The 245,884-nt window shown below is 37.6% G+C and overlaps 4 protein-coding genes, 3 non-coding genes and 1 pseudogene across 19 annotated transcripts; 5 read left to right on the forward strand and 3 right to left on the reverse strand.

Moving 5' to 3' along the window:
• The first annotated feature begins 682 nt into the window (after positions 1–682).
• On the forward strand, positions 683–18,588 carry SAMD7 (sterile alpha motif domain containing 7). The gene is made up of 7 exons (XM_045539630.1): positions 683–803; positions 2,704–2,828; positions 5,665–5,743; positions 6,937–7,565; positions 8,414–8,535; positions 14,473–14,583; positions 18,315–18,588. Exons 1-7 carry the CDS (start codon positions 697–699, stop codon positions 18,507–18,509), a joined length of 1,368 nt encoding a protein of 455 aa, XP_045395586.1. The 5' UTR covers positions 683–696; the 3' UTR covers positions 18,510–18,588.
• Positions 18,589–49,941: 31,353 nt separating this feature from the next.
• SEC62 (SEC62 homolog, preprotein translocation factor) lies at positions 49,942–76,373 on the forward strand. The gene is made up of 8 exons (XM_045539631.1): positions 49,942–50,072; positions 57,621–57,729; positions 58,701–58,806; positions 64,420–64,624; positions 64,862–64,954; positions 67,672–67,732; positions 69,669–69,788; positions 74,794–76,373. The coding sequence occupies exons 1-8, from the start codon at positions 50,037–50,039 to the stop codon at positions 75,222–75,224; spliced, it is 1,161 nt and encodes a 386-aa protein (XP_045395587.1). The 5' UTR covers positions 49,942–50,036; the 3' UTR covers positions 75,225–76,373.
• Positions 76,374–111,005: 34,632 nt separating this feature from the next.
• On the forward strand, positions 111,006–111,650 carry LOC123630249 (annotated as a pseudogene).
• Positions 111,651–114,782: 3,132 nt separating this feature from the next.
• GPR160 (G protein-coupled receptor 160) lies at positions 114,783–137,271 on the forward strand. 4 transcript variants are annotated; one of them, XM_045539632.1, is made up of 6 exons: positions 114,783–114,959; positions 115,601–115,729; positions 125,934–126,005; positions 132,128–132,232; positions 132,712–132,834; positions 136,148–137,271. In XM_045539632.1, exon 6 carries the CDS (start codon positions 136,221–136,223, stop codon positions 137,235–137,237), a length of 1,017 nt encoding a protein of 338 aa, XP_045395588.1. In that variant the 5' UTR covers positions 114,783–114,959; positions 115,601–115,729; positions 125,934–126,005; positions 132,128–132,232; positions 132,712–132,834; positions 136,148–136,220; the 3' UTR covers positions 137,238–137,271. The 4 variants fall into 4 exon arrangements, with proteins under 4 accessions (XP_045395588.1, XP_045395589.1, XP_045395591.1 ...); XM_045539633.1 differs by lacking the exon at positions 132,128–132,232; XM_045539635.1 differs by lacking the exon at positions 125,934–126,005.
• Positions 137,272–147,042: 9,771 nt separating this feature from the next.
• Positions 147,043–222,141, reverse strand: PHC3 (polyhomeotic homolog 3). Of its 10 annotated transcripts, none has more exons than XM_045539638.1 (16): positions 222,099–222,141; positions 219,687–219,849; positions 215,164–215,307; positions 213,921–213,998; positions 194,143–194,301; positions 190,986–191,084; positions 184,570–184,816; positions 176,794–177,665; positions 176,453–176,500; positions 171,804–171,957; positions 167,027–167,277; positions 164,095–164,254; positions 157,723–157,837; positions 154,730–154,862; positions 154,407–154,638; positions 147,043–149,214 (listed from the first exon to the last, which is right to left on the reverse strand). In XM_045539638.1, exons 1-16 carry the CDS (start codon positions 222,110–222,112, stop codon positions 149,060–149,062), a joined length of 3,024 nt encoding a protein of 1,007 aa, XP_045395594.1. In that variant the 5' UTR covers positions 222,113–222,141; the 3' UTR covers positions 147,043–149,059. The 10 variants fall into 10 exon arrangements, with proteins under 10 accessions (XP_045395594.1, XP_045395593.1, XP_045395595.1 ...); XM_045539637.1 differs by having other exon boundaries at positions 215,164–215,319; XM_045539639.1 differs by having other exon boundaries at positions 215,164–215,319; positions 221,924–222,118.
• LOC123631094 lies at positions 194,595–194,697 on the forward strand. The gene has a single exon (XR_006732970.1). It is a non-coding gene; the product is annotated as a U6 spliceosomal RNA (small nuclear RNA).
• On the reverse strand, positions 194,705–194,845 carry LOC123631035. Its single transcript, XR_006732919.1, has one exon. It is a non-coding gene; the product is annotated as a U4 spliceosomal RNA (small nuclear RNA).
• An 8,580-nt stretch (positions 222,142–230,721) lies between the features above and the next one.
• Positions 230,722–230,828, reverse strand: LOC123631192. The gene has a single exon (XR_006733058.1). It is a non-coding gene; the product is annotated as a U6 spliceosomal RNA (small nuclear RNA).
• Positions 230,829–245,884: the final 15,056 nt, after the last annotated feature.

Consider the following 245,884-nt stretch of genomic DNA (forward strand, 5'->3'; position numbering starts at 1 on the left):
AATGATCTGTTTGACTAATACTTGTTTAATATTTAAAATTATTCAAAGGCTATTAATAGTTAACAAGAAAATGTAAGGCAAATATTATCCCTTTAACAACAGTCCCTTTTTCTAACTACTAGGTTCTGAGGATAATGCATAAGAATACTTGTGTTTATGTAAGCTTGGATATAATTCGGCCACTTGTTCTAATTAAGCCCAGTCTCATGCAGTCAGCCTGTATCCACTCTAATTAGATATATTTTTAGCCAGTAAGAAGATTTTCCCCCTTCATTTTCTGTTTTAATCTTATCAACTAAATAGAAATATTTTCCAAAGATTGAACATATGGGAGAATTAATGCATTTGTCCCTCTGGAAATATAAGAATCAAAATAAGCTGTAAGAAAGGAAGTTGGTATTTCTGGAATCTTGCAAGGCTGGTTTAATTTTATTATTGCTTGCAGTGTGGTATGGTGTTACCTGTGGACGCTGCAACGAGTTCCAAGGGCATATTGATAAAACACCGAGTTCAAGAGTTATACCTGGGGTTTTTGTGAAACTAAAAGTTTGTTGCAGCTAGTCTTCCCAAGTGTGGGGAAAATACAAAGGGCTTTCTTTCATTGTATTCAAGAAGAATTCAAATAGTTTACAAAAAGTAGAGTTATTTGTTAATGTGTCTATCTGGGTTTTTTTAGAACTTCATCAGTGGCGAGAGATGTTGATGACAAACCCAATGCTGGCTGTGAACCCTTTATTGACAGCTTCAGGGCAGCAGAGGATCCCACTGGTTCCCTTACCAATTGGACCTCCAACTGTGGACAGGTATTTCTCTGTCATATAATAGTTCAAAGAAGAAAACCCGGATAATTATTAAGTTTTGGAATGCTGTTAACCCCAGTGTTGTTTTATTGCCTAATGTTATTTCAGTGAACTGTGGTGCAGTAATTCAAGTCAAGGTGCTCTGCTGGGCTCACCTTCAGGACAGCTGCCATCCTTTCCCTAGAGGTCTGCTTGACCTACTCACTCAGCAAGTAGCTAAGGAACACTTACCATGCCACAGGCATTGTGCAGGTACAAACATTGGTGTATTAGTCTTCTAGGACTGCCATAGTAAAACACCGCAGACTGGATGGTTTAAATAACAGAAATTTATTTGTCCAGCTCTGGAGGCTGTAAGTCCAAGATCAAGGGTTGATTTCTGGCCAGGCCTATCTTCTGGTTTGCAGACAGATGGCTTCTCACTGTGTCCTCACATGGCCTCTCCTCAGTAAGCATTTGCAGAGAGAGAGGGAGAGAGAGAGAGAGAAATCGATCTGACATCTCTTCCCCTTCTTAAAAAGACACCAGACCAGGAGCAGTGGCTCATGTCTGTAATCTTAGCACTCTGGGAGGCCAAGGCAGGAGGCTCACTTGAGGCCAGGAGTTTGAGACCAGCCTGAGCAATGTAGCAAGACGCTGTCTCTACAAAAAAATTTAAAATCAGCCAGGTGTGGTGGCACATGCCTGTAATCCCAGCTACTTGGGAGGCTGAGGCTGGAGAATCACTTGAGCCCAGGAGTTTGAGGTTACAGTGAGCTATGATTATGCCACTGCACTCTAGCCTGGGCAACAAAGCAAGACTCTACCTAAAAACAAAACAAAACCAAAACCACCCTGATAATATCATTTAATCTTAATTGCTTTCTTAAAGACCCTATCTCCAAATATAGTCACATTGGGGGTTAAGGCTTCAACATATGAATTTGGCAGGGTGGGGGGGGGAACAATGAAGTCCATAACAGTTGGGTATCCTGGATTTCCTGTGATAGAACAATTTTTTTTCTTTTCAATAAAAATAAAATTATAAGTAACTTTTGCATACTTTGGCAGCATCCTATCTACCCTTCTTTAGAATATTTTGACATTCTGGGGAGAAAGTAAGACCTATTATTTATTCTTATTTATGGGTTGTGAACAACAAAGTTGGATGTCTAGAAACCACTGAAGTTTGGCAAAATAAATAATTTGTCCACCCAGACTGTCAAATATCAATTCCAGATGGCAAACCCAACCAAAGTATGTCCATTAAATGGAAAAGAATCTGCAATCAGAGCAGAATTTTGGTCACAAAAAATCAGAGATTTTGATTGATTTGATTAGATCTTTTTTCCAGATATCCCTAAAACTTAACCTTCCTGCTTTCTCTGTTTTGTTGTCAGCTGGGTCAATCCTTCCTTAGTAGAGTTCTTCCTCCTAATCTTTCTTACTACATTTCAAATTAAACCTATAGAGTGCAGGACTTTTCTACTTCATTTTGGGAAAAGATGATAGAATCCCATATGCGACAGCCAGGCACAGTGGCTCGCGCCTGTAATCCTAGCACTCCGGGAAGCCAAAGTGGGAGAATTGCTTTGGCTCAGGAGTTGGAGACCAGCCTGAGCAAGAGTGAGACCCGTCTCTACTAAAAATAGAAAAATTAGCCAGGCATCATGGTGTGCACCTGTAGTCCCAGCTACTTAGGAGGCTCAGGCAGGAGGATCTCTTGAACCCAGGAGTTTAAGGTTGCAGTGAGCTATGCTGATGCCACTGCACTCTACCCAGGGTGACAGAGTGAGACTCTGTCTCAAAAAAAAAAAAAAAAAGAATCCCATATGGCAATAAAGAAATCTTACTGTCTAAGTAATGGAAATTTTATGCAACTCCAGCCTCATTTCACCTATTTTATATCTTTTTTTTTCCCTAGAGATGTATTGCCTTCCACTGTAGCTCCAACTGATCCAAGACAGTTTTGTGTTCCTTCCCAATTTGGATCCTCTGTTCTACCAAATGCAAATATGCCAAATATGCTGTCCAATCGTGTCTGCTCAGGTATGAGCAATAGATATTTGGCCCTCATCTGTAGAGCCACTGGGAACTGGATGGATGCATTAAGTTTGCCATCATTTTATTGCTAAATTTTGGAGAAAGAAGTGTGTGGTGGTTTTGCATGTAGTTTCTATGATTGTTACCTAAGTTCAGATTGTGATACCACCACTGTGTAAGCAAGTGTAAGTTAGTTAACTAACTCATCTAAAAGTTAATTTATTCATGAATAACATGAAGAATTGCAATATTACTATTTGTCTTAACTTATACATGAGGAGAGGAGATCTGAGAATTAATGGGGCTTGGGAAGTTTATATTTGGCTTGATAGGTCATAGTGAGAACTTGGCATTTATTCTGAGTAAAAGTAGAAGGCTTTGAGGAGCTTGAACCAAGCAGTGACAGGATCTTACTTAAATTTTACCAGAATTATTCTGGCTGCTGAAATGGGGACGAACTTGATAGGATCAAAGTTCTAGGAATAATGGGCTTATTGGAATAGCCAAAAGATGACAGTTTGGCCTTGGGTGGTGGCAGTAGGAATAATATGAAGTGGTTGGATTCTGTAATTATTTTCATGGTAGAAATAATAGGATTTCCTGGCAATTTGGATATGAATGGTGAAAGAGAGAGGTATCAAGAATGACATCAAAAATTTTGATCTGAATAATTGGAAAGATAGAGCTGCTATTCATTGAGTTGAGAAAGATACAGAAAGGAACACAATTCTTGAGGAGGGAGAGATAAAAGAAGAGCAGTTTGCTCATGTTATATTTGAGATGCCTAATAGACACCCAAGCGGAGATGTCAGGAAGGCCTCTGAAGTTCTGTGACATGTTTGTACAAATAAGGGAGAGTAAGGGCTTAGAAAATTTTATAGTAGCCAGGTGCAGTGGCTCATGCCTATAATCCTAGCATTCTGGGAGGCAAAGGCTGGGAGGATTGCTTGAGGTCAGGAGTTCGAACCCAGCCTGAGCAAGAACAAGACCCCTGTCTCTACTAAAACAAGAAAAAATAAGCTAGGAGTGGTGGCCTAGCTTAAAATAGAAAAAAATAGGGCTTGGTGGTGCACACCTGTAGACCCAGCTACTCGGGAGGCTGAGGCAAGAGGATCTCTTGAGCCCAGGAGTTGGAGGTTGTAGTGAGCTATGATGATGCCACTGCACTCTAGCCAGGGCAACAGAGCGAGACTCTGCCTCAAACAAACAAACAAAAAAAAAAAAATTAAAAAAAAAAGAAAGGAAAATTTTATAGCAATTTGACTGAGTAATTTTATGTCTGTTAACCTAATAATTTTTAAATTGTGCTTGTATTTGTCCTTGTTTTCATTTCAATTTCCTAGGAATTCGTTTTGTTATAGTTTTTAAAAATATTGATCCACAATGGGATAGAAATGTAAAAAGAAAATTATGAAAAAACTGGTTCTTCACCATAGATGGTCAGAAAAGCACTAGGATAGATTCTAAGTGCATTAGGAGTCCAGAGAAAGGAAAAAAATCAATATAGCATGAAGTTACCAGGCAAGAATAGAACCTTGAAATCTGGTGATGCTGCTGTTATTTCAAGATATTTTGGAAGGTTGTCATGAACAAAAAAGGATGTCATTGCTGCTCAACTCCATTGAAATCATTCTGGAAAAAGTATTTTACCTCAAATACACTGAAAAATCTATACAGAGAACTTTATATAAATTTATTTTATCCACTTAAATCCTCATTGCATTTATTTTCTGGGATTTCAGTACATCAGGAAGCACTTTATAATTTTTTTATATTTAATTATTATGGGTACATAATAGTTGTATATTTGTACAGGGTACATGTGATGTTTGGTTATAGGCATACAATGTGAATTAATGAGAACAGGGTAATTGGGGTATCCATCACCTCAGGCATTTATCATTTCTTTGTGTTAGGAACATTCCAATTCCACTCTTTTAGTTATTTTAAAGTATACCCTGGTTATAGTCACTTTGGCGTGCTATCAAATATTGTTCCTTCTATCTAACTATCTAACTATATTTGTGCGTCCATTCACCATCTTCACTTTGTTTTCCCCTCCCTGCAACCCTTCCCAGCCCCTGGTAATCACCATTCTACTCTCTGTCTCCATGAAATAAGTTGTTTCAATATTTAGCTCCCACATATGAGTAAGAACATGCAACGTTTGTCTTTCTGAGGAAGTACTTTAAAAAAAGAGAGGTCAACTAATTCCTCTTGTAAAAAAAAATAATCGGTTTTTACTTCAAAAGCAAGAGATCGAGGTGGGAATAAGTGGGGAGATGTTGGTCAAAGAGTATAAAGTTTTAGTCAGACAGGAGAAATATGCTCTAGAAATCTACTGTACAGCATAATGACCACAGTTAATAACAATATACTGTATACTTGAAAATTGCCAAGAGGGTAGATTCTAAATCTTTTCACCACACAAAAAAATAAGTATGTGAAGTAAGGCATATGGTAATTTGCTTGATTTAATCATTCCATAATGTCTACATATACCAAAACATAATGTATCCCATAAATATTAATACATACAATAAAAAAGACCTAAAAATTCAAGAGATCAAGAGGTTCACAAATCATCTTTTCCCATTTGAAATATGGCATCAAAATGTCACCAATCATGAGACCAGCAATTAAAGAACCAAAAAATTATCTAGTGTTTATCATACTATCACCAAAGTGACTCTAAGATACCGATACCATTTCCAACACTGTGCTCAACTGGTGGGTTTTTTATTTTTTTGAAGATACTGTTTTAAATCATTATATTTTATTATTTTTAAATGCACGTTTTTAATTTGTTTGTGGGGTGGGATGGTGGTTTTCTTTTTTTAAGGTTGGGGCATTTTACCACCCGAATCCGTAAAGGCAGTGGCCAGAAGGAATGAAATGATTCAAAGGCATCATACTGCCAGGTAATTTAGCAATGTCGTTTTATTTATTTACTATTCATTCACTTGCTCATTTGTTTGTTGTATATGGTTGGTTAAAGATAAAGGCAAGATTAGAAATCACAGTGGTATTGGCCCACAGATTGTAATAGTTTATCAATGTCTCATAATTTAAATGCTACAATTCCTCTGAAATTCATATTGGCATTTCTGTCTGAAATGACTTCAATTTTATCCAAAGATAGGAGCCAGTTTGCCAACCCAACTGCAGACCATGCCATCAGAGCTTGGCCAACCCCATGGCAGCTCTCCAACGGCCTTCGGCTGCAGCAGCCAGGAGAAAGTAAAGCGCAGCAGTAATGACTGCGGCGTGGCTCCAGGGTGAGAGGAGACATAGCATCAGTTCTGTCAACACTGAAGCCTAAGTGGTCCAGGTGATGACCCGTGAGCAAAGTGAAGTTAGCAAAAGCACCAACAGGTCTTTCCCTTCCCCCTCTGCCAGCTGCTTGCGTTGATTTATAAACACTGAGACTCGCTGTCTAACTGCCTTTCTCAAGTCCCACTAAGATTGTCCTGCAGAGTATAACACATTGACTCCTACACAAAACAGAAACTTTTCTTTGGGGCCACAGTGTTTTATTACGAAAATAGAATAAAAACTTCAAGTGTAATTTAAAGGTAAACATAAATAGAAAAATGAAATGTATTGACTTCTATTCATTGACTCCATGTTTTTAGAATTAAATTGTCAGTATTAATTGTAACAATAAGAACATCAACAGGTAAGATTTTATATAGGCTTCATGTGACCCTGGGGTCAAAACTAGAGTGAGTTAAATACTCTCATGGCAGTTAATGCGTTAAAAACCTCTTCCCAGTACTTTAGGTTCTTTTTTGAGAATTAATCTCTGGCAAGAACCTCCCTGTACTGCGTAACTCCCCTCCCGGCGAAATTTGCCCTGTTAGAGGTTATGTTCTAAAGACTGGCCTTGGACTTCCATTGTGAGATTCAGACAAACCCCTCACCTTCAGATCTTACTCTATACTCCTTCCCAGTGGCTTTGTGGGGGATTCGTGTTTCCAGTGGACAAAATTCAGATCAACAGTGAGAGGACACAGGAGAAGCAGAGGTGCTGCTTTGGGGAAAGCAAGGGGACATTAAATTATATTTCTAATGGTTTTCTTAGGATGCGTAAGATATATTGTTTTGTTTTTAGGACAGAAATGGAAATGTATGCTATTTACCAGCAAAAGAGAATGGAAAAAGTTAATCCCAAGGGCCTAGCGGGCCTGGGGGTGCCATTCCTCTACGGTTCCAGTGTCCCCGTGGGCCCAGCTGCCTACCATGCCAGAGGCATGCTCCCTGCCAGTGACCTGCACCTCCACAGGAGCGCCCTCAGAAACCTGCAGGGAAACCCCCTGCTGGTGGCCACTGGACCACACTTTACCGAGAGCTGGGGACAGAAATGTCGTCGACTCAGGAAAGGTACAGGGAATCAGAGAGTTCTGGACTGTGATACTGAGAGTTCCAAAAGTCACACAGAAAAAAAACTCCTAAGCCAGACTCATGCATTTCCCTATGAAGAGGATCAGTATGCAAAAGACCCAGAAATTGAAGCATGCGACGATGATCTGAAGTCGAGTGAAACCAATGAGAAGCCAAATATAGCCCTTCCCGAACCCTGTGGCGAGTTCGAACCCGCCTATACAAAACCCTGGGGATCTCACACTGCTCCCCTGGAAACAAAGACCTGGGATGGTGAGAAAGAGGCTTCGAAACACGTGTTTGCAGACTGCGGTGAAAACAATGGGATTTGCCCTCCACTCCCTCAATCGTCCCTGCCAGGTGGGTGTGCAGGGCCCAGTGGCAGATCCTCGTTAACCACAGGTTGTCAAGTCCGTAAGTTATCACAAACTGAACTGTAGTCATCATGCCTCTTTTTAGGCTTCTTTTTCTTAGTCCTGTTTAGAATTACCTCTTCTTGAAGTCACTTTATTACATCGGTTCCAATAAGCCATATGAGTGAAACTAATCTTGTTTATGTATTGCTATATAGAGAATTTGCAACAAAGGCTGGGCAGGCAAGTGTCAGGAATTTGGGGAAAATCTACCAGAATTTTAAACTAAAATTTTAATTTAATTTACTGTTAACTTCTTCAACACAAAATAGAGAAGCTTCTTGCTTAAAAGATAGAATTCTATCTTCCCTGTATCTAAGTGTGGGGAAAAAATAGGCAATTAAACAGAAGCATTATATTAAGTGTCCACTACTGTCGTAATACCTTCTAATCTGTAAGTATTAATGCACTATCCCCCAGAAAACACATACTGAATAGTTTTCTAGAATTTCTTTAGATAAAAATATTTTTAAACACAGGGATTGTGGGGTGTGCATAATATAGCCACCAGACCAGCTGCTTTCCTACGAAGTGTTAGTTCGCCATTTTGGTGAAGATATATTCTTGCCTCACCTAGAGAGCATGATAATCACATAAAATCATAGAACATAGTAGCATTAATCTGGAGACTTAAATCCACAGGGCATTCTGTTGGAATCTGAGAGAAGCTGGAGAAAATCTAGAACTTCTTGGTATGCCTAAAATAATGCTATCATTAAAGATCCTTTCAGCTCTAAGCTTCCACTCTTCCCTGGAAATGTCACACCACAAAATAATTTGCTTTCTATTTTGAAGGAACACATGCACTGGTTACAACTGGGGGAAATCTTTCTTTGGATGAAGATATTCAGAAATGGACTGTGGATGATGTGCACAGCTTCATTAGTGGCCTTCCAGGTTGTTCGGACTATGCTCAGGTGACTTAATATTGAAGTATTTTCTTAAAAGTAAGACTGTTTGAAATGTATTTCCTATATAATGGGTTTTGCCAAACTTGCATTTTTACCCTAGAGAGGATTCTTACCACCCTCCCTTTTCTATGCCAGTCTCCCCTGGGACAGGTGCCTCTGACTGGTAGAGCTTGGGTCACCCCAGCATCAGGGGAGGTGGGGAGAGCCAGTATCTGGCTTTAGTTTCTGTCTCACCAAGACTCCCAAGAAATGAGAATTCTCCCAAAATTAGAAGGAAGTTCAGAGGCTAAATATCCAAAAAGAATGAGAAATGTCTACTACATTCCCTACTCATCCATATAGCAAACATTTTTGGAATGCATACTTCTGTATTAGGAGTTTTGGGCTGCTCTTGGTAAATAACAGAAATATATACTTTATTCTAAAAAGGACAAGAAACCAATAGATCTGAAAAGTAGGAAATTAATTGTTTTTTAATTCTGTATTTATGCTGGGACAATATAAAAAATGCACACACATATAATTCAATCTGGTAGGTACTACTTTTTAGAATTATAAAACTTCAGGACAGTTAGCAAGAAAACTAGCCTCACTCATATGGGAAAGTTGGTGACAAAAGTCATGGGTTGGTAAGTTTTAGAAGTTTATGTCAATGCTACATTTTCATGCATATAGTTTACTTTTTTGAATGGTTTAATAATAATTCTAAGCAACAAAGTGTCTGCTAAATCTAGTATCATTATCTTTGGTTTACATGTTAAAGGAAAAGAAAGCAAGACAAGAACATTGTGGTTTAACGGCATCATAATTAACTGACGCTAGAACTGATTTTTTTCAGATCTCAGTTTTGTGAAATATTTTCCTATAGGGTGATGTTGTTAATTATTTTTATTTTTTTCTTTTTATTATTATTACTGTTTTGGTTCTGTTTATGGGACTTATAGGAAAGCTATATAGAGTAGTAACTAAGAGTATGGCTTCTGAAGCCAGAAAATACAAATTCAAATCCTGGCTTTTCTATTTTCTGGATGTGAGACCTAGAACAAGTTGCCTCGTTTTTCTGTGCCTCAGTTGTTTCATCTGTAAAATGGGGATAATAGCAATAGTACATTTTCAAGGGACTGTTGTGAGCATTAAAGAGTGCCTGGCACCTTGTCAGTATGCAATAAATACTAACTTCATCATTATATCCTAAAGGAAACAAAGCCTCAGGTTACTTATGAGGCAAATTGTATTCTTCAGGTCACCCGTTTTTGTGTTTTTTACATAATCTGATAAGAAAAATTGTCCTGTTCAATGAATATAACCCTATTATTTTATTATTAGTCATTAGGCATGCCTAAGTCACTTTTTAAATTTATCTATACCACTTATCAAGTGCCACATCAACCACTGGTACAACGAAATTACTAAATTCTGATAACCACCAGAAACTAGCAACCCCTTGTAAAATGGGCATGTGATTGCTCACTTCTGGTAGATCGAATTTGTTTGAACTCTATTATTTTTAATCAGTCAGTGATCCATAGACATAAAAATGTAGTTTATAATAATTGCTCATGCAATAAATAATGCTACATGCATTTCATACCTGATAATCCCAAACGTCCCCTTCTGGGTACACAGAAGTCACGTCAACATGAATACTCCAAACTTCGCTGACTCATTATCTCTCACTAATAGATGTCGGTGCCGCTTCCACACCCCAAGAAGTGGTACCAGTGATTTCTAGGTGTTTCTCAAATGTGTTTAGGATTAAGTCCTGCTTTTGTTTCCTCATTAAAGTCTACCCCCGCAAGTGACTAAGGTGTCATCAATTGAAACATGCCACTGCTCTGCTGTGCACATCTGCTCTGCTCTGTGGCGTTATTCTGTGCAGAAGTGGGAAGACACCCCCTGCCCAGGTGCAATAGCCCTAACGCAGCACTTCTTGGGCACAAGTCTCACGAGGACCCTTGTCTAAAATGTCCCACAGGTTTTACTCACAGCCAGTCTTTAAACAAGTTGGACCAAGCCCCTGGGACCAGTTGGGGTTATACCCACCATCTTCCCTCTGTCCTCTCATTCCTCACCTCTGCAGCAACCTCCAACCACTAGCCTCCTGTAGGTAGAAAAGAAATTCAGAAAAAAATAACCACAATGAATACCCAAAGCCCCTATACAAATGAACTCTTTTAAAAAGATGTAGAAAGAGGGTTGGTGGCTCAGCTGTTTAGGGACATACAAGACACCCTGTAACCTGTTTTGTTTGTTCTATGTAAATGTCTAGTTCAAAATCCTTAGCAGATAAAATATTCTCTCTCTAAAAATAACTAAAATCACTAAAAATGTGTGTGCCTTTATATTGCACACATGGCCCAGAGTGAAGGGGCACATCTGAGCGACAGGAACGTGTACTGTGTCCTTGCCTCAGGCTCTGAGTACATCCACCATGACTGAGGGTTGGGTCCTCACACATTTCAGCCCCTGGCTGCCAACCTACCTTTGTCTGAAAATTTATCCATGTGGTTCCTCCTCCTTTGGAGGCTCACAGATGGTCCCTTCACCCCTCACTGGAAACCCTACAATGGAAAGAGAAATGAGGTATGATTTCCACCATAAATATAATTAACCACGTTCATCAGCACTCCCTTTTCTGAATGGCAGTGGGATAGAACAGGGGAAATCCTGGGTCAGAATCGTGAACTGTTATTTTATATGTTGTTATTTTATAAGTTGCCTAACTGGCAAGCTGTGTGTCTTGAGCAACTCAACCTTTTCTACATTGGTTCTCTCATTCATAAAAACTTCTACTGATAATAACACCTACCCTTAGGTATTATGGACCATGTGTTAGACACTGTGCTAGGCACATCATTTAGATCATCTTTTAAGTATAATTTACACCATCATTCTGCAAAAAAGATATTAAACCCGATTTTGCAGCTGAGTAAAACTGAGCATCAAGTCAGCTAAAAAAGCAAGTACTTAAAAAAATGTGTATGTGACTTCAAACCAGTCTTTGTCAATTATAATTATTCTACATGGAGGATATTAAGCCATACAGTTTCCAGCCAAGGATCCCTGGGCCCCTAGGAGTTCTAAAGGTGGTAATAGAGATCCTTATGCTGTTTTGATATTTCAAAAACACCTAAGAGAAATGGTACATTCCCCCAAAATAAGGCTACACAGACCAACTCAAACTGCCAGCCTTTTTGCTTTGGCCCAAATGAAGTTAATACTAGCCATTTTCTATGATTTGCTTAAAATAGGAAAAGAAATAATTAATAAATTTAGTTTGCAAATGACAAAATCTATTAGAACACAAGGCTCTTCCTGGAACCGGAGCTTTCCAAGAAGACCCTGTCTTGCAGCCAGTCCTGAGACGTGCAACACATGGTGGAAACCATCCAATGTGTTTCCTCTTGTCGTGGAGCTCGTGGTCCAGAAGGAGACCAGGGAGCCACCCCACGTCACTGTGAGTGTGCCACGGGTGGGGTATGAGGCACAGTGGGAACACATAGGAGGGACTCGTCTCCTCCTAAAGGAAGAGCCTTCCAAAGTGAGACCTGAAGGTGCGGAGGGGAGGGGAGGCAGGAGGGAGGTAAAGGAGGAATTTCCAAGGGAGGGCCAGAAGCCAGAGAGAACTTAGTGCTAGTGCGGCTGCTTAGAGAGAAGTTTCCAGTGGCACAGGGGGCCAGGGCCAAGGTGGAGAGGTAAGAACAGCAAGATGGGAGAGGTAGAAGGGGCCGGGTCACAGGAGCCTTGAAGACCCCGTATAGGATTGTGACTTTATCCTAAAGGCAGTGGATGTTTTAAGCAGAAGTGGCATGATTAGCTTTATGATTCAGAAAGGTCACTCGGGTTGCTTTTCTAAAAGTAGCTTGAAGGGGACAAGACCACAAGGGAAGCCTCCTCAGACGAGCAATAATGGAGCCTGATCCAGGGCAGGAGCAGTGGGGACGTGAATTCCTACCTAAGAGGTAGATTTGGCATGAATTAGCTTCTAAGTTAAAGACACACATAAGGGAGCCTCCAGCATACAGAAACAGTCATTGAAGGCGAGCGAGAGGCTGAAATGAACAAGGGAGACAAGCAGGGCCAGGGTCAGAAGCCTAAGAAACCAAACACGTAAGGACTGACACAGAAGTAGGAGCCAGGAAAGGTGACCTTGAGGGAGAGGGCAGAGGAACACCCAGGAAGGAGTAGCCTCATGGAGGCAAGCGAAAAGCATTGTTCAGGAAAGCACAGTCAACAATGTCAAATGCAGCCAGGAACTTCAGAAAGAGGAGGACTGAAAAATGTCCACGTGTTTGGTACAATGGAGCCACCAGGTTGAATGGAATGGTGGGGGCAGAACTCAGACTGCTTGAGACTGAAGAATGACTGGAAAGTGAGAACATGAAATCTGGGAGCATCAAAACCCTTTGAGAAATCTGGCTGTGAAGAGAATGAGAGACACAAGGCAGTACCCAGAGATGGAGTCTGTATATTTGGATTATTATTGTTTGTTTAATGATGGTGGAGACCTAGTTAAATGCCAGTGGGAAAGAGCCAGTGGAAGAGGAGAGGTGGGAGACAAAAGAGGGGGTCATGCATCAAGCAAGGCCCTGACATGGAGGGGTGAGGACCCACAGCATACCTGGAGAGGTTGTCTTTAAACAGTGGAGGGGGCCGGGCGAGGTGGCTCACGCCTGTAATCCTAGCACTCTGGGAGGCTGAGGCGGGAGGATTGCTTGAGCTCAGGAGTTCAAGACCAGCCTGAGCAAGAGTGAGACCCCCGTCTCTACTAAAAATAGAAAGAAATTAGCCAAACAACTAAAAATAGAAAAAATTAGCCAGGCATGGTGGCACATGCCTACAGTCCCAGCTACCCGGGAGGCTGAGGCAGGAGGACCGCTTGAGCCCAGGAGTTTGAGGTTGCTATGAGCTAGGCTGATGCCATGGCATTCTAGCCCAGGGAACAGAGTGAGACTCTGTCTCAAAAAATAAAAATAATAATAATCATAAAAAAAAAAAAAACCAGCAGAGGGGCCCCTCTTCCATTATACCAAGGCAGTGAGAGAAGATACAAGTTTTTAGGTTTACTGGCCAGAATTAGAGGAGTTCTTATCTACTGGTTTCTTTATTTATTTTTATTTTTAATTTTAAATTAAAAAGGTATATGATCTGCTGAAAATGTGGGAGGACTCCTTAGGGTCTAAAGTTTGAGGAGGATGGGGAAAGCTTGAAACAGAAGGGAGAGAAATATCATGAGTGAACACAGAGGGATTGCTAGGCAAGTTGAAGCTGGAGATCATGAAATTACGGTCCTATCAATCTGTCTAGTTTTTTGTACCCATCTCTTTATCTGCCTGGACTCTTTGTCCACCCAGAGCCCCCCTGGCTCTTCTGACTCTGTCGTGGAAGGCATGGCCACATCCACTACAGAGTCAGAACAAAAATGGCCCTGCTGCAAAGGCCCAGCGGTGGCAGCTCTCACCTGCACTTTCCTGTCCTCCCTGCACCATATGCCAAAGGCAGCGGACAGAGGACACTGCATCTGTAAATGTGAGCAATGAAATTTGTCTGTAATGGGTTTAACCCACATTCCTCTTCTCAGAGTATTTTTTCATTCATCGATTGATCCAGCAATGTTTACTTCACATCTTCTACCATATACCAGCCACCGCACTAGGGCTGCATTGGTAAGTAAGGCATGGACCTTGCCTCACAGAATAACTATTTGAGGTTGGAGTTGAGTTCTACAAACAGAGAATTACAGTCTACTCCAAGGGTTATTAAACAGCACAATGTACCCTTGGAGCACAGAAAGGAGAGCAACTAAAAAGCAGTTTTATAAATTTTTCTGCCATCCTCAGGCTTAATGTACCCTCCAAAACTTTTATCTATATATAAAACAAGAACTTTTTTTTTTAAAAAAAAGACATTTGGACAAAATTAACACCTTTTTTGTTTATTAAGGTATTTAAAGATCATGCAATTGATGGAGAAACTTTGCCGTTACTCACAGAAGAGCATCTTCGAGGCACTATGGGATTAAAACTAGGGCCGGCACTAAAAATTCAATCACAGGTATGGTGATTTTACATAACTAAATATGTATTAATGGCGTGAAGCTTAAGAGAAATATGTTACTTTTATCCTGTTGTGATATAAGTAATACTATTTAACCTCCCCTCTGTGGTTGGGGACATGATGGAAATGAGGGAATCCAGTAACATTGAATGGGATGTACCACATTCATACGTGTAGTTGGCAAGCCAGCAGGCAAATGTTTAACAACTAGGTCTCTTTAAAAACAAAATGAATCCTGATTGGTAGTATTTGCCCCTTTTGGGGGTATAAATGACTTCCACGGTGGCTGACAAACTCTGAATGTTACTGAAGACAGCACTGGGAAGAGACGCTCACCAGCACCCATTTTAGCGTATTTTCGGCAGACACAATGGACGTATTGTATCTCAGACACAACAGATGTAAATAACCTGAAGGGCAGAGGTAATAATAAAAATAGTAAACTCATTAGGTAAAAACAAGAAGTGATGAGCTGTGAGCATTTATTATTGTAACTTTTGTTTTCCATATAATTTAATTATAAGTTGATTTGATTTAATTTTTAATATTGGCTTGCAAACGTCCTAAAAATTTAATAATTGGCTCTTGCGAGCTGGAGCAAGCTGGGCCCAGCGTGCCTCCTCTCGCCACCTCCGCTGCTCCTTCCTGGTCTCAGCACCATCATCGCTCACTGGGTGGCGGCATGCGCCTTCCAGCTGTTCTCCCTGCTCCTGCCCCGGCCTGTCCACAGTGGATTCACACAACAGTGAAAAGTGGTCCTTTTAACACGTAAGGCAGATATGTCACTCTTCTGCTCAAACCCTGCAATAATTCCCCATCTCCTTCAGAGTCAAAGCCAAAGTTCTCTATCTTTTGTGCTCCTCCCAACCACCACCTTTACCTTCCAGAACTCACCATCTACTCTTTTCCCCCTCAGTGATGCTGCTGCTCTCACTGGCCCCTGGTTGCTCCTTGAGCACTCTGGGCATGCTTTGTCTGCAGGCCTTTCCACGGGCTGTTCGCTCTGCCTGGAAGGCTCCTCCCCCATGTCCTCATGTGTTGGTCCCTCATTGCCTTGGCTGTTGCTCAACTACAACTTCTCAGTGAGGCTTGCTCTGATAACCCTATTCAAAATTGCATGCCGCCCGGCTGCTACATACATTCCTGACAGCCCTATTCCTGCTCCCCCTTTCCCCCTACAACACCTATCACCTTCAATCATACAGTGTAATTGACTTAATTTTTCTGTTCATTGTTTATTGTAGATTTTTCCTGCCCCCACTAGATTGTCAGCTCCATGAGAGAAGAGATCTTTTTGTGGGCTGATGTATCCTTAGAACATGCAAGACCCATAACAGGCCAATAATTATTTGTTGAAAGAATGAGCTTCCTAAAAGTGAAATCATAAAGCAGCAACTAATTTGTTCCAGAATTTATATGGGACTGCACCTATTTACAATAAATGTTTATGCCAGGACCAGAATGTCCTTCAAAAATCAAATTTTTAGGGTAAAGATGTGCTTTATTTTTAATGTAAATACATTAATGTTTCTACTGGCATTCTTTTTTTCAACTTTTTATTTCGGAATAATTTTAGATACAGAAAAGTTGCAAAGATAGTACGGAAAGTTCACCCAGTTTTTCCTAATGTTAATATTTTCACAGCATAATACGTTTGTCAAAACTGAGAAATTAACATTGGTACAATGTGGTTGGTATTAATTTTTTAAATGATTTCTTTTTCTTTAGTGAGAATACTATATCTCTTGGCATACTTAAAATGACATTTCATGATTTTTTTCTCAAATCAAATTTTCTTTGGCTTTGATTTATCACTCATTTTTGGTGCTCCCATCTAATACATATGCATGCCTGTAGGAAGCTCAGCTGAGCTTTTATACCCCACATGCCACCTGCCAGCCTAACAGGGTGGGGGTTCCACAGAAGCTGGGGGAAAGGCCCAGCTGATGGCAGATTTCAACCAAACAGGATAATAGTCAAGTCCTTGGGATGGGGAACTTCCAGGGGCCCAGCTGAAGTAGTAGAATTGGAAGGAACTAAGTAACATCTGGAAGTCCCAGAAAGTGAGTATGCAAGACTTTTTCAGTGGATAAGGTAACAAGTCTGAACCTCCAAAATGGGGATCAAGGGGAAAACCCCATTATAGGGAGCATGGCCAAGGAGAAGGAAACCCACCCTCCAGAACAGAAACTTAGGTGGGTCTGAACTGGGCACATAAGGAGAGGGGTGGACAAAGAAAAAATTACTGGGACTTGGGAATTCAGATATACAGTTATGTGCTGCATAATGACATTTAGGTCAACAACAGATTGCTCATACAACAGTGGTCTCATAAGATTATAATGGAACTGAAAGATTCCTATCACCTGGTGATATAGTAGCTGTCATAGCATCACAGCACAACCCATTACTTATACAGCTGTGGTGATGCTGGTGTAAACAAACCTAGTGAGCTGCCAGTCATATAGAAATCTAGCACATACAATGATGTACGGAAGATTATACTTGATAATGATAATAACTGAGTATGTTACTGGTTAATGTATATACTTAGTATCGTTAGTTTACAGTGTAATCCTTCTACTTAAAAAAGTTAACGTAAAACAGCCTGCCTCAGGCAGGGCCTTCGAGAGGTGTTCCAGAAGAAGGCATTATTATCACCGGAGATGACAGCTCCATGGGTGTTATTGCCCCTGAAGACCTTCCAGTGGGACAGGATGTGGAGGTGGAAGACGGTGGTATCACTGATCCTGACCTGCATAGGCCTAGGCTAATGTGTGTCTTTGTGTCTTAGTTTTCAACAAAAAAGTTTAAAAATCAAAAAATAAATAAATAAAATTTTAAATAGAAAAAAGTTTATGGAATAAGGATATAAATAAGGAAAATTTTTTTTTTTTTTTTTTTTGAGACAGAGTCTCACTTTGTTGCCTGGGCTAGAGTGAGTGCCGTGGCATCAGCCTAGCTCACAGCAACCTCAAACTCCTGGGCTTAAGCGATCCTACTGCCTCAGCCTCCCGAGTAGCTGGGACTACAGGCATGTACCACCATGCCCGGCTAATTTTTTCTATATATATTTTTAGTTGTCCAGATAATTTATTTCTATTTTTAGTAGAGACGGGGTCTCGCTCAGGCTGGTCTCGAACTCCTGACCTCAAGCGATCCACCCGCCTCGGCCTCCCAGAGGGCTAGGATTACAGGCGTGAGCCACCGCGCCTGGCCAGGAAATATTTTTTATAGCTGTACAATGTGTTTGTGTTTTAAGCTAAGTGTTATTAAAGAGTCAAAAAGTTGAAAAAAGCTAAAAAGTTTATGAAGTAAAAAAGTTACAGCAAGCTAAGGTTAATTTGTTCATGAAGAAAGAAAAAATTTTTATAAATTTAGTGTAGTCTTTTTACAGTGTTTATAAAGTCTACAGTAGTGTACAATGATGCCCTAGGCCTTCACATTCACTCCCCACTCACTCACTGACTCACCCAGAGCAACTCCCAGGCCTGCAAGGGGAATTGGAAAGTTAGAGCTACCTTGATACCTGGTTTTCACAGCTGTAAACACTGTATGATTCTGAGATAAAGCAAAAGCCCACCACGTCCTAGAATTGTGACCCCCCCCCCACAATATATAGATGCTCTATGCCTGAAATTACCTCAGCCTCCCTGCCATCTGTGTTTAATGCTGGGTTATTGAAAGAATTCGCAGTCTTAATTACTATAATTATGTCATCTTCAAAGGTATCTCAGCATGTGGGAAGTATGTTCTACAAGAAAAATCTTTCACTCCCTACCCATACAAGACAAGCATTAGATCAGCCAGCAGATACAGCCCCGCTTTTGGATTCTAACTCCTGGAGTGATCCATTGAGCGTTCCTTGTTCCCAGGATATGATAATTCCTAAAGGAATTGAGCAAGATAGTGTGAGAAATTAAAAACCCTCAAGAAGGAAGACAGTCTTTACCAGTTTTCCAAAGAGTCTAGGCTATTACAGTGGATGTGTGCGATTTCCCAGGACCAGAGGGAGGGTGAGAGGGAGGCAAAGCCAGCCCTCCTGAGCTGTCTTGGAGGGTACCTCGCCCACGAGGCCTCCTGCCAGGCTGAATGACCCCAGCGCCAAGCCGCTGCCAGTGTACCCTTGGCGGCGAGTGGTAACGAAGGAGAGAACGTGCAAACGCCGAGAAAGCTAGGCTTGAATGTTTTTTCATGAGGAAATCCATGAAGAAGCCAAAAGAGCTGAAACTGAAAAAAAGAGCTCCTTACCTCTGTTCACCCATTTCCCATCCCCCAACCCTAAAAGAGACAGACAAAGGCAAGCTAGCGGGACAGAAAGAGGCAGAAGACAAAGGGCAGAAGCACAAAACAGAGAAGCAGAGAAGCTGACCAGCAGGCCTCCACCTTTTCTCATCGCGCACCTCCTGCCCGAAGCAGGCCCACGCTAAGGAAGGGGAGGAGCTTTGACCTTAAAGCCCCAAGTTTGACCCTTACTCAGGACTGGATATTTTATTTCTGAAACAAAGCTATGTTATGACTGAGAAAGACTGGAAGACTCATTATCTGAGAGGGAGCTGAAAACTAAAAGTACCCACTTGAGATTTCATCCAAGGGGTGGGGAGGAGTTATCAAGAAGATTCAAGTGGCTTTCTGCTTGCACCCTCTGGAATCCTGCTTTCTCAACCGGATATTTAACAGAATGTGTCTGAAAGGAATACATAGGAAAATGGTAATGATTTGCTCAAGGAGGGGACTGACTGGCAGGGCTATGAGGAAGACGTCTTACTATATACCCCGTTGTACATTTTTAATTTTTTAACCATGAGAATGTATTTTCCATGAAAACAATTTGCATTTAAAATGAACAAACCGAAATCAAGCAGGAGGGAGGGGTAAATTCACACCTGATGGGTACAATGCACACTCTATGGGTGATGGACACACTTATAACTTTGACTCTAACTGTACAAAAGCAATTCATCTAACCAAAACATTTGTACCCCCATAGTATTCTGAAATTAAATTAAATTAAATTAAAAGGAACAAACCTTAGTAGGCAGCCGCCAGGATGGCCCCCAGTGACCCTTGTTTCCTGGTATTCACGCTCTTGTGTAATCCCCTCCCCTGAGGGTAGGCTGGACGTATTGCATGTTTTCTAAGGAGACGTGATAGAATGTCACTTCTGTGGCTTCTGTAACTCCCTCTCACTCTCTTTGGATCTTCTGAGTCCTGCCAACAGCCACGTGAGAGAACTTGAATGTGTGACAGTTCCAGCCTCACAGCAGCTCATGAGAGACCCTGAGCCAGTTCCCCCAGTTGAGCCACTCCTGGACTTTTGACCCACAGTAATTGTGAGACAATAAATGGGGGTTGTTTTGAGCCGCTAAGTTTTGAAGTAATTTGTTTCACAACAATGGAGTACTAAAACAAACAAATAAGCTGCATTTAGTAAACCCAAATAGCATGCTACCCACATTCACTATTTGATTTGGAAAGTGGGCTTTTGAAATCATTTTCCTACAAGCCATGCTAATTTAGTTGAGCTTTGCCTTTTTTCATTTTTACTAAGAAGACAAGAGATTTTTTTCCCCCGACATAAAAGTATATTATGGCATCAAATATTCTTGTGAATTGCTAGTTTACTCTTTTGGTCCCTTTACAGAGAGAGAGAGAGAATCCCCCCAAATTTCAAAATTTATTAATTTTGTGTAAATTAAGATGGCAATAAGCTGATGAGTAACAAGTGTCAGGATTTTTACTAAAAATAACTTGAAAAATACCTCACTTTCTTTGACCCCCAGTGTGCTGAAAAACTGTTTGGTACGTGCTATAATTCTCAGCATGCAGAAGTTTCACAAAGTGCTGGGTGTGAGTTTATAGATGCTATGGTGGGAAATAAAAAGAAGGGCTTAATTAATATTTTTAGTGGCAAAGGGATTAGGTGGTTCAATCCATATGATGACTTTTGAATTCCATATCCCTGCTAAATGAGTCAATTGAGTTGGTAACTGATTTGAACAGATGTGTCTCAGTGTTGTTCAAAGGAAAATGTTCTGCTATGCCATCCTGGCATGTACTATGACCAAAAAAAGCTCTGTGCTTAATTTTAGATCCATGCATTAAAAAAGAACCAGAAGAGCACATGAAAGGGAGGCTCTCCCCAGCCCTCAGTACTCTTCATTGGAAGAAAATAAAATTGAAATTGCTTGTCCATACCAAGATTGCTTTCTTTCCATATTAAAGATTCCTGAGTACCTCTTAGCAAAAGGGATATTTTACTAACAGATGACTTTGGAAAGTGAAGATTTTACTTACATTATCATATAGAAATAGCTTTTAACTTTTTCTCAAATGCTACTTTAGTCTTGAGCATATTCTGTACTCTTTATGAGAATAAAAAACAAACATCAACAACAACACACAAAAATTCTCTTCTGTTTGAAAACAAATCACAATAAAATAAAATTCTGTTTGGTAAGTAGGGTATTATAACTTATGAAATATTCTGTTTAGAGTGATTGAGTAAACATCTATGTAAGGGAGTACTATGTACCTCTTTCCTCTGTGGAAGTATTTTAGCCATTAAGAAGAAATAATGGAATTTGAATATCACCATTTTATACCCTAAAAAGTAAAGAATCTAGGCAATAATCATAAATGGCTGCTAAGATCACAAAAAGAGAAACAATCAGACATTATATGCTGCCTAATGGAAATCCATGAAACCTCTTGTGAAGTAGTTGTACCAAAAAAAAAAAAATAAAATAAAATAACCTGAATCTAATTAAATCTCTAGATTCAAAAACCAGTGTACAGGAAATACAGGGGTCAGAGGAACATGTTAAATATACCACAGTTATGAAAATTGTAAATTCCAGATTGTGGGAAACTGTATAGTAGAAATAGGTTGATTTTTTCAACAAATAAATTGCAAGGAAGACAGAGAAGGGGAAAGGGAAAACTTACAGATTAAAGGATACTTAAGATTCAAACCACCCACATGTAAAAGTTTTGGTAACAGTGGTGATGGCTGTACAACACTATGAATGTAATCAATACTACCGAATTATATGCTGAAATCACGAATTTTGTATTAAGTATAACTATAATTTAAAAATTTTTTAACCCAAATCACCCAATATAATCATAAAACTTATTTAAATCCTTATTCAAACACACATTTAAAAAAATGAAACAATTGGGGGGAAATTTCAACACAATTGGCAGTATTTGATGCTATTGAGGAATTATTGTTATTTTTTTTAAATGTGATAATAGTATTGTGGACTTTTTAGACATTTTTTTAGAAATATTAATATATACTGAAATACCACTTCTCAGCCTTTTGCCTAAGATCAGGTGTGAAATATATACTGAAATATGCACAAATAAAATGATATATGTTGTGTCTGGGATTTGATTCGATCCTGCCTACAACCTAATAAATTAGCCTGTTAGTATTTTATGGAGATTGGCAGAACACGCAAGCCTCTTGGTTTGAAGATGAAGGTCTTTATTACTTATGACACAGTAAGAAGCACAAACATCAGCATATGTGTGTTGGTTCCCCTTACCCACCGGTGCTTGTTGAAGCTGGGTTTTGAGTACGTGAAGTTCACTGTACTATTCACTCCAGAGCAACACAGATGGTCTCCGAGGATGCCTGCACATGCAGTTCGTTTGCTTTAAAGATGAGGAACACAACTTAGGGAACCTACCAATTTTATAGCAAGCTGTAAGCAAGCATGCTTTTTGTCTGGGGGTGGTGATGGGTGTGGAAGAGTAGGGGAGAGATGTTACCTCATTTATTAAGGTTACTATCTGCATGACTAACCCTGAGAAATGGCCCTAGTAAAAGAACAGTCAGGGCCTTGCGGTCTTGATCAACCCAGCTACTGTGTAAGGAAAAAAAGAGGCCCAAAGAAGAATGTCTCTTCCAACAATATTATGACATTTATTTGCTTCCAAAAATCCGTTGAGAGGGGAGGGTGTGGATAAGGCATTGGGAGCATGGGTGAAACAAGTTTGGTCATGAGTCAATACTTGTTCAAGCTGGGTTTGAGTACATGAGATTCACTATACCATTCACTCTTGTGTATGTTTGAATTTTTCCATCATAAAAGTTTTTTTAAAATCTGTTTACTAAAGAGAATAAGTGTGGATACCAATGTTTAAAAAAACAGAATATCTGAAAATGAATATTTGCTATCTAAAATACATGGACTATTTTATCCTGCCCACTAATACTAAAAATGTACTACTTCAAGCAAATGTAGTTTCTTATTATGGTAAACATGCACACTGTTATTTTATTACAGATATGTGAAAGGTCTATTTTATAGAGAATTGCAGTCAATTCACTGTACTTATTAACATATCCTCAGGAAGATGAATCCCTCTTTACATAAGTCAACACAAGGCCCAACATCTTTGATGTATCTGATAATAGCCACAAAATGTCATTGTGCAGCTGTGAGAAGCTAATCTCCCTTGTAAAGGGAATAGTTCATTAGAACATCATTGGGCACCATTTTGAAAAACTCTGAATGTTTTTAGGCTGTGCACATATTTTTTTAAACTACATTTGTAGTTTTTCTAAAACTACACCTTCCTCTTTGGCTTGTTCCCTAATTAGGTGATTTTATTTTGCTAGCTGGAGTTACAAAAAGTTACTAAACTGATTGTTGAATTTAATTAATTAATTGTTTCATAGTGTTAGAAGTTATTCTCATCAAACACAACAAAACCAAGCACCTCAAACACCTTGTTACTGTAAAAAAAATCTTATTACCTTTTTAAAATACGAACATACCTCAGCAATATTTCAGATTTAATTCCAGACCATTATGATAAAGTAAATATTGCAATATAGCAACTCACATGAATTTTCTGGTTTCCCAGTGCATATGTTTACAGTATATTGTAGTCCATTAAGTGTGCAATAGCATTATGTCTAGAAAATGTATATATCTTAATTTATAAATACTTTATTGCTAAAAAAGGTTAACAAACCAAGCACATGCTGCTGGAAAAATGGTGCCAATAGACTCACTCAACACAGAATTGCCACAAACCTTCAATTTGTAAAAAGTGCAATATTAGTGAAGCACAATAATATGAGATATACCTGTAGATTTGCTCGTAGTCCTTGGCAGGAGAGGAGGAAAACAAACTATAATTCTTCTAATTATTTTCAAACTTTGGGGAAACACTGGTGGTTTTTTTACAGTTATGAAATTAAGCTAATCATTTGTAGTTCCTAGACTAATCCTCCTCCTTTTAATATATGTGTTGTATTAGTTCTCTTTTTCAGTAATCTATAGATTCTCAGAAATAATTAGGAAACCATCAGTTCTTCAGTATTGCTATTCATCAGTTCATTCACTGTGGATGGACTAAACTGTCCAGTCAAAAGACACAGCGTGGTTGAATGGATAAAAAGGCAAAAGCCAACTATATATTGTCTGCAAGAAATTCACTTCACCTAGAAAGACACACATAGACTGAAGATAAAGGGATGGAAAAAGATAATTCCATGCAAATGGAAACCAAAAAAAAGAGCAAGGGTAGCTACACTTCTATCAGATAAAATAGATCTCAAGACAAAAACTATAAAAAAAAAAAGACAAAGAAGGTCATCATATAATGATAAAGGGGTCAATTTAGCAAGAGAATAAAACAATTCTAAATATATGTGCACCCAACACTGGAGTATCTAGATATATAAAACAAATATTATCAGGGCTAAAGAGAGAGATAGACCCCAATACAATAACCACTGGAGACCTCAATACCACTTTCATCACTGGACAGATCATCCAGACAGAAAATCAACAATAAAACACTGGACTTAATCTACATTATAGACCAAATGGAGCTAATAGATATTTACAGAATGTTTCATCTAACAGTTGCGGAATACATGTTCTTCTCTTCAGCTCATGGATCATTCTCAAGGACAGACCATATGTTAGGCCACAAAACAAGTCTTAAAAAATTCAAAAAATTTTGAAATCATATCAGGTATTTTCTCTGACCACAATGGCATAAAACTAGAAATCAATAATAAGAGGAACATTGGAAAATATACAAACACATGGAAATTAAACCATATGCTCCTGAATGCCCTATGGGTCAATGAAGAGATTAAAAAGTAAATTAAAAATGTCACAAAACAAATGAAAATGAAACACAGCATATCAAAACCTATGGGATATAGTAAAAGCAGTAATAAGAAGAAAGTTTATAGCAATAAATGCCTGCAACAAACAAGTAGAAAAGCTTTAAATAAATAGCCTAATGATGCATTGCAAAGAACTAGAAAAACAAGAGCAAACCAAACCCAATATTAGTAGAAGAAAAGAAATAGTAAAGATCAGAGTAGATATAAATGAAATGGAAACAAACAAAAAAAAAATACAAAAGATCAGCAAACAAAAAGTTGGTTTTTTGAGAAAATAAAAAAAAATTCACATACCTTTTGCCAGACTGACTAAGGAAAAAAGAGAGAATACCCAAATAAATAAAATCAGATTGAAAAAAGAGACATTACAACTGATAATGCAGAAATTCAAAGGATCATTAGAGATTACTAAAAAGCAACATATGCCAATAAATTGGAAAATCTAGAAGAAATGGATAAATTCCTAGACACATACAACCTACCAAGATTGAACCAGGAAGAAATCCAAAACCTAAATAAACCAATAACAAGTAATGAAATAGAAGCAATAACAAAGAGTCCCCCCTCAAGGAAAAGCTCAGGGCCCCATGGCTTCACCACTGAGCTCTATCATGCATTCAAAGAAGAACTAATACCAATCCTATTTAAACTATTCCAAAAAATTGAGGAGGAGGGAATACTTCCAAATTCATTCTATGAGGCCTGTATCGCCCTGATGCCAAAACCAGACAAAGACACAACAAAAAAAGAAAACTATAGACCAATATCTCTGATGAACATGGATTGGAAGAGTCATATTATTAAAATGTCCATATTATCCAAAGCAATCTATAGATTTGATACAATCCCCATCAAAATACTAATTATATTCTTCATGGAAATAGAGATAATAATCCTAAAAATTATGTGGAACCACAAAAGACCTAGAATAGCCAAAGCCATCCTGAGCAAAAAGAACAGAACTGGAGGAATCACATTACCTGACTTCAAATTATACTACAAACCTATAGTAATCAAAACAGCAAGTTACTGGCATAAAAACAGACACATAGACCAATCTAACAAAATAAAGAACCCAGAAATAAATTCACACATGTATAGTGAACTTATCTTTGACAAAGGTGCCAAGAACATATACTGGGGAAAGGATAGTCTCTTCAATAAATGGTGCTGGGAAACTGGATATCCATATGCTGAAGAATGAAACTAGACCTTTATCTCTCACCATATATAAAAATCAAATCAAAATGGATTAAAGACTTAAATCTAAGACCTGAAAATATGAAACTACTCAAAGAAAACATTTGGGAAACACTTCAGGAAGTTGGTCTGGGCAAGGACTTCTTGAGTAATACCCCCAAAGCACAAGCAATCAAAGCAAAATTGGACAAATGGGATTCCATCAAGCTAAAAAGCTTTGGCTGGGCGCAGTGGTTCATGCCTGTAATCCTAGCACTCTGGAAGGCCGAGGCAGGAGGATCACTTGAGGTCAGGAGCTCGAGACCAGCCTCAGCAAGAACGAGACCCCGTCTCTACTGAAAATAGAAAGAAATTATATGGACAGCTAAAAAAATATATATAGAAAAATTAGCCAGGCATGGTGGCATGTGCCTGTAGTCCCAGCTACTCAGGAGGCTGAGGCAGAAAGATTGCTTGAGCCCAGGAATTTGAGATTGCTGTAAGCTAGGCTGACGCCACGGCACTCTAGCCCGGGCAATAGAGCGAGACTCTGTCTCAAAACAAACAAAAAAAAGGTAAAAAGCTTCTACAAAGCAAAGGAAACAATCAACAAATGAAGCAACAACACACAGAAAGGGAGAAAATATTTGCAAACTACCCATCTGACAAGGGATTAATAATTAGAATATATAAGAAGCTCCAACAACTCAATAGGAAAAAATCAAATAATCCTAATAAAAAATGGACAAAGGATCTGAATGGACATTTCTCAAAAGAAGACATACAAGTAGCCAGCAGGTATATGAAAAAAATGCTCAACATCATTAGTCATCAGAGAGCTGCAAATCAAAACTACAATGAGATATCATCTCACCCCAGTTAAAATGGCTTTCATCAAAAAGACAGGCAATAATGAATGCTGGTGAGGATGTAGAGAAAGGGGAATCCTTGTACACTGATGGTGGGAATGTAAATTAGGGCAACCACTATGGAGAACAGCATAGAGGTTCCTCAAAAACTAAATATAGAACTGCCATATGACCCAGCAATCCCACTGCTGGGTAAATATCAAAAAAAAGGGGAAATCAGTCTATTGAAAAGATACCTGCATTCCCATGTTTATTGTAGCACTATTCACAATAGCCAAGAATCAACCTAAGTGTCCATCAATGGATAAATGGATAAAGAAATTGTGGTATGTATATGCAATGGAATATTATACGGCCACAAAAAAGAATGAAATCCTGTCATTTGCAACAACATGAATAGAACTGGAGAATGTTATGTTAAGTGAAATAAGCCAAGCTCAGAAAGATAAATCTAGGATGCTCTCACACATATGTGTGAGCTAAATATTAAAAACAATTGATTGCATGGAGACAGAGAGTAGAATAATGATTACCAGAGGCTGGGAATGGTAGTGGAGAGAGGGTATAAAGTAGGGATGGTTAATGGATGTAAAAATGTAGATAGTTTGAATATGCAATATTTAATAGCATACCAATCAAAGTGACTATAATCAACAATAAGGTAGGGTACACTTTAAAATAACTAAAAGATTAGAATTGGAATGCCCTAACACAAAGAAATGATAAATGCCTGAGGTGATCAATACCTCAATTACCCGGATTTGATTAATACACATCGTATGCCTGTATCAAAACATCAGATGCACCCTCTAAAGACATGCAACTATTGTGTACTCATAATAATTAAAAATAAAAATTTTTAAAAACACAATTCATTCACATAATAGGTATTTACTAAGAACCTATGTACCAGTCTTGGTACTGCATCCTAGGGATAAAAGGTGAAAAACACAAGTTCTACCTGTGCAGAGGTTATGGTCCAGCAGATTTGCTGATTAGAGCATTTATCATAGGCAGGAATATTCCTCTATATTTGTGTGTGTGCGTGTGTGTGTGTGTGTTTAGCTAACCCAAATTTGAGGAAAAAGGGGTAAATATGAGATGATGCTCAAATCTTTTACCAGCCCATTTCCTGTCAGTCCCCTCTCAACATTCTTAGTTCTTTGATATCTAAAAAGTATTTAGCAATCTCAGATGTCCTTCTTTCTGTGCTGCTTTTTTGGTAATAGCTAGGTTTCCGCACTTTTTTTTCACAGTTTCACTAGAGAAATAGCCTATTTCACTTTAGAAAGGGTGAGAAAATTCCAGAAAAGATAATAAATCAGCTGTTACAAGAACCTAAAAACTCTGCTTCTTAACCATACATCTTCCTAACTATCTCCCTCCTAAGAGCCTTGAGAAGCACAAAAAGCACAAAAAGAAAAAGAGTACATCTCCTTTCTGGGGCTCAGCAGCCACTGTGACAGTCCTGCACCAGAGGTCTCAATCCTCACACCCATTATGGGTCGTGCCATCCCACTGTTCCCCCAGAAACTGCTCTTCCCTGAGTACCTGAAGACCAATGTCAAAACCAAGCCTGTGCCACTGATGTGTGACATTGTGGGCTACAAAGGGCCCACGCATCTGTGTCAGGGGAGAGAGGCCTCCAAGCAAAGCAAAATGTGTAATACATTCTGTTTAAAGCAAAACTGCCTAGGGCACTTCTTGCCTCAGAGCAAATGCCCCAAAACCCATCTGTAGCCTGACCTAAGGCACTCGGGAGAGGAAGCTGTGAAAGAGGAAGATGGAGAATCAGGGACAATGTGACCCTAGCCTGCTGTCCAGCCTTACCCTCCGTGACAGTAATAGCTAAGGAAATTATGGCACCTACCATCCTAAGACATCCATTTTTTAAACTGATTCCAACCACCAAAAGGAAAAGTAACTCTGACTCACCCCTCACCCATATAGTCCATTCTGGACCAGACTCTACCTTGGCGCATAGGAAGAGGGAAGTTTCAACTGTATGCCAGGTGGAGGGGAAGGGACTGTGCTACGGACTCACTCTTTCTGGTCACACCACCAGGGAAGGTGAATGTCCCGAGGGGCTCCTGGCAGGTAGAGATCCATCTCTGGCTTCTGGCCCCTGCCTTTTTCCAGCCACTTCCTCCTACTAACACCATGTTGCAGGTCTCCTAAACTGGGGCTCCGAATTCTCTCTCTGCATTTCCTACACAAGCAAACTCACCCCATTGAGTTTTTCCCAATGAAACCTTCACTCGACTCTTGACGTCTCACCAATCTCAATGTGGAGGGATATTCCTCCCTGTCGTAAGGACCAGCTTGATAGCGTATGTATCTTCCACCTTCGTCCTGTCTCTTCACTCCAAATCCCTTAGGCCTACGGTCCCCAACCCGCAGGCTGCAGCCCAATACGGCAGGTTGTGGCCTGTTAGGTAAACAAGGCTGCACATCATGGCCTGAGCTCTGCCTCCGTCCCCGCCTTCCCACCCTCCCGCACCCCACTGTCCATGGAAAAATTGTCTTCCAAGGCCAGGCACGGTGGCTCACGCCTGTAATCCTAGCACTCTGGGAGGCCGAGGCGGGTGGATCGCTCGAGGTCAGGAGTTCGAGACCAGCCTGAGCGAGACCCCATCTCTACTAAAAAAACAGAAATAAAAAATTATCTGGACAACTAAAAATATATATAGAAAAAATTAGCCAGGCATGGTGGCTCATGCCTGTAGTCCCAGCTACTCGGGAGGCTGAGGCAGGAGGATCGCTTAAGCCCAGGAGTCTGAGGTTGCTGTGAGCTAGGCTGACGCCACGGCACTCTAGCCTGGTCAATAGAGCGAGACTCTGTCTCAAAAAAAAAAAAAAAGAAAGAAAGAAAGAAAAATTGTCTTCTATGAAAACGGTCCCAGAGTCCACTTGCTCAAGGCTTCTTGGGCGTGGCTCCGGGTCATAAAAAATAAAAAATAAAGAAAATAAATAAAGAAAACTGTCCCTGGTGCCAAAAAGGTTGGGGACCGCTGCCTTAGGCCACCACAGTCTAAATTCAGAACACCTCACTTCCTGTAACAGTAAGACACCTATTCTTTTTTTAAAAATTGTTCAATTTTCCTATAATGATCATCTCAAGCAGTCTCCCACTGACTGCCCCAAGGTCTCGGGGAATTTACACGCAAATGACACCCAGGAGACAGGGTCATAATTTCCCCTTTCTCCAGAGGCACAGACCTCTTCAGACACCACACTAGGTTACACAGTCTATGAGCTATACTTATAATACGCCATTGAAGTAGATTTCATATTGCATCTGTAAACTGTCAACCTGTTCTTTAACATTTGTGTGAGTAATCCAACAGGTTCTGTGCAGGAAGCACAATATTTGCTGGAGTTATTTCAAATACAGTGCTGTGCTTTTCTTTGATAATAGAACTGTGCTGCAGTTTTCTCTCACCTGCAAAACAGAGATTATAAGTGTTTACAGAAAACATTGGTACAATCAGATGAATAATAGTTGAGATCAGTTTCCTGATATTTTCAAGACTTCAACTGCAGTCCTCTACTATACCAACATTTTCTTTTCAGACACATATTTAGGTCCCCAAACACTGAATAAATAGATATAGCTTCCTTCAAAACAGTAGAAAGAACTCTTATCTATACTAGTTTTTCCTTATGAATTAGGGGATGATCAGGTGGCTAATTGTTATGAGACTGGAGTTACTGTCCTAGTCTAACAATTGACTTAGAATCCTTTAATAATTAACTTTTCCTAAATGATCGGCTTGGTTGTTTATGTTTTGTATTAACACCCATAGTTTTTTTACTAAAACCACTCATTTACTTAAGCAAGCAAATAAATAAAGATTCACAGCACAAGGATCTGAATGAATCAGCCAACGTCTTGTTGTGCAGGTCACGCACACATGAGAGGGCCATCAGTAACTTCCAAAGACAACTCTACACAGGACTAAAAGGCAACATTTTTAGTCCTGGGATCGTATTGGGAAAAAAACCCTGTTTTCCAGGTTTTATGACTGTTCCCATGCCAGAGGCATAAAAATATCATTATTTACCAATCTTTTTCTATAACCACCAACCTCTTAGACAAACAGCATCCACGATATGTAGTCTAATCACCGCTTCCCTTACAGAGAACTGCCCTAAGTGAATGGTCTAATTGGGTTACTTCTTATGATTACTATGACTGAAATACTTAAATTATAATTTAGGACTTTGTTTAAAAAATTAGGATAGAGGATAAGAACTTTTAAAAAACTATAGGTTTTAGTACATAAAAGAGGTGACTAAGTGTGGAAAGATGCTATGAAATGCAGTAACACATGAAAATTCACACACTTTTTATGAACATTAAAATCTTTAATTTAACAAAAGTATTTTGTTTCCATTATCTTGGTGTATCAATTAGGATCTTTTATTATGCAAATGACAGAAAACCCAATTCAAACTGGCTTAATCATAAAGGAAACTTACTGGATTTAGTAATTAAAAAGTCTAGATGTCTGCCTTCAGGCAGGGCTGAATCTAGTGACTCAAATGATGTCACCAAGGATCCAGATTCTGTTTGTGCTGCTTTCGTCTTCATCTCCAGGTTCTACAGAAGTGGCTTCCAAGCAGCTCAAGACCCTCCTCTTAGGGTAGTAAAACACCTGTCACAGTCCACACATACCATTCTCCAATCATACAGTAGAAAGGAAGAGAATATGTCACTTCTAAGAGATTCAAAGTCTAGCAGTCACTCTGTTTCATTGGCTCCTTTGGCTTTTGTGCCCAATCACTGTGGCCAAGAGAGCCAGATACATTGATTGGTCCATCCCTGAAGCCTGAATTTTTAAAATCTTTTAGCCCCATAATTTTGTTTTTCATTTTTAACATCTCATCTCACTCTTTTGGTTGTTACTCCCTTGAGAGTAGCAACTATGACTTCTAAATTCCTTGAACTATTTCAAAGCACCCAAAACAATGAAGGCTCAACAAATGGGATGAAGTGAATGAATAATTTAAGGTAACCATTATATTTAATATTTTGTGATAATCATAATAGTCATTTATTTGTTTATGAACTGTTGTATATTTTCCCAAGGTACTTTGTAAAAAATATATAGTCATGCACTGCATGACAATGTTTTGGTCAATGACAGACCACATATAGGACTGTGGTCCCATGGCACTATAATGCCATATTTTTACCAAATCTTTTTTATATTTAGATATGTTTAGATACACAAAAACTTACCATATGTTACAACTGCCGTAATTGTAACAACATGCTGCACAGGTTATACCAAATAGCCTGGATGTGTAGTAGGCTATACGATGTAGGTTTGTTTAAGTACATTCTACGATGTACTCACAATAAGGAAATCACCTGCAGACGTATTTCTCAGAACATATCCCTGTTGTTAAGCAACACGTGACTCTACTGGAATCATAGGATGATCAATGTTTTCCATGGCCCTTCCAGATCCTCCTTCCACCCTCTCCCTCTTGCTCAGTGCCCAAGAGGCTGACTACAATAGACTGTGTCAAATGGCCTCCCTTCCCTCTAACTTCCACTTGGGTGCAGCTAATGGGAACCACCAAAAGGAGTTTCAGCAGTGGGAGGAAAGAGACGAGGGAGTATCTATTTCTTAGTTCCTTTCCAGGCTGCTTTCCCTGTGGCAGGCAGCCCTCTCCGCAGTTGTAGACACAACTCTTCCCAAGTCCTGGATTCTGGGAAACCAGTTCCTCCCCCTGTCCTTTCAGGCCTAGGGATGAGAAGGCTCCCTGCCATTGCTAGTTCTTTTTGGTTTCCCCTTATCCTCTGCAACACACACCTGTGTAAATGGTCATTCATTATCTCCTCAATGACCTCATTTAAGTGTGTGCCATTTGTATACTGCCAGGGTCCTGACACATATGCATACACACTATTAGAAAAGCCAACTCAAAGCGGCCTAAGTCATGAGTGGAATTTATTGAAACATGTAACTGAAAAATATGGACAACTGGCTTCAGGACAGTGCAGTGGCTCAAATGATGTCACTGAGGCTATTAGAACTGGAAGGGGCTTTATTAATCAGATTGTTACCTTGATTATGGTATAATTACATCTGTAGGGTGCAGGAGGGCTGAGAGGAACTTTTCTTGCCCCATTTTGCAGTTAAGAACATTAAAGAATGAGGAAGATAGTTACTGGCCCAGTTGTGTCTGAATCCTATCTTAGCACTCTGTAAACATCTGAGATAAATAAATGAGAACTTTCAGAGGCCTAAAGCAAAAATTAACTCCATGGGAAAATCCTAAAGAGAAAATAAGTGAATGATCAATCACTTACATCTTTGCACATCATTAGCTTTATTTTTATTCCTCAAAGTATTTAACACAGTCTGCACAGGGTAGGTCTTCAGTAAATTGATGGACAATGAAAAGTCCAAGCTAGCTTTTCTCTTTCATGTGATGCTAGAGATGGTGTAGCAACTGATGTACCCCCCTGTTCCGTCTGCTTGCTAGCTCCTCCTGCTAGCGAGAGATTTGTATAATGGAGAGACTGAAGGAGACAAAAGAGCACCAGTAAATGATTTATAGAAGCCAAGGACATCAAAACATACAACAGTTTTGATTATTTGAAATTAAGACTTTTGCTGTGTACATGTTTCCAATAATGCTACAGTGCCAAAGTTATGGAACAAGGTAACATAAAGTATGCTTAAAATTCTTCCATTGTTTCAAGCACTTTGAATTGTTTTTCCTCTGTGAACAATGGACAATTGCCCCACACAGCTGACCTTCTCTCATCTCCAAAGAAAAAAGTCATCTTTTATACTTTCTAAATTTGAAAAAATATTGTAAATGTTTTTGACTCTCATTTATCTTTTCTGTAGGTAATCAATGAGTGTGTCTCCTTTGTCCCATGCTATGCCAATGACAGCAGTTTGTTCCTTATTAAAGTATGGACAGAAATAACAAGCAAACCAGTAAAGCAACCGTGAGAATTAGTGCAAAGCATTTGTTGCCCAAGAGGTGGTAGATTGGGAAGATAAGGCCCTGAATACAATAGCAATTCCCTCCACACCCATGCTCCTGCCCAACCAGGGCTTCTTGGGGCCACAGCTTTGGGGAAGACTAGAGACCACCAAAGACACTTCAGCATCAGGCTCAAGAACACCTGAGCACAGCCCATTTGGCTCTCTGAAGGACATGTACAGCATGCGTCTTAGTCCATTTGTCCTGCTATAACAAAATACCTGAGACTGGGTGATTTATAAGGACATAAGGAACAGAATTTTATTTCTCACAGTTCAGGAGGCTGGAAAGTCCAAGATCAAGGTGCTAGCAGATTCAGTGTCTGGTAATGGCTCTTTCTTTGCTTCCAGGATGGCATCTTCTTGCTGCATCCTCTCATGGAGGAAGGGCAGAAAAGCAAAAAGAAATGAACTCCCCCCCTCAAGCCCTTTTATAAGGGCAGGAATCCCATCCATGAGAGCCCTCATGGCTTAGTCACCTCCTGAGGGCTCCACCTCTTAATACCATCCCCTTGGGGATTAAGTTCCAACATACGAATTTTGGAAGGACAAATACATTCAGATCACAGCAGCATGTCTTAGTCAATTTTTTAAATTAAAAATCAGTTTTTTAAAAATTCTAAAAGTAATGAATGTTTATTATGCAGAATGTAGAAATTTAAGATTAACCCCCCTCCAAGGGAGATGGGAAACAGTAGCCATTAATTCTACCACTTAGAAATGATTAACATTGTTACCATTTTGGTACATATCCAGTGCTTGCTCACTGCTTCTCTCTTTCTCCCTCTAGGATCTTATTGTAAATTTTTTTCAGTATCTTTACTCATCATTAATTTTATTCACCTGTCATTCCTCACAGAATTTAACACAGGTTAGAATACCTATGTGAGTAGGTATTCAGTAAAAGAATGAATAATTGCATGTCCAAACCAGCCTTTTTCATGTGCTGCTGGAGGTAATATTGCAATTGCTGCACCATTCTGTTCCCGTGTGCCTGCCAAAGGAATCCCATGTCAAGGCCTTGTCTGACACCATCAAGAAACCACAGTACTGTACTTATTAAGTCCATGGGAAATCTCTTCCATAAAAGGAGAGAGACTTTACAAGCCCATTGGCAGTGCTTCACTAGTAAAAGTGCCCTTAATGTGGATCTAGAAGATCTGAGTTTGAATTTCAACTGGGTCATTTTATTTCTCAACTTATTTTGTTAAGCCTCCATTTTCTAATCTGTGAAATAAAGGCATCTAGAAGACCCCTAGCAGTTAATACTCTATGGCGTATATCTCTATCCAAACACACACATACATGTGTGTATATATACATATATGTATTTTTTTTGAGTGAAGAAAGGAGACAAAAACTATACTTTAGGTGCTAGTATGACAAAATCTGAGTTTGTCTGCTTATTTTCTAACAAGTGAAAGTACAGGGTGTCCCAAAAGTCTCCATACAAAGGAAAAATTTTGTAATGAATATTTTGTAAATAAAGGTACTTTTAGCTACAATTTCCCATTTTCCCTATGTATGGTTGATCACTTTTGGGACACCCTGTATTATAGGAAATCTAGCCAATATGTTTTTCATCCCTGCAAACACTTTCTGTGGCTAAGTTGGGCAAAATGAAAGTAGGAAACCCAACAAAGAATAACAGAAAAATAATAAAACCATTCCTCTATGTGTGTGGCTTTTGTTAGTTTTCAGTGAGATTCTCAGATGATTGTTGTTAATTGTGTCAGAAGTTCCCTTTCTTGCTTCATGGCTTTACACTTTGTTGTGTCATGTCCGAAACACTTCCAAACTTCCAGGGTTACAAACAGAGAACAGCTCTTCCCTCACTTGTGAACAATGAATTCTGTAGGAGAACGTAACAGCTGAAGCAAAAGAAATCCTCATATCAAAATGGGTTGAGACAGGAAAATGATTAGTAGCTCAAGTATCTGGTGGAAAGCGAGCATGAACTGTTGCCGCCTTCTCATTCCTTCCATCAAGCTCAGAGAGATTTTTAAACACCACATCAATTCCTTGACACTATTTAAGAAACAAGATGATTCCAACATGATCTTGGTTATGCTAAGGCACCTCTTCAACCCTGCCTGAGTGGAGAGTAGGTTAAGCGTAGGGGATCCACAAGGAGCTGTGCTTGGAAAACGCTGCTCCCATGAAGTTTGTCCACTCACGTGCACCAAGGCTATGGAACTCACCACCCCCAGAGTGTCTGCTTTTTCCAAATAATCAATCAGAACATGTTTGTTCATTCCCAATATGGATGATATACACCCAATTCTTACTCATTTCCTCCAGTTTGGGACATTTTGTCCCTATGCAAGTAGTATAACAATGCCAGCCATCTCTGGGTGGAAATGTTGTCTTTTATTCCTGGGGTTGAGGCCAGACCTGCTGTCCCAGCTACCACTGCTGTGGCTGCCAGTGGGTATGTGCTTAGCACCTGGCTCTCCTGTTCCCGCAGGGAGTGGGGAGTGATTGCTACTTCCGCTTTGTCTGGTAAAGGAGTCCTTTTGTCTTCAGCAGCAGTTGCTCCTCCTCCTGCTACTCCTCAGACTACTTTTTTTTATTATTTAAATTTTATAGTTAAAAAATATTAAGACATATGGCCACAAGGCCCAAGAAGGTATACAGTGAAAAGCCTCTATTCCACTTCCGTCCACCTACCATTAAATGCCCTTCTGTAACAAGCAGTGTACATATGTTCTTTTTAACCTTCTCTTTATGCAAATGTTAACATACTATTATACATTTGGAGTTTTTTTTTTTCACATAACAAAGTATCTTTCACATCAGTACTTACAGAGCTTTCCTGACCCTTTTAAAAGTTATATGGTATTCCATTACATGTACTTGTCATGATTTATTTAAACAGTCTCCTGCTGATAGAGTTTTTCAGGCTCTTTCCAGTCTTTTCATTAGATACAGTATATAGAATTTCATACAGGTACAGACATATCTGTAGCACAAAATCTTGCAAGTGGAATTCTGGGCCAATGGGCTCATGCGATTATAATTTTCTCAGGCATTGCAAAATTGCATTCCATAGAGGTTGCACCAATTTATACCCTTGCCAGCAATATGAGTGCCCATTGCCCCACACTCTTGCCAACAGTTTTATCAAAACTTTTGATCTTTGCTAGTCTGACAGGTAAAAAATCTTAGTATACTTTTAATTTGTAATACTTCCCATAGGAAGTTGCAAAAAAAAAAAAAATCCCTGCTATAGTTTCCTGTTCATTTTGTTTTTCTGGCAGAGGAGAGAACTGACCAGAGTGTTTCCTTCATCGAGCCTGCCCTGCTCACAGGCATCCAGCATTGCCTCAGTTCCTAGTCAGGGACACTTTTCTCTCATGTGGCAGGCCAATGGGCATGCGGCTCACCCTGTCACAGGGTCTGGCTGGGAATCTCCGCAACTCCACATAACTCCTGATACTCTTCTTACTAGAGGGCTCTTTGCTTATGTCCCTTCCTCATGCTAGTAGCAGCTGGAGGCCACCCCCCACCCCCCTGCCAAGTCCTGAAGGGCCAAGGGGAAGGAAGCATCTCCAGAATCCAAATGAGAGAGCTGAATGGAGAGGGCCAACTAGCAAGAGCTATGGTCTTAACCAAGGACACGACCAGACAACTGCCTCCTATTGGGGAGGTGAACCAGCAGATTAAATGACCTGACCTCCTCTCCCACCCTCCACTCTTCTGCCAGGCTTTCCATTGGCCCAATCTAAACAGAAGCTGGAAGTCAAGGGAGACAATTGATGTAGTCCCTCCAGGTCAGCCTCTGGATTAGAACGCAAGTGGAGAAGGGTTGAGAAGGCATCTAGAGGGGCAAACAGAAGACACCCAACTTGTCTACAAAATGGCACATCCTGTGTTCTTTTGGAATTTGTTCCTTCAGATTCTATTACTCTTGAATTTTCCAAGCTCCAGGAAGGCTCAGGATATTGGCCCTAAAGATTTCAGTCATGACCACCCACACTTCCCTTCACGTAAGATTTTTCTGGTAGATAGGCACTTAGCTGCATAGTAGCGATAATTGCCTCTGGATTAGTTATATGTTTTTTTAAAGTTCATCATCTGGATCTTGGATACAGTCTATTAGTACAGTTAGAATCATGAGGGGAAAAAAGTCTGAATAAGAAAGAGGCAGTATTACTCATTTACAATAGGAAGATAATGTTTCATGAAGTTCTGCTTGTTTTACGGGTTGGAAATAGCTGAAGTGTGTACTCTGGAGACCAAATAGGCTGTGGCAAATTATCATTCTAACTTAAGAAACACAGTGTCACACCATCAAAAGACAATGGGTATGAATGAAGCCCCATTGATTGTTAAAAGATAAACTTAGACACATTAAGATTTTAAAGAATTTATTTGAGCAAAGAACAATGCATGCATTGGGCAGCACTCGGAACAAGAAGAGGTTCAGAGAGCTCTGCTGCAGCAGTGTGGGCAGTGAGCTTTCCTAAGATGAATGAACGCAGAAGACAAAGAAAATATATTTGATTAGCAAGAGTGGAAAGAGGCTAGTAATAGGTTGGTTGATGGTTTCTGACTGATGAAATCTCTAGTTTCATTTTATTGTTACATTGGGCTTCAGTTTACCTACATAGTAACTTAAAGTGCTGAAGCCGCTCCAGCCTAATGGCCTTTCAATTTACAAAAATTTTAGCGTGATATTAATATCTAAACCTCAGTAGTACCTCATTACCACTTGCTCAACTATGTGTAAGAGGTACAATTTTTAACAGTGTCTCTATTTCTGGAAACTTGCTAGAATCTTCAGAGATATTACATGCACCCATGAGTTACTCATTGTCACTACTTGTCATTCTGGTAAGCTGGACTAGGGTTCCATAGCCTCTGGGGCAGATGGTTCCATAGAGATATCACCCAGAACTGAAACTACTCCTGTGCCCACAGCTGTCCCCTGGGTACTTGTGGAGTGGGAACTCAACAATGCCTGGAGCTACATCCAGTGTCCCTGAGCTATAGCCCTGCAGCTATGCTGGTAGAGTTGGAACTGAAATGTTGTCCTTGAGGCTAGAAGTCCAAACAGTGGATCTCATAAAGTGAGGAGAACACTCCCTCTGGGTTACACTCAGGTGCAGCAGTACAGGGTCTCACAGCAAAGTTGCTGGGACCTAAACTATTAGACCATTTACTTTCACAGTTCTTTTAATTAATACACTAAGCAAATTTTGCCAGTGGCCATACTCATTGTCGTAAGCCTTTGTTGAGGTAAATTCTATAGTACCAATCTAAAATCTCCACCCCCTCTGAAACCCATGCTCTGTTTCTGGGTCTGACTTGCCAGGCTGGGGTCCTTCTTCTCCTATAAGGTGCTCATCGCCCTCATGCCTCACGATGCTCTTTGCAAAACTCTGGCCTCCACGAGGACCAGACCAGTCCATCGGACATGTTGTATGTGCCTTCACAAAGCTCAAAGTCTTTTTCTTAGAAAGCTTTTCAGCCTCAGTGTAAATTAGTGGATACAAACAGATTCATAGCAGACAGATGTTCCTTAAGACCTCTCCACAAAACTACACAAGCTCTTTTCCAGATTCCTCCCTGCCAAAAAAGCCATACATCTGCATATATTATATATTATAAAAGGAAGTAGTTGTTATGGGGTGAGGTGGGAAATGCAGTACACAAAAGTCACCATGTTTACTCTCATTCACAAACCACTCCTAAATGACAGTCTCTAGAGGGTCAAGTCACATTGACAATTTAATAAGTAAGTCAATGAATAAATAAACTCTTCCCTACAGTAGTATCTCAATTATACATAGAAGGAATGATGGAAATAGAAAATCACCACTTGGCAAACACCATAGTAATAATTATTTCAGGTAGAGGTAAGTGGTGAATACTAAAATTAGAGGACAAAAGTATGATGAAATACGGAATATTTACATAGTTTCAAAGTATCCTCTCAGAAGATGCTTATCAATTTCAAAGGAAAGAACAGCAACTTTACAGTGGTGAAACCTGGCAGATGCCACCTTAACTAAGTGATCACCAATGATGAGACATGTGGACTACATTCCTTCTGCTAGGATGCACTGAGAAAGGCATAATGTCACTTCCGCGATATTCTTGCCAAAATACATAACCTGAATTTAATCATGAGGAAATATCAGACAAACACAAATTGAGCAACATTCTACAAAATAACTGGCCAGTATGCTTCAAAGAATCAAAGCCATGAAAGACAAAGAAAAACTGAAGAACTGTTCTAGATTAAAGGAGACCAAGGAACCATGAAAACTAAGTGCAATTCAAGAGCTTGGATTGGATCCTGAACAGAAAAAGGACATCAGTAGGACAATTCGCAAAATTTGAATAAGGTCTGGAGATTACTTAGTAATACTGTGTCAATATTCATTTCCTGTTTTGAAAATGGCACTGTAATTATATAAGATGGCAACATTTGTATAATAGAAGCTGGGTAAAAAGTATATGAGAATTCTTCATGTTATTTTTTACAACTTTCTCAATAAGTCTGAAAGCATTTCAGAAGAAAATTTGGAAAAAATAAAAATAACTTTTAAAAATTATGACTAAGCAAAATTCACTTACTACAATATTGGTTTGCAGAGAAGGTGAAAATACATATTAATTAAAAGAATTATCTTCACTCTTGAATTTAAGACTAGGCAAGTAAACTTCTCTTTTGATTAGTCATCTGTAGGATTATTCAGGCATTTCTTAAAAGCACACTCTAAACTTTTCAGCATTTATTTTATTACCAAAAGTTGAAGGTCAGAATAATAATTGTATGTGAAAGTACTTTAGTAATCCTGGTCTATTGGTCTATCGTTATTACAACACGAACAGACCTCTGCTGGGAACTGTTTTATTATGACAATTGAGTACTAAATACACTGACCTTCAGATCTTCAATTCCTGGGTGTAAGATGGATAGAGGAGAAAATTTTCCATTTAGCAGATGAAAAATCAACACCGCAAAATCTCTTTCCTTAGAAGGTATAGCTTAGGAAGGGAGCCTGGTACTTTTGTTGTTGTTTGCCCTGAAATATACCACTTCAAATGCAGTGAGTTCATTTATCAAGGGAGGGAAATAATTTGCATAACTTAAAAAACACATGTAGAATAAAAACAGAAACAAAGAAAGAAAGAATAATTGGAGCCTCAGGAAGCAGAACATCTTCTATGTCACATAAGAATATAAAAGGTTATATTTATTAATAGCAGTTTCCTATATAAGTACTCAAGGAAAAATAATGGAATAACTAGTAGCCTTAATTTGGGGCTGAAGTCATAATTACCTCTTATAACAGCCTCCACCAAATTATTTAGATAGCTACGTAAAAATGAAAATATCCATAAGGTTTACTAGCCTACTGTTCTTTTCATTTCGGAGACATCCGCATTTTCAAACACCCAGTTGAACGATAGAGCACGTCAGCACAAGAGCTGTTGTAACATCATTTAAGGCCAATATATGAAGCAACAAATGTTAGGACTTTTCTCCCAATCCACACGTGTGGTCCAGGTCATGAATTCAGTTCGATGAATTCTGTGCTGACCAAGCCTCCATTCTTGCTCCTTGCCATCCCTCTCCACTCTTCCCATCTTAATAGACATTGGGTTTGCACTGAAACAAGGTCTAGGTATACTAATATCCTATGAGGTTTAGCTGCCTTTCCTTGCCCAAAAGATTTTCATTTTGCAGATTTAGCTTTGCCAAACCCTGCATTTCCTCTCAAATTCCTAGGCTGGAGGTAGGGTGAGAGGGTGTGTGGATCCTTACATCTGTTCTCAGCTAAGTCTACGCTTAACAGGAACCTAGGCAAACTGACTGATTCCCGGAATCTCTTTTCTTGCACAGGGAAGGGTTTCCTCAACCAAATCTGGGGGAGCCTCTTATTAAATCAGTTTTCTCTAAATTCCATAGAGGATTACATATTAATAGATGATAGAGACCTTAGAATATAATAAAGGCTTCCCAACAGGATGATGTCCTTATAAATATCTTTTTCTCACTGATGCTCCAGAGGACAAGGACTATGCCGTTTTCATCATTCACTATTCACTCCATCAACGCCCATTTACTCTGAGCTGGGCGTTTGACTAGATATTAACAGAAGACTAAGACATAGCACCTGCCCTTGAAAGATTCACAGTCTGGTAGAAAGAAAAACAACAAATCATGATGGAAATTATATACACCATAGCAATGACTTTTACAAAATGTTGCAGGAGCCCTGGCAAAGGAACAACTGAGTCTGCTGAAGAGAGAATTCAGGGAGAGTTTTACTGTGGAGATGACATGTTACCTGATCCTTGAGGGACAGGCCACATGGGAAAGGGAAGGAGAAAAACAGAAAACACATGGGTGTGGAGGTGCATGTGGTGGGGAGGGAGAGTGGGAGAGAAGAGTGGCCTCACAAAGTGTACAGTTCTTTAGGAGAGCAGGAAGGTAGGAGTAGACTGGTTACTCTAAGGAAGAAGATAACAGTTTTGGATATGTTTGACTGGCACATAACCAGTATACCAGATGAAAGCTGAAGTCTTCATTTCCCAGACTCCCTTCAACTAGAGTTCTGGTTCTAATTAGATGCACTGATAGGATATTAGGAGGACAAACGTGATGAGGAGGCCATCTTCCTGCTGCTGATGGCCTGCAAGGTCATGGAGACAGGGTTTTTCTACAGTGTGGCTTTAGTGTCCAGTCTTGATCTTTGTGGGAGTGAGAGGCAACTGCAGCAGTGCTGGCAACAAACAACTTTCTGATCCTAGCTTCCTGGCAGCTGGATCACAGCTCTCCCAGTAACTTCCTGAACTCAGTGTTGCTATGGTGGTCTCCTGAATCCCCAAAGGTAGAGCTTCCACTGGCTGGTTAGTTCTGCAGAGTCTGGCAGTAATCAGGCAGGCCCAGCGTGGAGCCTGTTCCTCCAAACTTTCAACAATTTTAGAAGCATCTATTTGCCCTAATTAAGTCCTTTTCTTATTAAAATACCTATATTAGTTTCTCTTTTTTTGCACTGAACTCTAAATAATAAAGCAAAATTAAGATGTGATCTGGAAACCAAAATATCAATTGATGCTCCTTTATGAACTAAGATGGATGCTAAGGTTAAAAAAACAAAAGTTACCTATGAGTCAAGGGTTCAGGGCCTGGCTGGTATAGCAAATTTCTAAATTCCTGCTGCAACAAGAAAAATCACACTCTTGCTAAACTTCCCAATAATAGGAGCTATCAAGCAAATTATGAGCTGATTTACAACCTAGATCACTGTAACTCTGATTGGACTGAGGACTGGCCTTATATTCTCTTCTGATAAGCAATTGGAGATCTTAAGCCAGCTTCAGCCAGCTTATAAAGGCTATGCACAAATTGTGTTTGTGTTCTAGAGTTCACCTTTTGATGCAAAGAGCCAAATTCCACCTCATTTTGATGCTAAAACCCCACCCCAAAGTGAACATGGGCTGTATGTTACATATAGGTTTACCCATTGCATATGCACTTAGCTCCTTTCATAAATATGTATAGCTTTCCTCCCAAACCTACTAAATATGTATGACTCTATTGTGTCATACAGACCCTCTGAGGGGTAAGAATCCAAACTTGCCCCTTCCCTCCTCAAAGAGAGAGCACCTTTGGCCCACGCTGGAGATTATTTCTTCCCAGTTTGCAAACTGATATTGCCAGTAAAGCTCTCCTTTCTACTATTTAGCCTCCTGGTGGTCTTCTGGACAACAAAGAAAATCATGAGAACGCTGTATGTGAATGAGAATGATACTGCTAATTTTTCTGTTCAAAATGACAAAGCAATTGCCATTTCCATTAAGAAGGCAAAAAGTGATGTTTTTATATGTTCTTAGTCTAAAATTAGCATGTTAAAAATCTATGCATTGTAATTTTCAAAACAAAGTATTTGTGTTTTTCAGTGTTACATACTCATTGTCTTATTTATGCCATTTCTTGGGTGGAAGTCTAAATAACTGATTTAAGATATTAATTCAGCCTCATAAACATGGTAACTAGCAAAAATAAAAATAAATTAAATTAAATATTAATTCAATTTTCAAATAATATTACTGTACTTTATATTAAATATATTTTATATTAAATTTATTTTTTCCTTTGTGATAACATTAAATCATTAACATTATTAACTATATATTTTTAAATGTTTTTATAAAAACCATGCCCAAAAAAGGCCTGGGCATTATTTGCTTTAGTTCTCTATGATTCTTTTCTTTTTAATTTTGTCACACATAAATATTTAACACACAAAATGGACCCAGAGAAAGTATTATATAGAACAAAAAACTAAACATATCAGCTTCCAGTTCACATATGTCTGATCAACCAGAATATATTTCTATATTATTTCCTTCCATTTACTGACATGGTGAGATCCCAGGAAACTGAATTTTTCAAGTTCTCACCTACTCTTCAGTCTGCCAGAGAGGGGATCCAGATTGGAGAACCCTTTGTTTAGCAGAACATGCTAATGAATCTTTTAATTTACAAAAATATGCCCAAAGGAATTTAATAGAGAGTGAAGAGCTCGACTTCTTCACTAGATAGAGCAGGGGAAATTCTGAATTTCAGAGACAGCCTTAGGGGGAAGTGACAGAGCCCAGAAAAGAGAAGAGATTCAGAAGGGTGGAAAAGTAGTCTAAAGAGAATGAAGAGATGTAGACAGGGGCAGTGGGAAAGGACATGGGGAGGACCTAGAGGGATGGCCAGGGAACCCCTGGATAGCAACACCTGATACTGTTTATTTAAGTTGTGGGCTCTGCTATGCTATAGTTTAAAGTGTATAAGGAGATAGGGAGGCCACGGGGCACTCCAACCTTGGGAGGAGGAGTGGGAGAGAAGAGTCCAGCAGAGGAGACTGAGAAGAAAAAATTAGAGAGGTAGGAAGAAATGCAGAAGGCTGTGAGCTGTCCTGGAGGGTGGGAGGAGGCAAGTGATCCCTCAGGTTTTTGACTTAAATATCATCTATGCACTGATGACCCTGTAGGGGAGAAAAAATGTTTCCTCTACCCTTTTAGGTTTTGTACCTGAGGCCTGTGAATTAAACTGGCAAAAGACAGATTAACAGAAGAAAAGCATATCAATTTATAACGTTAATACCTTTACCATTCACCAGAGCATCACAGAAAAGAAGTGAAAAACCAAAGAAGTGGTTAGACTCGGGGGCTTATAAACCATCTTAACAAAGGATGATACATTGGGCAGAAGTGACTGATAAAGGAAAGGGGGTTTAAGCTTGGAGAGGTGGTAAATTGTGGGAAGGTGAATATATGGAGGAAACTAATGGATAAGGGTTACAGTAAGGTCTCTTTCTGCAGACTCATCTTGGTGCTGTCTCTGTCTCTGGTGATAAGGGTTGTTTTCCTCTACCTGGTATGGAGAAGAGGGGGGCACCTTCCTGAGCAGAATTCATGCCCTGCTTCTAGACAGATAAAAGAAGAGCAAAGCACCCTTCATATGTCTCCTTTTTCTCAATTGCCTTCAGCTCAAAATAATCCTTATGCCAAAATGGCATATTTTGGGGTGACATATTCTAATCCCCTTCAACTCTCCAGCCTGAACCTCTGCCCTGAACTCTACTTCTCACATAGCCAGGTGTGGATTCCACATCTCCACATGGATGTCCATTAGGCCTCTCAACATTAATGTGCCAAAAACCAAATTCCTATTCTTCCTATACCAAATCTCATTCACTGTTATCTTTCCAATTTTAGTAAGCTGCAACTCCATTCTTCTGGTTGGTCAAGCTGAAAATCTTGGCGTCATCCTTGATTCCTCTCTTTGCCTCATATTCAGAATTCCATTAACTCTACCTTCAAAACATATCCAGAATCCAAGCATGTTCCACTGCCTCTACAACAACCCCCAGAGTCTAAGGCACCATCTCTCACCTGTTTGTTGCAATAACCTACTAACTGAACCTCCCCCTTCTATCCCTGCACCTCTTCCCACAGTCTATTCCCAACACAGCAATCAGAATCCTTTCAAAATAGAAGCACTATTATGTCACTCTTCTGCCCCAATCCAGCTTTACACATGCTCAGATAGTCTCCATTTTACTCAGTGAAAGGCAAACCATTACAATGGCCTACAAAACCCTGTGCAGTCTAGTCCCATTTTCCTTCTGACCTTATCCCCTGTGACCCTCTGTCTTTGAATCTGCTTCACCTCCTTACTATTCATCAAACGCACCCTGCACTCTCCCACTTTTGGACTTTTATAGATGCTGCACACTCCACCTCAAGTAACAGTTCCCTCAGTACCCACTGGGCTTACTCTCTCTCCTCTTTCATGCCATTTTTGGTCAAAGATAATCTCCTTAAATGCCCTGACCATTTAAGTTACAATTACACCCTCCTTCCCACTGCAAGCAGTCCCTTTGCCTTGCTTTGTTTCTCTCCTAAGGCTTTTAATATCCTGTGGGCCCTCTGTGTCCAAGGGTTCCCCAACTGCAGATTCAATCCACCACTGATCAAAAGTATTGGGATAAAATTTTTTAAGTAAAAAATAATACAAATTTTAAAAACAGTAGCACAAAAACTACTTACATAGCATTTACATTATGTTAGGTATTACAAGTAATCTAGAGATGATTTAGGGTATATGGGAGGATTTGCATAGGTTATATGTGTCTACCCAAAATAAGTGACTGAGGCAAAGATCTCATCAATGGAGGTTTTTTAAGCCAAAGTTGAGGACATGCCCAGGAAAAACACAAACCACAAATCTGTGGCTGTTTTTCTGAAGGGGAATTTGGAACTCTCAGTATTTAAAGGCATACAGAAAGGAAAAAAGGCAAGGGGAAGGGTAATGAGACAAAATGGTTACATTCTTGTGAGACCCAGGAAAATCTACATTTTACATAAGACGAGGCAAATGTCAGAGGAGAAAGGAGTGAAGGAAGCATCAATTATGTAGAAGTCCCTGGGTAGGTGGAATAAAGTCTGATCCTATGTTGTCTCTGGTTCTGCACCTGTGTAGTTAAACTTGTAATTCATTATTAGTGTGGAATTGGAACAGACTTTAGTTTTAGGAGCTAGACATTTCTTGGAGACCTAAACTTACAATTCATATGTCCTTGTTTACGGGAGGCTAGCAAGAAATTTCCTTAATGAATGATATGTGGGGCCAGTCCTTCCCTGGTGCCTGAGGTCTTTACCTTCTCTTTTGCATAAGGAGTTGGGGAGGGCTGAGATTTTTATTTTCTTTTACATATGCAAATACTATAACATTTTATATGAGAGACTTGATCATCTGCAGATTTTGATATCCTAGGGGTGTCCTGGAACCAATGCCCCACTAGTACCCAGGGACAATTGTACTATGTATTATACTTTGCTTCCTGTATTTTATTGTTTGTTCTCTTCTCCCCAAAATATAAGCTCCCCAAAAGCATGGATATTTGCTTCTTTATCACTGGTATATCCCAAGTACCTAGAACAAGGACTGACACATAGTAAGCCCTGAATAAACATTTGTTTAATGAGTGAATAAATATAACTCTCCTCTTTCTCAAAAACCTCCAGTAAAGTCTTCTGTAACTAATAGTTTTGCTTCGGCAAAAGAAAGGAAGAGGGGAAATGCTCCTTATTAGGGAGAGAAGTAACAGTCAAATGATCAAACAATAGAAATGAGATTGCACATTCATTTTTTTCCTTTTTTTTTTTTTAGTATCATTTTGCAGTGTAGAGATTACACATTCGAAGAACAAGAAGTGGCCAGGAGAAACTCCCCACTACCACCATCAAAGATATAGATAGGGTGCTGGGAAGAGGTTTCAGCTATTTTTACATAAATATTCAATAAAAGAGGGACCCAGAAATTTGACACTTAGGTTGTATGTGTGAACATTAGCCATCATTCATGTTGGTATACACAATAGGGAGTCATGGGAAGGTTTTAAACAAGGTAGTAGATGGTCTAAAGTATAAAGAGGGTACAGTCCGGGAGAACAATTAGGAGGCTGTTGCAACAATAGTTCACACAGGTAATGATAAAGACTTGTGCAAGGTAATGGCAGTAAGAATGATCAGGAAGGAAAGAATTCCAAATATCTCAGTTGCAGAAACCATAGGATTGATGACTGATTGGCAGGAAGGCATGGTTGGGATACCTCCAAAGTTTCTAGCACAAGTAACTGAGTGAATAATGATGCAGTTATTAGAATTTAAAAAATACATTAAAAGGAGCGGGTTTCTCTGGAGAGATGGTGATTTCTAGTTGGACATCCAGTAGAGACACCCAGACGAAAGCTGGAAATAAACATTTATGCAGTATTTTGAAATTAAGCTGTAAGCATGAATGAGATTCCCCAGAATGCACAAAGTGAAGAGACGGGAAGAAGCTGAGCACGGAAGCATGGTGGCCAACGTTTGAGAGCTAGGTAAAGGGAGAGAAGCCAAAGAGAAATCAGAAGGAAGAAGGTGATATCATAATGCCAAAGGAGAAAAAGTTAAGAAGTGAATGACCAACATTGTCTAATGCTGAGTAAGACGATAGGTTAAAAGAAGTTACTGGATTTGACAAAAGAGTTAATAATGAAGCATGGAGGTAGAAACTAAATTGTAGTAAAGTGTCAATGGCAGTGAGAACAAAGGGTCATTAAATTAAAGCTCTTCTGAAGAAGGTGGTAGGGCAGTAACTTGAGGGGGAGACATTGGCCACAAGGGATTTTCATTCCCTACCATAGTCCTAGCCTAACATTTGGCATCTAGTAGGCACTCAGTATCTATCAAATGCAATAATATTTTCATTCATAGACCAGGTCTCCTATGAAAAAGTCCAGTGTTCTCCAGATGAAACAGCACAAAACAGACTCATCATTCTGGGTGGGAAGAGGATCGAAGGAAATAAAGACATTTCATATTCTATATTATGTTTTGGGTTAATTGGTAAAAATCATTACTTCTTTCTCACCCCTTCCGTGACTACACACACCCAAATTATAGATCATAGAAGAGAAAGGAACAAAATGGCTTACCTGAGACCAGAATTGCTTAGTCCAAAAAAGAACTTTAGCTATCTTTATTAAAAGATTAGGCTCAAGATGCTGCAATATGCCTTCATTATACATTTAATTGCTATTAGATTAGGTATATAATTTAGGAAACTTGAAGAATTCTTAAATGATACAATAAATGCTTACAACATAACATTCAGCCAAAAAAGCAAGTTACCATATTGCATGTGATCTCAATTTGGGGAATGGGAAAATATGTAAATACAAAGATACACGCACACATGCGCGCACACAAAAAGTAGGAATAAATACTAGAAGAAAATAAGCTAAAATGATTAAAAGATCTCTAAGTGGTAGAATTGGGAGTTTTTATTCTCTTAATCTTATTTTTCTGTATTTTCCCAATTTTCTACAATCAAAAATGCTGTAAAAGTCTCCATAAAGTCATGGGAGTTTCTAAGCTCTTACCAGCAATTTAAGCCGCTTCTCTTTGGTCTAGGCGGCTCTAAAATGACAATAGCTGTAAGAATCATAATTCACCAGACTTGAAGTAGCCTGCATCCTTCTTCATTCCCAACTTCTTAGAATTGTTCTCCTATTCATCTTATTGACACTTTCCTGGGTTCTGACTTCTGGGTGCTAAAGGTACGTTTTGAAAAGCAATATGGAAAATGGAACGGAGGATCCAAAGTTTGTTTGGGAAAAGATAACTGGCTTAGGTTTGGGTCCTGCCATCTACCACCTGCGGAGCCTTAGATATGTCAGTTCATCTCTCTGCCCCTCCATTGTCTCGGTTTTCTCATCTTTTCAATGGAATTTCACGACATTTAAACGGGGTGGGATGGGGCTCGCTGGGAATATTACAGGACTCGCAAAGGTGAAGAGCTCCAGGATTCCGCGGGTCTCAGGCGAGCCCTCGGTGGGAGGCCGCACCCCGAACGTGCTGAACCCGACTGAGGGGTGGGGCCCGGGAATCTGTATCTTAGCAGCTTCTCCGGTGATTCAGATGCTCAGTCAGGTTTGAGAACCTCTGATCCACTTCTTGACTTCCTCCTGCTCCTAGCGATTCTCCAGTCCCCACAGCAGGAGGGGGAAAAGAGGAAAGTTCAGGCGCCGCCAAGGACAGCAGCCCCCCGGCCCGCGGGACGGCGGGTTACATAACGGGCCGCGAGGCGCGCTCTCGCGAGGTTTCCACAGCCCCCCACCCCTCCGTCCACGTCAGAAGGAACCGGGCGGAGCGGCCAACATGGCGGAACGCAGGCGACACAAGAAGCGGATCCAGGTAGCAAAGCCGAGCCCTGGGGTAGGGGGTCTCAGCGCGCTCGCAAGTGGAAAAAGCGGGGAAGGCCCCTCAAAGGGCGAGCGAAAGCGAGGACGAGGCGGGGTGGGGTTGCGCCGCGAGGCCGCGGGCCGCGGGCCGCGTCGTTGTGAGGGGCCTGGGGGGGGGCGGTGTTGGCCGCGGCGGAGACAGACCGGGTGGCGGGGAGCGTTGGCGGAAGGAAGGAGGCGCCGGGCTCGGAGTGCGGCTGCCGGCCCGGGGTGCCTGTGGCCGCGCCATCCCGGGCCCGAGCCGGGAGGTCATCCTCCTCCTGGGAGCAGACCCTGCCCCTTCCCGGGACTCCTCCCCTCCTTTCACCCCATCATCTCGCCTTAGCTGTCCCGAAATTAAGGCCACGGTAATTGGGGTAGAAGGAGGCGGAGGACTGACCTAAAGCAGCCTGCTCTTTGTGCGCGTAGACCGTAGAAGGGGAATGATCTGGACTTGGTCGGCTGCCCCTGGGGCCCGGGCAGCGATCTGCTCATCCAGATGTTCGGTTGCGTTGCCCTCCTTTCTCCTCAATATTATTAATTTAATAGCCCACTTGAAGCTTGCTGGCTTTCTTCCAGGCAGCACTGTGTAAACAACCACAACCCCTGTTGGTGCTGCAACGAGGTGGTGGCACCCAGAAACCTTTCACATGCCGGTGTGTCATCTTCATAACCTACATAACAACCCTCCCTCATTCCACATGCGTGTCATTTGTGCATTTCTTCCTTGCAGTTTTCCACCTGTTTTTGTTCTTTGTAAATATGTAGAACATCTTAGACTCAGGATGTATATTAGTTGTCTCATCAGCTCACGTCCTGAGAAACCTTCATAAGGTATCATAAATGGATAACATAGAGTAAATTGTTAATGTGCTAATCATAAATGGTTACACTCATCATTGCCTTTCCGTTCCTTACTATTTCATTGCTTAGAATGACTTTTTCTATCTTCTATTTTATCCCTCCATGTTTTTAAAGTTTACCAATTTGTGGGTCTACACTACAGGTGTTTTGAGCTATGCAAGTTAAAATTCTCCTGGAAACTTTGAAGTACTATGAAAGAGGTAAACATGATCAGTAAATTTGGAATTTTGGAATTTGGTAGAAATAAGAAAGTTCTGAACAGGGTAAAGAATGAATTAGCAAAAGGCAAATTCCACATTCAGATGGGTCAGATCAGGGCTTAAGGTCAGTAGAAAAAGTTTCTAATTATACTGTTTCTAACCTTTTAAGATTTAGTGTTGCTGTTCCGACATGGATATACATATACAGTATTTTATTAGAATTCGTATTAAAGTCTGTCAGATTTGTACTTACTGAAGTCCTTATCTTTACACTTGACAGTACAATTTTATGTCCTTTAATATGCATTGTTTTACTATTTCAGCTGCTCCTTAATGTTGTAAAGGTGATATAATTCACCTTTTGAATAGCTGGTCTTGTTTCAGTTGTGATCTTATATTAAATAGAAAGATAGGTAAAGAGGCTGTATGGTACTGTATTGACAGTGGCAGAGAGCTAAAACTTGAGCCAGACTGTGCCTGTTTGTACTTTAGCTCTACCAATTATTAGCTGAGTAACTTTGAGCAAGCTACCTTTTACTTCAATTACTGCATCTGTAAGAAGGGATGTTTACCTCAAAAAAAAAAAAAAAAAGAACCTCAGGGATGTAGGATTGCTATGAAAACAATAGGTAAGTCAGTGACTTATTAAAAGTTATAAAAGATATTAAAAGTGCTTGACACATAACCCCTCCCATATATTCCCACCCCCCTTTGCCCCGTATGAAGGATTTAGGTTGGATTGTTATTTTGGTTTTGTTAAGCACTCTTTGATATGCTAAAGAAAGATTAACAGCTCTCTATTCAATAAATAAGCCATTAGGTTGTGAGTTATATAAAGTATATTTATTTATTTGAGGCTTGATTATTAAAAATCAGCTTGGCATAATGCAAAATGAAAATAAATGACATTTATTTTCCCATCCTTGAAGTTTTCTACATGGCTGTGTAGAGTGTGGGAGATCTTGGAGTACTATTTTATGTAATCTCACAAATTTGTAAAAATACTCTATCCTAGAAAATTCCTCAGTTTTATCCTTCCAGAGAATCAGACACTAATACTGGCATCATTTGTGATAAAAAGATCAAATGTAATGAATGAAAAGTTCAGAGTTTGACAGAAAGGATTCTATTGTAGAACTTGTAGGCAAAAAGGTCTGCAGTATCAACTGAGTTTTCTGTTGTTTGTTACTTGATGTTTCATGTTTAGAAAAGGTTTTTATGTTGAATAGGTTCAGTGACCTTGAACTGTAGTTTGTGCATTGGGGAAAAATGCTTGATACAAATAAGTAAGTTTAGTGTAAAAAACAATGTAACTATTAATAATTTATTTGCTTTTTCTAGTGCAGCACAATTTCAGATTCTGGTGTCCCATCAAAGTTGAAAGGAAGGAGGATTATTGTCACATTCCCTTCTTGGACTTACATTACTGGTCACTGAAAACCAGAAGTGAGCTATACATGTTCATTGACATATTTAAAAATTTTAATAATTGAGATTCTCCAGTGAGAGTGATCTCAGTCCAAGTTAATGAAACATTTGAAAATAGAGATTTATTTAACAAATGCAATTGTGTAAGTTTTTAAGGACATACAGTAACTTCACATATGTTAACAAAGTGTTGTTTACTAGAAATATTGATTTAAAATCCTGGTATCATGAAATTTTAGAGTTGAAAAGAATCTAGTAGAGTTTGTTTGGAAACCTTTTGCACAAATTCATTCTTACATAAAAGCAGAGTAGTGGGCCCACAGCTTACTGATCTCACCCAATACCCTCCCTCCTTTTACAGATAAACTGAGGTCCAGTGAGGTTATGTGACTTCACCCAGCATCATTAATCAAGATAGTAAAACCAATTCCGAATTGAATCTTCTTTCCACCTCACCATTGATAAAAAATAAATTGCTCTGAAATACTTTAATCCTGAACTTTTAATATTAGATTGTACAACATAAAGATTTAACATGACCTGTCCCTGCTAAAGAGAATCATCTCATTTAGTATTCTATTTATGTGTAAAATATCCAGTTGAGTTTTGAGACATTTAAATGGCTTACTAGTTCTTAGAACTTTCATAACCTCCGTCAGTTATTTCTGTGGCACCCATCTGTCTCCCTGGCAATAAAACCCTGATATATCATGGGTTTATGGGCTTGATTTCAGGAAAGAGAAAAAAAGAGAAAGTTTGGGACTCTAGAGCCAGACTACACAAGTCTGACTCTGAGAACATTCTGAAGAAAAGAGAAGGAACCCAGGAAGCCAGTCCTAGTCTGAAAATGACCCCCCAGAGGCTTAATGAAAGGCCTTCCAGTTACCTAGCAAATCCATTGCTAAACAGGAAATACAATCAAAGTGAATTGGAAGTATTACAGAAGAGCACTGGCATAGTCAAGATACAGACTCTTTATTAGTAACATGCTGTGTGATTTTGAGCAAATGATTCATCTAAGATCCCCTCCAGCTTTCAGATTTTAATCTGTTAACCTACTGTTAGTATTTTCACAAATATTTTGTACTGCTTATATAAAGATACAAATTCACAATTTGTAAACTAAGCCTTTTCTTTTTTGCTCCATTCACTAATTGACAGATCACCTAAGCTTATATCAGAAATTTTGTAAGATTGAAGCCTGTGGCTTACTTACTCTCGATCAATTATTTTTTCTCAAAAAGGTTAAATATTGGCAAAAATAATGGAAATAGTAATCTCTATTTCATTATAGTGTTTGAGTGTTGATGTATTCTAAGTAAAAATATTTGTTAAACAATTTTATAAGAGTGTTCTTATCAGATTTTCAATTTAAATAATGTTGGATTATGAGTTGCAGGAACCATCATCTTAGTATTTGGATACAAAGAAAGGCAGTCCCACCTAAACTCCTAAACTTATTGGCTCTTAGCTTCCCCATTCTAAGAAAGGTGTGCTCATTCATTGAGATAAAAAGTTCTCTGCATCTGTTTGAAGGTTGATGGGTTATTTTCTCTTCATTGGTTAGTGCTGCTGTTCCCAGAAGGCTTGTTAGAAGTCTTCTAGAAAAGTTACAAAAATATCCTGTTTACATCAAAAGGGAACAAAGAAGGACAGTACTATAGTCCAATGTATAAACAAAAAAAGAAGGTAAGACTGTTTTATGCCCTCCTAGGCTGCAGCAGGGGAGCAGTGTAGTGAAGACTCCTTGTAGGATCTTTTGTATAACCAATTTCCAGGGTTCATGTTCTCATGGTATGCTTCTACAGCAATCTTTCTGGCTCCAAAGCCCCAGCAGATGGCACAAATTATATCATTTTCATTAAAGGCAGTCTACAATATGGATAACTTGTTATAAGTTACTGATACTTTGAGAAAGTATCGATGGACAAGTAATTCTGTGTCTAGTTGGAAAAGATTTTCCAAGTCCATGTTTTGTGGGTATCTTCTGTACATTGTTGGTTTTTAGTGCCTTTACCAAGGAGGGGATGCAGTTGTAGAAAAGTTTGGTGAACTTGAAGTTAATTGTTAAAATGAGATTTAAAATTTTTGTGCATAGTTATAGTATTAGATTCCTTATTGCATAATATAGAATGAACTCAGTTTTTTATGTATGCTGATATTTAATCAGCTTTTACATGTGATGCCTCTATCAGCAGTCAGTAGATTAGTACATTTATGTCTGTGTTCAGTAAATTGTATAATTGAGTGTATGAGTGTGTGTTATGCTCAAAATTGATATAATTGTTTTCCAGAATCTCCTTCCTCCCAAATTTCCTTTGTATTATTGAAAAACTATCCTTTTCATTGATAAAGTTGGAAATCTGACATCTTTACCTGTTTCATTCATCCTTTATTGAGTCCTGTCAATTCTACATTTGAAATATTTCAAATATCTAAATTTTCTTCCCATTCCTAGTCCACTATCACATCACAATTTACTTGAATACTACCTACTCTTCTAAAGTTTCCCCGCCTTATCCATTTTTTAATTCATCCTACATACAGCCACCAAAATAATGTCTAAATCATTTTTCTAATTATATCCTTCTATTCAAAAACTACTAATAGTCTTTCTGTTACTTACAGATAAAGTTGAAATTTCTCCACCTACCTTGAAGACTGTATAGTCTAATAGAATAGTCTATTCTGTTAATACTTACACATACTTAACCTCCCAGTACTTCCTAACTTTTCTCTGCTGGAGCCAAATTTTGTGTCGTTCTCAGCCACAATGTTTATGCTCTTCGTTCAATTTACCCAAAACTTGTTCAACTTTCAAAATCCAGTTCCTTCTTCCAAGAGGTCTTTTCTAGCTGTTCCATCCACATTGATAATCTCACTCCTACTTTGTGAACTTCTAAAATATTTTTTCTACCACTCCTTTTGGGAAATAACAGTTGCTACTTTAGATAGTTACGTAGCCAAGTGTCAGTATCATGCCTTACAAATCTTTGTATTAACTGTAGCATCCAAAGATTATAGGGTAAGTATGTATTTAAACAGTTTACATTTATTCACACTTCTCCCCCACAATTTTTAATGAAGCACATCCCAATAACAAGTTATCAGTTAGTTAGATAAACTTTAAATTGACAACAGATGTGTCAAATGAGGAAAAATTGAGCATATGTGGATGTGATTATAAAATAGAATTGGTTTTTATAAACCATTTATAGTATTCAACTATTTATGGTATTGCTTTTTCAGGTGTATGACTATATAGAATATTACTAATAGATGAGGCCGGAAGTGTAGTATATTATATAAAAATAATTAAATACTTTCATCTAACATATATAACATATATTAATATATTTTAGCATAGTTTCAAAAATTTTAATAAAAAATTTTCACCTTTTACCATGTCAGAAAGTATATTTTGTAGCTAGGCCTCATTAAATCATTATGAACCTTACTTAAGATTCTATTTTTGTGATGTATATTTTTATTTATAAACATAAAGGTTTTTATTTCATAAATACTTGGTTTTTACAATAGTCTTTTGAATTGAGTGGTTGGACTTTTAATTCTTATTGCCACAAATAACCCACAGCTGGTAGTAGCAGAGTATAAGAATCATACACTGTTAATTGGGCTACTGAAAGTAGAAGAGTTGGGAAATGCAAAGGAAAAACGTGAGATGTAGCTGCCAGGTGACTCAGCGAGCAAAGCACAAGCTTTCACTTCATGTAACAAATTACTGCTTTTCAAAATAAAATTAAAGCTGAAACCCTGGTTTGTTGATTGTTCCTTATTTTCCTCAAACATAACGGAATTCAGACTTATCTGAAATTTAAGAAAACGTGATATAAAGACAGATAATTTAAGTAGATTATTTTTTCTATTTTGTGTATTAGAATTTCTTGCTTAAAACAACTGTCTTAATTAATTCTTCTCAGCATCCTAGATTCTTGGCAAATAAATTTGCACTAGTATTTGGCATTTTATTCTTTAAAGAAACAGACCTTCCTGAAATCATTCACATTTAGATTATATATTGCTGGAAATATTGAGTGTTCTATGTATTGTGCTTACACATGTAATTAAATACAGTGCATCTGTTTGAATAGCTTACAACAATAAGACAACTTTTGAAAGTTTATATAGAAGATGTGTACAGATGTAGACTGCCTTCATTTTCTTCAGTACATAGGTGGGGAGAGTAAGTAAACAGGAAGAATTGTCAAATTAAAGAAGTTCAGAATGAAAGAGGATAATGGGAAGATGGGGAATGATAAACAATGAAGAAAGTAATAGAAAATTTGGGAAAAGGTATGAAGAAAGAAAATCGGAAAGAAAGCAGCTTTTCCAAAACTTCCGTTTGTCAGTTTACTTCCATTACTCATTTCTTCAAATGAGATAGTAATATCTGTGTTTTTGCATTTTTTATTTTTGCTTCACCCTTACTGGGGAAGAGAAGACAAGGTGGGAAATGAGTCTCAGCCAGTTATCTGGTATCTGCAACCACGAGGAAAAAGAGAAGGGAATACAAATTGTCATCATCTCAGTAGTGTTAATATTGGGGCAGCTATTATTGGTTAATTTGAGAATTCCTTCTATGGTTCACTGTCCAGGAGACATATCTTTTGCTGTTATTTTAACATTTATGGCACCTGTTTCTATTTACTTTGACATTTGGGCAGTCATTATTGGCAACATGTTATCTTTATAAAAAGAGACCATACAAGAGTGAAGGTGAACTGGTACAAAATAGTTGCCGTGCTGGAAAAACAACTCAAATGCTTGATGATTGAGGACAAGAAGCAGACAGGCTTTGCTTCTATCAACTTGCATTTGAAAAACATGTAGTTTTTTTTAAATCTCCGTTTTATCTTTTCTGTATATAACCACGTCTGCTCCAGAGAAAGCTTGAAAACAAGGCCTCTGTTTCACTCAAAAAGATTCATAGAATAGATTTGTAAATTATTTTTCAGTACATGAATTTCTCAAGTAAATGATTGCACTAAAGTAATATTCTTATGTTGCAGGAAGTTGGTGAACCATCTAAAGAAGAGAAGGCTGTAGCCAAGTATCTTCGATTCAACTGTCCAACAAAGTCCACCAATATGATGGGTCACCGGGTTGATTATTTTATTGGTAAGATTATATCAGTAAAATCATATTAGGGTACATATCTTATGAAGTTACCTAAATTTGGGATGTGTAGAAGTTTTAAAAATTCTTTCCAAGTATAGTTGTTGAAGCTGGTGATGGACATATGCAATTGATTATCCTATTCTTTCTTTTTGTGAATGAGAATGTCTATAATAAAAAGATAAAGTGCTTTCTAGTAATACTTATTGGAAATTTTTAAAATGAGATTTATTTTCAGTATTTTGAAATACTACCTTTTGTTCAGATAATATATGTACTTGGAACTAATTAGGAGCTTTGGTTCTTTACATTATCCAGACAACATTATTATAAACTGATACCTTTTATAATATAGCCCCATAGCTTATAAATAGTGGTTGAGTTTGCTTGTCTCATAAATTAAAATTGAATTGCCAGTATGGAGAAATATTCCTTTATCTTCTCTTTCTTTAGTGTTGTTATTAGTGATTTTGACATACATTAAAAGTTTAGAGAAAAGGCATGCAAATCTCTTTGCATCTAATATAGTTAGCTGCTTCTAGTAACAGCAGTAGATTGTTTATGGAGCTTATTTTTCAGTAGGTTACAGTAAACCTTTATGAGAATTTTCATGGGTTGAGGGGGGAGATTTTTGGTTTATCCTACATTTGATTTTGATTAGTTAATAAGGGTGATAGTTATATACAAATGTTTTAATATATTGAATTTTTGAACATTTCTCCATTGATTTGTCTTACTTTAATTAGTATTTCTGAATGCCATTTATTTCCCAGCCTTACTTTAAAAAGATAATGTATTTCACAAGTTGAAGTTTTGAAGAACTGTTACCATGATCATATTAGATTTAATTTTCTGTTGAGCTTGGTTTTCTCTTCTGTTGCCCGAATGTTGAAATTTTGCTTTATAAAATATTATTTAGATAGCCATAAGTTAACCATGTATACTAAATTAAAAATAATGAATTTCTTCTTTAGCTTCAAAAGCAGTGGATTGCCTTTTGGATTCAAAGTGGGCAAAGGCCAAGAAAGGAGAAGAAGCTTTATTTACAACCAGGGAGTCTGTGGTTGACTACTGCAACAGGTAGTGTTTATATCTTAGTGAAGGATAATGTAAATAATAATACTAAATTTTCTCCATAGTTATGAAGCTCCTTACATCATTAAATGTAGTGATATTACACCATAAACATAGTTTTTACATATAACAGATTTCTTTGGTACCTTTGGAAGTGTGTTAGTATTAGACTGCTTAGTATTTTTAACTGTATATAATTTTTATTTATGTTCTATTGCTTTTGTATATTTGCCAGGCCTACTGAAGGGTCAGCAATAAAAATCATACACCAGTGCCTACAGTGAACAAAAGCATTTATTTGCTCTACAGTGAACAAAATTGTTCACTGTAGAGCAAATAAATGCGTTTGTAGAGCAAATAAATGGTCGGGGATCTTTTCTCCAAAATGTTTGCAGTGATTCCTGTTATATCTGTGTTTTTAGTGCTGACACGCAGAGCCATAAGCCAAACATCCTTTCCTATGTTGTTTAGTGTTTGCTAATGTAGTATTCCTTGTAAAATCTAAACAGCTATAACATCTACCTTGTCTTTTTTTTTGAGGAGTGTAAGATGATGAAGTATGGATAATTCAATAACATACACGTTTTTCATAATAGGTACTTTTTCTTTTTTGAAAAACATTTGATGATGAGTGGTGTGTCTAAAAGACAAAATCACCTTCTTCTTGGGTTTTCTTTCCATTTATGTCCTTAGTTTACTTACTACTTACTGTTTCTTAATAGATGTTAACTATATTTTGCTATCATGACACTAAAATTTATAATCTATGGAAATTTGAAATTATTTTATGTGTTTGGTAGGGAGGTACACACAACACTTACTAATATTTTGTTTAATGGCACTTAAAGTATCAGCCACCTGAGAACCCTCTTATTTCACAACCTGTTTTTTTAAGCTGTCATGTTAAGGAATTATCAAATATTTCTTAAAATTCTTAGTTGGCAAAGACTAGAGATTACTAACGGACCTTTCAGAAACAAGTTTCGTTGTGGGGTAAGGATGAGCTAACAGTGATGCAGTTGATATTTACTTATCTTTTACAGCAATTTGTCTAATTAGAATTAGCTCCAAAGTGCAAACTTTCTTACCTGACACAAAATAGGTTTATTTTTTACATACGGTGTAAAAATTAAGAGATGCTACAAAATGCAGAAACTGGGGCACAGAGAATGTAAGTACCTTGTCCAAGGTCACACAGCTAGTAAGTGGCAGATCTAGGATTCCAAATCCAGCAGTCTGGTTCCATAGTCTGTGCTCTTAACTACTATACTATACTATACTGTCTCCTCCAACAAAATGATGATGCATTTAATGGAGCAGAAATTAAAATTGGTTCACCTGCCAATACTATTATTTCAGATATTAAATCTGTGAGCCCAAATCTCTGAAGAAAGCAGTCAGTATTAATCCACATCTCTTGGCTTTTTAGGAGCCTTTTTACATAAAAAGCTCAAAAGACCTGAGTACAGAGAATGTCCCAGAGACACATTTGATTTTCATTATATATGTTATCCCCATTGATGTCAGGTTTTTTGGGTCCTTTCTGCACTAAAATGAAGGAGAGAAGTATAACTCTACCTAAGGTCTTCAGAACCACTTCTAATACAACCATTTGTGTCCTTGTGATGGCCAGTCCTCATGGGTTCCTGCCCCAAAACAGACAAAACCACAAAGGAACTAGTGGTTTCTACTTTCATTTCCTGAAGCAACTAAGTGGGCATGATGATGTCTGAGGAAAAAACAAAAGAAAATAGGAAAATGTAGGATGATAACAAAACAGTCTTTCTAATATAATCTATACCTTTTTATGGCCTATATCATGTATGAACTCTTCAACCTAGTCTCCGGAAGACTTTGTATTACCAAACACCCAGTCCAATTACGTCCTCCTCAATCTTGTATTAATACATATACCATATTCGTTCTCTCTTTGATCATAACTTGCCACGTTCCCTGAACGGTTCTCCCTCCTCTATCCTATCTGCCTCTCAATATTACAAATACATTTCTCAAGTCCTACCTCTACCATGGAGTATACCCCAGGTCCTCCAGCCCACATTAGCCTTTGTATATAAAGTTCTGAATTTATCAAGTTAGTATCATCCAGTTTGGCCCTTAACTATTTTAGAGTTGTTACATTATTGCATATATGTTAGTTTTTTTAATCTCTTGCCAGCTAAATCTGAAAACAGTTGTAGGACTGTTTCATACTTTATTGTTACTCCATAGCACAACGTGGACACTTAATAAAAACACACCATTGCCATGTTGGTGGAAGTCCCCAACATGTATGTGGCATTCAATAAATGTTTCTTAAATCTGGAAGAAAAAATTAAGAGGTAAGGAAAAGATACAGAAGAAATTTTAAAACGTCTTACAGGCTGTTTTAAAACCATTTATTTATTCAACAAATATTCATCAAATACCCTTTTATATGTCAGGCCCTAAGAATACAGTGACTGTGACTTGGTCCCTACCTCAAAACACATACTCTAATCGTTAGGGAAGATTTATAACTAATTACAATGTAGTATGTTCTATAAGGGAGACATAGATGGTGAAACTATCAAGAATGACTTCACAGAGAAAATATTTTAATCAAATTTTGAAACAGAAATAGGTGATTACCCAACAAACAAGAGAAGAAAGAATATTCATCCAAACAAGGGCATTAGAACACACTGATATAGTGTGAATAGTTCTGTGAAAATGTTAGAGAACTTTGTGTTGGTGATTTGTCATGTATCATTTATTTAAAGCTAAATAAATGAAAGCTCTGATACTACCACAGAGGTTAAATAATGTCACTCTCACTTTTCTTGGCATAAAATGAGTTGAAATATATTCTCTAAAGACTCATCAAGGAGTAAGTCAATGAGTCTACTTATTACAGAATGAAATGATGCTATAATATAGTGATTTATGAAACCAAATGTGTATATATTCCATAACTATTAAATGAAATTGGAGATTCTGCCATATCAATAATGGCTAACATTGAATACATATGTGTCAGACAGTATGCTAAACAATTTACATGCTTCTCGTTTAATCCTAACAACAACCCTTATGAGATAAATACCCCATTTTAGAGGTAAACTGAAATTAAGTAACTTCCCAGTATCACCCAGCTACTTAAGTAGTAGAGGTGGTATTTGAACCTGTCTACCTAAGTGTAAAATTATTTTCAACACCAATTTGGGGTTAAGTCTACTTGTTTTTCCTTCAGCTGCGCAGGAAGGTTGACAGAAACAAATGATCTTGCTAGTTCTATGCCCTTCTGTATCTACTCATCATGGAAGAACTTTTTCCTACTAGAGTTCTATGGTTTATTTTTTAAATTATTTCTTTATTAAGAATAAGTTTTTCTACTAACAGAAATTTGAGAAAACTGAAAATGTAGAAAATGATTTAGAAGAAAATCCAAATTACTAATAATGTTGCTTCATAGACAACCACATTATCACATATATTCAAGTATATATATGTGTGTGTACATAATATATGGACATCTGTAATATAAACTGTAATATATATAATGCTGGTTTTTCAATTAACATGATGAACAGGATGTATTTTTGTTTTCATATTGAATGGTAATAAACGTTCCTGAAGTGAGGGGGAAAATGTTCCTGACAGAAAATCTGGAAATCACATAAGTGCATAAACAAAGAAAATTAGAATATTTGTTCATTATAAATTTTTTAAGACATTCTGACATGAAGTAAAAAATATAAAACTCTCGTTGATATTCAAACACCCCATTACTACTCCTAAATCCCACTTTCTATTCATAAGTAGTTAATCATTAAGGTCTCATTTCAGATTTTTGTTTGTTTACATATGTATGTGTATGCATAGCAGATGATAATGGTAGTGTTTTGGGGGGCAGTTTGAACAGTTACACGAATAGGTCTTCTGAACAAGTAGAATGGGCCAAATGAAGAAACCTAGAAGTTAGCTTTGTGGAAATGCTCTTGGCCTATACCTAATTGGGCAGCAGATGGAAGCCCAGCCAGGCAGATAAAACACAGGTGCTTCAGAGCCCCAGCACAATGACAGAAAGAAGTGATTATCTGTGCAGGAAGGAAGCATCTAGTTAACAAGTGGTATGATATGCTAGAGCAGGCACCGGTGAGGTATCAGTAGAAAGGTAGATAGTCATCATTATTAGCAGGCACAGACAGTGGTAGCGAGACCTAGTTTCTAGATTATGTTGTGGTATTTGTACATTATCCAGGCAGAAATGAAGAAACAAATCAGGAACTCTGAAACTGGAACGTGAGATTTGAAAAAGTAGCTTTTAGATGACTAAGGTGTAAGGGCAACCCAATTTCTTGAATAGGATTATAGGGTTAAAGAGGAAAACATTGACTTAATTTGGAGTCAGATTGAAAAATGAATAAGGCACCATTAAGCATTTTACAGTCTAGTGAAAGGGGCAAACATATAACAAATTATATAGTGAGTTAAAAGATAAGTGCTATGGATAGAAAAAGAGAGAGGTTGGGAGCAGGCTTACAGTTTTAAACAGGGTAGGTTGTGGTTGAGGGAAAACTTGAAGGAAGTGAGAGAGTGAAACAAAAACGCATGGTTATTTGGGGGAGGAGCATTCTAGGTGAAAGGAACAGCCAGCATGAATGCCCTGAGGTGAGACTGTAAAAAAATAATAACAATTGCTAAAGAGGGAGAAGAACAAGGTATTTAGAGAGAAATTAGTGAAACTAGGAATACATAGTGTTTTGCCAAATATATTGCACATTTTTCACTTTGATGTTAGAATTCTTTTTAGTGTCCAGAAATATTACTTTAGTATATTTCATTTTTTCATTGCTTACTTGAAGATATTTGATTATAGTGGCCAACCGAATAATGAAGTAGAGGTAGAAAAAAATAACATCAAGAAAGACAGCTAAAAAGACATTTGGATCAATAATATTGTGGACATACTTTTAATCTGTTAACATTTCTTACATTGTTTATTTCTCCCCCACCTGCCCACCCTTTTTTAAGGGACAAGATCTTACTGTGTTGCCCAGGCTGGAGTGCAGTGGCATGATCATAGCTCACTATAGCTTCAAACTCCTGGGCTCAAGTGATCCTGCTGCCTTAGCCTCCCAAATAGCTAGGATTATAGGCACATGCACCTGCTACCACACCCGGATTTTTTTTTTTTTTGGTAAAGGTAGGCTCTCTCACTAAGTTACCCAGGCTGCTGGATTCCAACTACTGGCCTTAAGCAATCCTCCTGCCTCAGCCTCTTGAGTGGATAAGATTACAGGCATGCACCACCACCGTGCCCAGCTTGATTACTCTTAATGAACCCAGAGAGAGGCTTTATATGGATAATCTCAAACCTATAATCTCTTTTATACCGTTAAAAATGAAAATTAAATATCACTGAGGTTTGACAAGTTTTATATAATTAGCTATAAAGTTTTTTGATTATTGGTGCAGTTGACTATTTTTCCATGGGCTTATTAGTTGTAATTTCTCTTATGAGTTGCCAAATTATGTCTTCCTTTGCTCATCTTATTCAGGTCTTGATACTTTTGCTTTTTAGTCTATATCTGTATAATTGATGGGGACTGGAATGTCATACTTTTTTTTTTTACAAAGGCTTTTAAAAAAGCAGTTTTTTCACCGGGCACTAAAAGTAATGAAAATGAAGTATGATAAGGACATAAAGAAAGAAAAAGATAAAGGAAAAGCTGAAAGTGGAAAAGAAGAAGATAAAAAGAGCAAGAAAGAAAATGTAAAGGATGAAAAGACGAAAAAGGAAAAAGAGAAAAAAAAAGATGGTGAAAAGGAAGAATCAAAAAAAGTGAGTTCAACTAAAATTAAATAAAAATAAAAATTATTATGCACACTTGTGGCATATGAACACATTTAAAATATGCAACAACCACTTGAAATAACCATATTAGGGTTATTAGAAATACTATGGTTGAGAAGTTTTATTTCTGTGTTATAAATAGTGAACACTTTTTGACTATGAATGTCATATTGGATTTTTTTGCTTGCTTATGTTACTTCTTCTGTTCAACTCTTGTTTTTATAGGAGGAAACTCCAGGCACTCCCAAAAAGAAGGAAACTAAGAAAAAATTCAAACTTGAGCCACATGATGATCAAGTTTTTCTGGATGGAAATGAGGTGAGAGTATTTAGCGTATAATTAGAAATCTAGTTTTCCATAGAAGTTTTTAGAAATAAGTTTGATGCCTTCACTAATGAAAGAAGTCATTTAGATAAACATAAAAATGCATTTAAGTATAGAATGCTACTCTATTTTTGAAAGTCCATAATTTCTCTGAATTTAGATTTTTTAAAAGTCAGAATTAGATTTGGCTGTGTGTGAGTGATAGAAACCTGAAATAACAGTGGCTTAATACAAAATAGATGCTTATTTCTTTTTCATCAGTGAAATCTAGAGGTAAGCAGTACAGAGGGGCAGCTCCATGGTGGACCCAAGCTCTTCCTGTCTTTTCTCCTCTGTGTGAGGCTTCTAGCTAACGTTACTTCATGGTCCAAAATGACTGCCAACCTCATATCTGCATCCAAAAGAGGAAAGGAGAGTGAGGAACCTGCCTCCTCTTTAAGGAGATCATCTTAAGGGCACTGCCCAGGAACCTGACAGTTTCATTTTTGCTTGGATTCCATAGTCACAAAGTCATGCTGACCTGAAGTAAACTCTTGGAAATGCACTTTTTATACTAGGTGATTATTTGCCCAGCTAAAATGTAGGTTTTCCATGATTATCAACAGAAAATGAGCAGAATGGTTAATAGGGGACACCTACTGGTCTCTCTTATACAGTATATAGTCAGACACATCACATCAGGGGCCTAAAATTTTCAACACTGTTTGATGCTTTACTCGAGGAGATGGTTTTTATTGTATCTTTTGTAATGGGAGATTTGTATGGTGGTAGCCTTCCATGAAGACTGTTTAATTTAGTCACTTAACCAATACGTAAACTTTAGTTATATAATTTAAAGTAGTGGCTCCTAGGGCTATGACTTTGAAATTCTGGGACAGCTTTTCAAACATAATGTATTCTAGGGTCATTCCAGACATACTTACATGAGAATATCTAGTGTGTAATGGGAGGGGGGAGGGTATGTGTCTGTCATAAAGTGTCCTCAGGTGATTCTGATATAAACCCCCGGTAAAGAACTATAATAGAAGAACATAGGTCTTTTTTAACATGAGAACTCAGATACCCTCAGTTAAACATTGAGCATCAGCTCTATGCCAACATTTTTATAGGTGCTGAGAATAGCATGATAAATACAATAAAATTCTTTGCTAGGAAGCTCTTATAGCCTAGCAAAGATAAAAGCATTTAAACATGTTAGTATATTACAGTGTGGTAAGTGTTAACAGTGTGAGAACACCAATTGGGAATAGTTAATTTAATATGAAAGGATAAGGAGGGTCTGGAGACCCTGGACACTTGAACTGAGCCTTGAAGGATGACTGGCAGATTGCCAGGAAGGAGTTATAGGTAATATTAGGGAAAGAAGCAGCCTGAGCAAAAGCATGGGTGTTTGCTATCTTGAAAAAGCTAGATTTTATTCTGTAGAAAGCAGCATGCACTCCATAACTTTAAAGTTGGGAAATGTCTGTTTTAAAAAATGTATTTTTTTTTTTTTTGAGACAGAGTGTTGCTTTGTTGCCCTGGCTAGAGTGAGTGCCCTGGCGTCAGCCTAGCTCACAGCAACCTCAAACTTCTGGGCTTAAGCAATCCTATTGCCTCAGCCTCCCAAGTAGCTGGATCTACAGGCATGTGCCACCATGCCCGGCTAATTTTTTCTATATATATTTTAGTTGTCCAGATAATTTCTTTCTATTTTTAGTAGAGACGGGGTCTTGCTCTTGCTCAGGTTGGTCTCGAACTCCTGACCTCGAGTGATCCACCGGCCTCGGCCTCCCAGAGTGCTAGGATTACAGGCGTGAGCCACCGCGCCCGGCCTAAAAAATGTATTTTTTTAGAATGGAAACTGGCAGAAGTAATGTCCATGGATCTGATTCCTAGGGAAAATGCATAGAGTGAAATAGGAAGGGGTTTGAAGTGGAACCCCAGGTGTTAGAAATGGAGAACCTAGTTGGAAAGACACTAAAGAGTTCTGGTCAATATAGAACAAGGAAATTGAAGTGTACTATAATTTGTAGAAACTGAGAGATGAAAGCAAGAGGTAAAACTATGAGTTTTATGGATGATGATCAAGCAGAGTTCTGATCTGAATGACAAAATACATTTCTGTTGTATAAAATAATAGCTCGATAAAAGTAAATTAAGCTTTGAAGCAGTGGTTCTCAGCTTATGGGCTATTGGCCCTCCATGGATGAGTGGGCAGTGAAATTAGTACAGGGAGTCATAGAATCTTTATGTTCACCAAGCATGATCTTTAATAATGGTTCTTCATGTCTTACCAGTAGGAGACAAAAGGGTGAAGTTGAGAGCTGCCAGATCTGTGATAGAGCCTGGTTGGAATCTGTCTTAACTGTGTTAGCCCAAACATTATTACATTAGGGACAAAAAGGTTAACAATTGCTGGTCTTTCAGTTGAATAAATAATGATTTAAACGCATGAACAAATTGTTAAATGCATGTAAGTACATACAAATCTACAAAGTTCATTACAGAATTTATAGTTTTCTTATAATTGTTTTCCAACTGAATGGATGCCAAAAGAACCACTACTACTGAAGAAGGAAAAGGTCTTTGGAATTTGTTTACCTTAGAAACTATTTCTCATGTGTTAAGAGGTTGATGACTGCCTCGGGGTACCTAAAATAAAGAATTCAGCATTACTTTCTAATGTGACCTTAGAACTTTTAAGCATTGAAGTTTCTTGATTCTTCTAGGTATATGTATGGATCTATGACCCAGTTCACTTTAAAACATTTGTCATGGGATTAATTCTTGGTAAGTAGCAGGATGTGAGTAGCTTTAAAGTACAATCTAAAACTTAGAAAACAAAGTACAGATACCATAAGAGAAAATATTTCTAAACTTAACATAAAATAGCTATCATTTAAAATATGTACTTTAAATAAAGTCAGAAGATAATGATAAACTAAGGCAAACTTTTTTGAACACATTAAAACAAAGATCTTTGAGAAATTGACAAACTAAGAAGATCACAAAGTGTGACAGTGAAGGTCTTAGAAAAAAATCAACACTCGCCAACAATTGATATAATAGTTATGTCCATTATTTTAGTTTTCATGAAGGACATTTTAGCAATACCTTTCAAATGCTACATGCCTATACAATGACCCAGCAATTCCTCTTCTAAGAATTTATCCCTTGGCTGTTCTCATACAGTTGCACAAAGAATATGTATTGACATATTCTCTATTTTAATCTAAATCCTTCATACTGTACTTAGAGTAATCTAGCAACTATCTTTCAAATTTGAAATGCCTATACCCTTTTATCTAATAATTCCACTTTAAGGAATTTATCCTGTGATGTAATCACAGGTACACAAATGTGCACATACAAGAGTTTTTGCAATATTGTCTGTAACAGGATAAAATGAAACAAGTTTCTCAATAGGAGAATAGTGAAGTAAATTACAGTACAGCTACCCAATAGAAAACTGGTCAGCTTTTAAAGAATTAGGATGTACTGATGGAAAGATATCTAGAATAGATTAAATGAAAAAAGAAAGTGGCAAAACAGTAAGAATAGTATAAGCTCATTTATTTAGATTAAAAAAATTTGATGTAGCTTGTTTTAATTATATATAGTCAGTCTCAGGGAATACAGATAAGCTTAATAGTAGTTAACCTCTGAAGAGTGGAACAAGAATTAGATGAATATTTAATCTTTGCTATACCTTTTGATTTGATTTTGATTTGGTTTTTTAGTGTGAGTGTATAGTCCTATGAGTTCAGGGCAAGTTTTGTGGGGAAAGAATGATTTAACAAATAAAAAAAAAATAGATAGCAGTTAAAGTAAGCTTGATCAATATGATATCATAGGATCCCATTCAAAATAACTTTTATAGCAGAGTTGAAAATCAATTAAACCCAACCCGAATAGCTAACAGTTATTGATTACTTACAATGTAGTAGTCACTTTGCTAAATATTTTACATACAATGTCTCATTTCATCGTCACAACAACCTTTAAAGAAGAGGAACAGACACTTATTAAATATAAGATAACTTAGCTTCAAAAGGGTTAAGTAACTTGCCCAGGGTTACTTACAAATGATAGAGCTAGATTTGAATCATGATTTTCCTCTGAAGACCTAAAAAAGGAAGCTTCTAATTTCTTATAATTCATTCCACTTTACTTGAGGGAAAAAAAAAAACTAGAGATGCTTGTATACAGTTTCTCTAAGTACTAAAAACCATCTGTGGCAGAATCACCTGGAGACCTTTTTCAGTCTGGATATCAGAGCTCCATTCCAGAATCAGAATTTCCAGGGAAGGGTCTTTGGAATCAATTTTTGTTAGGTTTATTATTTTATTATTTCTTTTAGTTCTCCTCAGTAGGAAAATATCTTAATATTTTAAAAAATAAGATAAACATAGATTGAAAATGGCTGTAGTTAATAATTTTAAAGAGCCAGCAGTTTAACATTTTTACATGGCTTTTTTTCTAAGTATGTGTAATTTATACTAAAACAACTAACCTAATTTAAGAACAGTATAAATTTAGGTTGAACAATATGAAATTGCTCATAATTGACCATTTTTTACCTGTGAAAATGGCAAAATGGCAATTTTGTATTCCAATATGTTTCATACTTTTTCACTTTATGAATATGTTCACTATTACTGCAACCATTCCATTTAAAGTTTTCTTCTAAAAGTTATCTATGTAACTTTGTCATTTCTTGTTCTAGTGATTGCAGTAATAGCAGCCACCCTCTTCCCTCTCTGGCCAGCGGAAATGAGAGTAGGTGTTTATTACCTCAGTGTGGGTGCAGGCTGTTTTGTAGCCAGTATTCTTCTCCTTGCTGTTGGTAAGTATTGTTATTAGTAAAACTGATTTCAGCAAGGTAAGTATTGAATAGTCAGACTATAAATCTGGAGCTTCAGTAAAGTTTAAACAGAATTTATATAGGCAAATCAAGAAGTATATGGTTCTACTTTCTAGGTCAAATGCCAAAACTGACTGGGGCTTGATGAGATTTGTTCTAATGTGAAGAAAAGGGATTTAATATATTTTTTTAAATTTATTTTTTAAATATTGGTATTATTTTTTAACAAATCATAGTTGTATACATTTATGAGGTACAAATGTGATGTTTTGATACATGTATGCAATGTAGAATGATTAAACCAAGCTAATTAGCATAATTGACATATCCATCCCCTGGCTGACCTATCATTTTTTTATGGTGAGATACTTGAAATTTACTCTTAGTTATTTTGAAATATACCATATATTATTATCTTAATCTGCAAATAAATGTGCTTTGATAACTAGCTATGGCAAGGGCTATAATATTTTTGCAGTGGTTGATCATTTATTAGACAATACTTTCAGTAAAACATTTCTATATTTTGACTTAAGGCAAATGAAATATGTATTAAATATTTAAATTCTATGCATATATTTAATAAGTGGTTCTAAACAATTGATTTGCCATTTGGAGAAAATCAATAATTTTCACCCAGGTATCAAAATAAATTCTAGATGTATTAAAGAGTTAAATGTTCTAAAAATCAAGCAGAAAAACATAAGTGAATGGGTTTTTTACATTTCTGGATAATTGGGGTCTTTCATAGCTAAAAACCAATATAAAAATAACAAAAAAGGCTGGTAGATTTGGATCACATACGAATAAAACAAACTTTTTCATGTCAAACAGACAAAATTAAAAACAAGCAACAAACTGGCAGGAGAGGCAAAAGCTTAAAATTCCCATTTACTTATACCACTTGATAAGAGGATCCAAATATTAAATTGGGAAAGGATGTAAACACCCTTTCATCCTTTGAAAGAAGGAATAAAAAACAAATGATTAATAACTATATAAAAATGCTTATTACTAGTAATCAGAAAATAAAATTAACATAATGAGATATTTTTACCCTACTTAATGGGGAACATTTTTTTGAAATGGTAATACTCAAATGCCAGGCAGGGTTTGATTGGAAGGAAATGTACTGAAATGTGAATAGTAGTGTTAGTTACAATTTTAATTTTTTTATCTATACTTTTCTGTATTTTTCCACAATAATGGAAAATTAAGGAATAATTATTACTTGTTTAGTCAGGGAAAAAAAAACCAACAAATATTTTACTTCAAATCCTAGTCTTTGGCCAGGCCTGGTGGCTCACACCTGTAATCTAGCACTTTGGGAGGCTGAGGCAGGAAGATTGCTTGAGGTCAGGAATTCCAGACCAGCCTGAGCAAGAGCAAGACCCCGTCTCTACAAAAAACAGAAGAATTAGCTGGGCGCGTGTCTGTAATCCCAGTTACTCAGGCATCTGAGACAGGAGGATTACTTGAGCCCAGGAGTTTGAGGTTGCAGTGAGCTATGATGATGCCACTGCATTCTAACCAGGGCGACAGCGAGAATCTGTTGCAAAAAAAAAAAAAAAATCTAGTCTTTGAAGATTTTCCCATTTAGACAGGGCAGCTCTAATTTTTCACCTTGGGAAAGATACATGAATTTTTCTCAGCTTATCTAAAGCTGTCTAGTGATTTTTTTTAAAAAATTATATTGAATTCCTTGATTCATCTAGAGTTTATGTTGGTATATGGCATAAAGTTCTGATTATTTTCCCCAAATGACAACACATAGGAATACTTCTTTATAAAACAAAAAAAACCCCACACCCACATTGTTGACCTAATATCTGTTATTAGAGGACATAATTTGACCAAGATTATCTGGACTGGATGCATGTTATTCTGAGGTTCTGTGATGTATAATAGATATTTATAAAGCATTACTCCTGTAGCCCTAAGCAATTTCCCTTTGCACATCCTTCCCGCTGGTCATCAGTGTGTCCTAGGTTGGTGCCATTATCTATGGACCCAGGAGCTCATTGGTATCTTCCTTCAATCAGTCATGGTTATGGACCTTTTTTTTCCTCTGTGATGTCTGAATGAAGCTTTCTCCACCCACCTTTCATTTTTTTCCTTGCTCTAGCTTAGTCACCTTGAGAAAATCCCCTGCTGCTTCTGCGTGTAACACAAATGCATGCAATTTGTAGGCCAAGAAATGACATCTAAGCCTGTTAAGCAGGTAACTAATGTTAGTGTAATACTAATACCTACATCAAGGGGAAAAGCCATAAACTTTGATCTGACATTAGACATAATAAAACTAATGCCTTCTGCCTCTCAAATCCCTGAAATTTAGAAGCTCCTTGAAAATTTTTAGCAAAGGTTTAGCTCCACTAAATAGAATTATTACACTTGCTTATCTTTAAATTAAACCAGTATTCACAATAATTTATTGTCATTATATAACTTTGCTCTTTAAAATACTGTTTCTTCAGTAATGTTTTTTTCATTTTAACTTCTGTGAATTTAAATATGCATTATGGATCAGTGTTCCAAATTAGACCAGGAAGCAAACCCAACATTTTATGTTGATTCTGTTAGAAAAAGCAATTTCAAATATACTATCAAGTAGTTTTGATCTGCTCTCCACTTATAAATTAGATATTTCTTTCATATTACCCTATGCAGTATTAAATATTGGTCACAGTTACATTTGGTGTTACTTTGAATATGCATTGTTAATACTGGCATTTAAAATAAGAATTTTGGCAATTTCTAAAATGTGTCACTTTTAGTATGGAAACAGTATAACAATGCATGTCACAGTTTTCCCATGAGTCTTCCCTTTTTGCCCTTGGTAATCTAATGCCACGTAGAGAAAACCTATAAAGCATGTTAGAATTCTGCCAAGCCCAGTTTATATGTGGTAAAAAATTAGGTTTTATTTGTGCCATTTCCATGTTACTTTTTCTTGGATTTGATACAAGATTTCGTATTATGAACCATCTGTCTTAACAATACTACAAAACCTATCATAGCATCATAATTGTATTTGGAGAAAAAATGTACTGCCTCCTTAAATGTTCATTATCTTTTATCTGTCAGTGGAATTTATTCTTAAAATCATAATTTTCAACATGTTTACCTTTTCTGTTTGCACCACAAAAGATTCTAATGTATGCAGGAATTTTTCAAAACATTTATATTCTTGTAAAGTAAAAATTACTACTTTATAAAAGTCAAGGCAGCTGTAATCGTTTCCTTCTATTTATCCAAAGCAAAATAATACAAAAAACATAGATGAGCTTTTTTCAGACTTTATATGAAGACAGTGATATAATTGTCTGTAAAGAAAACAAAAGCAAAAACACCAAAAATCCTGCCATAATTAGTCTGTAACATTCATATAATCATTATGACCTTTTAGAAAAAGTAAAAATCTGGCTGGATGTGGTGGCTCACGCCTGTAACCCTAGCACTTTGGGAGGCTGAAGTGGGAAGATCATTTGAAGTCAGGAGTTCAAGACCAGCCTGAGCAAGAGCAAGACTTCATCTCTACAAAAAAATAGGAAAAACTAGCTGGGCATCATGGTGCAAGGCTGTAATCCCAGCTACTCTGGAGGCCAAGGCAGGAAGATAGCTTGAGGAGCTTGAGGTTACAGTGAGCTATGATAACGCCACTGCACTCTAGCTGGGCCACAGAACAAGACTGTGTCTCAAAAGAACAAAAAGAAGGAAAAAAGAAAATCACTCAGCTCTACATAATTGGTAAATTTAGAGAAAACTATATGAAATATTGGGATTTGTGATAACTTATTACTATAAATTTTAAACTTCAAATTCCATTATTCCACAGTTTTATCATAATACAATGTTCTAAAAAAATAATTTCATTATCTTTATATATTTAAGTGATCTTGCCTTCATTAGCATTGTATTGTTTCCTGATATTGAAAGTCTTGGTCCTTAAATAAGCAAAAATTATATAATGTACCTAATTGATAAAATAATTAGAAGACAGAAACTTACTAATAGTAGAATTCTTTTTCCAGGGACAATTTATCCTTTAGGCAGGGTCGGCACTTGCCATGGACCTGCAAAATGTGTAGGTTTTCATTTTCATTTCTTTAAAATCAGAAGTAGTAAAATATATGTGTTTATATGTATATATAAATAAAAATAGTAAACCTATGCAGTATTTTGTTTGCATTTATACCAGTACAGTCATAAATATATATATTATGTATAATTTTTAGTATTTTTTTATGGAGGAAGTACCCTACAAAGGCAAAAATACTTAGATCCTAGTAAAGTCATGTTGCAGTCCTGCTTTTTATTTATTCATTCATTCATTCATTCCTTTTTTTTTTGTAGAGACAGAGTCTCCTCTGCTGCCCAGGCTGGAGTGCATTGTTGCTATGCACTGTAGCCTTGAAGTTCTGGGCTCAAGTGATTCTCCTATCTCAGCCACTCAAGTAGCTGGGACTATAGGCACAAGCCACAGCACTGGCTAATTTTTTTCATTTTTTAAGAGACATGCTATGTTGCCTAGGGTGGTCTTGAAGTCCTGGCCTCAAGTGATCTTCCTGCTGCAGCCTCCCAATTTGCTGGGATTACAGACATGAGCCACCACACCTGGCTCTTTTTACTTTTCTTACACTATGATCTCATGAATACTTAAACTTCCAACTGACTGCTATGTTTATTGAAGTATAACATCATAAAGTACATAAATCATAAATGTATATCTCTGAAACAGCACCCAGATGAAAAAAATAGAAATAATTTTTTGAGAGTGGCATTATAGCATTACAACTTCAACAAGTTTCTCTACCTCTACAATACTGTGACAGCTGCTAAACTAGTCAGTATTTAAATATTCATATTTAAGATATATGGAATGTACAAATAATAAAACTGTTTTCCCAGCTTTCTATTAACAAATATTCCCTTCTTTCTGAGTCAAGGCTTGAATTATTCAATTAGAGAAATTTTTCTTCCACAGCTCGTTGCATTCTATTTCTCATCATTTGGCTCATAACTGGAGGAAGGCATCACTTTTGGTTCTTGCCAAATCTGACTGCTGATGTGGGCTTCATTGACTCCTTCAGGCCTCTGTACACACATGAATACAAAGGACCAAAAGCAGACTTAAAGAAAGATGAGAAATCTGAAACCAAAAAGCAGCAGAAGTCCGACAGTGAGGAAAAATCAGACAGTGAGAAAAAGGAAGATGAGGAGGGAAAAGTAGGACCAGGAAATCATGGAGCAGAAGCCTCAGGTGGAGACCGGCATTCAGACACAGACAGTGACAGGAGGGAAGATGACCGATCTCAACACAGTAGTGGAAATGGGAATGATTTTGAAATGATAACAAAAGAGGAACTGGAACAGCAAACAGATGGGGATTGTGAAGAGGAGGAGGAGGAAGACTAATGGAGAAACACCTAAATCTTCACATGAAAAATCATAATCTGTCTAATTTGGGACTGAATAAGTACAAGAGGTTGGATTTTCTATGTTGGCTGAGCGTCAGAATGTACACATGGCATCTGTAGCAGTCTTTAAATCTATTTACTGAAATGTATTTGACATCCAAGAAGTTATATTCAGTCTTTCATTTTATAGAATATTGGTACTATTATTGGTACAGTTTAAAGCCATTAATGAATTTTATTCATTTGATAATTTTACAGTAAGTAGGTCTCATTCATTTTGATAGTTATCAAAGAGGCACTTTCCACAATGACATTTAGATTAATGGCATTTTTAAAATTGTATGGCTTTTTACTGTTAAACTAATCAAAATAACTTTAAAAGAAATAAACTCCAATATTTCAGATTATGCATAGTTATGTAGCCATTTCATAGTTTCTTTAAGATGCTTAAAACTCATTGTTCTTGGTAGGTAAGCTTTTTTTTTTTCCATTATAAAATTATACCAGGAAATTTCTTTTAAGATTCTAAGTTAGCAGGGTTCAAAAGCATTTTGTGGAAAAAAATCCAATAGTAACAATGCAGCAACACTTTTAGTTTAGCTACAAATTCTCCTTTTCCAATGTAGGAAATCCAAACTGATTTGTATGTCTGATTCAGAGAGAGATGGTCATATCCAACAGAGAAAGTGAACAGCATTGGTTGGAAAGTCATGGCTCTTATTCCCCATTTCCTTGTCATAACGTAAAGTGTATTCTGTACATAATTTACAAATAAAACATTTTATTTTAATTGTTACTTATTAGACATTTCTCAACACTTAAATTTGTAAAATTAAGACCATATAAGGGTATGTTTTTAGTGAAATGGAAGTTTCAATAACCCAGAGAACATCTGTGATCTTTCTACAGCAGCTTCAGTTTTGTGCCAACATTCCATGTATTTGAATATGAGTAAAAACTGATCTTTATTAAATAAGGGCAGGCTTAAAGTAGCTGTTTGTACGCCTTAATGTTCATTTTGATTTATTTTAAATCTTTACATTCAGAAATGGGGTACTGTATTATCAGACCAGGAGGCACTGCTGTGAAAGATAATTTACTGTTCTAAAATATCAATTTAAAATAAAGAATATAAAAGAAAACTTAAGAGAACTATTGGACTCTAATTGCTTTGAACTAGTTTTGCAGTTTGATTTTGTGTCTTGCATACCTTAGTTACAAATCTTTTGGAAAAATCTTGTTTACTTATGAGCATAATCATTCCTTGGAGTTATACTTTTACAAACTAATGATGAATATTAAATGATTTTCCTTCAGTCACAGTGAGAGCATTTTGCTTGGTAGTTGAAATAGGTAGTGTATGCCAGTGTTTTATTTTTCTTTAGGCTGTTTCCCATCTAAGTGTTTGACTAAAGATGTTAAATTTTTCTAATTGTGAAAAAATACATTTTCTGTATATTGACCTACTTTATTAAACATAGCTTGATTGCATCCTTATAGTATTCCCTGTTCAGTGGACAGAAATGTGGCTATTTGATGTTAATGCAACTCTGTCAAGGCTGCAATCATTTTAAGAGTTTCTTCTTAGCAAATATTCATTGATTAAGTGCCTGGGTGTTTTCCACTCACATTTGCAGAGCTCTACTACTTTATTTCCACAGTAAGGATATGTAAAATTACAGCATCTGAGCTTCTTAATCACCAGTACCATTAATATCTATTTTTGGGTATGAAAATGTGTTTTTCAGAAATAAAAATGATTCAGTTAACCTTGACTACTAATGATAATACCCAGGCACTCAGTATTTATCCTGATGTTTTTTATGATATATGTACTGTGTCTAGTCTTAAAGACATTTGGAGCATGGCAAACAGGAAAGTCAGCTTATCGATGTGTGTGGATTCTTACAGAATGTTAGTACAAACTTTTATAAATATTTGGTGATCCCTGGGGGAAATAATCATTCTTACTATGGTTAGAAAGTATGTTAGAAATTTCAGTTCAATGCCTATTTTACTATTCAAGGTTATGTACTTTAAACAAATATGTTGATAAAAATTAAAAAGCTGCCTCTGTTACAGTCCTCAGAAGAATAGATAGCTGTTTTTGTTGGCTAACATTAGATATTCTTGTACCAGAGCATGGAGAACTGTTTACAGTAGTTAATAGAATGGTCATTTTAAAAAAAAGAAAAGAAAAGAACTTCATATTTGCTATGCTATGAAAGTAGAAGTATGCAGCTTTTGGATAATGTAGGGTTTATTGTTGAGTGAGGTATATAAATTGTCCCAACTAAGCAGGATTGGATTAACAAGAGGCTAAGTCCAGGTAGTAACAATAATGCATACGTGATTGTTCTTAAAGTCAGTATATTAAATAGGGTGTTTTTCCTTTTCCCTCCTGCTGAATTCTTTATTTTTCAGACCATGTGGCCTTTTAAACAACTTTAATTGAAGTAATATAGACTTGGTTGAATATTATTCAGGAAGTAATAAATTTTAATACATGATTGAAATTATACAGTGGGTGATGGGTTTTGGTGTTCCTCTCTGGTTTTACATGATGAGTATCAATTAGCTGCTGATAAGAAAAATCATCTTATGTCTTTTGTAAATTGAATTTTCTTTTTTAAGTCTTTATTAGGAACTGGAAAACAGCAAGTACAGTTGATTCTTGTTATTTGAGGTAGTTATTTTCTGTAAAGTCACTGTGAACATTGAATTGGCAAATACTGAACCATTGCTCCTAGGGGAAATACAGGGCTAGTTTTCTGCATCAACTAATCAATACATAAAATTATTTTAGGTGCCTTTCTGTTTTAAAGACGCCTTATGTAATATAGTTGACTCATTAACATTGGACTCATGACCAGCTGCATTATAACTTATGCTGGAATGAAGCTTACCTAAGGCACATCACAGTCCTTTTGCACTTAGAAACACTAGACAGCACGTCAGCACTATGCTTGGGGGCTATTTTAAATAGTGAAATCAAACACAAAAAAAGCAAAATCCATGACATTAGAGTAAAAAGGACACTTGTTTATAGTATGAAAGCTGCCTTGTTCAACCTCAGCTGAGAATGTGTGCGTTCAGCAAGTGAAATTTTTGCTGCTCTGCCTGTGGCATGAAAGCACCGCAATAATGTTAGATTAGGCATCTTCGCAAATACGGAATCCACAAATAATGAGGATCGACTGTACTTACCTATGTTTTAAAGCTGTGACATTTATCTACCTGATCCACAGAATAGAATTTATTGCTGAATCATGCTCCAGTATTTGCGTGACACTTTAGATATCCATTCTGTCTGAAAGTAAATAATTCCTAATGTGTAGCAGATAATTTGCTTTTCTCTGTTGCAGAAATATTTCAGGTCTTTGTTCATTCACTCAGTAATACTGAGAACTCACCATGTACCAGAATTTTACTAGGCACAGCCATGAATAAAAATACAATTCTACCCTCTTGGACCGTCAAATATTGTGATAAGTGCTGTGGCAGGGATTTACCAAATGTGCTGGATATTTTATTTGCCCCTGTAGCCCCACTCTGCTCTCCTCCCCGCAGCCCACAGAGCTGACCTGAATGGAGCACAGCAGTGGGCTCCCGCCTCCTGTCTTCTGGGTGGGTTTGGCCAAGGAGTGTCCTGGCCAGACATTAGAGGATGGCGAGGGTGTCTATCCTCTGCTCTTCTCCCAGAGAGAGCTGCCTTAGCAGTCAAAGGTCACCACTTCTCCCAAACTTCCTTCCACCACTCTCCGAGTTACCACTCCTTACACTCTTTCCTTCTGGCCAAGGATGATGTCAGTTCTGCTGCTGCTAGTCCAGAGTTGCTGAAGCTCCTGTGCTGCCTCTGTGGGTCTCCTCTAAACCTATGCTTTTGTATAGTAGCTGCTCAGAGTATTTCAAAGAACCATCTGTCGTTGGAACCAAGACCGATAAACCAAAAGAAATTCCTAGGGAACAAGAATTACAATGAGTTTATCTCTGTCAGATCCTTGTCACTAAACATTATTAGAAAGGATCCCATAACTTTATAGGGCATGTCCTGAGAGTTTTGATAACTAAAATCTTCTAGTGGATATCTATGCAGATAACTACACAAGGAAATTAATTTAAATTTGCCTTCTTTGGCAAGCCCTTAAACCAATAGCTACAGCATTTAGTTGTGGGTTTTTGAGTAGGTCCAGATGTATTTACTCCATTTTTTCAACCTAGTCCAGAGACTAATTACATGGCTTTTCTGTCCAGATAAAATTTCAATCTGAGAGAGGATATCTTAGGTTTATAACTTTAGGATTGTTCAGAAGGTCTATGATCTCTTAGCATGACATTAGAAAGAGGGCAATACAGGTTAAGTTTTCATGGAGTCAGATCTATCAGTGGTCTCATTTCATTTTAAGTGATTGCCTAGATCACTTCAACTTTTTTTGTGCTGTGGACTCCTCAGAATACTGTTTTTAAATGCAGAAAATGAAATGCATGATATTACAAGGGAAACAAACTACACTGAAGTATAAACTATCAAAATATGGTAATTTGTGATACAGTAATATAGGTGTGCATTTAAAAAATATGTTGAGATCTCTGAAACACCTGTAATCTAATATGGAAATACCTGATTATTATTGATAAAGTCGCAATTACTACTAATACAACTGGATTGTTGTCTGCATTTATAATTGAATGAAATCATAAATTTCAATTACAGTCTAGTGAAAATAAATTTTCCCATCCAAGTTTAGATATCTTCTGAATTCTATCCTTGAATCTCTTAGAGGTCTGTGTATTCCAGATTAAAAACTCCTGACCTAGCTAATCAGATCCATCAATGTTTCAAACAGGACTATAACATCATATTCGAAGGCCAATTATACATAATCTAGCGTAAGTTAGTGTTTAGTATTATCCACACCTCGTATCCACTTCATTAGCACAAACTTAGTAAGTTACACGTGTTGTTATGAGATTTTGTGTGAAATAGCTATCTTACTCCTAAATAAAAAGTCCAAGATGCTATGTAGCAACTTTTTTTTTTTTTAAGAGACAGGGTCTCTTTGTCTTGCCCAAGCTGGAGTGCAGTGGCATGATCATAGCTCACTGCAACCTTGAATTCCTGGGCTCAAGCAATCCTCTTGGCTCGAGCTCCTGGCCACAGATGATCCTCTGGCCTCAGGCTTCCAAAGCACTGGGATTACAGGTGTGAGCCACTGTGTTCAGCCTAAATGTAGCAACATTTAAATGGGAGAAGCAGGGAAGGGTCATACCCACACTGAGATTCTTTCATTCAACCAACATTCATGGAGTGATTTCTATGTGGCAAACATTGTACTATCACAAAACTAAAAAAGCTAGTTTAGTGAGAGTCATAAGTATTCATGCAAACAGTTGCAACAGTATTGTGTGACGTCAACAGTACTTACGACATGCTTATGGGATTACATAAATGAGTACCCAGCCCAGATTAGGAAGGTCAGGAAAGGCATCCCTTAGAAGTATCATGAGCTAGATCTTGAAGAATGAGTTGGTGTTAGCCAGGTAGAGAATAGAGTAAGTCTATTCTAGGTCAGTGTGGCAAGATATGCAAAATAAGAGACAATGGAGCGAAGTTGGCATGTTCCTGAAACTGAACAAAGCTTAAGATGCAGCTAGAAAAGAGTGTGGAGAGGGATACAGGTGGCAGGTCATTGTTTGCCTAGAATACCTTCCTTTAGGAAATAGTCGTTCGCCTTCTGTAGGAAGTACCTCATTCCTTTCTAGGGTGACTAGCTTTAAGGAAGACCACCCTATCCAAGGCAGGCCAATCAAAGTCCTCTCGCTTCCTTAGGAATCTTGAATTTTAAGAACCGTATGAGCCTGAAGATGCCAATAGCTATGTTGCCTCCACATCAACAGAGCCTGTCTAGAAATAAAGCCAACATGAAAAAAAGCAATACCAAGGAATGGATCAGAAAGACAAGGCCTTAATGCTGTCTTTGAATTCCTAGGTCGAGAACAGCCTAAAGCCACTTCTGGGCTTTTCAGTTGTAGGAGCCAACAAATTCCTCATATTTGCTTTAGCTATTTTGAATGAGATTTCTGTCACTTGAAACTGAAAGGTGACTGATTTGTACACACAATAAGTATGAACAGTGACACTGAAATACCTTTGGCGGGTTATTGACTCAAAGGAAAATGAAACAATCAGCTTTGCATTTTAGACTATGCTACTTACATGAGAAATGAACTGGTGAGGGGCAAGTCTTAGATATTCTCTGGATATTTCCAATAGTTCTCAGATTTACACATTCTAATCACAATTCCCCTCACTTTTAAAATAGTTTAAAATTTTTTCCTTATTACAGAGAAATCAGAAAATACTTATAAGCAAAGATAAACAGAAAACTCCCAAACCTACTGTCTTAGTCCGTTTTGTGTTGTTATAACAGAATACCACAAACTGGATAATTTTTAAAGAAAAGAAGCTTATTTAATTCATGCTTCTGAAGGCTGGAATATCCAAGAGCATGGTGCTGGCATCTGGCAAGGGCTTTCAAGCTATGTCCTTCCATGGTGGACGCTGGAAGGGTAAGAGAGCACAAGAGCCAGCAAGCAAGAGGGGGACCAACTTGCTTATGTAACAAGCCCACTCTTTGTGATGATGACAGTAATCCATTCATAAGGGTAGAGCCCTCAGGGCCCTAATCACCTCTTAAATTTCCCACCACTTAATACATCACAATGACAATTAAATTTCAACATGAGTTTCGGAGAGGACATTCAAACCATAGCATTCTGCCCCCCAAAACTCATATCCTTCTTACACACAAAATATATTCATTCCATCCCAGTACCCTCAAAAGTCTTAACTCCTTTCAGTATCAACTCAAAAGTCCAAAGTTCAGTCTTATTTGAATCGGATATCGGTGAGACTCAAGGCGTGATTCATCCTTAGGCAAATTCCTCTACAGCTGTGAGCCTGTGAAATTAACAAGTTGCATGGCTTCCAAAATACAATGGCAGGACAGTCAGAGAATAGACATCCCCATTCCAAAAGGGAGAAATAGGCAAGAAGAAAAGGATAATTTGTCCAAAGGAAGTCCAAAACTCAACAGGGAATACATCATTAAGTCTTAAAGCTGAAGAATAATTTCCTTTGACTACTCCACGTTATATCCTGGACACACTTTGGCAGAGATTGAGCTCCCAAGGCCTCAGGCAACCCCTTTCTTATGGCTTTGCTATCTCACTACACCCAGAAGCTCTCACAGGTTGGAGTCTCATGCCTAACGCCTTCCCAGGCTGGAGTTGCAGGCTGGTGGCCCTGCAGTTCTGGGGTCTGCCAGAACTGTGGTGGCCTCACTCCCGTGGCTCCGCGAGGCATTGCCATAGTGGGGACTCTCTGTAGTGGTTCTGTCCCTGTGACAAGTCTCTGCCTGTGCCCTCAGGCTGTCCCTGACATCTTTTGAAATCTAAATGGAGGAAGCCAAGCCTCCATAGCTCCTGCATGCTGCACCTCTGTAGAATTAGCACCATGTGGACACTGCAAAGGTTTACGACTTGTATCTTCTAGAGTGGTCAGTCAAGCCACACCTGGGCTCACTTGAGCCTTGACTGGGGTAGCTGAGAAGCACTGCATAGGAGTGAGGGGAGCAGAGACCTGAGGAAGCTCTAAGCAGTGAGCCCAGGGAACACACTCCTTGTCCTTCCTTTAAAACCATTCTGCCCTTCTAAACCTCCGGATCTGTGATGAGAGGGGCAGCCTCAAAGAAACTTTGAAATGCCCTTTGGATCATCTCTACCAACATCCTTAGCAAATGGTCACTACGCCATGCCGCTGGCCAGGCTGAAAATATTCAAAATCTTAACGTTCTGCTTCTCTTTTAATTACAAATTCCATTTAAGTCATTTTTCTCTTGCCTCTTATTCTATGCAATTGAAAGTAGCCAGGCAGCTCCTTTGATATTTTGCTTAGAAATTTGTTCTGCCAGATATCCCAGTTCATCACCCTCAGATTCCACCTTCCATAAAGGCCCAAAGCATGGACACAATTCAGCCAAGTTCTTTGCCACTTCATACAAGGATGGCCTTTACTCCAGTTCCCAATAAGATACTCCTCTTTGGCATCTTGAGACCTCATCAGAATGGCCTTTGCCATTCATATTTCTATGAACATTCTAATAACAACCACTTAAGCAATCTCTGAGAAGTTCCAAAATTTCCTTACATCCTGAGCCCTGACCAGAATTGCCCTTCATGTTCCATTCATGGCAATCTAGGCTTTTTCTAGCATGCTCCTCCAAATTCTTCCACCCTCTATCCTTTACCCAGTTTCAAAGCCACCTCCACATTTCCAGGTATTTGTTACAGCAGCAGCCTCACTTCTTGATACCAATTTTCTCTCTTAATTCATTTTGTGTTGCTATAACAGAATACCACAGACTGGGTGGTTTATAAAGAAAAGCAGCTTATTTGGCTCATGGTTCTGGAGGCTGGGAAGTCCAAGAGCCTGGTGCCAACACCTGGCAATAATTTGCCTGCTGCCTTATCCCATGCCAGAAGGAAGAAGGGCAAGAGAGCGCAAGAGGCAAGAATAAAGAGGGCTCTGAACTTGCTTTTATAACAAGCCCACTCCTGTGATAATGACATTAATCCATTCCTAAGGGCAGAGCTCTAAGGGCCCTAATCACCTCTTAGAGGTCCCACCTCTTAATACCATCACAATGGCAATTAAATTTCAACATGGGTTTTGGAGAGGACATTCAGATGATAGCACCTATGCTTCAGAGACAACTACTGTTAAAACTCCTATATATATCCTTCTATCACCCTTATGTGTATGATGTGTGTCCACTGAGGTGAGAAGAGATACTACATAAATGGGATCATACCATGCATACTGTACACTAAGAATATTCAGAAATTGATGATCTGGAAAAAGAACATGTTATGTGAAACCAAGGACTTAACATTTTTCCAGAAGAACAAATCATTGACCAGGTTATGATTTTAAATTATATTTCTGCTTCAACTTCAAGCTTCAAAATGTCAACTTAAGTTAAGCTTAGACTAAGTATATGCCAAATACATGTTACAGACTAAGTGTTCCACATTACAATGTATTTAATGATCAACATTAGAGGGGATTAAAAATGCCATATTCTCAAATATACATCATCACCTTTTATAATTATGGCACATTACATTGCAAAGAAAAATAAAGATCAATAACAAGCAAATTAGTCTACAACTGAGGACAAGAGCAATGAGTACGTCGAAACTGATGTGCACTTATTTAGGGGGTCTGTACAATATCTGACAGACTTCACAGCTACAAGAGCAGTTGGATGCTACCCAAAGCAAAGCAGATCACATCTCCATCTCTACTCTCTAGCTGCGTGTACTCTGCAAGGTTTACAAAATTGAAACCCTAATTCCTAACTACTTTTCTTCTCATTGGCCCTTAATAAAGGAATCCTCAGAGTTCTCTGCTTTTCAATTTCCCATATACTTTCCTCTCCCTCACCTTCCATCCCACCCCCAACTTAGTTTCTTTCTAAAGGACTGATTGCAAATTTCATTACTTAAAAATAACATATGCAAGGTCTCAGAAGATGTTTAGTGCTTCCCTCAGCCTCCAATAAAAGTTTCTTATTAAATAACAGCATACAGGGGGAGTATGGAATGTTTGTTTTAAAGGTTCCATCCATTCAAGCCACAATTATACTCAGATAATTTCCCTACAGCAGGGAACCAACTCATAGAAAATAAGCTCAAATGTTCAGCCTTAGGACCACCTCGCATTCTTCATTCCACCCTATACAGATTAACGTGGGTGCAGGGATCAGTGTGGACAGCAGAATGCCATTTAGACTCCCAGTATAGACCACAGACTGCTTTTTTCAGGAGGCAATTACAGTTCTCTGCAGCACTCAGGAGGCTGGTTGTCTGAAGAATCTTAAAACCAGAAGATTTGATTCACCATCCCCTCCCTTTCGTCTTTCAGCCAACACTTATTGAGCCTCTACTATGTGCCAAACAATGAAGATACAAACATGGAGAACACATAGTCCCTGCCCCCAAACACCTCACAGTCCAGGGAAGGAGCAAGGGACCAGCATCTGCCAGCAAGCGAACACCACGCAGGAGATCCATCTTCTACCCTAACAGCTACAATCTCTGCCATGGGAAAGCTTCCAGCTTGATGGGGTTATGATAAAGCAAGTTCAGAGCAGAACCCTATGTGTCGTAGAGATACAAAGTGCTGTGGCTTTTTAGAAAGAGAGGGATTATGAAAGAGAGATTGGGGAAGAAAAAGAGAAGACTGATGGGATACCTCTCACCTAGCAAGCAAGGATTTTATAGCTCTCATCGCTCCCAATTCCCCGTGTTTCCTTTTTATCATTGACAGGAATGCTTCCCAAAACTGGAATGTCACCTACCAGGAATTTACAAATGCAAATGAAAAATAACTAATTGTTGGAATAGAATGGAAAGGAACAAAAGAATAACTCCTTGAGCCTCTTTGTTATAGAGGCTTCTAGCACAGAGCCTTGCCATGTGGGACAATACCAAATAAGCATTCCATTTATGTCTTAAATATCTTGTGTTTATTATGCTTAAACTTAAACCTGCTTAAAATAAAATTTATCAGGATGCCCATTTTGTTGACCCTACCTCCACCTGCCACATTACAGAGAGGAAGCAGCACAGGACATAGTTCTGTGCTGCTGAGAACAATTCCATTTCATTCCTCTTGGCTGTTTTTTCTTGGTACAACATGTAATTATGGGAAACTTTTAAAATTCCAAAACTATTTGTGCTATAAAACTCAGTTCCTCCTGTATCAACATAATATCCCTCTGCAAATCAAGGCAGCCAGGAATTGTGCAAAGAGGGTGGTTTGCTATAATATTGTGTACAACAAACTTCTGTTGCCTTTTAATGTTCTGCTGCTAGTACTGCATAATTGGATAATTAATTAAGAAGTACATGTGGTGCTGATTTTGTTTCATTAAAACATTTACAGAAGTTCAAAGTTAAGCATATGAAACATCTAATTGATATTTGTCTTCCACTACAATCTTTCTAGGGCATGACACATGCACAGCTACTTTTTGAAAAATAAACTTTTAAAATAAAGTGTGACATACCTAAAGAAAAGTGCACAAATCATAAGTGTGTGGCTCAGTGAATTATCCCAAAGTGGACACAGCCATGTAACCATCAGTCAGACCAAGAAGCAGAACACCAGCACCCCCAGGTGCCCTCCCAGCCACCTGACTTCTGCCAGCCCCTGTACCCACTTTCAACACCATGGATTAGTTTTGCCTGTATTTGAACTTCATGGAAATGGAATCGTATTATGTACTCTTTTGTGTTTGGCTTTTCAACATTGTGAGATCCATATTGTGTGTAGCAGCAGTTCCTTCATTATCTTAGTACAGATTATTAATCACATCCTGGATGGGAGAGAGACCTACAGCAGATGACTGTGAGGTTTGCCACAGACTGGGACTCCTAGTGCTACCCCATTTCCTCATCTCCACCATTGTCCACATAGTGCATATTCCTGGCTAGAAGGATAATTTCCAGAGGACTCTCTAACCATTGTAGCTCCATCCCTATTAAGAATTTTTCTGTTCCTTTCACTGTGGATTCCGTTAGCATTTGCTGAGCACCTCCTATGTGTAAATCCTGTGTGAGTGCTGCAGGGAAAACAATCCCAGCCATGAATCAGCTCACGATAATTCAATGACATAATCTGATCAGAGATGATCAGAGCGAGACAAGTTGCTTTGGAAATTTTAAAGTTGGAGGAAATCACACTCGTTTGGGGATTAGGATTTTCGATGGTGTTTGAGCCTTGGAGGACCCTTGGGATCAACAGGATAATCTGTGGAGATACTGCAGGCCAAGGCTATATCCTGAGTAAAAACAAATAAATAAGCAAACAAAAAGAGATGATGTGGGAAATATTGAGTGTCCCGGTTAGCTTAAATAGGGAATATTGGGAGTTGAGTCTAGGAAGCCAGGTGGGAATCACATGGTGGGAAACCTTAAATGTCAAGGTGAGAAGGAATTGGTTTCTGTCTTCCACTGGTTTCTGTCCTTCAGCCTACAAATGTTTCCAGACCGCCCCTTTCCAACAACTATTAATAACTTCTGTCCACCTCGCTTCTCTCATAAGTGTCTTTCTCCCTCCCTTCATTCCTCGGTAGTTTTTGTTTTTCTTTTTGTTTTAAGAATCCTATTTTCCACTTCAATTTAACCCACTGCAAGCTGGTTCCTATATCCAAGATTCTTCTGAAATTACTGCTGCTGAGATCTCTGTACCTTCCCAAGTTCTTGGTTGCAAAGAACCAAACCAGCTGTGTCTAGAGGAAGCAGAAATGGGATTTATGGGAAAGGGTAATGAATGGCTCCCAGGATTGAAAGGAAGCCTGGAAAAATAAGCTAAGAAAACAGGAAGGAACCAAGAAATATCTGGCATCCCAGGGCCCAGCCACCAGAGTGGGCTGCTCAGTCTTCAGTGCCATCGAATCCTCCTGCTGAATCTCTGCCTAGATAGGTCTGACTGCCCAGTTCTATGCAGCACTCAAGAGTCAAGGTCCTGAGTGCAAACATCCTTCTGGCTGAGCTTGGGTCAGGGTAGGGGTCTGGCTTCTCACCCAGAAGTCAGGAAGAACTATTGACCCTCCTCTCTCAGGCGTCTAATGAGATGCAGAATCCCCCAAATAGCAGGGTATGTGAATGAGTACAATCTCTCAACTGCTGAGCCACACGCCTCTTTCTAGCCTTCATCTGGCTCTATCTCCGCATCATTCCTTGCCATCAGCACCAGCCCCCCACCTGTCACCTTCTTAAAATTCTCTCTTCTTTCCAGGACCCAGCTTTTCCCTGGTTCTTTTCTACTTCTGGCCACCCCTTTTCCTCTATTTGCTTCTTAAATGTTGAGTCTCCAAAACTTTTTCCTTGGTCCACACTCATTTTGCACACTCCTGCAGGTCATTATATTCATTACAAATATCATCCTAAATCTTTTGCCCCAGCCTTGACTCCCATCATGGGCCTAACTTCCATGGTCACCTCGATATCTATATGTCCCAAATGGAACTTTAATCTCCATCCCTGCAGAGCCGCTCCCCTCTCTGACCTCAAGTCACAACTGACCCAGCTAGAAACGCAGTCATCCTCAGTCCCCATGTATGTCAGCCACCAGATTCTATTCATTCTACCTCAAAATTATCCCTTTACCTACTGAAGTGTTTAAAAGGTCTCTTGACTCTGCCATTCTGCTTCCCAATTAGCTCAAGCCTTTATGATCTCAGGATGAGGGTAATGGTATGAGGGGTTGAGATGGGGTAGATGCGGGAATGACTAAGAAGATAAAGGATGCAAAGATGGATTGTGTAGAGGCAGAGGACAGCATCTAGGATGATCCCAGGTTTCTGGCTCAAGCAACTGGTAAACCAAAAGAAAACCATGGGACTTTAGAGGAGCATCTAGTTTGGAAGGCAGGGCAAGATAGTTCAATTTTGAACATGTTATATTTGAAATGGGACATCCAGATGGAAATTTCCACCAGGCCATTGATATCATACTGTGAACATTGCCAGAAAGGAAAGAATTAGATTCCTCAATTTTGGAATCATCAGAATCAACCATCAGCTGGTGGATAACATTATGAAAATGGGTGAGATTAACAACAGGGAGCAAAGAGAGAGAGAAGACCCTTGAGCCAATGTTAGACCATGGAGACATCCCCATTTCAGAGCAGACAGAGGAGGAGGAGCCTACCCAGAGGCTGGGAGGAAAATCTCCAGGAGGTAGAAGCTGAACATGGAAAGTGGTGACACAGAGGTCAAGGGAGGGACAGTCACAGTCAGACAAGGCTACTAACTATTAATAACAGTGGAGGCAAATTCAGCGGGGAGTGCACTGGGCTTTGCAAATATGGAGGTCAGCTGAGCATTTGCAAGAGCCATCTCATCAGAGGCTGAGAGAGAGCCAGGCAGCAGGTCAAGAGTGAACAGGAAGTGGTGAGATGTGAGTGCAGTCTTTCAGAACGCCTGGCTGAGAGGAGAAAGAGTGACAAGGGAAGTAACTAAGGGGAGAGTAGGATTCAGAGATAGAGACAGAGAGAGAAGTCAGAGGCAACAGAGGGAGAGAGAGAGACTGAAGACACGTGGAGGAGATAGACTTGACTGAGGGAACTGAGGCCAGAGGAGACAGGCAGGAGGAAATTCAGAGTCCTATGCGGGAACTACCAGCATCTACATTGCAGGGGTCTTCAAGAGCATTTTCTTTTCTTTCTCTCTCTCTCTTTTTTTTTTTTTTTTTTGAGACAGTCTCACTTTGTTGCCCGGGCTAGAGTGAGTGCCGTGGCGTCAGCCTAGCTCACAGCAACCTCAAACTCCTGGGCTTAAGCGATCCTACTGCCTCAGCCTCCCGAGTAGCTGGGACTACAGGCATGTGCCACCATGCCCGGCTAATTTTTTCTATATATATTTTAGTTGTCCAGATAATTTATTTCTATTTTTAGTAGAGATGGGGTCTCGCTCAGGCTGGTCTCGAACTCCTGACCTCGGGTGATCCACCCGCCTTGGCCTCCCAGAGGGCTAGGATTACAGGCGCGAGCCACCGCGCCCGGCCTCTTTCTCTTTTTTAAGTTCCATATTTTTATTATATTCACATGGTTCAAAAATCAAAAATTAAAAAGGTGAAAAATCTCCCTCTGCCAACTTTCCCTTCCCACTCGACCCCCTTCCAGAGTGTCTTTATGAGTATAACATAAAGTACAAATCTAGGTTCTTATTTTCACTCCCATTCCCACCCCCCCACCATTTCTTTAATCCAAAAGTACATGTTATATTCTCTGTTCTGTATGTCACTTTTTGCCATGTAACAATATGTCTTGGAGAATCTTCCTGTGTCATTGCATGGAGAGCTGAATATTTAATAGCATCTTCCATGTGTGCCAAGGACATAGTGCCTGAAAAATTTGTCATACATGTCTTTTCATTCTGCCTGCTTCAACTGCCTGTCAGTTAATACCACAATATTCAAGCACTGCATTTTTTAAGTGCAGCAGGTTTGGTAACAATTTGCTGGAAATCTTAACCAGTTCTGGTCTTTTCTATATTCCAAATCATCTATAAGAGTAACAGAAATGTAAACAAACATCAAAGATTATCCCTCCACATGAGATGACAGGACACTGCTGCATTTCAGTACAAATGCCCAGTTCGGAGGTAGAATGGGGAAAGTGTAAAGAAATCTGTCTTTGGGTTAACAGCAGAAAATCAACAAAACTACAAAGCTGCTGGTGGTCAGAGCCTTGAGAACTTGGAGGACTGAGTTGGCACAGCTGATTCAGGTTTAGGCAACCGGAAAATGTGTTAATAACTGTTAGCTAAGAGCAACTACAGAAGTGGATATGGTGGTCTTCAGAAGTGGAGGGCTGGCTGAGTGTGGTGGCTCATACCTGTAATCCTAGTACTCTGGGAGGCCAAGGCGGGAGGATTGCTTGAGCTCAGGAGTTCGAGACCAGCCTGAGCAAAAGTGAGACCTGTCTCTACCAAAAAGAAAGAGAGAAAAAAAAAACCAGCCTGGCATTGTGGCGCACTCCTGTAGTCCCAGTTACCTGGGCGGCTGAGGCAGAAGAATCACTTATATGCTTATAGCCCAATCTACCCAGGGCAACAAAGTGGGACTCTGTCTCAACAACAACAAAACAGAAGTGGAGAGCTGAGTGAAAACAAAAGCAATCAAATGTCTTAAATCTCTCTCACCTCTTGATGACTTGAAGTGATTGCCTTGAAATATAATAAGCAGTAGCATATATTATTATTATATTATATTATAATATAAATATAATTATATTATAATATAATATAATAAGCTGCCTCTCCAGAAATGTTTGGATGAGAAAAGATTTATTTAAATTGGAGTTTGTGGTTTGACTAAATTAAAATGATTATCAATTTTACCTTTTGTAACAATAATACTGTGTAACTAATCACTCACAATACAGCGTTTTTTTAAAAAACCAGCCTGGACCTGAGATTTGGTGATGAATTTTTAGATCCACACCAAAAGTGCAATCCACAAAAGAAAAAAATCGATAAATTACACTTCATTAATATTAAAAACATCAGCTCTGCATAAGAAAATGAAAACACAAGGCATAGACTGGGAGAAAACATTTGCAAAGCCACCTATATGATAGAGTATTTATGTCTAAAATATACAAAGAACTCTTAAAACTCAACAATAAAACAAGAAACAACCCACTTTTTAAATGGACAAAATAGCTGAACAGACACATCAGCGAAGGAGACATACAGATGGGCAATAAGCACATGAGAAGATGTTCCACATCACATGTCATAAGGAACTGCAAATTAAAACAGGATACACACCTGTTAGAATGGCCGAAATCCAAAGCACTGACAGCACCAAATCCTGACAAGAATGTGGAGCTGCAGAAACTCTCGTTCATTGCTGGTGGGGATGGAAAATACTGCAGCCACTTTGAAAGACAGTTTGGCAGCTTCTTAACAGCTAGAAAAATGGATCTACACAAAGGAATGAACATCACCAAAAATGGCAGCAGTGCTCAACATGTGATACAGGAGTCCCAGGTTGGCCCTTTCCAGATTATCTGCAAGGTCAAATTATTTTTAAAATCATGCTAAGATGTTAATGCCTTTTCACTCTCATTCTCTCACAAGTGTGCAGTGGAGTTTTCCAATTGTGATATGGCAACAGATTGAATACAGGGGCAAATATGAGATCTAGCTTTCTTCTATTAAGCCAGACATTCAACAAATCTGTTAAAAATGTAAAAGAGAAGCACCCACATATACTCAGTATCAAATTGGTTTTAACTGATCAACGCTTAAGTGCACATATAGTAGTAACGTTCATCAGGTGTTGGGCAGGTAGCGGGGAGGACCGGAAGGGTATACTCACACCTAACAGGTGCGGTGAGCACTGTCTGGGGGATGGACACGCTTGAAGCTCTGACTCGGGTGGGGCAAGGGCAATATACGTAACCTAAACATTTGTACCCCTGTAATATGTTGAAATAAAAAAATTAAAAAAAATAGACAACAGGAAAAAAATGTAAAAGAGGCCAGGTACGGTGGCTCACACCTGTAATCCTAACACTTTGGGGGGCTGAGGCGGGAGGATCACTTGACCTCGGGAGTTTTAGACCAGCCTGAGCAAGAACGAAACTCCATCTCTACAAAAACAGAAAGCATAAAATTAGCCAGGCATAGTGGCACGCACCTGTGGCCCCAGCTACTTGAGGGCTAAGCCCAAGAGTTTGAGGTTGCAGTGAGCTATGATGACACCACTGCACTCTAACCAGGGTGACAGAGCAAGACCCTATATCAAAAAAAAAAAAATAATAAATAAAATAAATAAATAAAAAGGTGCCACTCGTCTCACAAAATTTTTGTTTTGAAAAAGTTATTTTTCACAAAAACATGTTACTTATATTAACATCTAATCTCTTTTATTGTCTTAAAATTAATATTTTACATTTTTCTGTTTTAATTTGTAAGGCAGTAGATAATAATAGAAATAGTCCACACAGAGACAGAGCTCTTTGGCATTGTCAGTAATTTTTAATAGTAGTTAAGGGGTCCTGAGACCAAAAAGTGTGAGAGCTGCTGTCCGAGAGCAGCTGAACACTGAAAGTTCCTTGACTGCCAATAATGAAGATCTGATGACACAAGAACCACATGGTAAAAATAAAGGATGAAGGAAGGGCTTTAGAAATGGAGGCAGACAGACCAGGGTCAGAAAATCCGAGCCGGAGACTAGCACAAGAAGGAGCGGCTAAAGGAGATTGTCCCTGAGGTGTAAATCATTTACCTGCTCGCTGTGGACTAGTCGTGCCTGGCAAATATAATTGCTTGGCAACCTCGGCAATTAGTTGTTGGAGACACAGATATGATTGCAGATTATGGCTGCGTTTAATAATAATACCACATAAATGGCATCTGGCACTTAGGAACAATGTCCAAATCCTTTTGGAGTCATTATTCACAGTTATCTTTCTGTCATCATGTATCCATTTACTTATAAAAAATTTTAAACTAATAGAAGAAAGAGCAGGCCTTCAGATTCAGGTAGCCCTGGATTCAAAGTCCTGTCTAATCCTGCCTTCATCTAGAGTTGCCCTGTGAGATCTTAACCATTTCAAGCCTGCACTGCTGGGCAAGCACCATTGTCCTTGCCAAACAGCTCCCGTGCTGTGCCTTTGGCTTTGGCTCTGACAGTGAGTCTTCCCTGGTAACTTCTCACAGTTTGAGCCTGATTCACCAGCTTTTCCAGTCAAGTCTTTGAGCCACTCAAACTTTTGAATAGATTCCTTTTCTTTTTTCAGCAATGAATGAGGTTTCCAGTTTCTCCATGTCCTCGCCAAAACTCGTTATTATCCATTTTTTTATTATAGTCATGCAATGCATAATAACATTTCAGTCAACATATGTGATGGTGGTCCCATAAGATTATAATGGAGCTGAAAAATTCCTATCACCTAACGACATGCTAGATATTGTAACATCGTAGTGTAATGCATTAGTCACCTGTTTGTAGTGATGCTGGTGTACACATACCTACCGTGCTGCCATTCATATGAAAGTATAGCACATATAATTATGTACAGTACATAATACTTGATAATAAATGACTATGTTGCTGGTTTATATATTTACTCTATTATACTTTTATGATTATTTTATAGTATACTCCTTTTATTTATAAAAATAAAGTTAACTGTAAAACAGCCTCTTTTAGAATATACTCCTTCTAGTTATTTTTTTAAAAAGTTAACTGTAAAGCAGCTTCAGGCAGGTCCTTCACGAGATATTCCAGAAGACATTGTTACCATAGGAGATGACAGCTCCATGCATGTTATTGGCCCTGAAGACCTTCCAGTGGGACAAGATGTGGAGGTGGAAGACAGTGATATCGTTGATCCTGACTCTCCTACACTAATGTGTATGTTTGTGTCTTAGTTTCCAACAAAAAATTTTAAAAGTAAAAAGAAATTTTTAAATAGAAAAAGCTTACAAAATAAGGATATAAAGAAAAAACATTTTTGTACAGCTATACAATGTGTTTGTGTTTTAAGCTAAGTGTTATTACAAGGCTCAAAAGTTTTTAAAAATTAAAAAGGTTAAAAAATAAAAAAGTTACAATAAGCCAAGGTTAATTTATTGAACAAAGAAAAGTCGTTTTTCATAAATTTAGTGTAGCATAGTGTACAGTGTTTATGAAGTCTACAGTAGTGCATGGTAATGTCCTAGGCCTTCACATTCACTCACTACTCACTCACTGGCTCACCCAGAGTAACTTCCAGGCCTGCAAGCTCCATTCATGGTAAATGCCCTACATAGGTGTGCCATTTTTTATCTTTTATACCGTATTTTTACTGTATCTGTTCTATGTTTAGATATGTTTAGATACACAAATACTTACCATTGTGTTAAAATTGCCTACAGTATTCAGTACAGTAACATGCTGTACAGGTTTGTAGCCTAGGAGCAATAGGCCATACCATATAGCCTGGGTGTGCAGCAGGCTATACCATCTAGGTTTTTGTAAGTACATGCGTGATAAAATCACCTAATGATGCATTTCTCAAAACATGTCCCCGTTGTTAAGTGAGGCATGACTGTGTAGCCATCCTTGCCAGGGTTTATTTCCTCCGGTTGCAGCTAAGATTATTGTGGATAATCTCAAAATGGATCGAATTATAAACACTTCATGGAAAGCCTTCATATATAATGCTTCAGCTTGCAAGTTTAGGGCTACCTTTGATTTACTTAAAGACAGAGCAGCAAGAAGTCAGTACTGTGTAACACCAAGAAGTCAAGTAGCATTTACACATGAGCAATTTCCACACTGTTGGAATGGATAGCTTCTGAAAATATTTGGGCCCAACTTCTAAGTGCCAACAATTGCAAATTTTTGCCTGAAGGCTAGCTCTGGTTACTGAAGTCCACATTCAAATCAGGCCACAAGCTCCAGGGAATTAATATATCCCAAGAGCAGCCTTCAAGCCAATGACTGTTGGAAGATGGTAGATAAATGCTCCCTCCCCTCTAGATGGGATAATTTAAAAAAATATTTTACCCCTCATTTTCTTATTGGGACATAATTCACATACTGTAAAATTCATACTTTTAAAGTATATAATTCAGTGGTTTTTAGTATATTCACTAAAAAAAGTTGTGTAATCATCACCACTATCTAATTCTAGAACATTTCATCACTCCAAAAAAACCTCTGTAGCCATTAGCAGTCATTCCCCATTCTACCCCCCCCCACCAGCCCCTAGCAACCACTAATCCACTTTCTGTTCCTATGGATTTGCCTGTTCTGGAAATTTCATGTAAATGGGGTCATATAATATGTGGCCTTTTGTGACTGGCTTCTTTCATTTAACATAATGTTTTCAAGATTCATTCATGTTGTGCCATATATAAATAGTTCATTTCTTTTTATTGCTGAATAAGATTTCATTGTATGGATATGCCACATTTTGTTTAATCATCATCAATTGACGGACACTTGGATTGTTTCCACTTTGGGCTATTATGAATGCTGCTATGAACATTCATGTACAAGTTTTTGTGTGAACATATTTTTTTCAATTCTCTTGGATATGTAATAACTAGGAGTGGAATTGTTGGATGATAGGGTAATTCTATGTTTAACTTTTTGAGAACCATTTTTCATTTCTACCAGCGATGAATGAGAGTTCCAATTCCTCCGCATTCTCACTAACACTTGTTATCATCTTTTAATTCTGATCATCCTAGTGGGTGTGAAGTGAAAGCTCACTGTGGTTTGGATTTGCATTTCCCTAAAATGATGAGTGAAGTCGAGCATCTTTTCTTTGCTCATGTTCAAATTGGGTTATCTGTCTTTTCCTGTTGAGTAATAAGTTTGAGAGGTATGTTCTGTGCTGTCAGAGTTCTCCAGTGGGATTAAGATCCATTTGCTCACACTGGTAACTTGCTTGAAAACACTTTCTTTATTGGTGCTCTACCATTTGTATTAATTTGTTAAGACTGAGGTAACAAAGTACCATAGACTAGGTGGCTTAAACAACAGAAATTTATCGTCTTACAGTTCTGGAAGCTGAAAGTCTGAGATTAAGATATTAGCAGGGTTAGTTCCTTCTGAGGGGTGTGAGGGAAGAATCTATTCCATGCCTCTCATCTAACTTCTGGTGGTTTTCTGGCAATCTGTGGCATTCCTTGGCTTGTAGGAATATCACCACAATCTCTCCCTTCTTCTTCACGTGCTGTTCTCCTGTGACACTGGCCATATTGGATTAGAGGCCCACCCTACTCCAGGATGACCTCGCCCTAACTTAACTAATTACATCTTGGCCACATGCAGTGGCTCGTGTCTATAGTCGCAGCACTTTGGGAGGCTGATGCTGGAGGATCCTTTAGGTCAGGAGTTTGAGACCAGCCTGGGCAATATAGTGAGACCCTGTCTCTACAAAAAGAAGTCAGAACAGACAGAAACAGTCAGGGCCTTGTTAGGTGTAAAGGCCAACATCACCACCATGTCCTCCGATTGCCATCTTCTGACAGGGTGGGAATTTTCAACGACACTCACCCTTCTTTAAAAGACCTGGGTTTTGGATGGGAAATATTAATTCATTGGTTAATTTTCCTAAGAACTTGATATAACTTGGTAATTTTAGGGCTGGGGGTCTCTGTCAGTCAAGCTTTTGCAGTTTGTGTGGTGACATTTTCAACTCATAAAAAAGAATTACAAATGAAGTAGGTAGGTTAGGAGGAAAGATTTTTGCCAAAATTCTGTAGACTGGGTATTGATGCTATCTAAAATTCTGGATAAAAATTGGCCACTTCACTATTCACCTCCCCCAATGCCCACTACAAATGCCTCTGATGAATTAGAGTTTTGGACTTCCCCAAACATGCCAAACTCTCGTATATCCTCATGCTTTGCCCAGAATGTTTCCTCTATGCTGCCAACCACTCACAAATTCTCATACTTCCTTTAAGTTCCAGCTCAAATGTCACTTTTTATTTTAAGTTATTCCCAAATAAGTCTAGTCAGAGTAAGTTCCAGGACCTGTGTGGGAGCTATCAGTCCCGATAGACTGCCACCATGTGGCGCTGAGAATGAAGCCAACACAGAAGAGAAGAGAGATCCAGAGAAGTCAAGTACTGGGAACATCATTTGAATTGAATCTCTGGGTCACACTGTTACTGCCCAGCCAGGTTCATTGCCTGCTGCTCAAGAGGAAGCCAATACACTGAAACAGTAGAGGTTACAGTGGAGGAAGAGCTTAATATTGCAGGACACCATGCGATGAGACAGGAGGGATTTCTCAAATCTGTCTCCCTGAGAATTTTTGGGCCACGGTTTTGGGGTTTTGGGAGGGGGTTTTGTCTTTGTTTTTGTTTTTGTTTTTTTGAAACAGATCCTCACTCTGTTGCCTGGGCAAGTGCTGTGGCATCAGCCTAGCTCACCACAACCTCAAACTCCTGGGCTCAAAAGATCCTCCTGCCTCAGCCTCCTGAGTAGCTGGGACTACAAGCACATGCCACCATGCCTGGCTAATTTTTTCTATTTTTAGTAGAGACGGGGTCTCACTCTTGCTCAGGCTGGTCTTGACTCCTGAGCTTAAACAATCCTCCCATCTCGCCCACCCAGAGTGCTAGGATTACAGGCGTGAGCCACTGCACCCAGCCTGGGCCAGGGTTTTTAAAGATAGTTTGGTGGGCAAAGGGCTAGGCAATTGGGTCTGCCAATTAGTTGGGGATGAACTCACAGGGTTGGGAAGCAGAAATTGTCTTCTTGTGCTGAATTCGTTCCCAGGTCACAAGACCAGTTGAGTTAGTTCCTCAATATGGGCCACTGGTCTGGCTGGATCAGTTGGTCCACCAGAATGCAGGGTCTGGGAGATATCTTAAAGACCAGCCTTAGGTTTCACAAGGGTGATGTTATCTATGGGAGCAATGAAGAAAGCTAAGAATCTTTATGACCATCAGCTATGTGACTCCTGAGTAGTGAGCAATTGCAGGAAAGCAAGCTAGGGAACAACAGCTAGTTTTACATATATTTTAAACTATGCTTATACCTTTGTGGAGTTCAGGCCCCTAATTCAGTTCCCACTTTATGACCTTTTATTAACTTTATAAAGGGTGGTTTCAAAACTATGCAAACCCCCTTGCCAATCCCTTAAGGGTTCAGTGTCACATACCACAGTATCACGCGTCTGGATAGTTCAGTGTTGCTATGGTTTGGATGTGGTTTGTTTGGCCCTACTAAGTCTCTTGTTTAAATTTGATCCCCAGTGTTGGAGGTGGGGCCTAATGGGAGGTGTCAGGGTCACGGGGATGGATCCCTCATGAATGGCTTGGTGCCACCTTCATGGTAATGAGTGAGTTCGCACTGCCTCTGTTCCCTCGAGAGTTCCCCCAGTGGCTGGTTGCTGAAAAGAGCTTGGCACCCTCCCCCTTCTCTCTTGCCTCCTCTATGACCATGTGATCTCTGCACATGTTGGCTCCTCTTCTCCTGCCACCATGAGTGAAGGCTTCTGAGGCCCTCACCTGATGCAGATGCTGGTGCCATGCTTCTAGTACAGCCTGAAGAACCTTAAGCCAAATAAACCTCTTTTCTTTATAAACTACCCACCCTCAGTTATTCCTTTATAGTACATGACTAAGACAAGTGTCATGTGTTGAGGCAACAGGATTGCCTTAGGAACATATTCTAAATACTTGTGATAGAGTCTATTCCTTGGTTTGTAATGACTTCATCACTTACCTTGCAAAGAAACTAAGGCAAGATTGTCCAAACTCTCTGTGTCAATTTCCTACAGCTGCTGTAACAAATTACTACCAATTCAGTGGCTTACAACAAAACAAATTTATCATCTTGTAGTTCTGGAGATCAGAAACCTAAAATGCATCTCATGGGGCTAAAATCAAGGTGTCAGCAGGGCTAGTTCCTGGAAGCTGTGGAGGAGAATCTGTTTCCTTGCCTTTTCCAGCTTCTAGAGGCTGCCACCTTCCCTGGCTCATGGGCCCCCTTCCTCCATCTTCAAAGCTGGTACTAGCACCACCCCAGCTCCTGCTACTATCATCATATCTCCTTCTCTGACTCTCCTGCCTTCCTCTTTCACTTATAAGGACCCTCGTAATTACAGTGAGCCCATCTGGATAATCCAGACTATCTCCCCATCTCAAAATCCTTAACTTTTTTATATCTGCACAGATCATTTTGCCATGTAAGGTAACAACACATTCATAGGTTCTGGGATTCAAGTATGGACATCTTGGTCAGGGGTATTATTCTGCCTCCTCAGAGTTTTTTTTCCTTGCTGTCTTGTTTATTGTCACATTTAACTATTTCTAAAGCGCTGACATTCTTTTGATTGGTATTATAATTCCTCCCTTCCTTTATTCAACAATCATTTTCTGAACACCTGCTGTAGGCTAACCGCTGTGCCGGGTGTTGTGGGGATACAGCCATGTATCTGGACTCTGCTCACAAGGGATTTACAGCAAGTTTCCCTGGATGGCCATGTCATTGCTCTGAAATAAAATGAGGAGCCTTTGTGAAAGGACACTGCAAACAGCCCAGGTGCAAAAGGCAGGCCTGCCTCCACTGAGTTCCTACTCCTGGGGTCCTTAAAATACCATCTGAGATTCTCAGCAAGAAGCATCAACAGAGTCACCAAATGCAGAGAAAGCTAACAATGAAGAGTGTGGGGCTAGGCATGGTGGCTCATGCCTGTAATCCTAGCACTCTGGGAAGCTGAGGCAGGAGGATTGCTTGCGCTCAGGACTTCAAGACCAGCCGAGTAAGAGCGAGACCCTGTCTCTACCAAAAAAAATGAAAAAATTAGCCAGGTGTGGTGGTGCATGCCTGTAGTCCCAGCTACTTGGGAGGCTTAGGCAGGAGGATTGCTTGAGCCCAGGAGTTTGAAGTTGCTGTGAGCTAGGCTGATGCCATGGCACTCTAGCCTGGGAAACAGAGGGAGACTCTTGTCTAAAAAAAAAGAAGAAAAAGAAGAAGAAGAAGAAGAAGAGGAAGAGGAAGAAGGAGAGGAAGAAGGAGGAGAAGGAGGAGAAGGAAAAGAAGAAGGAGAAGAAGGAGAAGGAGGAGGAGGAGGAGGAGGAGGAGAAGGGGAAGGAGAAGGAGAAGGAGAAGGAGAAGGAGAAGGAGAAGGAGAAGGAGAAGGAGAAGAAGAAGAAGAAGAAGAAGAAGAAGAAGAAGAAGAAGAAGAAGAAGAAGAAGAAGAAGAAGAAGAAGAAGAAGAAGAAGAAGAAGAAAAGTGTGAGTCACAAAGTCCTAGTTTTCACAAACCATAGGACTGACTTGCTTCAAGTGGGCGCTAGTCCTGCAGAGACCATTTATATCCTCACCAAAGGCTCTCCCTATGGGCTTCGCCATCACCTCTGACCTTGCTACCCCTGGCAAAGAGAAGTGCAGCTTTCTGTAAAACATCTCAGCCACTTCTTGGCAATTTTCCCACACACTAGTATCAGGAAGTGCTTAACAAAACACTTGGCCCAAAGAGTCCTTGTCTTTAGAGATGCATACTGAAATATTTTTAAATGTCTGGGATTTGCTTCGGACCAAAACATGTGAGAGGAGGTGGTCGAAACAAGACTGCCCATGAGTTAATAATTGTTTGAGCTGGGTAATGGAAACAGGGGCTCACTATTCTTTTATTTTTGTCTTTTTGTTTTGCACATTTAAAATTTTCCATAATAAGAAAAGTTAAGGAGGACAATATCCCTATATTTTACCTTATGTCATTGAAACAAACTTATCATTTGGATATCTTTTACTAAGTACTTGCCTAGATTTAAAAAATAAATAAATGCAAGTGTATAAATACTTGACAAAACAGTCATTTTCTACAGTCCCTGGAATCACAGCAGGGAAGAGAAAGTGCTAGATGTTTTGCCGGCTGCTACCCCTGAAACAATAATAGTCCTGTCCTTCAGAGCAGAAACACATACAACTCTAGAACATCATTCCAGTAATCAGATTTAAAGGGCGAAACATAACATCTGGGGAAAGATAATTTAACTTGATTAAGACATAACTGTGGCTCTTTATGATGGAAGTGATGAACTGGGTGGACTCATCTCAGAATTTTCATATATTAATTTCCAGGCAGCATATCAGCATTAGCTTGGGATCATGAAACCGTGGTTTTCAGCCTCAGTACAAATCTGAGAAAAACAACTGTTGAAATGGTTAGAATTGTCTTTGGAACTTCTTCATCTGCCTTTTCAGCACTCCCTTGAGTCAGTATTTCGTAGAGGAAAGACCACAAGCATTAAAACCAATAATTTGACTTGGCTTCCATCTCTGTCCTTGGGCAAGTTCTGTAACCTCTCCAAACCTCAGCTTCCTTATCTATAAAATATAAAAATAATATCTACTTTGCGGGGCTGCTGTGAGGGTTATAGGTAATGTATGTAACATGCCTCTCCTTTCCCAGACAATTAAGAGCTGATTGTATGTGTAACTGCCTGTTCCTCTTCATCCTGCCCCACATCTCCCATACAACGCTTGGCACATAGTAAGAATGCAACAAATGTTTGCTGAATAAATTTAAACCTGAGATGGTGGATAGAGGAAGTTAGAGGGAGGAAGTATTAATACTATACCAGAATCCTCCCTTAGCAGGTCACTCAACCTCATGAGAGCTTCTTCACCTAATTGCTCAAGCAAGGAAATAGGGACCCATTTGTGACTTCTCCCACTTCCTCTTCCTCACATCTAACCAATCACCAAGTTCTGTCTATTCAAGGTCTCAGTGTCACTAGGATCTATTCACTTCCCCTAAACTCTGCTGCTATCATCTTAGTTCAAGGCTTTATCTTCTCTCACCTGGTCTACAGGAAAAGCTGGTCTCCTCACATCTGTTCTCTCTCCTCTACAGTCCTTTCTCTTCACTGTAGCTGGAGGGATTTTTTCCCTTCTTTTTTATTAATTAAAACAAATTTTCAATATTCACAAAAATTGAGAATATAATGAACTCTGGTGTCCCCATCACCCAGCTTCAACAATTATCAATGAATGACCAATTTTGTTTCATTTATACCCCATCTGCTTTCTCCAATGTTCTTGAATTTTTTGAAGCAAATTCCAGAAGTTATAGCTTGGGGGATGGGTGTCTTTTCACCGCATTCAGAATAAAATTCTAAATCCTTCATATAGCTTGCAAGGCCCCATGTGAACTGACCTCCGCTGACTTCTCCAACTATAGATCTCAATTTGCTATTCCCCAGACCCAGACCCAGCCAAACCAGCCTTTTTTGTTGTCTCTTCCGGTCCGGAGACCTTCAGGCTGTTTTCAATGCCCAGAAAGCTCACCCTTTGTCTTCTTTCACCCTCTTTGCCCAGCCTTAGCTGCTCACGTTCCTGCTGTTGCTCTCAGATCCCTTCCTCAAGAGGCCCGGGCTCAGGAAGGTGCGCCCTTGTCTGCTCCCTCAGTACCCTCTGCGGTCTCCTGCAGTTACTCATACCTAATTTTGTGGTTAGTCTTGGAAAGCTATCTCCTCTGTTAAGAATAAGCTCTAAGGTATAGGAACTGTGTCTATTTTGTTCCCTGATGAGGCACCCATCACTCAATACTTTCCTTATAGAAGGAACTTAATAATTATTGGTTGGATGAGGTCCCCAAGAAAGGTAAACACAAAAGCCACATCCATTTCATGTATATGTTGCTTGTATTAATATAGTAAGACCAGTATCCTAATCCTTTTCTAGCCACAAAGGCAATGCTGGACCTTTAATTTTAGGTGTATTTTGTTATAATCACCATGACTTTTTTTTTTTTTTTTTGAGACAGAATCTCGCTCTGTTGCCCAGGCTAGAGTGAGTGCCGTGGCGTCAGCCTAGCACAGCAACCTCAGACTCCTGGGCTTAAGCGATCCTCCTGCCTCAGCCTCCTGAGTAGCTGGGACTACAGGCACACACCACCATGCCCGGCTAATTTTTTCTGCATATATTTTTAGTTGGCCAGATAATTTCTTTCTATTTTTAGTAGAGACGGGGTCTCGCTCTTGCTCAGGCTGGTCTCGAACTCCTGACCTTGAGTGATCCTCCCGCCTCGGCCTCCCAGAGTGCTAGGATTATAGGCGTGAGCCACCGGTCCCAGGCCCAGCTTCATTATTAATTGGTCTAGTTGGTAGGATTGTGGTAGTGGCTTGGTCACAACCCCAAGGAATGGCTTACTTTTTGTGTCAGAGAGCCCCATCTGTCTGGGATGACACTACTGCTTGCTGGTGCTGCTAGCTGCCCTTCCTGGGGTCATGGAGACCCTTAGCAGCCAGCCACTGTTTGAGAGTGTGTTGCCCCTTGACCCACGTATAATTGTGCCAGTGCCCTGGGGTCTCACTGGTCTCACCAGTGATCAGCACTGTATTGGCTATAAATGGCAAAGTCCTAGTGTTGAGCCAGAATGAGCTGGCCCGTTAAATGGAACTCTGCCTTCATCTTGCAGGGGACAGAGCACTGGCTATCAGCCTCCAAGGGAGCAGTGATTTCCCCCTTAATACTAGTCAGATAGGGTGATACAACACCCTATCTGGGCTTTATTGCTTTGGTGAAGTGGAGCCAGGGTAAAAGGAGCTAATGGCCTAACCCTACAGTGCAATGCAGGTAACTTTACCTGAGTCTCTGTGGTGCCTGGCAAGAGTAAGTGTTGCAGAGGTCAGTGCCTCCTTTGTTGCTGCATTCCCTGCTGCTGTGCTAAAATGCGCTAATTAACAAAAACTTATGGACTTGATCAATACTGGAGCTCACATCATAGTTATAACTGGGGATCCCACTAAATTTAAACTCTCTGCCCCTATAATCTTGAGACCATAACTAAATAGAAAAAAAAAATGAGTATGGTTCACCTTAGCTGTATACTTGCCTATGTTTCCCATAGTCATATACCCATCACTGTGAAATATTCCATGTTGGACATTGATGCACTGACACAATAAGTAATAAATTAAGATTAAAGTTCATTTTTGGCACTTCCAAATTGGCTTAATAAAATGGACCCCATCATCCTCCAGTGAAGACAGTTAATATGGCCCAATGTACAAGGCCTCAGATTTAAAATTTATTATGTAAGACCTAATTAATAAAGGGTGGTTATCTCTACTACTTCTCCATTTAACAGACCAATTTTTCCCTGTTGCCAAATCTGGGGGGAAAAAAAAGACAAATCAAGGGTGCCTTATGATGGATTACCACAACCTTAATGCTGTGGTCTCATCCATCAGGGCCTTCATACCCAGTACCTGATTCTAATCAATCAACAACTAGTAAATATTTTGCTCTTCTAGATTTGGCTAACACATCCTGTTTAGTGCCTGTTTCAACAGCCCCTCAGTGCAGTTTGCCTCCACCTCTGAATAGACACAACACGCCTTTCCAGACTACCCTTGAGGGGCCTCCACAGCCTTGTCTCCACACACAGTCTTTGCAGACGAGATCTTAATGACATCCCTTCTCTAGGAGCACAGGTATAACATTACATTGAGGACATCCTCCTCGAAGGAGATTCATTTGATGCAAGCATTAAGGACACTTAAGTCCAATATTTCTTAGTACTTTTATGCTCTAGTGGCAACGTATTCTTCATTTACAAATTTTACTTCTAAATTAAAATCAGGCCAGGTGCAATCCCAACTCTTTGGCAGGCGGAGGAAAGAGGATCACTTGAGGCCAGGAGTTCCAGTATAGTGATCTATGATCATGCCACTGCACTCCAGCCTGGGCAATCGAGCAAGACCCTGTCTCTACAAAATATATAAGAAGAAAAAAAATAATAACTTCTGTTAGTGCTCTCAAAAAACGCCTTCACTGTAAAGGATTTAGCAATTCTTCGGGATGCCTCCTGGAGTCCCGGGACCATTGAGGATGGCCACTAGTTGCTCCAGTGCTTCTGATGGCAAATATTGGTCAATGTATGGTCTCATCTTCATATTTATTATAAACTGTTAGCCCATTACCTAAACATTTTTCCATTCCCTCCAAAGTAAAAAATTCTAAGAATCTCTGCCTCACAGACACCTAAAGTATAAATCAAAATCACACATTTCCATATGTACGAAGGCTACAATGTAAGGCCTTGCTAGTTCACACCTACTCCCTCCAGAGTTAGGGACAGGACTAATAGTGACCGAGGCACACCTTTCACTTGTTAGGACGCACTGTGCTGGGCTCCTGAAGGAGACATTGCCTAGGACTTTCATGTCCTGATAGGTCCCAAAGAACTGGTGTAGCTGAGAGACGCATGGATGTCTTCCACAGCTCCTTTTCAAATTCCAGTAACACGAATAAACTAAAATGCTCTAGTTTGCCCCAGGCCTTACCCTATTTTTTATAAATTTTTGATCTCACCCTTGTCTCCTGAAGGCTTAGGCCAAGTGGAGGACACACACTCTCTGGGGACTCGTGACTGTCCCACAGGAAGGGCTCCTGCTCATCTAACATAGGACCCGTCTGAACCTAAATTCACCCAGAACAAACCCTGTCAGGGGAAGCTGCACACTGTTCTCTTGGTTGTTGGTCTCATCACTAGTGGTTTAGGTGCTTTCATTGGTTTACAACTGGACACTCAAACCCTCCAGTAGACCATTAATTCAACCAATTATGACAAATGCTGAAGCCCACGTCAACTTGAATAGATTAGATACCCTAATTCCAGAGAACATCACCCTGGCCCAAAATCTCACTGCTGGAGGTGACATTGCTTTAGGCCACATCACCCCAACCCAAGACCTCAACATTGGAGACAGCTTCACTCCTTACACTAAACATCCACCCATTGGTGCCCATGGACTGCCTCTCCTAAGGCGGAAAATGGACAGAGAACATCTGTTTTTCCTCCTGAACTCATTGTCTGCCTAGCCCACGATCCTGGTGTACTCTTTACTCTCTCCTACCCCCACACTTCAGGATCTAAAGAGAACTCTGACACAGGTTGCTAAAATTAATCAAGATGATTGCTTTCCCTAGGAGGCACCGGCCCTATATCAGTCAACCCTTTGACCCCCTGGGGAATGGACCCCCTCCCCACTGCCTGATGTCTTCTCTCACTTGTCCCCACAGTCTCTCCCTCCCCAGCCTCTGAACATGACCACCACAACCACACTTTCCCCTAACAGTCAGTACATCACCTCTCAGCTGCAACTACTTTATTTTGACTATGATGCCTAGGCACCAAGGGGTGAATTGCAGTGAGTGCTTATCATGTTATGTTGCCTCAGCATGCATGTTTAAATATAAGTTTAACTTTCTCACACCAGAAGCAGGGCTTGGTCACCCCTGACACAATTTCCAAGAATATGCCCCACACAAATGGATCCAGTTTGTGGCCAGAGATAAAACTTAGGGCATCTTTCCTGCCTCACCTGGAAGGCTGGGCTCCCCACTTTCCTGCCACTTCCTTTAACTGGAACATGCAGGTGAACTTAAAGTGACCCACACCCTATTCCTCAATATGTATTGCTAGTTCCCAGACTCTGGGCATGGCGTGTGCCCTCCAGGGTATATAAGTACTGAAACCTCTTAAACTTTCACATTGTGGTTATGTCATTGAATGCCACCCCAAAGGGACCCATGCAGGTGGATCCCTTGCTGGTGCTCTTTTGTCCAGGCCTCTCAGCTGCTGGGGACAGTATTTACCAGCTAAATTGATAGTTTCATTCCAAATATGCACCATATGGAAAGTTTTGATTGTGGACAAGGAGAAGGTAGGGCTCTACATGTCAGCTTCTTGAGCACACTCCCCGACTACTGTTCTCCCCATCACATATCCACCACCACTGTCATTAGGTCACTTGTTTGGGGATCCATGTTTCCTTCCCCGTCTTGACTAAGCCATTGCTACGTGAAAAGAAACCCTAGAGCAGCACCACCCATTCAAAATATAATGTGAGCCACATGTGCAATTTTACATTTTCTAGTAGCCACACCTTAAAAAGAAGAAACAAGTGAAATTAACTGTAATAGTATATTTAATTTAACCTAATATATTCAAAATGTTATCATTACAATTTGTCAATATAAAAAATTATCGAGATATTTACATTCTTTCTTTTGTACTAAGTCTTTGAAACACAGTGTACATTTTACAGGTACAGCATATCTCAATTTGGACTAGCAATATTTTAGGGGCTTAATAGCCATATGTGATTAATGGCTCCTATATTGCACAGAACAGCTGTAGAACACCTGGGGTAGGGGAATTGATAGTTACTTTGCAATGTATTTGAAAATAATGCTACTAAAGACTTCCGGCAAGAGTTGAAGTACAGTGTGTATATACTGGGCTTCTTCAGGAAATCCACTGATATGAACAAAAGAATAACAACAACAATAAAAAGGTTAGACAAGGAAATAACTACAACCTCCAAACCCCAGGCTATGAAGAAATGTGATTCTCCAGATCTTGTGCAAGCGGTTCTTTCATTACAAGTATGGTAGAGTGCAGTGGCTCCAGCCACTCAGTTCGTGGTTCTGTTGTTTACAAGCTGTGTGGCTTGGGCAAGTTACTCAATCTTTCTGTGCCTCAGGCTCCTCATCTATAAAAGGGGATCATAAAATCTAGGATCGTTTTAAGGATTAAATGAGGCAATATATGTAAAAACTTTGAACCATGCCTGGCCCATGTTAACCCTCCCTAAGTGTTAACCATTAAAAACAAAAACAAAACAAATCCAATAGCAACAGAATTGTGGGCAGACCAAGAGGAAAGTGAGAGCTGAGAATGAGGAAGGCGGGACTGATGATACAACTGAATTCACAATTCTTTTTTTTCCCCTTTGTGTTTTAAATTCTAACTTGGTGAAGTTGCTTGGAGGTAGTAGTGAGGAGAGGAAACCAAAACTGGTTTTGCAGGTGCTGACTACAGTAAGCAGAGTTAAATGCAAAATCCCAAGACAAAACATCTACTATCTAGGAATCTTTACGGTTGGCCAAAACAACCTCCTACTTGGGCAACTTGCTCAACTATAGAGAAACTGTCCCACTGATAAAAAAAGACAACATAGATAACTTGTAAAGAGTGTCCTGGGGGCAACATTTTCAATTTGAAGCTGCCAACTACTCCAGCTCAATCCACTGAGCCTCTCCAAATTGTTTTTGAACAAAAGAAAGAACCAGATATAATTGTTCACATATAGAGATGAGTTAAATCCAGAAAGAATGCAATTTAAATTATACACATAGTATAACTTAAAAAAAGTGACAGACATCAAAGAATATTTAAGAAAAATATTTCACTCAGAGAATTTAAAAGGAACCTATATGTTCCTTGCAAAGTATCTTCAGGAGGAGATATTAATATGAGAGATCAGAGAGGAAAGTGAAGTAAACTGGCATCAGCCAGGAAAGAAATAGATATGAGGAGAGACAGGACTCAGGAGATATGGCACCCATCAAAGTTGAAAAGTTACTTGTAAAATCTAGACAATCAAGAGACAGTTTATGATAAAGAATTCAAGAATGCGAAAGAGTTTGCCATAATGGATTGTTGGTGAGTACTGACTCCATTTAAATATCGAACGAAGGTAACAATAGCAAGAATTAGAACTGCAGAGCAGAATGAGTTGCAGGGTTGTCACCGTCAATGTAAACAATCAGGCAGTCTAGAGGGGCATGCTGGTCCTTTGGGCCAAGTCACCAGCAGTGGGGCCTTCACTGGAGCAGCCACCAAGGTGGGGCTTGGCATTGTTCCTGTCTGCAGAGGCAAGCCTGGCTCTCTATTCTGCCCAGAGATTCTGTGAGCTTCCCTTTTTAAAAAATATTTTTCTGCTTAAATTAGCTAGAGTGGATTCTGTTGTTTGTCACTAAGACTCTGACTGATAAACTGGTCAGATAAAATTGAAGGAAGATGTACACACAGTTGGTAGGAATGCTGTCCCAATCTTTTGAAAGGGTAATTTTTGGCAGTTTCAATTATTAATATAATTTTAAGCATGAATCCCTGTGACTCAGAAATTCTAGTTCTATTAATAGGAACTTATCTTACATATTTAAACACATTTTTCATCTGTTCAACAAGTATTTATTAAATACTGTGCTATGTGCTGGAGATACTGCAATAAACAAAACAAAAATTCCTACACTCTTGGAGTCACACTCTGGGATGGAAGAGTGGAGGGAAGATAGACAGTAAAGAAGGTAAACACATAAAATACAGTATGTTAGAAGGTGAGAATTGCTAAATGAAGGCAGAAAGCAAGGAAGGGGGCTAGGAGGTATCAGGCACCTTGTAACTTGAGATCAGTGGTCAGGGAAGACTTATATGTGAGTAAAGACATGAAGGAGGTGAGGAATTAAGTTGTGTGGTATTTGGAAGAAGACAGTTCCAAAAAGAGGAAACAGCAAGTGCAAAGGCCCTGAGGCAGAAGCTTACCCAACATATTAAAACAACTGGAAAGGAAACTACTGTGGCTGGAGCAGAATACAGAGTGAAACATAGAAGGAGATGGTTCAGAGAGGTAATGGCAATAGAGACAGTGTAGCTTTGTTGGCCATTGTAAAAATTTTGTTCTTTAAAATTTTTATTTATTTATTATTATTATTTTAGAGACAGGATCTCATTCTTTTGCCCAAGCTAGAGTGCAGTGGCAAGATCATAGCTAGAACTCCTGGGCTCTGGTGATCCTCCTATCTCAGCCTCCCAAGTACAAGTAGCTAGGACTATAGGTGTGCACCACCACACCCGGCTTATCCTTTTATTTTTTGTAGAGACAGTCTTGATATGTTGCCCAGGCTAGTCTTGAACTCCTGGTCTCAAGCGATCCTCCTGGCTCAGCCTCCCAAAGTACTGGGATTACAGGTGTGAACCACTGTGCCTGGCCAGAACTTTGGTTTCTACTCTGGATGAGTAGGAACCACTCATTGAAAGGTTTTAAGCAGAGAGGAATATCATTTGACCCACATTTTAACATAACTATTCCAGCAGCTGTGTTGAAAATGGCCTGAAGGAGGGCCATTCAGGAAGCTATTCCAGTGATTCAGTTAAGAGATGGATGGTGGGCCGGGCGCGGTGGCTCATGCCTGTAATCCCAGCACTATGGGAGGCCAAGGCGGGCGGATCGTTTGAGCTCAGGAGTTCGAGACCATCCCGAGCAACAGCGAGACCCCGTCTCTACTAAAAATAGAAAGAAACGATTTGGACAGCTAAAAATATATATAGAAAAAATTAGCCGGGCATGGTGGCTCATGCCTGTAGTCCCAGCGACTCGGGAGGCTGAGGCAGGAGGATCGCTTGAGCCCAGGAGTTTGAGGTTGCTGTGAGCAAGGCTGACGCCACGGCACTCACTCTAGCCCAGGCAACAGAGTGAGACTCTGTCTTAAAAAAAAAAAAAAAAGAGATGGATGGTGGCTTGGACTTGACCTTGACGGGGGCAAGGGGACAGTGGAGTGGAAAGGAGCAAAAGTGTATGTAGGGACAAAGATGTTCAAAGCATGTTGTTTGTAATTGAAAGAAACTAGAGATAACCTCAATGTCTAATAACAGAGACAGGTTAAAGATATTACAGTATATCCATTTTTTTTTTTACTTAAAAACTTCTGTAGTGTTTGAAAGCATGTGTTATTTTTTAAATTAGGCGAATATTAATTCTTAAAGCTATTCAATTCAACAAAAACATGTTTCTGGACCATTAAAATATCTTGTTTGGCAATTAAAAATAAAAACCTAGAAATGGAGTTCTTTCCTTTCGCTAGTGTGGTGGGAGCCATGAGTATGCTCAGGCTTCAGAAGAGGCTTGCCTCTAGTGTCCTCCACTGTGGCAGAAAGGTCTGGTTGGACCCCAGTGAGACTAATGAAATCGCCAACGCCAACTCCTGTCAGCAGGTCCGGAAGCCGATCAAAGATGGGCTGTTCATCCAAAGCTCGTGACTGTCCATTCTCGAGTTCGATGCCGGAAAAACATGTTGGCCTACCAGAAGGGCAGGCATATGGGCATAGGTAAGGGAAAGGGTACAGCCAATGCTCGAATGCCTGAGAAGGTTCCCTGGATGAGGAGGATGAGGATTCTGCGCCAGCTACTGAGAAGAAACCATGAGTCTAAGAAGATGATTGACCGCCACATGTATCACAGCCTGTACCTGAAGGTGAAGGGGAATGTGTTCAGAAATAAGCGATTCTCATGGAACACATCCATAAGCTGAAGGCAGACAAGGCCCGCAAGAAGCTCCTGGCTGACCAGGCTGAGGCCCGCAGGCCTAAGACCAAGGAAGCACGCCAGCGCCATGAAGAGCGCCTGCAGGCCAAGAAGGAGGAGACCATCAAGACTCTGTCCAAAGAGGAAGAGACCAAGAAGTAAAATGCACCCCTTCTCGTCTGTACATAGTGGCCTCGGTCATAACAGGTGAATCATTTGAATAAAATAAGCCTTTGTCTGCTCGGCTCAAAAAACCAAACAAAAACAAAACAAAAAACCTAGAAGCATTGACATAAGAGTTTCTTATTTAAAAAGAGTTACAAGTCAAATAGAAATATGCACCCGTACCTGTTAAATTAGTGTACCAGTAATAGTTCATGACTGGTCACAACAAAGCATGTGCTTTTATTCTTTTCATGTTTAAAAATTTTTGGTAGTGCAGTTACAGTCTATGAAATGAAGAAACAAGATGCTACGCAAATGGTGGTTTTTTTAATGAAACTTTCGGATTGGGTTTGCTGTTACAAACCATCTAAGATTTGAATAAGCAAAAATATTTGTGTAAGGGGTACAACTGAGAGATGAATGTATGATTCTGAGCCTACATATTGGCCAGGGATCCATTTGATGGAGGCTGGAAACTGTTAGATAAGAATTATCTCAATGGGCACTCCCCATATGCTAGGCACTATGTCTTGTTTTTACTACAAAACAACTTCTAATTTTATAATACATAATCTAATTCCACAAAGTTGCCCAAGGTCAGTAGCTAATATAAATGGAAGATCTGAAACTCAAACTCAGGTTGTCTGATGCCAAAACCCATTCTCTTTCTGCTATAATGCCCTGTGTTAGGTAAGGTTGGCTAGATTGATTTTTGAGGCTTTTCTTTGGAAAGAATAGTGTGTCTATTACGGTTGTATTCAATTGCATGTAATAACCCTGACCAAGAGTGTCTTAAACCAGTAAGAGGGTTATTTTTCCCACATAGCAAGTCTGGAGCGAGGCAGTTCAGGGTGGGTGCTGCTCCTTTTTTTCTCTCGTGTCTTGGCCCCGTGCTCCACCTCCAGCCTCAGAGTAACCTCACAGAAAGAAGGAAACAAGAGGCCAAGCAAAGGCATGACGTCTGTATCTGAAAAGCAAAAACCTGATGGACTCTCTAGCTGACTTCCTCCTATATCTCAATGGTCAGAATCATGTCATGTGACTGTTTCCTCCTACATCTCATTGGCCAGAATTATGTCATGTGATGCCCCTGCAGCAACCGCTGAGAAGGTGAGCGGTTTGGCTTGGCACATTGCCTATCTGAACAAAATCTGGGTTGTCTTCGAAGGTAAGTATTGAAGAATGGATATTGAGGAGGGAGTTAGCAGTGCCTGCCCCGTGAAGAATTGACACACGGGGGATGTTGGAAGAGGAGTAACTGCCTCAAAAGTGCTATTGAATCATGGATTTCTAGAAGCTTGGGGCACCACTGTTGATATTTGCTGTAAGGGAGGCAGGGAAAGGTAGTCTTTGTTTCAAGCGCCCCGGGCTTCAATTCTCTTGCAGTAACGGATCACTTAATGACAGGGATATGTTCTGACAAATGTGGTGTTAGGTGATTTTGTCATTGTGTGAACATTATGGAGTGTACTTGCACATGCCTAGATGGTATAACCTACTGCACACGTAGGCTTTGTGGTATAGCCTATTGCTCCTAGGCTACAAACCTGTACAGCGTGCTACTGTGTTGAATACTGTAGGCAATTGTAACACAATGGTAAGTATTTGTGTATTTAAACATATGTAAATAAAAGGTATAGTAAAAATATGTTATAAATGATAAAATATGGAATACTTGTATAGGACACTTAGCATGAATGGCGCTTGTAGGACTGGAAGTTGCTCTGGTTAAGTCAGTCGATGAGTGGTGAGTGAATGTGAAGCCCTAGGACATTACTATAGGCTACCATACAATTTATAAACGCTGTATACTTTAGGCTACACTAAATTTATTTATTTATTTATTTTTAAAAGACAGAGTCTCTCTTTGTTGCTCAGGCTAGAGTGCAGTGGCACGATCATAGCTCACTGCAGCATTTAACTCCTGGGCTCATGCTATTCTCCCACTTTGGCCTCTTGAGTATCTAGGACTACCCGCCTGAACCACCATGCTTGGCTAATTTTTTTTTTTAAAAATTTAAAGACAGGGTCTTGATATGCTGCCCAGTCTAGCCTTGAACTCCTGGCCTCAAGGTGATTCTCCTGCCTCAGCCTCCCGAGTAGCTGAGCTTACAGGTGTGAGCCACCACACTCAGCTAAACATTTCTTAAATAATAAATTAATCTTAGCTTACTATAACTTGTTTACTTTGTAAACTTTTAAATTTTTAAAAAACATTTTGTTTTTTATAAAAACAGTTTAAAACACAAATACATTGTACAGCTATACAAAAATTTTCTTTCTTTATACCCTTATTCTGTAAGCTTTTTTCTATATTTAAATTTTATTTGTTTATTTTACCTTTTAAACTTTTTTGTTAAAAACTAAAACACAAACACGCACGTTAGCATAGGCCTACGCAGGGTCAGGATGATCAAGCATCACTAGGTATTAAGAATTTTTCAGGCCGTCCGCGGGGGCTCATGCCTGTAATCCTAGCACTCTGGGAGGCCGAGGCCGGAGGATCGCTCGAGGTCAGGAGTTCTAGACTAGCTTGAAGAGGAGGCGGAGGTAATTTTGCAGTATTTTAAATGTTTAAATGACTGGCAAGTCCTAGGTGCTCAACAAATATTTGTTGAATGACTACAACAAATTAGCAGTGTTACCACAAAAGAAGGCAATGCAATACGCGTGCTATTTGCAGATTTTTATTTAAAAATCTGAATTTATAGTGCACTACAGGCTGTTGCTTAGTGGCCGGCAAGTTTCAACTTCTGTCGCTTTGTATGCATCCTCATCTGGAGACAACTGCCTAAAGTCTGAATTTGTGGCGCTAAGGGAACGAAAAGTTCCCCTGGCCCAATGGCCCCCTGCCCGCTCTGCCTGCTAAGGAGTTGGGGAGCGCCTTGGTTTGGGGCTAGGTCCCCAAGGCCTGGCACGACAAGGAGAGTCCCGCTAAGCTGCCGGGGGGGCCTCCGCACCCGGGACCCCCGGGCCGTGCCCCGCCTCCCTTGCCACCCTCAATCCCGTCCATTTCCAGCCAGCCGCGCGTGGCTGTCTCCGTCGCACTTTGCCGCCCCGCCGGCAGGCGGCGCCCTCCAGCGCGCCTTTCGCCGGGGCCGGGCCGGGGCGTGCGCGCAGGGAGGCTGCCCGGCCCCGACGCCCGCATTTCCTGGTCGGGAGCCGGCGGGGTGCGCCGGGTCGCCGCGGGGCCCGGGGGCTGTGCTCCCCCGCCCCTGCCGGGAGCGCGGGGAGGGGCGGGGCCGGGCGGGCGCGCTGGGCTCCCGCGCGTCCCCGGGGCGGTCACCTGGGCCGGGCGCGGCAGGTGCCCGGGCGACGACCTCGCTTGCAGCCTGCTAGGGCGCCGCGCGCCGTGTCGGCGGGTGAGTGCGGGCGCGGGTGGGGGCGCCTGGCGGGCTGGCCGCCCTCCCCGCCCCAGGGCCGGGTGGCCGGAGGTCCCCGCGCGCTCCCGGCTTCCCCGGCTGGGCGCGCTGCGCGTTTGGGAAGGGAAGGAGCTCGGGGTCTGGCGTTTCGCTGCCACTTAGAGGATCTGGGAGTGGGGCCACGGACGCCGAGCCTTCCCGCTCCGGGTCGGGGCTTCCCGCGGAGCCGCAGCGACGGAGGTCCGGGCGATGGGCGTGTGCCCGCACCCAGACACTCGCTACCCTGTTTCCGGAGGAGATGGTTTTAAACATTGTAAAAACAGGTGATGTTATAGAAACGAGTGTGTGTAATTCTTCATTCTCCTTCCTGGCACCCCTAGGTGTATACAGTCATCGACACACACTCACCGTGTGTTCCTTGGGGCCCGACTTTCCGTCCCCTGTTCTGGGCCGGAGCGTTGGGGACGCCGAGCCTGGCCTGGGATTAAGCCTCCACGGTTTGCAGGGCTGTTCGCCTGCGGAGGCCGTGGCGTCGTGGTAGCTCCTGGATGACCAGCTTGGCCGGCTCAGAATCCTCCTAGATAACCTGAGACCGCCCTCGGGAGTTCAGTGGCTGAAGCTGACTTTTCTCACCTGTGCAGGTGGCCTCGGGGGTGGTGGCAGAGCCAGCCGCCTGTATTCTGGAGGCGACTGCATGAACTCCGTCTCCTGAGGAAGGTTCAGTTGGAAGAAAACACCCACTTCGTCCCACACTTGTGCAAGTGACTCGGGTAAGCGGAGGGTGTTGCTGAAATCCCAGATATAAACCCACACCGAGAAGAATTGCGGTGTGAATGAGCCTTTGGCTGTCAGGGGTGATAGTTGCTTCGAGTGAAATGGTTTCGCGTGTGCTTTATATTTATAAATTTATATATAAATATAAACATATAGGTATATATTTGCCAAGCTCTAAGACCGGCGTTTCTTTGTGGTATCCCCAGAGTAGAGTTATGGGAGTTACTGGGACTGGCCGCTGGGTATCAGCCTAGCTGCTGTGAGAATCACAGGGAGAAGGACTTGGGGTTTAAAAACGGTTTAAGAGATATATAATGTGGCAATACAACGTGTGGACCTTGGATGGATCCTGATTTGATGAAAGAATGTTTAAAAAAATGAGATAATGGCAGTTTGTACTGATTATTTGTTAGCATTAAGAATATTAGTTCTGTTTAGTTACTTTTGGTAATGGAATCATGATTATGGTTTTTAAAACTCTTTTGGAGATACAGACTGAAGTTGAAATACAGGTTGAGGATTTGCTTCAAAATAATCCAGTTTTGGGGAGCACTGCTAACAAAGACGTACTGGGGGGGGCAGGGGGGACAAGATGAGAAGAGAGGCTATGGCTTTTTAATAGTTGAAGCTGGCTGGTAGGTATGGAAGTCCTTACACTAGTGTTTCTATTTTGCATGTTTGGCATTTTACTTTCAACATAACACCACCACCACCTGTGGAGCTTTTTTACAGAAGGTAGGTTTGGCACTGCAGGTGATTGTAGATTCAAGGCCACCTTCCACTGACCCTCATTATTTGTAATTGAGTGTCGAGTCTGCCCCTCCAGACTGGAGTCATAAAAAAATCATCCTTTTCTCCCTCCTGGGGGTGCCGATTAATTTTGCTCAGAAGGCACAGGGTGTTTGCTGAGCATGACAAAGCTGAGCGGATCAAGTTGATGCAGGTGGATGCAGGGTCAGCTTTTTTTATACAAAGGGCATTAGCAAGCCTGGGGGTTGTGTAAAATGTGTTAGCAGTTTTTTCAAATTGCCTAGATCCCTTCCAGGTTATGCTCATCAAAAGCATAAAAGTGTTCGGGGTAGTGAACACATGTGTGATACACTTAGGATTGTGTATATCTGGAAGCATTGTTTACATCAAGGTTTACATTATAAAAACAAAGCACAAGATGAGTGGAGATCTACTTATTACTTGACCTTTTCCTATCTTTATCCTATTTGCTTCAGGGATCATGGCATGTAAATACCTAGCCAAGGACAGACTCCTAAAAATTCTGCATGGTGTTAACAGCATTCTTTCCTTTTCAAGAACCCTGCTTGAAGTGGGGGAGGGGGGAATAATATCTGTATGTTCATTTAACTTGTTCATTGTTTTTCCTCCAGATTTATCTTATAATTCCTACTAGTCCTGTCATGCTTGATTAGTAATTTGGAAAAGCAGTGATTCTAAGAGGTAGCTATTGAAGTTCAGTAGAGGGAAGAAGGGGAGGCATATTCCTGAAAGATAAACCCACATTTTTTAGTAGCTTTGATGCCTGTGATTTAAAGAGAAAACAAGCCAAATATCTGTGACAGTTAAAAGTTGAAGTGTTAGATGAATCCTCTCAGCCTAAACTTTGCCCGTGTAGATTCACTAGTGCAAAAGAAGTTGTGAAGATGTTTTAAGATTCAGTTGAGGAATGCCAGAACGTGTCCCAGTGTATGGGAAAATAATGAGAGAACTAACAAGAATCCCTTTAAAGTTGGAAAATATCATAGTGAATTTATGATGAGTGAAATTCTTTGGTTGTGGTTCCATTTTCTTTTTATGAATAAAAGAAATATGGAACTGTTAAGTGACTTAGTTTTCTACCTCAGTTTCCTCTCTAGTTCCCTAAAACAAGAGTGTAGAAAGATAAAAGAAACTTGCTGGGCCCTTAAGTGACCAGGTGCTGACCTAATGTTTACATTCTTCTGGTGGAATTGGACTCTGGAGGGTTGATCACTAATAGCCATTTTAAGGAATTACCATAAGTGTGACACCATTTTCTCCCTGCTTCTGTTACTGAGGGTAGAAACACATTAGAAAAGCAAATTGCTCCTTTGCTGGGCCAGATGTGATAGGAAAGGGTGTTGGCAATCAAGTCAATAATATTCTCCTCATTTGTAAGTACTCTACAGCACCCCATCCCATCTCCTGAGGTGGAACAGCGGTGATAGAGGGTAATTTTGCTTTTTAACAGATAAGAACATTGAAATCTAAAGCTAAGACTTGCCTTAAGCCATTTCTCTAGGGGGTTGGGGAGGAAATTTAACATTTATTAAGTGTTTGTGGGAGTCTTCGCACACTCATGTTTTTAATTCTTACAAATCTAAGTTGGATATTATCAGCCCATTTTACAGATGGGAATTGTGGCTAGAGGTTAATAGTCTCGCAGCCAGGAAAGGTGGAGCCAAGATTCAAACTCAGCTCCATCAGGCTTGAGAGTCTGCGTTATTTCTGGCCGCTCCTCAGGTCCACACTATCTTTAGCAGGCAGTAGGGTGACCACATGAGTCTGTTAGTCAATCTAGGCAAACTGTCTTTTTACCACACCCTGCTGCCCTGGGGACAGACTAGGGGCATGGCCACATCCACCCAACAGACGAGTTTTGTCAGCTCAGCGCAGAGTTAAAAAGAAAAAACTGAGCCAGTGCTGAAAATGGGGCGATTTCAAATATTCTGCCCCCAAGAATTCCCGAAGGCAGTACTAGAGCAGCCGCCTCTTTAGGGAAGGTGCGCTCCAGTTCCCCCAGTCTCTACACTCCCTAAAGTGTTCCCATCCTTGAGGTTGCACTGTGGCTTCCCTTACAGTAAGAGATCTTTGTGTGTGTGTGTGTGTGTGTCTACCTAAAATGGGATAACAAAAGATAGGTTGAGAGGCTCTTTTCCCAAGAAACACGAGAAAGTGCATATTCCTTTGAGGAAACGAATAGTCTTGTGTTGTCAGAAGAATACAAGTTATGCCATCATTTTTCTCACATCCTTCCTGTTTTTCTCATTTACATAGAACTTTAGAGTTTACTACCCCTGCGGTACAACCAGAAGGGAGTACACACGTGGGCAGGCCTCCGCGGGGAAAAGGAACGGCTCCGAAACCCCACGCCATTCATTAACTCTGTGAGGAGGAAGGTGGGGGGGGGGGGTCTTGTGCACTTTGGGGGTTCCCCAGGGTGTCCTGTGGGGATGGGGCACCAAGAAGCCCTCCTGTAAGCAGCCTGACTCTGGGATCTGACAGATCCTGAGGTTGTGGGTTGGCTCTCACTGCTTTGAGCTGGACCCCAGCCACTCTGAGGGTTTCCTAGGACTTGCAACGGTCCCCTCACTCGCTTCCTTCTCTGCCCACCACCCTCCTGAAAACGACAAGTCTGTTTTCTACACACTGCTTAGGCATAGCCCCCTCAGAAAGCTCTGCGGGGATGAGGAACTGAGGTGCCCATAGTCTGGCCTTCAGGGGGGTTCTGTGATGCAAGTCCAAGGGTTGCTTAATTTCCTCACGTTGAAACTCTCAGTTAAGGGTCACAGGACAGATCTTCTCACCTCTGTTTATATCTGGAGTTTCATTACAGTTGAAACTTCTGTTCAGATCTTTGTTTCCTCCCCTGTAGTTCTTAGTGTTCACAGCCCTGTGGGTGGGTGAGGTGTTGGGGGGAGAATGGGAAAAAGAAATAACACAAAGATGAACCTTGTGGAGTGGTTTTGAGGAAATATCAGGCACTGTTTTGAGGTCTTTGTCACTAGGACTGTCAGTTGGCATATGTATGTACCGCAGTGTGATGAGAACTGTAGAACAAGGGCTACAAGTGCAATACCAAGTTTTGGCCAAAAGAAGTAAGTTTAGAGGCTGTTCTGTAAGTGCCAGACCAGCCACTTGACTGGATCCTTTCAGAACTCTGGGGTTGGCATTTGTGGTTGTTGCTCCCTCAGGTGATCATTAACTCCTTGCCAAGGAAAAGTCTGATTGATTATTAGCCAGAGCAAACAAAGGCGAAGCCCAGAGATCCTGAGTGTGAACCCAGCTGGTGGCTGGGTTTGATTTCCAGTTCTCCCACTACCTGACTGTGTGACCTTCACCTATTTTGTAAACTGTTTGTGCCTCAGTTTCCTCTGTGTAAAATACAAGTAATAATATCTATCTTGTAGGGCTGTGAGGATTAAGTGGCAGGGGATGGGATTCACTTCGGGTCAGCTATTGCTGTTAGAGCCCGCCTCCTTTACTTTCACTTTTATTTGGGGGAGTTTCCCCCCATAAGGTTAGAAGAGAGACTACCAGGAAGGAATGCTTCCCAGCTCTGACCTTCTTATTTTCAGAGTGAGCTGTGGGCTGCCCATCTGGGTTGCCATAGGGCCTTAGGGAAATGTTCTCCATGACAAATGCTAACAGGGTATTTGGTGTGGCAACAGCTTTGGAACTGATGAGAACTGGCCCAGAACCTGTGGCTTTGAACCCAGGGCTTTGGCTCTGTTGTTCGTGGATTAAAATCTGCACTGACTATGAGAGGAGATGGAATCCCCTAGCATTCACGTGGGTGCAAACTCTACCCCACTGTGAAAGAGCAGACGAGGGTCAGCGGGCCAGGAGGCCCAGCCCCAGGTGTGCCACCACTGGACAGGGGTTAAGGCTGGATCCCCTGGGCGTCCGGTGCCTCTTCTGTCAACTGGGATAAGCACACCTACTAGGAATGCTTAAGGGGCTAACAGAATTTTATGAAGTCCTGACATAGGCCCAATGAAGTACTGTCTGACTTGCTCCTTAGCGTTAAAATCATACAATAGATACGTTGGCAGGTTTACTTTTTAACTTGGAAAAGTGAACCAGCGTTAACCAATGACTGTTAACTAATATTCATTTAGCGTTCTATAGTTTCAAAAAGGGCAGTCTAGTTTGATCTTCAGCCGGGCAACGTAGGTTTCTGTTTGTTTGCATTTGTTTTTATTGCCTTTTGCCGCCTGTCAGGAGAGGTACTGAGGTTTACGCCACAAATGAGTCTAGAAATGGGAACATGGAATGGGCTTCATTTTACTTTATCAGAGAGGGTAACATGAGTTCTTATTCCATATGTCCTTAAGTCCTTCTGGGAAGGGAACATTCTGAGGAAGGGAAGGGAGAGATTGATAGTCAAGGTGTTCTGGGGAGGCTGAATGGAGAGACACTGATTCCCCTCCCAGCGGTCTCTCCTGCTGACAGCTCTTGCCCAGACTCATGCAGCAGGGGCTGGGAGGAGGAGAGCTGATAGACTTTGGATTCTCCTGGGTACAGTGGCCAGCCTGCCTTCACTGAGCCCTTTGCCTTTCTCCTGCACTGCCAGCAGGGGTTCAGAGAGGAGTCCTGTACCCCACCCCAGCTGATGGGCCCGGCGCCTGCGCTCTCCTGCTCATCTCTTGTGTGGCTTCTGTCTCTTCCCTGCCTCTGCCACTTTCCATTGGCACCCTGGCCTCCAGATCCTGCCTCCTTCAACTTGACTGTATTCTGGAAGGTTTAAGAGAAAAAAATCTTGGTGACCCCGCCATCCAAGGGTCTGAAGACATTGACATTTTGACATATTTTCTTTTTGTTTTGCTCTGCTTTCATTTTTTATAAATTTAATAAATTCTAGCATTTTATAGACATTTATTTTGTTAGCATTTTAATATAGTTGCCATACTGTGATTAAAACTTATTATTTTCTCATGTCTTTATAAATATCGTTTTTAATGACTTAATGCTATTTCAGCCTTTTTAAAGTCATTCTCTTAAAATAGTAGAGAACAAGGTGGTTGCTTATTTTTTGATATTGCAAATCATTCTAAGTTGAATGTACCAAAACCTTTGATCCCATTTCACATTATCTGAGATGGATTCCTGTAAGAATAATTACCGTCAAAAGGTTTTGAACATTTAAGTTTTCTTTCTGATTACAAAAGCAGTCCATTTTTATTGTGGAAAATATAGGGCAGTAATAAGTAAATATGCATGTGTACTCTCACCAACCACAGGTGGCACTGTTTGTGTGGCTGGGCTGTCTCCCTTCAGGGTCTGTCCTGCTGTACTGTGTGTGGCCCTTGGGCTGGCAGCATAGGCATCACCTGGGAGCCTGTTAGAAATGCAGAATCTCGGCTGGGCGCCGTGGCTCACGCCTGTAATCCTAGCCCTCTGGGAGGCCGAGGCGGGTGGATTGCTCGAGACCAGCCTGAGCGAGACCCTGTCTCTACTAAAAATAGAAATAAAAATTATCTGGACAACTAAAAATATAGAAAAAATTAGCTGGGCGTGGTGGCGCATGCCTGTAGTCCCAGCTACTCGGGAGGCTGAGGCAGTAGGATCGCTTAAGCCCAGGAGTTTGAGCTCGCTGTGAGCTAGGCTGACGTCAGGGCACTCACTTAGCCCGGGCAACAAAGTAAGACTCTATCTCAAAAAAAAAAAAAAGAAATGCAGAATCTCATGCTGTTTGCTAGCTTGGTAGTAAAAAAAAAAAAATGCAGAATCTCAGGCTCACTCCCGACATCGAATCAGAATCTCTTTTAACAAGGTCCGTATTCAAATGTGAGAAGTATTGGTCTACAAAGGCCACCACCTTACCAATCACAGGTGGCCTGGCATTAATTACTTCTGATCTGTGTATATACATGGTTTTTCCTAATTACCCAATATTGGAGTGACACTATGTGTACCATTAGTCTTCACCTTCCCATGCCTGCTGTCACACGCTGTCTGAGGGCAAGAGCAGGCTCCCCTCAGTGACACTGATTCAGGGGTCAGCAAATCTCTGGGGCACTAGGGAAATCCACTTCTCCCTGTGAGAAGCCCTGGCATACACAGCTTCCTCTTCTGTTACTTAACGTTATATTGTCAGCATTTTCCTGCTCTTTGTCTCTAAAGTTTATCTTTCATGGCTGCAGGTCGTAGTCCATCTTATGACTGTGTCATAATTCATTTGAGTAGTTCCCTATTGTTAGACATTCAGTTGTTTTGAATCTTTGAAGGTGAGGGAGGGTGTTCTGTAGGCTATTATTAACTATGCTGGAGGGTGTAGCTTACGCAATAATTACTTCCTTCAACTCGGATTATTTCCTTATGATAAAATACTGGAGCGCAGATACTGGGTCAAAAGGCATGAATGTTTTAAACACTCTTTAAAATGCCCCAGGAGGGTAGGAAGTGCCCTGACCTGGCACCTTCCCAGGCACTGAGAAAGGTCATGCCTCCTTCATCCTCACACCTCTAGGCCTGGGTCAGAGCCCACATGAGGGGTCATTCTAAGAGGAACTGGGGATATGGAAAGGAGGTGACAGAGGGTGGGCAGGTGCCTGTGGTAGTGGCACTCCTTTCCTCCTGGTCTGAGTCCTGAGTTTTAATGGATGCCTCTAAGCAGGCAGCAGCCTCCTTCAGGATGTTTCCACGCAGTTTAGCCTGTCTTCCCAGGGCCCATCTTCCTGGGGGAACAGGGTGGAGCGGATGGGCCTGCAGTTAGTGGAGGCCTGAAATGACTACCCCGTTAAGTCCCAAATCTGCTGGTACCAACTTACTTTTGCTTCATGAGTCTGAGACAGTTGGATTATCTAACACTTTTTTCTTCCCATGAGCAGACCAGGAATCTCATGTTAAGTAAACTTTATTCTGAAAGGTACATTCAGATTCTTACATTAAAAAAAGTGAAACATCAGCACTATATATATATGTATATGATTTAGTCACAGTTTGAACTTGGATGCCTGGAATATATTTTTGGCCCTCCATAAATATGTTTGGAGTAAATAAATGACTATACAGTGAGTTTGATTGTGTTTCATAACTTATATATGTTAAATGTATTTTTGTGTGTATCACATGACATAATTAACCATTTAAAAGTGAGTATTAAATCATTAGCCACCCATTTATATTAACTATTTGACATGTTATGATGACCAGAGACAGACAGATAGACAACAGACACAGCCATACTTGTACCTTCTGAAAATAAGTTTGATTAATTCTGAGTTTGTCTAGTGGTACATCTTTTGGGCATTTTTAAGCATTTAAAAATTTGTTGTGGTATGTCAGTAAAATGCAGAAATCTTAAGTGTTAAGTTCTGATGAATGTGTGCACCTATTTAAACAACATCCCTGTCAAGATACAGAGCATTTTTGTGCTCCAGGAAGTTCTCTTGCCCCTTGCAGGCAGTCTCTCTACCCCAGAGGCAATTGCTCTTCTGATTTCTAGCACCATAGATGAGCTTTGCCCGTTCTTGAACTTCATGTACATGGAATACAATATGTAGTAGAAGAAAAAAAAGTGGCTTTTTTTGTTCAACATAATGTTTTTGAGATTTATATGTGTTGTGTGTTTTAGTAGTTTGTTCTTTATTGGTAACTAATATTTCATTCTTTGAATATACCATAATTTATCCATTCTACTTTGTTGACCATTTGGGTTTTTCCAGTTTTTGGCTATTGTGAATAAAGCTATGAACATTCTCATACAAGTCTCTTTTTTTTTTTTTTGAGTAGTTTTATTGAGGTATAATTTATATACCATAAAATCCACCCATTGTAAGTGTACAGTTCTATGATTTTTAGTAAATTTATAGATTTGCACATCCATCACTGCAGTCCAGTTTTTGTATATTTCTGTCACTCCAAAGTTCCCTCTGCCAGTTTACAGTCAATCCCCATACCTGCCACAGGCAGCCATTGAGCCACTTTCTGTCTCTTGCCTTTTTCTTAGAATATGTAGTTTTTTGTGTCTGGCTTCTCTCACTTCAGCATGACATTTTTGAGGTTCGTCCATGTTGCAGCTTGTATCAGTAGCTTGTTCCTTTGTATTGCTGAATAGTATTCAGTTTTACGCATGTACTACATTTTGCTTATCCATTCACTGGTTGGTGGATACCTGAATTGTTTGGCTATTATGAATAATGTTGCTATAAACAATATAAGGTTGCTATTTACAAGTGTTTATGTGGACTTTTCTTTCTCTTAGGTAGATTCTTAAGAGTGTGATTACTGAATCATCTGGCAAGTTTATGTTTAACCTTTTAAGAAACTGCCCAACTGTTTTCCAAAAGCAGTACACAATGTTAGAGTCCCACCAACAGTGTATGAGGGTTTTGATTTCTCCACATTCTCACCAACATTTGGCATTGTTAGTCATTCTTACAGCCATTCTAATGGATACATAATGGTATCTCATTGCAGTTTTAATTTGCATTTCCCTCATGACTAATGATGAGCACCTTTCCACATGCCTATTAGTCATTCATGTGTCTTCTTTGCTGAAATGTCTAGTTAAGTCTTTTGCCCATTTTTAAATTGGATTGTCACCATCATACTGAGTTTCAAGAAATTTTAAATACGTAGGTGGATGTTTACTAGATATATGGTTTGAAAATATTTTCCCCCAAATCTGTGACTTTTTTTTCCCCTGGAGATGCAGTCTTACTCTGCTGCCCCAGCTAGAGTGCAGTGGTGTGTAGCTCGCTGCAACCTCAAACTCCTGGGCTCAAGCCATCCTTCTGCCTCGGCCTCCTGAGTAGCTGGGACTGCAGGCATGCACCACCACACCTAGTTAATTTTTTCTGTTTTTAGTGGAGATGGAGTCTCACTCTTGCTTAGGCTGGTCTTGAACTCCTGAGCTTGAGATCCTCTTGCTTTGGCCTCCCAGAGTGCTGGGATTATAGGCGTGAGCCACCGCGCCAGGCCCGTGAATACTCTCAAACAGTTAATTGTTCATGCATACAAGCAGATCTACAGGATAAATCCTTAGGAGTGGAGTTGTTGGCTCACGGGGACATATAAGTATCTTCGTAATTTTGATATTGTCAGAATGCCTTTTGCAGGAGTTATACCAGTTATACTCCTCAGCCTCACCAGTGGATAGGAGTACCTGTTCACAGCCTCACCAGAGATACTCTGTTGACAAATTTGGGGTTTTGCCTATCTTTTATGAGGCAAACAGTATAGTTTAAGTTTCCATTTTTCTTATGAATGATACTGACCCTCCTTTTGTATGTTTAATAGCCCATTTGTCCTTTTTCTGAATTGTCTCTTAAAATCTTTTTCACTTGGGATTTTGATCTTTTTCATGTTTGCTTTCCAAGAGCTCTTTCTAAATTAGGGAGATTAATATTTTGTAATGTTTTTTTCTTCAGTTTGTTTTCTTTTGATTTTGCCTGTGGTTTTTATGCCAAGTGTTATTTTTGTTTTGTTGAACTTACCCCTTAGAATTGAAGGCATCTTGGCTTCCATTGTTGCTGAGGAGCCTGACGCCATCCCACCCGAGTAGCCACCTGTCAGGTAAGGAACAAGGATGTTGCTCCATAAGCCCCTTCCAGTTACCTCTCCCAATCACAGCGTCCTCACTTCCCCCAAAATAACTTGACTTTTATAGTAATCACTTCCTTGCATTTCAAAGCTAACACCCAAATGTGTATCCCTAGAGGCTATAGTTTAGTCTTACCTCTTTTAAAAAAACTTATTTGAGATGTCTTTTAAGTATCTTTTTTACTTTCTACATGACTTCTCCATTTTTAAAACTTTCCTTGTTCTTCCGTTGAACTGGACCCTTTGGCCAATAGAGTCTTCCACAGTGTGAGTTTTGTATTTGCATGCTCATGGTTCAGCTTGGTATATCCCTCAGTCCTCTATTTCTTATAAATTGGCAGCTGGATCCAGAGATTCAATCAGACCTATGTTCGGGCTATAAGAGGCATGAAATGTTTGGTTGTCTCTCCTATTGTGATGATGGCAGCTATACGTGTCTATGTAAGTGGCAGGTTGCAAATGGTGGAAATCTAAGTCTAAAGTTTATTTTTCATTTACAAGTTGGAACACTCTTTAAAGAGCTACTTTTCCTCATCTACTACTTGGTTACCTGGATGTACATCTCATATAAGGTAGGGAATTGATTTATTCTTTCCCTTAATTTACTGGTTTTCAAGATATCCATTCCATTTCTTAATCCTTTGTATGAAACCTGTTTGGGTTTTTTTCTCCCCTCTTGGGAAACTAGTGATCTCTTTGTCATCACTGTTTTCAACCTTTTTTATCTTTTAATTACGAGCATATGCACAGGAATTCCACAAAAATATGAGACTACTGTTTTCAAATTTCTGATGGATGATTTCATTCATCAAGGTGGGCATGACAGGTCCTTTTAATCTTGAAAAATCTTGAAGTCTAGAAAATGTTACTGCCTTTTCTTCTTTGATTTCTTCCCCTCCAGTTTCCCTCCCTCTCTTTGTGATTCCTATTATTCAGATTCTGTACCAACTGGATTAGTCCTCTAATTTTCTTAGCCATATCTTTTTGTTCCACTTTTTCTGGGAAGTTTCCTGAACTTTATTTCCCAACTTTCTGTTCACCTTATCATTTCTGCCATCATATTTTTATTTTCTAAGAGCTCTTTCTTGTTTTCTTTTGTTAAATAGCTCCTTTTCTTATTGTATGGATGCAGTATTTTCTTCCTGAAAACAATGAGTTTTAAATAAAGTTTTCTGCTAGCATTTTGTCTCCTCCAATTTTTTTCTGCTTGTGGATTTGTTTGACTTTTAATACTAGAGATTTTCTTTGAATGTCTGAGGATCTTTGAATGTCCAGTCATATGTATGAGTAGAAGAGAAGAGTCAATGTAATATTTTTAGATAGTCCTTTCTAGGCTGATGCCTAGAGAGGGATTTTTGGATCTTTATGTCTTCTAATAATAGTATTCCTGAAATCCAAGTGGAGGAAGGAAGGCTGGAGAGGTCTCAACTTTTAATGTGTGTATTTTTATGCAGTCCCCATTTTTGTATGGTCCCCTCTCTCCTCAACTCTGCCCACAGTCCAAAGATTTCTTGTTTTACCCTACCCAGAGGAAGAAACCTCCATTTCTTATTCCATACTTGAAGAGGGAGTCATTTGTTACACTAAAAAGAGATCTGGGTGTCTAACTGCTTATTATTTCATTAGCAGCTAATCCATCGGTTTTTAGCCCAATCTTTGCATCCCTTTCTAAAGATACCTGGGGCATTGATTCCTGAACCTTTTGAGCATCCTAAGGTATAAATTAGCTTGGCACTTTGCTCTCTCCACTGCTAACTTCAGTGTATTTTCAGTATATATGATCCACCTGAGGATTTTATTTAAAGTGCATATTGATTCAGTAGGTCTGAGTTGGAGCCTCAGAGTCTATATTTACAGTAATTTCCTAGGTGCTGCTTATGCTCCTGGTCCTTGGAGCACATTTTATATAGCAAGATGCTCATTTACCGTTCATCTATTCATTTTCCAGCCTCTGGAATTTTGTCTTTGAAGGTTTATGCCTTTTTAGCACATGGACTGTCATGTGAGTTGTATTTAACTCAGGCTAGTTTTGAGCCCAGGGCCTCGTGAAGCAAAACCCTGAAGTTGGTCCATGAAAATCTTCCTTGTTGGTGTCCTTATTGTTACAGTTAATATTGACAATTTAATTCTAAAAACGTGGATTGCATTGCATATAACTGATGCACAGAAAACAATAAAAAGTATCAAATTAGAAAGGATCATTTTGTTTCAATAAAACATCGTGGCCCCAGGGAAAATTTTTTTTCTAGTGTGGCAGTCAGTGTGTTAAAAAGGTTATGAAAATTTTCAAACATACATACAAATAGATGGAATAGCCATTAACCAACAGTCAGTCCTGCCCCATCTGCACTGCAGTCCATCCCCACCCCCACCACGTTATCTTGAAGCAAATTGCAGAGGATCTGTCTCATCTGTATATATTTCAGTTCATATTTTATTTTGAATAGTGACATTTTTAAATAACCATATGTGTTAATTTTTAGGGCTGCCATAATAAAATGCCACAGACTAGGGGGCTTAAACCGCAAATTTATTTTCTCACAGTTCTGGAGGCTAGAAGTTTGAGATCAAGGTATCGGCAAGGTTGGTTTCTCCTGAGGCCTCTCTCCTTGGTTTGTAGATGGCCACCTTCTTGCTGTGTCCTCACCTGGCCTTTCTTCTGTGCTCGGGCATCCCTGGTGTCGTGTGTGTGTCCAGATGACCTCTTTAAAGGCCCTGTCTCCAAACAGAGTCACATTTTGAGGTACTAGGAGTTAGGGCTTCAACATATGGATTTGGAGCGGACACAGTTTAGCCCATTACACTGTAATACCATCATTATACCCCAAATTAAAAATCCCTTAATATCCTAAAATTTCTTGTCAGTGTTCAAACTTCCAGTTGTTTTATAAATTCTTTGTTTCACTAAATTCAGATAAGTTCTACACATTGCACTTGGTTGATATATTTTAAGTCTCTTAATCCTTTGGGTAGTTGTTGATACAATTTATTTGAAGAAACAAGTTGTCCTGTAGAGCTTACCACCATTTGGATTTTATTTACTGCATCCTGTGAGGGTCATTAAACATGTTCTTGTAACCCCGTTTTTCTTGCAAATCAGTAGTTGAATCTACAGGTTTGATCGGCTTCTAATTTTTTGGCAGGTAGATACTTGTGTATTCTTTGATCTCTGCCTTTGGGTATTAGTAGCTGTTGATGATCGTTGGCTATCTCCATATAGTACATCGGGGGTTGCAACATGTTCAAATTTTATTCCTGTTCACTCATCAAAGTACTTCCATAAAAGTAGACATCCCCTCACTTACTATTTTGTCACCAAGTGTTAATTAGTACAGGAAAGGCAGGAAGAATGTTTCTTTCCCAGTATTTACCAGTTTAAAAATGGTGACTTGGTTCTCCAGTGCTCCTCAGTGTTACAAATTAGGTTTGGTTATTTATTTTAGAGTTAAGTAAAAACTCAATTTCCTGTTATTTTAGTGGAGTTATGAGAGGGAGCGGAGGGAAGTGCATTTGTTTAAAAAAAAAACACCTTTCATTGGAAGTTGTATCATAATTCATGCAGCTGGTTTCCTGCTATTGGACATTTAAATTAATTCCGGGTTTTCACTTTTATATCCAATACTGTAAGATGGACATCCTTTAAAAATAAGTTAATACAACATGCATTTTTAGTATATACTTTGAATTTTGGAAAATGTATACATTTGAACGACCAGCCCAATCCAGATATAGAACATTCTCATCCCTACAGAACATTCTCTGCTGCCCCTCTGCCCCAGCCTGGCCCCAGATTCCCACTGATGGCCTCTCTGGCCTAATGGATCAGTTTTGTCTGTCTTGAATTCCATGTAATTGGAACTACACAGACTATACTCAAAAATTTTATGTCAGGTTCTCTTTGTTCAGCATGTTTTGAGATTTGTCCCTGTGTAGCATGTATCAGTACTTCATTCCTTTGTATTGCTGAAATGTATTTCACTGTATAGATATACTGCAGTTTATCCATTCTCCTGTGGATGGATATTCGCAATATTTCCAATTTGAGGCCATGATGAATAAATCTACACACATTTGTGTACAAGCCTTTTTTTTTAATTTTAAAATTTTCTTTAATAATTATGGGTATGTGGCTTATTTAATATGAGATGTCCGATTTTGAATCAAAAGTGTAGTTGATTATATCTCAGATGAGAAGCAGTACAATTAAAGTATGCACATAAACTATCAACACAGTTTTGCCATCTTAATGGTACCTTGTTTATGCCAGCAGCAAAGAAGCCTAGAGAGCGAGTGGTGATGAAATCTCGAAAGGCATTTTCCACAGCTTGTTGAGAATTGAGTATTTGTCCTTGCAATAAGTTGTACAAGCCTTTTTGTGGACGTATGTTTTCATTTCTCTTGGGTAAATAGGAATGGGATTACAGGGTAGTAAAATGGTACTTCAATGTTTAACATTGTAAGAAACTGCCAAACTGTTCCTAAGTGGTTGTACCATTTTACACTGCCTTAAGCAATGGCTGAGGGATTTAGTTATTCCAATTCCTTGCCAAAACACGTATTGCTAGTCTTTTAGAATTTTAGCTATTGGAGTGAGCATGCATAGGTATCTCACTGTGGTTTCCATTTATATTTTCCTGAAGTATCTGTTCATATCTTTTTCCATTTTTCTAATGGGCTAATTATCTTATTGTAAGAGATATCCTGGATCTAAGTCATTTGTCAGAATATTGTGAATATTTTCTCCTAGTCTATAGCTTACATTTTCATTTTCTTAACTGTCCTTTCAGGGAGAAGTGTGTGTTTTTCGATGAAATCAAATTTATCAATCTGTGTGTGTGTGTGCATGCATGTGTGTGTCTTGCCTAAGAAACCTTTGCCTTCTGTAGTGGGTTGACTAGTATCCCCCCAAAATTCAAGTCCACGTGGAACCATAGAATGTGACCTTATTTGGAATTATCTGGAAAATTTGGTTGTTTGCAGACATAATTAAGATAAGGTCATACTAGGTGAGGGCGAGCTATAAATCCAATGACTGGTGTTCTTATTTAATAAGAGAAGAGACATATGGCAAGATGGACATATGAAGAAAGAGGCAGAGATTGGCCTTATGCTGCCACAAGCCAAGGAGTGCCAAGAGCCACCAGAAGCTGGAAGAGGCAAGGAAAGATTCTCCTATAGAGCCTTCAAAGGGAAGATGGCTCTGCTGACATCTTAATTTCAGACTTCTGGCCTTCGGAACTATGAGAGAATAAATTTCTGTTGTTTTAAGCCACCAGTTTAAATTTACCACCAGTGGTAATTTGTTATGGAAACTAATATACCTGCCCAGGATCACAAAGATTTTCTTCTAGAAATTTCAGTTTTACCTCTGCATTTGGTCCTATGATTCATTTTGACTTTATTTTTGTGTATGGTGTGAGGTCAAGGTCAAGGTTAATTTCCCCCCTCATGGATGTATACCTTATAGCATCATTTTTAGAAGACTATCTCCCGTTAATTACCTTGTACTTTTGTTGCAAATCAGTTGACGAAAAATATGTGGGTCTGTTTCTGGACTCTCTTCTGTCCCGTTGATTTATAGGACAATCCTTATGTTAATACCACACTGTCTTTATTTCTGTACCTGTATAGCAAGTCTTAAAATCAGTGTATTTCCTCCAACTTTGTTGTTAAAAATTATTTTGACTCTACTAGGCACTTGCAATTGTATATAAGTTATAGAATTAGCTTGCCAATTTCTATAAAAAAACTTCCTAAGTCTTCCAATCTATGGTGTATCTTGTTAATTTAGGTCTTTTTAAATTTTTCTGTGACATTTTAAAATTTCAGAATACTGTGCTTACATGTGCTTTGTCAAATTTACCCTTGTTTCCTATTTTCAATGTTATTATAAATGATGTATTTCATTTTCCAATTGTCGATTGGTAGTATATAGAAGTACAATTTTTTTTATTGATTTACGACCTTGATTTAGTAGCTTTTACTATAGAGTCCTTAGATTTTTCTAAGTATGTGATCATATCACCCATGTATAAAGAGAGTTTTATTTCCTTCTTTCCAATCTATGTTCCTTTTATTTCTTGTCCTTACCCTAGTGCGCTGGCTAGGACCTCCAGTAATAGTCTTGAGTAGGAGTGGAGAGCAGACATCACATTGTTCCTGATACTGGGGAAAATGGCCACTTTTTCACTAAGCATCAGGTTAGATGTTGGCTTTTCATCGATGCTGCTTATTGGTTGGGAAAGTAGCCTATCTATGAGAGTTTTTATCATGCTGGATTTTGTTAAATGCTTCTTCATCTACTCAGATAATCCTATAGTTTTTCTCCTTTATTTTGTTAATATGGTAGATTATATTATTGATTTGCTAATGTTAAGCTTGCATTGGCCATGATGTATTAAGGATTAAATTTGCTAATATTTTGTTACACATTTTGTCTCCCTGTTTGTGAGGGATGTTGACTTATAATTTAGTTTTCTTGAAATGTCTTTGGTTTTTATCAGGGTAATTTTAGTCTTGTGAAACAAGTTAGGAGGTATTTCCCTCTGCTCTCTAAGTTTGGTTTCAATCCACAGAAAGTTATAGTTTTTCTAAGCAGGGATCTGGAGCCAGTTTCACTGGACTCATTATTAAGATATCTCTTGATGATGGTTAATTTTGTTTTCTGTCTTTCACACAGAACTTACTTACATGGCATTTTGGTATAGCAAAATGAAATGCAAGAAACCCAAAGTAACATAATTGAAGGCACTAAAACCGAAATAAAATAGGAAGATCATCAGTCAAACAGACATACTGGAGAGTAAGTATGGCATATTGTTAAGAATTGAGTTGTAAATAGAAAGCAGAGACTGGGTCAGTGAAAAGAAATCATGGAGGCCCTGCCGATGCTTCTGGACTGACTGGGCCAGATTGCAAAGCAAGCCCATGGGAGAGGCAAGATGCCTGGAAAAGAACTTCTACGTTAACTTTTTAGGTTGTTTATGAGGCATATGAGTTGATGTTCATAAGTATTTCAAAACCATGCAGGAGAAGGACCATTGTCTTATAAATCTCTGAATTTCTGTAGTTACTGTGAACATTTTTCAAATGAAAATTTGTGACAGGCAGCGTATCAAAGGATTTTTGTCTTGTCCAGGGAGCTGCTTTAAAGAACAAAATATTGGAATTTTGAATACTTACATATAAAATTGGTCTCATCTAAGAAAGTTTTGATTGGTTTCCATGACTGCGTATTCAGGAACTAATAATGTAAACCAACCAAAATCTTGTTTTCCAGTTTCTTCCTATTGCTTTTAATCGCCTCAAGTTGCATGTCTTCCCTGGGTGTTATTTTTCTTCTAGCTTTACGATTCTCTTACATGTTCTGTTTCAGACTTGTCTCTTTCTTCTGGTCCTCTTCTGAGGAGATCCTTGATTAGTGTGCCTTGGTGGCTGTAGCTGGTCCTCCCTCCTCCTCTCAGAACCTTCCTTAAGCCCCTAGGAGACACTGGAGTCCTGCCCTAGGCACTAGCCTGCCTTTCTGGCCTTCCAGTTGGCTCTGCCTCGAGAGTAACGGTGAAATGGAAAGTTAGGAACCCTCTCTTGGATGTTGCTTACTCAGCTTTTCTTATTTAATTTAGGATAGGGGTTATAAAAAGGATAAAATCTTTTGATACAGATAATCTGTTTTTATTTCTTTTTCTTTTATCCTAAAGATACGTTTTTTTAAGATGGGTCTTTATAAATATGGACCCACATGATTTCCCTTCCTCACCCTCATTTTAAACCAACATTGGCTCTTGAAAACTAAGCCTGTTTTTTCTTTGGCACAAGGGGGACTTCATGGTCTTACTCCATCTAGGCTTCCTTATCCAAGCAACACCACTTACAAGGCCAATGGCATTTGTCAAGTTGGCAGCTAAGACTTTGTGCTCTTGTACAGGAAATCTGGAATGGAACTTTTTTGGATAGGGGTAAGTTGAACTGTAGTATATTTGAGTACAGAAAAAAACCTGAGTATAGGAAGCACTTATTTTGGGTCTTCTATAGTTATGAAAATAGATATACCATATTTTTTATTACTGTCTTTACATATATATATAAATATTCATTATAAGTGAGGTCATAACACAGATTTATGGCCATGAGAGTAAGGGTTCAATGTGTCAACAGAACTTATATTCCTCTCTCACAGTGAATTCTTTACCCTCAATCTCTTCACTACTCCCTTGAAATAATTTAATTATCAATGATCTGCTTTTAAGCAAATTCAGTTTTTTCACTTTTGAGACTAACTACTCCATTATTTTTTCCCTTAAAGTTTGGGAAATACAGAAAAACCTATAAGCATAATACTACCATACTGATACCTTTTTAGTCTTTTTCCATGCATTTCTTACAAAAATTAGATGACATGTTACATAATTTTGAAACCTGCATTTCACTTAACATTGTGGGAGTTTATCATGACATTACTTTTTTGACATGTAAGAAATTCACAAGGCTTAAAATTTAACAAGTATAGAAAAGGTAGACTGAAAACTTAGTCTTTCTCCTATCTTGAGAAATATTCTCAATGGCTGCATAATAATAGGCTTTCATAAAGATGTACCAGGTTGAGCATCCCTAATCTGAAGATCCAAAATCTGAAATGCTCCAAAATCTGAAACTTTTTGAGCACTGATATGACACTCAAATGCTTACTGGATCATTTCAGAGTTCAGATTTTCAGATTTGAGATGCTCAACTGATGTAATGTGAATATTCCCAAATCCAAAAAAAATCCAAAATCTAGTCCATTTCAAATAAGGAAAACTCAACTTGTATTATTTATTTAGTTTTTAAGAGACAGTGTCTCACTCTGTCACCCTGGCTGGAGTGCAGTGGCCCGATCATAGCTCATTTGACCTTGAATACCTGAGCTCAAGCAATCCTCCGGCCTCATCCTCCGAGTAGCTAGAACTACAGGTGCATGCAACAATGCCTGGCTATCTTTTATTTTTTGTAGAAAAGAGGTCTCACTGTTGCCCAGGAACTGGTCTTGAACTCCTGGCCTCAAGCAATCTTCCTGTATAAGCCTCCCAAAGTGCTGGGATTACAGGCATGAACCACTACACCCAACCCTCAACTTGTGTTATTTTTAAGTCATCTCCAGTTGTGATTTTGGTTTTTTGTTGTTTTGTTTTGCTGTTTATAAACACTGTGACTGAACAGTATTGTTGAAATAACTTTAGGCCAACCCTGATTTTTCTGTTAAATGTTAAGGATAAATTTCTTGAATCTCCTTTCTTTCCTTCCATCCTTTCCTGATTTCTTCTTCTCTGACCTCTTTCTTCATCGTCTCTTTTCCCTGCTTCCAAATGCATTTATAAACCCTCCAGCGTCAATTCTTTTTCCTGTGTCTTTATCTACTAGGTCTTAATGTTCCCAGGTATCCATACTCAGTCCCTACTCCTACCCTGTATTCTCTCATCTCTCCAGGTGCCATACCTGAAAGATCATATACAGAAGATAAATCCTTATCTTTCTTTTCCTTCATCTATGTTGTTATTTTTAGCTGTACCATCTGTTTTAAACCTCTGAGCTTCAGAAAGAGATTTAATGTGAATGATCCTGTGGTTAAAAAGCTTTAAAAACTGCTATGTTAAAGGGCCGAATAAGTATGGCCTCTAAATTTCGGTGACAAAAATGAGGGCTGAGGTAATGTTTTTGGGAGTCAGAGTGGGACCAGGTTAAAAGCTATCAGTGGCTGTTTTGAGTATTACTATCAAGCTGCTCTTTTAGGCATGGATTTTGGCTCCAGTGCAGATAAAAGTTTTTTTTTTTCTTTTCAAGTTATTAAAACCTACACTTATATAGGAAGGTAGTAATTAATTTATATATAACATTTTGGTTTAAAGATCTCAGAATTCTGTACCATCTAGGTCTCAGTAAATAACCAGAGTATACACATTAATTCTTCTTGATCATGGTCTATATTCTATAAGTATTATGAGAATATAATTCCTATGTTTAATTATTTGTGACAATGATTGGATTGAACTTAGATTTTTAAGAATAGAGGTGCTTGCTTTGTAGTTTTAAAATAGAGATAGCATCAAGATAACAAGATTTTCTTTTCACTTTTTTTGCAGGGATGGAAAACAAAGTGAAGCAGTGTTTTATCATGTGTGTTACATCAGGTCATCTTGAAATTTAACTAAAAATATGACTGCTCTTTCTTCAGAGAACTGCTCTTTTCAGTACCAGTTAAATCAAACAAACCAGCCCCTAGATGTTAACTGTCTGCTATTTTTGATCATACTTGGGAAAATATTATTAAATATCTTCACACTAGGAATGAGAAGAAAAAACACCTATCAGAATTTTATGGAATATTTTTGCATTTCACTAGGATTTGTTGATCTTTTACTTTTGGTAAACATTTCCATTATATCCTATTTCAGGGATTTTGTACTTTTGGGCATTAGGTTTACTAAATACCACATCTGCCTATTTACTCAAATTATTTCCTTTACTTATGGCCTTTTGCATTATCCAGTTTTCCTGATAGCTTGTATAGATTATTACCTGAATTTCTCTAAAACCACCAAGCTTTCATTTAAGTGTCAAAAGTTATTTTATTTCTTTACGATAATTTTACTTTGGATTTCAGTCCTTGCTTATGTTTTGGGAGACCCAGCTATCTACCAAAGCCTGAAGGCACAGAATATTCATTCTTATCAATGTCCTTTCTATGTTAGCATTCAGAGTTACTGGCTGTCATTTTCCATGATGATGATTCTATTTGTGGCTTTTATAATCTCTTGGTCAGAAGTTATTACCTTGGTACAGGCTATTAGGATAACTTCCTATATGAATGAGACTATCTTATATTTTCCTTTTTCATCCCAATCTAGTTATATGGTGAACTCTAAAAAAACATTCTTGTCTAAGCTCATTGTCTGTTTTCTTGGTACCTGGTTACCATTTGTACTACTTCAGCTAATTATTCTTTTACTTAAAGTACAAATTCCAGCATATATTGAGATGAATATTCCCTGGTTGTACTTTGTCAATAGTTTCCTCATAGCTACAGTTTATTGGTTTAATTGTCACAAGCTTAATTTAAGAGACATCGAGTTACCTGTGGATCCATTTGTCAACTGGAAGTGCTGCTTCATTCCATTTATAATTCCTAATCTTGGGCAAATTGAAAAGCCCATATCAATATTAGTTTGTTAATATGTTGTCATATTAAAACTAATTAAAACAACTATAATAAGAATCATGATTTTACAGACCAGGTGTGGTGGGTCACACCTGTCTGTAATCCTAGTACTCTGGAGGCCAAGGTGGGAGGATTGCTTGAGCTTAAGAGTTTGAGAACAGCCTGAGCAAGAGCGAGACCCCATCTCTCCTAAAAATAGAAAAAAGCCGGGCATTGTGGCGCTCACCTGGTTAGTCCCAACTACTCAGGAGGCTGAGGCAGGAGAACTGCTTGAGCCCACAAGTTCGAGGTTGCAGCGAACTATGATGACACCACTACACTCTAACCGGGGTGACAGAGCCAGACTCTGTCTCAAAAAAGAAAAAAAAAAAAAAAAATCATTCTACAAATGGAAAAAAACTCACAACACATAAAGAAATGAACTGAACTGAAGCTCCCCCCAACTTTGATACCTTTTCAGAATGTGTCTTTGGGGCTGTGATATTATTAAGATGTGTTTTCTTTTAAAAACAATCCAAGAAGTTTTTATACTTAAGAACACTGTATATCACAAATATTAATTTGTTATTGACACAAAAGTGAAATGAGTTAACGTTTGGCCATACTGATGTGTTACCCAAAAAACCACTGAATGTAAACTGTTGTAAACCTGAGATTTCACTGCCAACCTTAAGATATATACTTAAATAAACATTTTTATCATATTGAACAAGAAAATCAAAATCATTTCCTTAAAATGATTTGGTCCAAACTTCAGTGTAAGGAGATTAACTCATTTTTAATTTAGCTAATTAAAAAAATGTTCTTAATGCAAATATTCCTGGAAGAAAAGAATTTCAGTAGCTCACTTTACAGAATTGGGACTGGTGACTAGATCTTTCTTTCCATGACTTACCAGATTCATTTTCAGTTATGACACACTTGCATGTCAAATCATAGTCACATTAGCAATGTATCACTAAGTAAAGTAGGGTTTCTTATCCTCAACACTCTTGACATTTTGGGTTGGATAATTTTTTGTGGTGCGGGGCTGCCCTGTACATTGTAGGATGTTTAGCAGCATGCCTGCCCTCTGCCCACTAGGTGCCTGTAGCATACCTCCTTCCCCAGTAGTAACAATCAAAAATGTCTCTAGACAATGCCAGACCTCCCCTGGTAGGTGGGTACAATTGCCCCCAGTTAAGACCCACTGGAGTAAAGCAACATAAAAGTGGCAGAATAATCATTTACAAATACTAATATATGTTGCATAAATCTGAACCTACCTTTTCCTAAGTTGGTGGCTTTTAATTCTTTTGACATTATAGTAAAGATACATTTTTTACATCATGACCCATATACTTCTTCATTTATATATGTATATAAATGTCATAATAATACCCTTAAATGTTATGCACAAATGCATTTTATAGTGTCATTTTTTAAAATGCTGGTTGTGATCCACTAAACTGAGTTCTTGATACACAAATGGATTACTTTCCATTATTTGAAAAATGTCCTAAAACAAGTGCAATGGAGCATTAATAATAACCAAGATTATTATTATCCCTTTCTTAGAGATGAGGAAATTAAAACACTGAAGTTAAGAAAGTCACTTAAGATCCTACAACTATTAGGAGTAATTGGGGGAAGCTGGGATTCAAACCCAAAAATCTGGCTCCAGAGTTCGTGTTCTTTACCACTATGCCACACTGCCTTTCGTTAGTCCCACTCGTCTCTCAAGGGAATAGTTTCAGAGTCAAATGTGAAGAATGTTGTTTTGTAATTGTCACCTGGAACTGTATAATGCCCATGAACATCTTAAGGCTTTACAGTCCTGTAGTGAAGAAACCCATTTACTTGCACACACAAATCTTTTTCGTTAGCACTAGCATCTACAAAGACAAGTTCGGGAATGCTGCTGGATAACTAGGAATTGAGTTGCAAGTAATACAAACCCAACCTGAGCCATTGTAAGAAAAAGCCGGGCTGTTGGAAAGACAACTTGGTAAACGACAAGGAGACTCTCTCTAGGATGTCAGTTTCAGTTCTGTTTGTCCACATGGTGGGCATTCTGCTAACAGTTCAGGACTTGTATTATTCCAACTTAAAGCATCTTCTAACTTCAAATATAAAATTCCAGGGACCTACGGAATGACTGGCCTGACTGGAATCATATGCCCACCCCTATGATCAGGTCTGTTAACAGAAGAACATGGCAGGGAAGAGAAATAACCACTATAATGAGTGGTACACTATTAAAAAAATACTTAGAAAAAATAGGAATAAAAATCATTGTTCTATAAAAACCAAATGCATACAGAGAGAGCCAACTGTGTATCCGAAGTTCAGGAGAAGTAATCCTATGTTCAAAGGAACGACAGGGTGTTTAAAAGTTTAGTAGAACGTTTAAACCTGGCCCCCTTTCCTTCTCTTACTTTTTCCTCTGAATGTATTGCCTTCCAATTGGCCATAACTTGGGACTGAAATACTTTAAAATATATTGAATTTAATTATTAATAGTACAGATTATACTCTTTGCAGATTTTAAATCAGAAGACTTTATTTCAAACCTCTTATTAAACTTTTTGTTTAGAGGATTCCCCATGTCTCATAAGCCTAAAAAAAAATTATTCAATAGACCAGCCAAATGGAAGAGGCTTTTATTTGTAAAGAAATGAACTTACAACTGGTCTACAATATATTATTGTAATATAAACAATATAAATAAATGATCCTGTAGGCCCACTAATCTTCCATCCAGACCCACATGAAGCAATGTTACAACAATATTCTATGTGAAAATGTGCAGGTAACAAAGGTGCAATTACAAGCAAGTTTAAGCAGCAGAGTATAAGGTGCTTTAATTTAATAGTTAATGTTACCATCAACAAACATTTGAATGCTCAATTTTACTTCACTGAATACAGACACAAATATGAAAATCTAAATTCATACACATGCTACTTGTTAATATGAAAGTGCTTTCTTTTTTTTTAAAAAAATACACCAAATGGACACTTTTTACATAGATCAGGTGTGCTCTTATGCAAAATTAACTTCATTTTCAGGTAATACATTTTAAAACTGTAGCTATCAACACCAATCTAGGAGCTCTAATGCTAAGAGTACTAAACTATTTCATTTCCTTTAAGGAGGACTCTAATACAATATCCAATGTAAAGAATACATCTATATATAATCTTAACATTTGTTTTTTGTAAAGATAAAAGTTTCCTTTCCCCTTGGTGATGCTATGTTCATCCTGGGTGGATCATCTTTTGAGGTTTTAATAATATGAAAGTCCTATTTTAGAACAAAGGGAGGAACCAAAAGGAGGAATTTAAAAAAATGGTTAACATGCACTTGAAGCATCAAAAAAAAAAGTTTGTCACAACAATTTGCCTTTGTTAAAATTATCAACAAAAAATATTTTTTAATAAGATGATAAAAAGTACTAATTTCATAAAGAGGCTTGGAATGCCAGCCACCACTGTCAGTATCCATCCCTGTCGACTGCGGTCTATAAATCCAACCTTCACTGCAAACATAATCCTTACTTTGAGGATAGTTTTTGGAACTTATTTGACTTTCTTTTTCCTTATGGGAAAAACAAAGACCAAGCTTTTGAATAGGGTGATTGGGAATCTAGTTTAAACAACTTAAAAATTGTAATTCCAAAATTATACCATCTTTGCACATTCAGTTGACTTTTTAAAACTTAAGAATCCATATAAAGTATGCAACTGATATTTTAATAACAAAATATTTTAAAAATTAGGTACACTTTAAAAATAATTTTTAATCAGTACAATGGAACAATATTTTAAAACCCACACTATCCACTACTTAGATGTTAGTGTTCCTGTTTTCAATTAGTTTAACAGATTCTAGTACAGCTTCTAACTCAATACTTATTTGTACATTTTCCTACTTTAAAAAGCTGCAACTATGATGCACAAAAGATTTTTTTTTTACCTCCCCCCCATTTTTTTTTAAGATTTTTGAAAATATATTTTCATTTTGTATCTTTATGGAGAATGTTAGTATCAACTGATGTTAATATTTAAAGATATACCAATAGGAATTACACTGTGATTCACAGAATCCCAGAGTGACAAGGGACCTTTATCCAATTAATAACTGATTCTCCCATTCAATGTTACTCCCCAAATACTTGTCAATTCAAGCATAGAACCGTTTTATGTTTACCAATTCTGCATTTTAAAGGATACCCTTTTACTATGCAATATATGTGCTTTCTATTACTGATTCTTACACATCTTTAAAAGGTGTATGTTTTAATAGCCTTAAAATACAATAAAATTTATTTTGTGTACTCTTTCTTGCTTTAAAAACAAACAAAAACAAAAAACAACCCTGTTCCAGTGCTCTCCTTTGAGATTTTTCAGTTTTGGAAAGTTGCTACACTGTCAATACTGGGTAAAAAAACTTTTGTAGTTAAAAATGTACAATATAAACCCTTCATTGACAATATTTATATGTATTCATATGTTCAGTGTTTAACCAAAAAGCAGCACTTGGGGAAATGTCTCCATTTGCTTGTGTGTGTGAATGTTCTACCTTAATCTTTAGAACACTGAAGGTGACCCAGGAAATGGATGCTTAATAAATAATTATGTTTTAGCAAAAATTCTTAAGTATAAAATGAACCATTAAAAAGGGAAAGAGAAGTAAGTAGGAGCAACTTTAAAGGTCAGAGTTTTAGAGCTGAGAGGTACCTTAAAGATGACTTAAACCAAAAATCAGTATTTTGAGTAGTGCAGGCATCATATTGTGTATTTTGCAGGAGGTTAAAAACTAATTACCCAACATGTCACACACAGCTAATTATCCAACTGGAAGTAAAACCCCAGTGTCCACACTGGTGTGTTTTTGTCTTCATTCACGGTATTAATTCAATGAGTATATTCACCTATTATTTACTATTAAAGTATTAATAGATTATTTACTCATTATTTAATACTATCCAAAACAAAGAAAAAGAATACTTTTAAGACAAGCATTCTGGGCCAGGCCTGATGGCTCACACCTGTAATCCCAGTACTTTGGGAGGTTGAGGCTGGAGGACTGTTTGAGGCCAGGAGTCTGAGACCAGTCTGGATAACACAGCAAGACCCCATCTCTACAAAAAATTTAAAAATTAGCCAGGTGTGGTGGTGTGCACCTGTAGTCCCAGCTACTTGGGAGGCTGAGGCAGGAGTTCGAGGCTGCAATGAGTTATGATTGTACCTCTGCGCTCCAGCTTGTATGGCTGAGCAAGTCCCTGTCTCTTAAAAAAAAAAAGACAAGCATTCTGAACAAAGATTTTAAACACTGGACACTTCTGATACACTTGAGGCAAGACTAAAAAACTCTTTCTAAAATAGGTTGATTTTTTTTTTCACTGATGACTAGAAGCCCCACCACTCTCTTATAAACACTATATTTCACCACTGTCAGTTAAAGCTCCACAAAACATGGAATTAACACTGATAACATTCCATAAAGTATACATTTTAGGGCATTAAATAATGGCAATCATCAATCCTTAAGATGATTACTGAAGTAAATTTAAATGGGTGGTCTAAAAGGACTTTGTGCCTTACTCTTATATTTAATTAAAATTATGCCATGTTAGCATAGTAGGTATTTTAAAATTATATTGATTTTTTCCAAATTAAAATTCATTCATTATTATATTTGTTTTAAACAACACATTTTGTTTTCTTTCTATGAACACCACCAATATCACTGATCACTGAGGGCAACAGCTATACCTTCAAAAGGCAGTAGAAAAAAATCATTTTTAGGGTCTAAAGCTTTTAGCTGGAACTTCTGTACCTCTTCTCTAACATTTCAGATTAAAATTGTCATCTTTAAGTCAAATGAAATGTTCACAAGCTATATAAAAAGAGAAAAAATAAAACATTTGTGGAAAGCATTTCTTGAAAGTTTCCTTAAACATGACACTTGTGAGGGTGTGTGTGTATAAGTAGAACAGAAGAGTCTGCATTAGAGAAGCTGGGCTTCAGATCTAAAAAGGAGGGCATGGACTCCCTTTTAATGTTATGTTTACTACATTGAAAATTCAGAAAAAGCCAAATGTTTTTCTCCAGAATATGATAGTAATAATTGTATTTGTATTAGTGCTTTACAACTTTCAAAAAACCTCTCATAGCATAATTTTTAAAATATTTTAAGTAAGTTCTAAAAAATAATATGCAAAACTTTGAAAATTCTTAAAAATTTAGGAAACATTTTCCAAAGAAGGTAATCTAATTTTAAACACTTTTTATTGAAGAAATGGCTTATATTACTATGAAGGAAACTATATAGTGACACACTTTACGAACTTCTAACAACTATTTTCTCAATTTTTTTAAAGATGTACAGCTTAACAACTTGAAATTAAATTTTAGTAAGATTGCATATTTACTTTTCCTAACACTGTATTTGTGCTTATCTAAACTGAACCATAATCTTTGAGATGAAATCAAATGCTCTAAATAGATTTATAAAATAGCAATTTTGATGAATGTGAGTAAACAGTTCATTTCGTGATCCACACTGCCATGCACCAAAGAAACAGAGGTAGGCTTGTGTTTACTGAAATCCAGACTAGAAAAGAGAAACCTATAACTCTTACTCACCCAATTCTCAGACTAAGACACAACCTAACAAAGTACTATCTTAAAATGCCTTTCTTTATAAGGATCTACAAGGTTGATTTAACTGTGGTCTCTGAAAATGGAAACTCTTCTCTGTAATTCTGACAACTCAATTTTAGCAACCTTTTTAATTTTTGACAAATTTTCTCCAACTATAATAGCTGTCACCTTTTTCAGAAATCAAAAAACAGAAGCTTATGTATCATTGGAACTATTAATAGCCATGCTCCTAAGGACAGGGTCACTTGATAAAGAGAGTGAAAGGATAAGTTTGACTACAGGTAAGTCTTGACATATAAAAACAATAACCTGTTTATTGCTATAACTGGGATCCAACAATTATAACTTATTATTTTGAACTACTGGTAAAGACTGTATCTATGCTAGACACCTTCGCTTAGTTAATTGTGCTATCCTCTTGGGTCTGGAATGCTTTTCCTATTTGTTTCCTTCTACACTTCTCTACCCTTCTCCCCAGAAAACCTTCCTCAGGGCCCCACTAGTTACATACGTGGTGCACAAGAAACAGACTGAGCAAACATTTTGCAGACATGGGCCAGTTTCCACTGCCCAAAGGTTTTACTGAAACATGACTGTTAGGTAGTTGACAGTCCTGCCCCAGCTGCCTCCCGCCTCCCTCCCTAAAATTGGCCTTAATACAAAATCCTCTCTAAGGATTTTCAGGAAAAGGTCTAAGAAGGAAGTTTTCATGCAGTTCTCTTGGGGCTGTCAGAGGCCATAGGGAAGATAGTGGAGTGAGGCCCTTTTATGCCATTAGCTAATGCTCAGTGCCAGTAGGCTGTATGTGTTCCTGCAATTCACCAAGGGTGAGAGTCTTTAAATCACAAAATATAACCAGGCTGTTCTGGTTGAAAATATATCTTTAAACCATTTTAACAATGCGTCCAGTGAGGGATTTCATCCACTGGATATGGCTGTAAGGTCAGTGTCATTCAGATCAATCTATTAATATAATGGTTTATTCTTTGAAAAATTGCTTATACACATAAAATATAGCCTAAGGCTATATGCCTATGTGGCCCCCATTCCATACTTGTGCCATGGTAGTACCAAAACCCTGAAAATGTAAATAATGGACTTTAAGACATTTAATTGAACAAGCCAGTAGTGAGAAGACACTACAACAGATTTCAAGCTAAGGCTTGTATTTCTGAATAGATGTCTGATTATAATTTTATACTCAATATATGAAGATTAGCCATGGCAAAAATTATCCAAAGGCATGGTCACAATAATATTTGTGTCATACAATTTTAAGTGTTTCAACACACCAGAAAAGAAAAATAAACAGTAGAATGCCTAATAATAAAATTATTTCTATTTTAAACTAGGCAAAGCATGAATATTCACTTCAAAAGTGCAGACATTTGTTCAGTGCTGAAGTGGCGCTCTAAACTAACAAGGATGGCAGGGTCTCCTTGTCTGCCTCTTTCTCATTCTCAAGCGTCTTCATGAACATTTCTTTCCTCCCATTCCACCTTCTGTACTCCTGGGTGACAGCTCTTAAACTGGGACTAAAAAGAAAAAGTTCTGTTTGCAGCAGTCCCCAACCTTTTTGGCACCAAGGACCAGTTTCATGGAAGACAATTTTTCCATGGACGGGGTGGGGGATGGTTTGGGGATGATTCAAGTGCATTACACTTATTGTGCAGTCAAACTTCTCAGCTAATGATAATCTGTATTTGCAGCCACTTCCCAGCGCTAGCATCACTGCCTCAGCTCCACCTCAGACCATCAGGCATTAGATTCTCAAAAGGAGCGCACAACCTAGATACCTAGCATGTGCAGTTTACGGTAGGGTTCATGCTCCTGAGAATCTATGCCACTGCTGATCTGACAAGAGGAGGAGTTTATGCAGTGATGTGAGCGATGGGTAGCGGCTATAAAATACAGATGAAGCTTTGTTTGCTTGCCTACTGCTCATGTCCTGTTGTGCGGCCTAATTTTTAACAGGCCAGAGACCAGTACCAGTCCGAGGCTTGGGGACCACAGGTTTAGAGGATTCCACAGCAAATTAAAAGTACCATCAGGAAAACAGTTATATGCCACAACTATTATTGACAAAAGGTGATAGGTTTGAGGACAACACACTGTCTCATAATACACTGATTATTCAAAGATGCATAGCTGTGTCTTACACGTGCCTACACAAGGCTCGATGAATATTAATGTCACATAAAAAATAATTTTTACGCACCAGCTCTCAGTTATTTAACTTTCCTAGGAACATAAGTCTTAAAGCAAATAAAATTTCAAATGTAACGTTTTTTTTCCCCCAATGGGAAGAGTGCAATACTTTAAAGAAGTCAGAAAATACAAACTTAGGTAGCAAAAATAGGTAAAACCTCCCATGTTCCATTTCTGTTTGTCATTCCCTCTCTTCAAAATCTCAAAACAATTAGGAATATGAAAGGAAATGAAAATAATCATACTCTCCCCACCTATATCATACTGAAACTGTGCTTCAAGCTCAGGAGAGAGGTGGATACCCAGTGTTATCTATATAGCCATTACATATAATTTAAGCTTTGAAATTAAGATGATTGAATTGTCTAGAAAGAAATAGCTACATCAGTAGGAGAACTACCAATTAATAGCAAATGAGCCATTTCTAAATAAAACACCTCACTTAAAAAAAGTTAAGTGCATTTTCTGGGTATGTTTCGAGTGGGAACAACAAAAGACTTGGACTAGTTTTAAGACTGTAAAATTTAAGGTTATACAGTATTCTCCAATAGAAACCCCTCTTGTAAGCCTCTCCTAACTAAAATAGTACTAGGCACAGGGGCTTTCAATAAATACAAAATGACTGACATTAGGAGAAGCAAGTAAATAAAAGGAGAACCTACAACACAGTTCAAAATTAATACATTAATGGCCATAGATAATATAGTTGTGGGAAGTAATTATTACTGTTAGAGTCTATCCCCAAATAATCCATTTTGTATTAATTGTGGATAATGTATGAGAAGTTTTAATACCAGGGGAGATTTTCTTTTGTGTCTCCCTCTCTCATACACAGTGGGCCACCTCTTATTAATGCTTAGCTATTATTTGTATTCTGCAATTTCAAGATGAGGGGAAAAGCAAGCATATGATAGCTCTGTCATGATGATTAACTGTTAATGAAAATTGATTATAGAATACCTAGCTTTCCTTGAAACTTTAATCCAATAATTAAAAATGTGATGTGTAACATAGACTATAAGCTATTGTAGGTCTGGAACATGAGCCTTATATTACATACTCTAATCCTACACATAACTATCAGTAAACATCTTTTTTTAAAACATTACTACACAAAGAATCCCACAAAGCATACATTCAAACAAGAGGCATCTAAAGATTAAAAAAATTACCCGCTGTATTTTTGTATAAAAATAATCAACATTCTCTAATGTACACAAAGCCAAAAGATAAATATAATATCTGTGATGTCTTCAGTGACATCTTTAGTCTTCTACTAGCTCAACATAATCTTTTTGAAAAGAGCAGTGAAAATGACTGAAACTCATGGACTCTTTTTTTCCCACTTAACTGAACTTCTGCCCAATATCCATGTATGTTCCTTCAATTATTAAAATATCTCAGTAATATGGTAAAGATATAAGAAAAGATTAAAACAAAACCTTCATAATCTTTTCAAATAAAATTTTTGATGTCCAGGACTATAGTGCTCTCAGGGCTCCCACAATTTTATTTTAGTGTCATAATTCTATGGAACACTATTCAGTGAAAGGTTTTGCTTTAAAATTTTTCCCCTAAAACATGTACATAAAAAATTAGATCTGACCATCTAAGAGAAATCACTTGGTAAGTGCTTTGAGGAAGCATGCAAGAGTTTATTAAAGGAAAACGGAATGTGCATTCTAGCTAGACCCAGCATGTTCAACATTAGGAAAAAATCCAAAGAGCAACCACATACCGCTACAAACTATTTCTGTGCCAAAAAAGGTTGTGCACTGGTTCATAGGTATAATCATATTATGCCTTCATCAGTGCAGAGGAGCACAGACATATGAAAGATAATTAATATGAATCAGTACCTTCTGAGAGTCAATTTATTTGTTACACAAATAAATGATAGTCCTTATTTGATGGGCCAATTTTATGGGTTTTTTCTCCCCTTTTCTAGTATGCATAAAATTGGAAAAAATTCAGCAGAATATTAATGCTATCTGAATAGTACTTCAATTTTATATGTATTCCTTATTATGCCTCATCTTTTAACTATATCCCTTTGGGTGAAAAAGAACAACATTTATCACTTCTTCTATATTAGGGTTTCTCAACCTTGGCACTACTGACATTTTGGACCAGATAATTTTTAGTAGTGGAGGGCTGTCCTGTACGCTGTAGGATATTTAGCAACATCTCTGGCTTCCATCTACTGGATACCAGTAGCAACCCTCCCCTGAACTGAACGCCGAGCTGTGACAACCAAAATGTTTCTAGACATTACCAGATGTGCCCCGGGGAGCAGAACTGACCTCCACTGAGAACCACTGCTCTAAATGTACAAAATCTGAGAGGAAAACCAACTTTCTCAGTTAACCCAAATTCTTGGTCAAGTTGGGAACAGAAACCAACTCTTCTGACTTCCAGATCAGTATTGTTTGTGGCAGAACACAATCTCTTTTTTATGGACAAAGCATTTGTCTGTAAGATACGTTTTTTTTTTTAAATGCACACTTGATGTCATTGCATACAATTCTGTCACTGGACTCAGAAATTATTCCATAACATATCTCTTATAACAACCTTTACAAAACTAGTGGGGTAGAAAAATGTATAAGAAAACCAAATCAAAGAGAAGAAATGTAAATCATTAAATTACATTTAAAAGGATTCTTTATATTAATGATAAACACCCTTTAAAAATTATCTAGTATAACACATTTCTTTGAAAAATATCATGGCCCTCTATAACAAGTCTTTCAATGTTGCATGTAACCCGGAAAATTAATTTCATCAATGTTGGTTAATTATGAAAATGTATGATGAATTATATCTGTAGAAGAAATGTCAGCATTTGATGCAGAGATCCCAATGTGCTTGGCTATCCACCATAATAAGTGTAATATTCTAGGCCAACACAGGCCTTTACCTTACAAGTCTGCTTGAGAGGAGTAACATTGCTGTTATATCACAGCCTCATGTTTTTGTTAAGATTCCTTCAGAGAGTTGATGCGTGCACAGATCTTTAAGGCAGGGCCTAGCTTGATATTCATTGCACTCATGAGATGGTCTTCTTTTAGCAAGAGGAGGGCCTGTCCATCAATCTCTTGTGCTCTGAACTCATCTGCGATATCCTGGCAGCCTGGAATTTGATCAGAGAAAGGAAATTAGAATTAAATATACAAAAATTAGACAGTACTCCTAAGAGTCACAGTTATGCTCTCACTGGATCTGAGAATCTGAAATACAGGCTGAGAAACAAATGAAATTTATTTATGGTAGTCTTGGTTTCACTCCTGAAGAAGAGAGTACTTGTTGGCATTCTGAAAATAAGAATTAATCGAAAATCCAGGTAAAGCAATTTGCTTGGAATTCTTGCTCTAAAAATAATACTACAGAAATAATTAGTAAGAGGTAAAAACGTACAAACCTATCAGTCTAACATTTCTTGCTTGAAAAGAACTATAATGCCATTCCAAAGCATTCCACACATATAACAAGTTTGAGTTAACTAGTTATTGTATCTCATGAACTCATCTTGGTATAATATATCCTTCACGTATAGGTAAAGAATAACATATAATGTTCTGCCATTTAAATAACAATTTAGAAATCTTTCCTCAAGCATCAGAGTACCACTTTCAATATCATTTGTACCTTATTCTAATTTCTGACCTTCAATTGCCAAGCACATCTAAAATATTTTTATTGTTCATACAGGACAGAAAAAAGTCCCTCAAGATTATAGCATCAATCGATTGCAATGCTACTGAAATAAATATATTGTGTTGCTCGACTTGTAATTTCAACTTCAGATCTTAGTATCACTAGATTCATCTCCGCTTTTGGTAATAAAAATTCTCATTGGAATTATGAGCTTGCTGGATAATGACCTGCCAAATAACCAATATTTAAATTCTCAGTCTGAACCAGGTGCTTTAGCAAGTAACAGTGCTTGTAACTACCTGAACCTCAAATGTTTTAACTGCCTACCAAATTTTGCATGTCCAAGTTACTCAATAAACTTCCCCATTAAGGGTAAAGAAACCAACTGGGAAGGTAATGAATTAAGGAGCAAAGAGAGGAGAGAATGCAAAAATGGAGGCTTCTTTATGAGACACTAAAATTATAAAAACAAATTTAATAATAAAAACTAATAGCTTGAGTCTGTTTTACTCAGATCAGCATTCAAAGGGAAAACATAAAAAGATAATGAAAAATGAAAATGTTTACATTATATTAATACTTTTGATACCACAATATTGCTAGAACAATTATCCTTTCTATTGCAAATATATCTTCTTGTTTATGTAAGATAACGATATCGCCCTTAAAACCTCAGCACCAAGCACAAAGCACTGTAGATGGTGAATACATACATTTATAAATAAGTGAAGGACTGAATGAGTGAATAAACAATAAACAAAAAAATAATCTGCTACAAAAGAGCTACCTGTAAGAGTAATACAAACATTTTTTCCTGTGTTCAGCTATGTGGCCATCTTTTTTCTTGGTTATTTCTTTTCCCATGTCCTCTGTTTGTTGTATCTTTACTGTTTCCTATACAGTAGCCAGCTTTTCAATTTCTATTTTAATAATTTCTCAGACTTTCTAAAAATTGACATTTCAATACTTTCTACAAAATTTTTATGTTTTTGCCCATTTACCACATAAAAGAAACTACACAGTTGAAATGGGATTACTCACCATAGAAAAGCCCTTTTTCTTTTCCCAGAGGTAGCTCTCAACAAAACTGGGTAGACAAAACTGACTAATCTTGCATCTAGTTGTGACTTCATCCTTCTTTTTAAGAAAGAACTAATGTTCTTCTCTCTTCGTCTTACTTATAAGAACACAGGAAGGAAAAGGAAAGAGAGAAAGAGGGGGTAGGACTTAGATTCAGAAAACAGGAGCAATAAGAAGTAATGAGGACCATAAGAGCTACATTTGGGAATAGAAACAAGGAGTTCTCCATGAGGAAAATATATATTATATTTGTGTTCCTCTGTATTGTGAAATTCCTCTTCAAATGTCTTCTTGTAGGTGGACAGTAAGTGTATTAGCAAAATAATAAAAAACAAAAAAGTGATTTGGGAAACAGCATGATCAAATAGGAATGCAATTCCTAGAATGGAAGGACCTTAATGAGAAAAAGAAAAGGATGCATTATCATCAGAATTTTAGATCATAACTTCTTAAAGCCAACCACAAAAAAAGTATAGAACATTAGTATTGAAAAGAGAAAATAAAATGACTTCCAAAAAAAGCAAAAGTGTGCTTCCAGAAACTCATTAGAGAAAAACATATTTTAAAAACAATTTTAAGTGCTCAAGGTATACTGAGCTACCATTCTGTAAGTTTCTGACATTAACAGCTACTTCTGTAAAATGGCCGGAGTCCAGGGACGTGTATAAAACATACACCAATTGAAGCAACCAGTCAACTCAACTAACTTCACCTCACCAGAATCAAGTGCAGTGCAGCTCTCTGTACGATCACCTGGACCTCTGCACATAGGTCCCAAATGAACTTCACAAGTGTCCAAAGTCACTTCTCCAGCTAAACTCCAAATACCCTGCACAAAAACTGACCTCAGTAAGGTTGGTGAAAAGATATCACTTGCCACTCAATACTACAGAATAAACAAGTGCCAATACTGGTATCACAAAAACCAGTAAATAGTTACATTTAAAAAAAATAATTCCCACTTCATATACCTATACTGTGGATTCACAGATCAATAAATAGAGGATAAAATGATCTTTGTAAAAGACAGTTCACCTTATCAAGGAAAAGTTAAATAAGACAACCTGCAGTTGACTGAAAATAAGAATTGTTCCTGCAGAGAACTTTTCAATGCACAAAAAATTAGAAGATAGTAATTTTTCATTCTTGTAACAGCTTTGAGATTTGAGCATACTGCATACAAGCTCTAACACAGTCCCATTAGGAGGATACACAAAGACAAGGGAAAATTGGAGGAGTCGATATAGGTGCCCTGATTAAAGAGGGAAGGACACCTAACTGGAAAGAAACAAATTTTACAAGATTACAAACTTTACAAGCTTGTTCACTCTATGAGAAAAACCTGAGAGATTACTCAGGGAAAACAAACAGCCCTGAATGAGCTGAAAGAAGTGCAAAAGGAAATTTATAAAGTCTAGAGGAGCAGAAAGAAATGAATATAAGGCATTTTCTGATTTGAGATTTACCTTAAGCTATAGGGCATTATTCAGAGAAAACTTTGAGAAAGGTAATATAACTGAACATACAAATGAGCTTATTTTGGCCTGTGAAAGCAGTTTAGGAACACTCCCATTTCATCAGTGAAGAAAAAGTTATATTAAGCATATTCTAAAACAGTACCATGTAATTCTAAATTATATAATAGTAGTCTCTTTTTTGTGAAATGTAATGTTCTCTAAACAACTGACAACAAAATTAAGTGTCTAGATGAATTCAATAAAACAAACATCTCAAGTTATGAGCAATAATAAGCTGCATTTTTTTTTTAACCCAAATGAAGCAAGAATGAGACAAAGGAATTAGCCTTTGTTCTAATACAGTAGCCAAGAGTGGCCACATGGCAAATGGATGCTGGGGAAAATGAGCCCTGAAAAAAACATATGAAGTGATGGAAGAATCAGCACTATCATTTGTTAATTATTTGGGCAACCACTTTCCTCAGGATATAAACCAACTCTTCTCCCCAAAGGAAAAGAAATACTTCCCCTAAATGAGAAATCAGGCTCACGAGCAAACCACATGCCCCACGTGGAAGACTGAAACTACTTCCGAAGATGACAGAATCACAGTCCAGTCCCAGGTGATCAATATAGACTCCAGTGTTAATTCTCAAAATAGGTACACTGGTCTAAAAACTAAAATGTTTCATAAATACTAAAACTACAGCCAATGAAGATTCACCATCCTCTAATACATCAAGTTTAAAGCAGATTCTAAAAACCCACATGGTCAGCAATTAACTCAGACCTAAGTTTTCTTAGGTGCATGGTTAAAATCCTCCCGCAAAGAAAGTATTCCCCCTTTAAACAATTCCATCTTTCTTTAAAAGTGACTGTATCTTTGTTTTCTTTTAAAATTATTTAGCATTTCTAAAACAAAATATTGATAAAATAATTTAACAAAATTTTTGTTCTGTATACATTGAGTTCTGTATATGAGGTAAAAATGGGTGACAGATTTTTTTAAACTCTTATTTCTGAATATATTTTCTTGCACAGCATACTAACTACAAGTTTGCTTCTGAAACGTTAGTTTCCTTCAAAGAAAGATTAATTAGCAACAATAACTAATTAATTACCTTAATTTTAATAAGTCTGGTAGACAAGCTCAAATAGGATATATTCTTCTGGAAAGCTTGTTATCAAGAAAAATGGTATAATTCACAATAATACCAAAGGGAACAAAAATATTTTTTTAAAACTCCTCATTTTCCATATTCATAAGGTCAAAGTTAATGATAAGATTTGCTAATTTAAAAAAATTTCAATATATGTCTTAACATATATAACCAGTGTGGGTCTCATCATGAGCAAAGGTGTAACTGTCTTTAGTAGCCAGCCCTTGTGAGAAAGTAGATATAAAAGATTATTGTTGTATTAAGGAAAAAAGATAGAGACTTAAGTTGATGCAAAGAGTATCAAAATGAGAGTTAGAACAGGAAAACACAAATAAGAAAGTTACCCTCAATATTAGAATGAATACTATAACTAAATTTCAGCTGTCTACTTGAAAAATAAAATGTCAGAAGGGCTCCTGATGTTTACTTATTGAAAAGAATCAAAGAGTGTAGCTTCCATTAAAAGAACTAGCTTGATTATTTTTAAAAAAAGAAAAAGTTTACTATATTCTAAAAGGTCTTGATTACCTTTCAAAAATGTAAAGAAAAAATATAGTCTCTCTTATTTCATTTTTAAAAAGGTTAAATTAGGAAATAAGGAGGGAATAGAATAGAAAAATAGAAGAGCAGAAGGGAAGAAGTGTCTGACTCAATCTCTCTACTGACCTCTCGAGAGAAATCAGACTGAAGAGAAGAGAGCACCTTTAATATCTTCACCGGCTGAGGTGTCACAGCAGAAGCAGGACTAGTCAGTTTTTATCGACTTGGGGGGGTATGAGAAAATACCCAGTTGTGCTGAGGGAATAAGCAAGAGGAAACAGATCACATTTCAATAGCAAATGCCATTTAACTTGTACATACATACAGTACTTCTGTAGCCCTTTTGTGCAAAAGGTGTGGATGGATCTAACATCATTCCTCTGTGTGAATGCACAAGAAAAACATTAAGACCAAAGTGATAAATTACATACCAGGCAAAGAATGAATAAAGGCCCAAACATCATCGACTGTCCATATAGATGGCTCTGTTTGTGCAACTGGTAGCAAGTCATTGTTCTCAGGCATTTTCCGAATTCTCACATCTCGAAGCTCACGCTCTCTTTCCCGCTCACTCTGCCTGCGCAGACGAGTTGTCATAGCAGATGGCACAGAATCTTCATGAGAAGCCAAGTCTTCTTCTGCAGATGGATAAGTAATTGGAAGCTGGAAAATGTAGTACAAGTAAAATACAGCATTGCACTTTCCTTGCATTTCTGAAAAGGGTATTGTACATTGAAGCAAGGTTTCTACAGACCTGTCTAAGGATATGTTCTCTTGCTGTCCCATCAGGGCCACTTGGACGGCGGCCACGATGCCCAAGACTTTGATTATCAGGCTTACGATTCCAACGACTAAGTGCAAATTTTTTAGAACAGCTAACATTGTACCTAAGAAATTCAAGTAAAAAAAAAAAAGTATTAAATGATATATGTGACATTCCATTTAGTATTTAACTATGACTTTAAAGAACAACTGTGAATCAGTAAGTACCAAATATGTCATTAAGGATTGTAATACCTCAAAAAGTAAACTGTATTGTTCAATGTATTTACTTATGCTAAAGGTCAAAAAATGGCCTGTGTATATAATATATCTGTTGATACTAGACACCTGTAACAAGACATTGGTATTTACTCCTGATTACAGAATGACAGTGGGAAACTTTCTGCAAACTACAGAGGATAACCAATTTCCATCACAGCAAAAAATATTCAGGGTTCCAGGAGAAAAAGAAGTTATGCAGTAACTATTTGGATGTTTATTTAAACTTATATTTTTCCAATTAATAATTTCCAAAGAAAGATTAATAAGAAGAGGTTAATATAGTAGGGGGAGGATCTCAAGCAGCTTGTAAAAGAGTTTTCAAATATTACTAAAATCAAAGAGTAAAAATGTAAAGTTCAGATTTTAAAGAGATATTAAAGTTAAACAAGGAATTCATTGCTCCCACTATTCAGGAAACTCAGAAGTACATAATTCTTTTAAATTGGCTGAAAGATTATTTTTTCTTTTATCAAAATAGATTGGCTAATATTTTTGAACACAGACCTTTATAAGGCATGACAACAGCTTAAAAGAGTCCTATGCCATTTAATGGGTTCCAAAGCACTAGAACAAGGATGGGCATAATTTTCTATTAGGACCACAGAGTAAATATTTTAGGTTTTGTGGGCCATACAAGTCTCTATCACAACTACCCAATTCTGCCATTGTAGTGTGAAAGCCACAGAAAATATTGAATGAGCATGGCTGTGTTCCAGTAAAACTTTTAGCAACAATGAAATATAAATTTTACGTCATTTTCATATGTCACAAAATATTATTGTTTTGATTTTTTTCGAACAACTTAAAAATTTAAAAACCATCCTTAGCTCAAGGGCCATACAAAAAATAAGCAGCAAGAAGGACTTGGCCTGGGCAAGTATAAGTATGCCAACCCCTCCCTAGAAAAAAAAGTAAAAGGAAATTATTTAAGAAACAAATTTCTGAAAAGCTATGGAAAGGCTAAGAAAAACATATGCAGTTCCTCTTTATTTACACATATAAAACTGCCTCTGTAACTTATTTTAAAACCTCTTTTGCTCTAAGAGAAGTACAAGAATAAATCCCAATTAACATTGCTACTGGTATCTATTTTAGGACCAGCATGCAGATATCAAAACAATTTTTCCTCTCCTACATTTTATGAAAATATCAAGAGATAGAAATAAGGAGTTCTATGAGAATCAGTAGACTGTTTTTCCCATAACAGTATAGGTGTCCTGATGACCACTTCATTTTACCCTATAACAATTCAACAAGCTCTTGCTGTGTTTATTATGTGCTTATCTGTGGGCTCAGAAGTATAGGTTTCTTTTTTCCATTTATATCAACCGATAAAACTTCTTTACCCATTGAGACAAGAGCAGAGAAGAAACTAGCTTTATACTTGCTATCTAGTCCCTCAATATTTAGCTATCGAAGACAGCTAAGCAGATATGTAAATACTGCAGTTCTTCTCTCACTTAATTTATCCTTCCCTCCTTGCTCTCTCATCCATATTTTCTTATGTTAGCACCCCTAACCTGCTACAAAGGCTCACCTAAAGGAATAATTATGTGACAACTCAGCAATCATCTGTGGGAGAAGAGTGATGGTAGCATTAAATGTTCTGAAATATTTCTTAATAGTCAAGAAATTTAAAATACTCTGAAAGACAGTCCTTTTCCCAAGTTTTCAGAGTTTTTAATGACTTAGAATCAGAGAGCCACTGTTCTTTCTTGTAGTATATGCAAACTAGAAAATTCAAGTTAAAATATGAGTTTTGTAATTTGATTATAGGTATATTATTACATCAAATATATCTGAAAAACAGATTGACAACTGAAACAATGAACTCATCTTTGGAGGAAAACACTTCTATTACTTATTTAACATAAGTTTTACTAAGTATATTTTGGAAGCATCCATACAAAATAAAATGTCCAAGCAAGAAATTCCCTGGATATGTATACAATTAAGACCTTAAATTCTTTGAGAGAATAATCACTTTTTTGAACAGAGAAACAAATTTCAAAATCATCAACCTATCCATACACTTCTACTTCAGTGATAAATATCTATACTATTAGGATTTACTATCAGAATCAGAGTGGGTTTTTTAAAATGTAGAGTAAACTTGGGAATTACAAGATTAATAGAGCCTAAACATTTCTTTTGCTATTGATACTATTACCTATAATAATTACTATTAACAATACTAACTCAGAAGAGACAGGTGTTTGGTTGTCTGGTAATGTTAACAATGTGGGGAACTTATGCTATAGCTGTCCCATTTAGAAATCTAAATAGGATATAGTTCAAACCAATGAAAACACTTTAAAAATGAACAAAGTAAATCCAGGTATTTCAATATTGATAAAACAATCAGTTGATAAAACAAATATTGGTTTCAATCCTTTAAAAGATTAGTATTCTATAATATCCTTGTCATTTCACTGGAGAGATTCTCCTAAGCATATTCTTACCACCAGGAGATTGCTACTTTAATATTAGATTATACTGCGAAACTGATTTTAAGTGTTATGTAGTATGCATTAGATTTTATATTATAACTATACCAAAGTAGGTCCAGATAAGGCCTATTTATATTATTCTTCTCTATCACAATATCTAGGTTTGACTATTGGTAAACTATACAAGAGTTTTCTGGTTTTGTTGTAGTGATTGCCAGTTTATCCTTTAGGAAATTTAAGAGCTTAGAAATACCTTTTGGCACATGACATAGTGCAGAATCGTTTTGACCGCAAAAATTCATTAGCATATCCCATTTTCCCACAGAATTCACACTTGAGCAACTCACTGTCCATTTCTTCTAATGTCTCTAAAAAAGAAGGAAACAAACAAAAAATTCCAAAAATTTTAATTGTGGCAAATTTTCTTTTAGCCTATCCTTTAGTTGGACACGGCTAGCTTTTCAATACATAGCCACTTTGGCAGGACAAACTCTTCAAAAACAACCATCTCTACTAATTCCCTCTTGCTTCTGCTGCATAAAAATTATATGGAGTTTCTTTCTATACATATAAACATAACATTTTTTAAGGTTCATTTTGCTTAAAGTCTACTTAAAATGTACAAACAACTTTATAAACACTGGGAGAGAAATAAGGATGAATAACACAGTCACTATCCTCCAGGAGGAACACTTTCAAAAAGTAGAATGTGGGATATGAATTTTAATACATTGCTCTGTGGAGATATATAGCAGGGAACCCTTAATTCTAACTGGAGAAAATTAAGGTGAGATTTTGATACACATGATTTTAGAGAAGCATGTAAAATAATTAACTCTGAAAGATCTGCAGTTATGACAGAATACATAAAGATGTATGTATACATAAAGTATACTTAATATACTAATTATAAAATAGTTCCATTTGTTTATATCATATTAAAATAAAAATAATTTGTATTAGTCTTAAAAGTTATAGAATATAATTTCTATATTTCCATACCACTGATACTTTTTTTCAGGGTACTCCCTATTAAGTTAGGATGTCCTTCTTCCAGCCCTGTATCCCTAACTTTCTTCAGGCAATAGCACAGGCCCCAAAGAAACTTCTAACCTAAATCCTCAGGTACTAAGGAGCAGTCACTTATGAGCAAGCAACTTAATCTTCAGGATCCACAGTTTTCTCACCTATTAAAATGGGGTTTATAATACCTTTCCTAAAAAATTGAAGTGACAGTAAAATGAGTGTCCAAGAGGTAGCAGGCATAAAAGTGACAGTTCCATATCCTATTTTCCACATAACTAAAAGAGTACTAAGACATGAGAAGTGCTCAAGAAATACTTCAGTAAACTTGTTAAATGCTTAAATCCACCATATTTTGCCATTTTCTTGCATCATCAAAATTCCTTTGCCAAGTCATATAAAATATGCAACAAAGGCACTTTACTATCTAAAGCTTGTAGCTGTGGGCTCTATATGTGCTCTCTGTTACTCATTTAGCAAGGACTTGTTAAAAGGAAGACAAGTACCTCTAGTTTCTTGGGCCAAAAAAACAAAATGAAGACAAGGACTCAGAAACATAGACATGGATGGCATGTACTCAGTAAGCTCAGGCATAACATTACCCCAGTTTCACTGGAGAAGCAGATGGCAAAGTGCTAAATCAAGTGAAGGTAGCAAGAACATACTGTGAAGTAATATTGGACATTGATAGGACATCCAAATACATTATTCTGACTAATGAAATCATCAATTAACAAGTGACCACTTTAAGGAAATTCTCAGGACTACCTTCATAAGCAAGTCACCAATTTAGCAGTAATGAGGAAGAAACAGTCTCAAAACAAGTAAACTGGCCAGGCGCAGTGGCTCACGCCTGTAATCCTAGCACTCTGGGAGGCCAAGGTGTGGGGAGGCGATCGTTTGAGCTCAGGAGTTCGAGACCAGCCTGAGCAAGAGCAAGACCCTGTCTCTACTAAAAATAGAAAGCAATTATATGGACAACTAAAAACATACACAGAAAAAATTAGCCGGGCATGGTGGCGCATGCCTGTAGTCCCAGCTACTTGGGAGGCTGAGGCAGTAGGATCGCTTGAGCCCAGGAGTGTGAGGTTGCTGTGAGCTAGGCTGACGCCATGGCACTCTAGCCCGGGCAACAGAGGGAGACTCTGTCTGAAACAAAACAAAACAAAACAAAAAAAACAACAAGTAAACTAAAAATTGGCCCCTTCCAATGACCTGGGGATAGCTTTCACAAAGCTGTGACACAGAACACCCACCAACACATTCCTGGGACCTGATATTATAACTCCCAGGAGTACTGTTTTTACTGTGTCATGCTTATAACCTGATGTGACTTTGAAAAGCCTGTACAGGAGACAGAACCTCTCACTCAACCACCACTGCCACAGCTCCAACCCTAAAGAGTCGATTCCTCAAGTTGTTCCAGGAAAGGCTATGCTGAAAGCTCTGTTTCAAAGGTTTTTTATTAATTAACATAGCAATGTACAACACCTCATAATAGGTTAGAATACCTTATGAAGAAGGAAATTGTTTTTGCTGGTGAGAGAGGGGAAATGCCAAACGGAGACAGTTTACAGTTAAAAACCTAACAAAAATAGAACGTGAGTTTTACTTCTCATAAAGTGAGGGACATTGGTTGGGCGCAGCAGCTCACACCTGTAATCACAACACCCTGGGAGGCCAAGGCAGGAGGATCACTTGAGCTCAGAAGTTTGAGAACAGCCTAAGCAAGAGTGAGACCCCGCCTCTACTAAAAATAGAAAAATTAGCCTGGTATGGTATCACCAACCTGTAGTCCCAGCTACTCGGGAGGCTGAGGCAGGAGGATTGCTTTAAGCCCAGGAGAGTGAGGTTGCAGTGAACTAATGAAGACCCTGCCGCACTCTTGCCAGGGCAACAGGGCGAGACAATGTCTCCAGAAAAAAATTAAAATGAATATAAATTTTTAAAAAAAGAAATGAGAGACATTAACAGATTCAAAAATTCCTGTTCTAATGTTCAGTTAGATTTTTAACAAATCTAGTAACCAAAGTTATTCTTTACATTTGTGAATGAAAAACGCAGAGCCAGAGTTCAAAAAATTGCTGATTTAGCTAATAAAAATGAGATTCTATGGCAGAGACAGCTGGTAATTCTCCAGCACCCATTCTTTGCTTTTCTTCCATAGTAACAAAACCCTAGAAACATGGCCATCCAGAATAAAAACTAGTTTCTGCCCTAAGTGTGGCTGATTTCTGACCAATGGGATATGAACACAAATACTCTTAACTTTCAGATGGTGCCCTCTCCCACTTTCATTGGTTAACATGTGGATCATGAAGATCAGTCATCTTGAATATTCTAGGGACAGCAGACACAGAAGACACTGGAGCTTGGGTACTCAACACCAAGGAGCTACCACGTAAGCCCTGGACTGCTGACCTTTGGATTATGTCAAAGAAAATTAAACTCCTACGTTGTTTTATCAAATATTATTCTGGGTCTCTATGAAATGGCCAAACCTATATCCTAATACAGACTCCTAATTTTTTTGTGTGTGAAATGGCCAAACCTATATCCTAATATAGACTACTAATTTTTTTGTGTGTGGAGGAGTTATAATACTTTTTAATTTCCCCAAAGACCTAAAATTGCATGAGGATCAGCAGCAAAGACAGGTGATGATTTACCAGAGAAGACAATAAGATATCTTTGATACATCACAATCTAATGGTTGGAGATACTGGTTATAGAACCAGTCCAAAGAGAGCCATAGTTTATCCTTTAAAAAGAAAATAATCCTTATCATAAAGTTTTTATACTGAAATTATATATATACTACTAAAACCAAAGCCACTAAATAAGTGACCTCACCATTTTACCCTATAAAAAACATTCCATAAACACTGAAGTACACTGAAATTATAAAATTACCTTGGAAAATAAAATTATAAATATTTAAAATTTTAGCACATTTTATGTAAATATTTCTCCCCTAAGAAATATACTGTCTTTAAGTCTTCCTTTCCTTACTATGGTATCTTGCCCTGTTGAACTACTCTTTGCCTTATCTCCCATCAGTCCTTTCCTTCCCTTCCCACCGTGACTACAGGTGTCAATTACATGCCAAACCTCTACATACATCCTACAGATGGCCAGCAAAGTTTCCCAAAACACTCTTTTGTTCATATCACCCGCCTAAAAATCTTCAGTAACCATCCCATTGACAAGGTAACTCCTAACTCCTCTAAAATCCATGGGACTCTAGAATCTGACTCTACCAGTCTTACCTGCCACTCCTCCTCTAATCCAAACCTCTATTCTAAGCCTCCTAAAGTTACCTAGTACTTACACATCCTTTGTGAATTTACTCATGGTGTTCTAACCTGAAATGTTCTTCCTGTTTGTTATCTTAAATCTATGTATTATTATCCAAGACCCAGGTCAAATCTTATCTCTACAGGAAACTCACCAAACTGAGAATAATCTCAGCCAGTTTTAATGTTCTAAATTCTGTCTATATAATTCATTGAAAATTTACCATTTGTTGTTTCTTAGGTATCTATTATGGAGATTCTCTAGTTCTAAACTAGACTAAAAGCTCCTGGAGGGTAGGGGAGTTATGTTTTACATATATATCAGATTCTAGAACAGTCTAGCATATGTTGTATGTCCATTATATTATAACTGGAGTACCATAAAATATGTTGTGAAGTTCCCTAAGCAGATTTCCATGTTCCTTCTAAGTGTGTACACAAGGGGGCACAATATAAACACTTTTTAGCCTACAACTTTCATTTATACACTTACTGAAACAGAGGCAAGAAAAAACAACCAAGTCTCTTTGTTTTTTTTAAGTAAACTTAAATAATAAATGACTATTTTACTGAATTTGCTTAAAAATTTAGAGCTTCTGGGTTGTTTGGTTTTAGACTTTCCACATTCTGATGTTTGATATCAGGTGGGTATTACAATTATATTAGGGATGTACTCTTCAATCAAGAGGCAATTAAATTTGTTCAAAGAGAAAAATCACTAAATCTTTTTAATATCAAATAATCCTTTCTTATAGGGTTTACTCTAATAGTGCAAAACTTGAACTTAATACTTAACAATACTTGCACATTCATCTTTACTACTTTTCGTCTCAAGTGAGAAATGTTCTCAGATAGTACATATAACTTAAAGCAAGTATGTAGGAATAAAATGAAATTAAATTCACAACAACAAAAAGCACAGTATAGACCTCGTTTGGATGCTGACTTGAAACAAATAACTATAAAAGGACTTGCATTTGCTGATTTTAAATAGCAAACTCAAGGTATAAAATGTATCATTTTCATGTTTATTTGTGTTTGTTTTCCTTCAGTCATTTTGCATACCACTTTGACTTCTATGGCATATGCACTATTAGAATAAAGCCTAGGCCGGATGCGGTGGCTCACGCCTGTAATCCTAGCACTCTGGGAGGGTGAGGCGGGAGGATAGCTCAAGGTCAGGAGTTCGAGACCATCTTGAGCAAGAGCGAGATCCATCTTTACTAAAAATAGAAAGAAATTAGCTGGACAACTAGAAATATATAGAAAAAATTAGCCAGGCATGGTGGCACATGCCTGTAGTCCCAGCTACTCGGGAGGCTGAGGCAGAAGGATTGCTTAAGCCCAGGAGTTTGAGGTTGCTGTGAGCTAGGCTGACGCCACGGCACTCTAGCCCAGGCAACAGAGTGACACTGTCAAAAAAAAAGAATAAAGCCTATAAGAAAGGATTATTTGACATTAAGAAGATTTAGTGGCCGGGCATGGTGGCTCACGCCTGTAATCCTAGCACTCTAGGAGGCCGAGGCGGGCGGATCATTTGCGCTCAGGAGTTCGAGACCAGCCTGAGCAAGAGCGAGACCCTGTCTCTACTAAAAATAGAAAAAAATTATATGGACAACTAAAAATATATATATAAAAAATTAGCCGGGCATGGTGGCACATGCCTGTAGTCCCAGCTACTCGGGAGGCTGAGGCAGGAGGATTGCTTCAGTCCAGGAGTTTGAGGTTGCTGTGAGCTAGGCTGATGCCACAGCACTCTAGCCAGGGCAACAGAACGAGACTCTGTCTCCAAAAAAAAAAAAGAAGATTTAGTGATTTTTCTCTTTGAACAAATTTAATTGCCTCTTGATTGAAGAGTATATCCCTAATATAATTTTAATACCCACCTGATATCAAACATTAGAATGTGGAAAGTCTAAAACCAAACAACCCAGAAGCTCTAAATTTTTAAGCAAATTCAGTAAAATAGTCATTTATTACTTAAGTCGACTTAAAAAAAGAGATGTGGTTGTTTTGATGCTAAAATTCTGAATTGCTTTCTCTCATGTATAATGGAACTTTTCCCTCCCATACTCCTTCAAAAGTAAAACTGACATTGTACAAATTGATACCAATCTTGCTATTTCAGTTATAGGCCATGGAGAGTCTGGTTAGCTTTTCTATTATTTTAGTCAAATAATGTACTGTATGAAAATAAAAGTGAGTATGTCCAAGTGAAAATCCGTGCAGAATAAAAATCTGTGTCCTGTTCCAAGCAGTAAGAGTCAAAGTGAAATTAAAGAGTATCTTAAGTAAAATCCACAAACCTTCAGCAATCATGTCTTCCATCTCTGTGTCAGATGAATTATCAGCATGCTTCGTATTATTCTGTAGCTCTGGCTGAACGCACACTGAATTTATCACCTGATTATCCAAAAGAGGCCTTTTTTTCACAGGCTGTTCTATTAGCAAAGATGAACGACTCACCTTTAAAAAGGAGAGAGAATAAAACGAAATAATCTCTAAAAAGACATTCAGAAATAACTTAGTTTAAAGAAACCTCTTGACATGAATGCTATCTGTGATAATTTATTTGTTCAACTGATCAGATCCATTCATTACATGTTTTATTCCTTGAGAAAAGGTTAGCAGTCTGGACATAAAATCTTTATTTCTTGTCACCAGCAGTATGACTGCTCCACCACTGTCTGTCAAATAAAACCTAGTATCTGAGTTTAGGCAAGTTGTTTAAAAAAAAGTTCTAAAATTCAGCAATTCCTTATATTCAAAATTAATACTAATCATCAAATTATCCTGCACTATGACTATCTTAGTAACTCAGCAACATTGAAAAACAAAGGCAATAACAATCAGTATATTTAGAAGTTGGGTTTTCTTTTTTTTTTAACTTTAAAAAATTCTACTTTATTAAGCAAGTTCTCAAGTTCTATGTGCTGACTAATTTTTTTCCTTTGGAAACTTCAGTATTTTCCATATGAATGCAACACAAATAAAAGATCAGCAATAAATTCTGATTAGCCAGTATGCTCAATTAATGAGTTCTTTTCTACAATAACTTTTAAGATTTATTTTTGGTGCACAAAGCCTTTTATTTGCAGGATTAATGATCACAACAGATCACTACTGTATATATTTTATATATAGGGAAACTAATGTTCAAAGTGTTTAGGTGATTTCTTTACAAAAACAGAATCAGGACTAGAACTCAAGTCTCCTGACTCCTACTGTAGCAATTTAGTCTACTATAATCACAAGAGAAATGGAAAATTCTCAAACATTAACATTAACAACAAACATTCACTTACGTTCAGTATAGTTGGTTAAGTCACGAATACTACTTACTTTAGAAATATTTTCAGCTAAAACAATTTAAACCAAAAATATTTACTTAATCACTAGCAAGCCCTCAGAATAAGATGACTAGAACATCTTATTCCTCAAGAATGCTGGTTAAGTCTCGAATTTCTGCCACATATAGGGAGTAACAGCTTATTGGAAGTTTCGACATTTAACCTTAAGAGTATAATCACCCACAAACTTTTTAATCTTGTTCATTTCAGTTAGACATTTAATATGCTTCAAGTAAAACTTATGAAAGTTATTGCTTAAAAAAAACTGTAATATTCAATGCTGGTAAGGCATATACTTCTGGTGGATGAATAAATTTAAATCATCTTTTCAAAAAATAGTTTGGCAATATACATCAAGAATCTTATGAATATATATGTGATATCATAACTCTACTTCTAGGAATTCATGCTAAGAAACTAACTTAAAATGTGGATGATTTATATATAAAGATATTCCTTTCAGAACTATCTGAATAGTGAAAAAATGGAAACCTAAATGGCTAACATTAATGGAAGGATTACATAAATTACGAACGTTCACAAAGTGGAATATTATGTAACCTTTCCAAATGTTTCCAAAGTATTATTAATGATATGGGAAAATAAATGCTCAAATTTATTAAGTGAAAGAAGCAGAATTATAAATATAATAATAATCTTGATTATATAAAAAAAATATATAAACATATACATTATGGTATTAATGGGGATTATTTGCTGTATACATTTCCCAAATTCTCAATTTAGAACATGTATTACTTTTGTAGTCTGAAAAAAACAAAGTTATGGTTGTCACTAGTGATAACAGATAATAATAGCGATGGCTATTAAGGGCCAGGCATTACACATAATATTCATAATTTATGCACATTTAATTGTCTCAACAACACTAAGAAGCAAAGTATCATCTCCAACTGCCAGATGAGCAAAATGAAGATCAGAAAGGTTGAATATGACAAAGGTTACACAGTCAGTATGTGGCAGACAGGGGAAAAACACTGTTCCTAAATTTCAGCCTTCAATCAGATTTTTAGGATGCTTTAAAACGTTCAGCTCAAAATGAAGGTGTTCTATCACTACAAGTCTTATGATTTGAGACTAGATGTACATAATTTATATGCTAATATCTAGAGATGAACATTTTTCCTTAGAAAATAAATCTAAGATAGGTAGACATAAAAATATAAAATATTTTTGAAGGCCTTTGAATTTTCAGATTCATGGGTAAAAATCTTGCATTGTGATAGTTGGTTACCCAATCAATTGCCTTTGTGTTCAGTTTCTTGTGGGTGTGTGTTAAAGCTGGATTTCCTATAGGAATTCTGAAATTATGTACAGCTAAGTCTCAAGTTGTAAGACTGACAGTGATAGAACACCTCCATTTTGAGCTGAACGTTTTAAAGCACTTTTAATATCTGATTGAAAGCTGAAATTTAGGAATAATGAGAAAATCTATTTGCTAATTTTAAACCACCATTTGGGTAACTTTACTTGTATTAGGTCATTGGGAAGTTAATATTTTCTACACTCAAGTTATAGCTCACAAAGTACCACATACTTTGAAACACTATTTTTAAAATAACACTTTAGGTGTCATTTCAGTTCCCCTGCAAAGAAAAAATAATAGAAAAGTTTATTTCATTGGAGTAAACTTCCAATTACCTTTCTCTAAAAATTATAAAATTGATACCTCTATATCCTGAAATTTTTTTTACTTTTTCCTTAATTTATATCTCTAAATAGCTAGCATAAAATTCTAGATAAAGACTAACAACTTTTTGAAATAAAATTATATGATTTTTATTAGAGAACAATAAAAGACAACTTTAGAAATAATGTTATGTGAATAATAAACAGACACACACACACAAATATGCTTGCTACTTACAGGAAATGGCTCCAATCCCTCCTGAATCACAAAGCCTTCAATAACATGTGTCAAGATCTGTGGTTTAACAATAGCCTGTGGAGGTTTGTTTTCTGTGTTGAGAGTGCTACCATGCATAGACGTACTATTACTCCTTGTGGTAGCAGCTGGGATTAAGAGTGGAGGCGGAGGAACAGAAACATGTGAGGGATCTGATGGAGACTTAATTACTGAAGCACTGACTGATGCCACAGCAGGTAATTCCACTTGCTCTGAAAAAAAATAAATAAATAATTTTTAAATTTTTAGCAGTTTGCCCAGGCAAAAATGAAAGAGGATAAACACTAATAACAGTTAATATCTGGTTCTTTCCAAAAAACTGTTTTAAGAACTTCATATTCACTATCTCATTTAATCTGCAACATAACCTTTTGAGGTAGAAAATATTATTATCCTTATTTTATGCAAGAGGGTGACTTGCTCAAATCTTGGTTTAAAAAACTAGCCCATAAGACATGAAAATGTTTCAGAATATCAACTTACAGATAATTACTAAAACTGGTGCTTAAGTTTTTTTTATTTTAAGCTATACAGCCACTAAATTCCCTATATTCCTGTTTCTGTATTCCAAATGACATAGGCAGAGTGGGGGAGTACTTTGAAAGTACATTTAAATGAAACAAGGTCATGAGATCCACAAAATAAGTAGGAATTTTAATGAGTTACACAATCATCACCCTTAACTTCAAGGACGAAAACTACCTCCAAATCCTCACACAAATTTGTTTTTAAAACTCTTCAATGGCCCTGTATATATCAATTTTGAAGAACACTGTAGCAAATGCAAAATGTTGGGCTGGAACACTGTGATTCCTCCCCTTCCCACTCTAAAGACCACAATAAGATAGATCCAGCAGCCTATAATGGGGACTTTTCCTACTCATTCAGTAGCACCAACTCTTTACTAAAGTGGAAAGATGGAACCAGCTGATATCTAGGAACTTCAGTGAGTACAGATATCTATCAGAGCAGGAGAAAAAAAGAACATGCATATAAAGATAATAATACTGAGCACTCATATACTGGTACTATGTTCAATGCTTTATACGGTATAACTCATATTAATCCTTACAACTATCCTAAGGGTACATACTGTTATCTTAGTTTTAAAGATGAGGAAACCAAGACAGAGATTAAGTAACTTGCCTTAAGGGCACACAGCAAATAAGTAGTGGAACTGGGATACTAACCCAGTCAGTTTGGTTCAGGAGACCATGCTCTTAACTGTTATGTTAACTTTTCTCCCCCATCAGTATGAAAAGGATTGACATCACCTATTAAAGATGCTCAAAATATAACCCAGCTAGGGAGAGAAGAAAGAATAGGAATCTGTAAAGAGTAGAAAACTCAGCTAATAAAATAGTGTAGTGATCATCTGTATAGTCTCAGAAATGGAAACACTAAGAGTTTATCATTAGTAACTCCAATGTGATTAATATTATTATGTAAGCCTGCACAGCACTATTATAGCCATAAATTAACCTAATTCCACCAGATAATCCACCATAATAAACTGTATGGGAACATCTGTTTAAAGTCACACAATCTATAAACAAAAAAAGAAAAGAAAAATGCTAATTTGCTGATTTCTGGAACAAATTAACAATTGGACACGTATGTTATCAAACTGAGAAATTCCACAAAAATCCTATCCTACATACCAAATCTTCACATGTATTTCTAGAAGACAAAGCATAAAAGATATAAAATTCTGAAGTGGAATTGAAAGGCATTTTTCTATTGGAAGAAAAAATAAATCTGTGGGGAACTGAAACATAAAATAAAATTTTAATGTTCCTTACAAATTTAGAGATATTTTGTTACTTTAGAAATATAAAGCTGCATTAGGTATAATTTGGTTTGCTCAGGGAATACTACTTGGTTTATGTTTTAATTAACTTCTACCTAGATCATACATATTAATACAATGTACCAATCTTATATAGTCCTAAATTTTGTTAAAAATAGAACTGTAGGGTGAGGGACTCATGCCTGTAATCCCAGCACTTTGGGAGGGTAAGGAAGGAGGATCGCTTGAGGCCAGGAGTTTGATACCAGCCTCAGCAACACAGTAAGACCCCATTTCCATTTCTTAAAAAAAAAAAAAAAAAAAAAAAATCAGCCAGGCCTGGTGGCACGTGCCTATAATCCTAGCTACTTGGGAAGCTGAAGCAGGAAGATCTCTTGAGCCTAGCAATTGAAGGTTATAGTGATTTACAATCACACCACTGGACTCCAGCCTGAGTGACAGAGTGAGACCCTGCCTCAAAAAAAAAAAAAAAATAGAACTATAAACTACTGACTTTTTGAAGAGGTTAGTAGCTATTATTTGCTAGTTTATAAACTGCTAAAATTGAAAACATGAGAAACACTGGTATATTATAGTAGAACAGAAATACAATTATCATACCCTCTAGATTTAAGATAAGCATGAGAGAAAAGCTATGTTAACTGAAAGGACTCTGTCACAGATTACTGTCTCATTTTCTGAGGAAGAGCTATGAGCTTTTTCTACATTTTTGTATAGATGCTAATTTTACTTTTAAAGAACTTTTGCAGATTTATAAAAACTGAATCCTAGATGGAAACAATTCTTATTTTTGCAAGTTAGTTTATTTCATGGTTTGATGAAAGTTATTCTAAAAATCTACCTGTGCTCTTTTCCCCCACTCATATACTACAGAGGAGTGATAAATATGAAGTAAACTATGGGAAGATTCAAAAGTCTGACATGGTAGTTAAACAATTTAGCCAGAGAGATGGGCCTGACAGGATCTCAGACTATATTCCTGAGGAAAACATGCAAAGATATTCTTGTGCTCCAATATTTCAAAAATGTTTACATTTCCTTTGAATACCATCAGTAATGTTTATTTTGTAATTAAATCAGTCACAATGCAAGTTTAGTATTCAATAAAACTTATATTTCTGCCTTTAAATTTAAACTCCAAGAAATCTGCAGCAATCAATATAAATCCATTTTCGGTATAAAGAAATCACAAAGATTTAATACTATAGTTAGACTTTCTTAAATCTATGTTTTGAGGTATTATTTTGAGTAAACAAAGGCAGTAATATAAAACTTGTCTTAAATTTTTTTTTTGAGATAGGGTCTTGCTCTCTTGCCTAAGCTAGAGTGCAGTGGCATCATCATAGCTCACTACAACCTCAAACTCATGGGCTCAAGCGATCCTCCTACCTCAGACTTCCAAGTAGGTGTAAGTACAGGAGCATGCCATCACATCCAGCTAATTTTTTTTATATTTTATAGAGATAAGATCTCACTATGTTGCTCAGGCTGATCTTGAACTCCTCGCCTTAGGCGATTCTCCTGTCTCAGCTTCCCACTGCACCCAGTCTTAAATCTTATATATAATTTTGTTGGCTAAACATTTTCTATTACTCAGAAGGGGGAAAAGCTAAAAGAAAATTAATTTTCCCCTTCTATGCTTTCCAGAAATTCACATTAGTGAAGTAATAAAAGCTTGAGAGAAGGGAAGGGAAGGGGATGAAGCATACTGAAGAAAACAAACAAGGGTTGCTTTAGTAGCAGAGTCAGTGTTCCATTACAATTTGTTTCCATGCCTATTACAGTAATCCTGCTTAACTGAAAATGATCATGAGAGCCATTAGATATTCAATAGAACAAAATATTTAAAACAAGTCCTGAACCAAGATTAGTATTTAGATTAAGGGTCAGTAAATTTTCTGAAAAAGGCCCTATGGTCTCTGCAACTACTTAACTTTGTGGTTACTAACACAAAGGCAGCTACAGATAATATCTGAACAAATAAACATGGCTATGTTCCACAGAACTTTATTTATATGGATGATGAAATTTGAGTTTTACATAATTTTAATGATATAAGCTGTTATTCTTCTTTTCATTTTTTTCCACCATTCAAAAATTTTAAAATGATCCTTAGCTGGGCCTATACAAAAATAAAGAGCAGGAAACAACTGAACAGTGAACAGTAGTTTGCCAACCCTGATCTTAAATAAAATATTCATAAATTTTAATAACATGGAATATATCTTTTTTAGGACATAGGCATTGGGCTACAGGTTATACTAATGTTTTAGTAAAATACCTAGGGTACACAGTAACTTTGATATTATGAGGAGGAGCTTATAGGCAATTTACTTGAACTTATAAGTAGCATTCTGTCTCAGCCTCCCAAGTAGCTGGGACAACAGGCGCATGTCACTACACATGGCTAATTTTTCTATTTTTTGTAGAGACAGAGTCTTGCTCTTGCTCAGGCTGGTCTTGAACTCCTGGCCTCAAGTAATCCTCTCGCCTCAGCCTCCCAAAGTGCTAAGATTACAGGCATGAGCCACAAAGCTTGGCCTATTTATTCTAATTTTTAAGATAGAAATAGCTGAACACATGATCTAAATGGGCACATGAAACACATCTGTACAAATCACTAAAAATTAGAAGACTGAAATGTTAAGTTTTTCATTTGGGTGGTATTGAACAATTTATAAACTACTGACTCCCAGCTATTAAAAAATTTTCTAAGAAGACAATAGTTCTTATTTACTTTTTAATAAACTAATTGTTCCTCATCAAAAAAAAAACCCAAAAAACCACCTTGAACTCTATCTTTTGCTGCAATTATAATAACTACAATAACAAATCAGTTTAATGTGATCTCTGGTAAAAAAATAAACTTTCCCCATCACTAACATGTATCAAATGGAACAATTCTCCCAAATTTTGCTATTTCCTCACCTAACAAAGGATGTTCAGAAGTCAAATCTTCTCCTCTCCCCACAGTTATAGCTGCTGGAGACAAAGTGGGTGGTGGTGGGGTTCTATCCATCCGGACACATTCATCTGACTCTTCTGGCATTTCTTCTTCACACACATCTTCTACTTGATAAACCTGCAATGACAAACCATGTTGCCTTAATGTTTCCAAAAATACATTGAATGAGGTGTTCTTAGCTTAATTAAAAAAAATTAAACCCTAAGTGTATTACATTTAAAAATAAGACAAAATGACTATTCTGAAAAGTTGAAAGTAAAACTTTAAAATTGCTCAAATGAAGTTTTTCATAATACTTGATAATATTTCACTGAAAGCAACCTGTGGATCAGTATCTAGGGCAAGCTGTGGATCAGTATCTAGGCCAAAATTCATTAAGGTTTCCAAAAGGATGATAGTCAAGTCTGGACATATTTTTAATTTTGAGAATTAAAAAAAAAAGTTTTAATTTGACACAATCAAATAACTATCTCAAGAATTATAGAATTGTTTTTGTTAACTTCTAACTGTCATAAACCAAAATATATACTAATATTTTTCACAGGCACACTAAATAAATCTCCAAAATGACACATATTATATCAAGACATGGACTGCCAAGAGGACTATAACCCTGGCTCTTCTTTATTATTATTATGTGAATTAAATTATGAAAGGTAATATCTAAGAATCTACAAAAAAGGTATACAATTATATCTCCTCTTTCCTTTTGCCTTACTCAAGAATCTAATGAATCTTTATAAGCTAATATGTAAACAGAAAATATTGCTCTTTAAAATACAGATACACACACTCACTCACACACACACACACACACACACACACACCCTAAGCCATTTGACATAATATTTTTCATCTCTTTAATATTGTTCCATACTTATGGGGGAAAGTTTTTGAGTCTTTAACTTAACCACTTTGTTATCTGATTGTAAAGATTATACTTAAGGAAGATGGAATAAAATGTACTCTAAGAAGGAATTATATAACTAGAAGTAACTAGTCATATAATGTTTCTTTAAACTTAAGGCTTAGTTTTCAAAGTGCACTTCTAGAGCTTGACATAGGTATTTTAATCTGTCATCATTTATTGCTTCCTTAACCATTATTTATGAAAGATGATAGGTTACTAAAAACAAAGCCACAAGACAGCTCATCTCCATTCTTTTATGTACAAAGCTTATTACTTAAATTTATAAAGATTATTAGTTTTTTTTAAGATTACTTAACCAAAATGATTAAAATTCCAGTGAATGTTAACGAACAAAAAAAACCTTTCAATATTCACAAAAAAACTTTCAGTGATCTAATGTTGTATGTATTTTTTAATCAAACTATTTAAAAAGTTTAATGATTTGAATATAAAATTGGCCAGGCACAGTGGCTCGTGTAATCCTAGCACTCTGGGAAGCCAAGGCAGGAGGATTGCTTGATGCCAGGAGTTCGAGACCAGCCTGGGCAACATAGTAAGATCCCGTCTCTACAAAAAATAGAAAAATTAGCCAGGCATGGTGTTGCACACCTGTAGTTCCAGCAATTGGGAGGCTGAGGCAAGAGGATTGCTTGAACCTAGGAGTTGGAGGTTGCAATGAGCTATGATGATGCCACTGTACTCTAGCCTGGGCAATAGAGCGAGACTCTTATCTCAATTATATATATGAGATATATATATTAAAAAGTAATCAAGGTATCTGAAACCCACATAAACCATGTGTTATAAAAGAGACTATGAAGTTCATCTATAAAGGTATATCTAGCAACAGGTGACAGCTAAAAATAAATAAATAAATAAAAATCTTTGCAAGCCTCTATTAAGAATAAAACGTCGGGTTATTTTCTACCTTTTTTAAAACTTAAAAATCCTACTGTTAACTGATAATTTTATATCAAACATAATATCCAGAATTCAGATCCAAATCAGCTACTAAGTGGGCAAAATATTTATGTTATTTGCTCACAACCCTGCATCTGGAAACTAGTTTCACCAAGAGAGATTTCTTTGCCTCATGCCTGGATCTCAAAAGCTAAGGCAGTTGTTTGTTATTGTATAATGTAACAATTACAGCTGCTAGGATCTGTTCATGGTAACAATTTTTAAAATGATGATAATGCCCAATATAGGGAAAATTACCCCCCAAAATTCTGCAGTGTTAAGAAAAACAAACCTAGTGCCCAGGGACATCTGCCATAGTGGTGATTATTTTAATTTGCCTGGGTGGTGGGGACATTAATTCAGAGGTAATTAAACAAGTATGCTTTTCTCAATCAGTTCAATTTTATCTATGTAGCATTCCTTTAGTAGATGTTACTTTTCCTTCAAAGAACACTATCTTTTCTTAAAATGCTGAAACTCTCTTTAATTTTAATGCTGTCACATGTTATTCAAATATCTGCTACAGTATCTTTTAAGGAATCAAAGCTTAATCAGGCATAGAATTCTGATTTTTAAAAAAGAATGAAAGAGTTCAAAGGATGGAAAGAGCCATAACACAAACAGCATATTGTGAAATAATCCCTCAACAAATATTATAAAATACTTCTCATTCTTCATACTTAAGGCTAACTAGACATACGTCCAAATCTCTCATGTAAAGGCAAAAATAAGTTAATGAATAAAAGAAGAAGGCAAAAACAAATCTGTCCCACACATCTGGCATGATCCACATTTAAAAAAATCTAAATGCAACAACTAAAATGTTGGGGGAAAAAAAGCAAAGAAGTAGAGATTACGCTCACAAGATAATTAGGAAACTGTACATCACAATTACTGTTCAGCTCATAGCTATAACTATTCTAAAAATAGCAAAGACTGCCAAACTTACCTCAATAAAGTCCATTATTCCCATGTCTCCCTTTCCTAAATAAACTGAGGAACATTTGTTTATTAGTTCTAAATTATCTACCCTCAACATATCTCATTTATACCCAAATGTCAATTTAAAAAACTTTAATTCTTTGGAAAATATATCTTTTTAAAAAATACTGATTTTACTTTAATAATCACCTTTATCTTTCAAAATTTCACATCTCTCTACTTTTAAATATCTGAAACAACTAGGAAAATATAATTAGTGAAGAAATGTTTTTCTTCGTATTTGGTCAAAGATAATAAAAGAAAATATAGCAGTTTAGTAACTAGAAAAAAATAACACATTTGGTCAAAGATAATAAAATATAGCAGTTTAATAATTAGAGCTATATTACTCAAAGAAAGGTAGAAGGTTTTTTTTTAAAAAGGTAACATGGGAATATCTACAGCAAGCATAATGACCATATCAGTGACAGCAGAGAAAGTTATTAATTTCATTTTTTTAAAAAGATCCAAAATGATATAACATGAACTTTTTTAAAATTGAAAAAGGGATCAAGGCAAGAAGCAACAAAATAAGATATTAAATATTTTTAGCTTTAATTTAGTTTTTTTAAAGTGTTATGTTTTTGATCCTTCTATCCAAAATATGTTCCTCCAAAATTTCCCCTAACAAAAACAATTAGGAAAAATACAAAGATTACATAGAAGTTTTATTTTTTACTTGCCAAAAACCAAATCACTGAATTAGATACTGAGAAAAGAAATTTAAAGTAAATTTGATTTCTTTGAAGTTACTGTAGACTTCCTAAACTGTATTTTTGTTATAATAGCCATTGTAAACTCTTAAAAAATCTGCTAAGAAAGAAAATAAACATAACTGAATGACAAACTTAATTCTAGATGTCCACTGTTGTTTTGTTATGTTTTTAATAAAAATGAATAGGAAGTGGAATTCAATCTCTTTATGCCTATTACAATCAATCAGAATGACAAAAATAAAAAAAAAAACTTGCATCTTAAAAATGTTTCCCATTAAAGAACAGACTTTGAAACTCGTTTCATTTCTGAGCTAATGTTTATCAGCCTTTAAGTTATAAAATCTTTGCAATGAAGTTTGATATAAAACCTCCCCACAAGAAGATTCCTCTCCTCAGTTTAGTTATGAATTTGATCATTCTGACGAAACATTAGGAGACCTTATTTCAATTTTATTCTGTTACTTTATAACTTTAAATGATAAAGTCTTTTAGAAAACATTTAAAGAAAAATATTTTTCAAGATAATTTTCCTTTCTAGGCAACATGTAATCACTTTTAGAGGTTTATTCTTATAAATTTCACTACAATCTCAAATATTCAAAACATTTATTCCTCTCAATGGATTTTTTTCATCGTCAGTATTAAATTCATCCACTGAGACTTTTGAGCTTTTTAAATGAGAAATATTTTAAGTATTAATATATATGTTCTCTTGGTAGAAATAAAAAATCAGAAGTTTAATAATTCTGAGATGGTCTACAGTTAATTATTTTTGCAAAGTTAGACTCTTCCGCAAATAAAAATTTATAAAATTAAATTTTATTTATAAAACCTAACTTAATTTACAAAATTTAATTTGATTTACAAAATTTTAATTACAAAATACAATTTTACCAGAATCATACAAGCATACCCCTCCACCTTGAAACAAAAGCCCCTAAAGGCCCAGGACTTCAGAATGCATACAACCAAAAAGGTTAGGCTAGATAAACCATACGTTTAAGAACATACAAGCCAACAGAAGGGATCTATGAAGGATAATCACCTTAAGAGAAAAAACTTTGTGCAGATGACACTGGTTCAAATGCATTCCCTTGGGGAAAAAAAATCAACTCTGTAAAGATAGCAGATGGATTTGTTTAAATAGTAATAAAATTAACGAGGGACTTTAATAACCATCACAAATTATCAAGCATGCAACCATACTAAGCAAACAATGGCATTTTTTTTTTTTGCCCATACAGCATGTTTGTCAGAATACTGACATATGGAAATTTCAAGCTTTTAAAATTCATAGGCATTTAGATGTAGCAATATAACAGTGTGGCACCAAACAGTTTGTACTTTCAGTTCAGCAAGAAAGTCAAAGAGCTTCCAAGGGCTTACCACTGGTGGATCAACAGGTGCTGGTGGTTGTACTTGCAGGTTTACCGCAACAGTCTGTGGAGGAGGAAGAGTCTGAAATGGCAACTGGACCAAAGCTTCTGCAGCTGGAAGCTCCTCTTCTGACACCAAAGCATTCTGCACCAAAACCTGGCCCGGGGATAGAATTTCAGGCTGCACTTGTAAAGACTGCATAGACTGCAAGGGCAGTGGTGGAATCTGAGCTGGAGGAGATGCCGAAATCTGTGGAGGGGTTGCAATTGGGATTGGAGAGGACTGCAGGGTTGAATATTGCTGGTGTGACGTTGGAGACACAATTTGCTGACTTGGGGACACCAAGGCTGACTGCTGAACTGGGCCAATGTGTACAACAGGGGAAGCTGGAAGTGGAAGATGGGATGGAAGATTCAGCTGTGCTGTAGGTTGCACCTGATTAGCAGTGGATGGCTGCAAATTTGGCCCTGGCTGGAGAGCTGATGACACAAGAGGGTGTGGCTGAATAAGTGCTTGTGGATGAATAATTATAGTAGGAGACTGACTGGGTGAATGAGGTGGTGGTGGAGACACCACCACAGACTGCTGTGCAGACTGTGACTGATTAGGGGACACTGTTAAAGGAGGGGGATGACTCTGAATTGGTGAACAATGCTGCGACTGGGCATTACTGGGAGCTGGAGGAAGGCCGTGGTTTTGGAGTGGTATACAGTGCTGGGATGGGGGTGGATCTTGAGTTGGATTCTGAAGTGTGATTGGCTGAATCTGCTGTTGCTGCTGTTGTAATATCAGTTGATGATGGGAAACTTTGGGAGGTGGTGAATGAAGAGGAATCTGCTGATGTTTTATTAGAGAATGAGGCTGAATTGGAGAATATGAAGCTGTGAGAGAAAAAAATGACAATTAGTATCAATTTCAAAAATCTCATAGAAATTTTTAAATAAATCTAAAGGAGTAAAGTTTTCACATTAGAAGGTCATAACCATCAGAATTCTATTACAGGTGTTCCACACAGCATAATTTAAAAATTCAGGCCGGGCGCGGTGGCTCACGCCTGTAATCCTAGCCCTCTGGAAGGCCGAGGCGGGTGGATTGCTCGAGGTCAGGAGTTCGAGACCAGCCTGAGTGAAACCCCGTCTCTACTAAAAATAGAAAGAAATTATCTGGCCAACTAAAAATATATATATAGAAAAAAATTAGCTGGGCATGGTGGCGCATGCCTGTAGTCCCAGCTACTCAGGAGGCTGAGGCAGTAGGATCACTTAAGCCCAGGAGTTTGAGGTTGCTGTGAGCTAGGCTGACGCCACGGCACTCACTCTAGCCCGGGCAACAGAGTGAGACTCTGTCTCAAAAAAAAAATTTAATGACAAACATATTTTCCCTGGAAAACTGTAAAAATTTCATAAAATAAGCTGTACTGTGATAAGTTCCAAAAATGCCTAAAACAATCAATTCATAACTCTGAATCTACATGATTTATTCTTACTACATTTTATAGATTACCAGAAAAGCTACATCAACTTTTAGCAAAATTTATACACTTGAATTTATTCTTTGGGGGAGAAGAGAAGTATCATCATTGAACAAGTTTGATATATACAAAGATAACTTAGAAATCATAAAAATTCTATATTAAAATTCATAAAATAAGTCTCATTCTTTCTAATCTATGTCTAAACATGCTTCCAAACTAATAGTCAAGGTAATTACTTATAAAGCTTCCCAAATGAGTTTCCAAATTTTAGCTGAGATGAAGAGTCTGTGTTATTTAATCCAAAAGAGAAAATGTTTTATATAAAATTTAATTCAGTTGCAAAACACATGTGTGACTCCTGTAGCACAGCTAAATAATCACTGTAACTAAGAATTAAAACTTAGGGGCCATCCCAAATCTAGGAAAGCACTAGCTTTGCTTGAGAGAATGAGGCAATCAGAAGCCCATGCTATCTAAATAAAGGATCTTGTTTACCCCTCTCCCCAACCAAAAAAAAAAAAAAAAACCCTACAATAATTTATAAGTGACAGTGTCAGAGGAGACACAACAGGGATTAATATATGAAAGAATTAGCATAATTGAGTTATAAGTAGCTCCATCATTATGCCTCTTCTGCATACCGGTGGCATGTGTTTACATAGAGGGAGATGCTGGTGAAACCTGCCTATAAACAAGGATGGGAACTAAGGAGATAAGAAGATAAACTGAAATGACTGCTTAATATTTCTATCATGCAAAAATTATACACATTTAAAATAGCTCTAAAGACAGGGCAAAATTTTTTCTGAATCTCACTACCTAACAATCTTACATCTATTTTTATGTTCAGCCACATTTGTGACAACAGACTTATAAAAACTTCTAACATTTTTTTAACATTTTTACATTTGTTTATTAATATTTTGGGGATCCTTTAAAGAAATTAACATCTGATTAATATCCCAACAAAGAGGGTTCTAGAAGGTTCAATAGATAGATCCACTAATTGTTAAAAAAATGTGGAAATTAGGTCTAAAATTTCATCTAACAAAATAATTTTCACATAATAACTAGACTGGCAATTCAAACGAAGACTGAAAATTTTATGTCCACCCTTTATAACTGTATTGGTATAGATTATGTTTTGGAGTATTCAAAAAAGTGAATTAACAAAATCTAGGATTTCTATAGAGTGCCTTTCCTCCAAGGGGCTCAACATGTTTTCGCGTCTCTCTCATTTTTATTCACAAAATACCTGTGGAGTAGGTGAGTATTTTTTATTTCCCTCTTACAGATAAGAGAATAAAACTTTTGCAAGCATAACAGCAAAGGCCCACTTTAATTCAATTTTTAAGTAAAGTTATAATTTAAATTTATCATAGTCTTGAAATATAATAGATACCATATAATAGAATGACAATTCTTTCTGTGCACTAGCAAGTAAGCAGCCCTTTTATATTCTAGAGTTCATAATTCAATAGATTAAGAATCTATTCTTTCACCTAAATTAAATTTTTCTTGTATCAGAAATCAAATCAAAGTGAGTTACTTACTTTATAGTAGTCTGTAAGTTCAACCGACAAACACATATAATTATGAGGATATTTGAAACAATACCTCTGCACAAGAAAAGCCCTGGTGCTCTAGAGAATCATATCATGTTAGTTAATTTCTCTGATTTTTCATTATTATTATTTTAGAGATGGGGTCTTTCTCTGTTGCCCAGGCTGGAATGCAGTGGCATGATCATAGCTCACTGTAGCCTTGAACTCCTGGGCTCAAGTGATCCTCCTGCTTCAGCCTCCTGAGTAGCTGGGAGTACAGGGGTGTGCCACTGGGTGCAATTTCTCCGATTTTAATAAACATTTTATTATTGTCAGAGTGGCTTTATATTTGGAGAATTAAGGGTTAGCATCATCTGACATATGTATAACTCTTTATTATTTACAGTAACATATTTCATTCAATAGTTACAACCATCACATTAGGTAGACAGGGTACTATACCAATCCAACATATTATAGATGAAGAAACTGAGTAGTTATGTGACTCGCCTGAAATCATTTGGCTATCAAGGACAATATTGGGTCTAAAAGAAGCCATAATCCTGAGTCTAGGGCCCTCTTATAGACTGAATGTTTGTGCCTCCTTCCAAAATTCATATATTGAAGCTCTAACCCACAATGTGACTGTGTTTGGAGATGGGAGCTCTAAAGAAGTAATTAAGGTTAAATGAAGTTATAAGGTTGGGGCCCTGACATGATAAGGTTTGTGTCCCTTTAAGAAGGGACATCGGAAAGCTTTTCCCCCTTCCCCACACACCCCGTACACACTCAGAGTAAAGTCCACATAAGGATATCCGCAAGCCAAAAAGAGAGCCCTCACCAGAAACTGAACACTGCCAGACCTTGATCTTGGCCTTTCCAGTCTCCAGAACTGTGAGAAAATAAATTTCTGTTCCTTAAGCCACCCAAGTCTATGGTATTTTATTATGGCACCCAGAGCAGACTAATTAATACAGGACCTTTTAACTACATACTGAATTAACGTCTGCAAGAAACAGTATATATTTTTTCCACTTAGAACGGTTTCATAAAATCTCTAAAAACTGCTATTTAAAAACTTCAGCTCTAATGCAGTTCAGAATTATTTCCAGACATTTGATTAAAGTTTGCCTTTATTTGGCCAGGCGCGGTGGCTCATGCCTATAATCCTAGCACTCTGGGAGGCCGAGGCGGGTGGATCACTTGAGGTCAGGAGTTCGAGACCAGCCTGAGCAAGAGTGAGACCCCCGTCTCTACTAAAAATAGAAAGAAATTATCTGGCCAACTAAAATATATACAGAAAAAATTAGCTGGGCATGGTGGCGCATGCCTGTAGTCCCAGCTACTCGGGAGGCTGAGGCAGTAGGATTGCTTAAGCCCAGGAGTTTGAGGTTGCTGTGAGCTAGGCTGACTCCAGGACACTCACTCTAGCCAGGGCAACAAAGTGACACTCTGTCTCCAAAAAAAAAAAAAAAAAGTTTGCCTTTATTTTATGTATTCAAAATAGAATTACCAAGTATCAAATGGAAACTCCACCTTCAAGGAGAAATGATAAAGAAAATTAAATTTCTTTATCACCCTAAAAATGCATGTAAGGAAACAACAACAATCATGTCCATTATAATAATTATTAGACTATACTACATTAGAATACAAGTCGATTTTTTTTACATTTAAAATGACCTGAAGGGGACCAGGAGTGGTGGCTCATGCCTGTAATCCTAGCACTTTGGGAGACCAAGGCAAGAATATCACCTGAGGCCAGGAGTTTGAGATCAGCCTGAGCAATACAGTGAGACCCCATCTCTACAAAAAATAGAAAAATAATCTGGGTGTAGTAGTGCACCCCTGTAGTCCCAGCTACTCAGGAGGCTGGGGCAGGAAGATCGCCTGAGCTCAGGAGTTTGAGGTTGCAGTGAGTTATGATGATGCCACTGTACTCTAAATAAATAAATAAATAAATAAATAAATGACCTGAAGGAACATTTTTCTAATTGAGGAAAAGGACAAATTACCAATTTTAGAATCTCCCAAAATATCTTAGATTCAGATTAACTTCCTACCAATAAAATCAGAAAAACTAAAAGGATGAAAAATATGGCTGTGGCCTTGCTGGAAGATATGAATTGCTCTGAATAACTGCAGTGTAAAGCTTAACAAACATGTAACTTTGATCACTACAAAGGTTTATGTGGTTTAGGATGTTCTGTGTGGTTTTGTTTCTAATCAACAACACTGGAAAACTGGGGTTTGAGTTATACATGTAAGATCTGAATTTGGAATTAAAATTGACCTGAGATCTTTGGTGGTTTTGGCTCACCAGTCTCCTCCTTACATACATAAAGTATTGGCCATCAGAGAAAGGCCAACTATGAGGATATTATCACACTATCAATGCAAGAGGGAAGAATAAATTGCAAATTAAAACCAGGTATTGGCAGTTAAGGAAGACTGAAAATCCAAAAGTAGATCTCCTTGTTTGAACTAACCCTGAAAGAGTTCCCAGCTTTCTCTGAAAGTAACATTCTCTTTGGAAAGAAATTAACCTACCCTTCATTATAAGCTGTCAAAACTACTCACTAAAAATTGTTCCCTGAGCAGTCACTCCAAGCACAGTGGGTCACTGCTACTCCACACTGACTCTCTGTCAACACTGACCAGATGATGGTTTGAGCCTCACAGTACAGTGCAAAAACCCAGCTTTCAAGCCATACAGAGAGCAGAGCCTGGCACACAGATGTTCATAAAAGAATTCATGTCTAACTATATTATGAAAAGATTAATTAATTTATATATTACATCAAAGCCTTTACTTATCTAAGATTCAGATGTAACAATTCTAAGCAGAGTGATACCTAATTAATGCTAATTAGAAAGGCTGTTATAATTTCCAAAATCCAAATAAAAAAATGAACTATTAATCCAACAAATATGTACTGCCCACCTAATGTAGGTAAGTACATATAAGGCACAACTTAGTACTGTCACAATACAAGGATGAAAAGGTGAATCTGAAAAAGGACTAAAGAGTTAAATAAATGTAAAGTATTAAAATAGTGCCTGACACATACAGAAGCACTCAATATTATTATCCTATCCTCAAGGAACTTACTTTTTAGTAAAGAAGCTAAGATCTATAAGTATATAAATAACTATAAAAGCAAAGGAACCATAACGGAGCACAAAATGCTACAAAAGTTCAGAATGAGGAAAAATTTCTAACTAGGGGAATCAGACAATGCCAAGATTTTGAAATTTGGTGATGTAAAGAATGTTGGCAATATTAACAGAGGAAATATGAAAAGTGAAATAGGTTTAAGCAGAATAAAGCAGACTTCAGTACTGTAAAACAAATCTTTAAAAAGTAAAGCAGGCCAGGCACAGTGGCTCACGCCTATAATCCTAGCACTTTGGGAGGCTGAGTCGGGAGGATTGCTTGAGGCCAGGAGTTTGAGACCCCGTCTTTACACGCCTGTAGTCCCAGCTACTTGGAAGACTCAGGCAGGAAGATCGCTTGAGCCCAGGAATTTGAGGTTACAGTGAGCTATGATGACGCCACTGCCCTCTAGTTCAGGCAACAGAGCGAGGCCCAGTCTCAAAAAAAAAAGTAAAGCAGAGAATGAAACAACAGAAAGAAGATGCTTACCTGATGAGGTTTTTGGAATGAAGAAAGATTATTTTTTTTAATGAAACACATGTGAGGTGTCTAGCCCAGTACATCACACACAAACACATGCTCAAATAAATAATAGTTACAGTGACATAAAAAATGCGGATATATTAAGAATAGGGAAGGCTGGTCCGAGTGCAGTGATGTTTACAACTAATTGATCACCACCAGTTACAGATTCCTTCGTTCCTCCTCCACTCCCACTGCTTCACCTGACTAGCCTTAAAAAAAAATAAATAAAAATTAAAAAAAAGAATAGGGGAGACCTAAGTATGCTTGAGAAGCAAAGGAAAGGATCTAGCATGAGAAGACAAAAGATGCTACAGTAACTATGTACTAAAGAAGGTCAGAAGCAGGAAGAAAAGATGGGATCAATGACATAGGCAAATGGTGCTGACTTTAAGAAGAAAGCAGGTAACTCTTTTTCTTATTAGAAGTGAAGAAAGCTCAATCCCGAGATTTTGAGATTAACAGAAGAGACAGTAAGAAAACTCACTCTGGATGGCCCCAACATTTTCAGTATGAGAATCATGAGGCAAGGTTATCCGTAGAAAGTAAAGGAAGCACAAGTGGAATTCAAAGCTGAATGAGAATGAAAATGACTTAGGTGATTCCCTGATATGATCCTCTCAGAGATGAAAAAAAGTAACGTGCTAAGGAAAATAACTGCATAATCCTTATTTTTCAAAGTGGCAAATTCCTCCCACTGGTGACAACTTTACAGAAAATAATATACTAGCTTTTTTACAAGCTTTTAAAGTTGTTCCACTAAAGCATATTAAATAAACTACAGGCAAATCTTTTTTTACAACTAAAAGATTTTATCAATAGACCAGCACATAATAACGATGTTAATCAAATGTCAATTGATTTAAAAAATCTATTTTATTATTATAATTTCTTTTAGCTGTTGGGCTTTTTAAATTTCTCTTTTTTTAAGCTACATATTAAGATGTTCTTTTTTTTAATTTGTGAAATTCACATTTTAAAATGCTTTAAAAGTGTCCTTCTTTTTCAAGTAATGGACATGCTTTGTTTTTCTCTGTCTGCTAAGAAAATGAATAACGCAACTATTTTCAACAAAAGTTTTATCCCACCTGGTGCTATTAACTGGTGAATACTTGATGTCCGGGTGACAGCTGTGCTTCGTGATTCCAGACTTGGACTTTCTCCTTTCTTATTACTTTCTGGAGAAGGATCTCGTTGGCTGATTTTAGAACTGGTCACTGTTGTTTTGTTATGACAAATTGTCAACGACTGAGTTTGACTAGTGCTTTTTGGTGGACCATTCTGTGAGCTAGATAATACACCCAACTTCTGGCTGCGTAATGTTAAATTCTGAACCTAAGAACCACATAACAGAAAATAAGGATGAAAAGAGATGGTTTTAATTGGTGTGGTAATTATTACCATTATGTCAATAGTGACAACACATTTAAATTATGTTTTTCATACAAAAAGCTCCACGCAGTTGAAACAACTGATCAATCCTGAAGGAAAGGAGAGTTATTAATCTAAGTAATCATATGTTAAATATTAAGTGGCAATTTTTTAAAAAGACACTAAGGGAAAGAAAACAAGGAAGGAAAGAGGAGAGGAAGAGAGAGGAACATGAAGATCTAAATGAAAACTATATAAATAAAAGAGCAAATGAACTATGAATATGAAAAAATTATTCTGCAACATACTGTATTTAAAAGGTAATAGCTTTAACTATAGAGATTATAAGGGTACACTAATCTTATAAGAAAATTAATTCACCAAATCATCTACCCTATTGTGATAATTATAAAAAGCATGTTCAAATAGGTCCTTTTTAAATTTAAATTTTGTTGCTGTTATTGGACACTCATTATCTTAGAAAACTAGATCTCATGAACTGAAAAGATTGTGCATAGCCCTAAAATGGGTTTGTGTGGTGGCTCCTCTCTATACCCAGGGCTATTCTAAACATACTGCCAGTTTAGACGGTGGCAAGGATTATCCCAATTACTCTCACCTGAAATTTGTAACATTTCCAAACAGAAAGGCAGAAAATGCTTCTCCAAAAAGCCTAACTTCTTGCCTATTTAGAATGCACCAAATACATTAATGCTAGCACTGGCCTTGGGAGGGAAATTGAAGTAAAAGAGATTCCAAAGTGACAAAGTAAATGATATATTGCTGCTTTATAAATGTTCTTCAGTTTCACGTGTGTTCTGTCTCTACAATGGTAACTCATGCTCAAAGGCTATACTCTCTCTGTCCAAATGCCAAGTATAATTTTCAGCCAATAGCAAGTACTAAACAAATGTTTACTTCAGGCCAAAGTTTTAATCAGTTCTATTCTAAGCTACTGAAATAATTTTCTAAGTGAGACCATATGAAGGCGTCTTCCGTGATTTTTCTCAAATATTTCATATCAATGTAAATATAAATGGGCTAATAATCATTGTATTATTAACAGATAATGCAAAAACAAAATACACTAAAATTGAGATTTTTCAGATTGCCAAGGCTCTCCACAATCTAGGCCCAAACCACTTTGAACTCCACTTTCTACTCCTCCAGCCTATAGTTCTCACATTCTAGCCAAACTATTCTGCTCACCACTCTCCAAACATATCTTGCACTTCCTTCATTTTGAGCCCTTGCTCAAGTGCCTCTTGCCTAAATGCCACTCTTCCTCAAAGCTGTTTCCTGAAGCCTAACCCATTCTTCCAAGCTCAGTAAAATCCCATTCACGCTTCCCAAGAAACATTCCCAAAGGCCATGGTTAGAAAATAATTTCTTCTTCCCCTTTAGAACAATTTTCCCATAGATTTTGGGTCATACTGCCTATAGCACTGACAAATGCCTAGCTGGTATTAGAACTACTAATATATTAATGTGTGTCTGTGAAATACTGAGACTGGCTGATAGGCTCTCATCTCTAACATTCATTTTCGTACTCCCTACAGTTAAGTGCTGCAAACATAATAGAAACTCCACAAGTCTGAGGTATTCTCCTATATCTAATTTGAAATATATATTACATGGCTATTTTTTGGAACGTACTTATATTTATGGTTTTCTTAAGCTAACATTAAAATCTGTACATATTTATCCAAAAAAATCTCAACAAATATCTGGTGGAGGCACATTAAAATCTCCCAGGAAGCAAAAGCAAGATAATATAAAATTTAACATTTGCCACAATGATCTATAAAGTAGAATACATAATAATGATAATCAAAGGTGAATAATAAAATGAAAAACTTGAAAGTATTATGAAATGAAAAATATATTCACAGTAAATAAGGATTTGACACAATGAACCCTAAAACCTGCAGCACATCCATTTCTATAGAATAATATACTTTTTTCTTCTAATTTTCCTTTTGTTTTCTGGAATTCTGAAAGAAAATGTATGTATATTTTCATGTGCTATATATATTATTTATATGAATATATAAATTTTAGAATATGGCTATAATATCTATGGTCATCTTGACTTAAATTTTGACATGGTTTAAATAAATTACAAACATGTAAACTATACTCCCAAAGCGTATTACAGAGTTAATTTGGCTGTTAATGGAAAGATCACATATTCAGATTTCTTCGACAGAGTTTTACTTGTAAGAGAAAACTCAACCTTTCTAAGATGTGTGTATATATATATACCTAAGATAAAAAATATAAGGGCATTCTGAAGTCCAACTTTCATTTCATCTGAACCTATGATTGGATCATGAGAACTTTATGACTTTTGAAAAAGTATACATTTTGTAGGAGTTATTTTTGCTAATTTCACATCTTACTTTTCTATGGTGAGTTCCTCCCTTGCCAAAATAAAACTTCAAATTTGATATTTCTCAATTACTAACAAATTAATTTTCTTAAACCACAAATATGGTTTTAATAATCAACAAAGTAGAGCAGAAATTTTTCTAAATTAAAGTTACCATTAAAGTGTACAAAGTATTAGCATCACCTACTACTGCCAGCCTTACTCACTGCCATTTCAAAAGCACAGCAAAGAGGAACAACATTCATAGAGAAATTTCTAAAGCTCAATCCATTTCTTTGGTTCCTCAAAAGTCCACCCTTGAATTAAGTCAGATCATCACAGAGCCACATACCTTGAACACATCAAACTGGACCCCAAATCCCACTTTTACAAATTACTTTGACTCCATTCACATTAAAGATGTTGTTAAAGATGATATAAGATGTTTTCTTCATGAGAACCCACAAGACAAACTGTGTTCTAGTGAACATGTTAAAAATAGTTGTATTTTCCTAACCAACTCGTTTGTTTTACCTTGGAAACTGTAAATCCTTTAAGTGGTTTAAATAAATTCCAAACATGTAAACTATACTGCCAAAATTACATATTACAAAGTTAATTTAGCCATTAACGGAAAGATCACATATTCAGATTTCCTCAATAGGGCTTCACTTTTGAGAGAAAACTCATCCTAATAATAGCTTTACTACTAGCTACTTGAAAGCTAAGAACCAACTTTGTGACTCATCTTCAGATATTCAGACAATGTATAACTAAAGCAGTATTAATAATCAGTAGCGTGTGATAACTTATTATGTGGCAAGCACTATATTAAGTACTTTATGATTATTGTCTCATTTATACCTTGTAACAACTCTGAGCTGTTACTTCCAGTTTACAGAGAACAAACTGAGGCTTAGCAAGGATAATAATAACAGCTAACATTTAGTGCGTACTAACTATCTACGAGACACTGTTCTGTTTTACATTTATTAACATATTTAATTCTCACAGCTCTATGAAGTATAATTATTTTACAAATGTTCTATTGTATATTGTTGAAACTGAGTTGAGAGGTTAAGGATGTATAATAAGAAAGTGGTAGATAGAGCAAGTATTTGAACCCAGGTAGTCTGGCTCGTAAGTCCATACTTATAAACACAATACTATGACCTTGTCCAAAAATCAATCAGTTGGCAAGTGTTGTTGCTGAAGTCAGAATTTGAACCCAGGTCTTCCTATCCCTGCCTTTGTGAAAAAAACAAACAAACAAAAAAACAAAAACTACTTACTGAGTGCTTAAAATGTTCTAAACACTAAACATACATACTACTCATTCAACTTACCCTACAATTATTAATGAATATTAGAGATGTTCAGTAACTTGTCTAAAGTCACACAATAATTGACTGACGTGGGAGTTGAACTTAAGTCCATATCCGACTTCATGCATGTAAGTTGAATAGCAATCTCGCTCCCATGTACATGTCACTTTCCTAGTTTTATTTGTGCTTTTTTCTTATATGCTTTCAATTCATTTTACCATTTTTTATTGTATGCATCTTGTAAACTAATTAAAATCTTAGTTGGAACAAAGTATAAATGAAAAAATAAAATTTAAACTATTCTGGAAATTGATGATAGTCTAATAGTCTGTTAGGTTTTATAAAACCAAAACTAAAGAGAAAAGGAAGATCATTACTTCAACAAATTCATTCCACAAAGATACATTATAAAAGTTTAGAGCTGAAAAAACCTTAACATTAACAAAGACAAAGGTCTCATTTTGTAAATATGGAAAGAAAAGTCCAATGAAGTTAAGGAATTATGGAGGGTCACAGAGCAAGTCAGAAGAAACCTGAGTTTAACTGACTACCATCTTTATATACTAATACATAAAAATTCACCTTTATTATTAAATGAAGTAACATATACAGAGGTTCTATGAAAAATACCAAGGAATATTACTATCTCATTTTTTATTTTTTACCAGAAGATTAAGATTATTAAATTAAAAATAGGAAGCCAAGGATGGACCCTAAGATATACCAATTTCTGCCATTTGCAATCTAAAACATTTACTATGAAAAAAACCAAAATGTAGTATCATGCAAAATAACATGCTACTCAATTGTTTTAATTTAAAATTTACTCAAATTCACTGTTATCAGATTTATTGAGGTGTAACTTATATAAAATAAAATGAATGAACCAGTTCAATGAGTTTTCACATACGTATATACCATATAACCACCACCCCAATGAAGATATAGAACATTCCCATCACTTTAAAAGTTTATTCATGCCCCTTCCCAGTCAATCTCCCCCCACTTTCTGCCCCAGGTACCACTGATTTTTTTCACTACAGATACTTTGCCTATTCTAGAATTTCATATAAATAGAATCACAGAGCATGTATTCCTTATGTCTAGCTTCTTTTGCTAAATATGTTTCTGAGATTCATCAGTAGTTTGTTCTTATTTTTGAATAGTATTCTACTATATGAATACATCAAAATTTGTTTACCCATTCAGCAGTTAAAGAACATTTGGTTGTTTCCAATTTGGGGCTATTCTGAATAAAGCAGCTATGAATATTCATTTGCATGTCTTTATGTGGATGTATGTTTTCACATCTGTCAGGGTAAATGCATAGGAGAAGTGCTGGGTCACAAGTTAAGCATATATTTGTTTAACTTTATAAGGAACTGCCAAACTTTTCCAAAGTGGTTGTGCCATTTTACACTTTCATCAGCACTGTATGAAAGTCTGGTTGCTCCACATTTTTGCCAATATATGGTATTATCAGTCTTCCTCCTTTCAGCCATTCAGGTGAGTGTATAGTGATGCTCATTGTGGTTTTGACTTGTATTTTTGTAATAAATAATGATGTTGAATGTTTTTTCATGTGCTTATTGGCTTTCAGTATATTCTTTTGTGAAGTGTCTGTTCAGATCATTTGCCCATTTTTAATTGAATTGGTTATGATCTTACTGAGTTGTAAGTATAATTTGTATATTCTGGGTACAAGTCCTTTGTCAGGTATGTGTATTATGAACATTTTCCCTCTGTAGCTTGCCTATTCATTTTTGTAATCATGTATTTTAAAGAACATTTTTAAATTTTGATAAAGTTCCAATTATCATCATTTTCTTTTATAATTAGTGCATTTTGTGCCCTAAGAAAGCCTTGCCTACCCTAGAGTTGCAAAAATATTATCCTATGTTTTCTTCTAGAAATTTTATAGTTTTATCCTACTTCTAGTTTAATTTTGTGAATGACGTGAGAAGAAAGTTAAGGTTCGTTTTTTCCATAGTGCCAAATAAAGTAATATCCTACTCAATTTTTTAAATTTAAACTTTACCTAATTTAATTCATATGCAAACTTTAAATCCATCTTGACTAAGTTATTATGTAATTATGTAATTATTATGTAACTGCTTGCAAAGGAAATCTACATAAAATACATCTCACATAAGAGAAATAAATCTGCTTTACAATAAAACACACAATGTCATTAGCAAAAACTCTCATTAACCTTGACCAATGCCAAATAACTTAAATATCTGTGTTTAATGGTATTATAATTTCTAAAGAACAAAAACATTTTAGTAAAGTTCTCATTGTATTTTATTAAATTCCAATCTGAAATGCATGACAAAGAGCACTGAAACCATCAGTAACTTAAATACAAATGGAATGCTTATCTTTAACCTAAAGATCCAGATCTCAAGTACCATGTTATGAAGCTAGACAAGCTCACCTGAGTAGCTGCAGACTGACAGGAAGATGACGATGACGACGAGACAACAGGAATGTCAGACTGTACAGCAGCCACAGTGGTAGCGGGTGTGAAAATCAGCTGTACAGACAGAAAACCAAAAAAGTACCCTAAGACAAAAGAACATGTCCCACACACAATGTATAGCAGGCAAAAGAGACTGAAATTTGGGACAGAAAGACAATGCAGGCCAGGGGCAGTTGCTCATGCCTGTAATCCTAGTACTCTGGGAGGCCGAGGTAGGAGTACTTGAGCTCAGCAGTTCTGGACCAGCCTGAAGAAGAGTGAGACCCCATCTCTACTAACTAAAAATAGAAAAAATTAGCTGGGCATCATGGCTGGGCCTGTAGTCCCTGCTACTTGGCAGGCTGGAGGATCACTTGAGCCCAGGAGTGTGAGTTTGCAGTGAGCTATGATACCACTGCACTCTACCCAGGGCAACTGAGTGAACTATACCTCAAAAAAAAAAAAAAAAAAAAAAAGAAAGAAAGAAAAAGAAAACTGAACCCCACCCCACACTCTTCATTAAAAAAAAAAAAAAAGAAAGAAAGACAATGTACTTTAGAACTGTCTCCTAAGTGAAAGGTTTTACATGACAAAGAGAAGTTTCTGATAATAGAGAACTCAAAAAACATCAAAAACATTTTTGAAATAGCTCATGATTCTGATGAGTAGAAAAATAAATCAGTCCTCAAAAAAGAAAATGTATTTTGGTAAAATGAAATCCTCGGGCCGGGTGCAGTGGCTCACACCTATAATCCTAGTACTGTAGGAGCAAGAGTGAGAACCTATTTCTACTAAAATTGGACAGGTGTAGCGGCGCACTGCCTGTAGTCTCACCTTCCCAGTGAGCTATGATGACGCCATTGCACTCTACCCAGGGTGACAGAGTGAGACCCTGTCTCAAAAAAAAAAAAAAAAAGAAATGTGAACCTCTTTCCTTACTCCCCACCTTCAAATTAAAAAATAATAAAAAAAAGAAATTATAAAAAAAAAAAAGAAATCTTCAGACCAAATTGTGTCCCAAATAAGCTATTATACTTAAATTTTTCCTAGCTCAAAACTACTGCGGCAGGATTCCTAAAATGGAAAGTTAAAATAGACTACAGTCACTACTTTGGGACACAAATTAAAATTTCAGTGAAAAACACAAAAAGAAACACCAAAAAGCCTTTTCAGTCCTCTTTCCCACAAGGATAACTATGCCATATACTACACTACAAAATGTCACTCAGCTACAAAGGATCTATATGGCAAACCCAGGTTGCTCTTGATTTTAAAGCTATTTGTTAAAGAAATAGTCTAAATGTAAATGTCACAACATGTCAAAATTCAACAACAAAAGAGCGTGCAAAAAAGCGTCACATAAAAAAACACATAATTTATTTACTCATCACTTTCAATTTCTTTTTCAATATTAAAACAAATGCCATTAATTTCAAAGGCAATGCAATCCACTCAGATTATTCAACTCAATTTAGTAATAGACAGTTGTTTCAAAGAATGTGTAAATACTCTATTTCAAAATTGTATCAGGTATTTAGTTCTTCATTGCTGTTTAACTTAAAATGATCAATTAGATGATCTTATTAACTTTTCCCCACAACCTTCTGTGAATCCAGAATTTAAGTGATCTTTTAAAACTTCAGTTCTTTAGTATAGTATCTTTAAGTGAATTCAACAACAAAGTACAGTCGGCTCTCCATATCTGTGGAGTTCAACCAACCATGGATCGAAAAAATATTTGGGGGAAAAATGAATGTGTCTGTACTGAACGTGTATAGACTTTTTTTGTCATCATTCCCTAAATATAGTATAACAACTACTTAAAAAGCATTTACATAGTATTAGATATTAAAAGTAATCTAGAGATGATTTAAAGTATACAGGAGGATATGTGTAGGTTATATGCAAATACTATGTATGTTACTTATAAGAGACTTCATCATCTTTGGATTTAGGTGTCCACAGGTGTGGGGATGTGGGGCGGGGGGGGTGTGTGTATATTCTGGAACCAGTCCCTTTCCCATACCAAGGGACAACTGGCATAACTTTCATGAAAAGGTAATTTCCAGTACGAACACCCTGAAAGCACTAAACCTAAACAGAAGCTATTCCATTTAATTTGAACCATATGAAACTGCTGATTTTAGTAGTCCAAAATGGTCAACTCCCAACCATTTCAAAGGGTTCAACCTAATTTTAAAGCACATTATTAGTTAAATATAATAACACCAGAGAAAAAAATCTAGAAATATGGTAATGTCAATTGAATAATCTGTGAAAAATAGGTGAGTCATGTCATTATTTCCCATTAGAAACATGACTGGAAACTTTCTTTACAATTTTAGAGAACTGGGGATCCAGTTATATTCAGTTCATTGGACAAATAAGAACATAAGTAAATATATCAGGGCCAAAGCTTTTGTCTACCTTCCTAGAAAGACATCAAATAAAATAAATGTCAACCAATTTCTACATTCTTTAAAGAAGCTCAACAATTAAATTAGGAAATTAGTGGGTTTCCAAATACAGAATAAGCAAATTAATATTCCTATACTAATAAAAGATCAAACTGAAATAAGAATACAAATAACTTTATAGAATTTGAGATGGGAATAACCAAAGCTAGAAGTCATCTGAGAAATTATCAGGAATTCCAACCCAGATTTCAGAAGATCCTAGGATATAAATTCTAATTTATAGTTAACCACTAAATTTTTAACATTTCTAACTATTTCATCAAATCTAAGTTGTCAAAAATATACAAGGAATTTATGTACCATTGTAAGTACCAATTACAAGGTGCCGTTAATTACAAAATGCATCCGAATTTCAGATTAAAATGTGAAAAAACTTTTGAAATAGATGAAATTTAGTATCAAAAAATAAACACTCTTATCTTATAGAATCTCTATTAGTTTCCCAATGTTTGAAATTGCTATTATATTTGATACCAAGAAGCCATATTAATTAAAAGTAGAATTTTTTAATGGCAAATGTAACAAGTGCTGAGCACATACACACAAAATAAAACATTTCTTATATATTAAAAATGCCTCTTATGTCATCAAATCAAGAAACATTTTGTTCTCTCAAGTCCTTAAACACTGAAAAATTTTGGTAGCTCATATCTTACCATTTGAGCTCGGAGATACATTTGAGCTTGGCTTGCCGTTAGGGTAGGGGAGGTACTCCCTAGTAACATAGTCTGTTGGGTAATACTGCCGCTGGTAGAACTGGAAGCTTGGGAACGGCTTATTAACTGTGCAGGTGTAGGAGAGGTGGAGAGGTTGATCTAAGGAAGAAAACATATTAGGTCATAGGCTTCCATTTCTTGCTTCCATGTTAATGAATTTCACACCAAGCTCAGTTAGTCAATCAATGGTATAAAGTGTAGCTAAGAAACCCAAAAGAGAGGCCTTTATCTTTGACACTCTCTGAACTTTTTGGGAATTATTTGCATATATGCAAACAATAGCATGGACTGGTTAGTAGGACAACTTTTAAGGCTATGCACAATGTGTTTCAGTAAGATTTCCAGTATCTTAAAATATCATTTCTACTACCTCCTAAAAAATTAGGGCCAGTGCTCACTCTGGCAGCATATAACAAAATTGGAATAATACAGAGAAGATTAGCATGGCCCCTGCACAAAGATGACATGCAAATTCATGAAGCATTCCATATTTTTTTTTCAGTCTCCGTAGAGACTGTCAAAAATTGCCAATGCCGACTATATTGCAAGTCGTCATGGCGGGGTATTGGGAAAAGTTTTCAATTAGCAATAATTGCGCCTTGGATAAACCTCATTGGCTATGATACTGCCACTGCACAAAGCTAGGCATTCCATATTTTTAAGAGAGGATTTTGAACATTCCCAACACTAAAAAATGATAAATGTTTGAGGTAATGGATAGGCTAATTACCCTGATTCGATCATTATACATGGTATATACGTATATGACACTATACCCCATAAATATGTACAATTATGTATCAATTAAAAATTATAATAAAAATTAGGGCTAATGTTCCATTATTTTAACATTCCACATAATTTAAAATATTCTAATCAATAGTTCACACTATTTTGTCATATTCTGTCACTTTTTTTTTTTTTTTTTGAAAACAGGGTCTCACTCTGTTGCCCTGGCTGGAGTACAGCGGCCTCATCATAGATCACTCCAAACTCAAGCTCAGCTCAAGTGATCCTTCTGCCTCAGTGTCTTGAGTAGCTCAAACTATAGATGCATGCCATCATATCTGGCTAATTTTTTTAGATTTTGTAGAGACAGGGTCTCACTATGTTGCCCAGGCTGGTCTCAAACTCTTGGCCTCAAGCGATCCTCCCACCTTGGCCTTCCAAAGTGCTACTGTAGATTACAGGTGTAACCCACAACATCCAGCCAGTATTTTGTCATATTTTGAGGAGTTTGTGAAGTGAACAAAAATTAAAACACAGATAATCTATTCATATATATAAAAACATACATGTAACATATAATTAGCATAAAGTTCTAACTTAAAAGCACTCACAGCAGAAGAAAATACAATTGCTACTTATCAAACAGATGTAAAAATCCTGAATACTGGCTACAAAATTAAATTATAAACACTATTTTAACACGTTAACTGCCATGTGAGTTATATTTAACTTATGCTAGTTTGGAGTCTGGGGCCTACAGTTGGTTTATGAAAATCTTACTTGTTGATGTTCTTATTGTTACAATTAATATTGACAACTTAATTGCATATAACTCATGCACAGAAAACAATAAAAAATAACAAATTTTTCATTAAATCAGAAAGGATCACTTTGTTTTAGAAGTTTTTTTTATTCTGTTTTTATAATAAAACACAGTGGCCCCAAGGAAAAAAATTTTTTTCCTAGTGTGGCAGTCAACGTGTTAAAGTTTAAAACTGCTGTTAAAGAATAAAGTAGGCCAGGCACAGTGGCCCAGGAATTTGAGGTTGCAGTGCTAGGATCATGCCACTGCACTCCAGCCAGGGCGACAGAGTGAGACCCTGTCTCAAAAAAATAAATAAATAAATAAACTAGGGCATAGCCAATCTCCCAGGATACATACCAACCCAGTAACTGGTTGTATCTATAAAAAGAAACTGGGATGGAGTGGGTAGGGGAATAGGGAAAAGTATACCCTTTTTATTAAATCTTTCCAATTGCAGGTCACATCTATGTATTATCTATTTTAAAAATAAATAATATTTTTAAAGAAACAATAATATAATCTGACCTCAAACCCTTTTCTGTGGAACAAAACAGAGAATAAAATTAAGAAATAATTTATTACGAAAAAAAAAAAGTATTTACTAGACTTCTGATTCCAGCAACCAGGCAGACTGGACTAATACATCAATGGCCCCAAATACACTCACAGGAATGCTAGATCAATATGAAAAATTAGAATATACAGCTGAAAACTCAAAAGGAGGGATGGGAGAGGGAAATTCCCAGGTGTCAGAAAGGAAAGAACTCAAAGCCAGAGATGGAAGCTCCAGCTGACACCAAGGCAGTCTAGGGGGGTATACTGGTCCTATTACGACAGAAGACTCAACTTTGAGCCTATTTCAGGGGAGGGCGATAAGTGAAATCCCTATTTTGAGCCAAGATCCTGAAAAAGGCTGCTCAATATATGATAGAGAAGCTAGAAAAGCTCCACCCATATACTCTGAAAAGCAGCAAGGAAGCTTGCATCTACTCTGCTGCCACTAGAAGTGGCTATGAGAATTAAAACTCCAGGCTTGCACCAAGTAGGGATAGAGAATCCAATCCAATTTTTTTTTCTTTTGAGACATGGTGCTGCTGTCACCCAGGCTGGAGTGCACTGGTGTTATCATAGCTCACTGCAGCCTCCAACTCCTGGGCTCAAGTGATCCTCCTGCCTCAGCCTCCTTAGTAGCTGGGACCACAGGTGTGTACCACTATGCCCTGCTAATTTTTTTTTTTCTAGAGATGGGGTCTCACTATGTTTGGTCTCCAATTCCTGGTCTCAAGTGACCCTTTTGCCTCAGCCTCCCAAAGTGCTGAGATTACAGATACAAGCCACCATGCCTGGCCTTGAATCCCTGTATAGTTCCATAATCCATCCCAAGACATCAGTATTTGAACCAGTCCAGGACGTTTGTTAAGCTGAATAGTGACTAGAGGAAGCTTAGTAAAGGCTACATAAACAGACCGCTCTACTATTTTTGTAACTTTCTGTGAGTCTATAATTATTTAAAATCAAAAAGTTTTTAAAAACTGTATAGTGGGTACACAAGAGTCGGTTATCTAATTCGCTAAGTTTATATGTATCTTTTAAGTGTTTTGCAATTTTAATAAAATATTTAAATCTATAATTCAATGCATAAATACAATACAGTATTCTGCAAGCCAGATCTTACTCCTAACACACCACTGAAACCCCGTTAGCAATAGCAACTATCTAACTGACAAATTCAGTGGATTCTTTTCAGATCATTCCTTTCAGGTCTTCTTTACCAGGTCTTCTTCCTTACCCACCCCCAAAATGTTCATGCTTTGTCCATGACACTTTTCTTCTTGAATTCCTAAATTATCATATCCGCTTCCACCATTTCCAACAATTGAATCCTGATGACTTTCAATTCTTGACTATAAACCGTTTTTTGGACCTCCAGATCCAGATACCTACAAAACACTTCTGGAAGTCTCTTACCAGCTCAAGCTCAACATATTTAAACACCAAACTAAGTATTATTCCTTCTAAACCAGTTTCCCCTCAAATGGCATTGGCATTTTCTGAAATGTCCCCAACACAAATTATCTGGGAATCATCCTGATTCTTCCCTCTTTTATTATACACACAAAATCAGTCCCATGTCTTACTGTTTCTACATCTTTCAGTCTCCTAATTTCCATTTTGATTTTTAATCACTCTGGGCCCATGTCATTTTCAGCTAGATTAACAGCTGCAAATTGATCACTTTTCCTGGAATCTTGCCTCCTCTGACTTGCCAGATAATCTTTCCCATATTTTATTAATATTAATTGCCCATTTAAGAACCTTCTGGATAAAATTCAACCTCCCACGACTACCTTTCTAGCACCATCTCCTCCCACTCCCCCATACACATCCTTCAGATCATCTATACCAAGCTATTCACAGTGTCATGATGTCTCAGTCACCCATGGCACTAAGTAATGAAGCTCCTGACCAGACTGAGCATCCTCCCCACCCACCATGCCTTAGTCTATCCCCACCTACGAAATGAACAATTCCTTCTCAAAAATCACCTGTTCTAATAAACTTTTCCAGGAATTCCTACAACCCAAAGTAGAACTGACTATTCCTCCTCCTTTTTGCCTAATTGTAATTGTCCATATATAATACTTTTAGCATGTATCTCTATCTCATCCTTCTAAATAGTAATTTCTTTAAGGGTAGGGACCATGTGTTATTCATCTTTATATATCCAATATCTATGAAATTGCTTTATCTAATAAAAGTTTGTTAAAGAATGTCATGTTAAGGCATAATTCACAGTTTTCACATAATATTTAAGCTCATCACAGACAAAGAGAGACAGAATACGAAAGAGGGGGGAAAAACAATTTTAGTATAGTACCTAACAAAGCAGAGTAAAAACGCAGAGATAGTGTGGTGATATTAGTTCAATTCTATTTTTGATGTGCTATGTAACCAATTATTAATAAGCCCCTCAAAAAACTTATTTGTTTTCTGTACCACCTATGTATGGACATTTTGGATAAAGCCTTGCTCCAAAGATTAAACCATACAGCAGAGCAAAACTGGACCCAGGTTTTCTGACTCACGTATTTTAGCATTAAGGATAATTTTTTTTTAAATACGCTGCTCTCTCCCTAATTCTGGTTACTGTGCAGTAATAATGCCTTGGCACTTCTTTTCAGTTGGCGACTCTTTTGAAAAACAGCAAAAAAGAAAGACAGACACTCTCAGTGAGGCTATCTAAACATTCTTAAAGAAAAACAATAAAAGTCTTAAAAAATGACTGGCTCCCTCCAGGATAGTATAAGAGGTAGTTCACCATTTTTTTATGGCTGATTAGAACTCCATGGTATACATATATCACATTTTATTAATCCATTCATGTATTGATAGGTACTTGGATTGTTTCCACATCTTTACGACTGTGAATTCTGCTGCTATAAACATTCAAGTGTGGATATCTTCTTTATAGAATGTCTTTTTTTCCTGGGGGTAAATACCCAGTAGTGAGATTGCGGGATCAAATGACAGGTCTACTTTTAGTTCTTTCAGGTATCTCCATACTACTTTCCATAGAGGTTGTACTAGTTTGCAGTCCCACCAGCAGTGTATGACTGTTCCTATCTCTCCACATCCACGACAACATTTGTTGTTTTAGGACCTTATGATAAAAGCCATTCTCACTGGAATTAAGTGGTATCTGATTGTGATTTTGATTTGCATTTTCCTGACAATTAGAGATGATGAGCATTTTCTCATATGTTTCTTGGCCATTAGACTATTTTCTTTTGAAAAGTTTCTGTTCACGTCCTTTGCCTACTTTTTAATGGGTTGATTTTTTTCTTGCTGATTTTCCTGAGTTCTGTATAGATTTTAGTTATCGGCCCTTTATTGGATGTATAGCAGGCAAATATTTTCTCCCATTCTGTAGGTCGTCTATTCACTGTAATGATCGTTTCCTTGGCTGTGCAGAAGCTTCTTAACTTGATCAGGTCCCATTTGTTTATTTTTGTTGTTGCTGTGATTGCTTTTGGGGTCTTCGTAAATTCTTTGCCTAGGCCAATGTCTAGAAGAGTTTTTCCTTTTCTTTTAGAATTCTTATGGCTTCATGCCTTAGATTTAAGTCTGTTATCCATCATGAGTTGATTTTTGCGAGAGGTATGAAGTACGGATCCTATTTCAGTCTTCTACATGTGGCTATGCAATTTTCCCAGCACCATTTATCCTGGATAGAGCTGGAGCCCATTCTTCTAAGAGAAGTATCACAAGAAGGGAAAAGCAAACACCGCATGTACTCACCATTAAATTGGTAATAATTGATCAACGCTTATGTGCATAAGTAACATTCATCGGGTGTTGGGCAGGTGGGGAGAGAGAAGGGAATGGGTAAATTCACACCTAATGAGTACAGTGCATACTGTCCGGGGGATGGGCATGCTTGTAGCTCTGACTCAGGTGATGCAAAAGCAATTTATGTAACTGAAGCATTTGTACTCCTGTAATATTCTGAAACAAAAAAAAAAAATCACATTGTACCCCTTTAATATATAGAATTTTTATTAGCTAATTATACCTCAATAAAGCGGAAAAATCTATAATTTAAAAAAATATGACTGGCTGATAGCTAAAATGTCTGAGAGTGCTTTTTAAGGAAGTAGAACACAAAGTACAAAGAGAATGCTTTTCTTTTTCTTAAAAAAGAAAAGAGGAAGTAAGAAAACTAAACAGCAACTTCCTGACCACCTGTATTCTTCTTTGCTTAAGTTGCAAGATCAGAGAACAATCGTCATGTCTACTTTTAAGTTCCATATAACAAGTGATATGTCAGGCATCTGTCTACTAATAAACACTCAACCCATGAGGGCCAATAGATCAGTAGCCATCTCTGCAAAAAATCCATCTCTCCAGCTGGCCTGACTAAAAAACAGCTGCCCTTCCTTTCCACAACTGATAAGGCTCTCCTCTATTTTCTGCTTTGCTCTGCTTACCTAAACAAGATGTCCTTACTGGTTTCCATTATTTTCTCTGTCAATTCCATCCCAACACTCCTAATTCCCTTTCACTGAAAGCCTTGGCCAATCCTGTCACCTCATACCTCAAACCACACTGCACAAAGGAACTCACTCACTGAACCCTATTACTGCAGCTCTCTCCCTACTGGCACTAATTCTAGAAGTCCCGAGAGGAAACCAAGTCTGCCAGGAAAAGCCACTTAACTCCCAACCACCCCTTAGTGCCTCCAAAGGGAGGTTCCAGAGGGTCTCTGGCCCAGAGTACTCCCCATAGCCAAAGCCCACTTGACAGCTGCCTCTACCATTTGACTACTCAGAATCAATCAAGTATATCATACATAGACAAATACTTCACAGACATTAAAAGGGTGATATACATCTGTATTCAATGGCATGAAAAGATTTTTATGTTCAATGTTGAAAAACTGCGAAATAATATGCATAATTCAACTTATATAGTTACATACAAATGTCTGTGTGTATATATATCACATGTGAAAAACATGTTGAGAAAGATAACTGCATTGTATGTACAGACAATAATGCATACTCATAAAACTGTACATGACTAGATTCAATATAAAAACACACACACTCCTTACTACCTATAAGAATAGTCACCAAAATGTTAAAGGTGTATAATGCCTCCTAGGAGTGAAATTTGGGGTGGTTTATATTTTCTTTTTTCAAGTTTTTTTCTTTTCTATGTAGGTATTAATGTTGGAATCAGAGAGAAAATGCTATTTTCCTTTTTTTAAATGTTTACCTTAGTGTACTGATTTTCTTTTATCGCTTTAAGGCAGTTTATAAATTGTATTGCTTGATTCTTCAGTGGGAACTTCTATGTGAGTAATTCAAATATCTCTAGTAAAAAATGCTATATAGAAATTTTAAGTAATACTGTATGCATGAAAATTTTTTTAAAAGACTGTGCATTTTTAATAAAGAAATCAAATAAAATGACTATCCTTTTTATTAAACAAACACATTACTTCTACTTTCTGCAATATAAGCTGGTAAAAACAAAAAATAACAACCTCATCCTCTTTGTGTTTTCAGATTTTGACACCCTAGAAAGAAAAGTTGCAATGTTGAAACAATTAAAACATTGGAAATAATTTTAAATGTCCAGCCATAGGGATGGTTATATAAAATAAAGTCCATCCACACTGTGCAACATTAAGTGGGACTGATCTCTGTCTGCAAACACAGAAAGCTCTCAAGACACGCTATTAAGGGGAAAAAAAAAAAACACAGAATATCTAGCAGTGTTTATAATGTGTAAAAAAAGTGTTAAACACATATACACACATTTCTCTATGACATACATGTTCACAATACATAGAATGAGATCTGGACAAGTATACAACAAACTGAGGAGACAGAGGGACTGAAAGGGAAAGGAGGCTGAAAAGGACTTAAGACTTTTTTACTTTTTCTGTACCACTGCAATATTTTACAAGAATGCAATAAAGCTGCTCATCACCATACAAATATTCAGGCTACAGTTTTATTTTAGACTAATAATAAGTTTTGTAAAAGGCTTCTACATTCGACCACTTGAAATTACATTTTTAAGAATCTTTGAAAACAATGAGTTTTAAAACTTAAAAAATACCTCCTAAAAAGGACAACAGAGGATGAGGACATTAGTAATAAAACACTGAGAATGACTTGTTATAAGCAATTTTCTCTCAGATAAATTCATAATGGATTCATTTGATACATGGTTAATCTAATTTAGACATTTTCAGAGAAAACTTAAGTTTTAAGGATCTTGATCTAAAAACAAGATCGGCCAGGCACAGTGACTCACGCCTGTTACCCTAGCACTTTGAGAGGCCAAGACAAGATCGCTTGAGGCCAGGAGTTCAAGACCAGTCTAAGCAATAGCAAGACCCCAGCTACAAAAACTAAACAAATTAGCCAGGCACGGTGGCATGGACCTCTAGTCCCAACTACTCAGGAAGCTGAGACAGGAGGATCACTTGAGCTTAGGAGTTTGATATTACAGAGAGCGAGCGAGACTCTATCTCTAATAAATAAAATGAAATAAAATAAGTATCTTATTGCCCCAATAAGAGTACCCTTAAGAAGTTTTTCAAAAGAAAATAACTAGAAATATATGCAAATATATATAATGAAATATTCAATGCAGGTTTACTTATAATAGAAAAAAAAGAAAATATTAAAACCACCAGCAAGAGACAAGTAGTTAAAAAAAATGGTAGAACATTATATGACCATTAAAAATCACATTATAACCAATAAGTGTAGAAGATAATGGTCAGAGCACAGATTGCATGTCCCTCCTACTAAAATCCACTAAAATAGCAGTTAATAATAAAAAGAACTGAAGAAACAAACAGACATATCTAGACTGTGGGACATTCCATAAGACAAGCGAGCTGAGCTCTTCAAGTGTCATAAAAGAAAAAAACAGGCCGGGCCCGGTGGCTCACACCTGTAATCCTAGCACTCTCGGAGGCCGAGGCGGGAGGATTGCTTGAGCTCAGGAGTTCGAGACCAGCCTGAGCAAGAGTGAGACCCTGTCTCTACTAAAAATAGAAAGAAATTAGCCAAACAACTAAAAATAGAAAAAATTAGCCAGGCACGGTGGCACATGCCTGTAGTCCCAGCTACCTGAGAGGCTGTGGCAGGAGGATCGCTTGAGCCCAGGAGTTTGAGGTTGGTGTGAGCTAGCCTGACGCCATGGCACTCTAGCCCAGGCAAGAGAGTGAGACTCTGTCTCAAAAAAAAAAATTAAAAAAACAAAAAAGTGAGGGAGGCTTTTTTATATTAACAGGAAAAGAGTCAGAACATCCAAATGCAGTACATAATCCTTAATTAAATCCTGGATGAGAAGAAAAGACTATAAAAAGTATCTGGAGGACTACTAAAAGAATCTCTATATGGACCATATACTACCTAATATTATTGGGTCAATGTTAAATTTCTTAGGTGTGATAACGGTACTGTGGTTATGCAGGAGAATCCCCTTCTTAGGCTAAAGTACTTAAGACTACACTGTCATGATATCTACAACTTACTTTCAAATGGTCAGAAAATAGTGTATAGATAGGGAGATAGCAAATATGGCAAACAGCAATTGGTATCACTATATGAAGGGTATATATATGACAGTGTGCTGGTTAGCCTATTTTTTGTGGGTTTAAATGCACCCTCACACCCCAAAAAATGGAGGATAAAAGAAACAACATCAACGAAAACAATACATATATAAAGCAAAAAGAAAGAGAGAGGAAGGCACCACCTGCAACAAGATTATTTTATCACGCCGGGTGCAGTGGCTCACGCCTGTAATCCCAGCAACTCAGAAACTGAAGCGGGAGGATCACTTGAGGCCAGGAGTTCAAGACCAGCCTGGGCCACATAGTGAGACCCCATCTCTAAAAAAAAAATATTGAAGTAAAAAAAATTTTTTTAAAGGATTATGTTATCACATTTCTATAAGATCCAAAGAAGATGGGATGATACTGATGGAGGAAACAAAGAGAAGTAAGCTGTAGCACAGAATACAGAGGAAAAAGACCAGAGTGGATACAAATTCAGAGTTTACAGGCACGGAGGCAGAGGTTAGAAATGAGGCTGAAAATTGGAGGATTATCTAAAACAGACTCACAAGTCATAAAACAGACTCACCAGTCATAATCTAACCCTCTCCCACCTATAGCAATAGGCATTTAGACCTTTCAAAAGAAAAGACTCTTCTCTAAATAAGTCAAAGAACTGCCAGGGAAAAGGAAGGCTTCTGGAGTAGGTGCTTGTACCTTAAAGTAAAACCCTCCTTATTCTGAAACCGCCACTCCCCAGCCTGATGGCCAGCTCCCTACCTGCATATCTTCAACTCTAAACATGTCAAAGATATATCCTGGAAAGATATAGAAGCAGTCACCATCACTGCTATTCACATACACAAACACAGAAATTCCAACCAGCCTTTCCATTAAGGAGAGATCTACTGGGGACAGATCTACCTTCACAGCAGTGGAGGAAACACATCTTGATTAATCTACATAATCATTCACTCTTAATTATGAGCAGAAAACTAAGGACTTTAAGAGAAAATTGCTTTTTCTTATAAGAGAAAATGCAGCAGCATGAAAGAAAAAGACGAAGACAGTTCCTAGAAAATAAGTTATTCAGGAAACAGAGAAAAACTTGTTTTAAAATCTGACCAAGTGGCTGGGTATGGTGGCTCACACCTGTAATTCCAGCACATTGGGGAGGAGGGAGGATCACTTCACGCCAGTTCAAACCCAGCCTGGGCAACGCAGTGAGACCCTGTCTCTACAAAAAATTTAAAAACTAGCCAGGCATGGGGGCACACACCTATAGTCCCAGAGACTTGGGAGGCTGAGGAAGGAGGATTGGTTGAGCCCAGGAATTTGAGATTACAGTGACCTATGATCAGGCCACTGTACTCCAGCCTGGGTTACAAAGCAAGACTCTTAGGAAAAAAGAAAAAAAAAAAGTTCAAGGAAAGAGTTAAAAGAAAAAGTCAAGGAATCATCCCACAACAGAAAAAGTGGAAGAAATAAAGGCTCAATCCACAAAGACCAACATTCAACCAAGGAGCTCCAGAAAGAAAGAACAGAGAAAATAGAAGGAAATTAATTTTCCTGTACATTTTTTTAGTTTCACATACATGATCATTAAATACCTAGTTTTCACACTGAGAGGGCCCAACAAGTGTCCTGCACAATGACAACTACACACATCCTCATTAAATTCCAAGAAAACTAAAGAGAATAGGCAGAGTTAACAGATTCCTGAGAGAAAAAACCAGCAGTTATCCCATAATAATGATAATGAAACTAATACCAGTCTTTTCTTCAGTAATACTAAAATTTTGAAAACGATCTGTGCTTTCAAATTGCCTAAGAAAAATTATTTTCAGTGCAGAATTCATGCAAAAATTATTTAAAAGGTATGGGAAAGAATTTTCAGATCTGTAAGGATTCAGTTTACTTTCCACTTACCCTTTAGAAGAAAATTATAAGAAGATACTCCAGAAAAACAAAATTTTTATCATACTGTCCTTTGACTATTTACTTGTCTGTATACTCATACTCTAAAACTTTTGTTCACATTGAATCCTTGGCACCTAACACTGTGCCTGACACAAAGCAGGCACTCAATAAAAAACTACTGGCACAGATTATCCTCAGAAGTATAGCAGACTAACACAGAATCCCACATAGTAATGAATCCCTGAAACTAACCTCTGCTCTTTCTGGATCATGAGCCATGGTGAGATCTCTTCTCTGCAAACTCTATTTTTTAAAGCTCAGCCCAAGAAGCCTTCCCCAAATACAATCCCCAAAGATCTCTTCTGTTAACTCCTATGGTATTTATCACCTGATAATATACTGTTATATTATTTACTAACTGATATGTCTAGGCATAGTTCTTCAAATGAATATCACTGCCCCTGCAGGAAGGGAGTTTAACTCCTGTGTACCCCAGGGCAAGTAGCATAATGTTGGAAATGTATCTGCTAATCGGCAGACTGCCCATAACTGGCAAACAAAGAATCTCATCACTGAGGTCAGGATTAGACCCTCTTCCACAACCCAATTTCAGGCAATCAGAATATATTCCAAAATGATTCTCTGCATTGAAGATAATCCACTTGCAGTAATCAAGAACTAACATTAATATCATGAATTATAAATTCTAGTTGATGCTTGTAACTCCTACCAATTCATTTTTCAATAAATATTTATTATGTACCTACCATGTGAAAGGGCACATGTATTCTTATTATACCTATAAACTATTTAAGAAACCTTGACAAAATCTTAGATCTAAACCACTAGTCGTAAACTTTTTTTCAATAGAACCCTTTCTTCAAACATGATCTTATTCAGAACTCAAGATTTAAACAGATCACAGAACTGCTCTGACTGGCTAAAAATTTAAGGTAAGGCCCAGAGCCCAAATGTTCTTGGTCTGCTTAGGCTGCCATAAAATGCCATAAACTGGGTGAAAAATTTATTTCTCACAGTTCTAGAGGCTGGGAAGTCTAAAATCAAGGTGCTCAGATATTTAGTTTCTGGTGAGAACTTTCTTCCTGACTTGCAGACTGGCACCTTCCACTGTGTCCTCACCTGGTGGAGAGATTGTTCATGTCTTTTCCTCTTTAATAAGGACACCAGTTCTATCCGATTAGGTTTGTACTCTTATAGCCTCATTTAACTTTAATCATCTCCTTAAAGGCCCTATCTCTAATACAGTCACATGGGTTAGAATTTCAACATACGAATTTGGAGGGGACACAATTCAGTCCACGGCATCATTTATTGAACCTTCTCCTTGATCCAGATCCAGAGATATTTGGATGAAAAAAACTGAAAACATTTATTTAGATAGTCAACTTAATTTTACATAAAACTGGAATGCTCGGAGTTTTAACCTTGCCCTAAGTCACACTACCTACCAGTCACAGAATTTAAGACTATAACTCAGGTCCCTCATCTTCTCTATTCTACCAAACCCTCTCTCGTGATACACCACAAATAGTAATGAAGTCATCAGGTATTCCTCCGAATTGAATTTTCAATGAGGTGCATTAGACATCATCGATCACCAAACCTCCTATATAAACTCCAAACTCATATATCCAAACTCATATATCAATACTTACAGGTGGGTATCTAATACATATCACAAATTTAACATGTCCAAAATCAAACTCCTAATTTTCTTCTCCAATACCTCCCCTGGATACTCCATTCTTCCAGATGTTTGGGCCAAAATATTTGATTCCTTGCATCATTTATTCAATAGCACCAATATATCCTCTTACGGTTCTACTTTCATAACATATCCAAATTTCTGTAATAAAATGTTCAAGAAAAAAATATTCAAAATCTGGCTGACCACTTTTCCCCACCTCTCTACTATCACCATCATGGCCCAAATCGCCAATATTTCTTACTTGTATTATTACAAGAAGCACTGAACTCTATGATTCTGTCTTTGTACCCTACAACCTACTCTCAATATTGCAGTTAAGTTAAAACCAGTGTAAGATCATTTCACTGCACTACCAGAACAGCTCTCCAATCCAACTCATGCTGAGTAAAAACTAAAGGTCTTATTATCTCCTCATAATTAGGATTACAATTACCTCTCTCATGTCATCTCTAAACCACACTCCCACTCTCATTCCACTCCAGCCACACTGCCCGCCTTTCTGCTGTATGTCTGCCTCCCTTATCCTCTTTAAAAAGGCCACCTTTATTAACAAGACTTGCCCTGACAACCCTAATTAAAATGGTATATTACCCACCCCATTCCCCTTCCTTGCTTTATTTTTCTCAATAGCACTTATCTCCATCTAATGTATCATAAACTTGTTTAATGTTTGTCTATCTCTAGCTCCACGTGGACAGAGATCTTTGTTTGTTACCCTGTATCCCCAGCACCTAGAAGAGTATTTGGCATATATTAAATGCTCAATAAATATTTGATGACTGAATGAGTGAATAAAAGTCATAAAACTAACTGGCCTTCAAAAGCTCACATTGTCTAGCACTATAACTAGCAAGCTATTAAAAACAAGTTTCTTCCCTTTTTGACAGAATAGTACAGTGAATTAAAGTTAAAACATCAGGGATTAATGTAGTTCCAGGGCCAAAATGAAACAAGCAAAGGAAATGAGATACAAGTAGCCCTTGATGCATTTAGAAACTTACTATTTTAGTTTCTAGCCACATAATCCTTTCCAGCTGAAAATGTCCAAATATTTAGAAGTATATGTATACACACATACACATGCACACACACACACATATATATAGAATATGACAGCACTTCACTTACAGTAAAACAAAGTTAAGCATAGCCCTATTTACATTTATATGTAGAACTGCATAGTAATAAGATAGGAAAGCTTCACACAAAACTTTGTGAGGGCAAATGGAACTGTTGAATGGAGATAGTCACTTTTACTCTATATATTTGTATTGTTTCAGACAAGAGTTAATTCATTTTTTATTTAGGCAATATAAAAATTAACAAAATAAAGCTCTTTAACCTTCCTCAGAGACAACCACTGACAATAGTTTGTTGTAGTTGTGTATCATCACAGATTTTTTCTGCCTGCATAATCAAACAGATATATAGATAGAACTTTTTAAAAGTAAGTTAAATGACAAGAATTCTTCTTTCAGAAAGATGGAATAGACACACTTTTTCCTATTCCTCCTGCTAAGTACAATTAAAAACCCTGATGTTACATGTAAAATAAACATAAGTAAGATGACCCAAATAGTGAAGAAAACCAGACTGGCTAGAGACCTTGGGACCCAGTAAACAACATGGCGATGGGTCCCCTGGGTTGGTTGGTTGGTTTGTCTTTTTACCTCTTATAAGCCACACTTGGAACTGAAAATGTCAGCAACCCAAAAACACCACAGGCACAAACAAACAAAAGCCTGTTCTTTTTAGGCAAAGGACCAGGAAAGGGACAGCCTAGCAACACAGAAAACTTTTAGAGAACAATTGCTCTACTCCAGCCAAACACTATAGAAAAAACTGTGCCCCACCCCCCACACACACATGCTAAGAACTAGACTTCCACTCCATCAGACTGTAACGAACAACCCCAGTTCCTCCAATGGGCCAGTGGGTTAGTGTGGGGTCAGGTACCTATGGCCTTCTGATTTCAAGTTTATGCTTTTTTAACCACCAAATGAGGCAAAAAAAAAAAAAAAAAAAAGATTCCTCTTTCTTTACTGCACCCCTTTTAATACAAGGATTTGTTCTATAAAATTTGGATTCGGTCAAAAGGCTACACTCAAGGATCTGGAAGGCCACATGTGACCCCAAGGCCACAGACTCCCCACAAGTGGGAACCTGGATTTGTACCCCCATGTGGCAGTAAGGAGATGGCAGACCCTCCCATTCAGAAACCAGCCAAAACAAAAGGTTTAAATAATATAATACTAAAAATGTCCAGATTTCAAGCTAAAATCACTCATCATACCAAGAACCAGGAAAAACTCAAACAGAACAAAAAAGATAATAGGTACCAACATCAAGATGACAGAGATATTAGAACTGTCTGACAAAAATCTTAAAGCAGCCACCATAAAAATGCTTCAAATAAGCAATTATGAGCACACCTGAAACAAATGGAAAAAACAGTCTCAGCAAGGAAATAAAAGACATAAAGAAGAGCCAAATGGAAATTTTAGAACTGAAAAACTGAATAACCAAAATAAATAAGTTAAATGAGATCATACTATGCATTCTTACTTTTATCACTTACTACATAATGAAAACCCAAGTCTCTCTGTAGATATGTACACAGCATTTTTTAGTATCCCATTCTATACTACCATTTTATTATCATTTATTTAACTAATCCACAATAGACATTTATATTATTTATAATTTTTCATTATTACAAACCATGCATTTGGGCATAATTGTCTACATCTTTTTTTGTAAGAAAGCTCATTAATTTATTTCATATTGATTATATGCTGAAATGATGTGACTTTGGATGTAGATTAAATAAAATATATTATAAAAATCAATTTCACCTGTTTCCTTTTACTCACTAAATGTGGCTGTTAGAGAAATTTTAATGATATGTATAACTTGCATTATATTTCCATTGGATAGCTCTGGCCTTGCAGTACTCTCCAAAAGAACTTTCTGCAAGGATGGAAACGTTCTAGATCTGTGCTGTCCAATACAGTAGCCACTAGCCACACGTGGCTATTGGGCACTTGAAAAGTGGTTAGTGTGACTGAGGAAATGAATTTTAAATTTTATGTCATTTTAATCCATTTACATTTAAATAGTCACATGTGGGTATTGGCTAACATATTGGGCAATGCAGGTCAGCAGGTATGGGACCTGGTTACACTTGGAGCTCTGTGGCTTGGCTGCATCTTAGAATCACTCCGGAAGATTTTATTTTATTTTTTTTTATTTCAAAATATTAAGAGGGTACAAATGTTTTTGGTTACATGGATCGCTTCTGTAATGCCTGAGTCACAGATATAAGTGTGCCCATCACCCAAATAGTGTTGACTGTACCCATTAGGTAGGTTTTTGCCCCTCCCCTTATATCATTTTTATACCACCAAAAGTTAGAGTGCTATGTGAAATGGCATGCACATTTTAAACGGTCACATACATTGCCAAATAATCCTTCAGAAATGTTGTACCAACTTACATTCCCACTAACAGTGTGAGAATTTCCTACTTTTTCATATCCTTGCCAACAATGAGTATTGCTAAATGTTTTTCCTTGTTTTCTAATTTGACAGATCATTGTTATTTTTACATGTATTTCTTTCTTATTAATATGGTAAGTATATTTGCACGTGTCTAAAAGCCAAAAATAATCTTTCTTTTAAAAATTACCAATTAAGGTCTTTTGTGATTTCTCATTGTTTACCTTACTATAAAAGAACCTTTGGTATTTTAGAAATATTGGCCATTTGACATACATGATGCAAATATATTTTCTCCCATTTTGTTTTTTTAACTTTGCTTATGTTGTTTTTTTGACAGCAATAGAGTTTTTAATTGGTTTAAATTTCATTCCAGCAAATCAAATTTAACTAATCTTAACCCCATTAGTTGAAATACCGAAGACATAAACGTAAAGGCTTAGAACCAATTAGTTTTAGAGCCAATCATAAAATCACCACTCTCACTACTGATAACAGTTTACAATTAGTCGTCCTGTTCTAATTATGGAAAAGCAGAGGATGCTGACACTCACCAGTTGCCTAGTTGCCTATACATTCAATTAACAATAGTCGTCTCTCCAAACCACATACAGGTGGAGCATATCTTATCCAAAACACTTGGGACCTTTGAGTGCTACATCAGCACTCAAAAATCTCAGAGTTTAGAATATTTCAGATTTCAGATTTTTGGATTAGGGATACTCAATCTGTACACAGTTTCCCCCGGTTGTATAATTTGAACTTTTGACTCAATTTTTAAATAATATTCCATTTCCCCACTGGGATCCCACTCCTACTCTAAACCCCAAACTACTTGGCTGGTTACTTGACAGTCTATCTTGGAGCCCTTTGTTCTCTTAAAGGCTAGACCCTTCCACATGGCTTCACTGTTATCTGGAAAACTACCTCAAAATAACCAAAACTGTGCAAACTTCTAGACTACCACCTGATGCCTCATTAGTATCACTACCTAGAGATTTCTGTTAACATGTTCTGCCCCTCTTTTGGATATTGACTTAAATTTACTAAGCTGCCTTGGGCATTATATTAATAATTTGTACTGCTAGTCAACTCACTTAAGCAGTAGCTTACCCGGAGTAAATAAAACAAATGTGATGTATTATTCCTTTTTTTTAGTAGCCATCTGTTTCCTCTACTTAATTCTTTTCCCCACCAGCCATTCAAAGGTTCTGGAACACTTCATGGCACAATGCTATCTGGTTCAAGACAAGCAGCATTAACAATGTCATAAAAAATAACTTTTGTGAATGTCACAGATATAAAATCATAATTAGAGAAAACTGTTTAAAAGAATATCTTTTAATAATGTGAAGGAAAAAAATTCAAAAATCATATCTATATATATATACCCTAACATTATTCCAATATTTCACAGAATAAAGAATTTGTCTATAATTTCTCTGACTAGCCCACAAAATATTTACCACTCCTTTCCTTAACTACCATTGTATTAACTAAAGACATCTAACATCAATAACCATAACTACAGTATTAATGCTTAGAGCTAGATTACATGACTTAAATCTTTCATTTTCTTAGTCTAACATCAAGTCATAAGTAATTTTTTAAACTAATTTTGTTCATACTCCAGGATACTCTCATGATAAAAAAGAATTTTTTTAATTAAAAATGTCATACCAGTAGCCAAAAAAAAAAAACTATATGCTGACCACAGCATGTACTTAGCAAAGGTAAAGAAATACAGCACAAGTTCATGTTCAACTCCTTAATAACATACAAACTATATTCTATAGGAGTCAATTTTACAAAGTATCCAAGTATCCTTCCTGGATTAGGAAAAAAGGACATTATTAAATAACTCAACGGTTCTCAAACAGAGGCAATTATGTCCCCAAGGAGACATTTTTGCTTGAAACACTGGGAGAAGGAGGAGGGCCACAGCCTGCTATTATCTAGTAGGTAGAAGCTAGGGATGCTGCTAAACATTCTATAATGTACATGATATCCCCCCTACACAAAGAATTATCTGGCCCATAATGTTGATAGTAATGAGGTTGAGAAACCTGGGACAAATGATGAAATCTCAATATGAACTATATTGTATTAATGTTAGAGTTCCTAAATTTACTAATTTCCCTGTAGCCTCCTAAAACAATAACCTCATTATTAGGAAATACTCATCAGAGTACTTAAGAATAAAAGAGCATGTCTCAACTTACCCACAAATGATTCAGGAAAAAAAAGGATATATGAAGAGAGAAAGAATGAATGATAAAGCAATGGGGCAAAATGGTAACAGTTGGTAAATCTGAGTAGAAGGTATATCAAAGTTTTTTTATTCTTGCAATTTGAAATTATATCAAAATAAAAAGTTAAACAAGTATTACCATGCCTGTAAATTGCTTTTACCAGGGAAACTTTGTACAATTTCCCAGTATATATATGCAAGGTAGCAAAACAGCTTTCTTTTACTCCTTTCTCAAAATAAATTACCTTATCTTGAATAGATACTTGCAAATTTGATCCAGATAACTCAAGTAAGCTGAAAAGTATAAATTCTAAAATGTGAATTGCACAAAGCTAGAAATGCTTAAATGTGTACCAAGGACATGACATACTTTAGTATTTCATAGAAAATGCATGGCCAATATTCCTGCATTGTATATTTCAGGCTTTCAACACACACTGAAAACTGAAATCATTTAGAGTCACATAAAATGTGAACATAAGCAGTTGGAAAGGATGTATAAGAAACAATACAAAAAAATTTTTAAGATTGAGATTTTTATATTAGTTCTGAATTCTTGAACTTCATCATTCCTATTTCTAGGCCCTCATTATTTAAGTAGCATGCAAAAAATATACAAAAACAGTTGCATAAAGAGCAATAGTTTACTTCTGGAAAACAATATTATTTTTTTAAACCAGGAAAAAATTTAGGGCACTTACAGATGTCTGGGACATACTTGACTGTTGTGTGACACTTCCCGTGGGGGATGTCGATGGTCTTCCACTTGACAAACTTGCCTAAAATAATAAGATCTTTATAATACGTTGATAAAAACCTAAAGTTAAAAACTTTCCAGTACCATGATAATACAAACCCACAACAACAAATGTCAAAAGGTCTACGTATGAAACAACTCTCCTATGGTCAAGATGGCTTAAAGCTTTGGTCAAACAAAAGAAGAAAAGAGAAGGGGAGGGGAGGAGAGGGGAGGGGAGGGGAGGGGAGGGGAAAAGAGGCTGAATGGTGAAAACAGGGGACCCAAAGGATAATCTTACATTAGCTGCACTTACTGTCAGTTTCACTCTATAGGTCTCTGACATCTTTGAAGTGGAATCACCATTGCAAAATTATGAAAAAGAAACTAGAGCTACAGCAAGAGCCAGTGGGTTTCAGTTTCCTAACTCATATCATAATCACAATGTTATTTAAAATTACACTATTAAGAAGAAGCAACAGCTGGGAATCTGTTGGTAACAGAAATAAACCTTTATAAACCCTTTTCACTTTCAGGCAGCTGAGATTCTCCTCTGGTGAGATTTAAGATTAAATCTCACAGAGTTTTATTTAAATAGACAGTATAATAATAATACATCTATTTAAAACAAGCCTTTAATCATAAAATCATCCTGGTATCAGTAGGAAGAATATGACTGCATTTTAGAAAGACAGATATACATATTTTTGTATAGACAGTTTCTGGAGAGAAACATATTAAACTGTTACAGTGGCCACCTCTGAAAAGTGGGAAATAGTAGTGGAAAAGGAACATCTCTACTTTATTTCTCTCTTAACAACTTTATATTGTTTGACTTTTTTAATAAGTTACTTACATAATTAAAAAAAACCTTACTTTTGGTTAAAATATAAACATAATTCACATAATCCTAAGTATTCACTGTTGTACCTAGAATTTTATACCTAAAACCATGCCACTCGCATAGTATTTCTCCAAGTTGGATAAAAATCAGCGAGACAAAACGTAGCAACAGAGTAACATAAAAAATATATCCCTTTTTTTCCCCTCAACTTCTATTTGGCAGCCTATTAATATATTTCCTTTAGGAAAAATAATCACAGGACATCTGAGAACTCTGAAATAATATCCAATGTATTTATGTTCAGTAATTATCTGAGATAATATAAATTTTGGCCTCATAAATTCTTAATTTATTTCAGTCTCACCTGCACAGCAGCAAGGCTCTGAAGTTGGGAGCTGCTTAAATGCTGCTGCTGAAGAGCTGCAGTATGCAACATTAAGTGCTGCTGTTGAGCGGCATACATTTGCTGAAGGTACTGAGCAGCTGAGCTGGGGGGCCGATGCAATGCCTGTTGAATTACCTGTGATAAGTCAATTGAATCAATGTCAAACCATAATCTTAACCTTTACCTTAACCATAAAATGCAAGTATAAAAAAAGTAGCACTTTAAAATTTCACTATTTTAGTATACAATGTCATCAAGCTTATTAAAATCTTTCTCTCCCAGTTACATATCACTAGGATTCACTATTTGTACAAATTAAAACTCCACAGTAGACAATTCACAACAAAAGATCCAAATAAGCATTTGAAAAGATCTTCAATCTCGCTAGTAGTCAAAAAATGCACACATTAAAACAAGATACCATTTTTCAACTTTCACATGTTAAAGATTTAAAAGAATACTACTACTAACTGAGGAATAGATACGCTCATACTGTCAGAAAGAATTTAAGTTGGTCTAACCTTTTAGGATAAAACTTGGTAGAATTCAGGGCTTGGATAGAGAGAAATACTTTTATTAATACCATGCAGCCATTACCAATAGTAATGTAGATCATTGCTGTGCAATACAGTAGTCACTAGCCACAAGTGTCTACTGAGCACACGAGTTTTTAATTTTCAATTGAATTTTAATTAATTTTAATGTAAATAGCCACATGTAGCTAGTTGCTACTATAACACATGGCAGATATATAGATTTTTTTTAAGAAAAAATTCCCAAATATATCATTAGGTGAAAAAAGGTTACAAAATAGTGTATAGAATATGATACCATTTCTTTATTCAAATATTTGAAAGAATATGCAGGAAAACATTGAAAGATTACTAGTGGGTAGTAGATTATGGGTGATTTTTAGTTTCTGGTTTGTATTTTTCTTTTCTTCTGAGAAAGGGTCTCACTCTGCTGCCTGGGCTAGAGTGCACTGTCACAATCATAGCTTACTGCAACCTCAAATTCCTGGGCTCAAGCGATACCCCCCTCAGCCTTCGAGTAGCTAGAACTGTTGTCACCACACTGGGTTAATTTTTTTTTTAGAGAAAGGGGTCTCATTATGTTGCTCAAACTGGTCTTGAACTCCTGGCCTCAAGCGATCTTCATGCCTCGGCCTCCCAAAGTGCTAGGATTACAGGTGTGGGCCACCGCACGCGGCCTGCTTAGTGCTATTCTACAAATGTCTGAAAATCTTACAATGAGTAGGTATTATATTAAAAATCATATAAAACTTTTTTTTAATTTTAATTTTTTTTGAGACAGCGTCTCACTCTGTTGCCTGGGCTGGAGTGCCGTGGCATCAGCCTAGCTCACAGCAACCTCAAGCTCCTAGGCTCAAGCAATCCTCCTGCCTCAGCCTCCCAAGTAGCTGAGACTACAGGCATGGGCCACCATGCCTGGCTAATTTTTTCTATATATATTTTTAGTTGTCCAGCTAATTTCTTTCTATTTTTAGTAGAGACGGGGGACTCACTCTTGCTCAGGCTGGTCTCGAACTCTTGACCTCGAGTGATTCCCCGCCCACCCCCTGCCTCGGCCTCCCAGAGTGCTAGGATTACAGGCGTGCGTGAGCCACCATGCCCGGCCTAAAAATCATATAAAACTATAAAGCTATTTCTTTTTTAGAAAGTTACTCAATAATCTTTTTTTTTACTTTTTCTTCTTGGTAGAGATGGAGTCTCACTCTTGCTCAGGCTGGTCTCGAACTCCTGAGCTCGAGCAATCCTCCCATCTCGGCCTCCCAGAGTGCTAGGATTACAAGCGTCAGGCACTGCGCCTGGCCAATCATTTTTAAATGTTGTAAAAATGTTTGATATCTTGTATTGTTTCAACATAGAATAATACTATTCCTACTTAAAAAAATTGCTAAAAAAGTATTAATTACTGTGAATATTGATTAGTAAAATGCAAAATATGAACCTGAACTTCATAAATGTAGAATAGTATTCTAATAATACAAAAGAAAAATACTATACTTGTCCAAAAGTTAAGTCAGACTACATCAGTCCTATACAACCACATCCTAAAATCACATCATACAACATTGTTTAACTCTGAAACAGCTTAGAATCCTAATCTCAGTATCAAACCACAGTTTTCAAAGAGCTAAAGGAGTAACAGAGCCATAATTCTACATAGCTTGAGGATCTAAGTCAGGACATCTTGAGCTACAAAGTCATGAATCCCTTTATCCGAATTTCAAGAAAGTACACGTGCTGTGTACTTTCATGTGCTCATATCTCATCTCTCCAACTATAGATTGCTATGCCTGCTACAAATTCCTGTCACAAAATCAATGTGGGCAGGGAACTATAGATCAGCATGAAGTGATTTAGAATTACAATATGTCTTTTTTGGTCAGATTAATCTGTATATGTTCTTCTAATTCCATAGCAAAATTCTAAAATCAAACTGAGATAATAATCTATTTGACACATATTTTTATCATAGTGCAGTGATTTTGTTGTTAGCACAGTCTTTCATTAGCACTCAATGCTATACTCATGGCATTGAGTAAATACAAGTTAAGGTACAGCACATTGTTCTTATTTTGTTCCTCTACAGGAACAAGGAGAGTGAAGAGAATTCACAGGACTGAAAAAGAAAGCTGGAAGATTAAAAAACAACTTACGTAGTTCAATAAATATTGATTTAACTGAATTTTAGGAAAAGCAACTCTGTGTCTCATAAGAACTAGAGTTACTGCTATTTGTGAGCTATATCTACATCTATATATCTCCAGTACCTTTACTTTTTATTAACACAGCCAGGTTAAGTGAACACTAGAGAACAAAATGGCATATTAAAATATTACATCATCTGTATGCTCAAAGATCTACTCTTCCCCTGTATCCCTTGCCTCGGAGAAAGGTGAAAAACATTAAAAGCACACTCTGCATTTTAGTGAATTTCTGCTGAAATGGCTGGATCTGCAGCAGTTCTGATTCCACTCTGCAATGACTTCAGAAAACTAAATCCTAAACCATAAAACAGTTAAATAGTCATTATACTGGGATATTCACCCTAGAAAAATGGAGCAGAGGGAAGACTATACACAAACATTTAAGTTGTTTTTAGGGTAGAATGCAATTATGAAGATTACAGAAAAAGAAATCAGTATAATAGAAATAATAACTCACAGAGAGGTTAAGGGCATAAGCTCTGAAGTCAGAGAACTAGGTATGCGTATTTGGGAAAGTCATTTAGCCTATTTAAAACATTTGTTTTCCTGTTTGTAAAATGGAAATAAGAATAGTATCTACTTCACAGAGAAATGGTGATGATTAAATGAGATAATTCACGTAAAGCATTTATCAAATGTTTGGCACATAGCAATTATTCAATAGGTATTAGCTATTATTATTTATTGGAAACCTGTAATGTGCCCCACACAGTTCTGGATACTTCAATTAATCCTCACAGTAATGAAAGAAGGAGGTAGTCTCATTTTCATTTTACAGTTTCCTGAAGTGAGGAGATTATGCCTCTCACCCAAGGCTACATAGCTCCTAAATATAACAAAAATGGCATTCAAACAAACAGCACACCAGACTGCAAGGCTCATCTCCTTTATATACAATATCATATTGCCCCAACCTCCATTATCATAAAGGCTAACTAAACTTTACTTTCTTGACTAAGTGACTGAGCTTAAGACTTTTCCTGGTTAAATATTCCCTTTTCCCTCTGCCCCTAAGAGCTTTAGAATGAATCCTCTTGCTTAGAGTTCTTAGGTCACCTGAGTTTAAAATGAACCTCTTAACACATCTACAGATCTGACCAGATGTCTCTAAGTCTGTATTTTGGGTTCCAATATAAAATACAAAAACCTAGAGTCATGCTGGATGTTGGGGCTCTAGGTTGAGTATCTTCACATTGTAGTAACACCTGGAGACCTTCCAATAATCATTTCCCTGACACACAGTCTTATAAGCTACATGCTGAAAAATGGAAGCCCTTTCAATAGTATGATTATTAAATAACTTTGTTGGCTGTTACTGTGGTTTAAATGTGTCCCCTAAAAAGCATGTGATGGAAACTTAATCTCCTGTTTTAAGAGGTAGGACCCTTGAGAGGCGATTAGGCCTTGAGGGTTCCACCCACATGAATGGATTAATGGAGATTATAAAAAGGCTTGAAGCTTCAAATTTGATTTCTTGCTCTCTTGCCTTCTGCCATGGAAGGTTACAGCAAAAAGGCCCTCATGAGACACTGGCACCTTCATATTAGACTCCTCAGCCTCCAGAACTGTGAGAAATAATTTCTTTTCTTTATCAATTACCCAGTCTGTGGTATTCTGTTATCCAACACAAAATGGACTAAGACAGTTGTTTCAATTATTAATAATTCTAACTGTACATTCCAGGTTATGAAACAATATATGGATCTGACTTGAGCAAAAAGTAACGAGATCCTAAGCTTTAGCCTACTCATCATTATAGCTGAAATACCTGTACAGCATGTCGGTCTGAACCACTGTAAACAGAGATCTGTGGTTGTTGCATTCGAGAGGAGGAAGTGGTAATGGTGGTGGTGGTGGTGCTGCTGGTTGTTGTTGACACAGATGTTCCAGGGTTTGGTTCGCTATCCATAGCTGTACTGTGGTCCTTAAATCTAGTAGATAACACAAAGGGTCTGTATTGGTAAAAGTATTCCCATGCGAGCTTTAAAGAATATTCATTCCAAAGAAATAATCAGCAATAGTCTAATAAACTATCTAGGTGAGAATAAAAATTTAAGCAATATCAGAGTACTTCAAAATATTTCTTTACATTCTTTTGACTATACTAATTACAAATTAAAGTTATTCTTATCTATACATTAAAATAGAATGCCTAAAGACTTTTGTTAACTTGCTTGGTTTTGGTCATCTTACACACTTTACTTAAAAATAAGTCACCTTAAAATATGTTAATAAAAAAATAATTTTTTAACTTGCACTGGCTTTTCCCCTAATTAGTCTACAAAATTGTCCTTACTACTTCTAATAATTAAGTTGTACTTATGAGCAGATTACTCTGCGGAAACAGAGAAGCAATTGACAGCAACTTCCCACAACCTTACAAAATCTCTTTTTCACAAAGAATTGCTCCAAATTTTTAAAACAGCATAATTATGTCACTTTCCTCATGTATGGACAATAAAGTACATTTTGGTACCAGACTTTCTGATCTTTTCCCTCTAATATTACAATCTTACTTCACTTGTGTTGTAGTACAAAATTCCACTGAATACAGAATCTGTTTGTGCATAAATTCAAACATTTTTAGTCAATTGTAAGGGCCTTAATATTGTTAGAAACCAGAACAGTAGTTTTTGTAGGGTCAGATATGTACCACAATGGTGAAAAGCACACTTGAGATACTGGTTTTATCTGCTTTTTCTTATCATTCTTTTCTTCTGAGAAACAAAATCCCACCCACTTCACATTAGCAGCATTGACAAGAATGTAACAAGAACACTTTCTATTTCACTAAAAAACAAAGGAATTTGGCACTAATTGCATACACATAAACTATTCCCGTAAGGTTTCTTTTATGTACAAATTTTCTTTGTTCTATAGCACATATGTAAACAGTATTTATATGTTCTGAGGAACCAAGGTTTAAAAAAAACCCTCCATTTAATAAGAGGAAAACTGAAAGGAAAAATGTGAGGGGTTGGGAACTGACTCCTCACTTCTTTTGATTAGTAAATGATTCATACATTTTTATGCTTCTCTGGTATTTTTTTTCAAGCTGCCCTCCAATCATCAAATCGCAGCATTATATGGTAACTGTTCAACATTATACAGAATTAGTAGTATATAAGGTAAACTTTTTACCAAACTACTGCCTGTCACAACACTTCTGTGCTACGTACCAGTGATATGCAAAAGATCAGCCTTAATTGTGGTCTTTTAAAAGTGTAATCCTGCTCAATCAAGCGCCCAAACTCAAACACTATGGTAAACACTTCTAACTATTAACCAAAAATGGTCACAGAGAATCCAAATTCTAGGCATAAGTCTAAACATTGGTGCAGGAAACTGGCCAAACCATCGCATTACATTTTGAGGCCTGGTACAAAAGAACAATTTTAGTACTCCATCGTCTACGCATATTAATACCTCCAAAATACAGCCAGCAGTTCTGGTGCACAAGAGGCCTACCCAGGAAACAGTAAGTTTTAGAGTCGCTAACTAAGCATACCATCACACCGACACCCAAGAATGTGGCCCTCTTGGAAAGCATCAACACTGCAGCCACACACTCAAGGAAAGACCTCCCTTCCTGGGTGTTTTCCGCCTCACCGGAGCCGTAGCAGCCCCCGCCGCTGCAAGGCCCGCGCTGGGGCAGCTCCTCCAGCCCTCCCGCGGGAGGGCAGCGGGCAGCCCCACGTCTCCGTTTCTCCCGCTGAGGAGGAGTTGGGTGGCGCCTGGACAGGAAGGAGGGGAGGGCGAAGGAGGCCCGACAGTGCCCGCCCTGCCCTCCCCAGCCCCCGCGGGCCCCCAAGCGATCAGCCGTAATAAGCCTGCCCGCGGGGCCCACTTGCAGGAATGACAGCGCCTGGGGAGCCAACCGAGGATCGTTTTCCAGAAGGCCCTAGCGGCCGGGGTCCCAGGGGTGACCCTGCCCGCAGGGCCCCGCCAATCTGGGACCTGACGGCGGAAGGAACGCTCCCGCCAGGAGGGTAACTGAACCCTTACAGTTCGTCTCCGCCCCCTGATACGGGCCGAACGGGCTCCTCCACGATAAGGTGACTCTCGAATCTCCCTTTGCCCGCAGTGACCACGAAAGAGCCCTGAGCTCTCCCCGTGGGGAACGTGTCGCTGCCCTCACTCGCCCCCGGGTTTCGACATCAGTCACCAGCAAGTCACTCACTCCGCTTCCGCCATCTTCTCTCCTCCATCACTGACAGGGGCTGCGCATGCGCCCCCCGGCGGGTAGCGGAGGGGCGGAGTCCGCTCAGCCCCGGGCGCTTGAGGTCACGTGGGATCCTCTGCTTCCAAACCCACTCCCATCAGCGGCCCTGCTCTCTCTGGGAAAGGACCAGATTGCCGCAGCTTAGATACCGGTGTTTCTTCTCCAACCTCTCGCTTTCTCTTACCCAAGGTCTTCTTCCTCCTGGGGAGGGGTCTGTAACAAAGAGATAAAAAGCTCTGCTTAGACTGTTAAATTAAAATTTTGATCCTTGCTCACGGTTGGCCTGAAAAAAAATTTTTTTTCTAAAATATACTAAGTGTATCTAAAATATACTAAAGCCTATGCAAACTGCGGAGTGGTTTGAAACAAAATACCCTCGAAGATTGGATATTGGATGCTGAGGTCTCAGAGGGAAAGGAAATGTAGTACTGCTGGCTGCAGAGCTTGTTGTCTGGGTGCATTGGAGTTTGGGGGCCCCAACCAGTGGTCCCTCTCTCCAGCTCAAAGGTGGTGGTCGGGTGCGGGTGAATGGGTGGCTAAGGAATCATCTTGGTTACCCTGGGCATATCATTTATGTCTTTGATATGAATTTACTGAGCACCTAGTGGGGATTGCAGGCTTAAACACCACAGGGAACAAGCAGGAACAGCCACCAGTTTGCTAGTGTCATTTACTATGTGCCAACTGCTCTGAGGTGGGGTGAGACAAACATATGAAGATGAGTGTAATTATAAATATAAATATGACATATTTATTTGTTTATACTCCAAGAAGACTTTATCTGGGGAGTGGAGTGGGTTTTATGGACATTTGCATGCAGTGTAAGAAATGTTCTAAAACATCTGTTAAGTGCTTTGGAAACTTTAAAGTTCTAGGAATAACAAATCTTTACTGCCCTTCACAGAAAAAAAGGATACTGACCATAAATTATGTCTCTTTTTGCATTTCGTAGGATAGTGGGGTCACACTAATTTCAAGAACTATGGAATGAAGTATTGATATAAATTCGGTAAAAAGGAAACTGACCATAAACGATATCTCTTTTTCATTTCACAAGACAGTGGGGTCACACTAATTTCAAGAACTGAGAAATGAAATATTGGTATGAATCCATCTTAAAATGTAGTGTGATCTAATAAAAAGTATACTTAATCTTAGAAATCCTGTGTTCTAGAATATGCCTAAGGGACAGAAAAGAACACTTCCTATATAAACTTAACTTGTCTTTTCCCATCTGATAACATCAGTTTTTTTAACCTTATTTTCCCAGCTGATAGCAGTGTCCTTCCTACTACTCCTAGAACTCATTGAGAAAGTCTCCTTTGAAGTCTCTGAAGATGTTTAAAGGTAAGATATGACTACTTTTTCTTTCTTTCTGACTTGCTTATATGATATCATTGTCATTCACCTCTCAAGAATCAACTGCCCGCTGCTATTGCTGAAATTTTGTTTAGAAAAACAAAAGTGAAGGAAACAAAGTCTTAAACCTAAAGACAGAAAATGCATAATTCAAAGCGAGTATTTGAAATAAATAGGCCAAAATTGTTCCTTTTCATCCTTCTTTTCCTTGAACATTTAAGACCTATATCCCTAATGTCATCTCATACAGATTGGCTTTAAACATGAGAACATTTGTTAGGTAAAATCAGATCAGTATTGCTTTTTAAAAACATTTCAAAACTCGTTATTTATTATAGCAGCTAACACTTGTATAGCCTTTCATTAAGTGCAGAGCATCTCTACAAAGCCCATTTACACAAAACTCATTTGTTGATCTTCACAATAACTCTGTGATATAGTTATCTTCATTCTCATTTAGCACAGAATTATAGTGAGCCTCAAGGTAATTAAGTGTCTATGGTGACTGCTGGCATATACCAGAAGTGGACTTCTAATTTGTTTCCATCTCCAAATCCAAGTTTTCTTCACTTTTATTCAGCAAGTCACTATATAAAACATCAAAGGAGACAAAGTATAATGAAGGACTACTCTCAAGAAACTTCCCATCATTTATCTGATCAAACAGAAGGAAATATTTTGCCTCTTTGTCATTTCCTAAGGAAAAGATTTATATGGTATCCTAGCAGGTTGAACTTTCTCAAGTTTGCAGGACCCATTACCTTGGAGAAGTGCTAGGATCCTATTTGATTTTAGAAAACTCCCTCTAGCTTTGTGAAGGATGGATTGGAAGAAAGTGAAACTGGCAGTGAAACTAGTTGGGAAACTGTGCATTAATCCCTAGAGAAATGATAAAGAATGGAAGGGAGGGCTAAATTAAAATTTGAGCACATTTCAAGTACTCAATAGGACCACATGGCTAGTGGCTACTAGATTGGACAGTACAGAGAAGAGTATTTGTGACAGACACTGTGATGGTTCACAAAGCCTAACATATTTACTATCTGGCCCTTTACAAAAAATGTTTGCTGACTCCTATTCTAGATCACTGATAACCCTGCCCCATGTCCTTTCAGAGTAGTTAACATAGCACATATGCTGTCCTGGGCCCTAACTGGACTGTGATTGCTTTCATAGACTCCCATGTAGTTAAGACAAAAAGTCCAGCACACCCACATTTAAGTATTGGGCTCACTCCTTTGCCAAATGAGCCACCTTGGGCAAGTTTTTTAACTGATTCAAGTTTTACTTTATAATGTGAAAAAAGAGGGGACAATAATACCTAGCAAGATTGTTGTAAAGTCTGAAAAAGTCTTCTTCTTCTTTAGCTTTTTATCAAGGTCTTCATTAGATTTGCTCAATAAATGCTATTGAACATGCCTAATAGACAATTACTTTAAATTCTTATAAATGGAATGAAGACTTGAATATTTAGATGAATGAGACATAAAATTTCAGTTTATCCTGTAAATTGGAATGACATAATATATAGGCTTGCTTTTTTTTTTGAAAGTAATATGGTAAAACCAAATACTTTTACTAAACCAAATAATATTGAAACTGAAAATATAATCTCTAGTCCTGCCACCTCTCACCTACTCTTGCAGTGGTCAGTATGTTAATCATATGTTTATCAATCTTATCTTCGCCTGTACACCTGTGTAGGCAGCAGTGTCTGCTGTATCTCTCCAGCTGCTGAAGAGTGGAAAAACAGGTCATTAAATCTGGAAGGGACCTTAGAATTCATGTGACTTGTGCTGAGGGAGGACCCATGGTAAAAGTAGAATTTGAACTCTGACCTTCTATTATCCCCCCAGTCCAGAATTTTTTGCTGTGTGCCACAAGGTCAAGTGTGTAAGTGCTCAATAAACACTTAAAGAGGCTCTATGCTCTTATTTCCATTCTGCTTTTATGCTTAGTGTTTGCGTAGCATCGTGGTAGCCTAGGAGAGTTGTTATAAGCAGGGCTTTGGAATCCAACAAAGTAAGACTTGAATCCTGGCTCTGCCTCGCACTAGCTCTGTGACCTCTTACAATCCTGCTAGCTCCACCTACAAGATATAACCTCATCTCTGGCCACACCACAATAAACATGCATGAATTCACCAAAATACAAATTAAGTGTGACACTTCTCACCACCTCCATCATTATCAGCCTAGGCCAAGGTACCATCTCTTTCCTGGACCACAGCAATAGGCCCCTGACAGGCCACCCTGCTTCTATTCTTATTCTCTATAGTCTGTTCTCCACAGAGCAGCCTAAGAAATGTAAACCAAATGGCGTCACTATCCTGCTCAAACCCCCAGTGGGTTCCCATCACACTAGCACAGAGCCCCAGTTCTGACCAAGGGCGTTTAGGGCCCTCTGTGATTTTCCCTTGCTCATTCTGTTCCAGCCACACTGGCCTCCTAACTTTTCCTCCTTAGCACTTGCTACTTTCCCAACTGGAAATGCCTTTCACACCAGTCTCACTTTATCCAGGCCTCTGTTCAAACATCACCTCCTCAGAGAGCCCTCCCCGACCACCCAACCTAATATGGCCTCTCTTTACTTTCATTCCCTTATCCCGCTAACTTTGCTTCATAGCACTTCAATGTAACAGACATTATGGTATATACATATTCATTTATTTACTATTCCCACCAACCTCCAGGTGAAGAAATGTAAACCAAATGAAGTTAAATAACCTCTCTAATCCTCAGTTTCCTAGTCTGAAAAATGGGGATAATATTTACCACAAAGTTATTGTAGAAATTAAATAAAAAATACAATACTGTGTATAAACAGAGCACAAAAAATGCTCAATAAGCATAGCTGTAAACGTTATTCACATTTTTGTTATTTTGCCACGTAATATTATGCTGAAGTAAAGGAAAATAATCCATTTCCAAAGGTTATGCATTTTTTCAAAAATTATGAGGCAGTTTCTTCTTATGCTATATTTTAAAATATTTGGCTTCAGTATCTGAAAATACAGTTTTTGTTTTTTGGGGTTTTTTTTAAGACAGGGTATTGCTCTGTCACCCAGGCTGAAGTGTAGTGTCACAATCATAGCTCACTGTAGCCTCAAACTCCTGGGCTCAAGGGATCCTCCTACCTCAGTCTCCCAAGTAGCTGGGACTGCAGGTATTTGCCACCGTGCCTGGCTAATTTTTCTACTTTTTGTAGAGACAGGGTCTCACTGTTGCTCATGCTGGTCTCAAACTCCTGTCCTCAAGCGATCCTCCTGCCTTAGACTCCCAAAGTGCTAGAATTATAGGCATGAGCCACCACCCCTGGCCTGAAAATAGATGTTTGTTTGTATGCTCCTAATGTATTAAAATAAAAAGTTTCATATCAAATCTTAATTGTATAATGTCCATTATTTGATGAATGGATAAACAAAATGTGGTATAGCTGTACAGTGGGATAGTCTTCTGCTATAAAAAAGAATGAAGTACTAAAACATACTACAATGTGTATGAACCCCCAAAACATTAAGCCAAGTGAAATAACCAGAAATAAAAGGCCACAAAATGTATGACTGCATTTATATTAAATGTCCAGAATAGGCAAATACATAGAGACAGAAAGCAGATTAGGGGTTGCAAGGAAGGTAAAATGGGGACTGACTGTATAATGGGCACAAGGTTTCTTTTGGAATGATGGAAATGTTCAGGGATTAATTAGATAGTGGTGATAGTTGCACAACAATATAAATATACTAAAAACCACTGAATTGTGTACTTTAAATAGATTAAGTTTATGTCATGTGAATTATTGCTACATAGTGTGTATACTACACGCTTATATGAAACATCCACGCTATATATTGATTTCAGAATGATTTCCGCTATGATTTAATATATTTATATTATATGTATAGTTTTACTCAAATAATTTTTATGATATTGGCATACTTATTTTGAGGAAGGCTTGTGTTACTTATTTGAAGTAGTTTTATGGAAATAAATTAAAACTTTAAAAAGCTGGCCGGGCGCGGTGGCTCACGCCTGTAATCCTAGCACTCTGGGAGGCCGAGGTGGGTGGATTGCTTGACGTCAGGAGTTTGAGACCAGCCTGAGCAAGAGCGAGACCCCCGTCTCTACTAAAAATAGAAAGAAATTATCTGGCCAACTGAAAATATATATAGAAAAAATTAGCGGGGCATGGTGGCACATGCCTGTAGTCCCAGCTACTCGGGAGGCTGAGGCAGGAGGATGGCTTGTGCTCAGGAGTTTGAGGTTGCTGTGAGCTAGGCTGATGCCACGGCATTCACTCTAGCCCGGGCAACACAGCGAGACTCTGTCTCAAAAAAAAAAAAAAACAACAACAACAAAAAACTTTAAAAAGCTGATAGTTTTCTCTTTGTTAATGCTATATTATTTAATCTATAATAAATTTCCTCTGTCTCAATATAGTATTTGTAAAAGCCAGTAAGCAATCTACTCTTTGTATGGAACATTTTGTAGATAGTTTAACATTTGTGTGTGCATGTGTGTGTGTGTGTGTGTGTGTGAATCTTTTTCTAGTTCAATGTAGAGGATGGCCATGGCCTGACAGTTGGAGTTAAGAACCTGAGTTTAAGCACTGATTGTACCCATTTTTAGGTGGGTGCTCTTATGCAATTCATTTAACCTCTGGAAACACCAGGTTCATCATCCCTAAAGCAGGGATGACATTAATCTCTCCCAGATGAATTGATTGGGAGATAATCAATTGACATAAGTGTGGTACTATATATTAAAATGTTCTGTAACTGCAGTGCATTAGGTACATGTGATAAAAGTTTGCTTTTACTGCTGTATACTGCAGAGACATTTTTTCAGAATAAGAATTCTAAAGGGTAGTTGTTGTTGTGATTATAGAAACGTTCAAGGGCTAGACCAGAAAGGGGAATGCTAAAACTTGATTCAGAAAAAGAATAATAATTCACTGCCTATTTATATAGTGAAATTTTGTTTCTAAAGGGTAACTTTTACCAATGAATTTCAAAGAGCCTTGAAATGTTTATTTTCATATTTTGAAGTCAGGTTAGAGTTACCATCATTACTCTCTGAAAGGCACGGCAACTTACATAACCTGCCTAAGGCTACAGTCAGTGGTAAAGTCAAAATTAGAACCAAAATTAGAAGCCACCACATGGCTTCCAGTTTTGCCATGTGGTGCTCAGACTAGAGATTGCACTGCTCCCAAAAATAAGCATCTTTTGCTGGAATCATGTAAGGTTTGGTTGTATCAAAATAGCTGATACTGGAGCAAGCAATCAAACTATAGAAAACCTGTCTGCAAATAATCCTTAGCAATTCTTTATCAACAAATAGACCACATCAAGTGCCTCCAAATGCAGGCGTTGGTTTATATTTAATGAAGCTAATCTGTTTCCTCTCCTGAGGTCCCAGAGCTACCATTCTAGTCCATTCTGAGCCACCCTTCCCTCTGCTCTCAGCTATCTCACTTTTCTCTCTTCCCAAAAACTTCAGTTGATTCCAGTAGTTCATAGGACTACATCCAGTGGTCCTACTTTGGCTTACAGAGTCTTTTTTTTATTCAAAACACTTTCCAGCTTTCTTCTGCTTCCAACTTCCTTTATACTTCAGCCTGGTTGAATTTCCCCCATTCAGACACAAGCTAGGCCTTTTCACTGCTCTACCTGTACACTAACCATTAATTCTACCTCAAATAGCAATAAGAAGTTGAGGAGAGAAAGAGAAGGATACATTTGTTGAATATTTATAGAGTGCTCTACATACAATATCCCATCTAATTTGCACAGCAATCCCATGAGCTTTCAGTTACCTGCAGTCAACCTCAGTTTGAAAATATTAAACGGGAAATTCCAGAAATAAACAATTCGTAAGTTTTAAATTGCACACCATTCTGAGAAATCTCTCACCATCTTACTCCATCCAGCACCAGAGGTGAATCATCTCTTTGTCCATCATCTCCCCGCTGTCTCCCCCACCTGCCTGTGAGTCACTTAGTAGTCATCTGGGTTATCAGATCGGCTGTCAAGATACCTTAGTGCTTGTGTTCAAGTCACCCTTATTTTATTTCAAAATGGCCTCCAAGTGCAAGAGTAGTGGTGCTAGCAGTTTGGATATGCCAAAAAGAAGTGGTAAAATGCTTCCTTTAAGTGAAAGATAAAAATTCTCAATAAGGAAAAAAAAATCATATGCTGAGGTTGCTAAGATCTATGGTGTGAATAAACCTTCTATCCGTGAAATTGTGAAGAAGGAAAAAGAAATTTGTGCATAGTGTATATAGGGTCAGTACTATCCTTGGTTTCACACATCCACTGGAGGTCTTGGAACATATCCCCCTCAGATAAGAGGGAACTACTATATTTTTATCCTCTTTGGCTGATCAGGATAATCATGTTAGTGGGATTAAGTAACCTGTCCAAGGTCACAGAGCTAGTAAGTGGCAGGACTATGACTGGGACCAAAGTTCAACTCCCAAACACATGGCCTGTTCCATATGCTGACTCTCTCTACCCACTGTCATCTAGCATTAGTCTTCAGATTCTGCTCATCATTTTCTTCTTTTAGCTTTCACAGCCTCTCCCAGGTGAAGTTAGCTGCTTCCATAGTGCTCTGTCTATACTCCTCTAATAATACCTACCAGGTTTTTTTTTTAAATTGAGGTATAATTCACATGAGATTCATCTATTTAAAGTGTCACAATTCAGTGGTTTTTACTGTGTATATTCACATTGTTGTGCAGCCATCATCACTGTCTAATTCCAGAACGTTTCCATCACCCCAAAAGAAATCTTGTACCCATTAGTCAGTCATTCCCCATTCCACTTTCCCTGCACCCCCTAGCAACTACTAATCTGCTTTGTCTCTATCCATTTGCCTATTCCAGACATTTAATGTACGTGTAATCATACATTACGTGGCCTTTTGTGTCTGGCTTCTTTAACTTAGCTTAATGTTTTTGTGGTTCTTGTAGTATATATTTCAGTACTTCATTCCTTTTTATAGCTAAAGCCTATGCCATTGTATGGATATATCACATTTTATTTCTCTGTTCATCATTTGATGGACATTTGGGGGTTTTGTCCACCTTTTAGCTATTATAAATAATGTTTCTATGAACATTGTGTACAACTTTTTGTAAGGACATGTTTTTAATATTCTTGGGCATATACCTAGGAGTAGAGTTGCTGGGTCATGTGGTAACTCTATTTAACATCTTTTTTTTTTCTTTTTTTTTATTAATTTTTTTTGTCATCCTTGCGCAAGGGCCATGCTAATCTTCTCTGTTTTGTTCCAATTTTAGTGTATGTGCTGCCGAGGCGAGTGCTGTTTAACATCTTAAGGAATTGTTAAACTGTGTTGCAAAGCAGCTGTGCCACTTTACATTCCCAACAGTAATGTATGAGAATTTCAGTTTCTGCATATCAAATAACACACATTACTGTCCATCTCCTCCTCCCCTCAACTTCATTGAGGTATAATTGATAAAAAACTGTCCATCTTCTGAGTATAGCCCAACCTAGTGAGTGTGAAGTAGTATCTAATTGTGATTTTTATTTGTATCTTCCTGATGACTAAAGAATATCTTTTTATGTTTTCATTGCCCATTTGTCTTTGTTGGAGAAATGTCTATTCAAATCCTTTGACCACAAAGAGAAATTGAGTTATTTGTCTTTTTTATTGAGTAGTAAGAGTTATTTATATATTCCAGATACTAGTTCCTTATTAAATATATGATTAGCAAATGTTTTCTTTCATTCTCTGGGATGACATTTCACTTTCTTGATGGTGTTCTTTGACATACTAGCATTATAAATTTTGATGAAGTTCAATTTTTTTTCTTTTGTTATTTGTGCTTTTGGTTTTATGTCTACGAAGCCATTGCCCAATTAAAGGTAACAAAGATTTACTACTATGTTTTCTTCTAAGAGTTTCATAATTTTAGCTCTTACATTAAGGTCTTTGATCCATTCTGAGTTATTTTTAATAAATGGTTTAGGTAGGAGTCCGGCTGCACTCCTTTCTATGTAGATATCTAATTGTCCCAGCATCATTTGTTAAGCAACAACAAAACTATTCTTTCCCCCCATTGAATTGTCTCGACCCTTATCACATATTTTTAAATAAATGTTGACCAGGTCTGCTACTTGGACCTCCTTGAGAGCCAGGTTTTTTCTTTCCTACCTCCATGTCTAGCATAGGACTATGACAGAGTAAACGCTCAACAAATATGTTCAATAAATGAAAACCTGATTGGAGATTGCTAATGTCAACCATCAAATACCAGACTCTGCTAGGTGCTTGGGAAGCTTTATACAGGAAGCTGACGACCTAGCGAATTTTTTTTTTTTTTTTTTTTTTTTTGCGACAGAGTCTCACCCTGTTGCCCAGGCTAGAGTGCCGTGGCATCAGCCTAGCTCACAGCAACCTCAAACTCCTGAGCTCAAGCAATCCTCCTGCCTCAGCCTCCCGAGTAGCTGGGACTACAGGCACATGCCACCATGCCCGGCTAATTTTTTTCTATTTTTAGTTGCCAGGCTAATTTTTTTTTTTCTATTTTGTAGTAGAGATAGGGTCTCACTCTTGCTCAGGCTGGTCTCGAACTCCTGACCTCAAGTGATTCTCCTGCCTCGGCCTTCCAGGGTGCTAGGATTGATTATAGGTGTGAACTGCTGTGCCCGGCCCAACCTAGTGAATTTTTAAAACCAAAAGTTTCCAAAGAGTTCCAGAATTTTACAGTCTTAGGTGGAATGGGTCTTGGAAATCATCAACCTTCTCATTTTCCAGTGAGGAAAAGCAGACCTTGAAAGGCTAAATAGCAGGCTGTGGGCTATCTCATGTAAAATTGCCACAGATCCCAGCCCTCTTTGAAATTACATTCTGACTATTACAAGTTAACAAAGGACTCTTTCAGCTAGTTCTTGATAAAGCATTTTTTCCAGTTAGTCCTGATAAAAGTCCTTTCCAGATGAAAGACAACTGCTTCTACTTCATACCAGACTTATCTTTTGAGATAACTGCTATCAGGGATTAAAAAATAAAATCTTCCATCCTAGCTGTATATAATTGCTCCTTTCTCTGAATTTTGATAGATCTTACTTGCTCTCCCACAAAATTGGCCATTTATTTTGTATTGTTTATTGCTCTGTTGCTTTGGATTATTATGTAATTTTGAGTTGTTATTCGATTTGTCACAATTTTACGTGTTGTCTTCCTGAGTACACTGCCCCACATAGACTTAGGGGTAGAAATTGAATTTTACAGTTTATTATATGAAGTATAGAGCCTTGTATCCTGTGGATATGCAACAGACCTTTTTTGATATTATTTGTACATTCAAAGAATTCATTTTTTTTTTTTTTTTTGAGACAGAGTCTCACTCTGTTGCCCGGGCTAGAGTGAGTGCTATGGCGTCAGCCTAGCTCACAGCAACCTCAAACTCCTGGGCTCAAGCAATCCTCCTGCCTCAGCCTCCCGAGTAGCTGGGACTACGGGCATGCACCACCATGCCCGGCTAATTTTTTTCTATATATATTTTTAGTTGTCCAGATCATTTCTTTCTATTTTCAGTAGAGACGGGGTCTTGCTCTTGCTCAGGTTGGTCTTGAACTCCTGACCTCGAGCGATCCTCCCGCCTCGGCCTCCTAGGGTGCTAGGGTTGCAGGCATGAGCCACCGCGCCAGGCCCAAACAATTCATTTTGAAAATAAGAAGCTGTTAGCCCTAGGTTTCATTCTGTTTCCCACCCTCCTGTAGAGAGGTAAGGCAGTTTACCTCAGATTGCTCAGGAAGACTGGGTCTAGGGGAGAAACACTTTCTCTCATTTGGAAATTTTCTAGTGACTCACTGCTTGCTTTCCTAGAGGAATGGAAAGACCAGAGCTACATATATTTTAGTATTCTTAATATTACTGTTAAAAGTTTTAAAGTTTTATTAAAAACATAAAAATCAGCTGAGCATATGGCACATGCCTGTAGTCCCAGATGCTCTGGAGGCTGAGGCAGGAGGATTGCTTGAGCCCAGGAATTCGAGGTTGCAGTGAGCTAGGATGAGCCCACTGCACTCCAAGCCTGAGCAACAGAACAAGACCCTGTTTCAAAAAAAAGAAAAAAAAAAAGAGCCAGGCATGGTGACTCACACCTGTAATCCCAGCTATTCAGGAGGCTGAAGCACTGAATGAAGCAAGAGTATCCCTTTTGCCCAGGAATTTTAGTATGCAATGAGCTGTGATGATGCCCCTGCATACTAGCCCTAGCAACAGAGCAAGATTCTATCTCAAAATAAAAAAAAAAAAAGGCAGAATTCTCCCAATAACCCAGTAAATTTAACTCACTCCGAAGGAAACTCTGATTGTAGTTTTAAATTACTAAGTCGGATATTATAGGAAGACGTCCTGTGTTTCTCAAGTTTCTTTTCTACTTATGAGATGGAGAAAGGAGATGGAATAATCTGGCCTCATACTGAACAGTGCCTTGCTAAATATAACTAGAATCTTTGGAACTGTTTGAATTAAAATATAAAATTAAGACTAAATAAAAGGTTGCAGAATGAGAAACAATGCGTGTATCAAGACATGATACTCAGTACATTGTCATACATATATGGAAATACAGTGAGCCTGTTAATTGATTGTGACAAAAAGAAATTATTGTAAATTAAAGTAATCCTCTAATAATAGTGAATCCAGTACATGCTATTAGCATGTGGTTAGACAGTGGAAAACAAACAAAAAACAAAACTAAAAATTCTATGAAGTTACAGATTTTTTTCATCTGCCAGAAATGAAACCCTGTTTGAAATTCATGCTATTTTAAAATTATACTGATGAATGAAAAAAAAAACATTGAAACAATTATCAAATTACTAAGTCATTTCCCTTCTCTGAACCTCATTTGTAAAATGAGGGAGTTATCCTAGATTTTTTTCTTTTTCACACTGTAATTGATGGACCAGCAACATCAATATCACGTGAGAATTTATTTGAATGCAGAATCTAGGGCCCAATCCTAGACGTTCTAAATCAGAATCTGCATTTTTAAGAAAATCCCCACCTAATTTGTATGCATATTAAAGTTTGAGAAGACTGACATAGATGACATAAAGTAAATTCCAGCTAGTAAATTCTACCATGCTATGATTCTGGTTGAAAGATTCCAAGTTAGGTAAAATGAATGTCACTTACCTAAGAGCTGTGTTTGACTTGAGTAAAGAACTGCTCAGCAAGTTGAACTAACTTTTCTGGTTACAGCTTTAAATTAACAAGGAGAGCAGAAAATAAAGACTTCAATCTGCTTGTTTGGTGTTGCTAGGTTCCTTCCTATCATACTGTGATTAATTTTAGTATTTAAATGTACATAAACTGCCTGGTGAGTTGGCTCGTGCCTGTAATGCTAGCACTCTGGGAGCTGGAAGCAGGAGAGTTGTTTGAGGTCAGAAGTTCAAGACCACCCTGAGCAAGAGCAAGAGCAAGACACCATCTCTAAAAAAAAAAAAAAGAAAGAAAAATTAGCAAGGCATGGTTGTGCATGCCTGTGGTCCCAGCTACTCAGGGGAGGCTGAGGCAGGAAGATAGCTTGAGCCCAGGAATTTGAGGTTGCAGTGAGCTATGATGATGCCACTCTACTCTAGCCCAAGCAACAGAGCGAGACCCTGTCTCAAAAAAAAAAAAACAAAAAACACACAAATAAATAAATAAATAAATGTACATAAACCATGAACTAATTTAATATTTGTTAAATACCTACAATTTTCTAAGTGCCAAAAAGAACTTAAAGGCTAAGATTCCTTGCTCTTCAGGCACCTAATGAAGATTTTGAGCTTTGCTTTGAAAGACTCAATGTCTGGAGCCCTGGTATGATTTAATTATAGGCTGCTTCCTAATTTGTTGTTATTATCCAGAATAGGAGCTTAAGTCACAGGGTGATAAGCACAGTGTGCAGGTGAACTAACAGGTAGCTTTATCTCTAGCATGCTGTTCCCGTTGACATTGTATATGCGATTAGGCAGCCAGAAATCATCATAGACTATAAGCTCTACTTTTCCCCCTGATTTATCTGTGGCCCAAAATAGGTTATGGTTTAGTTTAATTCAAGGTCAGCAAAAATTCAATATGAAAATACTTGAGTTCATTAGGACCGAGGTCTCCATCCCCTAGGCCTGGGCCTGGTACTGGTCTGTGGAAAAATTGTTTTCCATGAAACTTAGGAACTGGGCCACACAGCAGAAGGTGAGCAGGGGGGGCAAGCCTGCAAAGCTTCCTTGGTGTTTACACCCATTGGGCTCACATCACTGCCTGAGCTCTGCTCACACCCCCGCCATCCGTGGAAAAATTGCCTTCCATGAAACTGGTCCCTGGTGCCAAAAAGGTTGGGGACGGCTGCATTAGGAAATAGGTGAAAGTGGTGGAGAAAAGGAACTAGTCTTCTATGGGAGCGGGGAGAGGTCAGTAACTTTGCAAAGGAGAGGAGTTTTCTCCAGAGGCTGTAGAGAGAACTGGATTATTGAAGGAGACCAGTGTGGAGGTGAGTGAGCCACTGGAGCAGGGAGACTTTATTAGAATAGGTTTACATTTTCGGTTGAATATGTCATCCTGAAAGGAACAGGTTTGCCTTTGCAAATTGGAGGATAGCTTACATTTTATGGTTGGTTGCTGTTAGTGACAGAGTACTTGCTGCAAACTCGTTCAACATATCATTTTATTAGTCAACTTTGTGCCTTTCAGTCTAGCCAGACACAAGTGGGTTCTTCTGGTTCTCAAAGAAGATGAGATAGTACTCATGTGCTATTGCAATTGTTCTTTATAATTTATTGGCACATACCAGGCACTACTTTTGCATTTTTCCCTTTATTAATATGTGTCCTGACATCACATCTGCATTGTAACTTTCTTGAAAGAGAGGGCATAGTGCCTGGCATCAATTAACCCTGTAAGAGTTATCCTGAGATTTCTTAGACCTCTTTGAGTAATTCAGTGGCTTTCATTAAATATGTTTTAATTTTTATTTTAACTGTTGACTCCTCTGATTAGTGGAACTCTCCATTTATGGTTCATTGAAACAAACCTGTTCTTTCACTTGTTTTTTTAATTAACATTTTGCTACTTTACATTTTAAGAGTTAAATAATTAATCTAACCTCAGGAAATCTTTATCAAGTAAAGAATTTGTGTTATCCTTGTCTTATAAATAAGGAAAATGAAGCAAAGTGGTATTGGTCAGTGTCGACAGGTGTTACTGAGCACCTACTATGTGCTAGGTACAAGGGACACACAAGTGAACAAATCACAGTTCCAGCCTTATAAATGTTCCAGCAAGAAAAATAAAATACTGTGATACTGTGCAATATCTTCTGTGACTGATGTATAAAGAGAGTGTAGAACCGGAGTACAGAGGAAGAGTGAAGAGAATGGACAGCTAACAGCCTGAGGTGCAGAGGTGAGTTTGTGAATAGTTCCTAGAGAAGGAGAATGCACGTCAGGCAGGGGACTGAGTTAGAGAGGGCATTTCAAGATAACCAGAGGGTACTCTCTCTAAAGGCAGGGTTATTGTCATTGGCATCAATAAATTAGCTTCCTTTTCTGCAATTGTCAGGGAACATATGACATTAATTACTATATTATTTGAAATTCATAGTAAAGCATTATATTTCAAAGGCAAAATAGATTAAGGCTCAAACTACTATATGTCATTATCTGTAGTGTGGGAGTAAAATTGGGGAACTATGATGTAAATAAGTCCTGGAGTAAAGGGAGTGCCCAGAGATGACTCGGAGATAAAGTTGGCAATGTCAATGAAGTGGTGGAGGGGATGGGGTAGAAGGGGGAAAGGAGGCAAGGAAGGCATGGGGATATTGCTATCTACACTAACTCAGTAAGCTCAACAGAATGAAAACTCAATTCTCTCATTTAACCTCAGCAGTCAGGACTCCAATCAGAAGTTTTGGTCATTTTTGGTCATGGACTCTGCTCATGAAGGTTAGGTAAAACAATTAATGTGATATAATTGTGTGCTGTATAACAATGTTTCAGTCAATGATGGACTGCATATAGCGTGGTGGTCCCTAAGATTATAATGGAGCTGAAAAACTCCTATTGCCTAGTGATAATGTAGCCATCCTAAATTATGTTTAGATATACACAAATATTTACCATTGTGTTACAATTGCCTGTGGTATTCAGTATAATGACATGCTATACAGGTTTGTAATGTAGGAGCAATAAGCTATACCATATAGCCTAAATGTATAGTAGGCTATAACTTCTAGGTTTCTATAAATATAATCTGTGATGTTCGCACATCGATGAAATCGCCTAATGATGCGTTTCTCAGAATGATGCAGGACTGTATTAGGAAAGGATCACACAGCATCTCTATTATTTATTCTCTCATTCACCATAGTCCACGCAGGTTATTTCTTTGCTCCATATTGGGACAAGCACTCTGATGATTACAAAATGAATGTTGGCCAAAAATAGTTAAAATCTCTTAAGCCTATGGGATTATGAGCATTAATTAATTAATATTCTTCTATTAAAGGTCTGACAATGAGCCAAAAGCAAGTATAATTCAGTCCAGTACCCAACAATTATCTGCACAAGATCATAAAATCCCTCCAAATGATTACAACTTTCAGTTAAACACTTTTCTCTCCTTTTAATGATGTTATCACATGCCCAGTGTAACCACTGAAGAATGCTGGGTTAAGGGTGGCAAGCTTATGCAAAGTTGAGGGTAGTAATAAGCACCATTTTAGGTATTGCAGAAAGCAGATGGGCTGGGAGGCTTGTTCACGATGTCTACCTTCAACTTCCCATTTTGTATCATTTGATTCTCAGTTGAGAAACAGGCATCAAAGAGCCAGTGGCAAGATTTTTCAAGATGATATAAAGAACATGGCAAAAATAACTTTACATTTGATCCTGGCTGCAGGGTACACTGGTAAGGCTAAGGCTGAATATAGGCTGGGCACAGTGGCTCATGGCTAGTGCTCTGGGGGGCCAAGGTGGGAGGATTCCTTGAGGTCAGCAGTTTGAAACCAGCCTGAGCAAGAGTGAGACCCTGTCTCTACCCTATCCGTGAATGAAGATACGAGGAACTCTGTAGACATTCTTCCCAGTGAAACAATCAGTAACCGGTGAAAATTATAAATTAAAAAAGAGCATTGGATCAGACGGTGGAGCAATTTATGCCACAGGGCATTGTCAAGAACACTGGAGCAATCAGTTAGTAATTAGTAGAAGCTAATAGCTGGGAGTGATATCAACAAAGGAAAATCATCCAAAAACTTGACAGGGAGATGAGTGAAACAGTCAAAGAGAGCCTACCTAAAACTGCTGTCCTCCCTGGGAAGAGAGGGAAGAGAGTGAGGGTGACAAGGTACATGCCAAAGCTGCACTCTTCTGAGGAGCGAGCACCATCAGAGGCTGCACACTGTGGGTGAAATAGACTTTGCTGAGCTAGTCTAGCCAAGTGACTAAACAAATAAACGAGCAAACAACAACAATGACAACAGACCTGGAGCCAGAGATTAATACCCAGAGTTGCTACAATGGAAATGTACAGTTTGCAACCATGAAAAAGTTGTAAGACATACAAAGGAATAGGAAACTGTGACCCATACCTACAGAAACTGCCACTGAGAGGACACAGATATTGGACCTAGCAGATAAGGACTTCAAAGCAGTTATTCTAAGTAAGTTTAAAGAACTAAAGGAAACTATGCTTTAAAAATTGAAGGAAGGTATGATGACAGTGTTTCATCAAATAGAGAATATAAATAAAGAGAAATTTTTTTTTTGAAGAAGAGCCAAATGAGGCCGGGCACAGTGGCTCATACCTATAATCCTAGAATTCAGGGAAGCTGATGCAGGAGGATTGCTTGAGCTCAGGAGTCTGGGGCAGTCAATGTGTTAAGTATGGAGTGTCCAATTTCCTTAAGCACTAAGTTTGACAGTTGATATATCTAACATTTCACTTTGACACTTTTTGTTTTGTTTTGTTTTTCTATTGTGAAGGTACATCCTCATTCTTTCAAATGCGCATTTTGGCTTATGATTATCTTTCAGTTTTTTTTTTTTAGAGCAATTTTTGTCAAACCATGGTTAAGTAAAAAATTCATGTTATTTTTGAATGTGAGTTCTGTTGTGGAACCAATGCAGCACAGACGGCTAGAAATATCCATGAGGTGTTTGGGAAGGATGTGGCTAATCAATGCACAATATGTTGGTGGTTTGAGAAGTTCCATTCTGGTGATTTTAATCTTGAAGATGAGCCATGTGGGCATCCTGAGACCAAGGTGGAATAATGATGAGCTAAAGCTGTAGTGGAAGCAAATCCATCTCAACCTATGCATGAATTAGCAGCAAGGTTTGACATTACTATTCCAACAATATTGGACCATTTGAAACAAATTGGCAAGGTTAAGAAGCTGGATAGATAGGTACCATATGAATTAAATGAGCATCAGAAGAGAAATCGTCTGGAAGCTTGCCTTTCTTTACTGTCATGACATAAACGCAAACCATTTCTATACTTTATTGTTATGTGTGATGAAAAATGAATTATTTTTGACAATTGCAAGTGTTCGGCACAATGGCTGGATAAAGATGAAGTGCAAAACACAGTCCAAAACAGAATATTCATCAATAAAAGCAAATGGTGTCTGTTTGGTGGTCCAGCGCTGGTATTATCCACTACAGCTTTGTGAAACCTGGTCGATCAGTTTCAGTGTATGTCTGCTGCAACCAGTTGGATGAAATGATAGGATGCTTGCAATTAAGCAGTCAAAATTGTTCCATAGAGACAGGCCACTCCTCTTGCAAGACCACATTTCACACAAACAACGCTGCTGAAACTACAGCAGCTGGACTTGGAAATTCTCTGTCATCCACCGTATTTATCAGACCTTGCACCAACTGGCTACCACTTCTTCCAGGCTTTGGACCACTTCTTACAAGGAAAAATATTCAATTCTCAATGAGCTGTGGAAAATGCCATTCACGATTTCATCACCACTCACTCTCTAGGCTTCTTTGCTGCTGGCATAAGCAAGCTACCATTAAGATGCCAAAACTGTGTTGACAGTTTAGACATATACTTAGATTAATTGTACTGCTTCTTGTTTGAGATATAATAAACTAAACTTTTGATTTGAAATCGGACATTTCATATTTAATGACCTCATATATAAAGCAACACTAACAGAATTGGAGGGAGAAATAGACTACTCAACAATTATAGTTGATGATTGTAATATATCACCTTCAGTATTGGATAGAACAACCAGGCAATTGGCCAACATAGATATAGAAGACTTGTAGAACACTATGAACTACCTACACCTAGCAGATATCTATAGAGCACTCTACCTAACAATAGCTCAGTACACATTCTTCTCAAATACACATGCAACATTCTCCCAGATAGACCACATCCCAGCCATAAGGTAAGCTTCAATAAAGTTAAAAGAATTTAAAACATACAAACCATATCCTCTGACCACAACAAAATGAAATTAGACATCAATTACTAAAAGAAATTTGAGATATCCCCAAATACGTGGATAATAAACAACATACTCCAAAAAAAGAAGAAATAATAAGGGAAAATGGAAAATACTGTGAGATGGATGAAAATGAAAATATAACATGCCAAAATTTATGGGGTGCAATTAAAGAAATATTCAGAATATTTATCTTGATAGCTATAAACACCAATATTAAAAAGGAAGGACGATCTCAAATCAGTAACAAACTTCTACCTTAGTAAACTGGAAAAAGAAGGGCAAACTAAAAGCAATAAGAAGGAAGGAAATAATAAAGACTAGAGCCGAAATTAATAAAACAGAGAACAGAAAACAATAGAGACAATCAACAAAACCAAGAATTGGTTCTTTGGAGTTTTGTTTTGTTTGTTTATTTGTTTTGAGACAGGGTCTTAACTCTGTTGCCTGGGCTAGAGTGCCATGGCATGATCATACCTCACTGCAACCGCAAACTCCTAGGCTCAAGCAATCCTCCTGCCTCAGCCTCCTGAGTAGCTGGGACTACAGGCATGCCCCACCATGCCTGGCTGATTTTTTGTAGAGATGGGGTCTCGCTATATTGCCCCGGTTGTTCTCAAACTCCTGGTCTCAAGCGATCCAACTATCTTAGCCTCCCAAATTGCTGTGATTACAGGTGTTGAGCCACTGCATCTTGCCTAAAACTTGGTTCTTTGAAAAGAGCAATAAAAGTTGATAAATTTTAACTTGACCAACCAAGAAAAAAGAGGAGACTCAAATTTCTAAAATCAGAAATGAAAGAGGGAGCATAATTTCCAACCTTATAGGCCAGGCGTGGTGGCTCACGCCTGTAATCCTAGCACTCTGGGAGGCCGAGGTGGGTGGATCGTTTGAGCTCAGGAGTTCGAGACCAGCCTGAGCAAGAGCAAGCCCCTGTCTCTGCTAAAAATAGAAAGAAATTATATGGACAACTAAAAATACATATAGAAAAAAAAATTAGCCAGGCGTGGTGGCACATGCCTGTAGTTCCAGCTACTTGAGAGGCAGAGGCAGAAGGATTGCTTGAGCCCAGGAGTTTGAGGTTGCTGTGAGCTAGACTGATGCCACGCCACTTTAGCCTGGGCAACAGAGTGAGACTCTGTTGCAAAAATAAATAAATAAATAAATAATCCAACCTTATAGAAATAAAAAGAATTATTAAGAATTCTTAAAGGAGGTCTTACATTCTAGTATTAAAGAATACTATCAACAACTGTATGTGAAGAAATTAGATAACTGAAATGAAATAGACAAATTCCTAGAAGATACCATCTACTGAAACTGACTCAAGAAAGAAATAGAAAATATGAATAAATCTGTACAATTAAAGTAATTGAATCCATAACTTAAAATCATCTTACAAGGGAAAGTGAGAACTAGATGGCTTCATTGGTGAAATTTATCAAACTAATTCTTCACAAACTATTTCAAATAACACAAGGAGAGGGAATACTTTCTAACTAATTCTATAAGGACAGTTACCCTGATAACCAAAACCAAAGACATCATAAGAAAAGAAAACTACAGACCAATAACCAGTATCAGTTATGAGTATAGAGGCAAAATTCCTCAACAAAATATTAGGAAATTGAATCCAGCAACATATAAAAAGTACTATACACCATAACCAAGTGGGATTTGTTCCATGACTGCAAGGTTGGCTTACATCCAAAAATCAATTAATGTAACACACCATCTCAATAGAATAAGCAATAAAACCACATGGTAATCTCAATAGACACAGAAAAAGCACTTAACAAAACTCAATGCCCTTTCATAATAAAAAACAGTCAGCAAACTAGGAATAAAATGGCACTTCCTCAATGTGATAAAGGACATCCATAAAATCCTAGAGCCATCATTACACTTAATAGTGAAAGACTGAAAGCTGTCTATCTGAGATTGGGAACAAGACAAGGATGTCCAAACTCGTCTCTTCTATTTACCTTAGTACTGAAGGTTCTAGCCAATGCAATCAGGTAAGAAGAAGAAATGAAAGGTATCTAGATTGAAAAGGAAGATATAAATCTATCTGTATTTTAAAATGGCATAATCTTATCTATAGGAAATCCTAAGGAATCCACCTAATAAACAAGTTCTGCAAGTTTGCAGGATAGATCAATATACAAAAATCAATTTTATGTCTATATACTAGCAATGAATAATCCAAAAATGAAATTAAGAAAACAATTCCATTTACAATAGCCTTAAAAAGAATAAAATGCTTAGGAATAAATTTAACAAAATAAGTGCAAAACATATACTCTGAAAGCTACAAAGCATTGAAAGAATTTAAAGAAGACTAAATAAATGGAAAGTCTTTCCATGTTCATGGATTGGAAGGTTTAATATTGTTAACATGACCAAACCTCACAAACTGATCTACAGATTCAATGCAATCACTATCAAAATCCCACCTGGCTTTTTTGAAGAAATTGACAAATTAATCCTACAATTCATATGGAAATGTAAGGGATGTAGAATAGCCAGAACAAAACAATCTTGAAAAAGAACAAAGTTGTAAGGCTTACACTTCCTTGTTTTAAAAATTACTAAAAAGCTACAGTAATGAAAACAGTGTGATTCTTATACTAATATAAAGACAGACAATAGCTGGGTGGAGTGGCGTTCATGCCTGTAATCCCGCACTTTGGGAAGCTGAGGCAGGAGGATTGCTTGAGGCCAAGAGTTCAAGACCAGCCTGATCAAGGGCAAGACCCTGTCTCTACAAAAAATACAAAAATTAGCCAGGTGTGGTGGTGTGTGCCTGTAGTCCCAGCTACTCGGGAGGCTGAGGCAGGAGAATAGACATTTCTCCAGGAAGATATATAAATGGCCAATAAAAAACATAAAAAGATAGTTAACATCATTAGTCATTACAGAAATGCACATCAAAACCACAGTGAGATACCACTTCACAATCACTAGGATGATTATAAAAAAGAAGATGGGAAATAATAAGTGTTGGCAAGGACATCAAGAAATTGGAACTGTCATACACTGCTTGTGGAGATGTAAAATGGAGCAGCCACTTTGGAACACAGTTTGGCATTCCCTCATGATGTTAAACACAGAGTTACTATATGACTCAGCAATTTTACTCCTCAATATATACCCAAGATAATTAAAAACATATGTCTATACAAAAACTTGTACATGAATGTTCATAGTAGCATTAATGTATATCCATGCTATTGAATATTATTCATATATGAATTATTCATATAAAGGAATGAAGTACTGATATATGATACAACATGGATGAACCTCAAACTTATTAAGCTAAATGAAAGAAGTCAGACACAAAAGTCCACTTATTGTATGATTCCATTTATATGAAATGTCCAGAATAGGAAAATCCATAGCAACAGAAAAATACTAGTGGTTACTAGAGGTTGAGGAGGGTGGACTGCTAATAATTAGTCAGTTTCTTTTTGGGGTGATGAAAATATTATAGATTTAGAGGTGATAGTTGTACAAATTTGTGAAGATACTAAAAACTATTGAATTGTACACTTTAAATGAGTGAATTGCATGGCATGTGAATCATGTCTCAATAAAGCTGTTACACAATTTAATTTCATGCTTTCCTTGATAATCACAACTAAAAGCTCTCATCTTTCAGGAAAAAAGCTTATTTATATGATGGTATTAATGCAAATTATCAATATTTACAGATTGTTGTAGATGACAAAGTAAGTAGTTAGCCTCCTCTGGAAACAATAGTCACCTTCAAAGCATGCTATGAGATCAATGATGCAGGATTTTTCAAAGTGCTAAGGAATAAAGATTTAAAAAAAGAAAGTTTTCCATGCCTTACCATTCATTTTCTTTTTATTTTTCAAATTTATTTTTAACGTGGGAGTAGGGGGAGGAGAGACGGGGGAGAGAGTGAGCTTGCAATTCATTTCTCCATAAATTTTCACTCCCCATATGACATAAATTTCTTTTTCTAGAGCATTATATAATCTTTCAGATTTGTCGCATAAATTTTCCATTAATTCAATTGAAATTTGACCATCTCACTTTAAAAATAATTTATATACCATTAGCTAAGTGATCTGTATTTAACATGCTGATGGAGGTCTCTAATTGCCAAAAAACCTAATCCCAAGTTTTTCCATAATAACTTTTTTTTTTTTCATTTTAGAGAAGGAGTCTATGTTGTCAGGCTGGCTTCTAACGGCTAGGCTCAAGGGATTCCTGCTGCCTCAGCCCCCAGAGTAGCTGGGACTGAGTCCCAGCTCAATGGTAATTTTTATGAAGAGCACACAGCCGAAGTTTGTAGCAATCGGAGGATGTCATGCTAAGTGTCACACATAACTCTGATGAGTCAATTCCCCCAGCCTATTTTATCACCTTAAAGAATGCTATTTGTTTGATTATTCCAACTCTTTTAGCTGATGTTGGGACCAGGACTGATGCAAGGGCTGGATGCATGCTACCTGTAATTGCAGCATAAATTATGTGACAGACCCAAGACCCCAAGGCAGTCAGAGACTAGGTTTCAAGGACGGATTCTTTCTAATCCTTGGTTAGCCAGCTTTAACAGAACAGATGTTAAGAGACTGGATTTATTGGATAGGTATTCATTGTGCACCTGCTCCATGCAATGGTAGTATACAAGGGCCTAGATATGGGGGCCACGAAGGAAGAAAAGTCTGTCTTTCATCATATCTTCTAGTTGAGTTTCTTCCTTTATTACGTTCATTATCACATTTGTTACACATATTATTAAATTCTTTCCGTAAAAGAGGCTATGCTGAGCGCGTAACCAATTCTTGCTTCCAGAACGTTACTGTATGATACAGATGGAGGGAGAATTCATCAGAGAACAAAGTCAGATC

Source organism: Lemur catta, chromosome 1, assembly GCF_020740605.2.
Source record: "Lemur catta isolate mLemCat1 chromosome 1, mLemCat1.pri, whole genome shotgun sequence".
In the NCBI taxonomy this organism is placed as follows: domain Eukaryota; kingdom Metazoa; phylum Chordata; class Mammalia; order Primates; family Lemuridae; genus Lemur; species Lemur catta.

Bases quoted from the DNA above. Each gene is read 5' to 3' on its own strand.
- SAMD7 (XM_045539630.1), top strand. From the start codon at position 697: ATGTTGATGACAAACCCAATGCTGGCTGTGAACCCTTTATTGACAGCT. The intron at 7,566-8,413 runs GTGGGTGTGCAG...TCTATTTTGAAG, and splicing joins CCCTCAATCGTCCCTGCCAG to GAACACATGCACTGGTTACA. The intron at 8,536-14,472 runs GTGACTTAATAT...TTGTTTATTAAG, and splicing joins GTTGTTCGGACTATGCTCAG to GTATTTAAAGATCATGCAAT.
- GPR160 (XM_045539632.1), top strand. From the start codon at position 136,221: ATGACTGCTCTTTCTTCAGAGAACTGCTCTTTTCAGTACCAGTTAAAT.
- PHC3 (XM_045539637.1), bottom strand. The intron at 154,863-157,722 runs GTATTTCTAAGC...TGAATTTCTTAG, and splicing joins ACTATGTCATGTGCCAAAAG to GTACAATGTTAGCTGTTCTA. The intron at 149,215-154,406 runs GTATGTAATTTA...ATCAAATTCCAG, and splicing joins CTTTATTCATTCTTTGCCTG to GCTGCCAGGATATCGCAGAT.
- SEC62 (XM_045539631.1), top strand. From the start codon at position 50,037: ATGGCGGAACGCAGGCGACACAAGAAGCGGATCCAG. The intron at 67,733-69,668 runs GTAAGTAGCAGG...TTCTTGTTCTAG, and splicing joins TGTCATGGGATTAATTCTTG to TGATTGCAGTAATAGCAGCC. The intron at 69,789-74,793 runs GTAAGTATTGTT...TTTCTTCCACAG, and splicing joins TATTCTTCTCCTTGCTGTTG to CTCGTTGCATTCTATTTCTC.